This window comes from Ziziphus jujuba, chromosome 7, assembly GCF_031755915.1.
Source record: "Ziziphus jujuba cultivar Dongzao chromosome 7, ASM3175591v1".
Classification (NCBI taxonomy): Eukaryota; Viridiplantae; Streptophyta; class Magnoliopsida; order Rosales; family Rhamnaceae; genus Ziziphus; species Ziziphus jujuba.
This window is the reverse complement of record NC_083385.1, coordinates 12,988,051-13,244,636: the sequence shown is the minus strand read 5'-3', so window position 1 is coordinate 13,244,636 and position 256,586 is coordinate 12,988,051. Positions and strand designations below refer to the sequence as shown.

At 34.4% G+C, this 256,586-nt stretch overlaps 29 protein-coding genes, 5 long non-coding RNA genes and 3 pseudogenes across 47 annotated transcripts; 24 read left to right on the top strand and 13 right to left on the bottom strand.

The window, feature by feature from the left end:
• Positions 1 to 7,239: 7,239 nt before the first annotated feature.
• Positions 7,240 to 8,289, bottom strand: LOC112489736 (uncharacterized). Its single transcript, XR_007242658.2, has 3 exons — positions 8,142 to 8,289; positions 7,900 to 8,001; positions 7,240 to 7,517 (listed from the first exon to the last, which is right to left on the bottom strand). It is a non-coding gene; the product is annotated as an uncharacterized LOC112489736 (long non-coding RNA).
• A 15,694-nt stretch (positions 8,290 to 23,983) lies between these two features.
• Positions 23,984 to 26,366, top strand: LOC107424871 (cytochrome P450 81Q32-like; annotated as a pseudogene).
• Positions 26,367 to 26,816: 450 nt separating this feature from the next.
• LOC125423903 (uncharacterized) lies at positions 26,817 to 29,384 on the top strand. Its single transcript, XR_009639775.1, has 5 exons — positions 26,817 to 27,075; positions 27,319 to 27,386; positions 27,947 to 28,114; positions 28,212 to 28,352; positions 29,081 to 29,384. It is a non-coding gene; the product is annotated as an uncharacterized LOC125423903 (long non-coding RNA).
• Positions 29,385 to 30,807: 1,423 nt separating this feature from the next.
• Positions 30,808 to 31,804, top strand: LOC132804435 (uncharacterized). Its single transcript, XR_009639574.1, has 2 exons — positions 30,808 to 31,327; positions 31,498 to 31,804. It is a non-coding gene; the product is annotated as an uncharacterized LOC132804435 (long non-coding RNA).
• A 5,701-nt stretch (positions 31,805 to 37,505) lies between these two features.
• LOC107424878 (cytochrome P450 81Q32) lies at positions 37,506 to 42,909 on the top strand. Its single transcript, XM_016034765.4, has 2 exons — positions 37,506 to 38,463; positions 42,196 to 42,909. The coding sequence occupies exons 1-2, from the start codon at positions 37,573 to 37,575 to the stop codon at positions 42,823 to 42,825; spliced, it is 1,521 nt and encodes a 506-aa protein (XP_015890251.2). The 5' UTR covers positions 37,506 to 37,572; the 3' UTR covers positions 42,826 to 42,909.
• A 3,732-nt stretch (positions 42,910 to 46,641) lies between these two features.
• Positions 46,642 to 49,422, top strand: LOC107424882 (isoflavone 3'-hydroxylase). Its single transcript, XM_016034769.4, has 3 exons — positions 46,642 to 47,654; positions 47,842 to 48,420; positions 49,105 to 49,422. The coding sequence occupies exons 1-3, from the start codon at positions 46,758 to 46,760 to the stop codon at positions 49,156 to 49,158; spliced, it is 1,530 nt and encodes a 509-aa protein (XP_015890255.3). The 5' UTR covers positions 46,642 to 46,757; the 3' UTR covers positions 49,159 to 49,422.
• Positions 49,423 to 57,150: 7,728 nt separating this feature from the next.
• LOC125423741 (uncharacterized) lies at positions 57,151 to 57,681 on the top strand. Its single transcript, XM_048478878.1, has one exon. It carries the CDS (start codon positions 57,151 to 57,153, stop codon positions 57,679 to 57,681), a length of 531 nt encoding a protein of 176 aa, XP_048334835.1.
• A 9,801-nt stretch (positions 57,682 to 67,482) lies between these two features.
• Positions 67,483 to 69,562, top strand: LOC107424872 (cytochrome P450 81E8). The gene is made up of 2 exons (XM_016034757.3): positions 67,483 to 68,520; positions 68,843 to 69,562. The coding sequence occupies exons 1-2, from the start codon at positions 67,636 to 67,638 to the stop codon at positions 69,476 to 69,478; spliced, it is 1,521 nt and encodes a 506-aa protein (XP_015890243.2). The 5' UTR covers positions 67,483 to 67,635; the 3' UTR covers positions 69,479 to 69,562.
• Positions 69,563 to 70,114: 552 nt separating this feature from the next.
• Positions 70,115 to 72,145, bottom strand: LOC132804563 (uncharacterized). The gene is made up of 3 exons (XR_009639774.1): positions 71,819 to 72,145; positions 71,465 to 71,582; positions 70,115 to 70,759 (listed from the first exon to the last, which is right to left on the bottom strand). It is a non-coding gene; the product is annotated as an uncharacterized LOC132804563 (long non-coding RNA).
• Positions 72,146 to 76,594: 4,449 nt separating this feature from the next.
• On the bottom strand, positions 76,595 to 77,873 carry LOC107424881 (uncharacterized). The gene is made up of 4 exons (XM_016034768.4): positions 77,553 to 77,873; positions 77,363 to 77,464; positions 77,104 to 77,262; positions 76,595 to 76,970 (listed from the first exon to the last, which is right to left on the bottom strand). Exons 1-4 carry the CDS (start codon positions 77,787 to 77,789, stop codon positions 76,929 to 76,931), a joined length of 540 nt encoding a protein of 179 aa, XP_015890254.2. The 5' UTR covers positions 77,790 to 77,873; the 3' UTR covers positions 76,595 to 76,928.
• An 8,784-nt stretch (positions 77,874 to 86,657) lies between these two features.
• Positions 86,658 to 88,107, bottom strand: LOC112492613 (uncharacterized). Its single transcript, XM_060819180.1, has 2 exons — positions 87,447 to 88,107; positions 86,658 to 87,349 (listed from the first exon to the last, which is right to left on the bottom strand). The coding sequence occupies exons 1-2, from the start codon at positions 87,798 to 87,800 to the stop codon at positions 86,837 to 86,839; spliced, it is 867 nt and encodes a 288-aa protein (XP_060675163.1). The 5' UTR covers positions 87,801 to 88,107; the 3' UTR covers positions 86,658 to 86,836.
• A 9,859-nt stretch (positions 88,108 to 97,966) lies between these two features.
• Positions 97,967 to 99,388, top strand: LOC107424873 (probable receptor-like protein kinase At2g23200; annotated as a pseudogene).
• A 715-nt stretch (positions 99,389 to 100,103) lies between these two features.
• LOC125423853 (probable receptor-like protein kinase At2g23200) lies at positions 100,104 to 102,888 on the top strand. Its single transcript, XM_048479500.2, has one exon. It carries the CDS (start codon positions 100,228 to 100,230, stop codon positions 102,709 to 102,711), a length of 2,484 nt encoding a protein of 827 aa, XP_048335457.1. The 5' UTR covers positions 100,104 to 100,227; the 3' UTR covers positions 102,712 to 102,888.
• Positions 102,889 to 105,465: 2,577 nt separating this feature from the next.
• On the top strand, positions 105,466 to 106,706 carry LOC107424874 (probable receptor-like protein kinase At2g39360; annotated as a pseudogene).
• A 532-nt stretch (positions 106,707 to 107,238) lies between these two features.
• LOC107424889 (probable receptor-like protein kinase At2g23200) lies at positions 107,239 to 110,024 on the top strand. Its single transcript, XM_048479501.2, has one exon. It carries the CDS (start codon positions 107,368 to 107,370, stop codon positions 109,846 to 109,848), a length of 2,481 nt encoding a protein of 826 aa, XP_048335458.1. The 5' UTR covers positions 107,239 to 107,367; the 3' UTR covers positions 109,849 to 110,024.
• A 6,632-nt stretch (positions 110,025 to 116,656) lies between these two features.
• On the top strand, positions 116,657 to 120,517 carry LOC107424890 (receptor-like protein kinase THESEUS 1). The gene has a single exon (XM_048479502.2). The coding sequence runs from the start codon at positions 116,981 to 116,983 to the stop codon at positions 119,456 to 119,458; it is 2,478 nt and encodes an 825-aa protein (XP_048335459.1). The 5' UTR covers positions 116,657 to 116,980; the 3' UTR covers positions 119,459 to 120,517.
• A 4,375-nt stretch (positions 120,518 to 124,892) lies between these two features.
• Positions 124,893 to 126,329, bottom strand: LOC107424875 (UDP-glycosyltransferase 84B2). The gene has a single exon (XM_016034760.2). The coding sequence runs from the start codon at positions 126,327 to 126,329 to the stop codon at positions 124,893 to 124,895; it is 1,437 nt and encodes a 478-aa protein (XP_015890246.1).
• A 3,881-nt stretch (positions 126,330 to 130,210) lies between these two features.
• Positions 130,211 to 130,755, bottom strand: LOC132804466 (NAC domain-containing protein 67-like). The gene is made up of 2 exons (XM_060818869.1): positions 130,715 to 130,755; positions 130,211 to 130,514 (listed from the first exon to the last, which is right to left on the bottom strand). Exons 1-2 carry the CDS (start codon positions 130,753 to 130,755, stop codon positions 130,211 to 130,213), a joined length of 345 nt encoding a protein of 114 aa, XP_060674852.1.
• A 1,935-nt stretch (positions 130,756 to 132,690) lies between these two features.
• LOC107424885 (uncharacterized) lies at positions 132,691 to 136,114 on the top strand. Its single transcript, XM_016034773.4, has 2 exons — positions 132,691 to 133,220; positions 135,716 to 136,114. Exons 1-2 carry the CDS (start codon positions 132,831 to 132,833, stop codon positions 135,845 to 135,847), a joined length of 522 nt encoding a protein of 173 aa, XP_015890259.2. The 5' UTR covers positions 132,691 to 132,830; the 3' UTR covers positions 135,848 to 136,114.
• A 1,943-nt stretch (positions 136,115 to 138,057) lies between these two features.
• Positions 138,058 to 144,076, top strand: LOC107424877 (protein MRG1). Of its 4 annotated transcripts, XM_016034763.4 has the most exons (11): positions 138,060 to 138,370; positions 138,877 to 138,930; positions 139,159 to 139,172; positions 139,574 to 139,719; positions 140,322 to 140,357; positions 140,643 to 140,683; positions 141,125 to 141,226; positions 142,148 to 142,227; positions 142,514 to 142,683; positions 143,242 to 143,326; positions 143,643 to 144,076. In XM_016034763.4, exons 1-11 carry the CDS (start codon positions 138,233 to 138,235, stop codon positions 143,722 to 143,724), a joined length of 948 nt encoding a protein of 315 aa, XP_015890249.1. In that variant the 5' UTR covers positions 138,060 to 138,232; the 3' UTR covers positions 143,725 to 144,076. The 4 variants fall into 4 exon arrangements, with proteins under 4 accessions (XP_015890250.1, XP_015890249.1, XP_060675038.1 ...); XM_016034764.4 differs by lacking the exon at positions 140,322 to 140,357 and having other exon boundaries at positions 138,058 to 138,370; XM_060819055.1 differs by lacking the exon at positions 138,877 to 138,930.
• A 332-nt stretch (positions 144,077 to 144,408) lies between these two features.
• LOC107424883 (cinnamyl alcohol dehydrogenase 1-like) lies at positions 144,409 to 146,583 on the bottom strand. 2 transcript variants are annotated; one of them, XM_060819057.1, is made up of 6 exons: positions 146,384 to 146,583; positions 146,070 to 146,165; positions 145,865 to 145,978; positions 145,501 to 145,728; positions 144,988 to 145,427; positions 144,409 to 144,847 (listed from the first exon to the last, which is right to left on the bottom strand). In XM_060819057.1, exons 1-6 carry the CDS (start codon positions 146,575 to 146,577, stop codon positions 144,645 to 144,647), a joined length of 1,275 nt encoding a protein of 424 aa, XP_060675040.1. In that variant the 5' UTR covers positions 146,578 to 146,583; the 3' UTR covers positions 144,409 to 144,644. The 2 variants fall into 2 exon arrangements, with proteins under 2 accessions (XP_060675040.1, XP_060675041.1); XM_060819058.1 differs by lacking the exon at positions 146,384 to 146,583 and adding an exon at positions 146,342 to 146,360.
• Positions 146,584 to 148,788: 2,205 nt separating this feature from the next.
• LOC107424886 (probable cadmium/zinc-transporting ATPase HMA1, chloroplastic) lies at positions 148,789 to 157,236 on the top strand. Its single transcript, XM_016034774.4, has 13 exons — positions 148,789 to 149,528; positions 150,076 to 150,226; positions 150,314 to 150,498; positions 151,289 to 151,435; positions 151,840 to 152,035; positions 152,584 to 152,696; positions 153,293 to 153,534; positions 153,991 to 154,096; positions 154,817 to 154,978; positions 155,270 to 155,486; positions 156,287 to 156,474; positions 156,554 to 156,640; positions 156,938 to 157,236. The coding sequence occupies exons 1-13, from the start codon at positions 149,001 to 149,003 to the stop codon at positions 157,115 to 157,117; spliced, it is 2,502 nt and encodes an 833-aa protein (XP_015890260.3). The 5' UTR covers positions 148,789 to 149,000; the 3' UTR covers positions 157,118 to 157,236.
• Positions 157,237 to 158,465: 1,229 nt separating this feature from the next.
• On the bottom strand, positions 158,466 to 160,131 carry LOC107403527 (transcription factor MYB44). Its single transcript, XM_016010432.4, has one exon. The coding sequence runs from the start codon at positions 159,920 to 159,922 to the stop codon at positions 158,912 to 158,914; it is 1,011 nt and encodes a 336-aa protein (XP_015865918.3). The 5' UTR covers positions 159,923 to 160,131; the 3' UTR covers positions 158,466 to 158,911.
• A 16,932-nt stretch (positions 160,132 to 177,063) lies between these two features.
• Positions 177,064 to 178,770, top strand: LOC107403520 (putative oxidoreductase C1F5.03c). Its single transcript, XM_016010422.4, has 2 exons — positions 177,064 to 177,971; positions 178,259 to 178,770. The coding sequence occupies exons 1-2, from the start codon at positions 177,095 to 177,097 to the stop codon at positions 178,636 to 178,638; spliced, it is 1,257 nt and encodes a 418-aa protein (XP_015865908.1). The 5' UTR covers positions 177,064 to 177,094; the 3' UTR covers positions 178,639 to 178,770.
• A 4,756-nt stretch (positions 178,771 to 183,526) lies between these two features.
• On the top strand, positions 183,527 to 186,998 carry LOC107403530 (probable LRR receptor-like serine/threonine-protein kinase At4g37250). The gene is made up of 2 exons (XM_016010436.4): positions 183,527 to 185,682; positions 186,113 to 186,998. Exons 1-2 carry the CDS (start codon positions 184,032 to 184,034, stop codon positions 186,781 to 186,783), a joined length of 2,322 nt encoding a protein of 773 aa, XP_015865922.3. The 5' UTR covers positions 183,527 to 184,031; the 3' UTR covers positions 186,784 to 186,998.
• A 1,903-nt stretch (positions 186,999 to 188,901) lies between these two features.
• On the top strand, positions 188,902 to 191,158 carry LOC107403525 (microtubule-associated protein RP/EB family member 1C). Its single transcript, XM_016010430.4, has 6 exons — positions 188,902 to 189,152; positions 189,259 to 189,414; positions 189,603 to 189,709; positions 190,087 to 190,306; positions 190,383 to 190,496; positions 190,646 to 191,158. The coding sequence occupies exons 1-6, from the start codon at positions 189,045 to 189,047 to the stop codon at positions 190,922 to 190,924; spliced, it is 984 nt and encodes a 327-aa protein (XP_015865916.3). The 5' UTR covers positions 188,902 to 189,044; the 3' UTR covers positions 190,925 to 191,158.
• Positions 191,159 to 191,646: 488 nt separating this feature from the next.
• LOC112489554 (uncharacterized) lies at positions 191,647 to 192,284 on the top strand. 2 transcript variants are annotated; one of them, XM_025068268.3, is made up of 2 exons: positions 191,647 to 191,795; positions 191,883 to 192,284. In XM_025068268.3, the coding sequence occupies exons 1-2, from the start codon at positions 191,775 to 191,777 to the stop codon at positions 192,105 to 192,107; spliced, it is 246 nt and encodes an 81-aa protein (XP_024924036.1). In that variant the 5' UTR covers positions 191,647 to 191,774; the 3' UTR covers positions 192,108 to 192,284. The 2 variants fall into 2 exon arrangements, with proteins under 2 accessions (XP_024924036.1, XP_024924035.3); XM_025068267.3 differs by having other exon boundaries at positions 191,648 to 191,795; positions 191,871 to 192,284.
• Positions 192,285 to 192,743: 459 nt separating this feature from the next.
• On the top strand, positions 192,744 to 194,643 carry LOC107403523 (ADP-ribosylation factor 1). Its single transcript, XM_016010428.4, has 6 exons — positions 192,744 to 192,899; positions 193,037 to 193,201; positions 193,473 to 193,543; positions 193,850 to 193,969; positions 194,056 to 194,174; positions 194,337 to 194,643. Exons 2-6 carry the CDS (start codon positions 193,054 to 193,056, stop codon positions 194,422 to 194,424), a joined length of 546 nt encoding a protein of 181 aa, XP_015865914.1. The 5' UTR covers positions 192,744 to 192,899; positions 193,037 to 193,053; the 3' UTR covers positions 194,425 to 194,643.
• A 3,844-nt stretch (positions 194,644 to 198,487) lies between these two features.
• Positions 198,488 to 200,454, bottom strand: LOC107403522 (cyclin-D3-2). The gene is made up of 4 exons (XM_016010426.4): positions 199,645 to 200,454; positions 199,330 to 199,531; positions 199,056 to 199,186; positions 198,488 to 198,957 (listed from the first exon to the last, which is right to left on the bottom strand). The coding sequence occupies exons 1-4, from the start codon at positions 200,143 to 200,145 to the stop codon at positions 198,673 to 198,675; spliced, it is 1,119 nt and encodes a 372-aa protein (XP_015865912.1). The 5' UTR covers positions 200,146 to 200,454; the 3' UTR covers positions 198,488 to 198,672.
• A 21,581-nt stretch (positions 200,455 to 222,035) lies between these two features.
• LOC112489553 (uncharacterized) lies at positions 222,036 to 224,292 on the top strand. Of its 2 annotated transcripts, XR_007242625.2 has the most exons (4): positions 222,036 to 222,311; positions 222,398 to 222,907; positions 223,791 to 223,999; positions 224,087 to 224,292. It is a non-coding gene; the product is annotated as an uncharacterized LOC112489553 (long non-coding RNA). The 2 variants fall into 2 exon arrangements; XR_003053836.3 differs by having other exon boundaries at positions 222,036 to 222,907.
• A 6,317-nt stretch (positions 224,293 to 230,609) lies between these two features.
• Positions 230,610 to 232,814, top strand: LOC107424866 (F-box protein SKIP2). Its single transcript, XM_016034753.4, has one exon. The coding sequence runs from the start codon at positions 230,947 to 230,949 to the stop codon at positions 232,576 to 232,578; it is 1,632 nt and encodes a 543-aa protein (XP_015890239.1). The 5' UTR covers positions 230,610 to 230,946; the 3' UTR covers positions 232,579 to 232,814.
• A 1,547-nt stretch (positions 232,815 to 234,361) lies between these two features.
• On the top strand, positions 234,362 to 239,830 carry LOC107403521 (small RNA degrading nuclease 3). 6 transcript variants are annotated; one of them, XM_016010423.4, is made up of 12 exons: positions 234,364 to 234,543; positions 235,162 to 235,344; positions 235,470 to 235,559; positions 236,085 to 236,153; positions 236,775 to 236,915; positions 237,122 to 237,238; positions 237,318 to 237,387; positions 237,547 to 237,647; positions 238,076 to 238,207; positions 238,298 to 238,405; positions 238,641 to 238,748; positions 238,882 to 239,830. In XM_016010423.4, the coding sequence occupies exons 1-12, from the start codon at positions 234,511 to 234,513 to the stop codon at positions 239,281 to 239,283; spliced, it is 1,554 nt and encodes a 517-aa protein (XP_015865909.2). In that variant the 5' UTR covers positions 234,364 to 234,510; the 3' UTR covers positions 239,284 to 239,830. The 6 variants fall into 6 exon arrangements, with proteins under 6 accessions (XP_048335467.1, XP_048335466.1, XP_048335468.1 ...); XM_016010424.4 differs by having other exon boundaries at positions 234,366 to 234,543; positions 238,644 to 238,748; XM_048479510.2 differs by lacking the exon at positions 238,076 to 238,207 and having other exon boundaries at positions 234,362 to 234,543.
• A 1,002-nt stretch (positions 239,831 to 240,832) lies between these two features.
• Positions 240,833 to 246,254, bottom strand: LOC107424864 (phosphatidylinositol 3,4,5-trisphosphate 3-phosphatase and protein-tyrosine-phosphatase PTEN2A). 3 transcript variants are annotated; one of them, XM_025076832.3, is made up of 13 exons: positions 245,950 to 246,251; positions 244,916 to 245,559; positions 244,421 to 244,522; positions 244,286 to 244,342; positions 244,058 to 244,123; positions 243,498 to 243,674; positions 243,298 to 243,384; positions 243,142 to 243,206; positions 242,993 to 243,069; positions 242,496 to 242,542; positions 242,267 to 242,397; positions 241,904 to 241,973; positions 240,833 to 241,799 (listed from the first exon to the last, which is right to left on the bottom strand). In XM_025076832.3, exons 2-13 carry the CDS (start codon positions 245,498 to 245,500, stop codon positions 241,266 to 241,268), a joined length of 1,998 nt encoding a protein of 665 aa, XP_024932600.2. In that variant the 5' UTR covers positions 245,501 to 245,559; positions 245,950 to 246,251; the 3' UTR covers positions 240,833 to 241,265. The 3 variants fall into 3 exon arrangements, with proteins under 3 accessions (XP_024932600.2, XP_015890237.2, XP_024932602.2); XM_016034751.4 differs by having other exon boundaries at positions 244,916 to 245,549; XM_025076834.3 differs by having other exon boundaries at positions 241,352 to 241,729; positions 245,950 to 246,254.
• A 690-nt stretch (positions 246,255 to 246,944) lies between these two features.
• Positions 246,945 to 249,396, top strand: LOC107424862 (protein RER1A-like). Its single transcript, XM_016034746.3, has 3 exons — positions 246,945 to 247,442; positions 248,523 to 248,703; positions 248,857 to 249,396. Exons 1-3 carry the CDS (start codon positions 247,063 to 247,065, stop codon positions 248,908 to 248,910), a joined length of 615 nt encoding a protein of 204 aa, XP_015890232.1. The 5' UTR covers positions 246,945 to 247,062; the 3' UTR covers positions 248,911 to 249,396.
• A 313-nt stretch (positions 249,397 to 249,709) lies between these two features.
• LOC107424865 (putative UPF0481 protein At3g02645) lies at positions 249,710 to 251,634 on the bottom strand. The gene has a single exon (XM_016034752.4). It carries the CDS (start codon positions 251,378 to 251,380, stop codon positions 250,736 to 250,738), a length of 645 nt encoding a protein of 214 aa, XP_015890238.2. The 5' UTR covers positions 251,381 to 251,634; the 3' UTR covers positions 249,710 to 250,735.
• LOC125423740 (UPF0481 protein At3g47200) lies at positions 249,773 to 250,702 on the bottom strand. Its single transcript, XM_048478875.1, has one exon. It carries the CDS (start codon positions 250,700 to 250,702, stop codon positions 249,773 to 249,775), a length of 930 nt encoding a protein of 309 aa, XP_048334832.1.
• A 2,063-nt stretch (positions 251,635 to 253,697) lies between the features above and the next one.
• Positions 253,698 to 256,153, bottom strand: LOC107424861 (cysteine proteinase mucunain). Its single transcript, XM_016034745.4, has 4 exons — positions 255,574 to 256,153; positions 254,730 to 254,965; positions 254,475 to 254,615; positions 253,698 to 254,333 (listed from the first exon to the last, which is right to left on the bottom strand). The coding sequence occupies exons 1-4, from the start codon at positions 256,055 to 256,057 to the stop codon at positions 254,055 to 254,057; spliced, it is 1,140 nt and encodes a 379-aa protein (XP_015890231.1). The 5' UTR covers positions 256,058 to 256,153; the 3' UTR covers positions 253,698 to 254,054.
• Between the last annotated feature and the right edge of the window lie 433 nt (positions 256,154 to 256,586).

The window sequence follows — 256,586 nt, the reverse complement described above, 5'->3', positions numbered from 1 at the left end:
TGAATCAAAATAAATAAAATGATTAAATATTACTATATCTTCTAGAATATTATTTTATAAATAAATTTAATAAATATCCTAATATCTATAGCATTATTGAATTAAAAATTTAAAATTTAAATGTGCAATCCCATCAAAATATAGGATATTAAAATGCAATTAAAAAAAATTATTTATGATTATCATAAACAGATATGCATGCGGGGTCCAATTGGATGGCTGTTTCACCTTTTTTTTTTCTTTTTCTTTTTCTCGCAACAAAGGGTTGTGTCACATTGCAATCACCCATTCAGATTTTTTTTTTTTTTTTTCCTTCCAGCATACCTATCTCTCTCATAGTTGAAAATAGCCAAACCAGATTTTAAAAAACAGAATCAGAGTAACATTTTCGTAATCAATAATTTAGCATTATTATTATTATTATTATTATTATTATTATTATGCATAGAAAATCGTAATGCTATAATTGCTATAATTGAGTTCATTAATTTTTTTACATAAAAAGTGAATTTGGTTCTTTAAAATATCATATTTTATTTTTTTTAAATACTTCTTTTTTATATGCAATGAGGAAAAAAAAAAAAGGAAAGAAAGAAGAGAAAAGGTAAGTCATAATTATTTATGAAAAAATGCAAAATAAAAATTAATTACAAAAAAATGCCATTGGAATGTACTAAAAAAAATACAGTTTTTGTTTTTTAAATTCTTTAGTTATGCTCTTTACTTTTAAAATTATTATTTTTTTCAAAATGACAAGTACTATTGAAGATACTCCAAAGATTACTTGCTTCTTGGAAAGATTTTTAACTAACAAAAATATGACAACTAGGTCAAAATCAAAATCAACGACTTAATTTCAAAGTGAAAACTTACTAGATATTTAAACTTTGATAGATAATGATACTGGCTGGAATGGACACATCAACAGTAACATTGGAATGGGCAATGTCCAATCTGCTTAGACATCCCCATGTCTTAGAAAAGGCTAGAGTCGAATTGGATGCTCAGATTGGGCAACAAAAATTAATGGACGAATCAGATCTTTCGAAACTACCTTACCTCCAAAACATAATCTCCAAGACCCTTCAACTCTTCATTACTCATCCAAAAGACTGTACTGTTTGAGGATACCACATGCCACGTGACACTATTTTATTGGTTAATGCATAAGCCATACATAGAGATCCTGAGCTTTGGGATGGTACAAAAAGTTTCAAGCCCGAAAGGTTCGAAAAGGATGAGGTTGAGGTCTACAAGCTCATGCCATTTGGAATTGGAAGGAGCGCTTGTCAAAAACTCTTAAATCCTAATTAAGTTATTAATATCACAAAATTGAAAGATAATACTGCTTCTCATGATATGCAATCAAAGATCTTCTTATACATGGACTACTTTAGAGATATAAAATTTAGATGAATAAACGACAAGAACAAATTTAAAAATAGTGGTGGGTTCCCTCCTATAAATTCCAGTACGTGTTGCGCTAGCTTTATCAAGTAAAGGCCATGTAATTTCAAGTTTTGAGGCAACATCACTTTAAGTAATATAGTAGTGGCATGAGAATTTATAATGTATTAAAATAAAATAACATAATATTGAAATAAAGAACAAATTTAACTATTCAAATGTAAAGAGCCAAATTGAAAATCAATATAAAAAGTTATCTAAAATAATTTTTAAAAAGTTAACTTTAAAAAACAAAGCATGAGACAAATAGAAAGTTCTTACGGATACTTTTAGTTTGACAGAGCTTTTGAACAAATATATTTATGAGGTTTTATTTTTTAATGATTGTATATTTTTTGATATGATAAATAAATATTCACAATGAATAAACCCACTAAAAATGCTTTTATATCAATTGAGGGGGATCCAAATGCTTTTGATATTGCAAACAAATTTGAGAGTATGAAAATAACTTACTATGTGACTCATCATAGACTTTGCAATAATCCTTATGCACAAGAAATCAGGGCAATATTCTCATACTATTATATGGTATGAACTTTTTTTATTTTTTATTTGAGTCTAAATCGGATAATACTATCAATATGTAAAACGCAAATAACACTATCGTTCTCAAGCGCACTTTTGATAACTGAATAATTTTAACCACAACAATAAATTTTAATTAAAAAAAATTATTGTTGCTTAGAATGTAGCTAAAAGCTTTTAACTACAACATGCATATTATGGCTAAAAAAAAAAAAAAAAAAAAAAAAAAAAAAAAAAAAAAAAAGAAAGAAAGAAAGAAGAAGAAGAAGAAGAAATGAAGAAGAAGCACTTATTGATCAGAAACTAATTGTCTTTCTTGGCTAAAAATATGTAACCACTGAGTAAGAGAAAATGAGCAACGAGGAAGCTGCTCCGTTGGAGGACATGTGTAAAGCACGTCTTATCATGAGCAATGTTCTCTTCGGTGTTGCGATAAAATAAATGTTTGGCAAGCAGGCTCTTGATAATTCCACAAAAGTTATCAACATGTTTGTTTTCTTTTTTTTAGGACAACATGGATATTTTATTTTTTAATTATCAAAAAATTCGATATTTTATTATTATTTCTTTTTTTGGTAAACCAATTTCAAATACTTTTTCTTTTTTCTTCTAAGAAAAAACGACGATGGGAGAAAGATAAACAGTAAAAAGAATACTAGTACTAGTGGAAAATCAAGAGGCGTCACGGTCCTTTCCATTATTTGTGGTAAAAAAGTTGCTTTTTTGGATTCTCTTCCAATAATTTAATTTCGTACGCAACCCACATGTCAAGTAAAATAGAGAGATATAGCAATCACATCAAAGCGACAACATAAAGGGGTCCCAACAGAGGCCCCGTGGTAGCTCTGACGGTAAGAAGTAGTACCAATCCGTACCACCAATCCATGTGAGCTGGGTACCAACCATCAGCAACAACCCAAAAAAAAAAAAAAAAAAAAAATCCCAACAGTAAATTGTTTTTGGTTAAATGTCCAAGAGTACATGTGGTTGAGTCGTCAGCCAAACTTTCTTTATAAAAAGGATTTCAGAATAAAAGAATACAATAATCTCCTCAACCATTATTATTTTGTCCAATCCTAAATACTAATATTATCGACCTCTAAGCCATGAAAAATCACCACCGAAGTGGAAACCAACACAGTGTTTTGCCAATGTGGATCGTGAATTTCCACAGTGCGGGACAAGGGCCATTATTTATTCGTTAATTAGGAATGTTATCGATAGAGATTTGACTGGCCTACATTTTATCACCATCAACAACCATATTAACAAATCTGTTAATAAATTGAACTCACAAGGTGGTGTTGAATAAAGAATGCTTGGGAAGTACCATGATAAAATATGTAGATAAACAAAAAACAAGGAGGAAAAAAAAAACCCACAAGCCATGGAAGATGCTCTGTTCTACACATGTCTTTCCCTCATCACCTTTCTCATTGCTTTCAAGTTCTTCATCCTCCAATATCGATCACCTTACAAAAGCCTCCCACCTGGACCATTTTCTCTTCCGATTATTGGTCATCTCCATCTCTTAAAACCTCCAGTCCACCGAACTTTCCAGCGTCTCTCCCAAAACTACGGCCCAATTTTCACTCTCTGGTTCGGATCTCGCCGCGTCGTTGTCGTATCGTCTCCTTCAGCCGTCGAAGAATGCTTCACCAAAAACGACATCGTTCTCGCCAACCGACCTCGGTTGCTCATGGGAAAGCACGTGAACTACAACTACACAACTGTCGTAGTGTCTCCGTACGGTGATCACTGGCGCAACCTCCGCCGTATTGGTTCCTTGGAGATCTTCTCGTCGACCCGGCTCAACATGTTCTTGGGCATCCGAAAGGACGAGATCATGAGCTTGTTGCGCAAGCTTTCGCGTAATTCACTCGAAGATTTCGCCAAGGTGGAAATGAAATCTTTGCTAACAGAGCTGACCTTCAACATCATAATGAGAATGGTAGCAGGGAAGCGGTACTATGGGGACGATGTTACTGACAAAGAAGAAGCACAAAATTTCAGGGAGGTGATACAGGAGGTATTTGAGAGTTCTGGCGCAACAAATCCAGGAGATTTCTTACCTAGTTTGAAATGGATTGGCCATGAAAGGAGGATTGAAAAGCTTGCTAAAAAGTCGGATCATCTACTGCAAGATCTAATTGAGGAGCACCGGAGAAACGAAGGAAGTAGAAACACCATCATTGATCATCTGCTCTCTTTGCAACACTCACAACCTGAATACTACACCGACAAAATTATCAAAGGATTTGTACTGGTTAGTTCTATTATTTCCTTCTTTTAATTAGTTTTCTAATGTTTTTAAATTTCTTTTTATTTTGGGTTTGACATAGTCCTGATCTTGATCCCGATTTGTAACTAAGAAAGTTTTTTGGGGTCCAAAACTTAGAAAATTAGAATGTCAAAATAGAAATAATACTTGACCTTATTAAAAATGCCCAGAAAATATCTTATTCATATAGTATACTCCTGTTAGTATGGAGGACGTGTTAATTCAAATTGGAATTAATTGTCACGTCATAAACAATCAAGATCACATATATATCCCTAGTAAAGCAGTTAATTGTCTATTACTGGTATTGCTTGTTCAAAGTCAAATGGACGGCTCAATTCCAAATTGAAAACTTAACTGCATATTCAAACTTGACAGATAATGCTATTGGCTGGTACGGACACATCGGCAGTGACATTAGAATGGGCAATGTCCAATCTGCTTAACCATCCCCATATCTTAGAAAAGGCTAGAGCCGAATTGGATGCTCAAATTGGGCAACAGAAATTGGTGGACGAATCAGATCTTTCAAAACTACCTTATCTCCAAAACATTATCTCCGAGACTCTTCGATTGTATCCAGCAGCTCCATTGCTGTTGCCTCATTACTCATCCCAAGACTGTAAAATTGGGGGATATTGCATACCACGTGACACTATCATACTAGTTAATGCATGGGCCATACATAGAGATCCTGAGCTCTGGGATGATCCAGAAAGTTTCAAGCCCGAAAGATTCGAGAATGGTGAGGTTGAGGTCTACAAGCTCATGCCCTTCGGACTTGGAAGGAGGGCTTGTCCTGGAATCGGCCTAGCCCAACGTGTTGTGGGCTTGACTATGTCGTCGCTGATTCAGTGCTTTGAATGGGAAAGGGTCAGCGAGAAACACGTTGACATGACTGAAGGTAAGGGGCTCACCATGCCGAAAGCTTTGCCATTGGAGGCCATGTGTAAAGCACGTGAGATCATGGACAATATTCTCTCAGATTCAAGGTATGAAATGTTAAATATACGTTAAATGATTTGATGAGCTTAGCTAGAGCATGTATCAGATAGTTTATCTACAAATTTGTAATGTGTTTAAGCAACTTGTCTAGGTCAAGACCCTTTAATTTAACGTTGCAAACAAAACATGCGGTTGGAACAATATACAGTGACACAAAATTTTCCCTAATCACCGAACATGTTTACAAAATAAATATATTAAATTAAATAAAATGATCAGTTTTCATTAAAGAAATCTTATTCTTACAAATAAAAAAAAATTCATGATTTAATTACCTATGAACATATCAATTTTTTTTTTTTTTGTTTTTTGTGTAACCAAACACTCTGATATTTATTATAAAATATTATTTTTTGAAATGGTACTACAAATAAAAAGTATTGTAAAAAAAACTAGTAATACAAAAGTATTGCCAAACATATTGTAAGTTAAAAGGTGTCACTATTTAGTTATTATTATTTTTTTTTTAGGAACTATTTAATTATTTTAAAGGAAAATATGTGATTAAAATGAAACATGATTTTCTTATTGTGAGTAACCAAGCACTCTACTAGTTTTTCTTTTCTTTAACAATAATTTTCATATTTCATCTCAGTGTTTAAAATCATTTAATCATTTTATTACTTTTTATAAAGCATTTTTATTTTAAAAAAGGATTGCAAATAAAAAGCATTATGATAAACAACTAAGAATAAAAAAGTACTTTTAATTAAAGCATTAATTACTTAATTACTTTTAATTACTATTTAATTACTTTTTTTCTTTAGTAAACACTATTTAATTACTTAAAACAAAAAATATGTGACTAAAATGAAATATGAATTTTCTCTTTCAAAAAGGGGGAAAAAAAATGATAAAGCATTAATTAAGATGCTATAGCACGAAAAGAAACTAATGCCATCATTCATTAAAGAATGCGAAGCTTAGGCTTGAATGAGAGAAAACTATTGTGATACAAAGCGTCAAATTCAAAGCCATAATAATTTTTATATGTAACATCATTTTGTAAACAAAATTTGATAATAAAATATATATAGTTATCTCCAATAAAGGGATTTCTACCTAGGTGTGACTGAACCTAATATCAGGAAGTGCGTTATTAATAATTTTACTATAGGGGCCAAATCTTTAAATGCTAGATGGCAATTGTTAAAAACTTCTAAATCCTAATTAAGTTATTAAGAATCCAAAATCAAAAGATAGTAATGCTTTACACGATATGTAATCAACGGTCTTATTATAGGAGGATGGATTGCTTTGGAGATATTTGCGAGATTTGATTGAATAAACAACAAAAACAGGTTTAGGAATAGTGGCGGATTCCCTACCATATATTCCATTACACATTACGCAAGCTTTGTCAAGTAAAAGCACAAAATTTCAAGTTTGAGGCAACACCACATTTTGATTTGTTCAGATTATTGAGTCTTTTTTGGTAAGAACTCACGAGAGAGTTTAAAGATCTAATACGAGCCTAAAATTATTAGTTTTTGAAAATAGTACTATTATTAATTTCTGGTAGTTGAGAGCTGAGTATTGTTTTGATTTATAGAATCCTACTCCTACATGTGAGAGCAGTTTTTAAAGCTCCATCTGAAACCTTGAAAATGATTTAATAACTTTGCACATTTTTTATTTAGGATTCACCACATACTTATTCGAAGTAATCTTCTAAGGATAAAGAAGTAAATATATTGAAACGAGATATTAATTACTGGAGAAATATAACAACAATTAAAATGAGACGTGGGTAGTACTAGGGGTGGGCAAAAACCGACCTGACCCGACAAAACCGACCAAACCGAAGAATTTGGGTCGGTTTGGGTTGGTTTTTATTGTTTAGTCGGTTTGGGTCGGGTTATACATATTTAAATGTTAGATTTTCGGTTCGGGTTACGGGTTGGAAGGAATTTTAACCCACCCAACCCGAACCGAACCGTTTCATAACCAAAGAGCCATTTTGCAAAAATTATTTTCATTAAATTATTTCTATGAAATTTTGTAAGCCATTGATCTCTCACCATCTAATTACCACCGTTGGATTTCAAGATGAAAACACAATACACAACAGTGACAGCACTCAACAGAACACAATCTCAGATTCTCACAAAACGAAATTGAAGCCCTAGCATTCGCGTCGCCAATCGCCACTCGCAGGCAGCATCCTCCGGCCAGCCACCACCCGATTGAACTCCCAAGCAACGCCACCACTCGTCACCCTCCCAAGTCCCAAGCTCTGCAGGTAAAAATCATTATATTTCTTATTATTATTATAGTGATTATTGATTGATTGAAATTGAAAGGAAATCTTTCATAATTTTATTTTATTTCGAGTTAGCAACTTCTATTTTATTTTTTTTTCGTTCCTTTCTGCTTCCCTTCGGATTGGAAAATTAAATAGATCTTTGCATCTCACACAATTCAAATCTTGTAACACTCAACACTTTCACGAGGCTCACTCTACATCCTAATTACACAAACACTGAAACACCTATGCACAAATTAAACAATTTTCCGGGAAATTGCAATCATCCTTCACAACCCAATTAAGCTAAAAACCCAGAAATGAAAGCAATGAAACACAGAAAACAAAGAGACAAAGACAGAAAGAGACTGACTTAGCTGAAGCAGACAAACGGAGTCTGGGCTCCACGGGACTCGGAGAAGCTCCTCTCATCTCAATCGATACAGCAACAAGATGAGAATGGCACCATCTGATTCTGATTTAGAGAAAAAACAAACACAAGCAGAAAAACAGAAAAATAGTATTTTTATTACTTTCTGGAAACACCCAAAAAAAAAAAAAAACAGATTCAGAGAAAGCAAATACAGAGAACTGAAAATGAAAAGTAGAAAATACCCAGTTGCTGTGATCTATTTAAAAGAGTGAGTAGCGGAGCTTTTGCTGGCTTAAAAAGAGTTAAAGACTGCCATAGAAGGCAGTTAATTCATTACTTTTTCATGCTCTTGTCTAAAACCCGGTAATCCAATAAAATATTGAGTATTGACTCAGACTAGTCAAATTTCCTCTTAAAAGATAGTCAAATTTCACTTTTTTTCTTTTCGGTGATGTTTAAGTTTATTCTTTTCTTGTGTAATGGTGTAGGTGCAGAATGATTTGGTTGGGGATAAGTGATATAAAAAAGAACAATGATTAAGAAAACTAAGTGGAAACTTTTTGGGTTATATATAATTTCTTTATCAAATAATAGTAATTTTGAATCTAGAACTTTAAAAATATTTAAAAATTAATTTCTTTGTTGAACAATCTGTCATTGCCAATTTGATTCTTGCTCTTAATGGTTAAAAATGCATACTTGTACTCAATTATGTCATTTGCATGAATGATGGAAAATAAATATTATTTTTTTATTTCAATTCATTTATATTTATGCCCTAAAATCTTGTGCAAATCAGAGTGTTTATATTGTTGTTTGTTTGATTCAAATGGCTTATTTTGTTGAATGGTGGACTTGGCAGTATCTGTCCAATTATTATATAAATTCATCATAATAATGTTCATAATTATGTACAAGCTAAACTTAAAGTACAAGCTGCATATATATATATATATATTTTTTATTTATATATTTATATATAATTATATATGAGGTTCTTTTCCTCAAGTCACTCAAAATTATTTATGCATAACTAAAACTTTTTGTCTTGATAAATATGAATAAAAACCTTAACCTGCATTTTTTGTTCACAATCGCAGAATATATTGGAAGAAAGCTACTTCTTCAGTCACCTTCAAGGACCAAACAGCTTGCCTGAATCACCTGTTGGACAGGCTTCTCAAACTCTCAGCAGTCAGCACTAATTTGGGCAGTGAATCTAATTCCTCTCCAAATGGTAGAACAGATGTGGCAGGTTTGATAAGCTTCTAATTCTCTGGAATTTATTCTCTTTTAATTTCCTTTGGTGGTTGTTTCCCATTACTTAAAGAATCTATGCTATTTTAAATACATAAAATATTATACATGGAAACTATGGAATGCTGTTTTTTCTAATCAGTCTTAACACCAGGAGTTTGGATGGAAGAAGTGTATTTTTTTTCTGTTTTTTCTAATTAGTATTGCAATTTTATTTTTTTTATTTTGCTTTGTGGTCTAATATATTTTTTCCCCCTGTTTTGTAGATAAAATCAAACAGCCTATCGTGACTTGCATAAATCGAATAGCATTCCTTTTCTTTGTTTAATTCCAAGATCACAAACAATTGTGTGATTGTCTATTATTTGGAGGTAAGTTACTTAGCCTTTTTCTCGTTATTTTTGCATGTGGGAAGGTCAAAAATTGCTTTTGGAAAGTGTAGTGAAGCATAGGCTGTGAAATTGTTTGCTGTGAAGTTTGGAGATTGTGAAGTGATGTGTGACTTGATTGCTGTGAAGTTGTTAATATAACCTGGCCTGCTGATTTTGACAGCTATATGTATATATATTTGTATATATATATATATATACATATATGTATATGTTTATTTTGTTTTTAATAGGTTCTAGATGGATGAAGGCCACAATGATTTGTATGATACTAATGAATTGGAAGAGTATTTAAATGAATCAGATAAAGCTGAATCTCAACCTTCACAGTTGGATAAACCTTATAAAACGCAAAAGAGAAAACCTTCTAGGGCTCCATCTTGGGTTTGGGAACATTTTGAAAAAATTCCAGATTATGATCCAAATAATCCTAGGTGCAAATGTAAACATTGTGGGGTAGATTATGCATGTAATACCAAGAGATGTGGAACTAGTACATTGCGAAACCATTTGATGAACCAATGCAAAAAATACCCTAATAGGATGGAGGATAAAAAGCAACAAGTTCTTTCATTTGAAAGTGGTAGTAGCAATTTGGTCTCTATGAGTACAACATTTAGTAAAGAGGCATGTAGGCTTGCATGTGCAGAAATGATCATCATGGATGAGTTACCATTTAGCCACGTTGAAGGAGAAGGGTTTAGAAAGTTTTGTAATGCTTTGAACCCTAAGTTTGAACCGCCATCTCGTAGAACAATTTCTAGAGATGTGTTTCAGTTGTACTTAGATGAGAAAAAAATTTTGAAGAGTGTGTTTTCATTGAGGAAGCAAAGGGTTTGTCTTACGACGGACACATGGACTTCCATTCAAAATAACAATTACATGACTCTTACCGCTCATTTCATTGATGATGATTGGAAGTTGCATAAGAGAATTTTAAATTTTTGTATTGTGCAAAATCATAAGGGTGAGACAATTGGTAAGGTTATAGAAAATTGTTTGATTGAATGGGGTATTGAAAGGGTTTTCACAATAACGGTTGATAATGCTTCTTCAAATGATGTGGCTGTTAATTTTTTGAAAGAAAAATTAAATTATTGGAAAGGAAATGTTTTGGATGGTGAGTTTTTACATGTTCGTTGTGCTGCACATATTGTAAATTTAATTGTGACATTTGGATTAAAGGAAATCCATGATTGTATTGCTGGAATTCGTAATGCTATTAGATATGTTCGATCATCTCCTTCAAGGTTAAACAAATTTAAAGAATGTGTAGAGAATGAGAAAATTGAATATAAAGAAACCGTGGTTTTGGATGTGTCTACTAGGTGGAATTCCACCTATTTGATGTTGAACTCGGCTTTGAAGTATCAAAAAGGTTTTGATAGGATGATAGATGCTGATGGACATTATCTTAGATATTTTGAGGAAGATGAAGTAGGAAGGAAGAGAGCCGGACCACCTCTAATTAAAGATTGGGATAGTGCAAGGGTTTTTGTGAAATTTCTTGCTACTTTTTATGAAGTTACCTTAAAGTTTAGTGCCTCTTTGACTGTTACTTCTAATATATGTTTTCATGAATTGAGTTTGATGTATAATGCACTTGTTGAATGGAGTAATAGTCAAAATCATTTGATGGCCGATATGGCAAAGAAAATGTTGATAAAGTTTGACAAATATTGGGGTTCACTTGGAAATGTCAACAAGTTGTTGCTTATTGCCATTGTGCTTGATCCACGATATAAGCTGGAATATGTATCATATCTTTTTGAGGATGCTTATGAAAGTGGTATGGTTGAATCTTTGACTAGGGATGTAAAAGATACTTTAGTTAACCTTTACAACTTCTATAAGGAAATTGATTCTATGAATGGGAGTTCTAAAGTATCAAATTCAAATGATGGTCAATCAATGCAAGCACAACAAAGTGGGATGATGATGGATTCATTGGATGATGGAAGCATAGATGATCGTCGGCGTTTGAAAGAATCACAATTTAAAAAAAGAAAAATGGAAAAAAATGAATTGGAAATAAAGAATGAGGTTGATAAATTTTTGTTTGATCCATGTGAGGATGTGGAGAGTGAGAAATTTGATATTTTGGCTTGGTGGAAAAATAATTGGACAAAATATCGAATTTTATCTCAAATTGCAAGAGATGTATACGCCATTCCAGTTTCTACAGTAGCATCCGAATCTGCTTTTAGTACCGGAGGGCGTATTCTTGATGCATTCAGAAGTTCATTGGGTCCAAAAATGGTGGAGGCTTTGATTTGTTCTCAAAATTGGTTGCAATCAAAGCCTATGACGTATGATTATAGAGTTGAAATACCAATAGAAGATGTCGCATATTATGATTCTACTGAATCGGGTAAGAATTTTTTTTATTATTATTATTTGTAATTTTATTTTTATTATCTATTTTAGAGTTTTTAGAATTTTTTAGTAATATTTACAACTTCGTTTAGCTTACTAATTAATCTAGTATCATATTTTAATTTGTTTAGGAGCATCTTGGGTTACAAAACAAAGTTTACCTCCACCTAATTGATATATGATTACTTGGTAAGTTTGTTGTTAATTCCAAATCATCAATTATCTTTTACGTTAGATAATATTTTAGTAATACACTTAATGTTTATTGATTGCTAATTCTTTACATTTAATGCTTAATGTTTAATGTTTATTTATAATTTTAATGTTTGTTGAAGGATGAATGGAATTTGGTTTATTGAGGTAGTGAGCTTGTGGTTGCTGCTGGTGGCTTTTCATGCAATGGAGAATGTGGAAGAAAACAATATTTAAACTAATTTTTATTTTTATGGATTATTAGTTTATTTAATTATAAGTTTATTTTAAAATTTTAGATTTCAAATATGGGTTGTATTTTATTTTGTAGCTAATAATGGTTGTAGACTTGTTATATACTTTATTTGTTGATGTATGGTTTATAATTGGGTGGTGGTAGTAGTAGATTTGTATTATAGTTGTATGATTATGTGTTGTATTATTTAATATGTTTGATGCTTAATAATTAACTTATTTGGTATTTTTGTTTAGGTGGATGGATGTATGTTAAAATTATTTAATTTAAAAAATAATTTGAAAAGAATATCTAATTTAAAATATAGATTGATGATTAAAAAGGTCTAAAAATTTTTTTATACAATTTTGGTCCAAAAAATACCAAATTCGAAATATATATATATATATATATATACAATTTGGGCCGAGGCCCAACACGAAGCCCAGACCGGCCCAACCCGCAAACCCAACCCAAACCGATCAAGTATGGTCGGTTCGGTTCGGTTCGGTTTTTGTATTGGGTTCGGTTCGGTTCGGTTATGTAACCAACCCAAACCGAATTGGTCGGTTAGGTTTAAAAAAACTCCAAAAACCGAACCAATCCGCACCGAGCCCACCCCTAGTGGGTACCAAAAATAGGTTTGGTTTTGGAAAAAAATAAAAATAAAAATGACAAATACTAGCTTATATTAGGCAGCTTCAATCTAAGGCTCCTAAATATTTTAGATTTCCAACCAACACAATTAATGATATTGATCAATGTTTTTTGCACAATGTAAATCATGGTCTATTATTTTCTCAAAGTTTAAGCATTAAAAAGTTTTAGTTGCACTGTAAAAATAATTATATACAGTTCCATTAAATCATTTTACCAAAATATCCTTTTTCTTAATAAACTTTAATTTTTCAACCTTTGGTTAGTAATAAAAAGAAAAAATATACTGAGACACAAGGTTTGTCCTTGGCCTTATGCCCGTGCCTCTGTACGAAGAGAGCCTTGAGTGGGGTGGAGAAGGCTAAGGCTGAAAGCTGCGATCACATCTTTTTTATGTCTAGTGGCTAATTGTTCAACCACTTTATTAATTTTTTTCCTTTTAAAAAAAAAAAAAGAATTAAAAAAACAGAGGCACTTGCAGATCCGATGATTGATTGCTGATGACTCTTAATCATCGGTGGATGTGAAGGCGTAGAGAAATTAGAATAATAATAATAATAATATTAATAAAATGATAAAAGAAAATAAAAAATGAAGAAAAGGATCCCAATGTGAAGTAATGAATGAGAGGGTACTTTGTAAACATATTAATAAAGGAATTTACAAAATCCTTTTTATTAATAGTTGGAATTTACTAAAAAACCTCATTTTTTATTTATTAAAATCCTTAATGATTCGTCTTATTTTGAAAATTATGCTTTTAAAGTGAAAAGAACTATTGAAGATGATCTACAAATTGATTGCCTTCTTAAAAAAACTTTAACTACCAAAAATGAAACAACTAGATCAAAATCAAGAGTTTAATTCCAAAATGAAAACATATCAGATATTTAAACTTTGATAGATAATATTACTGGCTGATACGGATACATCAACAGTGACATTAGAATGGACAATGTACTATTAAAAATGCCCAAAAAATATCATATTAATAAAGCAGAAACATAAATGCATTCCTGTTAACATGGAATATATAAAAGATTAGTTGATTTAAATTATAATTAATTATCAAGTCACAAATTGTTTAGGATTACATATCTATTTAGTAAAAGCACCATTGAATGGTGCCCTTTATTTTAAAGAATATAATTATCAAAATAAAAATTATTTTTAAAAATTTTTAAAAATAAAAAATAAAATTGTGTATAGAAAATCATAAAACTATAAATCAATTTATTAGATTCATTGTTTGATTTTCTAGAATTGGAGAGTCAAACTTTATTTCTTATTTTAATTTTTTAATTTAAAAAGTCCATTTAAATGTGAAAATGAGATATGACTTTTTAAAATAGAAAAAATGAGATTTTTAAAAGCTTGATAAACTCTTTAAAAATCTTTTTATTATTATTTTGTTGTCTATTTTAAAGAACCATGTCTCCTTTTGGGCACTCCATTTTGCATTATAAATTGAGAAACAAAAACATAGAATTCGGCTTTTTAAAAGTAAAAAGTCATATTCACTTTTTATATGAAACTTTTAATAAACTTATTAAATGGTATACAATTTTCAATGCACAATTATAGTTAAAATATTATATTTTAATTTTTTAAAATACTATTTTTTATACATAATGAGGAAAATAAAAGAAGATAAAAGGTAATTCATAATTATTTATACGAAAATGCAAAATAAAATTAAAATATCTTTGGAATGTACTAAAAAACTTTACTTTTTTATTTACTAAAATCCTTAATGCTTTTTTTTATTTCGAAAATTATGCTTTTTAAAATAAAGATCCTTATTAAGCGCTCTATTATGTCTTATAAAGCATTTTTAAAAAATAAATATAATACTACAAATAAAATATATTGCAAAGAATAACTAGTAAAAAAAAGTACTATGAAACACATTTTAAATTAAAAAATGTTACTATCTAATTATTATTGTTATTATTAGAATGTCCTTTTGGATATGATCTAATCCTTATTTGATGATTAAAGCACGTTATTTAATTACTTAAAGGAAAAAAATGTGTGACTAAAATGAAATATGAATTTTTTTCCAAAAAAATAAAAAGATGAATATTTTTTATTATGTGTAATCAAGCACTCTACTACTTTTTATAAACCCTTTTTTTTTTTTTTTCCAAAAAAGTACTGCAACTAAGAAGTATTGAGAAAAACAACTAGTACTTCTTATAAAGCATTTTTTTTTTATAAAAAAAATACTACAAATAAAAGGTATTACGGAAAACAACTAATAAAAAAGTACTATTAAACATACTCAAAGTTAAAAGGTGTGACAATATTATTATTATTATTAGGATATCCTTTTGGATTTGATAATTAGAGAATTAATAGATATCTCCTATCACAATAAATGTTATTCCAACTTGAACCCTTAACTTTTGACCAAATAAAATCCCTAAGATTGTAATCTACTACCAACTCAACCAGCATCATATTGGTTACTCTTTCTTTTCTTTTATTGTTTATTTTTTTATAAACACTATTCAATTACTTAAAACCAAAAATACATGACTAAAATGAAATATGACTTTTTTTTTTCTTTCAAAAAAAAGAAAAGAAAAAAAGATGAAGCATTAATTAAGATGCTATAACACGAAAAGTAACTAACGCATCACTCATTAAAGAATGCCGAGGCTTAGGCTTGAATTAGAGAAAACTATTGATGTTCAATGCATTGAATTCAAAGCAATAATAATTTTTATATGTAACATCATTTTAAACAAAATTTGATTAAAGATATATATATATATATATACATAAATAAATATATTTCTCTCTAATAAATGGATTTCCATTGGACCTGACTGAATCCAAAACCAAAAAGTGCATTATTAATACTTTTACCACCGAGCTAAATCTATCAATACTAAATAGCAATTGTCAAAAACTTCTAAATCTTAATTAAATTATTAAGATCCCAAAATTGAAAAGTAATTCTATTTTCACAATATGCAATCAAAGATTTTATTATAGACAAACTGCTTTGGAGATATTTATGAAATTTGATTGAATAAACTACAAAAACACATTTAGAAATAGTGGTGAATTCCCTACTATAAATTCCAGTAAGCGTTACGTTAGCGTTGTCAAGATTATTCAGATTTTTTTTTTTTTTTTTTTTTGGTGTAATAAGTCGTGGCAGATTTTAAGGATCTATGCCTAATATTATTACTTTTTGAAAATATAACCATTAATAGTTTCTGGTAGTTGAGAGCTGAACATTGTTGTGATTTATAGATTCCTACTCCTACATGTGAGAGTGGCGTTTAAAGCTTGATCTGATCATTTGAAAATGATTAAATATCTTTGCATATTTTTTATTTATGATTCACCACACACTTATTTTAAGTAATATTCTATAAAGAAACTTAAGTGTTAATGCGCACACGTGCTTTATATTGAAACGAGATAATTACAAGAGCAATAAAACAACAATTAAAATAATATAATATGTGGGTGCCTCCCCTCCGTGCTGTAAAAATAAAAAAGAAAAAAGAAAACAAAAATGAAACGTGGGTCCCAGAAATTGGTTTGGTGTTGAAAAATGAAAACATAATAAATACTATCTATTATTTATCAACCCTGTGAATACGATAAGTCACAAAATTTGAAATTTCCAATCCCATGTATTGTATTCGGCAGCTTCAATCTTAGGTTCAGGCCCGTCTTTAGGATAAGGCGGTTATTATATAAGATATATTACAATACACATTTTTTAAGTTTTTTTTAATTATAACCAGATACATTCATGAAGCTATAAAAATATAAGTATAAAGGTATCCGATTGTAATAAAAAAAAATCTCGAAAGTGTGCAGTGTGATATTCCCTTATTACATATTTTAGATTTCCAACCAACAAAATTAATAATATTTATCAATATACATATTTTGCACAGTATAAATCTTGTTCCATGATTTTCTTTCATTTTTGAGTATTTTTAATGGCTATATGAATTGTTATATATGTGGCACAGATATTAAAGGAGTATTTTTTGTTTATTTGGCATGGATGTTTACTTGACATATATTCAATCTAAAAATTAATCTTTAATAATTCTGTCTAAATCGTCGTTATTTAATGTATTGCATCATAGTCTTTTTAATTTTTTCTTTCAACTTCTGAAATGGAATTATAATTTTATTTTATAATATATTTAGTGTATAACTGTTTTTTTTATTTATAAGTATTTTAGTGTTAAACACTAAAACAACATTGAGTATAAAAATAAACTATATATATATATATATAATAATTATAAAAAAAAAAAGAAAAAAAAAAGGAAGAAGCAAATTCCTATGAGGCTTTCTTCCTTTCTTGCCAAGGGCCCCATGTAAGCTTAATCCGACCCTGCTTAGGTTATTATATAAGATATATTACAATAAATGTCTTCAAAGTTTTTTTTAATTACAACCAGATACCTTTATGAAGTTATAAAAATATAAGTACAAAGGCATCCGATTGCAATAAAAAAAAAAAAAACTCAAAAGTGTACAGTATAATATTCCCTTACTACATATTTTAGATTTCCAACCAACAAAATTAATAATATTTATCAATATACATATTTTGCACAATGTAAATCTTGTTCCATGATTTTCTTTCATTTTTGAGTATTTTTAATGGCTATATGAATTGTTATATATGTGGCACAGATATTAAAGGAGTATTTTTTGTTTATTTGCCATGAATGTTTACTTGACATATATTGAATCTAAAAATTAATCTTTAATAATTCTGTCTAAATCGTCGTTATTTAATAATTTTTTTAATTATTTTCCTATTTAAAAATATATTTTTAAAGACTGTTTTTAATAAAAAAAATTTATTAATTAGTATGTTATTAAATATTCCCTCAATCTACACTCATTTTGTCAAATTCTATCTTTTTTTTGCCACATTATTTTCAAGGAACTCTTTAAAAGAAAGAATATATTTTTTTACAATTAAAAAAATATCTTTTTAAATAGAGAATAAAATTTTAAAAAGTCCTCCAACAAACTCTTTATTTATAATCTTTTTTAAGTAAACAACACAATAGTCGCATATTGTTATATCCTTTTTTTTTTTTTTTAAGTCCAAATAATTGCCGTTCTTGTGGTTAAAAATATATAACCACGAGTAAGAGAAATTGAGCGACGAGGAAGCTGCTCCGTTGGAGGTCATGTGTAAAGCACGTCATATTATGAGCAATGTTCTCTTGGGGTGTTGGGATAAAATAAATGTTTGGCAAGCAGGGTCTTAGTAATTCCACAAAAGAAACGTTATCGACATGTTTGTTTTTCTTTTGGGAAAACGTGCATATTTGATCTTTTTAATTATCTGAAAATTTGATATTTTATTATTATTTCTTTTTTTGGTAAACTAATTTCAAATACTTTTTCTTTTTTCTTCTAAGAAAAAACGACAATAGGAGAAAGATAGACAGTAGAAAGAATACTAGTACTAGTGGAAAATTGAGAGGCGTTACGGTCCTTATTTGCACCATATGTGATCAAAAAGTTGCTTTTATGGATTCTCTTCCTACAATTTAATTTCCTGCAACCCACATGTCAAGTAGAACAGAGAGATATTGCAATAACATTGAAACGACAATACTATGATATAACGGTCCCAACGGTAGATTTTTTTGGTTAAATGTCCAAGAGTACATGTGGTTGAGGAGTCACCCAACCTTTCATTATAAAAAGGATTCAAAAATAAAAGAATACAATAATCTCCATAAACACTATAACACTATATATCATTGTTTATTATTGTTATAATATTTTGTTACTTTTGTGCCCAATCCTAAAGACTAGCATTATCGATCTTTACGCCATGAAAAATCACTATCGAAGTTGAAAACGACACAGAGTGTTTTGTCAATGTGGATCGTGAATTTCCATAGTGCGGGACGAGGGCCATTATTTATTCTTTAATTAGGACAGTTATCAGTTGGAGATTTGACTGCCCTACGTTTTATCACCATCAACGACCATATTCAGAAATCTTTTAATAATTGAACTCACAAGGGGGTGTTGAATTAGGAATGCTTGGAAAGTACCAAGTTATAATTTACAGATAAACAAAAACAAGGGAAAAAAAAAAAAAACTGCGCCCCATGGAAGATGCTCTGTTCTACATGTCTTTCCCTTATCATCTTTCTCATTGCTTTCAAGTTCTTCATCCTGATATATAGATCACCTCACAAGAGCCTCCCACCTGGACCATTTTCTCTTCCCATTATTGGCCATCTCCATCTCTTAAAACTGTTGTGGTTCTCCGACCACTTTAGAGAAGAAATATGAGAAGAAAAATAAAAAGAATTCTATTACTCTCTTGGAAATAGAATACAAAAATAAAAACTTCTTTCGTGGAGATTCTCACGTGGAACCTCTTTCTACACTGTCAAATTCTCTCTGGAATTGCTCACTCTTCTCTCAAGCTCTCTCTGGAACTTAAACACTCTCTCTCTCAGAGTTTTCTCTCAATACTCCTCACTTGGGATGATATTGAGCTTGCTCTCTTGGCTTGGCTTGCATGCAACGGGATGGAGCCTATTTATAGGCTTACAAGGTCGGTTGCATGGCCACAATCTTCAACAGCTTCTGACAGTAGCCCACAATTGTTGAGCAAGTTGGAGTTCGGTGTTAAATGCAGCAACCATTGTCAAAGATGGTGGCTGTGCAATCTTCACACTGTCGGTGTAGTGGTGGTGCGGCTGGACTTCACAATTCTCCCCCTCCAGCCGCATTTAAACTGATGGTCATCTGCCATCCATTCCGGCTATGTCTCTGCATAACTTCAGCTTCTTTTGAGCAACAACTTTTGTTAGCATATCTGCTGGATTCTCTTTTGTGTGGATCTTCATCAGTTTCAGCAACTGTTGATCTATTACTTCGCGTATCCAATGATAGCGGATGTCAATGTGCTTTGTACGGGAATGATACATTGAGTTTTTGCTCAAATCCATGGCACTTTGGTTATCACAATGTATCTTGTAGTCTTCTTGCTTGATGCCCAATTCTGTGAGAAAACGCTTTAACCACAACACTTCCGCTGCGGCTATGTACTCTGCTTCAGTAGTGGATAAAGCAACACACTTCTGCAATCTTGACTGCTATGACACAGCTCCCCCCGCAAAAATGTAGAGATAACCTGATGTAGACTTTCTATTATCAGGGTCTCCGGCCATATCTACATCTGTATAGCCTTCTAAGATTGGATCACCTCCCCCGTAGCACAAGCACAGCTTCGATGTACCTTTAAGATACCTGAGAATCCATTTGACTGCTTTCCAGTGTTTCTTTCCAGGATTTGAAAGAAATCTGCTCACAACACCTACTGCGTGAGCAATGTCTGGTCTGGTACACACCATTGCATACATCAGACTTCCTACCGCTGAAGAATATGGTACTGAAGCCATCTCCTCTATCTCTTCTTTGGATGAGGGGCACAATCTCTTACTCAACTTGAAATGATTTGCAAGTGGAATGCTGATCGGTTTGGCTTTATCCATGTTGAATCTCTTTATCACCCGTTCAACATACTTCTCTTGAGATAGCCATAACCTTCTATTCTTCCTGTCTCGGATTATTTGCATTCCCAAAATTTGTTGAGCTGGTCCTAAGTCTTCATATCAAAGGACTTAGACAATTCTTTCTTCAGCTGACTAATCTTCATTGCATCTTGTCCAACGATCAACATGTCGTCCACATATAGCAAAAGTGCAATGAAGTTTCCACCTGAAAATTTTTGAATATAAACACACTGGTCCGCTGCAGTCCTTTTATAGCCTTGACTCACCATAAACAAGTCAAACTTCTTATACCATTGTCTTGGTGCTTGCTTGAGGCCATACAAGCTCTTCTTCAGCTTGCATACGAGGTTTTCTTTCCCTGAAACCTCAAATCCTTCTGGCTGCTCCATGTAAATTTCCTCATGTAAATCACCGTGAAGAAATGCTGTCTTCACATCCATCTGTTCAAGCTCTAGGTTTAGACTTGCTAGTAAACCAAAAATGACTCGAATTGAAGTCATTTTTACCACTGGTGAAAAAATCTCATCAAAGTCAATTCCTTTCTTCTGAAGAAATCCTTTGACCACCAATCGAGCTTTGTGTTTCACCACCCTTCTGCTACCATCTTTCTTGAGCTTGAATACCCATTTATTCTTTAGTGCCTTCTTTCCTGTTGGAAGCTTAACCAACTCATAATTATGATTTTTCTGCAAGGATTCCATCTCATCTTGCATTGCTTGCAGCCACTTTTCCTTCTCTTGATGAGAAATAGCTTCCTGGAAACTCTCTAGCTCCCCTTCTTCAGTAAGCAGAATATACTCAGATTCTGGAAATCTATTTGATGGAATTCGGCCTCGCTCAGATCTCCGAACTTGTAAACCACTGGTTTCAGGAGATGTACCATCATCTGACCGCTGTGATGGCCCTGCAGCTGCTTGAGAGGATTGAGTCTCCCCCTGCTTAATATCCCCTTCTTCCTCCTGGTCTGCTTCTGGTATATCTTCATGCACCTCATTATCCTTTGTGGCTATTTGTTCTGGTGCTGGATTAGGACAAAAATTCTCGGCACTAGAACTATAATTAGGAGATATTATGGGCTTTTCAATGTCTTCCATTGTCTGGTTTTCATGGAATACTACATCCCTGCTTCTAATAACCTTCTTTGTTTTTGGGTCCCATAACCTGTATCCGAATTCTTCATCTCCATATCCTATAAAGATGCATGGAGTAGATCTTGCATCGAGCTTCTGTCTGAGCTCCTTGGATACATGTACATAAGCTAAACAACCAAACACTCTTAAATGAGAGTAGGAGGGAATCTTACCCGACCACACTTTCTCCGGAATTTCAAAATTCAACGGTACTGACGGTGATCTGTTGATTAAATAGCAGGCGGCACGAACAGCTTCTCCCCAGAATGACTTTGGCAGCTTAGCCATACTGATCATACTTCTGACCTTTTCCATAATGGTTCGGTTCATTCTTTTGGCTATTCCATTATGTTGTGGGGTGCGAGGGACCGTCTTCTCATGTCGAATGCCGTGTCTTCTACAGTAGGCATCGAACTCCTTGGAAGTATACTCGCCTCCATTATCTGAGCGGAGACATTTCAGCTTCTTTCCTGTTTCACGCTCTACCATGGTATGAAACAGTTTGAAGTAATCCAATACCTGGTCCTTTGTCTTCAAGAAATATACCCACACCTTCCGAGAAGCATCATCAATGAAGGTCAGGAAATACTTGTTGCCACCTAATGATTCCACCTCCATGGGACCACAAACATCAGAGTGCACCAGACTAAGCAACTCTGATCTTCTCGATGAAGAGGAACTGAAGGAGACTCTATGTTGCTTACCAAACAGACAGTGATTACAAGGATCTAGCACAGCATCCTTGCAAACAGTGATAAGCTTCTTCCTTGCCAAAGTGGACAATCCTTTTTCACTCATGTGACCGAGTCTCTGGTGCCACAGATTTTGAGACGCCTCTCCTTCTGCAATATTGAGGCTATCTGCACATATCTTCACATAAGTTTTGTACAACGTTCCACAAATATGTCCTCGGGCGACAACTATGGCACCTTTCGTCATTTTCCATGTGCCTTTGCTGAAGTAGTTGTCATAGCCTTGCTTGTCTAAGGCTGTTCCCGAAAGTAGATTAAACTGAAGGTCTGGAACATGACGGACATCCTTCAAAGTGATTGTACAACCAACATTCGTTTTTACCTGAATATCACCAGTTCCCATAATCTTTGCGAAACTGGAATTTCCCATCTTTACCGTACCAAAGTCTCCTGCTTTGTACGTTTTGAAGAAATCTCTATGTGGAGTGACATGGTAGGATGCTGCAGTATCGACTACCCACTCAACATCTTGGGTTGATATATGAAGGCATGTTTCTTCTTCGGTGGAGCAGAGCGCCACTTCTCCTGTAACAGTGACTAGTGTCTCTCCATCCTTCTTCGGCTGATTACCTTGGAGTCTCTGCTCTCTCAACAACTTTCTGCAGTTCTTCTTCATGTGACCCTCCAGGCCATAATGATAGCACTTATATGATGATTTTCTGCCGTCTGTAGATCTGCCTCTGCTCTTGCTCTTGCCTCTCCCCCTATCTCGACCACCTCTTTGCTGTGACTGATCCATGCCAATGTCTTTTCTCCTGGCCTCTTCATTAAATAGGGCATCCTTAACCATAGACATAGTAAGTTTGCCATTCGGGGCCGAATTGCTGAGAGAGACTACCAATGTCTCCCAACTGTCTGGAAGAGAGCTTAGAAGTAGGAGGGCCTGATCCTCATCCCCTAGTTGATAATCCACAGCAGATAGTTGATTTACCAAGCTCTGGAACTCACTGGTATGCTCGGCTACAGAAGTTCCACTCTGTAATTTTAAATTTACCAATCGCTTAAGCAACAGGGCTTTGTTCCGAGCAATCTTGGCCTGGTACATGTCCTCCAATTTTGTCCAGAGGGCATATGCATCCGTTTCCTTCGCATCCGTTTTCTTGTTTAATTTCTTCCATTCTGCTTCTTTGTTGGGATCGGGGTTTTCTCCTTTAGCTTCTATAGGATCAAACAGATCTTTACAATTGAGGAGATCTTCCATCCGAGGTCTCCAAAGTGTATAATTTGTGGCAGTGAGCTTAACCATAGCTCCCGAAAATGATTCTTCCATTGACATTATGGCTTGACCAAAAATGGAGCCGAATTTGGCAAAACGGAGTTAACCGTTGCATTCGGAACGGCCGAAAATGGTGGACTTGACTCTTCCGGGGTCAAAATATAATTACCAGAAATTTTGGGGCAAAAATATAATTTCATAAAACTTCTGGGTCAACCTGTAAATACAGAAACTACAGGGGTCAATATGTAATTTCCAACAATTCAGGGGCTGTTCTGTAATTTTAGAAAAATTTTGATGACGTGGCAGATTATGTTGACGTGTCAACACATGGCAGATGATGTGTCGGCTGGAGTGGCTGACGATGTGTCGGCTGGCGTGGCAGATGACGTGGCTTGGTGCGCTGACGTGTTGGCTGACGTGGTCGTCTTCAACCTGCAGACGGCGCGTGAGGCGCGTGAACTGCTGCAAAAAATTTCAGACGGCGCGTGCGAGCGCGTGAGCCTCTGCGTTTCTCTCCGGCGAACTTCGTTGTTCTCGTCTCGTACGGTACTGTCACCTGGTATTGTCAAAGTAATTATTTGAGCAACTTTTTGAAACACCAACTTGAAGAACAGAGGCTCTGTTTCTTCAAATTTTGAACCCAAGCTCTCGACCTGGAGCTCTGATACCACATGTTGTGGTTCTCCGACCACTTTAGAGAAGAAATATGAGAAGAAAAATAAAAAGAATTCTATTATACTCTTGGAAATAGAATACAAAAATAAAAACTTCTCTCGTGGAGATTCTCACGTGGAACCTCTCTCTACACTGTCAAATTCTCTCTGGAATTGCTTACTCTTCTCTCAAGCTTTCTCTGGAACTTAAACACTCTCTCTCTCGGAGTTTTCTCTCAATACTCCTCACTTGGGATGATATTGATTGCTCTCTTGGCTTGGCTTGCATGCAACGGGATGGAGCCTATTTATAGGCTTACAAGGTCGGTTGCATGGCCACAATCTTCAACAACTTCTGACAGTAGCCCACAATTGTTGAGCAAGTTGGAGTTCGGTGTTAAATGCAACAACCATTGTCAAAGATGGTGGCTGTGCAGTTTTCACACTGTCGGTGCAGTGGTGGTGCGGCTGGACTTCACAAAAACCTCCCGTCCATCGAACTTTGCACCGTCTCTCTAAAAAATACGGCCCCATTTTCTCTCTGAGGTTCGACTCTCGCCGCGTCGTTATAGTATCGTCTTCCTCCGCTGTCGTAGAGTGCTTCACCGACAACGACATCGTTCTCGCCAACCACCCTCTGTTGGTGACTGGAAAACACCTGGGCTACAACTACACTGCTGTTGCAGTGTCCCCATACGGTGATCATTGGCGCAACCTCCGCCGCATCGGTTCCACAAATATCTTCTAGTCGAACCGCCTCAACATGTTCTCAAGCTTCGAAAGGACGAGATCGTTAGATTGTTGCGCAAGCTTTCTAGTGATTCACTCCAAGATTTCACGAAGGTGGAAATGAAATCGTCGCTAACGGAGCTGATCTTTAACGTCATAATGAGAATGGTGTTGGGAAAGCGGTACTACGGTGACGACGTCAAAGAAGAAGCGCATGATTTCACAGAGGTTATAGAGGAGGTATTTATGTGTGGTGGGGCAACAAATCCAGGAGATTTCTTGCCTATTTTAAAATGGATTGGAATTGATGGTTTTGAAAGGACGATACAAAAGCTTTTTAATAGAGCGGATTCATTGTTGCAAGGTCTGATCGATGAGCATCTCAGGAACAAAGGGAGTACTAGAAACACCATGATTGATCATTTACTCTCTTTGCATGAATCACAGCCTGAATACTACACCGACCAAATCATTAAAGGATTTATACTGGTTAATTAATTACTTACGACAATATTCTTTTATGTAAAAATTATATTTTAATTATTATGCCCATTTTATTAACTTGGTTCTTAATCTTCAATTAATTGACTATCTCCTTTAATCAACTAATGCTTTTGGGCGGAACAGACACAGCGGCTGTGACACTGGAATGGCAATGTTCAATTTGCTTAACCATCCCCATATCCTAAAAAAACCTAGACTTGAACTTGATCAACATGTCGGGCTGCAACGATTGGTGGATGAGTCGGACCTTTCAAAACTACGTTACCTGCAAAACATAGGCTCCGAGACCCTTCGACTATACCCCGCGGCACCATTGCTCATGCCTCATTGCTCGTCCGAATACTGTACGATTGGGGGATAAGACATGCCACGTGACACTATCTTACTGGTTAATGCATGGGCCATACATAGAGACCCTAAACTCTGGGATGATCCAGAAAGTTTCATGCCTGAAAGGTTCGAAAAGGATGATGTTGAGGTCCAGACCAAGCTCATACCCCTGGGAATGGGTAGAAGGGCTTGTCCTAGAATCGGCCTAGCCCAACATGTAGTGGGCTTCACTTTGGGATCGTTGATTCAGTGCTTTGAATGGGTAAGGGTTAGTGAGAAACTAGTTGACATGACTGAAGGTGAGGGGCTCACCATGCCGAAAGCTTTGCCATTGGAGGCCATGTGTAAAGCACGTGCGATCATGAAAAGTATTCTATCGGTGGATGAAATTTGAAGTACGTGTAAAATGATTGGGTTAGCTACGATATATAATAGTAATAATCAATATCTATTTGTAATAATGCATTCACCAAAAAATATATATTTTTAATGTAGACTATGACGGATATCTACACAAAGTTTAAGCTCATATAAAATAGTTTAGTATTGATCAGTATTAATATTCCTTTTTGTCAAGCTAATAAATTATATTGGCCTGATTAAAGCAAATTTTAAGAGCAAGACCCTTTTAATTTAATGTCCTAAAAATAAAAATACCATTTTACTAGATTTTCCTTTAATTAAAAAGGGAGGCAATCGAGGTGGAATATGTTTATTATGTTACCACACCCATGTGGGTGGCCCAGTATACACTCTTAACAAGGGGAATTTGGCCCTATACCCTTTTTTAAAGGGCTATAACGATATTTGCCCTTCTCATCTCAAATATTTTTGTTTTACCCTTTAATTTTTCAATATTTCTAGATTACCCTTTTCAAATATAAAAGAAAAGGAAAAAAAACTAATGAGACGTATTCCATTTTTTTCTCTAACTTGGACGGAGCACGAAGAAAAGAGGAAGAGAAAGTGAGAGAGAATCAGGTTGTTGCTAGCAATCGGAGGCAGAGAGAGATTAGCACCATTTGAATCGAAGATGGAGAGAAGCCACCTTAAGTCGCCGATTGAGGATTCGAGAAGGTTTGCGCTTTTTGGAAATCGGCAGTGGCTGTGTGGCGAAAACCTGATGGAGAACACCGTTGTGCTTTCGCTTACGGACCAAAGTGAGGGCACGATCGAAACTCCAACACAAAAGAAGCATTTTGGGTGAGTTTTCATTTCATAAGAAAAAAAAAAACACACATTATAACTTTTTGTTTCCCTCCCCATTTTTTGTCTTTCCTATTCTTCTTTTCTCTTTTGTTTCTGACATTTTGTCTGAACCATGGCAATTTCAAGCTACATTGTCCCCGGGTATCTCCTATGATTTCTCATCAATTTCTCACTTGAATCGGGTATTGCTTCAAAAAATTTTCAAAACCCATGCAATTTTTTTTTTTTTTTTGTTAGGGCATGGAAATAGAAGAAACTGTGATTTGAAGCTCAGTCCAATGGGGTTCCTTATAAAAGGAGGTTTGGTGAGCCTTCAAACGCTAACCTATAGTTCTGCTTCAAACAAATTTCATACTAGGAGCACTTTGGCTAGTTTTATATAAATCATTTGTATTTAAAAGCTAGACACAATGTGGTATGCATATTTCATCTTAAACGTAAATGCATATATCGCACTCAAGCATTACTATACATAGTTTGAAAAGGAAAATTGATGACATTATTATGGTATGTGCTGCAGTGACAATAAAAAGGATAGCTTTATAAATTTTGGAGAGAGAAATAGGAGTTATTGTGAGAGAAAAGGAAGTTCATGCTTATTTTTATGATATTAAGACCAGTAATTATTTTCACATAAAGATGACTACCTCAGCCAAAATAGTGTAGAATATATAGCTGGCAATAGCTGAATTTAGGGTAATCCTCTGTAGAAAGTAGCCCTGTAAGTACTAGATTGTGAGGGAGGAAAGGAGGAAGAACAAATGGTACCTAGGTTTAATCTATCTTGTATACTTCCTTTAACAGACTCTGGACATTCAAAACCTTGTGCATACATACTGAATATTCTTCATCTTTTTGGTGTCAGGTCAGTCATCATCGATTAATTGTTGCTTGCCACTGTGAGGGTAAACGATGGAAATTTTGGCGTGATAGCAATTTGAAGAGTAAATTTTAGGGTCACTCAATTCAGCTTGATCATGTTGTTCTTTTAATGGTGGAATTTGAAGACAGAGAAATTTTTCAATGGAGTAAGGTAATGACTAATGATTCGACTAATATTCCCTTAACCAAAAAGAAATATTTTTTATATTATTTATTCTTTGTTGTGTTTATGTTCTTTTTTCTGCCAGGTTACAACATCAATTAACAATCTTATATTGGAAAAGCTCTATTGTGACCACTGTGGTACAATGCGTATACAGGGGAATCATAACTATTCTTGCAAGCTGAAATTCAAGGAGCAATCTATCATTGACCAAAATCCTCACCAGGTATTCTTTCTTTATCTTTTAATTTTCAAATGCTTTACTTGCATATAGTTTTATATGGATATTTGGAGGTCTTCTTGGATGACTAAAAAAAAGCATGGCAATTTTTTTTCTCTAGGAACGTAATTTGGCATAACTTCTTCAATTGTTTGGTTTGTTTCTTTGTGGAATGAGATATAATTATGTTGTTTAATAAATTTAATTTAATTTGACTAAAATTATACTAGGCGGAGGCTATCAAATTATTGAAATCTCTCTCCATATTTGTTGACAAAGGATTTATTTTATTTTATTTTATTTTATTTTTTTGAAAGCCTAATATATAATAAAGTCTGGACAACCTATAATCCCATTATATTGGATATATAATTCCTTTAGTTTCTGAATATGATGATACCAACTTCGAATCCTCCAAAGGGGTTGGAGTTGACAGCAACAAAAATTTTTATTAGTTAATCCTTTATGGGAGTTGAAGTTGTCTGCAAGAACAATATGTATGGATTATGAGAGGCAGAGCATGAATCATTTTCTTACCCCTTTGGTTTTATTTTGCTTCTAGAAGAAAGCCCCTTTTTTAATTTTTTAAAATAAATACATCAAACCAAAGGATTCTATTTTTGGGTGAACAGAATGGATTGAGGGTATAGATTCTGTTAATAAGTACTATGCTATTGTTAACAAGCTTAATGATTGTTCTTTTAAAATTATTGCTGTTTTCTTTTTCGGTCAAGTACATGGTTTAGTTCAAGATAGAAATGGAAAAACAATAGCAATACTATTTGGAAAATGGGATGAGAGCATCCATTATGTGGATGGAAATTGTTCTGGGAAGGGAAAAGGATTGGAGTCTTGACCTGATGCCCAGTTGCATTGGAAACGGAGCAAGCCACCCCAGTTTCCTACAAGATATAACTTGCCACGCTTTGCCATCACCATGAATGAACTCACCCTTGGATTAAAGGTAGTGTCGATGACTTCATTACTATTACTTAATGCCCTGGTTTGAAACACTGCACCGGAACATTTTTTCTTTCTTTTTTTCTTTTTCCCAATTGCATTTTTAGCATGGACATGAATTGATGACAAGAGATTTTAGAACATGCAAACAAAATAAAATCATTCAAGTGCTTTTAATTTTACTATTGTGTGAGTGGAGGAGGACTTCTTAATCTTGATTTTAGTTGCAGGAAAAGTTGTCCCCTATAGATTTAAGGCTCAAGCCTGATCAAAGGTATCTAGACATTGATTGCTACAACTTTTTATCCCTTGCCACAGGTAACATACATTTAAGTAACCGTTGTTGTTAAATTATTCATTTAAGTTATAATTTCCTGAAGCTTGTATCCCGAGGTACATAACAACATGTTGATTATTATGTTTTCTTTGCAGCTTGAGAGTTAGTTGGCTTCTAGGAAACCAAAAATACTACTTTGGTTGGGGAAACTAAAAAAGCATATATGGATGCAAAGAGGCTGGGGACTTTCTAGAAAGAGTTCTTATGGAGAAATACTACTTCGGCTGACATATAAAGCATATGTTGAGGATGAAGAGGATGACAAAGTTGAGGCAGAATCCACCAACATTGATGCTTTAGATTGTGAAAGAAGAAACAAAGTATTCTAAAGAAGCAGATAAAGAGTCATTCATGGATGTCTTAGCTACTTTAATTGTGAGTGAAGAATTTCAAGGAATAGTAGCGTCAGAAACTGGAACTACCAAAATATTGAATAATGCTTCAAAGGTAGAATCAAGAATATCAAGATCGCTTGGTCTTAATCATGAATCCGCACCCCAAGATTCAAACAATAGTTCAGAACGTCCCAAGGTAATTCTCTGACATTACTTTTAGTTTAATGCTGGTTTGTAAGTTCATTTTTTGTTTTTTGTTTTTTTATTTTTTTAGGTTGTTATGCAACATCTAACATTTGATTGAAATACTAGTTGTATTGTGGTCTAAATATTGTTTGAAAGAGGAATGTAAAAGGACATAAACCGTATCAGACAACTTGTCAGTACACAGCTTGTGTATGTTTCTATGTGTCTGCATGCAATGCTCTACTTGTGTAGTTTCAATACACACTAATCAAACAATGATGCAATGATTGTAGGCACTTAAATTGACAGAGGTAACTGCAAGCGATAAGCTGGAGAGTTTTCGTGCAGTAAAAAAGGTACTGTGAACTTCAAATGAAAATTCTATATTATAATAAGTGGTAATGGTTGAAAATTCTATATGATATCTGTGAACTTCAAAAGAGGTATCTCTGGCATTGTCATTTATGCACATGAGTGGTAATAGTTCTTAAGTTGTATTGCATGGGCACAACCTGATTCTGAAGCAAGCATAGCAAATTTCACCATATAAAGATAAATAAAGTGTTTTCCAATTTCAAATGAATTTTGACATGGATATGCTAATTCCTAGTTTATCAACCACTTTCAAAAGCTAGCATGACATTCTATGCATAACAAATTCCAATATATCAAGAGAAATAAAGGGTTTTCCACTTTTAAAATGAACTTTGACATGGATATGTTAATTCCTACTTTATCAACTACTTTCAAATGTTCTTGTTAAAAAGTGATATAGTTGAAAACGCTATACTGCAGTAAGTGCTAATCTATTTTATTTTTCCTTTTTATTATCATTATTATTATTATATTTTTTCAAGTCTTGCAAAGTAATTTTGTTTGCTTCATTTTGCAGGTCCTCAATGGTTATATTGCACTTGGGAATGCTCAATTTCCTAATGGAACCAATGGTATTTTATTTTATTTTTTAAATTATGTATTTCATTTTAAGTGAAATGTATTGACTATATTCTTGTAAGATTGTGTGATAGGAAGGTACATGTTCATTTTCCTACAGGTAATGCCCTAGACATTCTTGCTTGAGTTCCACTATAGAAAAATGGTCTTGATTATCGGCACGGTACAGGCCACGGAATTGGGTCTTACCTTAATGTTCATGAAAGCAAGTATGTTTTACTACTTTTCTCTATTATTACTGGGTATGAGCTATTGCCTCAATTGTTGATTTGAACCTTTATACTTCTTTATGGATACTTTAGGTATTTAATTATTTTCTTTGAAACTTGTATGCTAAATATTGTAACTAACCGCAGATATTTCGTTTGATTTCATCCAGGTATCAAATTGGTCTCCGTTATAGTGGAGGTGCCCCGTATGCTTTTAATGCTGTCACTAAAGTTTGGCATTATACCAATTGTGGTGCCAGTTGGTGTTCGAGATTTTGACATTGATGGGGAACTTTGGGTCAAATTAGGATTGATACCAACAGAGCCTTTTGTAGGAGTTGTAATATTCTCTAGATTTTATTCATAAAACACTTGTACATTTTTCTCTTGCTAATTCAGGTTTAGTTTTTAGTTTTTCTACATGATTCTTATGTCAAGATGAAGTGTAAGGACCCAATTTCATTATTAAATTCTCCATATTGTTTGAGATGTGGAAAAGCAAGAAATAAAAAGGATGAGAATTTAAATAGATGGTAATTGAGTTCTCAAATATTGGCTCTCTAGTTTGGGACCATTTGAACTTGCTTGAATGGTATCCATTGAAATTTAGTTAGTTTTAAATTGGACTTTCCTAGCTTGAAAGCTTCTTCCAATCTCTTTTAAAATGCGGCTTCATGGTAGTATGTCCAAAAGAGAGTAGTCAGGAGCGAATTAATTGTGCAATTGTGGAAAATATTTAAATAAATGGATATGAAAGTGTCAAATAAATGGAATCATCTTCCATTTCTCATATACTCTCATTTTTCATTAACTGTCGAATAAAGTGGAAAATATTTTGTATATTGTTGCATTTAATACACATTAGGGGACTTATGGGAGGCCAAACAATTGGTAAAATATGATAACCATAGGGGTTTCGATAATTACAGATGAAATCTACAGTAATTTTTTCCAGTAACTACAAATTGATTACCATAGGTTTCTTTGGTAATTTTAGAATCCATATTCTGCATGTTTTTGCATTCAACACACATTATGGCACTTGTGGGGCCCAAAAAATTGGTAAAATGTGATTGCCATAGGGGTCTCGGTAATTACCGACGAAACCGTTGGTAATTTTTCCAGAGGGTATTGTTGGTTACCGACGTTTTCATCGGGAATTACCTAAGGTCTACAATTATCGTATTTTTTTTGGAAAATTTGACAAATTTTCAAGCAATTTTGGGATTTTTTCTCCTTAGGATAATTTTAGAATCTATATTTTGCATGTTTTTGCATTCAACACACATTATGGGACTTGTGGGGCCCAAAAATTTTGTAAAATGTGATTGCCATAGGGGTCTCAATAATTACCGATGAAACCTTCGGTAATTTTTCCAGAGGGTATATGTTGGTTACCGACGGTTTCATCGGGAATTACTGAAGGTATACAGTCATCGTATTTTTTTGGCCAATTTGAGAAATTTTTAAGCAATTTTGGGATTTTCTCTCCTTAGGATAATTTTAGAATCCATATTCTGTATGTTTTTGCATGCAACACACATTATGGGGTTTGTGGGCCTAAACAATTGGTAAAATGTGATTGCCATAGGGGTCTCGGTAATTACCGACGAAACCTTCGGTAATTTTTCCAGAGGGTATATGTTGGTTACCGACGGTTTCATCGGGAATTACCGAAGGTCTACAGTCATCGTATTTTTTTGGAAAATTTGAGAAATTTTTAAGCAATTTTGGGATTTTCTCTCCTTAGAATAATTTTAGAATCCATATTCTGCATATTTTTGCATTTAACACACATTATGGGACTTGTGGGGCCCAAAAAATTGGTAAAATGTGATTGCCATAGGGGTCTCGATAATTACCGATGAAACCTTTGGTAATTTTTCCGGAGGGTATGTGTTGGTTACTGACGGTTTCATCGGGAATTACCGAAGGTCTACAATCATCGTATTTTTTTGGAAAATTTGAGAAATTTTTAAACAAGTTTGGGATTTTCTCTCCTTAGGATAATTTTAGAATCCATATTCTACATGTTTTTGCATTTAACACACATTATGGGACTTGTGGGGCCCAAAAAATTGGTAAAATATGATTACCATAGGGGTCTCAGTAATTACCGATGAAAACGTCGGTAATTTTTCCAGAGGGTATATGTTGGTTACCGAAGTTTTCATCAGGAATTACCGAAGGTCTACAGTCATCGTATGTTTTTGGAAAATTTGACAAATTTTTAAGCAATTTTGGAATTTTCTTTCCTTAGGATAATTTTAGAATCCATATTTTGCATGTTTTTGCATTCAACACACATAGAATAATTTTAGAATCCATATTTTGCATGTTTTTGCATTCAACATACATTATGGGACTTATGAGGCCCAAAAAATTGGTAAAATGTGATTGCCATAGGGGTCTCGGTAATTACCGACGAAACCTTCGGTAATTTTTCCAGAGGGTATATGTTGGTTACCGACAATTTCATTGGGAATTACCGAAGGTCTACAATCATCGTATTTTTTGGGCCAATTTGAGAAATTTTTAGGCAATTTTGGGATTTTCTCTCCTTAAGATCATTTTATAATCCATATGTTGCATGTTTTTTCATTTAACACAGGTAAGGGGACTTGTGGGGCCCAAAAAATTGGTAAAATGTGATTGCCATAGGGGTTTCGGTAATTACCGACGAAACCTTCGGTAATTTTTCTAGAGGGTATATGTTGGTTACCGAGGGTTTCATCGGGAATTACCAAAGGTCTACAGTCATTGTATTTTTTTCAGTTTAAGCAGCCAAGGCAGTCAAGTTATTGATAACGGATCATTCATTGGTGCAGGTGACCTTTTAGACTTTTAACCTTCTAAGACCTGGGCATAAAAGATTTCTTTTCTGGTTTTCTATGAAGTTGAACTAGGTTTGTGTATGTTTTTATGCGATTGTGCAGGAGTCTTTTTGGCATTGTTTTCTAGGTCTATGCAGAGGGTGAAGAAACTTGATAAATTTGAGAAGATGATATGATCTTCCAATATTCAAGTGTATAAAAAAAAATTATTTTTATTCCATTTCAAAAATGTAATTTTATCCAACAATATAGTATAATATTTTACTTATAAATCCATTGTAGATATACCCATAATCTTTTATCCAACAAATATAATGTTTTACTTATAGATCCATAGTAGATATACCCATAATCTCTTATCCAACAAATAAATGATTGAATTGAGAATGGCTTCATAACCATTTTTTTTTTCTGGGAAAATAAATGATTTGAGTTGAGAATGGCTTCATAACCAATTTTTTAGTGGGAAATTGCTTTTCAGTGCAAGAGAAGGAAGATGGCATTTTCACATCACTATGTATATTGACCCACATCGACAATACAAACCATCCACTTATTTGACTTGTTCTTATTTTTTCTCTCTCCTTTTTCGTCAGTTCCTTTCTCTTTTTTCTTTAACAAATTGATAATAGAAATTGCTCGTTAGACATAAAGACCTAGTTCTAGATGTATTACCAGTAAACGCTGAAGAATCAAATTGAAATTTAAGCAATAATTCAAGAGTAATCGAGTACGTACAATGACTAGAGAAAGGATACAGAGCATGCAAGGCTTATGGTTTTTGATATAAAATGGCAGAATAAACGAATTAAATACAAACTACATCTATATATTACTTTGCTTTGGGGCCTTCGCCACTTGGGTGCTTTGCCTCTATTTTCATTTTTGAATTAGAAAGAACGGGGCCTTACTTATTCTGTTCAGGGGGGATGAAAGACAAAGGAAGGGATCAGGGGGCTTTATGATCGCAGAAAGAGTCCAATCATTCCAATTTTGGAAGGAAAGTTTTTGCATGGCCACGGGACGTTCCACCACGCTTCCACACCAATCAAGGATCAACTCTTCATTCTTCATCGCCCATCCTTGTACCAAACACACAGAAAATGTGCCTTGAAATAGATGGAAGTTGGAGGGGTGAAAGGGTTACCAACAATTGCCAATATGCAATTTGAGGCATATGATTATCTGACAGTTACCCTCACAAAGCTTGCGACTGCATTCAGCTCTAACATGCTCAAACAAATTTTTGTTTTGTTTAAAATATAACAGGATATGTAAGTAATTTTTTTTTTTGTTTTAAGGTTAAAATAGATATTGAGGGGTAGAAAAAAAAAAGATATCAAATGAGGGGGCAAAAATCGTTAACCTCCTCCTTACAAGGGTATTGGGCCAAATTCTCCTCTTAACAAAGCATTTTTAAATGATGTTGCACATCATTGGAGGAATTTATTTATTTATTTTTTTATCTTTTATGGTGATTATTACCAAAAAAAAGGAAAATAGGTTAATTACATCTTTAAGTTTAATATATTTAATATTAAGCCTTCAATTTAAAATTTATTTTACATTAACCTAATTTTAAATTGATTAATATAAAGTTTAAAAATTATGAAAATTAACTATTTTTTTCAATTTGTAAACAAAATAGAAAATTAATTAATTAATTAATTAATGAGATAGTTAATCAATTTTATAATTTTGTGAACTTTTTGTTAGGTAATTTAAAAATTAGATTAATAAAAAATAAATTGTAAATGAAAATATAATGTTACAGATATCAAAATACTTATTAAATTTATTTATTATATAATATGTGTTAAAATATTATTAATTAATATATTTATTAAACTGTAACATATAAAAGTCAATATGAATAAGTGAATTAAAAAAAAAAATAATCTAACATTACCATATCATTTAAAATATTATTTTATAAATAAATTTAATATTTTTAGCATTATTGAATTTTAAAAAATCAAAGTTTTAAACTCAAAAATTAAAAGTGCAATTCCATTAAAATAAAAAAAATTAGAATGTAATGAAAAAAATTTCGTTTATGATTAGCATAAGCAGATATGATTGCAGTGCGGTCCAAATAGAGGGCTGTTTCACGTTCGTTCTTTTTCTCGCAACAAAGGGTTGTGTCACGTTGCAATCACCCATTCAAATTTCTTTTTTATTTTTTAGCATACCTATCTCTCTCATAGTTGGAAATAGCCAAACCTGAAGATTTAAAAAATCAGAAATAGCGTAACATTTTCAAAAACAATAATTTAGCATGCTTTTTATTATTATTATTATTATTACTCTTTTTAACAATAAATAAACCTAAAAATGTCCTCAGTTGCCTAAAAATTCAAATAATTAAATTAGAAATCATGCCAGCAGCAGCGATTCCCATTGGTTATTTACCTTTCTAACCGAATAATCATTGTGGGTTGGTCTATTTTGTCAAATTTTCCTATTTATAATATCCCAAACCCACAGAGCAGCAGCTCCCATCGGACTATTTTCCTTTCAAACCCTCTCTATGTTGGGTTTCGGGGTGTTGGTTTGAAACTTTTGGATTTTTTTTTTTTTTTTTTTCACAGAATCCATCATTTACAAAATTGCTTCAAAATCATGATCTCCACATCCTTTCACTTTCTTCAACTCTTTCCTTCATAACTTTTGGCTCGCTATATTCTTTTACCTTCATAAATAAATAAATAAATAAATAAAATTAATATCAGTTATGGGTTTAGGGAACGGATGAATTGTGGCATCTACTAAATACATTGGAAAGAAAAAAAAAAAAAAGATTGTATTTTATTTTAAAACTATTCTGTAGTATATATGACTTCCAATTTCCGAAAATGACATATAAACATGTATGATCATTTAATCAATTTCATAACTTTTGGCTCGCTATATTCTTTTACCTTCATAAAAAAATAAAAAAATAAAAAAAATTAATATCAGTTATGGGTTTAGGGAACGGATGAATTGTGGCATCTACTAAATACATTGGAAAGAAAAAAAAAAAGAAAAAAAGATTGTATTTTATTTTAAAACTATTCTGTAGTATATATGACTTCCAATTTCCGAAAATGACATATGAACATGTATGATCATTTAATCAATTTTATTATGTTCAAGATTATTTTAAACGTTTTTCATGAGGTTAAGTATAAAAGAAAAGATGTATATGACAAGGCATCGACGCTGACAATTTTGGATTCATCATTGTCATTGGCATGTTGATTTAAATCTAACGGGCCCATATTTATGCCTAACTGCTAAAAGAAAGTGAAAAAGAAAGATGAAAAAAACAAATGGATAAATGGACTCGTATTGAACAAATTGTTCACACTTCGGCCTTATATTAAAATCCCTATCCTTTCCAAACATAACCAAAGACACACACACGCCATGGAAGACTTCATGCTCTACGCATTCCTTTCCCTTATCATCTTCTTCCTTGCATTAAAGCTCCTCTCAACAGCACAACCTCACCAGAAAAACCTACCACCAAGCCCTCCTAATTCTCTCCCAATTATTGGTCATCTTCATCTCCTTAAATCCCCTGTTCATCGAACCTTACACCGTCTCTCTCAAAAATACGGCCCAGTAATCACTCTCTGGTTCGGCTCTCGCCGCGTCGTTGTAGTATCTTCGCCTAAGGCCGTCGAAGAATGTTTTACAAAAAACGACATCGTTCTTGCCAATCGGCCCTCGCTCCTTATGGGAAAGCATGTTGGCTATAACAACACCAATCTCGTATCATCCCCGTACGGCGATCACTGGCGCAACCTCCGCCGCATTGGCTCGGCCGAAATCTTCTCGTCGAGCCGGCTCAACATGTTTTCCGACACTCGTAAGGACGAAATTATGTGCTTATTGCGAAAGCTTTCGCGTAATTCGGTCGAAGATTTTGCGAAAGTGGAGCTGAAATCGATGCTTTTGGAGCTGACAATAAACAACATAATGAGAATGGTTGCAGGGAAGAGGTACTTTGGGGAAGAGGTCTCGGAAAAAGATGAGGAAGCACGGCATTTCAGAGAGATCATAGAAGAGGTTTTAGCTTATGCAGGGGTGTCTCATGCTGGGGATTTCGTGCCCATTTTGAATTGGTTTGGTAATGGTTATGAAAAGGGTGTACAAAGGCTTGCAAAGTCCACTGATTCTTTGCTGCAAAGTCTGATTGATGAGCATCGAAGAATGACTTCAGGGAGTAGAAAGACTATGATCGATCATTTGCTTTCTTTACAAAAATCTGAGTCCCAATATTACACAGACCAAATGATCAAAGGATTTATACTGGTAAGTTGGAATTAATAATCTTTCATAAGTTCTTTTCCAACGTGTTCGAATTTCAATGATTTTTTTTTTTCTTTTTTTTGGTTTCTCATAAACTGAAGATGGTTTTGCTATGCAACGATTGTTATACATTTAATTTGCCCTCTTTATATGTATAAAAAAAGCAACGCATGCATGATTAAAGTCAAATTATCCCATTTTTCTACCTTTACACGTTCCTTTTTTTATCAATAAACTTTTATTAATTTATTATTATTATTATTATTTTTAACCTTCCCCCTACCTTTACTACGAAAAATAAACATGCTATATTGGCAAAACTTCATATTCTAAGGGCGGCTCTGACCACAGTCGGCGTAGTGTCACGGACTTGTTTGTTTACCCTTCAAGCCGTGCGGCCTTAGTTGCTATTCCGACCCTTTGTTGCAACTAAGTAAGCCTTTTGCCCACTAAAAGAGAAAGCTAAGCAAAGAAAGCTAGAGCACAAAGAGAGAATGAAAGTATATTACTTGAAAGAGAGCTTTACAAGTATAGATGAGATTTCTTGGATGGTTTGGCCAAATGAGGCCTCCACCTATTTATAGGCATACAAAGCTTAATCCTACGGCTATAATTGCTTTAATCCTACGGTGGAGAATGGTTCCCACCTACTTTCCCACCTACTTTACATAAAATATCTAAAGAAGCATCTAGAATGGATATGTACATGGCTTGACCTAGGTGCTTGGCCCATTGTAAGGCCCAAAATAGGCCCAAAGTGGATTATAAGGCCCAAAATGGATTGCAAGGCCCAAAATGGAGAGAATGCTCACCAAGTGTTTGATGAAATGCTTCAACCGTGACATTCTCCCCCACCTATGCCGTCGACGTCCTCGTCGAGCTTGCTTCATGGAACCTCTTGATATGATCTTCAAATTGCCAAAGCGCGATAGCAGGTTCCCAACTTGCTTCGCTATCGGGAAGTCCTTTTTCACGGGACGTGACACTCTCCCCCACCTAAACTCGCGACGCCCTCGTCGCGCCTTCTTCCTTGCCCGCCGAATGTGATCTTTGAGTTGCCGTTGTGTATCTTCGTGCTCCCTACTTACTTCACCATCCGGCAGGTCCTTCCCCTTCACCAAGTATTTGGTGTAGTTGGGTATGCCTTTATGTTGGCCGACTCGACCCGCAGGTGTGGCTTCAACACTCTTGGCGGGTGAAGTCACTATCGTCGAGGGTGCCCCTTTTGACTTACCTTTCGCTAGGGCCTCCATGCCCCCTTTCCTTACAATGGGATGTGACTCTTCATAGCGTCGTGCCTTCCCGTCATGTACCTCGTTTTGTTGAGGTGATGGTTTGGCTAAGTTCCCTTCCTTAGCCTCTTCGTGCTTTCTCTTGTCGTCTCCATGACTTGAAGTCAATGCACGCAAGCTCCCTTGGTGCAACTCCTTTGGCACATGTTGTACCTTAGGAGATGTCTTTGCATGGTTTGAGGCATCCTCACTAGGCTTTTGGGCAGCAGCCAAGTTGATTTGCTCCTCCCTCTCAACTTGCAATGCTGACAAAACCTTGGCCTCCCGCTTGCTAGCTTGTTCCGTAGGCACCATGCACGTCGTTCCCCCATCCATGATGCATAACTTGCTTGCAAATGAGAGTGGGAAAGCCTTTACTTGGTTGAAGAAGTCCATACCAAGGACAACCTTGTAGTCATCCATGGACACAACCGTTAGATTCAATTGGCCCTCCCAATCGTCGATGGTGGTTTTCACACCTCGAGCAACTCCTTGGAGTGGCTTCGCATCGGAATTTACCGTCTTTACGGAGCCCCTTTCTTCGGTTGCCTCGATCCCAAGCCTTTGTGCCTCCTCCACCGATAGGAAATTATGTGAGGCACCCGTGTCCACCAACGCCTTGGTGGGCACTCCATTGAGTTTTGCCTCCACGAACATTAGGCCACTCTTCTTTGTCTCCTTAGGAGCAGCCTTGATAGCATTCAACAGCTGTAAGGAACCTATTTGTGTTTGCTCTTTAGTTTCCCTCTCTTCGAGCATGGCATTTAATGACTTCCTCTTTGGACAATCTCTTGCCCAATGGGGACCGTCACATAGGAAGCAATTTCTCTTTGGCTTTAGTTCGGGCTTGGCTCCTTTCTCCCAATCTTTGCTAGGTAATGGTGGCCTTCTTTGATGTTCCTTGCTTTGGGGAGTTTTACAGAACTTGTCTCCCCCACCTTTAGTATAATTATTCTCATCTAATTGAGCTTGCATAAGGGACAAGGTTTCAATTACCTTTGTTTGGAAAGCTTGGCTTTCATGACGCCATGCCTCGGTGTTGGCCTCGTTGGTGCTTTGCATGGTACCTCTAAGCTCCCCCACTTGGCCTTCCACTCGGCCATCGAGCTCCTCCATGCCTTGCTCCACACAATCAAGCCGCTCCAACATGTCGGCAACGGCCAACTCCATCTTGACCTCCTTGGTCTCCATGGCGGTGAGAACGTCCTTCGACTTTGAACGCCCACGTCCCTTCCTTGCAGCTTCGGGGATGACCTCCCTTCCCCTTGCTTCTTCAATCACAACCTCTGAGGAAGACATGTTGCTCTAGATGCTAGCTTTAACCTTGGCTCTGATACCACTTGTCACGGACTTGTTTGTTTACCCTTCAAGCCGTGCGGCCTTAGTTGCTATTCCGACCCTTTGTTGCAACTAAGTAAGCCTTTTGCCCACTAAAAGAGAAAGCTAAGCAAAGAAAGCTAGAGCACAAAGAGAGAATGAAAGTATATTACTTGAAAGAGAGCTTTACAAGTATAGATGAGATTTCTTGGATGGTTTGGCCAAATGAGGCCTCCACCTATTTATAGGCATACAAAGCTTAATCCTACGGCTATAATTGCTTTAATCCTACGGTGGAGAATGGTTCCCACCTACTTTCCCACCTACTTTACATAAAATATCTAAAGAAGCATCTAGAATGGATATGTACATGGCTTGACCTAGGTGCTTGGCCCATTGTAAGGCCCAAAATAGGCCCAAAGTGGATTATAAGGCCCAAAATGGAGAGAATGCTCACCAAGTGTTTGATGAAATGCTTCAACCGTGACATTCTCCCCCACCTATGCCGTCGACGTCCTCGTCGAGCTTGCTTCATGGAACCTCTTGATATGATCTTCAAATTGCCAAAGCGCGATAGCAGGTTCCCAACTTGCTTCGCTATCGGGAAGTCCTTTTTCACGGGACGTGACAGTAGGCAGGCACCGAAGGCTTTACTTATCCAAAATATAATTTATACATATTAGTTGTTGATTCTCTTCTCTTTGGTGTTCGTGTACATATAGAACTAAAAATTCAAAAAAGTTGAGTCCCACTTGGATTTTTTTAAAACATGTTGACTATGAAGATTTTTTTTTTTTTTTTTAGTGATTATTTTTAATCTTTTGCTATTCCTAGAATGGGTAATTAATTACATTTTTTAGATTATTATTTTTATTATTGTAGTAACGTTAATGCAATTTTTTTCTTAAGTATTTATATAGCGATAATACTAGAGACTTTTCCCAAAAAAAAAAAAAATTAATAATAATAATAATAATAACACTAGGGCGCTCCCTGAATTCTATAGTCTAAATGCTCGTAGGAAATGATTTTTTTTAAGTGTCAGTACTCAGTTCTAAATTACCTCTATGCTTATGTCCTATCTCTTGCTAATTTGGTTTTTTATTAATTTTAGATGAACTGATAAGAGGCTGTTTAATTAAATCAGGTAATGATAATGGCTGGAACAGAGACATCTGCAGTGACAGTAGAATGGGCAATGTCCAATCTGCTTAACCATCCACATATCTTACAAAAGGCTAAAGCCGAACTAGATGCTCAAGTTGGACAACATCAATTGGTGGACGAATCAGATCTTTCAAAACTACCTTATCTCCAAAACATTATCTCCGAGACTCTTCGGCTACACCCAGCAGTGCCATTGTTGCTTCCCCATTTATCGTCCGATGACTGTACTATAGGCAAATACGACATTCCACGTGACACTATGCTATTGGTTAATGTCTGGGCCATACACAAAGATCCTAAACTTTGGGAAGACTCGGAAAGTTTTAAGCCCGAGAGATTTGAGAAGGGTGAGACTGAGGCATACAAGTTCATTCCTTTCGGATTTGGAAGGAGGTCTTGTCCAGGAATGAGTCTGGCCCAACGTGTTGTGGGCTTGACCTTAGCTTCGATGATTCAGTGTTTTGATTGGAAAAAAGTTGGCGACAGGGAAGTTGACATGATTGAAAGTGATGGGCTAACCATGCCCAAAGCTGTGCCATTAGTGGCCATGTGTAAATCACGTGCCATTATTAAAAATATCATTCCTTTAGAATCTACTGGGGAAAGTTAAATTATGTATTACCAATTTAATTGCAGGGCATGTATTTGTAATAAATAATGATAATAATAAAGAATTTATTGTAATTAGTATGGATATGTAAAATGTTACAATTTAATTATCACAGCTAGGAATCCACATTTCAAAATAGATTCTTAAAAGTAAATTTATATAAAAATAATTAATTAACAATGATTATCACGAGTGATGACAAATATCAACTCCCTAAAATTAATTTTTTATTAATTATTTATTTATCTGAATTTTTTTATTAATATTTTAAACTAAAATGTGGAATAGAAATATTATCATTGGATTTTTTTTTTTCCGGGCAATTTTGTCCTTGCAGTTTATGAAAACTTTTATGAAACCAGACCACCTTCGTCGCCTCAACTTACAACATATATTTATCCAATATATATATATATATATATATATAAACAGCATACATTATGCGTTCTGCTATGAAGAATATCTGGGGTGAGAAAAAGCAGAATCGGTTAAAAAAAAAAATAAATAAATAAAACTTTGAATCCTCCCCGTAATGACTTACTCGGTGGTACGAAGTAGAGGGTGTTTAATAATGTCTGTTGGAGGTCGCTATTTAATGTCTCACACGGGCCAAAGAAGAGTGCTCGGTGACCAAAGGGCAAAAGATATGAATGCAATTAATAATTTGGATCAATTAAGGGCATAAATATAGATTTTTTTTTTTCTTTTTTTGTTTTTTTTTTAAAGTGGTAGAAAGAGGCTTGCATTCATATTCTTCTACCTCGTGAATCATATATGGTGGTTATTCTTTCCAAATTACTCTAAGCAAACAAACATAAAAATAATAATAATAAAAAAGAAGTCCTTCCATGTAAGGAAATAGACACTAATTTGGACTTTCAGATGACATCGATTTTCAGATAATATTGACTTACTTGGTAAACTTTATAACTGAGATTATGGAATCAAATACTTGATCAATTATTGTGAATGTTAAAATAAAATAAAATAAAAAACATTTATGATCTGGACCAATCAAGGGCACAAATATAGCCTTTTCGGACAAGGCACCCTGTATATTTCAGCCAAAAAAAAAAAAAAAAAAAAAGAAGGTACCTTATTATAGCCTCATGAATCATGAATTATGGTAATTCTTTCAAAAATACGCCAGCAATAAAAACATAAAAATAATAACAATAAAAAAAAAAAGTCCTTCCATGTAACTGGTAACTAATTGTACTTTTGATATTGTGGAGATTTTAGTTAACTAGATATGATTTTCTTTTTTACTTAAATAAAAAAAAACAACATAAAATTAATAAAAAGAAATTAGGTTACATATCATTAATGGGTGCTTTTGGATTTCAATACTAGATATTTCTAAAAATAATAAAAAGTGATGATGAGAACAAAAAAAATTAAGCCATAATCCAACTTCAATATTGATTACAGAACAATCAGTTTGCTCCTGCATATGATATTATTCTTCATCCCCGACAGTTTACTTGTTTAAATTGAGATTTCTTAATAAAACTAATTTTTACATACTGTCAAAACAATTATTTTACAAAAGATAAATTATATATAGGAAATTTTGCTCCTAAACAGTTTAAAAGAGAACACAAAAGTCTAAAGAAAGAGGGGGAAAAAAAAAAAAGGTCTTAGGGCACTAATAAGTCATTTATGATGAGCAAGAAAATATTAAAAGAAATTCATAATTGATGACCACGCAAACAAATATCCGTAGTCTTTTATTCACCTGGAAATATATATATATATATTATCTGTAGTCCTTTTTTTTTTCAATATCTATACAGTAATCTAGATCTGAAAACGAATTCATATTGAATTATACCTGAGTTGTATAATGTCGTAAATTTAATCAATTAATTTGTTAAATTTTCAAATAAAAATAGAAAAATCTCAAACCTCACTAAATGGTCATCTAGCCTGCCACCTAACCGATGAAGAAAATGTTGCCGACTTCAGCAAAATGTCGGCAACATTATGGGATTTCAACATTGCTCGACACCGATAGGGGCCTAACTCATGACCTGGCTAATATCATACAAATCAAGTCCTTCGTGTTTGAAGACTATAATTGACAGTTCAAGTGTTTGAATTAAGGCCCAATACCCCTGTTGGAAGACCACTAACGAGATCTACCCGTGCTTTTTTTATCTGTTTTATTTTATCCTTCTATTTTTTAATATTCCTAAATTACCCTTTTTAAGAAAAATTAAGATGAAAATCCTTGAACGGAGCATGAATAAACGAGAAGAAAGATAGAGAAAAGAGAGAGAGAGAGAGAGAGGGGAGGATTGGGTTTGAGGGTGTAGCAGTTGTTGTAAGACTAATAAAATTCCTTTTCCCCAGCAAAATTTTGATTCACCCGATTAACTTTCATATTATTTTGTTTCTATTTTCTGTTTTTTGGTCGATGCCGAAACCGAGAAAACGTCAACCAGCCAGATTTTTGCATTTCCAAATTTTTGCACCATATCCTCTGTGTTTCTGAGTTTGATCCTCTTTATGCCAATACCCAAAAAAAAAAATTAAAAAAAAATAAAATTAACGGATATAAAATCTACAACCAGCAAGGAGCAAGAGGATGTTAAAGGAACTTTTAGAATAAGATTAGTTAGTATAAAAAGAGGCAAAGGGAAAAATAAATAAATTAATAAAGAGGGACAAATTCACAAACACAGACTGCCTTAAGTCTCAATATCGATTCTCTCTTTGTATATCTAATAATAATGCCGGCAACGAGAAATTGAATAACTTTCTCAATCACCGAAGCGCCTTCAAAGCTCTTCATCTTCTTCTTCTCCTTTATCCATCCTCTTCGCTTTTCATTCTTGTTCTTCTTCGGCTTGGAATTTTGATGCCTGCCAAACAGACCGATAACTTTCTACTTCTTCATCCCTCCTATTTTGGATCTTTTGGGCCTCTATAATTGGTTTCCTGTTCATTTTCTTTTTCTCTGGGTTCGAAGCAGGGGGAAAAAAGGAAACGCAAGAGGTGCAGGAATTGAAAAGTAATTTTTTAGTTTTGCTGAGGGTAAAATAGGAAGTAAGGGGTACATAAAAAAAAGGGAAGAAGCAAAGGGTAAATATCCTTGATCTCTTATTTTGATGGGTATTTGGTCAAATTCCCCTTGAATTAATTTGCCTGCTTGCCCATCAATCGTGTGAATGCTCATAGAAATGGCATGGCCCAATGTAGAATTTCTAAAAGAGCCCAAATTCAATTTTGGATTTTCAATCTGTGGTATCCAAAGATTTAAATGAAGCCCAATTTCTCCTACCGTAAGACCAGGACCACATAATTCAATCAAGAAGGAATAATGGAAACATCATCGTTAACCCAATTCCTTCTATGTCATCATTAATTGTTACTGAAATGGAGCGATAGTCTTTATTTTGTCAAAAACGCAAGAAACCAAATGCAGGCCGTCTCTCAGACGGGACCCAGATGAAAGAAACCCTTCTAGTGATATAGACTTCAAATTTATATTTGACACATAAATCTTATCGTTTATTTTCGTTACATTATGCATTTCTAATATGAGTTTTCTTTTTTTTTTTTTGAACAAATGATTTAATTTATAACCTATCTAAAATCTTGTGATTTGAACTCGTATTCTTATGGCTGAAATTATCCACTTTGTATTTTGTTTTTGATAAATTAGGTATAATAATTTTAACATAAGGTCTAATTAAATCCCGGTTATGTAGTTATTACATCGAATTTTTTACGCAAGCTTTAATCAGCAAATTATATGTATAAAAAATACGTAGGGAGGGATGCATATAAAATTCGCCAATACATGTGTGAAATTTATTTAGTAGCCAATATTTACGACAATTGCTAAAGGATGACTAAACAAAAAGCGAACCACAGAGCGGCCTCTGATTAAATCCCAAACCTTATCCAACATAACCAAAACACATATGTATGCCATGGAAGACGCTTTCCTCTACACATGCATTTCTCTTGCCATCTTCCTTTTTGCATTCAAACTCATTCTCTCATCAACAAAAAGCTACAAGAACCTGCCACCAAGCCCACCTTCTCTTCCAATTATTGGTCATCTTCATCTTTTAAAATCCCCTCCTCATCGAACTTTACACCGTCTCTCACAAAAATACGGCCCCGTAATCACTCTCTGGTTCGGGTCACGCCGCGTGGTTATAGTATCGTCACCATCAGCCGTCGAAGAATGTTTCACGAAGAACGACATCGTTCTTGCCGACCGTCCTCTGCTACTTGTGGGGAAGTATGTCGGCTATAACTTCACCAATCTCATATCAACCTCGTACGGTGACCACTGGCGAAACCTCCGCCGCATGGGTTCGACCGAGATATTCTCTTCGAGCCGGCTCAATATGTTCTCTGGAATCCGTAAGGACGAAACAATTCGTTTGTTGCATAAGCTTTTGCGTAAGAGTTCAGAAGGAGATTTTGCAAAGGTGGAGCTGAAATCAATGCTTACGGAGCTGACACTGAATATCATAATGAGAATGGTGGCAGGGAAGCCGTACTCAGGAGACGAAGTCATAAACAAAGATGAAGAGCAACGGTTCAAAGAGATTGTATGGGAGGTTTCCGCTTACGCTGGGGCTTCACATGCAGAGGATTTCTTGCCCATCTTGAGTTGGATTACTGGTTACGAAAAGAGGTTGCAGAGGCTTGGAGAGCGTACGGATTCGTACCTCCAAAATCTGATCGAAGAGCATCGAATGAAGATAGAAAAAACTAGTAGAAACTCCATTATCGATCATTTACTTTCTTTGCAAGAATTACAGCCAGAATATTATACCGACCAAATTATCAAAGGATTTATATTGGTAAGTATTCAAAGTATCTAATTTTCTCTCTCATTTTTACTTTTATTTATTACTTTTTATACCTTGTCTATGTTTTTTCTCAGTCCAATTAAAACTATGCAATTCTATATGTTTATGACAAGTAATTTGAAACTAAAATTATCTCCATGTTTTAATTAATTAATAAAGAGGTTTTTGAATATTACAGGTAATGCTACTAGCGGGAACAGATACATCTGCGGTGACAGTAGAATGGGCAATGTCCAATTTGCTTAACCATCCCCATATCTTAGAAAAGTCTAGAGCCGAATTAGATGTTCAAATTGGGCAAAAGAAATTGGTGGACGAATCGGACCTTTCAAAACTACCTTACCTCCAAAACATAATCTCCGAGACCCTTCGACTATACCCAGCAGCACCATTGCTCGTCCCTCATTACTCGTCCGAAGACTGTACTATTGGCGGATACGACATGCCACGTGACACTATCTTGTTGGTTAATGCATGGGCCATACATAGAGACCCAAAATTTTGGGATGATCCAGAAAGTTTTAAGCCAGAGAGATTTGAAAAAGCCGATGATGGCGTGGTACAGAAATTCATTCCTTTTGGATTGGGAAGGAGGGCTTGTCCCGGAATGGGTTTGGCTCATCGTGTAGTGGGCTTGACCTTGGGTTCGTTGATTCAGTGCTTTGAATGGGAAAGGGATGGTGGAAAAGAAATTGACATGGCTGAATGTCAAGGCCTAACCATGCCAAAAGCAGTGCCATTGGAGGCCATGTGTAAAGTAAATGCCACCATGAAAAATGTTCTCTTAGAATCAATTGGCAAAATTTAAATTTTATATTACCATCTTAATGACCTGCAGGGTGCAACATATATTATGGAGCAAAGTAGTGTGAACATACAATAGTAGAACATGTATGTAGCAATAAATAAATAAAAAAAAATAAAAATTTAAGTATCGTTAATCTGACATGTTTTGGTAGTAGATTACTGTAGATGATGTTTAATAATGTCCGTGGAGGTGACTGTTCCATGTCACACGTAAGCCAAAGGAAAGCGCTTAATGAGTGATGTTACCAAATGACGTATTGATGCAATATTAATCTAGACCAAATAAGGTTATATTAGCTTTTCACTAGGGAATGGAGAAGATTCAAACCTTAGTTTGGTGCCCGAGTCTATACCGTTAACCAATATTCTCATCATAATCCTTTACTTGACTGCAACACATTGTTCCATGTCAAATTAAAATAATGTGGGGAGATATTTTAATTATATACGATTTTCTTTAGTACTTAACTAAGAAAGCGATAGACATATAATTAATTCAAAGTAATTATGTTACATATAACTCTGCCTGCTTGTAAGCTACTTCTAAAACTAATATGCCAATTGTATAATTAATCAAATTCAAAATTAATTATATTTCCCCGTTATTAAAACCAATTTTGTAATGCAAAACTAGGTGTGGTGGGCCAAAAAAGAAAGGCAAGGAGTGTTAAGTTCAGGCCAGTACTAAATGTCTAAAGTTGGGCCAGAGGAAATACAAAGGCCATCCGATTTTGATTCCATGCCTGAGAATGATGGTTGTTTGCCTTACAAGATTATGGCCCAGCAAAAGCAAGTCCTGAATGACCCAATGGTGGTAAATGTTTCACAACGCAATCTAGGCCAAGAGACTATCCATTGTGATTCTACTACCATGTCCGAGTTGTACGATGATGTTGAGACCAAAAGGACTTCCTTCCCTATCGATCCAATAGACCCAATGGTTATTACTTCTTCGAGTTCATCATCCTCCTCGAGAGTTAGACTGAAGGAGCTGTGAAGTCCAGCCGCACCAACCAACCTCACCAACCACAGCCGCACCAACCACAGCCACCATTGTTGACAGCCACCATTGTTGATCAACAATTGTGGGCTAAGATGTTGAAAATTGTGGCCTTGTAAGCCTATAAATAGGCTCCTTACCGTTCCATGAAAATCAAGCCAAGAGAGCAATCTCAATCCTCCCAAGTGAGGAGAATTGAGAGAAAACTCCAAGAGAGAGAGTTGTTTAAGTTCCAGAGAGAACTTGAGAGAAGAGTGAGCAATTCCAGAGAGAATTGGAGAGTGCAGAGAGAGGTTCCACGAGAGAATCCTCCATGAGAGAAGTTTTTATTTTTGTATTCTATTTTTAAGAGATTAATAGAATTCTTTTATTTTCTTCTCATATTTCTTCTCTAAAGTGGTCAGAGAACCACAACAAGTGGTATCAGAGCTCCAGGTTGAGAGCTTGGGTCCAAAATTTGAAGAAACAAAGCTACTGTTCTTCAAGTTGGTGTTTCGGAAAGTTGCTCAAATAATTAATTTGACAATCCCAGGTGAAAGTACCCGACGAGAGGAGAACAACGAAGTTCGCCGGAGAGAAAACGGACGTCCCACGCGCCCGCACGCGCCGACTGAAATTTTTCTGCAACTGTTCACGCGCCCACGCGCCGCACGCGCCGTCTGGAGGTTGAAGACGACCACGTCAGCAGCCACGTCAGCAGCCACGTCAGCACACCTGCCACGTCATCTGCCACGCCAGCCGACACGTCATCTGCCACGTGTCGCCACGTCATCTGACACGTCATCTGCCACGTGGTGCCACGTCAGCACCATCTGCCACGTCAGCAATATTTTCTGAAATTACGGAACAGCCCCTGAAGTTTCGGAAATTACGGAACAGCCCCTGAAGTATTGGAAATTACAGAGTGACCCCTGTAGTTTTCTGAAATTACGGTGCAGCCCCTGAACTATTGGAAATGACAGATTGACCCCTGTAGTTTCTGTATTTGCAGGTTGACCCATAAATTTTGTGAAATTACATTTTTGCCCCAAAATTTCTGGTAATTATATTTTGACCCCGGAAGAGTCAAGTCCACCATTTTCGGCCGTTCCGGACGCAACGGTTAACTCCGTTTTGCCAAATTCAGCTCCATTTTTGGTCAAGCCATAATGTCAATGGAAGAATCATCTTCGGGAGCTATGGTTAAGCTCACTGCTACAAATTATACACTTTGGAGACCTCGGATGGAAGATCTCCTCAATTGTAAGGATCTGTTTGATCCTATAGAAGCTAAAGGCGAAAACCCCGATCCCAGCAAAGTAGCAGAATGGAAGAAATTAAACAAGAAAACGATCGGTTAGATCAGGCAATGGATCGACCACAGTGTCTTCCATCATGTAGCAAAGGAAACGGATGCATATGCCCTCTGGACAAAATTGGAGGACATGTACCAGGCCAAGACTGCTCGGAACAAAGCCCTGTTGCTTAAGCGATTGGTACATCTCACATTACAGAGTGGAACTTCTGTAGCCGAGCATACCAGTGAGTTCCAGAGCTTGGTAAATCAACTATCTGCTGTGGATTACCAACTAGGGGATGAGGATCAGGCCCTTCTACTTCTAAGCTCTCTTCCAGACAGTTGGGAGACATTGGTAGTCTCTCTCAGCAATTCGGCCCCGAATGGCAAACTTACTATGGCTATGGTTAAGGATGCCCTATTTAATGAAGAGGCCAGGAGAAAGGACATTGGCATGGATCAGTCACATGCCCTCGTCACAGAGAGAGGAAGACAGCAAAGAGGTGGTCGAGATAGGGGGAGAGGCAGGAGCAAGAGCAGAGGCAGATCTACAGACGGCAGAAAATCATCGTATAAGTGCTATCATTGTGGCCTGGAGGGTCACATGAAGAAGAACTGCAGAAAGTTGTTGAGAGAGCAGAGACTCCAAGGTAATCAGCCGAAGAAGGATGGAGAGACACTAGTCACTTGTACAGGAGAAGTGGCGCTCTGCTCCACCGAAGAAGAGACATGCCTTCATATATCAACCCAAGATGTTGAGTGGGTAGTCGATACTGCAGCATCCTACCATGTCACTCCACACAGAGATTTCTTTAAAACGTACAAAGCAGGAGACTTTGGTACGGTAAAGATGGGAAATTCCAGTTTCGCAAAGATTATGGGAACTGGTGATATTCAGATAAAAACGAATGTTGGTTGTACAATCACTTTGAAGGATGTCCGTCATGTTCCAGATCTTCGGCTTAATCTACTTTCGGGAGCAGCCTTAGACAAGCAAGGCTATGACAACTACTTCAGCAAAGGCACATGGAAAATGACGAAAGGTGCCATAGTTGTCGCCCGAGGACATATTTGTGGAACGTTGTACAAGACTCATGTGAAGATATGTGCAGACAGCCTCAATATTGCAGAAGGAGAGGCGTCTCAAAATCTGTGGCACCAAAGACTCGGTCACATGAGTGAAAAAGGATTGTCCACTTTGGCAAGAAAGAAGCTTATCACTGTTTGCAAGGATGCTGTGCTAGATCCTTGTAATCACTGCTTGTTTGGTAAGCAACATAGAGTCTCCTTCAGTTCCTCTGCATTGAGAAGATCAGAGTTGCTTAGTCTGGTGCACTCTGATGTTTGTGGTCCCATGGAGGTGGAATCATTAGGTGGCAACAAGTATTACCTGACCTTCATTGATGATGCTTCTCGGAAGGTGTGGGTATATTTCTTGAAGACAAAGGACCAGGTCTTGGATTACTTCAAACTGTTTCATACCATGGTAGAGCGTGAAACAGGAAAGAAGCTGAAAAGCCTCCGCTCAAATAATGGAGGCGAGTATACTTCCAAGGAGTTCGATGCCTACTGCAGAAGACACGGCATTCGACATGAGAAGACGGTCCCTCGCACCCCACAACATAATGGAATAGCCGAAAGAATGAACCGAACCATTATGGAAAAGGTCAGAAGTATACTCAGTATGGCTAAGCTGCCAAAGCCATTCTGGGGAGAAGCTGTTCGTGCCGCCCGCTATTTAATCAACAGATCACCGTCAGTACCGTTGAATTTTGAAATTCCGGAGAAAGTGTGGTCGGGTAAGATTCCCTCCTACTCTCATTTAAGAGTGTTTGGTTGTATAGCTTATGTACATGTATCCAAGGAGCTCAGACAGAAGCTCGATGCAAGATCTACTCCATGCATCTTTATAGGATATGGAGACGAAGAATTCGGATACAGGTTTTGGGACCCGAAAACCAAGAAGGTTATTAGAAGCAGGGATGTAGTATTCCATGAAAACCAGAAAATGGAAGACATTGCAAAGCCCAGAATGTCTCCTAATTGTAGTTCTAGTGCCGAGAATTTTTGTCATAATCCAGCACCAGCACAAATAGCCACAGAGGATAATGAGGTGCATGAAGATATACCAGAAGCAGACCAGGAGGAAGAAGGGGATAATGAGCAGGGGGAGACTCAATCCTCTCAAGCAGCTGCAGGGCCATCACAGCGGTCAGATGATGGTATACCTCCTGAAACCAGTGGTTTACAAGTTCGGAGATCTGAGCGAGGCCGAATTCCATCAAAGAGATTTCCAGAATCTGAGTATATTCTGCTTACTGAAGAAGGGGAGCCAGAGAGTTTCCAGGAAGCTGTTTCTCATCAAGAGAAGGAAAAGTGGCTGCAAGCAATGCAAGATGAGATGGAATCCTTGCAGAAAAATCATACTTATGAGTTGGTTAAGCTTCCAACAAGAAAGAAGGCACTAAAGAATAAATGGGTGTTCAAGCTCAAGAAAGATGGCAGCGGAAAGGTGGTGAAACACAAAGCCCGAATGGTGGTCAAAGGATTTCTTCAGAAGAAAGGAATTGACTTTGATGAGATTTTTTCACCAGTGGTAAAAATGACTTCAATTCGAGTCATTTTTGGTTTAGTAGCAAGTCTAAACCTAGAGCTTGAGCAGATGGATGTGAAGACAGCATTTCTTCACGGTGATTTACATGAAGAAATCTACATGGAGCAGCCAGAAGGATTTGAGGTTTCAGGGAAAGAAAACCTCGTATGCAAGCTAAAGAAGAGCTTGTATGGCCTCAAGCAAGCACCAAGACAATGGTATAAGAAGTTTGACTCGTTTATGGTGAGTCAAGGCTATAAAAGGACTGCAGCAGACCAGTGTGTTTATATTAAAAAAATTTCAGGTGGAAACTTCATTGCACTTTTGCTATATGTGGACGACATGTTGATCGTTGGACAAGATGCAATGAAGATTAGTAAGCTGAAGAAAGAATTGTCTAAGTCTTTTGATATGAAAGACTTAGGACCAGCTCAACAAATTTTGGGAATGCAAATAATCCGAGACAGGAAGAATAGATGGTTATGGCTATCTCAAGAGAAGTATGTTGAACGGGTGATAAAGAGATTCAACATGGATAAAGCCAAACCGGTCAGCATTCCACTTGCAAATCATTTCAAGTTGAGTAAGAGAATGTGCCCCTCATCCAAAGAAGAGATAGAGGAGATGGCTTCAGTACCATATTCTTCAGTGGTAGGAAGTCTGATGTATGCAATGGTGTGTACCAGACCAGACATTGCTCACGCAGTAGGTGTTGTGAGCAGATTTCTTTCAAATCCTGGAAAGAAACACTGGGAAGCAGTCAAATGGATTCTCAGGTATCTTAAAGGTACACCGAAGCTGTGCTTGTGCTACGGGGGAGGTGACCCAATCTTAGAAGGCTATACAGATGCAGATATGGCCGGAGACCCTGATAATAGAAAGTCTACATCAGGTTATCTCTACACTTTTGCAGGGGGAGCTGTGTCATGGCAGTCAAGATTGCAGAAGTGTGTTGCTTTATCCACTACTGAAGCAGAGTACATTGCCGCAGCGGAAGCGGGTAAGGAAATGTTGTGGTTAAAGCGTTTTCTCACAGAATTGGGCATCAAGCAAGAAGACTACAAGATACATTGTGATAACCAAAGTGCCATGGATTTGAGCAAAAACTCAATGTATCATTCCCGTACAAAGCACATTGACATCCGCTATCATTGGATACGCGAAGTAATAGATCAACAGTTACTGAAACTGATGAAGATCCACACAAAAGAGAATCCAGCAGATATGCTAACAAAAGTTGTTGCTCAAGAGAAGCTGAAGCTATGCAGAGACATAGCTGGAATAGATGGCAGATGACCATCAGTTTTAAATGCGGCTGGAGGGGGAGAATTGTGAAGTCCAGCCGCACCAACCAACCTCACCAACCACAGCCACCATTGTTGACAGCCACCATTGTTGATCAACAATTGTGGGCTAAGATGTTGAAAATTGTGGCCTTGTAAGCCTATAAATAGGCTCCTTACCGTTCCATGAAAATCAAGCCAAGAGAGCAATCTCAATCCTCCCAAGTGAGGAGAATTGAGAGAAAACTCCAAGAGAGAGAGTTGTTTAAGTTCCAGAGAGAACTTGAGAGAAGAGTGAGCAATTCCAGAGAGAATTGGAGAGTGCAGAGAGAGGTTCCACGAGAGAATCCTCCATGAGAGAAGTTTTTATTTTTGTATTCTATTTTTAAGAGATTAATAGAATTCTTTTATTTTCTTCTCATATTTCTTCTCTAAAGTGGTCAGAGAACCACAACAGGAGCGGGCATGTCGTTTAAGCACGAGTTGAAGCTTTGAGAGTCATAGCACTAATGACTTATCCACAAGAGAACTCTCAGATCAAACTCTAGCCGAGGAGGTGGGCCTTATCATGCCCTCACCTCGCCAATGAATCTAGTCGCGTGGAACTGTCGACATCGGGGAAGACATTTGATAGTTCGAGACCTTACAAGTCTTGTAAGGAAATTCTTCCCAACAGAGATTTTCCTCTGTGAAACCAAATCTCTCAAAGACCGAATGGAAGTTATCAAAAGAAATATCCCCTTTGATAATCTTTTTGTGGTTAAGGCAGAGAATCATAAAGGTGGTTTGGCCTTGGTTTGGGCCAACCAGTTGAACTGGACAATTATTTCTGCCTCAACATGGATAATTGGTATTCTAGTGAGTTTTGACCCAAGAGGTCATTGGATGCTGTGGTGTTGTTACTATCCCATAAAGAGAACAATAAGGAAGGATTTCTGGAAGGAACTCAAAATTAAAGTGAGTGCTGCTTGAGTTCTTAGGTCTGTATCGGAGACTTTAATGACCTGATTAACCAAGATGAGAAATTAGGTGGTCATCGAGTGTCCGAGAAATCAAATCATTTTCTCAGAAACTTTATGACCGAAATGAGAGCTTTGGATATTGGTTACATTGGCAATATTTACACGTGGTGCAATTGTCAGGGAGGGAGAACAAAAATACGAGAACGCTTGGACAGAGTCTTAACAAGCCCATATTGGAGGACTTCCTTTAAGCAGGCTGGAGTAATTCATTTTTTGCACAGGAATTCAAATCATATTCCAATCCAACTCAATATGACATTGGATCATCTAGCCAAACCAAGACTCTTCGAATTTCAAGAAATATGGACAAGGAACCCTAGATGCAAAGTAGTGGGGGAGGCTTGGAAAAAAGTTAACAGAGGGAACCTTATAGCCCCTATATGTTATAAAACTCTACATACTACTATAGCTCTGAGGAAATGGAACAAGAATTTTTTTGGAGTCTGCCAAGCTAGGGTGAAGAAGTTAGAAGATCATATCCAACGTCTTTAAGGTTTAGCTCCTTCAATGGAAATTATGGAAGTCAAGAAAAGCCATTGCGAGCTTGACGAATGGAGGAAGAGACAAGAAATTCTATGGAGACAGAAGTCAAGAGAACTATTACTCACTCCTGGAGATAGAAACACGAAATTCTTCCATGCAGCAACAATTGCCAACCGAAGGAGGCTTTACATTCCTGCTTTAAAAGATGAGCAAGGAACATGGCAGACGTCCCAAGTGAATATAGGAAAGGTGCTTATAGATGAATTCACAAAGTTTTTCTTGGTGGAGGATTTAAGAAGGAGCGAGAGATTAGGAGATTTTTTCCAAGAATGCATATCCAAGGAGGAGAACTCAACCTTAGAAGCTATCCTTACCAAAGCCGAAATCTAGCAGGTGGTGAGGAGCATGCATCCAACAAAGGCTCTGAGCTCAGATGGAATGCCTGTGATATTTTTTCAGAAATATTGGACAATCATCAGTGGTGATGTTATTAATATGACTCAAAATGTCTTCCGTTTTGGTTTCCTACTAAGAGACATTAACCGATCCTATGTTGTGTTGATTCCCAAAGTGCAAAGAGTTTCAAAATTCAAGCATCTGAGACCAATCAGCTTGTGCAATACGGTCTACAAAATCATATCCAAAATTCTGGCAGATAGACTCAAGCCGTTGCTAAAGAAGATTATTTTGCCTAATCAATCGGCCTTTGTGCCCGGTGGGTAGATTGGAGAAAATGTTATTTTAGCCAATAAAATTTTACATTCCATGAAAATCAAAAAAGGTTTAAGAGGTATAGTTGGAATCAAAGTTGATATGCATAAGGCCTATGATAGAGTGGATTTGGTGGTAATTTCTAGGATCTTAACCCTGCTTGGTTTCTCGGAGAAATTTGTGAAACTTGTTATAAATTTTATTTCTTTGGTCTTTATGGAATTGTTACTAAATGGGAGTGTTTTTTATACAATTCTAATGGAGAGAGGATTGAGACAAGGAGAACCCATATCCTCTTTCCTCTTCATGTTAATGGCGGAGTTGCTGTGTAGGATGCTCCATAAGTGGGAATCTGATAATAAATTCCATGGCGTGAAGTTTGGTCGGTTTTCACCTCCGATTAGCCACTTAATGTTCGCCGATGACTTTATACTTTTTTTCCTAGCCAACTCAGAAGAAGTTAAAAATGTGCAACATTGTCTCCAATTATACGGCAAATGGACCGGCCAGGCTTTTAATATGGACAAATATGGAGTTCTTTTCTCTCATAATGTCACAGGGAGTACAAAATCAAATATCAAGAGCTACTTGGGAACGAAAGAACTCAATAAGAAGACAAAACATTTAGGTTTACCGCTATTCATCGAGAAGAACAAGAATACTTCACTTGAGGAGCTTCGGAAACAAATAAAGTTTCCATTCCAGGGTTGGAAAGCAAAGATACTATCCAAAACAGGTTGTGCTACCCTTATCAAGCATGTGATTACGTCAATCTCAGTTTACGCCATGTCGTCATTCTTTCTTCAAGAAGGTTGGTGTGAAAATTTGGAGAAAATGGCTTGAGCTTTTTTATGGAGAAATGACAAGAAAGAGTCAAGAGGCTACTGTCCTGTTGCATAGAAAACCGTATGTCAACTCAAGAGCTAAGGAGGGTTAGGAATCAAAAACCTCTGGCATTTTAACAAGGCCTTAGTAAGCAAGATTGGCTGGAATTTAACCACTGAGGAAGATAAATTATGGGTGAGAGCTTTAAAGGCAAAGTATTTTCCACACACATCCTTTCTGTGGAGCAAAAAGAAGAGGAACTGCTCGTGGCTTTGGAAGGGTGTTTTCCAAATTAAACCACTACTTCATGATGGTCTTTGTTTCCGAGTAGGCAAAGATGATTCTGTGAATTACTGGGAAGACCCATGGATTTCCAACACCCTACTTATAAACCTAAGCTAAGGAATCCGGATATCCTTCCTTGTGTTATGGTGAACTCACTAAAATTGAATAATGAATTATGGGATGAGAATCATTTAGAAAAACTCTTTGATCCTACTTCTGTCCAATGTATTAAGCATATGTTCTGGGCCTCATCTGTTCACCTAGATAAAATCATATGAACAAGTACAAGATCAGGTATGTTTTCCATCAAATATGCTTATAGGATGGTAGAGAAGTTGGAGGACAGGGACAACTTTTGGTGGAACACTTTATAGAGGAGAAGTATGCATGCACATATAAATTTTTTTATGTGGAAGATGGTGAATGCTGGCCTTCCCCTGAAATCCAACCTTGCTGCCAGAAATTTGCGTTTAAAAAGTGTCGAGTGTGTGCATGGATGCCAAAGTGTAGAAGATGAGCTTCATATTTTCTTCCAATGTGAGGTTGCTAAGCGTTTATGGTTTGCGAGCCCCTGGAGAATTAGGTGAAGGAAGCCATACAGCGTGATGGAGCAGTTGAAACTCAAAATAGAACCACCAGAGAATTTAACAATCCAGAATGGAGAAATCCTTCAAGAGGTATGGTGAAAATAAATTCTGAAGCAGCTATGCGAAAGAATGGCTGTCACCTTGCAGTGATCGCAAGGGACGATCATGGTTGGATCCTTCATATCCAAACCTTCAAAACCACTACGAACATTTTTGAAATGGTTGAATTGGAAGTCATCCTGAAGGCCATGCAAATAGCTACATTTTTTGCCTAGCCCAAAGTTATTCTGGAATCAGATGCATTACTAGTTATCCAAGCTTTGAAACAAAATGACACCCAATCCCTTCATTGGGCTTCAGAACCCATCTTCAAAGATATTACTGTACTTGTTCCTAATTTCACTAATTGTTATTTTTGTAGGGCCTCTAGAAAAACCAATGTGTTAGCCCACTCTGTTTGTCAATGGGCGGCGAGCCAAGAGGTTTACAGGCCTATAGATCCGAATCGGCTCCCTCCTTTGTTTTTTGATTTTTATAGGACCCGGGAGAGTGTACTTAAGGAAACCTCCCAGATCTAGGCTTTTTGTTGTACAAGCCATCTTTTTGGTTTCAATGAAACACCCTTATTAGCAAAAAACTAGGATGATCATTAAACTAGGTCATTTTAAAATAGTCTAGTTTCTGTTTCAAGTCAATCGTTGTTCTGCACTAGACCCTTTCATTTTTATCTTCATTAGACTTAAATCCATGCACTCCTCTAATTTTGTATATCTATCAAAACAAATATATTATCATTTTTTATGAGTTAATTTTAACAATTAAAAATTAAAAATTAATATTTTATGATTGAATAATATTGTAAAATTACAATTCTAACTTTTAATTATTAAGTTAACAAATAAATATTGAAAAATGGAAAGTTAATGATAATTGATGAAAATGTAAATAGGACAAAATTATTGGCGGGGTAAATAAAATTTTCCTATTAAACAAATAGCCCAAAATGCTAGCTTTCTCTCATTGAGTGAAGGGTAGGAATGTTTTTACCCAAAAATGAAAAGAGTGAAGGTAGGATAGTCTTCCTAGGAGCCAAATATATGACATGCCCTTTTAGTATGATCTAATAGTAAAACCATGTTTTCTACATAATGGTCTCAAATTTGAATTTTTCTGCCATAACATATACATACATATATATATATATATATATATATATATGTGTGTGGAAAATAAAATATGATCCCATATACACAACATTTCGTCAAATGGTACTGCCAAATTGCCAATTAATTATTTTCTGAATTTGGAACAATTATTGCCTCTTGTGATTATTGCGTTCATTTTTTTTTCCTCAGAAAAGAAAAAGTAAAATAACCCTACAACCTATTTTGAATTAAACATTAATTGATTCAACTGCACAATTTATGAATTTGGCATTAGCTCTTCTTACTTTCTATCACCGTATTTGCTTTTATTTCCACTTAATTCTTTTTTATTTATCAAAGCATATATATAATTAAGCTCGATTTTCCTTTTGCACTATTGCTTTTGTAATTTTTTTCTCACAATTTTATTTTGTTAAGAAAATGAAATTTCTTCAGCGTTTGTGACACTAGAGAATTAATTTTTGGACTTAAACAGATCAACATCATATTTGTTATTTCATCCGTATAATACTATAAGGACTTCAAATTGTATTTTACACATAAATCTTACTTTAAAGAGATATGTACCATACATTACCAACATATAAAGATGTCACACCTAGTGGATCCAATTATTGTTAACAAACAATATCCTAACTGGCTAGTAACTAGGAATATAAAAATTGATAGTCTAATAATTATTATATCTTGTATGTGTGAATGAGAGTGTACTGACTAGTTCTCTTTATATTGATAAATAACATTTCATGAATTTGATCGGTTGAGACGTCATGATTAATGAATGAGCATGTTATGTTGCTCTACCCAATCTATACTTAAATTTATAGCAAAGATAAGGCTTTAGCTAGCTAGCCTGAAAAATATAGCCCCGAATCTTGTCATATCCAAAGCCAACTATGTATGGTATTATATGTTGGAAAAATATGATATTTTATTGCCATATTAATCAACCTAACGAAATTTGTAACAGTTTTTGGTTTCTATAAGATCAGATAAATTGAATTAATAGCATATTAATTTGAATGCTATGAATTAATAACAGATTAATTTAATTGTTATAGGAAATTAATTGAGTAATATTTTTTAATTTAATTGAACATTATTAAATTAATTGGAGCTTTTTCAAAATTAAATGGAACGCTATATAATTTAATTGACCTTTATGCAAATTAAATTAGAAAGACAGTTTTGAATTTATTAACTACAATCATTATGGTTTTTGTAACCCCTTACATGAATGATTATATATTGACATCAATTTCTCAATTTTCAAGTGAACTTTTGAATAGCTCTAGAGCTTTATACTCCTTGTCTGTCTAAAATACTTTTGGCAAGCTGTAAGTTCCAGTGTAACAGAGGAAAGACAATTTTAAATTTGCTAGGTGCAAGATTTTGAAGTTTCTATTGTTTGTTATATCCTAAGAGACAGATGCATCTGGATTCACTATCATTCGTAAGGGATGAATTTGTCTTAAGGATACTGTGTGAAACACATGTCTTAGACACAAAGTTCAAACAAATCCTTGGATGATTATATGTTGACATCCATTCCTCATATTTCAAGCGAACTTTTGAAGAGCTCTTGATCTTTACACTCCTTGTTTGTGTAGAATACTTTTAGCAAACTATAAGTATCCAATGTGATAGAGGGGAGACAACATAAAGTTCGCTAGATGTAAGATTTTAAAACTTCTGTAGTTCATTATGTTTTGGAAAATAAACTATTTAAATTCATTCGTATCGGGGAGGGACGAATCTATTTTAAAAACATTGTATAGAACACATGTCTCAAACCCAAAGTTCAAATCCTTGATTCAAATTTCATTTTACCATGTGTTTTATATTAATAATTTTTATTAATATTTATTTCACTATTTTAAATTGTCCAGATTATTATTATTTTTGTTTGTAAAAAATTTTAGGTTTCTATATATTTATTTATTATTTGTAAGTTCCTTATGTACCTGCTATCTTATTATTATATTATATATTATTATGATATTTTGCTTACATTATCTGTAGTACAAATACACATATGAAAATAAACTTTTAATGCTTGGTCACTATTAGGTATATATCTCAACCGACAAAATAATTGATTGGTTTTAATTGAGCAACAAAAACAATTTAATGGGACGGATCGAGCCCTGTCAATATATTAATCAATGGGTCCCATTTACACCAGCAATAGTTGTGAACTCATCAATATTTATTAGAGTATCAAAGACTCTTTAAAATAAAAAAGCATAATTCAATTATAAAGAGTATTTTTTAAATAAATAGTAAAACTTAAAAGTGACCTCCAACAATCTTTATTCATGTTCTTTATTCTTATATATTTTGTGACTTGTATTTTTAGCCAAAGAAGAATGAAATGACTTAATTATATTAATCCAAAAAAATGATTTAATTACAAGCTAAGGTATTTATCAATGGGTTCTTTGACCCAAATCCGTTTCAAAATTCTGACACATGCTACAAACAGATAGAAAAAAATAGCGGATAAAACAAAGACTAGAGCATACAAATCAAATATTAAATCGAGGTACCCATTCTATGACAATTCTTAACACCTTACCCTCTATTTTTGTGCCTTTAGTGGGCTTAGTTTTTAGACCGTGGTATTTGATTCGCCAAATACATCATTATTGTATACTCTTTCATATGTATGGCGCAACCCGCTCTTTGTTTTTCAAAGTTTCTAATCTCTTCTAGCGCATACAGACTTAAAAAGAACCGATTCAATGAAAATATATACTTTCTATCCTCAGAAATAGCATCTATAATTTGAACTCTGTTTTTTTCTTTTTTAAATTAAAAAAATAATATAAAAAATTGCTTTCAGACGTATATAAACTAATACGTAACAGTTGCAAAAATTAAAGCCAATGTAAAGTTTCTATCCGCAGTGAAGTTTTTTTTGTTCTTTTTCTTTTTGATGGATATCCGCAGCTAAGTTAGTTCTGTTGTCATTTAAAAGTTCAACATATAGGTGTATATATATATAACTCTAACAATCCATGTGGGCCGTTGGAAGAATTGATTGAAGTGTTTGAAAATTATATACAAAAAATACCCCACTATTAATTATGAAACAAGACATGCATTTGAAAAAGCTATCATTCATGATATACTATTTTTTTAAAAAAATTTTATATTGTACAATTTTATAAAAATATTACGACCTATCCACATACTGTTATGTAGTAACTTTTTTTTACATAGTTTATGTTGTCACCTAATATATCTAGGTCGCCATTTTTCTAAAATTCAAAAAAAAATTAAAAAATAAAAAAGCTTTCATCTTGTGAGAAAACAGGGTATGGAAAAAGTAAAAGGATCTTATTAAGCTACTAATTGAAAACACATATAAATACAAGAGAAAGGGTTGTTCTAGAACCTTCCATGTATAAAATACATGAAACCCTTATCTAGTTGGGGTAGACTTTCACCCAGGTTTGGTCTTATCAAAGAACATGTCAGCAGGAGTAGTTTGTACTCTATCACCCCCTCACAAGCTAAATGTAGGTGGAACAACATTGAGCTTGGTCTGAAGATGACAAAAACGAATAGTTGGTAAGGGCTTGGTTAAGATATCAGCAACTTCGTCAGTGGTAGGAACATAGCAGATGTCCAAATTATGTTGAACGACTTTGTCACGAACGAAGTGAACGTCAACTTCAATATACTTGGTTCGCTGATGGAAGACAGGATTAGCAGCAAGAGACCAGCGCTCATACTGTCGCACCAAAGAATCGGGACAGAGGGAGATGAAACCTTGGATTCAAGTAAGAACTGCTGTAGCCAGCTGATTTCGGTAATGCCGTGTGCAAGTGCATGATATTCAGACTCGATGCTAGAGCGGGCAACAATATTTTATTTTTTTGAAGACCAAGAAACCAGAGAGTTACCAAGATATATGCAATAACCCCCGATTGATTTTTGATCATCAATGATAGATGCCTAGTCTGGATCTGTAAAGCCAATGATGCAAAGATGCACAGATAGATGAAGAAGAAGACCAAAAATTTTGGAGCCTTTTAGATAGCGAAGAATGTGTTTACATATGGGCTAGTGAGCATTGGTGGGGTTGTGCATAAACTAACTTAACTTATTTACAACGAAGGAAATTTCATGTAACTGCCCAGTTCACCCGCATGAGATATTGTCCGTTTTGGGCCCAGCCTGCACGATTTTGACAAAACGCGTCTCAAGGGAAAGGTATCCACACCCTCTTATAAGGCATGCTTTGTTCCCCTTTTCAACTGATGTGGGACTTCACAATCTACCCCACTTGGGGCCCAACGTCCTCGCTGGCACACCGATCTGGATACTGACTCTGATCCCAACTATAACAGTTCAGTCCACCCGCATGAGATATTGTCCGCTTTGGGTCCAACCCGCACGGTTTTGTCAAAACAGGTCTCAAGGGAAAGGTATCCACACCCTCGTATAAGGCATGCTTCGTTCCCCTTTCCAACTGATGTTCCCCTTCACATTTCAGGCCTTGTAATAGTCGAGTATTGCAGCATACCGATGGTGCTTCAATATAAAAACACATTTTTAAAGGGATTCCCGATAGCTGCTCCAAGCTGAACGGAAGAGTTGGCAGGAGAAGAGCTAGGTTTGCAGTCAACCATACTAGTGCGGCATAATGAGTCATCAACGTATGTTGGTTGAGACAGACGCACTCCCACATTTGTATGATGAACTTCAATGCTCAAGAAATAGTTTAGAGAACCCAAGTCATTGAGAGAAATGTTGTATTCAATTTAGCAACAAACTGATCAAGAAATTTTGAATTGTCTTTTGTGATGATTATATCATCCACATACACTAAAATCCAAATAACACCAAGAGAACAGTGAAGGACAAATAAAAAAGAATCCATTTTAGAATTGCAGAAACCTTAGTTGGCCAATATATGGCGTAATTGATCATACCAAGCTCGTGGTGCATGACGAAGACTATATAGTGAACGATGCAATTTGCACATGGACGTAGGGTTAGCGGGATCAACAAATCCCTCGGGTTGCTTCATATAAACATTTTCATGGAGGATACCATTAAGAAAGGCATTATTGACATCAATTTGATGAATGTCTCAGTGGCGAGAGATAGCAATGGAGAGCACAACCCGAACGGTTGAAGGCTTGACAACCGGTATAAATGTCTTTTTGAAATCCAAGCCAAGTTGTTGATGAAAACCCTTGGCTACAAGCCGGGCTTTGTGGTGTGAGATGGTTCCATTTGGATTTCGTTTCAACTTGAAAAGCCACTTGTTACCAACTAATCTTTGAAAAGGATGAGAGGGTACAAGAGTCCATATATTATTGGTCATCAACACATCAAATCCAGTCATCATAGCTCGTTTCCATTGAGGACAAAGCAACATCGAAGAGATAGAGGATGGCTCGCTGGTAGGAGAAGCAGGTTCGACCGTCACCAAGAAAGTTTTTCGTTTGAAGATCCCAGCTTTAGCCCGAGTGATCATGGGATGTGACGGTAGCAATGAATGAGATGGTGGTGGAGAAAGAGAACCTGCAGGTCTGTTTGTGGAGCCAACATCATGTTGAACCGAAAAGGTGGACTGCTCAAACACAGGAGAAGGAGAGGGCTGAACTGATGTATTTCGAAGAACACGCAGGATCAGTTGGATAGAGTTTGTTGGGCTAGGCAGTCTGAAGTCACATTGGTTTTTAGATGCAAGAATTGATTTTGACCGTGGAGTAGAGGGAAGTGTGTCAAATGGTGTCAGTAGTGGAGATGGAGTGTTGGAATAGGATGTTGTAATCAGAATGTAAGTCTCCAGACAAAGGTGAAGAGTTTTTTCCCAAAGACATTAAAGAGGACTCTACAGTTGCTGACACTTCATGAGGCCTGTTTTGCAAAAAAAAGTATGAAAGAGGGATAGAAATAGATTGGGCCGAATTAGTCTTAGTAATATGTGGGCCGGCCTTTTTAGAAAATGGGTAACAATGATCGTTAAAGATGACATTGTAAGAGACATATAATTTACCAGTTAACAAACTTAGACATTTATAACCTTCATGGAAGGAGTTGTAACCAATAAATACACACCTCTCAGAATTAAAGCTAAATTTACCCAAACGATATGGACGAAGAAAAGGAAAGCACTCACACCCAAAACATTTTAAAAAAGAATAATCAAAATTTTGATTAAATAATTTTTGTAGAGGGGATTGAAAATTAAAAACTTTGGAAGGAAGTCTGTTAATTAAAAAAGTAGCGGTAGATCATGCATTCGACCAGTGGCGAAAAGGCATGGAGCTTTGAGCAAGGAGAGAGAGATGTTTCAGTTATATGACAATGTTTATGCTCTACTCGTCCATTTAGATTGTGAATATGAGGACATTGATGTTGAAAAATAATACCCAATTGTTGTAAAATTTGTTTGAGTGGATGAAATTCACCCCCCCAATCGAACTGAAATTTTTTTATTTTTTTATTAAGTAAATTTTCAACCTTTTTTTTAAGGATAAAAAAAATAGGAACTTCATATTTTAACTTCATTGGAAAAATCCAAGAGAATCGAGGAAAATTATCAACAAAAAGTAAGTAATATTTGTAACCTTTGGGTAATTCAACAAGAGCAGGTCCTCACATATCAGAAAAAATTAATTCCAAAGGTTCTTTTCTACTAGTTAATGATGGTGATGCATACAACCTCTTATTTTTTCCTAATTGACATGATCAGAAAAAAAAGTCACAAAAATTTTTAACAAAAACAGAGTTGTTGCATTTAAAGGCAACTTTATTCATAATAAAGGAATTACGATGGCCTAAGCGATAATGCCATAGTTTATGTAAAAAATGTTGAGAACAGAAACATTTTAAAGGTCTGGAAATATTATTGAACTGAGAAATAAAAATCTTAGAATGATCATTCAATTTTTTTGGCTACAGAACTTGATAGAAATTGTCTTTAAGTAAGCCTTTAAGAAGAATCTTCTTTGTGTTCTTGTCCTTCACAAAAACAAACTGGTCATTAAATTCTACTATAACATTGTTATCACTGGTTAAACTAGATATGCTTAACAAATTTTTTGTGATCTTTGGAACATAAAGCATATTTTTTAATTTAATTTTTCCAGCACTGGTATTAATAAAAGAGCAACCAGTAAGAGGGATCGGCAAACCATGTCCATTACCAATTGTAAGCTTGTCATTGCTGAAATAGTCATTTCTTTTTATTATGTTGGATGGATCGGTGGTGATGTGATTGGTAGTACCACTGTCAAGTAACCAATTAGGATTAGAGGTGACATCAGGAGATGCATAGAAGGCGTTTGCACTACTTGGGCTTGTGTAGGTATCATCGAATCTATGCCAACACCGATCTGCTGTATGACCAGCAACCTTGCATATTTGATAAAATATACGTGCACCAAAATTACTAGATTTGGTTACTTGATAGGCTCTGATACCATGTGAGAAAACAGAGTATGGAAAAAGTAAAAGGATCTTATTAAGCTATGTATTGAAAACACGTATAAATACAAGAGAAAGGGTTGTTCTAGAACCCCTACATCCAAAAATAGAGTAGTTATCACCTACTGTGATAAAGCTTTGTCAATACTAGAGAGATACAATACATGAAACCCTACTAGATAAGGGTAGACTTTCACCCAGGTTTGGTCTTATTAAAGAACACGTCAGCATGAGTAGTTTGTACTAATGGGTGATCGCTATATTTTTGTGGCATATATATAATAGATACATATCATATAATTTTCATATAGAAATAACAATCTCTTATATATTTGCCTCGTATAGGATTTGAACAAGCAACATTTAGCTCCTTCTTTTTTCACCATTTAAATAAAAAACATTTAGCTCTCTTTGCTATAAATACCAATAGTTTGTCACAAACTCTTATCACAAAACGAAACACCCCCCAAATTGAAAGCCATATGGAGCATATCTTCTTCCCCACGTTGCTTTTCATTATTTTCCTTCTATGTACTTTCAAATTCTTCTTCTCAAGCACAAGAAAATACAAAAACCTCCCACCAAGCCCTCCTTCACTTCCAATTATCGGTCACCTCCATCTCTTAAAACCACCGGTTCATCGAGCCTTCCACCTTCTCTCTCAAAAACACGGTCCCATTTTCACACTTTGGTTCGGATACCGCCGTGTGGTTATAGTATCATCCTCCTCGGCGGTCGAAGAATGCTTCACCAAGAACGACATCGTTCTGGCCAACCGCCCTCGGCTACTCTTGGGCAAGCACCTAGGCTACAACTACAGTACCTTGGCGAGTTCCCCTTATGGCGATCATTGGCGAAACCTCCGACGAATCAGCGCCATCGAAATCTTCTCGACGAGCCGGCTCAACTTGTTCTTGAGCATCCGGAGGGACGAAATCAGACGGACATTGTGCAAACTTTCTCGAAACTCCATCGAACAGTTTGTGAAGGTGGAGCTGCAACCGATATTTACGGAGCTGACTTTTAACATTATAATGAGAATGGTCGCAGGGAAGCGGTACTACGGGGACGAGTTGACGGATAAGGAAGAAGCTAAGCAGTTCAGAGAGATTATAGAGGAGGCGTTTGTGTATGGTGGAGCAGCAAATCCTGGAGATTTCTTGCCTGTTTTGAATTGGATTAGCAGGGACGGATTTGAAAAGAAGATCAAGAGGCTTGCTAAGAGGGCAGATGCTTTCTTGCAAAGTCTTATTGATGAGAATCGGGACAGAAAAGAGAGTAAAAATACCATGATTGATCATCTACTTTCCCTGCAAGAGTCACAGCCTGATTACTACACTGACCAAATTATCAAAGGACTTATAATGGTTAGTATGATTTTGTTTCAGTTTCATCATTCTCCCCTATCTAAAATTTTTTATTTATTTATTTTTTTTACAAAAGAATTTATATAGATGAGGAAACATTCTTTTTTTTTTTTTTAGATAGTTTTTGAAAATGTAAATTACAAGTAATTAATTTTTATTATTTATTTTTTTTTTATTGGCTTTGAGAATAAAATATATATATATATATATATATATATATGTAATATTTTAATTTTCCCATCATCATTTAGATTTTAGATCTATATATATATATATATATATTTCCATAAGCTGTTAATCTATGCATGTATTTTGCATGCAGAATATTTTATTGGCTGGGACTGACACGTCTGCAGTGACATTGGAGTGGGCAATGTCCAATCTCCTTAACCATCCCCATATCCTGGAAAAGGCTAAAGCCGAATTGGATCGTCAAATCGGTCAACAAAACTTAATGGACGAACCAGATCTTTCAAAACTACCTTACCTCCAAAACATCATCTCCGAGACCCTCCGTCTCTACCCACCAGCCCCATTGCTTGTTCCACATCTATCCTCCGATGACTGCACCATTGGTGGTTACAACGTGCCACGTGACACCATCTTATTGGTTAATTCATGGGCCATACAGAGAGACCCTAAGCTGTGGAACGATGCAGAGAGTTTTAAGCCCGAAAGGTTTGAAACAAAGGAGGTTGATACGACGTCGTCATACAAATTAATGCCGTTTGGAGTGGGAAGGAGGGCTTGTCCTGGTGCTGGACTGGCACAACGTGTCGTTGGATTGAGCTTAGGGTCGTTCATTCAATGCTTTGACTGGAAAAGGATTAGCGACAAAGAAATTGATATGAGTGAAGGTAAAGGGCTTAGCATGCCCAAAGTTGTGCCGCTGGAAGCTATGTGTAAAGCACGTCCGATCATGAACAATGTTCTCTCTGAAACTGTAGATGATAATTAAAATATTTACATTATTATAGTATCTCTCTCTCTTTATTAGTCTTGCTAAAAACATATATAAAAATAATTAAAGTTTTATTTTGTATTTTTTATAATCATTAATATGCTAGTTAAATATAAAGCCATATAAAAAGGAATATGGACATTATCATATATGAAGGAGTATGCATATTGCCACTAAATAATTAAAAACACAATCTAGTGAACTATATATATATTTATTATCTGCTGCTCTATATTTTGTTTTTCATCATCTTTGGTCTATTAGCTTTTATTATAGTTATTATGACTATGTATATATATATATATATATATATTTTTTTTTTTTTTGTGGTGTATGTAACTTTCACGTTAAGTTGGCAATAAACTTGTAGCTGACTAGCGGTTACAAATGACTATAGATACCAAAAAGGAGGCCGTTAGTATTAATTTGATTGAGACAAAATATCTACTCAATCCCTTGTAACAACTGGATATTCTTGCAAATCTTTAATATGATTAATTGTAATTTTGAGTTTGCATAAATTCAAATGAGAACGCAAGGATCGAGCAGGGGGTAGTTGGGATTGATCGACAATCTATTAAATATGTGCAATAATGTGAGCACTCCATTGCAGACAAGAAGAGAAAATTGGTAAATGAAAATAGAAGGCTTTATATATATAATTTAACAAAGACGTGGATTATGCATTTACTATATGTTAGGTCATTCTACATTCATCCCTCAATCTCATACAGCAAATAACGGTTACGTTTTTGAACTTGAGTCATAGCTTTGAGATCTCCAAAACTAGCAGGTATATTTCCATGGAACTGATTTCCTGCCAAGTCCAGGACTTGAATTGAACTTGAATTTGACAGCACCGATAGAAGTTCTCCGGAAAATGCATTCGACCTCAATCTAAGAACACTTAGCTTTTCAAAACATTCTCCAATCCATGGTGAAATTGTACCCATTAATTTGTTGTTTCCAAGATCCTGTGTCTCCAAATTCAATAAGTTTTGGCAATACAATGGAAGCTCTATTGAGAATTTGTTGTCACTATGGTGCAATGTTTGAAGAATTCTGAACTGACACAACGAACCAGGAATATTGCCAAACAAATTGTTCATTCTGAGGTCTAATACCTCTAGCATAGAACAATTCCCAATGCTTGATGCTTTGGAGATGATGGCACAGATATATGTAACAATCTGGACACCCCTACTGCTGGCACTGCGAACAAGTGACTTAAGGCTCTCCAGATCAACATATGAAACTTCAGAAAAGATGCATCCAAACCTAAAAAAAAAAAATTATTCCATTGCTTCAGCTATTATTGTTAACTATAAAGCATATGAATGTATGAAACTGTTGCTTAGCCAATTCATTAAAATTAAAGCATAACAACCTTATAAATTAGTCGTTGTTAAGTAAAAAACTTTTTTGAGGACCAAAGATATGTTTAAAGGGTTTTTTTTTTTTTTTTTTTTTTTTCCAAACGAAGTATACTTCCACAAATTAATAACAACCTACACCCCTTTCAGACATTAAAACTATTGAGTCTATCAGTGTAAATAAAGTACGATTACCAGTAGCCCTACACACTTCTTATTTCCACGAACTCTTCCGAAATCAGATATCAGATAGGTAGCATCAAATTAGACAAATTACACTGTCATAGAGATTCTAATTGATCATTCTGCCAATGTTCTACAGAATATCTTGGTCAGGACAATAGTTGAATGAAGTATGACTTACCACTACCTATAGAATATACAATATTATCTTCTGAAAACATAAATTCTTGTTTGTAACCAGTTCATGGTATCTTACAATTCTTGCTTTTTCAGTAATTTTAACCCCATGGTAACTTGAAATACAGTGTTATAAGAGTAAAAGGTCATGAGCAATGATAATCGAAGCACTAAATTTACAACCAAGAAAAGTGCTTAAACACAGGTTCGACACTTAGAAGAATACTAGAACCATTAACAGATAACGTACCCCAGTTGTTACTGTAATACAACTTCAATTGCATGCAGCTTCCCTTTCATGCCATACACTATAATTTTTAGGAAGGATTCCAGAAGGAGCTGTCAAACCCATATGGAGCAACAACCAACTACTCGTCGCCGCAAGCATATGTAAAAGAGAGTGAAAATGCATTCAGTACTCATATTTTTAAAAGCCCATGGCATTGACATCATTGAGACAAAAGAGAAAACTACTGTAATATTCAATTTGTTATTGACATATTTCTGCTTAGTTCATCTTGCATTAAGGAAAGAGAACTGATAGATACAAAATTTATTAAAGATTTTGCAAAAGTTTTCAGGATTGGGATTAAATGATACTTACTTAGGTAGGTCCTAACCCATGATTTGGACTATGAATGACCCTGCTTTTTAAAGGATAGGAAAGGAACGTGTTATAACTTGAATGAATGGATGACAAAATTATAACTTTATTGGAGTAAACAACTCCACCCCGAAAATTTATAGAAACCGAAAAAACTCACAAGATGCTGGACAGCCAAAGGAAGGTAGGAATTTAAAAAATAAGAGAGTTTTGCAGGGTTAGATAAAACTTTACATACTAAAAGAACACGGCAAGGAAAAATTGGGACTTAGTTGGAATGCTTTTTTTCATTTTTTTATTTTTATTTGAAAGGTGTGTCGGCTAACCTTTCAGGGGAAAATGAAAAGATGAGGTTACGAAATGAAAACAACTGTTGATTGAGTTGTGTACATATATATATATATATATATATATATTATGATTTTAGAAACTAAAATGTGCATATATCATGGGTCAGTTCCATGTGGCTCTGTCTTCATACCAATTATATGAAATGATTTCTATCCTTGTTATCAATATATAACACTAGTAAATAGTTACGAACCCCTTAGATTTTGGCTTTCCAAAATTTGGAGCACCATTTTGTCATCCAAATTTAGTAAATAAATTATTCATATGTTGATATCTTCAACAAAAAAGAATGTTAATTTTATAAGCTATAAGAAATTAGTCTGCTAGATACAAAGAAAATCACTATGGTTAGAGTTGCAGTTTCATAATTATCTCTAAGAACATGCTTTTAAGCCAAATCTGTGAAATTCAGGGTTGGATTGGCACCATAAACACACTGCCATATGGCAGGGTGCGGGTTCCACAGTGCCACATGGCAGTGCTTGTATACAGCAATGTTCTTATCTTTAACTCCAAATGTGACAAAAAAATCAAACTTAATAGATCAAAGTCCATGGTTTCCTCGACATGTAACAAAGATGAACATATAAATGACAAATCCTAATAATCGACTCAAAATGGAAATTTTCATAAATTTTAGCTAAATAAGGTATATCGACTTATTAGAAAAGCACGAAGGCAAGATAAAGAGAGAGAGAGAGAGAGAGAGAGAGAAGGTGCACCTTCAAAATGTTGAATAGTGTTATCTTGTAAACGATCAGGATGGTCAAGTCTAGCAGGATGAAGGTCTCATAATGATAGTTTATCTGGTTGCTCGAGCTACTAAATTATTAAAAAGCATGTAAAGTAATGTCAAGCTCAAATGGACCTTTAAGAATATGTGAAGTCAAAAAGGAATATGTGCAGCTACTTGCCTGATTGAAATAATGACATGCCAAGAGTATTGTTGTACCACCAAGTCCCTAAGTACAAGCTCAACCAATTAGATTATGCAAATGAGTCCCATACAAATTTTTCCCTCCAGAGAAAAGAAGGTTTTCCTCTATGATAGGAAGTGTAGTAGAGAATTTAGATGAAATATATGTCGCATAAAAGGTCAGGTTGCAATGATACAAGTTAGTTGTAGGTACAAGCTTAAGAAAAGAGAAAGGCTACTGTTTACGAGTTTGACCAACAATTGTCGAAAGAGAATTTTTTTAGACCAATAGTTTGGTTGTTCCACCTTCAATATTAAGCAAAAAAGTTTAGTTGTTCGAATTTTAGTTATTCAACAAGTTGAAGGAAAATTAAGGACAAGCTTAATATAACATCATTTTTATATGCCAATTCAAAGTATTCGATACTATTAGTTTTACATAGTTTAGAAAAAAATATCCCAGAAAAGTGGCCAAACTACAGCAGTTTCCCAATTATGAATGTGCAGTACATCAGGCTTCTCCCCAGCTTTTACAATGTAGTCCAATGATGCATGAGAGAAGTAGGTAAGCCTGAAAGCATTAGACACGTAACTTTTCATAAAAACAGAGGTAGGAACTATACATAACAATTAAAGGCCCTCAAATTTGAAGTTCGTTATCTTAAAATTTAAAAACAACGGAATCATATAATAGATTGTTCAAAAAATGTGATATAAATAATATTACTTACCGTTCAAAGTCATCCGAGTAACCATAAGTATAGCATTGGGAATTGTTCTATGCTAGAGGTATTAGACCTCAGAATGAACAACTAACCATGCTTCAAACGTTGCACCTTAGTGACAACGAATTCTCAGGAGAGCTTCCATCGTCTTTCCAAAACTTGTTGAATTTCGAGACATTGGATCTCAAAGCTAAAAGACTCCCAAGGAATGGCAATAGGGTCGGGTCAGGTCGGGGGTTCGGAATCTCCAACCCATCTAAATTGGTTTTTAATTTTAAGCCCGTTTTGTGTTGATAATGGAGATTTGGCGTGACATACTATACAAAGCCACACAGCAGGACATAAGAGGGCATCAGGAGAAGATAAGAGTGTTTTTGTCTTTCTTCAATTCGAAAAGTAAATCAGTGATAAAAGGCAACAAATTGAGGAAAGAAAACGTATATACTTTTTATCTTCTCTGGTGGTGCCCTTTAGTTCTCTGCTATATTTTTCGAGATTTTAACTACAAATATAGTATTATTTCTAACACATGGTGGCAGGGACGCCTAGCAACTGTTGTCAATGGCGAGAACAGTACTGAAGTTGCTATTGCAGTAGATCTCCATAATCCACATCCAAATAATTATATGATGAATCTCTCGTTAGGTATGGATTCTGGAACCTTAATGGGGAAATTAGACCTTCGTTGACCAAAACTCAAGTCCTTGAGGCATTTGGACTTTTTTTTTCAGCTTAAAGATTCATTTGGACTCGAGTTTCAACGCACTCAAACGATATATATCAAAATTCCTTTATTTTTTTGGATGGTTAAAATACTTGCAATATCTAAGCCTCTTTCCAACATGCTAGGTTTAGTGGTTCAATTCTTCCATATTTCGGGAGCCTCTCCATCTTGTTGATAATCTTGAATGGGTAACAGGTCTTGTATGAATTTATCTTGTCGATAATTTTGTTTTATATTGTTAATTATTTGGTCTATCTAATTTTTTATTTATTGCTATTATTACTATTTTTATGGTGAATGTAGACATAAAGTTAAGTTGGCTATAAATTTGCGGCTATTACAAATGACTATATAGACCAAAAAAGAAGACGTTAGTATTAATTATATTATATATTCATGCAATATGCAGTGTCCTAATGTAGAATCTAATTGGGTCGAGACCAAAATCACCAAAATCTCTGCTCAATTCCATGTAACAAATGGATATATAGAAAAGTACATCCTGGAGATAGGGATATTCTAGCAAATCTTTAATATGAATGCGCTTTTGAGTTTGCATAAAAAGTAAAAACGTAAAGATGAAAGCCGTGTGGTAGCCTGTGGTAAAAGGTACCAACAACCCCGTCTACGAGCTGGATTCGAGTCTCCCCAGCGCCCCCCAAAAAAAAAAAAAAAAAAAAAAAAAAAGGAAGAAGAAAAAAAACGTAAAGATGGAGCAGGGGTTGTTGGGATTCATTTATTAGCTCTTACCGAAATTGTTATATTATTATTATAGGCATGAAAAATTCATTGAGTGGATTTGGGAATGGGGCCGGAAAAGAAAGCTAGGGGCCATTTGAAGACCATAGTTGACCCAAGACCACCTAGTGGGCTGGGCGGTATGTTGAGCCCATCATTTCCAATGTTCTCTTTCACTTCAAATGATATGTTGAGCCACGTGGTAGAATCCTAAAGGACACGATGGTTAATGAATAAGTATGCATTAAATTTAGGAGTGCCTCTAGCTTGTACTGCCAACAAATCAGTTCCCCTTAATTATTCAAGAATGAATATGCCTGGTGGATTCATTTATTTGTTTCAGCACGACGTCAAAATTTATGTAATTTTTTTTCCAATGTTATTATTATTATTATTATAATTATTTGTTTCCAATGTTTGGCAGTTCTTTAGAGTGTTTTTATTAGCATAAGGGGTGAGAGATATAAAAAAGAGAAACGTATATTCGAAGACATGTTTTCATTATTGATTATCCCTATCCGCTTAATCATATTAGAAATTTAGAGAAATCATATACGATTTCCAAATAATAACATATAATAAATGATATTTAGCAATAAAAGAATTTCATTAAAAAAAAATTGAAAATATTTCCTCTCATCTTCTAATCAAACTATGGACCATCCATCTTTCTATTTTTTTTCACCCTAAAATACTATTTATTTCTATCTCTATTCATTTTCCTATTCTTTATGGTCGTTGCACTTTAATACTTACTTATATGGAAAGATTTTACTTTTGAGTTTTAAATATAAAACATTCTAATTTACACTTTCAAATTTTCATTTATTACATTTTGATGTAATTGGATTTTTAACAAATTGTGGATAATGGTTTAAAATATTAAAATGCAAATTTATTTATTTATTTATATTTTAAATACAAAGCCTAACTTGTAACAAATACTATTTTAATATTGGTTATATTGGTTATATGTAATTATTAGCGTGACAAGAGAGACAGAGAAATTTTCCATTAAACTCCATCAATATCACATAAGTAAACTACCAGAGGCAATCGAGAGAAAAATGTTTGGTAGTTGATTAGTGCCACAGTGTCCCTGGTTCCCATTTGCCACCGTGTGAACCATTTACTGTGAGAATGCAGTTCTTCAATTAGAGCCATGGCCAGTTGGCCGCTACACATGCATAAACCACATCCATCTAGCATATAATTTTATATCTATCACCCAAACTTTAATTAATTTATTTATTTATTTTTGTCCTTTTCTGCAATTATACTATGTTAATGTGGATTAGCAATCCCAAATACTCCAAACAATGTATCAGTAATTGCAGATCGGCTTAGCATATAAGGTGTCATGACAAACAGGTTGACACAACATCCATTTAAAATATTGGCGTTAACAGTGTGAATGGATAAGAACGACATAAAAAAAAAAGGTGCTTGAAGTTTCCATTACACAATTTTTTATATGTTATTCTAAATATAATTTTCAAAGCTTTCCACCAAATCCCAATCCTTATCTCATTTTCTTTTATCCAACGACGACAACACCAACAACAAAGACGTTGTATAACATAATTTAAGGAAGAGTTGGTAAAACCACAAGGCCTATCTCTTTCATTTCCAATCACTAATCTCTCTGCAGATCTACTAAGAGCTTTCGCTCCGATTTGGTTTTGAGGATATGAAAATCTGAAAAATAAAATAAAATAAAAATAAAAATAAAACAGAGAACAAACATATACTATGCAATTAATTTTAATGGACAAAACAATTCCACCAAACTGGTTCTTATTAATAATTTCCTTTCATTCTAAACCCAAACCTGATCGTCATCGGTGCTAGGAACCCAGTCATTCGTTGCTGGGTTGCTTCTGAAACACCCAACAGCTCGAGCTTCACCATTACTATGAACTTGTGGTAACTGAATTCCATAGCCATCTTCATTGCCTTCTTTTCCAATCTTTATAAAACCACTTCCTGTCTGTTCCAGACAAAAAATTTCAATTAAAATGTAGTAATTAATTAAATAACCAACAAAATCAGAAAAAAATATATATCTACGGATTTTGACATGATCATACCGTGTGGTGCTCTTTCTCAATGGAATCCAATTCCCTATAGTACTGGGTCTCCACAAATTCATTATCTGGAACCGTTGAAACTCCTTCTGTTGAAAAAATAACCTGCGAGAAATAAGAAGTGTAATAATCAGCGATTGAAAAAATAAATATATAAATTCGAAAATTCGAAAATAGTAATAATGTTACCGACATGGGATTGAGATTGAAGAGAACGAAACTTGCGAAGCTCAGGAATGGTATGGTTTTGGATGGTCTGATCAGGGGTTGGTGTTGATGAATCGGGTTCGCTTCTGTTGGGTTTGAGTGGTCGTTTTGGGGTAATAGAGTCAAACTGAGCTCTGATCTGCTCGGCGAGTTTGAGCTGTTGATCTGCATCAACCACTTCGTCGCTCCTGCTCGGTTTATTCACCGTCCATTGACCCACCATGGTTTTTTTTTTTTTTTTTTTTTTAAATAATTTTTTTTTTATGATGATTTACTTTGATTCTGATGCTGCTCTCTGTTTCCCTTTCTGATGGGACGCTCTTATTATATATAGTGGAGAGAGACGTTAGGCTGGAAAGAATCAAAACAATGGGCCAAGTAAAAAACCACTTTTCCCCTTGGACTTACAATTCTTTTCCTATGGGCTTCCAGCTTAGGCTTGTTACTTTTTTTTTTTTCTTTTTTTTTTTCCCCCGAAAAAAGCCTTTTATTCATTTTTGATAGATTACAATCATGGCGTAGCGAACACCTAGTAGTGTAAATATGCAGTTCATTGATAATTCAAACAGTGAAAATGTTGAAGTATCTAACTTTTTTTCCGAGTAGCATGATAAATGCTATAGTTTACCACTTCATCCTCTAAAATGTTTAATTTTTAACCATGTATTTTGTATTTATGTGTAGCTCAAATTAGAAAGGCCTAAAGGTTAGTCTTTTGTCCAAACAATTTGTCCTATAAAGAAATGATTACTCAAAACAGAAAATGGTCCTAATAATTTTCCAATTTCGTATGCTATGAAATATTTTATTTATTTATTTATTTGCAAATAATTTTGATTACTGTCTTTCTTTTTCCATTCTGTTATGTTTTACTTGCCTCAGCAGATTATGAAATCCACATATGGGAAATTTGTTGCTATCAAATTATTAATGAAGAAGAGAACTCCAGGAAATTTACTTGCTTTTGAGCAAATGCAATGGTGACTAGCTAGCTAACGTCTAAGTCAGTCAGGCAACGATGGAACTTTTTTCTTCTTTCTTGTAAAATTCACGTTCCAAAATGAATCCCTGTAGCGCAAGCTAATACTTTAGACATATATGATGACGCTATAATTCATGGTTTTTCAATATCATTTCTTCATTCCTATCATTGTACTTTCTTTTGCTTCAAAGATGCTGTAGTGTTCACGAATCACGACCAACCAACAATAAAAAAACAAAAACAAAAACAAAAACAAACAAACAAAATTCAAATATCCAATTCAATCCAAAATTGTTCATACTTGCATTTTTCCAATTACATATCTTTCAAGTCTCTCAATAGAGCATTGTCGTCGTCCAAAGTCAGTAATGTTTAGAAAATATTGCTTTTCAATCTCCCACCAATTTGTAAACTCAATATTAGAAATCTTCTCCAAATTTCCCATGGAGAAGATTCATTTCCAATTCCAAATCATTCTCATTTCTCTCTTTCTTTCCCATTTCGTTTCTCTTTTACTTGCTTCAACATATAATAAAGCTTCTGTCAAGTACTTCCTCAACTGTGGGGTCGAAATCCATTGTGATTGACAATAAAAGGAATTTCATAGGCGATAAGGATCACAATTCCAACTTCTCACTCGGACTGTCAATCCATTGGTAAGCTTGATTACCAATCATATTGTTAAGCTTACCAACGAATTGTCAATCCGTTGTGATTGTAATCAATGTGAAGTCCAGCCGCACCACACTGCACCGACAGTGTGAAACCAGTAGCTCACCATTTTTGACAATGGCCATTGCTGCATTTAACACCGAACTCCAACTTGCTTAATAATTGTGGGCAATGTCAAAAGGCCGGTGCTGAACGTTAGAAGAGGTTGAAAATGGAGGACATGCATCGAATTTGTGAGCCTGTAAATAGGCTCCATCCCGTTGCATACAAGCTAAGCCAAGCGGTGCAACCTTAATATCACCCAAGTGAGGAGTGTTGAGAGTAGTGTTTAAGTTCCAGAGAGAGCTTGAGAGAAGAGTGACCAATTCCAGAGAGAATTTGACAGTATAGAGAGAGGTTGCACGTAAGAATCCTCCACAAGAGAAGTTTTTATTTTTATAATCTATTACCAAGTGAGTGATAGAACTAATTTTTATTTTTCTTCTCACATTTCTCCTCTAAAGTGGTCAGAGAACCACAACAAGTGGTATCAGAGCTCCAGCTTAAGAGCTTGGGTTCCAAATTTGAAGAAACAGACCCTCTGTTCTTCAAATTGGTGTTTCGAAAATTTGCTCAAATCAAATGTTTGAGGATACCAGGTGAAATTAATCGATGAGAAGAGAACAATCAAGTTCTCCGGAGAGCAACGACACGCTTCAAGCGCTACCACACGCCGCCTGAAATTTTCTACAGCAGATCACGCGCCTCACGTGCCCCACGTACCATCTGGATGTTGAAGACGACCACGTCAATGAGAAGTCATCTGACACGTCACCACATGTCAGCCACGTCATCAGCCATGCGATCCAACACATCATCAGCCACGCAAGCGCTACGTCATCTACCACGTGTTGACACATCATCACAATCTGCCACATCAATAACAGTTTCTAAAATTACAAAACAGCCCCTGTATTTGCAGATATTACAGACTGACCCTTGTAGTTTCTGTATTTACAGTTTGACCCCAGAATTTTGGGAAATTATTTTTTTTACCTTAAAATTTCTGGTAATTATATTTTGATCCCGGAAAAGTCAAGTCCACCATTTTTGACCGTTCCAGATGCAGCGGTTAACTCCATTTTGCCAAATTCAGCTCCGTTGTGATCAAGCCATTATGTAAATGGAAGAATCATATTCGAGAGCTATGATTAAGCTCATTGCCACAAATTATACACTTTAGAGACCTCGGATGGAAGATCTCCTTAAATAGTGCAGTACTGTGTTTGGTATAGTTCTGGACTGAATGTTGGACTAGTTGTCCCATGTTTGGTGCAGGATGGGACTGGATTGGATTATTTTATAATTATAGTATTTATTTTGTTATATATGAAAAGATTTAAAATTATATTTATATTTACAAAAAATTAAATATTATATTTAATTAAAGTTTTATTATTACTTATATTTAATATGTTTTGTATAGATATTTATGTAACACCCCGTCCCGAATCGCACCGGAATCCGTGCACGTTGACCGAGGTTGACCGTTGACCGTTGACCGAAGGGGTCAAAAGTTGACTTTTTGACTCGGTGGGAATTTCGAGTTGACCAGGGTACCGTGGCGAAGTGCACAATGCCACGAGTTCGTAGACTGGTAGCACGTCGAAAACGGAGCTACGGTTTGAAAGTTATGGATGAAACAAGTTGCGGTCCAAACTGTCCAAGGGGTGCCGGAGTTGACTTTTTGTTTATGGGGAATTGAGCTTTGACTCATGCATGGTTGTGAAGTGCTCGTCGATACGAGTTCACAGACTAGCGGCACGCTCAAAACGGACATCCGGTTAAAAAGTTATGAACGTTTGAAGTTTATCGGATACTGTATTATTTTAATGTTTTTGGGTCGTGAACAGTGAAATGCCACGTGTCAGCTTCTGAGTGGTCCACGTGGCATGAACAGTGTCACACAGGGTTTTAATTTTGAAAAACTCTCGGGGAAGAGAGAGAAAGAGAAAGAAGAGAGAGAAAGAGAGAGAGGAGAGAGAAAGAGAGAGAGAGAGAGCCACCGCCGGCCACCGGATTTTGCCACTGTTCCGGCCGAGTTACTGTACACGCGCCGGACAGAAAGCTTGCCCACCTCATTTCCGGCAAAACCTCCAAATTTCACGGCGAACGGCCGCCGGACGCGCCCGGATCGGACGTCCGAAGTTTGGCGGCGATTTTTCCCCTCCACCGCCGGCCACCGCGAATCGGCACTATTCCGGCCGATATACAGTACACGCGCCATACACCCAGCATCCTCTCCTCAAGTCCGGCCTACCCACCAAAAATCACGGCCATCGGACCACCGACGCGCCGGGATCGGAGCGTTTTCCGGCGAGGGGTCGAAAATCTTCAAACGGTGATTTCTCCGCCGTCCGACCTCCGTTTTGCTCACCGTCGGTCCCGTTGGATTGCTCTCCTCACGATCTACAAATCTGCAAAATTTCACAGCAAACGGCCACCGTCGGAAATTACTGTTCCGGCGACGTTGCCGGTGACGTGGCGGCCCGCCGGAAATTACTGTTCCGGCGAGTACCCGAAAATTCCGGCCAGCTCCAGTCCGCAGTGTTCGACCTCCTGAACCCAAATCCGACTTCCATTTCCACCAATTCGCGACGGTTTGGGAGAATTGCAGAGCCGAAACCCGAAAAGCTTCCCGATAAAATTCCGACCCCGTCGGGTACGATCATCGGAAATTAAGACCGGATCTGTGATTAGCACCACTCGAGCTTCGATTCGGTATATCATTCGTAAATTTTAGTTATCGTTTGGTGTTCGCTCCTCGGGTACCCATTTGGGGATTACCCGAATAAAATATTAATATTTGTGGTTTTGGTACTGTGGATGTTTTAGGTGAGGTTCATAGACGGATTGAAAGAGAGCATCAGCTACACCCTTTCTGGATCAGTACATCCCACCTATCAGTCCGCCAGGGATGCAGCGCTTGAGCTAGAGAGACAGGAGGAGATACACAGACCCGCGAGGCGCAGATCATTCGAAGGTTCGTATAGCGGAGTACCTCGACAGGGGGCAGCTAAGAAGAGCCATAGCTCAGGCTCAGACAGTGATGGGTTAAGCCCACGAGGCAGATTCCAGAGGAGAGATAGTTATCGCATGCCCCAGCCAGCTCGCCATTCGATCAGTGTGGATGCAAGCTCGTATCAGCAGTCACGCATTGGTTCTCCGCGGATTTGTCCACTTTGTAGGGGGAATCATTCTGGGCAGTGTCAGATGGATGGTTTATGCTTTCGGTGTGGGCAGCCAGGCCACATAAGGAGGGATTGCCCTTATGGTAGCAGCAGTGTGCTAGAAGCAGGTCGACGGACACAGCATACGGGGATATTTCCAGGACAGAGTTCCCAGGGGAGTTAGCCAGTAGGAGTTTCTTCGGGATCAGTCCAGCCGTCTGCAGGATCGAGTCGAGGTAGAGGAAGGAGACCCCGCAGACAAGTCAAGGCCGGGTGTTTGCTATGACGCAGCAGGGAGCCAGGACTACGCCCGACGATTTCACAGATCAAGTGATGGAAGCAGACCTGATCCTGTTGGATCTATCCGGACTTGAAGTAGTGTTGGGCATGGATTGGTTGGCAAGGAACTACTTAGTCGAGGAAGCGACATGGGAGCCCGAAGCGCAGGTGCGTGATCAGAACCCTTGTTTGTTCCAGTGACGTGCGGAAATTTCGAGGACGAAATTTTTGTAAGGGGGGAAGGCTGTAACACCCCGTCCCGAATCGCACCGGAATCCGTGCACGTTGACCGAGGTTGACCGTTGACCGTTGACCGAAGGGGTCAAAAGTTGACTTTTTGACTCGGTGGGAATTTCGAGTTGACCAGGGTACCGTGGCGAAGTGCACAATGCCACGAGTTCGTAGACTGGTAGCACGTCGAAAACGGAGCTACGGTTTGAAAGTTATGGATGAAACAAGTTGCGGTCCAAACTGTCCAAGGGGTGCCGGAGTTGACTTTTTGTTTATGGGGAATTGAGCTTTGACTCATGCATGGTTGTGAAGTGCTCGTCGATACGAGTTCACAGACTAGCGGCACGCTCAAAACGGACATCCGGTTAAAAAGTTATGAACGTTTGAAGTTTATCGGATACTGTATTATTTTAATGTTTTTGGGTCGTGAACAGTGAAATGCCACGTGTCAGCTTCTGAGTGGTCCACGTGGCATGAACAGTGTCACACAGGGTTTTAATTTTGAAAAACTCTCGGGGAAGAGAGAGAAAGAGAAAGAAGAGAGAGAAAGAGAGAGAGGAGAGAGAAAGAGAGAGAGAGAGAGCCACCGCCGGCCACCGGATTTTGCCACTGTTCCGGCCGAGTTACTGTACACGCGCCGGACAGAAAGCTTGCCCACCTCATTTCCGGCAAAACCTCCAAATTTCACGGCGAACGGCCGCCGGACGCGCCCGGATCGGACGTCCGAAGTTTGGCGGCGATTTTTCCCCTCCACCGCCGGCCACCGCGAATCGGCACTATTCCGGCCGATATACAGTACACGCGCCATACACCCAGCATCCTCTCCTCAAGTCCGGCCTACCCACCAAAAATCACGGCCATCGGACCACCGACGCGCCGGGATCGGAGCGTTTTCCGGCGAGGGGTCGAAAATCTTCAAACGGTGATTTCTCCGCCGTCCGACCTCCGTTTTGCTCACCGTCGGTCCCGTTGGATTGCTCTCCTCACGATCTACAAATCTGCAAAATTTCACAGCAAACGGCCACCGTCGGAAATTACTGTTCCGGCGACGTTGCCGGTGACGTGGCGGCCCGCCGGAAATTACTGTTCCGGCGAGTACCCGAAAATTCCGGCCAGCTCCAGTCCGCAGTGTTCGACCTTCTGAACCCAAATCCGACTTCCATTTCCACCAATTCGCGACGGTTTGGGAGAATTGCAGAGCCGAAACCCGAAAAGCTTCCCGATAAAATTCCGACCCCGTCGGGTACGATCATCGGAAATTAAGACCGGATCTGTGATTAGCACCACTCGAGCTTCGATTCGGTATATCATTCGTAAATTTTAGTTATCGTTTGGTGTTCGCTCCTCGGGTACCCATTTGGGGATTACCCGAATAAAATATTAATATTTGTGGTTTTGGTACTGTGGATGTTTTAGGTGCACGTGCAAGTAGCGGAGTCGATCCTGCGGAGGATCTTGATTGAGATACGTGCACAAGGTGAGTGACCCACCTTCAAATTACTTTTGGGGAATTTAATTGATGAATATATTATGTGTGAATTAAATATTTGGAATTTAATTTCTATGTGCCAAATATTTATTGGATTTATTGTAGAATTATTTATGAATTTATTGGATTTAAGAAAATGCGAATTCTACAAATTTATGCCGTGTGGAATTATTTTATGGTTTTGAGGATTTTGAAATTGGTGTGGTTTTAATGGTAAATTGGGCACGATTTGATTTTCAAATATTTTAAGGAAAATATTTGGTTATGTTGGTGATTTCAATTTTTATGAAATATGCCCATAAAATATTATGGGATTTGATTATGATATTTCGAGAAATTATTTATGCTTGGAAAAAATGTGGATATTTGAATTGATGGATTTGGGAGTTGGTGGATTTGAAAATCATGGAATTTATGGTATGGATTATAAGGAAATTGTGGAGAATTTCCCGGTTCAAGCGGATGGATTATGCCCGCTATGTTTATGAAAAATGTGAAATTTGTTTTATACTTTAAATTGTGAATTTTATGATTTTTAGATGCACCGTGCACGTACTGGTGTTCTGATTATGTGATATGGTATATGTGATATGGATATTGTGCACACGGATATGATTAGCGCGCAGGTGGGTGTGAGTAGCGCGCAGGTGATATTATGAGGGTGTCCTGTGGATGCCATCGGAGAGGGTGGCCACCCCCCATGGCCGGGACACCAGGTTAGCAGCGGCGCAGTGGGACGCCACGCGACCGTATGCCGGTTTCTTTCTATAACCTCCTGTCTGGCGGTACCTTGGGACGTTGGGTACTGTTGGCGCCACTGGTATATAGTGGGTGCATCAAATGATTTTCAGAACTGTGTTTTAAAAATAAAATGTTTGGAAACTGAATTGGAATTAAAAATATAATTGTTACCGCTTCTGGTATTTAATTGATGTCTTGGTTTTCGGGGAATATGGATAAAGGGTTTTGTGAAATTGTTTTAAAAGGGGAACCTTTCCAACTGAGAGAATTGTAAGGGTTTTGAGAGAAAATATTATTTCCAAATAATTATTATTTATACTTATTACTGTGATAATATATGGTATAGTAGTAGGGTCGCTCACTGAGATGATTAGCATCTCACACTCTTAAATTCCGTTCCTCTAGGTACCAGGTTGTCGGTGTTCACTCGGAGCGGACTTGATCTTCCTCGCTGTTTTAGTTCGGCAGTACCCTGTTATTCTTTTATTGCAGTTGTAATATTTCTTTCACTCTTGTTGTATTTATTTTGCACTGGATTACTGTATTTATTTTTTTTAAGTGCTGCAATTTGTGGAATCGATTTGTAGTACTGTGGGAGGAATAAGGGGATAATTTTAGAAGTGTGTTTTCAGTGCAGGTAAATTGTGGTAAGTAAATCCCTTAGGGGAGGCTCTGTCGGATTTTCCGTTGGAGGGTTCGGTAGGGTTTCCCTGGGATCAGGGCTGTCTAGGGTTCCGGGGAAGGAATTCTGGACGGGTCCTGACATTTATATGTTCAATTAATTAATAATAAAAATAATTTAATGATATGTATAATACATTTGTAATTTTTTTTTAACACCCATAAACTACTTAAAATATTGTTTTCAAAACCAATTAAAATAAAATTACTAATCATGAATAACAACTAAATACAAATAAAAAAAATTGACATAATATTTAATTAAGAACTTGTTAATAGCATAAAAATATCCATCTTCAATTCATATATATAGATATATAGATATATAAATAAATGTCACATGTAGTTGCACTTTTAACAAGTATAACATCCGTATATATATATATATTGGATTTTACAAGGATAATCTAATTATATAAGAAATAAGTAAATAAACCCATTGATAGTAAGCCAAATAAACAACCTAATACAAAACCATTACCCCACTCGTTGTGAAATTGAGCACGTGTATGTACGGTGGTGGCATTTTGTATTGGATTTGCTTCATTACGATTCCTCATTGTTTGTTCTACAAACTTTACATATGCAATTTCAGCTTCTTCAATTGTATTATAAGCTTGATATAAATTATTTGTAAATCCGTGCACTTGTTGATGACATTCAGACCAAGAATTATATATCTCTGGTTGTCTACCTTTAAACACAACATAAACCCTTCTCTTTGCCATTCAATATTCCTGCATATAATAATAAATGACAATATAATATAGTAATATTATTAAACAAAATAACAACTAACCAAATCAATAAAGTGCATGTTAATATTCTAAAACATAACACATAATAATAAAATTATCCGTACATGCATAATTAGAAACCAACATTCAATACGTTACAATATATGTCCATAAGTTTCAATTCCAAATGTTCATAGTTGTCATCCTCTCATACATATCCATAAATATATAATCCACAACAATACTAATTTAGTTATCCAAAAATCCACGAGCAAATTCAATCTTCTGCGCATCGGTTTTAATAATCTTGAAAACCTCAACGTTCGATGGATCCGATCTCATTGCCTTAGAGATTTTGAGATTGTCAGTAATAGGGAATCCTAACCTGTCAAGCTCCATAGCTAAGTATTGTGAATAGTTGATATCAGACTTCTCCAACTTGTCTAACTGTGTAGCTAATTTATCAATAAACTTATCTGCTACATTGTTTAACCCGCTAACGATGTCAACATCCTTCGATTGAGCTTTCCTCTTACCTCTTAATTGGGATTGTGTGGGCAGTTGACTATGTGTTTGATTCATAGACATTGGAGAACCCACATCATCAAATTGGTCATTGTCAGGCTCCATATTTATATCATTAACTAAATTAATTGGAGTTTGTGCTCCATGTCCTGTTGCCCGATCCTTCCCAAAAATATTAGCAAGCCTCTCATATATCGGAAAAGGTTTATCTCTCCAACTTTTTGCACTTGGATTACTCTAAAATAAAAAAAGCCATCATTTAGTAAAAACATTATATATTTAAGATAATAAACACAAAATTCAATAAAGGCATTTTTCCTAACAAAGTCAAAACCTGCACATATGCTTTCCAAGCATTGTCACTGTCAATCTCCACACATTTAAGAGTGTCATTCCATCCAAATCCACTTTTGTTCAGCATGTCGTATATGATGCCATATTGCTTCTTCCACTTTTTTAGCTTCGATTCAATATGTGGAGTTGCTCGCAATCCCGAGTTAGGACACATTTCAGCCAGTTTCCGCTCAATCATATTAAGTGTACCAGGTTTAAATGCTCCCGTGTCACAACATTGCCCACTAGCTACAGCTTCATCTAAAAGAACCAGCAAAGCTTCTTCCTCACCTCTACTCCATGTACGCCTAGATTCACCCCACCTATTATCGTTACTGCTACCTCCAGCTTCCATTGCTATTCAAGTAAACATTTCATGATTCCAACATTATCAAAACAAGATGCAAACAAAATAACAATAAATCTCAAATGTTGCACTTAATATAATATAAGTTTGCCTTCATACATATTATCCAAAAGATTTAACAAACAATATTAAATAAGCAGTTAGAGCATAATTTTTTACATAACCATCAACTAGTAATCATGATGACCTCTCCACTCACCAAACATTTGCTTAGCTAACTCATCTCTCCAATTCGTCCATCGATCTGAGGAAGCAATTGATCCTATAATGTCCTCCTCTTCATTAATGTCCACATTTTCCATCCTATCATATTCGACTTCTTCAGGAACGAGTGTCATTTCTCTTCTAATCAGATTATGTATCAGACAACATGCAGTAATGGTTTTGATTTGTGTTGCAATTGGGTAGAAAGATGGACTTCTTAAAATTGCCCACCGCATTTTAAGAACCCCAAAGCATCTTTCTATGATATTCCTAGCTGATGCATGCTTGATGTTGAAATACTCTTGATGATTTATGGGTGTACAACCATCTCTCCATTCGGAAAGGTGATATCTTGTTCTCCTATATGGTGCAAGAAATCCTTCACCATTTGTGTAACCAGCATCCACTAAGCAATAATAACCTAACACAGAAAAATATCTCCTATTAGTTTATGCAATGTTAATCCACTCGATGAAATATTTAAGGATTGGTCTTACTGGTTGGTACTTTTAGTCCATTTGGCCTACTTATTGCATCTCGAAGTACTCTAGAATCTGAAGCGGAGCCTTCCTAACCCGGTAATACAAATATAAATTCCATATTCGGGTTACATACACCTAAGACATTTATTGCGATCTCACCCTTTCTTGTTCGATATCTTGGCTTATCGATTTTAGGTACTTTCACCTTAATATAAGTTCCATCTAATGCTCCCAAACAATTCTACGACACAAACAATTTTACTAACGTCAGATAATGCTACAAGTCATCTAACTATAAAATTAATAACCAAACTAGTCCACATACGTACCTTAAACATTTTCCATCTATCATCCGAGCAATTATCCGACACAGGTTCAAGATGCCTAAACAAAATGTAATGTAACCGCAACACCCCATTCAATACTGAATTGAAATATCTACTAATTGTCTCCCCTGATCTATAGAATCGACTGATAATTATACGGTTTTTTGTATGATGAGCAATTATGTGCAAAAATATGCACACTTGCTCTTCCAATGTAATAGTACCATCTCTTTTCACATATCCATCCTGGCGTAATAACCGACATAAAATAACAAATGTTCTCCTATCCATCTTCAATTGACTAATACAAGTGATATCATTGTCCAACAAACTATCTATAAAAGATGTACACAATTCGGTATTCCTAGTTATTCTATTCCTAACACCTCTTTCATTTCTCCTTTGCCACGCTACATACATGTACATAAAAAAGATAAACATAAAGCCCAACAAAAAGATTGAATCACAACTAATTTTCTTCCATCCATCTCTACAAAAAAGGAAAAAAAACAACAAATAAAAAAAAATTATAAGAAATACAATAAATTGAGCTGCTATTGCCAATACAATTGAATAAATACAGAAAACAAAAATCTTCCATAAATAATATATTTATATATTAGCATTCACAATAAACATTATATATATTTGGAAGGTCAAAATAAAAGGTGGATTTAAGTTTTTGTAAACTCTTCAAACTCAATATATATATATATATATATATCATCAATTTTTTATTATTATTATTAATGATGGAGCCAATGAAATAGTTTTCAAACAACATTGGTAAATTACAAAAATAAAAAATAAAAAATAATAAAAATTATAATTATTGCAAAAACTAAATACAACTTTTTGAGCTTTTATAATTTGGATAATCATTGTGTTGCAACCCAAACTTATGGTGAAGTATGAGTTAGATGGAGAAAAATATATGTTGTATATAATTAAAGACAAAAAATGAATTATATAAAGAAGTTATTTGAAATAGATTTAATTAATAAATATGCTTAAAAATAACTTTAAATGGGAATAAAAATATAAATTTAGAATAAAACTTTATATAGTTTGTTTTGATAGTGTACTTCTTAATATCATATTTTGGTTAGGATAAAAAACAAATTAAGTATTGAAGACCAAAAATGGTGTTTGCAAATATTCAACCAATTAATGCATTATGCATTTTTATGTTGACCGACTTTTGTGATGAGGAACACCTATTATTTTATTATTACTTTATAAACGAGGAACACATATTCTTTTATGTACATTTGGAATTATTATACCATTCCACTTTATTCTTATTTATTTCCTTGCTTGGTAAGAATTTTAAAAACATATATACATTTGCGTGGAATCCAAGAGTGGCATTAAAAAAATATATATATATATATATATATTTATATTAGCACAGCTCGACCACAGCACTTTATCACTTCAAAGTCTCAGAATTTGTACTAAAAAAATTCATTGATCCTTTAAAATGTGTTACATGTAATCACTGGTCAGTACCACTAGTGAATGAGAGTTGATATTCAAGCTGTGAGCCTATGACAGACAATAAAAAAGCCAAACACGTATCAGGAACTGAGTCAAATCAATACCAAAGCAAACAATCAACATAGAATAATTGTATGTTTCTTGCAGTCCAAACACCCCCCGTGTAGAATAATTTCATTTAGTACACACAAACTAACCATACTCATATATATAATATCGATACTCTTTTAGTACATGGCGATATTTGGTTGTAGAAAACAAGAAATTGGAAAAGTACTGGTACGTTTTCACAAGCTAGGTCTATTGAATTTGATATAAATTAAAAGAATTGTAAATCACTCTCAGTCCCAGAAGCAGAGGAACAACAAGTGGTCCAATTCTAACACAGTTGTGGTATACATACATCCTTTCTCTTTTGTCCGCCATAAAAACAGGCAGTAGATTTAGCTATAGAATTGCCACTAAATCCATAGCTAAGAACACAGCTTACAGAACCAGTAGCTGGCAAAACGTCTTATATGAGAAGCAAAAGCCCCGTTGAGTTATTGAGTCATTATTGTATAAGATAAAGGAGGTAGAAACCTAGCTACCTATAGTCTGAATGCTTAGGATGTTATTTTTACCATAAACAGCCTTGGCAAAGCAAGTTTGGTGAAGGTAAGTCTTTGTCCCCCTTAACTCAACTGCCATAGCTGAATTCCCTATGTACGAATATGGTTGGTCTTGCCCCCATGATCTGTATAATGTGTTCATTCAGTATACTTCATTTTGTATCTATCTGCTTGTATCTATCTATCAATCTATCTATCTATCTACTTGGCGTAATGTTAAGAGATATTCTTTATCCGTGCATAGAACCTCGTCATCCCAATGGAGTAATTGATTTTATTCTTCATACTGGCATCAAAACATTTCAACTCTAAGATTCTAACTGATGATGTCTGTTATATAAGTCTGTCCAATAAGTGAGAAACATAGGCCTTAGACTCAAAGATTAATAAACTACCAAAACAGAAAAGGTATTACTAAGATCAGAACATAAGACTAGATGGACAAATAGACTTTGATTCTACTTCTAGGTTATCATTAACCTCAAAAGATTAAGTTATCAAAAACTGGGTCTAACCATTTATATCAAGCAACAGAAGCTCACCATAAAATTATGTATTTACTTCTTTAAATTACATATTTTGTAATAAAGAACATGGAATTAGTTTCATAAGACACAGAATTGCAGAATTGCAGAATTGCAGAATTGGAGAGAATTGCAGAAAATTGCAGAAAATTTATATAACAAAAACAAATACTCTTCTTGCGTTTATATACACCAAGCCAAGGTCATGTCCCCTGTTTAGGGACATGTAAGCAACAGGAAAATCTAGATGAATGGTTATGAGTCCTAGAAATGTTTATATTTCAGGATTAGTGTTGTGCAGCCAAGTAAATTGAAGAAAAAAAAAATTGCAGGAGACTTAAGCAGTGTGTGTGTAACACACCCAATTATTACAAACCAACAACCTCAAACCGATTCAAAACAACCAACAATGACAATCCAAAACAAAAACCAATTACACAAACCAGATCTTATGCAACCACGTTAAACAACTAAGGACACTAAACAACAAAAAAGAGCATCACTAGGGTCTCGGAAACATCGAAATCCAAATACAGACAGGAAGTGGAATCAAAGGAAAAAAGAAACAAAAGGCCTAGATCAGAGAGTTAGTTACATGTCCGTTTGGTCAACAAGAAACAAGCAAAAGAGAGAGAGAGTATTGGGAATGAAGAATTACCTGTTAGATACGGTCACTGGCCTTGGGGATCAGCAAGGTGGAAGAGTGGGCAATGAGGGATTGGGGAAAGGCAAGGGAAAAAGAAATGAAATGCTGGAATTTCGGAGTTGGGAGAGAAGGCCGGTTGCTGAAATGCTGAAATACGCAAAGATATACGATTACAAATTTAATAATTCAAAAATAAATAAAAAAATAAACCACAAATTAAGCAAATTTGGATTCGACCACTCACAGTGACAAAAAAAAATCCAGTTTTGGATTTTACTCTGGTCGACGTTTGGGTTGAGATTCGAGCTCTTGAGGAGTCTTGGTGACGATAGAAAGGGCGTGGAGTCCAGATTGGAGCTCGTCGGCCAAGGCGTCGTAGACCAAACAATGCCGTTTCATGAGGTTCAGGCCTTCGAATTTCGGGGAGACAATCTTGAGGTTGAAATGGGTTTCGCCGGCGGCAGAGTTAGGGTTAGCTTTTACAGCTGCGTGGCTGGCGTGCTGGTAGGAAACGTCTTCGAGGTCAAGAATTGTGGCTTCAAACTGAAAAGAAGTGGCGAACGGTCCTGCAGAAGCAATTTTGTGTGAGAGGCTGAGAGGTTGAAAGCATCAAAAGAGGGCAGGACAAAAGTGACCTAGGTGTTTTGGTGGGTCAGCTTTGTCCCCTTCGTTTCGGATAATTTGATTAACGGGATAAGTGTGTCCCGTCCTCCATTTTCCTTCCCAAACACCAGATTGGGACTATATCCCATCCGGTCCTTGCCAGTCCCACGTAACAAACACCCCCTAAAGGAGTAAACCCCGATTCTAGCAAAGAAGCAAAATGGAAGAAATTAAACAATAAAACGATCGATCAGATCAGACAATAGATCGACCACAATGTCTTCCATCATGTAGCTAAGGAAATGGATGCATATACCCTCTGGACAAAATTGGAGGACATGTACCAGGCCAAGACTGCTCGGAACAAAGCCTTGTTGCTTAAGCAATTGGTAAATCTAAAATTACATAGTGGAACTTATGTAGCCGAGCAGACCAGTGAGTTTCAGAGCTTGGTGAATCAACTATCTGCTGTGGATTACCAATTAGGGGATAAGGATCAGGCCCTCCTACTTCTAAGCTCTCTTCCAGATAGTTAGAAGACATTGGTAGTCTCTTTCAGCAATTCAGTCCCGAATGGCAAACTTACTATGTCTATGGTTAAGGATGCGCTATTTAATGAAGAGGCCAAACGAAAGGACATTGGCATGGATCAGTCACATGCCCTCGTCATAGAGGGAGGAAGACAGCAAAGAGGCGGTCGAGATAGGGGGAGAGGCAGGAGCAAGAGCAGAGGCAGATTTACAGACGGCAGAAAATCATCATATAAGTACTATCATTGTGACCTGGAGGGTCACATAAAGAAGAACTGCATAAAGTTGTTGAGAGAGCAGAGACTCCAAGGTAATCAGCCGAAGAAGGATGGAGAGACATGCCTTCATATATCAACCCAAGATGTTGAGTGGGTAGTCGATATTGCAGCATCCTACCATGTCACTCCACACAGAGATTTCTTCAAAAAGTACAAAGCAGGAGACTTTGGTACGATAAAGATGAAAAATTTCAGTTTCGCAAAGATTATGGGAACTGGTGATATTCAGGTAAAAACGAATGTTGGTTGTACAATCACTTTGAAGGATGTCTGTCATGTTCCAAATCTTTGGCTTAATCTACTTTTAGGAGCAGCTTTAGACAAGTAAGGCTATGACAACTACTTCAACAAAGCACATGGAAAATGACAAAAGGTGCCATAGTTGTCACCCGATGACATATTTGTGGAATGGTGTATAGGACTCATGTGAAGATATATGCAGATAGCCTTAATATTGTAGAAGGAGAGGCGTCTCAAAATCTGTGGCACCAGAGACTCGGTCACATGAGTGAAAAAAGATTGTCCACTTTGGTAAGGAAGAAGCTTATCACTGTTTGCAAGGACGGTGCGCTAGATCCTTGTAGTCACTGCTTGTTCGGTAAGCAACATAGAGTCTCCTTCAGTTCCTCTGCATCAAGAAGATCAGAGTTGCTTAGTTTGGTGCACTCTAATGTTTGTGGTCCCATGGAGGTGGAATCATTAGGTGGCAACAGGTATTTTCTGACCTTCATTAATGATGCTTCTAGGAAGGTGTGGGTATATTTCTTAAAAACAAAGGACCAGGTATTAGATTGCTTTAAACTGTTTCATACCATGGTAGAGCGTGAAACAAGAAAGAAGCTGAAATGTCTCCGCTCCGACAATGGAGGGGAGTATGCTACCAATGAGCTCGATGCCTACTGCAGAAGACAAGGTATTCGATATGAGAAGACGGTCCCTCGCATCCCACAACATAACGGAGTAGCCGAGCGGATGAACCGGACAATTATGGAAAAGGTCAGAAGCATGATCAGTATGGCTAAGCTGCTAAAGCCATTCTGGGAAAAAGTTGTTCGTGCTGCCTGCTATTTAATCAATAGATCACCATCAGTACCGTTGAATTTGAAAATTCTAAAGAAAGTGTGGTCAGGTAAGATTCCCTACTACTCTCACTTAAGAGTGTTTAGTTGTTTAGCTTATGCACATGTATCAAAAGAGCTAAGACAGAAGCTCGATGCAAGATTTACTCCATGCATCTTTATAGAATATGGAGACGAAGAATTCGGATATAGATTATGAGACCTGAAAACAAAGAAGGTTATTAGAAGCAGTGACATAGTATTCCATGAAAACCAGATAATGGAAGACATCGCAAAGCCTAGAATGTCTCCTAATCATAGTTCTAGTGCCGAGAATTTTATTCCTAATCTAACACCTGCACAGATAGCCACAGAAGATAACGAGGTGCATGAAGATATGCCAGAAGCAGACCAGGAGGAAGAAGGGGAAATTGAGCAGGGGGAGACTCAATCCTCTCAAGAAGTTGCATTGCCATCACAGTGGTCAGATGATGGTACACCTCCTGAAACCAATGGTTTACAAGTTCGGAGATCTGAGCGAGGCCGAATTCCATCAAAAAGATTTCTAGAATCTGAGTATATTCTGCTTACTGAAGATGGAGAGCCAGAGAGTTTCTAGGAAGTTATTTCTTATCAAGACAAGGAAAGATGACTGCAAGCAATGCAAGATGAGATGGAATCTTTGCAGAAAAATCATACTTATAAGTTGGTTAAACTTCCAACAGGAAAGAAGGCACTAAAGAATAAATGGGTGTTCAAGCTCAAGAAAGATGGCAGCAGAAGGGTGGTGAAACACAAAGCTCAATTGGTGGTCAAAAGATTTCTTCAGAAGAAAGGAATCGATTTTGACGAGATTTTTTCACTAGTGGTAAAAATGACTTCAATTCGGGTCATTTTTGGTTTAGTAGCAAGTCTAAACCTGGAGTTTGAATATATGAATGTGAAGATAGCATTTCTTCACGGTGATTTACATGAGAAAATTTACATGAAGCAGCCAGAAGGATTTCAGGTTTCAGGGAAAGAAAACCTCGTATGCAAGCTGAAGAAGAGTTTATATGGCCTCAAGCAAATACCAAGACAATGGTACAAGAAGTTTGACTCATTTATGGTGAGTCAAGGCTATAAAAGGACTGCAGTAGACCAGTGTGTTTATATTCAAAAGTTTCCAGGTGGAAACTTCATTGCACTTTTGCTATATATGGACGACATGTTGATCGTTGGACAAAATGCAATGAAGATTAGTCAGCTGAAGAAAGAATTGTCTAAGTCCTTTAATATGAAAGACTTAGGACCAGCTCAACAAATTTTGGGAATGCAAATAATCCGAGACAGGAAGAATAGAAGGTTATGGCTATCTCAAGAGAAGTATGTTGAACGGGTGATAAAGATATTCAACATGGATAAAGCCAAACCGGTCAACATTCCACTTGCAAATCATTTCAAGTTGAGCAAGAAATCGTGTCCCTCATCCAAAGAAGAGATAGAGGAGATGGCTTTAGTACCATATTCTTCAGCGGTAGGAAGTCTGATGTATCCTATGGTATGCACCAGACCAGACATTGCTCATGCAATAGGCGTCGTGAGCAGATTTCTTTCAAATCCTAGAAAAAAACACTGGAAAGCAGTCAAATGGATTCTCAAGTATCTTAAAGGTACATCAAAGCTATGTTTATGCTATAGGGGAGGTGATCCAGTCTTAGAAGGCTATACAGATGCAGATATGGCCGAAGATCCTGATAATAAAAAGTCTTCATTAGGTTATCTCTACACTTTTGTAGGGGGAGCTGTGTCATGGCAGTCAAGATTGTAGAAATGTGTTACTTTATCCACTATAGAAGTAAAGTACATTGCCGCAGCGGAAGCGGGTAAGAAAATGTTGTGGTTAAACCGTTTTCTCATAGAACTGAGCATCAAGCAAAAAGACTACAAGATACATTATGATAACCAAAGTGCCATGGATTTGAGCAAAAACTCAATATATCATTCCCGTACAAAGCACATTGACATCCGCTTTCATTGGATACGCGAAGTAATAAATCAACAGTTCTTGAAACTGATGAAGATCCACACAAAGGAGAATCCAGCAGACATGTTAACAAAAGTTGTTGCTCAAAAGAAGCTGAAGCTGTGCATAGACATAGCTGGAATGGATGGCAGATGACCATCAGTTTAAATGCGGTTGGAGGGGGAGAATTGTGAAGTCTAGCCACACCACACTGCACCTACAGTGTGAAACCAGCAGCTCACCATTTTTGACAATGGCCATTGCTGCATTTAACACCGAACTCCAACTTGCTCAACAATTGTGGGCAATATCAGAAGGCCGGTGTTGAACATTAGAAGAGGTTGAAAATGGAGGGCATGCACCAAATTTGTGAGCCTATAAATAGGCTCCATCCCATTGCATGCAAGCCAAGCCAAGCGGTGCAGCCTCAATATCACCCAAGTGAGGACCGTTGAGAGTAGTGTTTAAGTTCCAGAGAGAGCTTGAGAGAAGAGTGAGTAATTCCAAAGAGAATTTGACAGTGTAGAGAGAGGTTCCATGTGAGAATTCTCCACGAGAGAAGTTTTTATTTTTATAATCTATTTCCAAGTGAGTAATAGAATTAATTTTTATTTTTCTTCTCACATTTCTTCTCTAAAGTGGTCAGAGAACCACAACAATCAAGCTTGATTACCAAAGTAGGGCACATATTTTGTACGCCTGCACTTTTTCGCATTCAATTCTGAGAAAAATAATCTGACAGATGCTCTGTTCAATGTTTCGATTTCAAAAATTTGGCTGTTGTCAAATTTTTGCAATCCAAAACACTAGCAATTCTGCTGTCGTGAAGGAATTTCTACTCAGCATTAATGCAAGCAAATTCAGCATCTACTTCATACATCATGGACCATCTTTTGCTTTTATCAACGCCAGCTACACTTACACTTCCTTTTACTCCAACGTGTAACTACGCTACTCATCCTGGTTTTCTATTCGATGCTTTGAATATAGTTCACAGGATCAATGTTGGAGGTCAAACGGCCAATGACTCGCACTGGAGGAATTGGATATCCGATAATGATTATCTTCATCAGAAAGGTTTAGCCAAATTATGTTCCACTTTCATTGGTAAGCTTTATTACAATCTTATCAAAAAAGATGTATATGCCTCTGGCATTGTCTACATGACTTGCAAAATAGTGGATACTAAGGATGCCAAGAGACTTAGTTTTGCTAATACGACTTGGCGTTTTAATATAAGAATGCTATATATCTTGTTAGAGCATATATTTGTGAGATTGTTGGAACATCAAAGAATATTACGCAGTTCAAATTATTTATCCGTAGCAAGTTTAACTGTGCTATCAATCCTTTTGACAACTCAGAAGCTCTGTTTTCCTTTAATTTCATGATTGATTCTGATGGCCTTGGAGTTTTGGAAATCAGTATACACCCTTTAGAGGAACCTTCATCTCCGGATGGAAAAGGTTTTCTGAATGTGTGGAGATTATGGAGTTTGTGAGGGAAACATATTATAATCCTCCCCCGGATAAGCATAAAGTTCACCAACATATTATAGTTGGTTTAGTTGGTGCCTTGGCTTTTGTTGTACTCTTGGTAGGTGTGGTATTTTTGGGCCTTAAGTACAAGAAACAAAAGCAAGTTGGAACTGGTCCTGTGGTTTGTTATGGACAATGGATTGTTTTACAGTGGAAAAAATAGAAAGAAAATACCAGTATTTCCTCTCTTCCCAATTGCAACCTAAAATTGAGGATGCCTTTTGCTGATATACTGAATGCAACTCCCAATTTTGATCCTAAATTGTTAATTGGTGAGGGTGGATTTGGAAAGGTCTATAAAGGTACACTTAGAAGTGGCATGAAAGTGGCAGTGAAACGAAGTCATCCCAAACATGGACAATGTTTTTTGGAATTCCAAATAGAGGTTATGATCTTATCTAAAATTCGCCATGGCCATCTTGTTTCGTTAATTGGGTACTATCAAGAAGAATATGAGATGATACTTGTTTATGCATTCATGGAAATGGGACTTTGAGAGATCATCTGTACAATTCAGAAAACCATGAAAGTTCATCAACAGCTGCAGAATCCAAATTATCTTGGAAGCAAAGGCTAGAAATCTGCATTGGTTCAACAAAGGGTGTTCATCACCTTCACACAGGTTCAAATGGAGGAATAATCCAGTGATGTTAAATGCCATCTTGCTCGATTGAGCATTACTTGGCCAAAGTTGTTGATTTTGGTCTCTCAAGGTCAGGTCCTCTTGACCCTGATCATTACAGCATAGGCATCAAAGGAAGCTTTGGTTATCTTGATCCTGAATATCTAACATGCCTACAGTTTACAGAGAAATCTGATGTATACTTTTTTGGTGTGATGCTTCTCGAAGTTCTTTGTGCTAGACCTGCCATTATGAACTCCACGTGAATGGAGGAGGTGAACCTAGTCGATTGGGCAATGTATTGGCTCAAAAAAGACCAAATTGAAACAATTATTGATCCTTTTCTTGTAGGCCAAGTTAATGCTAATTCTTTAAGAAAATTTGTGGAAATAGCAGAGAAGTGTTTGCAGAGAAATGGAGAAAAGAGGCCTACTATTATGGTGTTTTGTGGTATTAGGACTATGCTTTGCAGCTTCAAAAAGCATGAAGTTCCTGGAGAACCAAATCGGGACACTACTACAGATATCTTTTTTGGATTCTACTGCCGTTCGTCGATTCTCTTCTTTTAGCATCAACAGATTATGAAGATGATGATCATGTGCTAGTAAGAGAGACTGATAGTTCTAACTACCGGTCTTGATTCTTACTTAGAGGAAATAAATGTTTCTAAAAGAAAATAGATCATAGAGTAATTATTTTCTATTTATATACCTGTTTAATTCAGAACATTTTTCTAAATCCTGAATGCCCCACCCCACTGTATTTTTTTTTTTTTTTTGGGTCAAATGTCGTTTTTCTTTTAGTCTTCGGTACAATAAAAAAATACCTAATCATTTTAAAAAGATTCCCCAAAAAAAATATATATAAATAAAAAAGTGGCAATCCTTTGAATTATCATCTGGATCCTTAATCATTTGGGTTTTCATACAAAAATATTACGATGATAAACAATGATTGTTTGAGCCATCAAGGCAGCTTCCAAGTAGTTTAAAGTTTTGCTTAAGAAAACTGAATACAAGTTTCAAACTCTCATGCTCTTGCGGGCCTACTCGATGGACTTCTCCCTTTCCTTTTTTTTCACCTTTTATTTTTTTTATTTTTTTTATTTATTGTGCGTGCAAAGACTCTGTCCTTTTCATCTTTATTGCAACCAATTGGAGCCAAACATGACCCACCAAGTAGCCCACTCAACTCAACTTTTTAAATTACACGCTGCTATACAGTGACATACAGTACAAAAATCCCTGTCGTGGGACCCGTATGAAAGATATTTATATTTGTACTGTAAATTACAAAGGGTATTATAGTCAATCAACTATCGCCATTGTTTTTTTCCTTTGACTTCTCTTATTTGCAAATTTGCATGGTTGTTGATAAAATCAACTTGAAAGTTGACCTGTAGAGAGTTAGGACAGACTCCTTCAAACCTGAGTCCACCATTTTCAGATGGGTGAAAATTAGCATTAATCACGAAGCTGAATAATTGTCATGGAAAACCTTCAGAGCCACGGAATCCATATCCCTCTGTTTCCTATTTTTCTCTGTCTCCTTCAGTTTTCTTCATTTCAGTTTATCTCCTTGGCTGACGATCTGCCAGAGAAGTATTTCATCAATTGCGGTTCAAACGCAAATGTAAACTACACTAGACGGACTTTCACCGGCGACACGAACACCGGTTACGTCACTAAAGGAGACCATGGTAGTGCTGCCACAGATAGAAACCAGTCGGTGGATGGGTCTTCTCTCTACAAAACAGCAAGAATTTTCAAGCAACAATCTTGGTATGAATTTGAAATCGATACTTCTGGTCCTCAACTGGTACGCCTTCATTTTTTAGCTTTTACCTCTACTACTACAGATGATCTATCAACAGCTATTTTCGATGTTTCGGCTTCTGAGTTCTTGCTGTTGCATAATTTCACTGCCAAAAACAATAAAAGCTCTCCTCTTATAAAGGAATTTTTTCTTAGCATCAATTTCCCCAAACTCCGGATTCATTTCACACCTCAAGGCTCATCTTTTGCATTTATAAATGCCATAGAAGTCTTCCTTTCCCCTACAAGTTTCTACAATAATGGCACTACGAATAGTCTATCCTATCCATTTTTACAGACAATATACAGGGTTAATGTTGGGGGTCAAGCAATCAAACCAGATGAGGACACTGTATGGAGAAACTGGGACCAAGATGATATTTATCTCTCTAATCCAAGCAATGCAAAGAATAGCCTATTCTACTCTGCTAAGCCTAATTATGTAGGAAATATGAGTGATTTTATAGCCCCAGATTTGGTCTACCAGACTGCCAAGGTAATAGATAACAACAATAGCAGTGAATCCAACAACTCTAACGCAACCTGGTCTTTCAATGTGAATAAGACTGCTTCGCATGTCGTCCGGGTCCATTTCTGCGACACTGTTAGCAAATCCCTCGACACTGTGTGCTTTACTCTGTATATAAATGATAATGCGAGCCTGATAGTCAATTCTATTGATTTTGTCGACCAGTTGGCTGCTCCTTTTTTTGTTGATTTTTCGGTTGAGCCTGATGGTTCAGGAATCCTGAACGTCAGTATAGGAACTTTGAGTAACTCTACAGACAAAAGGGCATACCTAAATGGGCTGGAAATATTGCAAGTAAAAGAGGGATTTGCTTCGGTTCCTGTAGAGAACAATTCCAAGAAGATAAATGTTGCTGTTATTATTGGTTCGGTTGCTGGAGGTCTCGCTGTTATCAGCATTTTGGTAATCGGGTTCTTGTTTGTTTTGAAACGCCGGAAGTCGAAGCCTGTGGAGACTTATGACGGGTCACCAGTTCCTGTATTTGGAGCAGGTAGTTCACACAGCAGACTTACAGAGTCAACCATCCATGGCTCCCCTGTACCTGATCTACATCTTGGTTTGAAGATTTCTTTCCCTGAAATTCAGTTTGCAACAAACAACTTTGATCCAAGGCTGCTGATTGGAAAGGGTGGTTTTGGCAGTGTCTATAGAGGAACTCTTCCAAATGGTAAACAAGTAGCTGTCAAACGAGGTGCACGAGAGTCAGGCCAAGGCCTTCCAGAATTTCAGACAGAGATCATGGTTCTGTCTAAAATCCGACATCGTCATCTTGTGTCCTTGATTGGGTATTGTGATGAAAGATTTGAGATGATATTGGTTTATGAATACATGGAAAAGGGGACTTTGAGGGATCATCTATATAATTCAAACCTTCCTCGCTTGTCATGGAAGCAAAGACTCGAAATTTGTATCGGCGCAGCGAATGGTCTTACCTACCTCCACAGAGGTGCAGCAGGAGGAATCATCCATCGTGATGTCAAGTCTACCAACATCTTGCTTGATCAAAACCTTGTAGCAAAAGTTGCTGATTTTGGCCTTTCCAAATCGGGTCCTCAAGACGAAACCCATGTTAGCACAAGTGTAAAAGGCACTTTGGGTTATCTTGATCCTGAGTATTTTAGGTGCCAACAGTTGACAGAAAAATCCGATGTTTACTCATTTGGTGTAGTTCTTCTTGAGGTTCTGTGTGCAAGACTCCCTATTGATAACTCGCTTCCAAGGGAGCAAATGAATTTGGTTGAATGGGGATTGTATTGCAAGAAAAAAGGGGTGCTAGAAGAGATTATTGATCCCTCGCTGAGGGGTCAAATTGATTCAAATTCACTAAGAAAATTCAGTGACATAGCAGAGAAATGTTTGCAAGAAGATGGTGCTGATAGGCCTACAATGAGTGATGTGATATGGGACTTGGAGTATGCATTACAGCTTCAGCAAACCGCAACTCGTAGAGAACCTCACGAGGACACAACTACTGGTTCATCAGCACTCATATTGCCTGATGTACAGCGTTTTCCCTCACTTAGCACCACCACAATTGACAGGGACGATATCCTTATGTTCACCAACGATTTCTCAAGCACTACAGGAGACGAAATTTTCTCCCAACTGAGAGTTAATGACGCCAGATAAATACCATCTTGTGAGGTATAAGTATTTTTCTTGTCTTTATCATTTCTTAGCCGTGTTGTAAGTGCTTTTCTATTTCTAATCTTTAAATTTGGTTAAAACAGTCCAATTGTACTATAATAATATGTAAAAACTTTTTAGTTCAATAAAATAAAATGTAAAAAGTTTAAACTTTTTCTACTAATGAATAATTTTTTTTTTTTTTTCCAAAAGACACACGCCCAGTTACCTTTTTTTTTTTTTTTTTTAAAATATAATTTTAATAACAGTTTGAAGACATGCCTCCAATATAGATTGAACCCAACAAGGAACACACCCTGTATTGGACAAATAAAGTAAAAAGAGAATAAATTTTCTAACAACAGCAAATGTGACACACCTCTAATTTACTAAGCACATAATACATTTAGGTTTAGTAATATCTGCAATTGGAAATATTCACTTAAACGGTTGGAAAGAAAGTGATGCCTCTGCTAAAACCTCAATGGCGTAATAAAGTAACTATCTTGTGGTCCAATGTTGCCGGTATTGATCTCCATTCCTCATGGCCGCTCCTAAAACGTCTGCTCCCGGGAACAGGGCTATAGTCGGCGGCCGCAATTGCGACGCAAGGGGTATTCGGTGGGGAAGGTGTTGGGCCAAGTAGGAATTTGATTACCTATTATTGGGTTTCAAGTCCGATTGGAATTTTTCTTGATCCAAACTTTTAGATTCTTAAGAAAGCCCAGTTAATATCAACCGGAAGGAAATGACAGGTTTTTTAAAAAATTAATTAAATAATACACCTTGCTTTAGCAGTGGAAAAAACCGGGTAACTTTTCCATTTTAAATTCTATCAGTGAGAGGTTTCGGTAGCAGTTTGATTGAAATGACTAGAAAACTTAATTAACTGATACATATTTGTTATTATATCTTTCAAATTATAAGCATTTGAAACTTCATTTTGTTTGTCAAATTAAATGTACCAAAACCGAAATTTTGATACTGAAATTTTCAGAAACAATTTTTTTTAAAAGATAAATTTAAATATATTTTATATATCAATAGGCTTGGAATATTTCATAAGACCACAAATTTTCACCATATTTTACTAATTTCAGTTGACATTATTAAGATTCATATTAATAAAATTTATAAATTAATGGATTTTAATTGTTGAAACACAATAATACACTATTGATCTATTAAACCAATTAAAAACGGACTTTTAATAATTATTGAAGTGTTATAATTTTAAAAATAATTAGTTTATTTTTTAACATTCGATTGATTTTTTTTCTAATTTAATTTCGTAAAAATATAAAACAAAAAAAAAATCTGTTTACAAAATTTATATATATCTATACAAAAAATTAACAGATTATGTTTAGATGATCTAAATTTTATATAAACATAATACTTATACAATTTAGTATGCATTATAAAATCTCAAATACATCATATTGTCAAATTAGATAAAACTTCATTCTAATGCTAGTTTGGTAAAATAAATGAAAAAAAAAAGAATATTATTAATTCTTTATTTATGTTTTTACGATTTTTATATTTAAACCAGTATAAAAATTAGGGTAAAAAAAATAGGGTACCCCTTAGAAGTTTTTCAATGGGAGGGATGTAAAGTATAGGTGTATTGCTAAAAGTTTTTTCAGTTCTATTTTAACAACATTATTTTGCACTCCCCCAATCCCCAAACCCTGTTCACTCTGTGTTAGCATCCCAAAATTCCCCAATTTCTATTGATGAACTTCTTGCCAGTTGGCAAGTTTCAGTCTAAAAGAGTCTGCATGCACCTTGTCCTTGTTCATGGTGTTTAGACCAAGTTACTTTCAATTTATATTTACTATCTTTGAAGATTTCACAATGATAGGAATAGAATAAATGGGTTTTTCTTGTTTTTGGAAGTTCTTATTTTTATTTGAGTTTCTTTGATGATATTTATGTGTAGACTTCTTTGATGATTCACGCACATTTAATTTTTCTATTCATTTTATATTTCACACAGAATATCATTGATTATTTATAATTTATTAAACTAGTCTCTTCTTGAAATTTACTTTGACAGTTTCATTTTTGAAATTTGCTTTGTCATTTATACTTTATTTTATCCTTTACCGCTTCTCTTTTCCTCGTTTTCCTATTTATACTTCCTATCTTCTATTGGGCGCTTTTCCTCCGATGGTATGTGTCATGCCAATGGCTCTTAACAGCTCCTTCTGTTGTTTAGGTGAAAGTGTCTTCTTGTTGTATGAAGTAGAGCAGAGGCTGCTTGGGTCCAAGAGATGTTGCCAGCACAGCTTAGTTCTAGAAGATATAAGCCACCATGCTCATGTTGTTATTTGCCTATATGGCCATTTTAATTTATACACGTGGCAGCTAATGGTTTGTGGGTTATTATGGATGCTAACACTACTTCTCCACTGATTGGAGCTCCTCTAATCATGGTGTCAAACTCCTTTTTGCATTTCTAGTTTGGAAAATTTGGTTCACAAGAGTCAACAACTAGTCATTAATGGGTTCTATATTTAAGTCCACCGAAGAGGATTTTACGTAGGTATTCTCTGGAAGTCCTAATTATTTCAACACAAAAAATAAAAAAATACCTCATATTGCAGTAGCCATTGACCACTTGTCTGGTAGGTTCCCCAAAAATTTCCAATTGCATCTTTGTATTCCTCTCAGTGCTGGTAAACTCACTTTGATTTCTGGCTGTGAGAAATTTGAATAACAAGCCTTTCTCCCTACACAATAATACACGATATGATACAATTAATCTATTAGATCCATTAAATAAGATATTTGAATAGTTATGTATATGTTATAATTTTAAAAATATTTAATTTATTATTGAAGCACTATATTGATTTTGCTTTTCTAATTTAGTTTATTTAAGGTACACTTGGAAGTGGCATGAAAGTGGCAGTGAAACGAAGTAATCCCAAACATGGACAGGGTTTTCTGGAATTCCAAACTGAGGTTATGATCTTATCCAAAATTCGCCATCGCCATCTTTTTTCGTTAATTGGGAACTGTCAAGAAGAATCTGAGATGATACTTTTTTATGTGTTCATGGAAATGGGAACTTTGAGAGATCATCTCTACAATTCAGGAAACCATGAAAGTTCATCAACAGCTGCAGAATCCAAATTGTCTTGGAAGCAAAGGCTAGAAATCTGCATTGGTTCAGCAAAGGGTGTTCATTACCTTCACACAGGTTCAGATGGAGGAATAATCCACAGTGATGTTAAATGCCATCTTGCTCGATTGAGCATTACTTGGCCAAAGTTGCTGATTTTGGTCTCTCAAGGTCGGGTCCTCTTGACCCTGATCATTACAGCATAGGCATCAAAGGAAGCTTTGGTTATCTTGATCCTGAATATCTAACATGCCTACAGTTCGCAGAGAAATCTGATGTATACTCTTTTGGTGTGATGCTGCTGGAAGTTCTCTGTACTAGACCTGCCATTATGAACTCCACGCGAATGGAGGAGGTGAACTTAGTCGATTGGGCAATGTATTGGCTCAAGAAAGACCAAATTGAAACAGTTATTGATCCTTTTCTTGTAGGCCAAGTTAATGCTAATTCTTTAAGAAAATTTGTGGAAATGGCAGAGAAGTGTTTGTAGAGAAATGGAGAAAAGAGGCCTACTATTATGGTGTTTTGTGGTATTAGGACTATGCTTTACAGCTTCAAAAAGCATGAAGTTCCTAGAGAACCAAATCGGGACACTACTACAGATATCTTTTTTGGATTCTACTGCCGTTCGTCGATTCCCTTCTTTTAGCATCAACAGATTATGAAGATGATGATCAGGTGCTAGTAGGAGAGACTGATAGCTCTAACTACCTGTCTTGATTCTTACTTAGAGGAAATAAATGTTTCTGAAAGAAAATAGATCATAGAGTAAATATTTTCTATTTATATTTTTGTTGGATTCAGAACATTTTTCTAAATCCTGAATGCCCCACCCCACTGTATTTTTTTTTTTTTTTGGGGTCAAATGTCGTTTTCCTTTTAGTCTTCGACACAATAAAAAAATACCTAATCATTTTAAAAAGATCCCCCAAAAAAAAATAATAATAAATAAAAAAAGGGCAATCCTTTGAATTATCATCCGGATCCTTAATCATTTGGGTTTTCATACAAAAATATTACGATGATAAACAATGATTGTTTGAGCCATCAAGGCAGCTTCCAAGTAGTTTAAAGTTTTGCTTAAGAAAACTGAATACAAGTTCTAAACTCTCATGCTCTACGGTGCTGCTCGATGGACTTCTTCCTTTCCTTTTTTACTTTTTTTATTTTTTCATTTTTTTATTTATTGTGTGCGCAAAGACTCTTTAACATGACCCACCAAGTTGCCCCCTCAACTCAACTCCTTCAATTACACGTCGCCATACAGTGCAAAAATCCCTTTCGTGGGACCCGTATGAAAGATATTTACATTTGTACTGTAAATTTCAAGGGGTATTAAAGTCAAGCAACTATCTTCATTTATTTTATTTTTTTCTTTGACTTTTCTTATTTGCAAATTTACACGGTTGTTGATAAATCAACTTGTTGGTTGACGTATAGAGAGTTAAGACAGACTCCTTCAAACCTGAGTCCACCATTTTCAGATGGGTAAAAGTTAGCATTAATCAAGAAGCTGAATAATTGTCATGGAAAACCTTCAGAGCCACGGAATCCATATCCCTCTGTTTCCTATTTTTCTCTGTCTCCTTCAGTTTTCTTCATTTCGGCTTATCTCCTTGGCTTACGATCTGCCAGAGAAGTATTTCATCAATTGCGGTTCAAACGCAAATGTAAACTACACTAGCCGGACTTTCACCGGCGACACGAACACCGGTTACGTCACTAAAGGAGACCATGGTAGTGCTGCCACAGATAGAAACCAGTCGGTGGATGGGTCTTCTCTCTACAAAACAGCAAGAATTTTCAAGCAACAATCTTGGTATGAATTTGAAATCGATACTTCTGGTCCTCAACTGGTACGCCTTCATTTTTTAGCTTTTACCTCTACTACTACCGATGATCTATCAACAGCTATTTTCGATGTTTCGGCTTCTGAGTTCTTGCTGTTGCATAATTTCACTGCCAGAAACAATAAAAGCTCTCCTCTGATAAAGGAATTTTTTCTTAGCATCAATTCCCCCCAACTCCGGATTTATTTCACACCTCAAGGCTCATCTTTTGCATTTATAAATGCCATAGAAGTCTTCCTTTCCCCTACAAGTTTCTACAATAATGGCACTACGAATAGTCTATCCTATCCATTTTTACAGACACTATACAGGGTTAATGTTGGGGGTCAAGCAATCAAACCAGATAGCGACACTGTATGGAGAAACTGGGACCAAGATGATATTTATCTCTCTAATCCAAGCAATGCAAAGAATAGCCTATTCTACTCTGCTAAGCCTAATTATGTAGGAAATATGAGTGATTTTATAGCCCCAGATTTGGTCTACCAGACTGCCAAGGTAATAGATAACAACAATAGCAGTGAATCCAACAACTCTAACGCAACCTGGTCTTTCAATGTGAATAAGACTGCTTCGCATGTCGGCCGGGTCCATTTCTGCGACACTGTTAGCAAATCCCTCAACACTGTGAGCTTTACTCTGTATATAAATGATAATGCGAGCCTGATAGTCAATTCTATTGATTTTGTCGACCAGTTGGCTGCTCCTTTTTTTGTTGATTTTTCGGTTGAGCCTGATGGTTCAGGAATCCTGAACGTCAGTATAGGAACTTTGAGTAACTCTACAGACAAAAAGGCATACCTAAATGGGCTGGAAATATTGCAAGTAAAAGAGGGATTTGCTTCGGTTCCTGTAGAGAACAATTCCAAGAAGATAAATGTTGCTGTTATAATTGGTTCGGTTGCTGGAGGTCTCGCTGTTATCAGCATTTTGGTAATCGGGTTCTTGTTTGTTTTGAAACGCAGGAAGTCAAGGCCTGTGGAGACTTATGACTGGTCACCAGTGCCTGTATTTGGAGCAGGTAGTTCACACAGCAGACTTACAGAGTCAACCATCCATGGCTCCCCTGCACCTGATCTACATCTTGGTTTGAAGATTTCTTTCCCTGAAATTCAGTTTGCAACAAACAACTTTGATCCAAGGCTGCTGATTGGAAAGGGTGGTTTTGGCAGTGTCTATAGAGGAACTCTTCCAAACGGTAAACAAGTAGCTGTCAAACGAGGTGCACGAGAGTCAGGCCAAGGCCTTCCAGAATTTCAGACAGAGATCATGGTTCTGTCTAAAATCCGACATCGTCATCTTGTGTCCTTGATTGGGTATTGTGATGAAAGATTTGAGATGATATTGGTTTATGAATACATGGAAAAGGGGACTTTGAGGGATCATCTATATAATTCAAACCTTCCTCGCTTGTCATGGAAGCAAAGACTCGAAATTTGTATCGGCGCAGCAAATGGTCTTACCTACCTCCACAGAGGTGCAGCAGGAGGAATCATCCATCGTGATGTCAAGTCTACCAACATCTTGCTTGATCAAAACCATGTAGCAAAAGTTGCTGATTTTGGCCTTTCCAAATCGGGTCCTCAAGACGAAACCCATGTTAGCACAAGTGTAAAAGGCACTTTGGGTTATCTGGATCCTGAGTATTTTAGGTGCCAACAGTTGACAGAAAAATCTGATGTTTTCTCATTTGGGGTAGTTCTTCTTGAGGTTCTGTGTGCAAGACTCCCTATTGATAACTCGCTTCCAAGGGAGCAAATGAATTTGGTTGAATGGGGATTGTATTGCAAGAAAAAAGGAGTGCTCGAAGAGATTATTGATCCCTCACTGAGGGGTCAAATTGATCCAAATTCACTAAGAAAATTCAGTGACGTAGCAGAGAAATGTTTGCAAGAAGATGGTGCTGATAGGCCTACAATGAGTGATGTGATATGGGACTTGGAGTATGCATTACAGCTTCAGCAAACCGCAACTCGCAGGGAACCTCACGATGACACAACTACTGGTTCATCCGCACTCATATTGCCTGATGTACAGCGTTTTCCCTCACTTAGCACCACAATTGACAGGGACGATATCCCTATATTCACCAACGATTTCTCAAGCACTACAGGAGACGAAATTTTCTCCCAACTGAGAGTTAATGACGCCAGATAAATACCATCTTGTGAGGTATAAGTATTTTTCTTGTCTTTATCATTTCTTAGCTGTGTTGTAAGTGCTTTTCTATTTCTAATCTTTAAATTTGGTCAAAACAGTCCAATTGTACTATAATAATATGTAAAAACTTTTGGGTTCAATAAAATAAAATGTAAAAAGGTTTAGACTCTTTCCACCTTGAATGATATTTCCTTCCCCCCCCCTTCCAAACGAAACACGTCGAGTTAGTTTTCTTTTTATAACAGTTTGAAGACATGCCTCCAATGTAGATTGAACCCAACAAGGAACACACCCTGTGTTGGAAAAATACAGTAAAAAGAGAATAAATTTTCTAACAACAGCAAATGGGACACACCTCTAATTTACTAAGCACGTAATACATTTAGGTTTAGTAACATCTGCAATTGGAAATATTCACTTAAACGGTTGGAAAGAAAGTGATACCTCTGCGAAAACCTCAATGGCATAATAAAGTAACTATCTTGTGGTCCAATGTTGCCGGTATTGGTCTCCATTCCTCATGGCCGCTCCTAAAACGTCTGCTCCCGGGAACAGCGTTCTGATAGGCGGCCGCAATTGCGACGCAAGGGGTCTTCGGTAAGGAAGGTGTTGGGCCAAGTAGGAATTTGATTACCTATTATTGGGCTTCAAGTCCGATTAGAATTTTATCTTGATCCAAACTTGGAGATTCTTAAGAAAGCCCAGTTAGTATCAACGGGAAGGAAATAATAGGTTTTATTAAAAATTAATTAATTAAATAAATAACACACCCAATCAATTAAAAACGGAGTTTTAATAATAATGGGAGTGTTATAATTTTAAAAATAATTACTTAATTCCTTTAACATTGTATTGATTTTTTTTTTCGTATTTAATTTCTTAAAAATACAAAACAAAAAAAAAAAATCAGTTTACAAGATTTTTTTAATTATTTTTCAAGTAAAATGAAATTTAAATTTTTAAATATCGAATATCGAATTATATAATAATTTAATAACTGAGTTGAATTTACCTATCTCTATACAAAAATTTAATAGATCATATTCAAATAACTTAAATCTTATATAAATATAATATTTATACAGCTTAGCATGGCACATTATAAAATCTCATATACAACAGCCGTCTGTCAAATGAAACAAAACTTAATGCAAGACACTTTATATTTATATCTAATGCTAGTTTGGTAAAGCAAATGAAAACAACAAATGTTATTAATTCTTTATTTAAGTTTTTATAATTTTATATTTAGACCAGTATTTAGGAGAAAAAAATGGGATACCCCTTTTAAGATTTTTCAATGGGAGGGATGGAAAGTTATAGGTGTACTGCGAAAAGTTTTTCTATTGCTGGTACTAACGTTAGAGTCTTGTCTCTCTCAGTATATATACAGTTCAATTTCAACAACATTATGCACTCCCCCAGTCCCCAAACCCTGTTCACTCTGTGTTAGCATCCCAAAATTCCTCAATTTCCATTGATGAATTTCTTGCCAATTAGCAAGTTTCAGTCTCAAAGAGTCTGCATGCACCTTGTCATTGTTCATGGTGCTTAGACCAAGTTACTTTCAATTTATATTTACTATCTATGAAGATTTGACAATGATAGGATTAGAATAAATGGGTTTTACTTGTTCTTGAAAGTTCTTATTTTTATTAGAATTCCGTTGATGATACTTGTGTGTAGACTTCTTTGATGATCCACGCACATTTATATTTTCTACTCATTTTACATTTCATACGGAATATCATTGATTATTTATAATTATTTAAACTAGTTTCTTCTTGAAATTTACTTTGACAGTTTCGTTTTTGAAATTTGCTTTGTCATTTATGCTTTATTTTGTCCTTTACTGTAACACCCCGTCCCGAACTATGTCGGAATTTTTACACGTTGACCGAGGTTGACCGTTGATCGTTGACCGAAAGGGTCAAAAGTTGACTTTTTGACCCGATTGGAATTCTAGGTTGACTGAGGTACCGTTATGGAGTACACGTTGGCACGAGTTCTTAGACTGGTAGCACGTTGAAAACGGAGCTACGGTTTGAAAGTTATGAGCAAAACAAGTTGAGGTCCAAATTGTCCAAGGGGTGCCGGAGTTGACTTTTTATTCATGCAAGGTTGAGCTTTGACTCATGCATGGTTGTGAAGTGCTCGTCGATACGAGTTCATAGACTGCCGACACGTCCGATTCGGACATGTTTGAAAGTTATGGACCTGTAGAGTTTTTTTTAAATACCGTATTATTTTAATATTATTTTTAAACGTGTAACGATGTGCCACGTGTGACTTAATGAAGGTGACCATGTGTCACCATGTTGAGAAGCCACATGTCAACCATGTGTAAAATCAAATTATTTTATTATTATTTTAAATAATAATATTATTATTAATATTATTTAATTAATTTGAATTTATTTCTTTTTATTTTCCTTTTTCTTTTCTTTTTCTTTTTCTTTTTCTTTTCTTTTTTCCCCACGTGGGAAAACACCAGCTTCTCTTCCTTTTCCTTTCCTTCCATTCTTCTTCCCCGAGCCATCAAAAACATGCAGACTTTTTCTCTCCCTCTGACCGTCCCTCTCTCTCACCGTGTTTTCTTTTTCCGGCCACCAGAACCACTCACGCGCCTGCCACCGTCCAAGCCCACACGCCGGCAAGTTCACTAGCCAAATTTGGCTGCCGGCCGACCGGCGACGCGCCCAGATCAGGCCGGTGAAGTCGCGGCGGCCGGTTAACTTTTTCCGGCGATTTCGCCGTATTCCGGCCAGCCCATCCTAATTAAACCTCCTTTCCCCCTATTTTGGATCCTCTGAGTCCAAAGATGGCCTCCAATCTCAAAAATTCGAAGCGGTTTACGAGATACGAGGAATTGAAAACCGGCCAAAGCTTTCCGGCCAAATTCCGGCCACCTCCGGCGGAATTGGGGTCGATGGAGACCGGTAATGCGCTCCTCGTTCCACGAGCTTCGATTTGGTATATTATTCGACCATTTTGGTTAAAGTTTGTGTTTGACCCCCGGGTACCGGGTATTATTTACCCGAATAAAATATTAATTTATTTGACTGTCTGTGAATTTTGTTCTAGGAGCACCGGTGAGTCGTGAAATTGATCCCATGGTGGATCATGGTTTAATTGCGTGCTCCAGGTGAGTGACCCACCTTCAAAAATTATTTTGGGCAATTAATTATGTTTAATTGGTATTTAAATTGATATTTAAATTATGCTCGTGTGCTGTGATTTAATTATGGTTTTATTGTGGTTTAATTTATTTATTATGCATGAGCAAAGTATGTTTCGGTATTAATTGTACATGGTTTTAAGTAATATTTTTCGGCATAATCGGGTTAAATATTTTACGAAAATATTAGTTTAAATTTTATAAATTATGCCCGCGGTATTTTTATGGTTGCATCTCGTACTTCGAAAAAATTGTGGTTTGTTGGTTATCAATGTTTCGTACCGGTTTATTAAATAAAAATATGTGGAATGGTAAGTGTGAGAATTTAATGTATTTCCCACGGTAATTTTGGAAAACGGTACGGTTGGTTAATAATGTTATTTTTTAGACGCACTCATACAGTATTGGTGTTCTGGTGTATGGACATGTGGTAGCGCGCAGGTATTATGTGGTTTAGCGCGTGGTTATTATTTCTCCCGTTGTTGCCATTGGACCGTGGGTAGGCAAGTTTGTTATTGGCCACAGCCGCCCCTCTCCTTGGCCGGGAGATGGTTTCAGCAGCGGTACTGTCGGGACGCCGAAGTGCCGTTTGCAGGTTTCTCTCTTTAACCCCCCCGCCAGTCGGTGCTCGGGACGCTGGGTATCGGAGGGCATCACCGGTATATGGTGTGGTGCGTCAGGTGTAAATTGCAAATAATGTTTTAAACCCCAAAGGTGTTCAAAAATTATTTACTATAATTTATTATATTTTAATTATATATTGGGGTATGTATTTATTTATTTACTGTTTATCAAATGGTTTAATCCCTTGGTTTTCGAGAGGTATGTACATCGGGTTTTGTGAAATTGTTTTAAAAAGGGAACATTTCAAACGGAGCGATTGGTGAGAATTTTGAGGGAAATTATTATTTCCAACAGTTGTCATTATTTATTTATTAATTGTTGGTATTTATTCAATTCCCTTAATTATTATTATTATTATTTTATTATCATTAAAAGTGTTCAGTAGTTAGGGTCACTCACTAAGATGATTAGCATCTCACACTCTTAAATTCCGTTCCCCTAGGTTCAGGTTGGAGACGTTGATTGTCTGGGGCGAGCCCAACGTCTCAGTTCGTTGCCGAAGGTTCAAGAAGTATTTCTTCCCTTTTTCCTCTCCATCCTGTATTATTTCTTATATGTCATTGTATAAATTTCACATTTATCTGTATAATGCTCTGTATACTGTATTGGACGTGTAGTTGTTATTTATGCATTGGGTTGCTGCTATTTTTGTTGTGAAGTGCTGTAATTTGTGGAACCATTTGTAGTATTGTGGGAGGAATAAGGGGATGAGTATAAAAGTGTGTTTTCAGTGCAGGTAATTTGTGGTAAGTCCTACCCTTATGGGAGGTGCTGCCGGATTTTCCGTTGGAAGGTTCGGTGGTATTTCCCTGGGATCAGGGCTTGTCTAGGTTCCGGAGAAGGAATTCTGAACGGGTCCTAACATTTACCACTTCTCTTTTACTCCTTTTCCTCTTCATACTTCCTATCTTCCATGGGGCACTTCTCCTTCCATGGTATGCGCCATGCCATGGTTCTTAACGGCTCCTTCTGTTTCTTCTTGTTGAATAAAGTAGGGGAGAGGTTGCTTGGGTTCAAGAGATGTTGCCAGCATAGCTTAGCCCTAGAAGAGATTAGCCACCATGCTCATGTTGTTATTTCCCTATATTGCCTTTTTAATTTATACACGTGGCAGCTAATGGTTTGTGGGTTATTTTGGATGCTAACACTACTTCCCCACTGATTGGAGCTCCTCTAATCGTGGTGCCAAAATCCTTTTTGCATTTGTAGTTTGGAAAACTTGGTTCACAAGAGTCACCGGATGGTTACCTTTTTTCGTTAACAACTAGTCGTTAATGGATTCCATATTTAAGTCCACCGAAGAGGATTTTATGTAGGTAGTCTCTGGAAGTCCTAATTATTTCAACACAAAAAAAAAAAGAAAAAAAAAAACTCATATTGGAGAAGCCATTGACCACTTGTCTGGTAGATTCTAGAAAAAGTTCAAATTGCGGCTTTGTATGCCTCCCGGTGCGAAATTTGAATAACATGCCTTTCTCTCTACACAATAATACACTATATAATACAATTAATCTATTACATCCATTTAAAAAAGGTATTTTAATAGTTATATATATGTTATAATTTTAAAAATATTTAGTTTATTATTTAAGCATTATATTGATTTTATTTTTCTAATTTAATATTTTGAAACCTAAACGAAATTTGAATATTAAAAAAGTTAACGGATCATATAACAAATTATATAAAATTTAACAAATAAAAGTTCGAATTTATTTATTTTCTATGTTAAAATTTAATAGGATGTATTTAAATGATCTAAATTTTATACAAATACAATATTATACATCATAAACACAATTCAACATAATAAATTACAAAACCTAGGATGCAGCAGCATGCCAAATTAAATTATACTTAATGCAATCACTTAGTGCTGGTTTGTAAAGTTTATTATTTTGGTTTTTGATTTTCAATTTTTTTAAATGTTTTATTTTTATTGTGTATAATTTATTTGTGCTTTAAATGATAGCTTGACTTTTTAGCTAATTATAAACTTAAAAAAATAAGCTTGAATTTAGTTAGTTTCTTGATATGATAAACCATTCAAGGTGATGAGTTCTCCTCTCCTCTTTATATTATAAATTATTGTAATATGATATGAAATAATTAGCTAGAAAATTGAGACAAAAGTAAACACGAATTGGAAAACTATTTGAGATTGTTTATAAAATGAATATTACATTGATAAATGTTTTTCTTTTAGTCATTATAGACTACCATCATATATGTATGCTAGCTTGATCTATCAAACATAATAAAAGAAAAACAAAAAACAAAAAACATAAATATTACAAAATGAGGAAATGAGAAACTAAAGTGTTATGAATTTATTTATTATAGATAGTATAGCTGGTTATTTGAATTTATTTATTATAGATTGTATAGCTGGTTACTGAAGCTTAGTACCCGATATAAGCTAACTACAATGATTAATAATTTGGGATAATATTTAAATTAATATGGTCAATTTAATTGAAAATCCAATACAATCATTTATAATAAAGTATTTATTAAAACAAATAATCAAAGTATCCGGTCCCTTAATTTGTATAAAAATCAATATTGAAGACCCTAAAAAATAAAAATAAAAAAGTATAAGTGGTGTTCAGCTGTTATAAAAGTTAGGGAAAAAGATGTTTAAAGTATTGCCACCATAGTTGAAAAAGAATAAATAAGTTTTTGACTCCAGATAGCGAGGGAACCATTCAAATCACAACCAACCTCTAGCTTTGCTGATTTATCAATTAGCATAAAAGCCATAGAAAAGTTCCTGCAACTTTGGTACTTAGAGTTTGCTGTCTAAATGTTCACAACCAACGTGTCATATTTAGTTCAATTAACTTCGATGATTCTTTTTGAAGCGAAAATAAAAAATTACAAAATATTAAAATATATATATATATATAGATAAACTCGATGGTTCTTTTCTAATAATAGTTTCAAATTATTATTATTATTATTCTTGTTCATGTTTATGCATAAAACTTGCAGAATTGATAATATCATCTACAATATGTCGAAGAAGAATATAACCATTCTATAAATCAGAAACTCTACAAATTCTTTACAATGGATTAATCACCATGATTCAATAGAGGAAACCACCTCACATGTACTCAGGTAAATTTGATTTTGCTGTACTCAGGTAAATTTGATTTTGCTCTGACTTTTCTTATTTGAAAAGTAGTGTGGTTGATGTAAGTAGACTTCCAAGTTGACTTAAAAGTGCTCAGACAGAATAATCATTTAACCCGAGTCCGCCATTTTCACTTGGGGTTTGTTCCACCTGAAAGTTAGCTTTAATCAAGTAGCTCAAGAATTCTCATGGAAAAGCTTCAGAGCCATAGAATCCATATCCCTCTGTTTCCTATTTTTCTTAGTCTCCTTCAGTTTTCTTCTCTTCAGTTTATCTCCTTGGCTTACAAACTTCCGGATAAGTACTCCATAAATTGCGGGTCTAATGCCGATCTAAACGACACTGGCCGGACTTTCACCGGCGACATGAACTCCGGTTACATCACTATAGGAAAGCATGGTAGCGCTACCACAGATAGAAACCAGTCGGTGGATGCATCTTCTCTCTACAAAACAGCAAGAATTTTCAAGCAACAATCTTGGTATGAATTTGAAATCGATACTTCTGGTCCTCAACTGGTACGCCTTCATTTTTTAGCTTTTACCTCTACTACTACAGATGATCTATCAACAGCTATTTTTGATGTTTCGGCTTCTGAGTTCTTGCTGTTGCATAATTTCACTGCCAAAAACAATAAAAGCTCTCCTCTGATAAAGGAATTTTTTCTTAGCATCAAAACCACCAAATTCCGGATATATTTCACACCTCAAAGCTCATCTTTTGCGTTTATAAATGCCATTGAAGTCTTCCTTTCCCCTACAAGTTTCTGCAATAATGGTACTACGAATAGTCCATCCTATCCACTTTTACAGACAATATACAGGGTTAATGTTGGGGATCGGGCAATTAAACCAGATAGTGTGTGGAGAAACTGGGACGAAGATGGTAGGTATCTCTCTAATTCGAGCAAAGCAACGAGCGAATACGTGCCTGCCAAGCTTAATTATGAGGGAGATATTAGTGCCTTTACAGCCCCAGATTTGGTCTACCAGACCGCCAAGGTAGTGGATAACAGAAATAGCACCAGTGAATCCAACAACTCTAACGCAACGTGGTTTTTTGGTGTGGATAAGACTGCTTCATATGTTGTCCGGGTCCATTTCTGCGACTTTGTTAGCGGCTCCCCCAATACTGTGGATTTTCTTCTGTACATAAATGATATTGTGAGAGAAACGGTCAATTCTATTGATGCTTCCATCAAGTTGAGTACTCCTTTTGTCTATGATTTGGCGGTTAACTCTGATGATTCGGATTCAGGAGTCCTGAGCATCAGTATAGGCACTTTGATTCGCTCTCCAGTCCAAAAGGCGTACCTAAATGGGCTGGAAATATTGGAGATAATGGATGGAATTGCTTCAGTTCCTGTAGAGGACAATTCCAAGAAAATAAATGTTGCTACTTTAATTGGTTCAGTTGCTGGAGCTCTTGCTGTTGTCTGCATTTGGGTAATGGGGTTCTTCTTGTTTGTTTTGAAACGCGGGAAGTCAAAGCTTGTGGGGACTTTGGATTGGTCACCACTGCGTGCATTTGGCCTCGGTAGTTCTCATAGCGGAGTCACTGAGCTAACCATCAAAGGCTCCACCATCCCTGATGTGCTTGGATTGAAGATTACCTTTTCTAAAATTCAGTTTGCAACCAACAACTTTGATCCAAGACTGGTGATTGGTAAGGGTGGTTTTGGCAATGTCTACAGAGGAACACTTTCAAATGGTCAAAAAGTGGCTGTGAAACGAAGTGCACCAGGGTCAGGCCAAGGCCTCCCAGAATTCCAAACAGAAATCATGGTTCTGTCTAAAATCCGACATCGTCATCTTGTGTCCCTAATTGGGTATTGTGATGAAAGATCTGAGATGATATTGGTTTATGAATATATGGGAAAGGGAAGTTTGAGGGATCATCTATTTGATTCAGACTTTCCACGCTTGTCGTGGAAGCGAAGACTTGAAATTTGCATTGGTGCAGCAAATGGCCTACACTACCTCCACAAAGGTGCAGCAGGAGGAATCATTCATCGTGATGTCAAGTCCACCAACATCTTGCTTGATGAAAACCTTGTAGCAAAGGTTGGTGATTTTGGCCTTTCGAAATCCGGTCCTCTCAACGAAACCCATGTTAGCACAGCTGTCAAAGGCACTTTTGGTTATCTGGATCCTGAGTATTTTAGGTCCCAACAGTTGACAGAAAAATCTGATGTTTACTCATTTGGGGTAGTTCTTCTGGAGGTTCTATGTGCAAGACTACCTATCAATAACTCACTTCCAAGGGAGCAAATAAATTTGGCTGAGTGGGGATTGCAATGCAAGAAGAAAGGGTTGCTGGAAGAAATCATTGATCCTTCACTCAAAGGTCAAATTGATCCAAACTCACTAAGAAAATTCAGTGACATTGCAGAGAAATGTTTGCAAGATGATGGTGCTGATAGGCCTACAATGGAAAATGTGATCTGGGACTTAGAGTATGCATTACAGCTTCAGCAAACAGAAACTCGTGGAGAACCTAATGAGGACACAACTACTGGTTCGTCAGCATTCATATTGCCTGATCTCCAGCGTTTTCCCTCACTGAGCACCACAACTGACAAAGACGATATTCCAATATTGACCAATGATTTCTCAGACACAACAGCAGACGAAATTTTCTCCCAGCTGAGAGTTGATGCCAAATGAGGTAAAGTATTTTTCTAGCTTTTACAGTGTTTTTACAGTCTTTAAATTCTGTCAAACAGTCCAAATTGTACTATGTATATATATATATATATAGATAGAGAGAGAGAGAGAGAGAGAGAGAGAGAGAGAGAGAGAGAGAGAGAGAGTTTTAAATTTCTCAAGTTTGATTATTCCTTCCCCCCCGCCCCAAAACGACTCGCATTCAGTAAGAATCGAATCTAGACCTACCTAGTTTTTATAAAACATTTTGAAAGGCATATCTCCTAGTAAAACCCTGAACTGGAGAAAAAAGAACAGTAAAGAGAATAATTTTCCAATAAAAGCAAATGGGACACACCTGTAATTTACTAAGCACAGAAGATTCTAGATTTAGTTATATTATCTGCAATAAGTAGAAATGTTCACTTTAAGATTGGAAAGGAAGTGATACCTCTGCTAAAATCTCACATAGCATAGAGTAATAACATCTGTGGTTCAATTTTGTTGGTATTGGTCTGCATTCGTGATTGGCCTCAAAGGGTTTGTTACCAAAAACCGAGTTGAGAAAATAAGGCAGAGTTTGCTACTTCTTCCTTTTTCCCCATCAGTTCGATTCTTTCCTGCTATAGCATATTACAAAGAAAACCATTCTGGTTGTTTATGTTGAAAGAATTTTGGGCAAAAACCCAAGAGTTGGGATGGTGATAACAAAGTTGATCACTTTTATTAGCTGCTAGAGAAGTTTCTTCGATTCTGGAGCAAACTTTAGGCACACAATGGGAAGCAGGGCAATGAGGAGCGGAGGAATTTACTTCTCCGGTGAATTTTGGTGTTTCGGGTAGTCGAGTTTTGGGCCCAAGATGAATTTCATCTATTGGGCTTAAAGTACGATTGGAAACTTTCCTGGATCCAATTTGCTAAGCAAACCCATCTAGCGTAGAATGAATCTTGATTCAATTTGCTTCAGTAACAAAACTTTGTAAAAACATGGTAATTCGTCCTTTTAATTCGATCATTGAGTTGTTGATTGAATTGATTAAGAACGATTTAATCGGTGTAAATTGTTTGATTGGGTAACCATTCAGGTACTTCTCTAAATTAGTAGGTTTTTTAATTTTAAAAATTAAAAATCACTAAATGCAATCAATTAATATTTACTAAATCAATATGGATCCCATCCATCATAATCACCATGAATAACAAAACTTATTTATTTTTCATTTTATCCAATGAAATTTATAAAAACTGATATTTTAAAAAAATAATTTTTTTTTTTGGGTTCAGATTTTAGACCAAAACTTGAATATACAATACATTTTTTTATGCCAAATGATATAGCAGCGAGTAAAAATAAATAAGACTTCATGCAAGCTACTTTTTAAATACAATATTGATATCTAAAAGTTCTGTAACTTTATTTACCATGGGTAGAATAATTGGTTATTATTCTATTTTATTTTTTGGACATTAGTATAATTGGTTAATGGTTATCGAAACTACCTGAGATTCAAATTAACTCCAGTGATTAATGATTTGGACAATTCGGTTTGACACGTATAATCGAATTAATATACTAAGATTTTTATAAATAAATAAAAAAGAAAAGAAAAAATCCAACAAAAATATTATTTTGAGTTAAAGTATTGATGCAAAAAAATAATCAAAGTAATCCAATCCAATGTCCACCACCCTTAATTTGCATGAAAATCACCATTCAAGTAATCGGCCTTTAGAAAAGTTTGTGGAAAAAAAAAATTGATAAAAGGTATTGCGGCAGTGGACCCTATGGTTGAAAAAGAATATATAAGTTTGACTCCAACTTGCAGGGGGAACCATTCAAAACCAGGAACTACCTCTAGTTTTGTTGATTTATCAATTGGCATAAAGCCATTAAAAAGTTCCCGCAACTCTTGTACTTAGAAATTGCTGTCAAAATATTCATAACCAACGTGTCACATTTAGTTCAATTAGCTTCATTGATTCTTTTCGCATAACAGTTTCAATTATTATTATTATTATTATTATTATTATTATTATTATTATTACATATATATATATTTTTTTTTTTTTTTTTTTTTGGCCCTTTTCATGTTCATGCACAAAACTTGCAAAACTGATAAAAACCCATCAACAATATGGAAGAATATAAACAATATAGACATTCTATATATAAGAAACTCTACAAATTTCTTTACAATTGGCTAAGCGCCATGATTCAATATAGAAACTAAACTAGACCACATGTACTTGGCTAAAATTGATGATCAATACCCAAATAGAATTGAAAATACAGAAAGCAAGTGATTCATCAACCAAAAAAAAAAAAAAAAAGAGAGAGAAAGTGTTTCGAAGGGAGTTAAAATTTCAAAGTGAGTGAGATGACGAATCAATGACCAGAGCCTTTCCTACTAGGACCAGACGACATCGTATAAACTTGATCACTCTGTTGAACCCCACTGTTGGTGTCCTCTGTTTTGATGAACCTCTTAACACCTACAGCTTCAGCATCATTAGAGAACTTGCTCTCGACCTTCAAACGCAGCGTTCTAGACTCCACTAGATCGAACTCCCAAAAAACCAGCATCATCAACAACACCATTAGAACTATACATGATTTGTGTCTCATTTTCTTTGTGGTGTTTTTGGGACTTTGGGAGAGAGAGCTTTTGCTTTCCTTTGAAGCCCTTCTTTGATTCCTTCTTCTCAATTATATTATTCTCTAGTAACCAAAAAGAATGGAGCAGCAAAAGAGATTGGGTTTTAAGCTTCTATATTTAATAAGCTATTGGCCTTTATATATAAGAGGGTTTTTTCGGTTTGGGTGGCAAAGGACGGTGAAGGTCTTTTTCAAGTGGGTCATAAAAATGGTTTTTGTATTTGACCATGACTTTTTCCTGTTGTCGATCTATGATCAGGAACTGAAGTTTGGAAAGCCATAGTTTCAATTTCACATTTGGGATCTGTCCAAAATTTGACTTTAAAGAAAATTGGTTGTAACCAGTAAATTTGTGTCAAAGGACGGTAGCTTTGGTGTATAACTATGTTTGTAAAGTAGGTACAAGATGCCGCCCAAAAGGGTGGATTTGCTTAGCTGCTAAAAAGCTTGTTTGCTATTGAAGCCTGATTTTACAGAGGATATATGGAACTTTATACTCCAAAAGGATTGGACTCAATGTGAAAACTGTTTCTTTGCTTTTCAACCAAACATTGTGTTCAGGTGTGTACGAGTTACATGGAAGTAAAATTTTATATTATATTTATTCTATAGGTTCTTTTTTTGTTTTGGGGGAGAGGGGGGGTCCTTTTTATAAGAAAAGGAAAATTAATTTCCTTCGTTAATTATAAACTATCGATGCAAGAGAGCCACCAAACCAGATCCACATATGTCAATTTCAAGGGAATCTAAAAATTGATGGATCTGATTTTAAGTTCTGAGGTAAAAGAACCAATGTTGTATCGGAAGCGAATTCTTTTATTAAGGAAAAAGAACTTAATAAAGAATTAGCTCCTCCCTCTTGGGTTGGACGTAGGAAGGGAAAGAAAAGGAGTTTCTTTCTGTTGGTGGGTCGACCGTAGACTTGCAAAAAGAACAAATATTTTTATAGTATAGAATGCCGTGTAGGTTAATTAAAAATTAAAAAAATCAAAAAACCAATAGAAGAGAATAAGAATACAATAAAGATTCATAAGAATAAGTAAAATCCAATAAGAGAAATCAATTATATATTGACCACTAGAATGAATGGAGTCATTGGTGCACCAAACGCAAAGACTTTCCACTTGTCCTTTGGTGCTAAAACATTTAAAAAAGGGCAAAAAAAAAGGGTCAAAAATGAAACCGAAAACATAACGTAGTAATGGGAAAATCATGGTGAAAAGGATACTATTTAAGGGCCTTCACATCGAAAAAGGTTTGGCCAAATTCAAAATACAGAATTCATGTTGAAATAGTAACCTCTCTAAACGGCCGAATGGGGTACAAGAATTTTTTGAAATGTAAGTAAAGAAAATGACAGAGATTATACAAGGAGAAAGAAGAATTTAAGAATTAGGTAAAATTATGATGTAAGGTAGAGTAGTGTAGCACATTGAAGAAAGATGTATGGTAGAGAGGCTATAAGGTATCCAGCTGCTGAGCACTAGTTGTATGTAAGTCACCTACTCTGTCTTTGTCTCGGATGAGCACAGGTGAAGGGAGGACGGAGAGAGGGATATGGGAGAGCATATTTTGCGCGTGACGAGTGGGGATTAATTTTTAGGCGGTACCAGTAGTGCATGGTGTATTATTGTGCATGGGCGGGAAGTGTTTTTCCACTCGTGGTAGCCCACTTCCAACGCTAATTTCAAAGCTACCTCTCTACCTGCTCGTTTTTAGTGTCAGGTCAACGCATTCTCTGCCGCAATCACCAAAATTACTATTATTATTATTATTATTATTATTGTTATTATTTTTTGCTTATACAAAATTATACTTCCTATTTACGTTAGAAAAACAGATTAAAAAAATTACTAAAAAAAAAAAAAAAAGTTGTTGAATGAAGAATACGTATAGTACTGCTATCTATTTACTTTCTTTTTTCTTTTCTTAAGGATACTACTGACGATTTAAAATCAATAATTCTAGTCTTGTCGAATCCCAATATAGACTAGTAAATAATAATAATAATAGTTATTAAAATATGAATAAATATCACTTCTTGGCATCGATGGTATGCGGAAAACTAGAATTTTACTATAGTAAACCGTGCCAGGGCATTGCCTGATTATCATTCATAGCTACATAATGGGCCTTTTTTCCCTTTTTTTTTTTTTTTTTTTTTTGTTTTTATTCCCTGTCTTGCATAGATTTGGGCCTCTATGAAAAATATACCCTAACTGGACTGCCATTATGGTCCATGTCTGATTACATTTATAAATCTTATTGGCTCCTATTTGAACGACGCTTAATATCGCCTAGCAAAAATAGGTAGCAAAAAAATAATAATAATTATAAACAAATAAATAAAATTGAGACGATTTGGTTTTATTTTAGAAATTTCTCAAAATGAAAATGGAGTTTCAAGAAGCTCAAGCAGCGTGCGATTAATTTAAATCAGCTCGATTTTAGCTGATTTATTTTGCTTCCAACCAAACATGGATCATAAAAATTTGTTTAATGACTTAACGTTTTGTTTAGGGGAAACAAAACCTAGAAAAGAAAATGCCATTTATTTTGCTTCCAACCAAACATAGATCATACACGCCATGTTCATTATTATGGTCCTTCATTTGATTATTATTTACAACAATTTTGTTCGCAGTTTTTCCTCATTCCAACAAATAGAAATTAAAAATATTTAAAAAATTTATTGAAATCTGGTTTAAAAGAAGCCTACCACACGGTTTTACTAATCCTTCATCATTTCAACCATAAAAGGGCTCTTTGAAAATACCATGACCAGGTCTATTGAAATAATTAAACTCGTTTGGCACTAATTTCTCTGATAAACTGATCGATATTCTTATCAGAAGAACCACCATTTTGCACAGCTTTCTTGGCAGCCTCTTTCAACTCCAAGGCTCTCTTCTTTATCTCCTCTGCTTTCGGCCCTTCTATTACCTCCATAATACATTTCTCAACCTCTTCTCCACTAGCAACTCCATCCTCTCCTTGTCTGACCGACACTCCAACCTTAAAAACATCCTCGATTAGTCTCGCATTGGTGGGTTGGTCGGTCCACTGTGGATAAGCAACGACGGGGACACCGCAAACCACAGTCTCGAGGGTCGAGTTCCATCCGACGTGGGTCATGAAGCAAGCCAAAGACTTGTGCATGAGCACTTTCTCCTGAGCACACCACTCCACCACCACACCTTTCTCTTTGGTCTCGTCCACAAACCCATATGGCAATTCGCCTATTTTGGATTTCGAGCCTTTTTCTGGTGGTTTCATGACCCAAAGAAATGGTCTATTAATGTTCTTTAACGCATTGGCTATGTTGTCTATGTGATCCTGTGTTAGAACTATTAGGCTTCCAAATGCAATGTAAATGACTGAGGATGGTTGCTGTTTGTCTAGCCAATCAATGCATGAATCTTCCACTTTGAACAAATCAATTTTGAGTGAATCAGCTGTTTCTTCTTCTTCTTTCCCTAATAAAAACGGTGAGACTAAGGGACCAATAGGATGAATTGGAAATAGGGTAGACATTGAGTCGACAATTTCCTCTTCGAGCTCGTAAAATGAAGTTCCTAAAACCCAATTTACCTTATTCATATTTTGATAAAATTGGAAGAGTTGGGATTTAATAGGTGCGGGACATGAAGGGAGCATTAAGGTTGGAAGATCTTTTACCTCTAATATTGGTAATCCAGGCAATTCTATAACCTGACCGGTTGGATTTTCCAAGTTACCAAACAGGGTTGGATTATCGAAATAGCGATAGTAAATGGAGTAGCTAGCTGAAGCTTGGATCCAAAGCGCCGCGCAAGGGATGCCATGATCGGCTGCAACGTCAGCCATCCATGGCATGAAGGGATTGAAAACCAAGCAAGAAATTTTTCGATCTTTGTTGATGGAGTCAATGAGATTCGACAAGTTTTCATAGCCTGTGGTGTGGAGGGAATCGACGAAGGCACCTACATTACCGTTACGGTCAAATTCAAGGCTGAGGCCATCGGAGTAGAACTCGAGCTGGATTTTAGTGTTTCCAGAGGCGGCGACTATGCCGGAGTTGTTTTGTTTAAGAAGGCGGTGCCGAGCCACGTCGGTGGTTGCAACGGTGACATGAACACCCTTTGAGGCAAGGAATTTGGCAAGCTTGAGCACTGGGTTCATATGGCCTTGCATTGCCACTGTACCAAGTAAAACATGTACACCTTCTACATGATTATAATTAATGTCAGTTGGCATGGTTTTTTTTCTCTATGTAAGAAATAGCGAATGGATATATTGTAGAGAGGAGCTTATTGAGAGGAATATGCAGTGAGGGATACTTCTTTTGAGAACATTGTTCACCTGCACTTATATATAGCCTCTTTAATTTAATTACCCCATTTTTAATTTGCTAAGTTAGAAACAGAACATATAGGCAACATTCAAGAAATTAACAACAATTATCTGGCATGCTCTGGATTTTATAAATATGTTTATATTATATGAGGATTTTTTTATAACTTGCCAATATACAGCTTCATTTTCTTAATTACTTTGCAAATGAATATGATTTTCTTCCATATATATTAATTTAAAGCTCTGATGAGGAAACCCACTATGAAATAATACATGACTGGTTAATTAGCTTATTTGGCGAGGTACTGAGATGGATTGGATAGCCATAAAGGCACGCATAGGCATAGACTTGTTATTGGATATATTGAAAGCATATTTTCTTGGCATATATCGGTCCATTAATTAATGGTCTACTTGTTTGATAAAGAAATTACACTCTTGCAGATGTATGTCAATAAATAGGGAGGTACCAAAACTAAGAAAGCCAACTTCACAGATACCTACTCTTTATTTTTATTATTATTATTGTTCACATTGCATAAATTATCTAACTTTTAGTATATATAGTATAGGAAAGAAAAATATTATTTGTTATCACCGATGATTATCATTAATAAGATTTATATATTATTTGGTAATTTAAATTACTTATAAAAATATTTATTTTCTTAAATTAAAATTTTAAAATGAAAAATCAAAACATAATCACATAAAACGAATTAGCAATTAACATGTTCCCCTAATGTTCATCAGTGAAAATAACAAAGCTTTATATCAATGTATGTATAGGGTGGGGGTTTGATATGGTAAAAACTTTGAATATGTGTCAATCCACATTACACATTATTTTAATTTTTTTTTAAAATAAACCTAAGTGGAATAAGAGCAACTTCTAATAAATATATATATGGGGTAAACATCAGTAATTATTATTGGTGGTTAATTTTAACTTCTTGTTTTATTTTTTTATTTTTTTTTTAAGTTATTAGAGAAAGTTTTCCTTTATGGATGCTAAAATGATATACCTTTTAAGTCGTTATTATATAAAAAATTTACATATATATATATATATAGTTTTTATAAATTTCTTTTAGGGGGATGTATTCAATTTAGAATTTGAAAAATTTTAAAAATCTTTTAAAATTTTGAGGTATTCGATTTAGATTTTAAAGGAGTCCATACAAATTTAATGATATTCAATTCAGATTTTGATGGATTTTATAAAAGTACATTAAAATCTAGATGTATTCAATTAGGATTTTATAGAATTCTTTTAAAATCTGATGGTATTCAAAAAGTCATTGATTTTAAAAGATTTTAGAGGGATGCATTCAATTTAGAGTTTGATGGATTTAAAATGAATTATAGACTTTAAAGGATTTGATGGATTGTTATGGAATTCTACAGACTCCATAAAAATTTTGTAAGAATCCAATGAAATCTTTGTATTTAAAGGTGGATTTCATATTGACAATTTTCTTCATAATTTCCCTGTTAAAATCCTTTCAAATCCATTAAAATCCATCATTTTTTAAAATCTTTTAAAATCAATGACTTTTTGAATACCACCAGATTTTAAAAGAATTCTATAAAGTCCTAATTGAATACATCTAGATTTTAATGAACTTTTATAAAATCCATCAAAATCTGAATTGAATATCATTAGATTTGTATGGATTCCTTTAAAATCTAAATCAAATACCTCAAAACTTTAAAAGACTTTTAAAATCCTTCAAATTCTAAATTGAATACATCCCCCTTAAAAAAATGATGGATTTTAATGAATTTAAAAGGATTTTAACAGGAAAATTGTGAAGAAAATTGTCAATATGAAATCCACCTTTAAATCCAAAGATTTCATTGGATTCTTACAAAATCTTTATGGAGTCTGTAGAATTCCATAACAATCCATCAAATCCTTTAAAGTCTATAATTCATTTTAAATCCATCAAACTCTAAATTGAATACATCCCTCTTAGTATTTAGATCATCTTCAATGATTCTATTTATTACTATTTTTTATTTTTTTTTGCCACATCAAAAAAATAGACAACTATTCAAAAATAAACTTCTACAATGAGTTTGTCTAAACATTTTATAAAGCTGATAGAACAAGAAAAATAAATAAATATTGTAAAGGTGACCCTTTATTTTGAGAAACTCCATGAAACATTGTGAAATTTTCTTAAAAGCAAGATTTTCATTAGAAAGTCAATGTTTCCAAGAAAAAGAAAAAAAAGTTAATAAAACATATATAAATAAGTAATAGCCGCAAATGGTCTTCTACACATTATTAATATATTATTATAGAATAATTTTAAAATTTATTATACATTTATGCCATCTAGATTTAAATGATCTCAAAATTCTATGTTATATAAATAACAATCCACATTTGCAATTGGAAAATGCTCATAAAACATCTTCAATGGAGATGTAAATTGTAAAAATAAACATGTCTTATAAGCAATATAAACAATATTTTAAAAAATTATTCTCCAATAGCAATATATAGAATGAATATCAAGCTAATATGACTTTATAATGTTTAACAATGCCTCCAAAAGTAGAGATCACCTTAACAGTGTGTATTTTTTTTATTGTCACATTAACTTGACAAAATGTTTAAATAAACTAATTGAAGAGATTTTTTTAATAACTATTTATTTTTTTATGTAACAAAAAAATTATAGCAATAAAAAAAAATTGCATATGCTTTTGAAATCGCTTCAAGGGTTAGAATTTAAAAAATCAATTAATTATCTAATATGAATTTAATCACATAGTGAAATTTTATTTGGAAATAATGAATCTTGTAAGAACTTAATTTTGTTTTTAAGATGATCTAATAGCTAACAAAAAAATTAATAATAATAATAATAATAATATATACGATCAAATCTAAATTAGGTTTTTAATATTATGGTTAATATCAAAACTTTCTTTTTCACCTCTTTAATCACATTAACGGCTTAAATTTAAAATTCATTTATTAATCACTAAATCCAATATAATTCATTTTCTCTAAATATAACTTTAGTATGTTATTAAAATATATATTTGATCGCTTTTTAAATTTTAAATCGTAACTAATAATGTAATCTAAAAGTTAATAAATATATATATAATATTAAAATCATTAGATCATTTTGATGTAAATCTAACTTAGAAATGGCAATTTGCCCCACATGATTCAAAATCCGCAATGCACGACCCCTAACGGGACGGTTTTTTCCAGAAAATCAAGATTGCAGGACGGGCAAACTCGGATCGGGATCAAACCGGATCCGGAGAATAAAAACCCCAACCCGGTATATATATATATATATATATATATATATATATTTTATATATAATTTAATTTATGTAAAATGATGTAAACCCTAAAAAAAACAAACTCTCATTTTCTTCTTGCCATCATCTGTCATCACCTTCACCTCCACCTCGCAAAGAGCTGCTACCGCACCATTCACCAAGCTACCGCTGCCGCCACCAACTTGCCGACTATCACCAACCTTCACTTGCTTCACAGAAATCACAGCCCCAACCACGACACCTAAGTAGGATCTTGTGTCTCTTTCCTTCTTCTTTTTTTTTTTTTTCCTTTTTTTTTTTTTCTTGTTTCAATTTTTATTTATTTATTTTCTTCCTTCAAATTTTCTGTATTCGGTTTTTGGGGTTTGTGGGGGCTTTGTTTATGAAACAGGGGTCAGTTACTTCATCTCATCTAGTCCACGGGCTCATTTTGGGAAAGTGTGTTTTGTGATTTTATTTTGTTTTTCTTATTCTGTTGTGTTTCTATGCATGGGGGAAGAGGCTTTTTTCTTGGGAGGTTGGTTCAATCTATATTCATGCATGATCCAGTCAGTTTTAACACCATCTGGAGGTTTGCCTTGGTGGAACACCAATGACTTTTTGAATCCAATTTTAAATCCATTATACACCACTGGTTTGTCGACTCCTGTAGCTTTCCAATAACCATCTCCAGCAGCTCTGTTGAGACGCTTCCCATTTGAGTATTTGCGATCTCTTGGCGTGAATAAGTACAACTCATTTTCTCCGTGTGCTTCATAGTTTATTAGTATGCTGTGTTTCAATAAAAATTATTCATTCATGAGATTAACCATACAACTGAAAGTCTAAAACCAAATAATCATTAGACCATGATGTATTTTATTGTATTTTTATTTTAAATTTTGATATATTTTAATTATTTTATTTATATAAAAAATTTTATATAAATTTGTAAAAAAATATATATCAACTATAAAAAAAAAAAAAATTACCTCATTCCATCCCCGATTGGCGAATTTACATCCTTTCGCATTTAAAGAAATAGAAAAAACTGCACTGATAAAATAAAAAATAAATAGAAACAAGGATGGAATTTTAAAAATCCACCATGTGCCATATACATTCCTAATCTGACTCCATATATATATTAAAATTTTTGAACATCATCAGTGTGCCCCCACAGTTAATTAATGCCATTTGACCATAAAGCAAAGATGACGAGGTCCAAGTTTTAAATTAATATGTTTATATATATAAATTATTTGTAAAACAAACAATGTAACTTTAATTGACTTTGGCTATCATCCAAGCCTAACACACACACACACACACCCCAAAAAAAAAAAAAAGAAAAAAAAAAAGGCTTTAAATTAGATTGCGTAGAGTGTGCGCACAAAGATTCCATAGAACAGGGTTAATAGGCAAGGCGACAACTCGGGCCACTCCACACTACATGTAAGAGGCCTAACTTCAAAAATGAGTGATTGATTGGTTTTAATTGCATTAGGTAATTATCTTTATACACACCCTTATATTGTCAAAAGGTGGTGAGGAAAAAAAAAAAAAAGGTGATTTAATATTATAATTTTTTTTAATTTATATTTAAAGTGTCTCAAACAAAAAATTAAGTTTTTTAGTTTTATGTCTTTTTCTCCACCATGAACCACCATTAGAAAAAAAAAAAAAAAATCCCACCATCATGCCAACAAACTTAAGTATTGTTAAATTTAAATGTACACACAAAAAGGACAAAGTATTCTAAACTAACATAAATCTCCGAAGTAATTATAATCTAATTATAAACAAAAATTAAAAAATATATATATAATCTAACTTTTCAACAATCTTTTATTCATAGAAAACCTGATAATGGAGAGGTTTAGGTTTTTTATAAATATAAAATTTCCTATGCAAGTTATGAGAAATATAATCTATAAAAAATATTGAATTTTTTCCTTAAATTCAGAAATAATAATTTATTCATAAAATAAAATTAACAACATTACATGAAATTTTGTTACCAGTAATTAATAAACAATAGCGCCGTGTACATTAATCGATATTTTTATACAACAAAGTGGGTCTTCAAAAATAAATAATATATTCTATCTAATCCAATTGACAATTGATTGAAAAAACTTTTTAAGAAATATTCAAATGACCCACACCCAACGGTTGCTAGTTTGATAAATCAATATTTTTAGTATACTTAGTTTTAATTAATTAAAAAATAAAACTGTAAAACTGTACAGTTTTAAATTAACAATAGCGCCATGTATCAAATTAACAAATGCTGTCTTTATCGCTAAATTAAGTCATATAGATAAGATTAAAAATTTCCCATCCAACTCCTAGCAACTGTTAAGTTGTTTGTTCGTCAAATGTCTACGTAGCCAGCCACGTAATCCAAGTGGAGCAATTTATTCTGCGATGTGTCACAAATCCTGGGTTTTGACTGGTCCTTAACCCCAAACAAATCAAGTCACACTTGGCTGTGAGCCACCCCTTGGAATTCAAACTTTTATTTTATATGTATATATATATATATATATATATATTATATTGCCCTTTTCTCTGATCCCCGTCCCCAAGCTAGGCAGAATAGAGAACATTCTTCTTCTATGATTCCCAGCAGCCATCCAAAGACTGAGATTTTCGAATTTTTCAATACTTCTACTGTTCGAATCCAATGTTTACTTTTCTACATCCGCCTTCTAACTTTGGACTCAAATCATACCAACTTCTTTTTCTATTTCCTGAAGCAACCTCGTTGTTTCCTTTACTTGAACATACTTGTAGTAGTCTCACTTAAATTTTGAAAAAAAAAACAAGAGGCTTTTGGAAATTTGTCACGTTTGTTTGAAAATCAAAATTTCTTGCATCCCAAAAAATAATAATAATATTTAGTCAAATAAATCTTACGTCACCCATTTCTTTTGCCGATAGTATAAATAGAATGCATACACCCTTTTGCACATTCATTCCCAGTAACGAGATTAACAGACTTAGCTCTCAATATCCATATACATCTCCTTAAATTAACTTCTCTGTTTTCTCTCTGTTCTGTTTTTTTTTTTTTTTTTTTTCCTCTCTCTTTTTGTGAAAACCATGTCGAAAAGCTTGAGTTTCTTTTTGTTGTTTCTTTTGGTGAATTCCACATTGGTTGCCATAGAAGGCCGACCTTTGAATATCATAAAATGGGGAAGCCATGGTGGTAAAGGAGTCGTGGGTGGTTTCTTTGATGGGTTAACTCTCGGATCCATTAAAGAATCGGGTCCGAGCCCGGGTCAAGGAAATAAATATACAGATGCTCACACCCTTGGAGGAAGAAAAAAATCTGGTCAGAGCCCAGGCGAGGGACACAAATACACAAACTCTCACACGCTTGGTGGAATAAAGGCGGGTCCGAGCCCTGGTCAGGGTCACAAATTTACAAACGCTCAGACACTTGGAGGAATCAAGGAGTCTGGTCCAAGCCCTGGTGAAGGCCACAGCTCTGTTACCGGCACTCATCACTGAGACTTTGACCACAAAACATAGATTTATTATTATTTTTTTCAAAAAAAAAATTATTATTATTAGTTTGATAGTTTTGTACTGTTTAGTTTCTTACTATTCTTTAGTTATTCATACCTTCATTGCTCCAATTTACATTTCATATAAACTTTTATAGTGTAATTTAGTTAAGACTCTCAAACTAAAATATGTATCTTTTGAATTCATGAATAGATGTTTATTTTTATTCTTTATTTTTATTTTTTTACTTTTGCTTCTCAAGTGTGTAAATTACTTGTTAAAACAGAGAATGACCAAAGGGATATTACCAATAATATTTGTTAAAAAAAATTATTACACGTCATAAAATGAATATATATATATATATATATATATATATATATATATTTAAGAGTCTAGTGGAAGTGAAAGTAAACGATTATGATAAGATTGAGATAGGATCCTAATTTCTCTATTACATATGTGACACATTCCAATATTCCATGCATGCAGGCATGCGTGTTTATTTTGAATCATTTAGAGAGAAAAGCATTTTGATTTTGTTGAGTTCTATGTCGTTGGCTGCAAGGGGTTGGAGAATAACTCATAAGCGTCAAACATTGGACTTTTGGAAACGATTTTGCTTTCCTATCAATTTCAGTATACTCATTTCCCTGTGCAGTGAAAATGATTTCCACAAAATTTAGTTCCATTAATAGCTAGCAGTCAGCAGGGTTTACCTTAAAAAAAGAAAAAGAAAAATAAAGGAGGAGGAAAAAAAAAATTTGGACAAACTCAAGCATTGACATTCCTTAGAGGACATTTCATAACTTCATACAGCTAGGAACTATCATCTTATTCTAAGAACATACTTATCATATATGAACTGCGTATAGTCAATATACAAATAAATAAATCTAGTCGTATTATATAATTTGTAAAATTGTTATTATTATTTGATTGATAACTTGCTTAACGTATAAAAATTGTCCAACAAAATAAATTACATATATTCATCTTTGTAAAGTACACTAGTAAATATTAGATTATCTTACTCCAAGTATATTATGTTTTTGTTGTTGACTTTAATAAATGGACAAAATATAATTGAAATTTTTATATGGACTATATATCAAAAAAAAAATGTTGCTTGTATATATATATATATATATAGATACTAATTTAAAGCTTACAGAAATGGTATATTATGGTACAGTAAAAACAAACACAAACAAATACCCAAAAAAAAAAAAATATATCAAATAAAGGTATTCATTTTTTTTTTTCCTTTAGGATTACAAATTACAATTACAATTCTAATCTAAAAAAGATGAAGGGTATAAGTACTACTGGTCCAACCTCATTTGTCAAAGAATAAAACAGAACAAAGGTTTTCAATAGCAAAAAAAAAAACAAAATAAAGGTATTATCCATAAGTTTCACATCTCCCCTTGAAAGACTGCTTAACCAAGCTGTTTAATTAACTTTGAAACGTGTTCTTACCCATAAGTGAAATGGCACATGCTTTGTTGGTCAAACAATTTTCTTCTAATATGATCAAACAGCCAGTCAATTACAAATTATCTCATAGACCAAAGCCATGGAATTCACAAGCCGCATTATTCGGAAACACTAGAAATTTAAACGTGTTCTCACCGTGGAATTCATTAAATTCCCTCAAAGTCTACCATAGAATAAGATTTATTTAGTTTACCCAAAAAAATAAATAAAAACTCAAGAGAATAAAATGTTGACCGAAATACAGCATTTTCCTTCTTTGTTCTTTTCCACGAACTCAACGTGCACATGTCGCTTGGAAAAATGCTGGCACTAGCTAGTTTTGAAACGTTTTGTTTTAATTCTAACTTCAATTCTCACCCATTTATGAATATCCTCATAAGTACTTCTTTTGTCAAACATCTTCGCTTTTCATGATCGAAAGCCCACATACACCATGACCATGGTCCATGGAAATTAATTTGGGTATGAAAGTTACGCCCCAAGAATTAGAAATTGAGATTGTTTAGTCAGGATTTGCTAAGACCAAAGTAAGTAGAAATTCCACCGCCCAAAATCTTCTGAAAAAACAGAGAAAGGAAAAGAAAAGAAACCTAACCCATGAATCTTCCTTGCTCTTTCCTTTTCACATGATTCATAGCGTGCAATGTGTTTGAACGTTGAAATTTGGATAATGAAATTAAATCCCGTAATCTAATAGGCCACCTTTCACTATATATATGACACACAAATGGTGCATAATTGCATATACCCAATTCCTACTCCAGCAAGTTCAGAGCAATTATATTCAATAAAAGTCTCAGAAAAACAAGTGTTTTAGAGCTACCTTTTGTTGCAAAAAAATGGTTAGGGGGTTCATATCTTTGTTCAGCTTCTTCTTCCTTATCCTTTTGACGATTGTCTTGGTTGGTTCCATGACAGAAGCTCGACCATTCAATATTCTAAAAGCAGATCGTGCCTGCTTTGTTGGGAACAAGGAGGTGTTTGGTGTGTGGTCTCTTGGTTCCATCAAACAATCGGGTCCAAGTCCGGGTCAGGGAAACAAGTTCACAGACTCCCGAACACTAGGAGATAATAAGGCAGGACCTAGTCCTGGTGGTAAGGGACACTAGAGCTAGCTAGCCACCAATATTTTTAGTTTATAAAAATGTGTTTTTGGCAAATTATAACCTTTGTTCTGCTGATTATATTAGTCAATAAAGTGTAAAATATTGGTCCCTTACAATAGCCCAATTGACGATGATGGTGATAATCTTCAAGATCCGGGTTCAATACAATTCTGGAATAAAATTTATTGGTATCATATCTCTTTCTAATTTATTGTTTTTGTGATGAAAAACATTGTTTAATATATCATGTTTATCAAGTTTATTAAGCAATGATGTGATTGTGTCATATATACATTCTCCTACAATATATCACTTGTTTAATTATTGTACCAAATTTAAAATTATTTCATTTAGCACTATGAGCTCTGAAATATATAAGAAGCAATATATATATAAAGGACCGGTGACGATGATGAGTTATTACCAGATGAGTCATTGTGATTATACAATTATTAAAGATTAATAACTTGAATATAAATTATTTTCTTATCTTGCATTACTAATATATTGATTTTAATATCGAGAATTAATTTTATTTGAAAATGAATTTCATCTATTTAAATTTCGTATAACTCATACAGCATATTATTTAATCATATTCAATTCCTAATCATCTAATACTTCAAGTATTACGTTCTTCATTTGTTTAAATGCGAATATAGATTAAAAAAAAAAATTGTTGACATCCTTTTATAAAAAGAATGATTATAATCCCACATTCATGTGAAAAATGTATAACAGCAACAAGGAACTTTTTTTTTTTTTTTTTTTTGGCGTGTGAATAAAGCAACCAAGGAACTTTTTCAAGCCACAAATATACATTGCATCCACGAAATAAAGCACAAAGAAAAAGAAAGTCACTTTCACCTATTAAAAAAAAAAAAAAAAAACAAACAAACAAAACAAAACAAAATTTACCAAAATAGAACAAAACAAGCAAATAACTATATTGTAAGCATATATTAATCAATATTATTTATATAAAAACACTATCAATCTTTCTTTTTCTTAATATCATTATAACAATTTGTATTTTTAGAAAAAAAATTCATGCTATCCATGAACAATGATTTAAGTTTGAATCTCCTATTATCAAAAAATATAGAGGAAAAAATTGATATATTTGTAAAAGACATATCAACTCAATTAATCTTACTTAGTTCATAATAACTTTTTTTTTGTTCTCATCTACAGCTAGGGATGTTTATCGATTTGAACACGACCTAATATATAATTACTAATTTAATCCAATTAACAATTTTTTGGTTTTTTTTTTTTAATTTAAATCGAACCGATATTCGATCCAAACTAATTTAATTAATATTTTGTTTGAATTAGTTTGGATAATTGATTCTGAGCTTGAGTTTTTTTTTTTTTTTAACTTTTTCAAATATTTTCTGAGTTTTTGAATTTTAAATTATGGACAGCAACTTTTAGCTTTTCAATTTTTCATTATATAAAATATTTATTTTTTTAAAATGCATAAATTCTCAAAAAGAAAAAAAAATTAATACATAATTATTAAAACAAAAAGAATAATAAGTTAATGATTAATGATAAGTTACAACTTCAGATATCACAATGTAATCATACAACTGATCAATAAAATGATAAATAATAATATAAAATTTAAATATATATAATTTTATTATTTATATTATTAATTATTTTGATTCGAATAGGTTTTATTGGATTTTCATGTTAAAAATTGAATCAAACCAAACTAATAGTCAATTTTTAATTTTCAAAACCAATTTAATCTAATTACAATAAAAAATATTTCAAATAAATTAAATTGAATTAGATCGGTCGGTTTAATTGATCAATTGATTTTTTTCACACCCTTATCTACAGCTACAAAATAATTTTATTTATTAGTTTATTTATTTTAATGAATGGCTTGCAAATTTAAAATTGCGACAGCAACTATTTCTCGTAGTATTTGCACACGTGTAAAAAAATCTACAATAAGCCAGGTGTCGGTATTCCACAACTCACGCTAAAAGTGGCCCATGTGAGATGGGAAGAGCCGAGGAGCATTGAAAATTTCCTCGCATACGTGGGGCCATGGCAGGGGATCAAAATTCAACGCCTGGTCGTGGTTGCAATCTAATTTACAATTATGACCCTAAATCGTGGGCCTCAAGTACAATATCTAATCCAAGGCCCAAAAAGTACGAAAAGGGATTATTGATTACAAATCTACCACAAATCTGATCGAGTTCGATTTCCCCAGTTTTAGCTTCGAACTGTGTGGGCTGTGGGGCCCCAAACGTTAAAAAAGCAGCCGAAAAAGGAAAAAAAAACCCATTCAGTCCGCAAAAGTGACTGTTCTCCGTTCTCCGAACGAAGAGAAGCTGAGGGGGTTTTGGCTTTCGGTATCGGAAAATGGGAAACTCTTCGAAGGACGACTCGACCACCGACGGCGACACCTCCAGCGGCGACACTCCGCCTTCCAATCCCAACCTTTATGCCGAGGGCGAGAAGGTCCTCGCTTACCATGGCCCTCGCATCTACGAAGCCAAGGCAAATTTACTTCTTCCAGTTCCTCATCTTTTTGTTCTTTTCCTCCTTTTCCTCTTCTGTTTGTAATTTTCATTTTTCCTTTTTTTTTTTTTTTGGTTTCTTTTTAGTTGTTATCGGGTTTTTGTGCATTTTAGGTTGTATTTTCGGTAGAGCAGTTGTTGCTCGGGAAAAGAATGAGAGATGCAAGCTTGTTAGGGACACTTGGCCAAGTGTTTTGTGCTTTTTGCATTAGGTTTTGTTCACAGAGTTCTTGAACTTGAATTTTCAGATTTTCTCTGTTTGGTTTCCAAGAAAGGTGACGAAGGAGACAAGTACAAACATTGAATTTAACTTGATGTTGTACAATAGGAGCGAAAGAAAAAAAAAATTAGGGTTTATGGAGTTTATATAATTCCAAATGATAAAGCTAGGGATCATCAGCCATTTTATTTTCGAAAGTTTGGTTTCAGTGTTCTTGGTTCTTGTAATCTCAAAAACACTTGAAAGTTTTCACTCCCTTGATATAGGTTCAAAAGGCTGAGCAAGGGAAAAAAGACTGGAGATACTTTGTTCACTACCTTGTAAGTTCCATAACTTATATAATTGCACACATATTAAAACATTTTTTTACATATTGAAACGTTTTTTTTTTTTTCAAGTACTGCATGTTACCCTTATAGCATACTTTCTATTGCTTTTACCGGAGTAAAATATTGACCTGAATGTTCATGAATTGTTTTGTGCGATTTAGCCTTACCAAGAACTTCCTCACCATGATATTAAATGACGTACCATTTGTTGTTTTGCAGGGATGGAATAAAAAGTGAGTATGTTATGTATTCATCAACTTTTATTTTACTTTTTCCAGTTCAATTTTCAAAGTTCATGAGGTACAGAGGTACAGAAAACGTAATTTAAGTGTCTGCGCTCTTACCGCTACAGTCAGATATTGCTACTGTTGGTTGTGAGGATTGAGGGATAGGAACAAACAAATGGGTATTATAATTGACTGGAACTGTTATGACTGAATCTCCATATATAAGAGGACCATAATTCTTTCATCATTGAGTTGACAAATTCTTAAAATGATCCATCTTGTGCTATCTGAAAAAGAGTACCTAGGGTTGTATAATTTTCAGCGGAAGTGTGCTTTCATTTAGTAATTATGCCTTCTTAAAAGGGGATACAGAAATCATTACTGTGGCTTGGACATCTTTCCAACAGTTGGGATGAATGGGTAGGCTCAGAGCGTCTGATGAAACATACCGAAGAGAATGTGTTAAAGCAGCAGGCTCTTGACAAAAAACAGGGCGTAGACAAGAACCCAAAGTCTGGACGTTCAGCCCAAACAAAACCTAAAAGCTCTGCTGGTTAGCTTTGCTCTTTTTACATTGATATTGATGTCAGAAAGTTTGATATAGTTTTTTTTTACTGATTTTGTTCATTTTGGCTTGTTTGTTTTCTGTATTCTACAGTGTCCCTGAAGTTGGTGTTTACTTAATTAATGTGATAACATTTTCTTTATTATTGATTTATGGTCGTTTTGAAAGAAGGAACTAGCTTTTGGATTTAAATTTCAGAATGTTGTTGTTTGGAGATAAGTGGTGTATGATTAAAAATTGGGTATCAGGAGATAATTAGGTATCATGATCTCCTGTATGATTATCATGCAATTTTAACTTTAAAGCAACCATGAGCATGTGATTGAAAATTTGGTGCCATTTTGCTATGAATAAGAATTTTAAATTGAGAAAGTTGAATGTCTTTTTTCTTTTTTGTCCAATTGTTGTGTCCCTCAGAAGTTGCATGAAAGAAACGTATAGGTTGCTTCTGTTTATGTGGATCACAAAATTTGTTCTGTTTGAGTATTTGCTTACATTTTGTGGAAGTTCTTGGAGTTTGCAACTATATTATTTCTATCTTTTCTTATTTTATTCCTATTCCAATACTAGTTATTATGTCCATTTTCTAGATGCAAAAGTGGAGAAAGAGGACCTCAAGACCAATGGTATCCGTTATATTCAAAATTTCTTACCCTCTTATATTTTAGTTATGTTTAAGTTAAGTTTTTTTTTTTATTTTTTTTAATATTTAATTTTAATCAAGTAAATTTGGTTTCATGAATATCAGATTATTTCTTTAATTTATTCTTGGTTTGATTATATGCATCATCCTCATTTTAACTGCACAAGTAAAATGATATAATCATATATTTCAAATAACTTTTTTGGAAGAATATGGTTGCAATAAGAAAGGTCTATATTCCTATTTACATTTACCATTTTTATTGCAGTGCCAAAAGGGAAGAAGCGGAAGAATGACTCAGGGGCTGAGGTTTGTTTCTTTTCACATCTAATTTGAGAATATATATATATATAAATTTTTTTTTTTTTCTCTTTCTTCTCATGTATAATGAGTAGGCGCAAACCTGCAATGTCTATATTGCCCTGTATAATTATTTTTCTAATCTTATAGGTGTGTTCTCATGCTGTATTTTTCTAATTATGCTTCCTGAGTTGTCCAAGAGAATAGAAAAAATGATAGAAAACAGACAAATGCAATTTTCCATGCTGCAGATTGAATTCCCTCTCCCCCCACTCCCCTTCCTGCTTTTGTGGATTCTATCTGTATTCTTATTCATAATTTGAGCTTCAATGCAGACAACTTAGCATATGATTCATTTATGAACTATTAAGTATTCTTCTTGGTTCTTGTTTATGTTGACCAAATAATCTCTTAATAAAAATAGGCTGACTGTGGTTTAATGATTCTTAGAAAGACACTCTATCCTTTGAAAAGCTTGTGAAAATTCAAATTCCATCAACACTGAAGAAGCAACTTGTTGATGATTGGGAATATGTTACACAGCAGGATAAGGTATGTATCAATTATTAGAGTCACATTTCACTGTTTGATATGTCATTGATAGTTGAAGATACCTATGTATCAATTATTGCCAACTTCTTCAGATTTTGCTGCAAGCGTACAATATCATTTACCAGTCTGGTTCTAGTCTGGCTGTTGTCTTGTGAATAATTTTGAAATCCATGTCTGCTCACAAACCTGTCACGTAATATTCCCTGGTTATTGCTTTTCCATTGCCCTTGCAAGTATTTCCATGTTACACTATCACTTCATTGTGTATGCACATAGATTCATTTTTTTATTTTCAAAGGATGTGATTCAGCAACTATGTGGGCTCCTCATAAAACCCCAGTTTGATTTATAGCAATTCAAGTTCAAATCTCAACTTTCCATCAGAGAGCTTTGTTTGTGTTTTTTTCCTATGTTTTTTCAGTCAATGGGGTTAGCATAATTCAACGGCCACTATTCTTTTACTTTCCATTTATTTGTTAACTAGGATTTGTTTGTCAAAACATTTTGCATACGTAGACTGAAAGGCACAAACATATATCTTTTGTTTATGTTTGGTAGTGTTTTGATAGACCTATTAACAAAATGCAACTGTATCTCCAGATCCTGTAATTCATTATTTGGTGCCTAACTCGTGGCTTAAGCATATAACATAATTATGCCCTAAACTCATACTGTAATTATGATATAAATTTATCTCTTCCAGTTTTCGTTGGAGGTTGTGTTTAGCAGATAGCATTTTTTACAATAATTCGATATTCTGATGTTCGAGAGGTAATATATATGTATCTACAATATAATTTGTTTTGTTGTCTGACTTGCATTCATGGATTCCTATTTCATTTGACCTTTTAAAAACAATTTAATTCTTCTAATAATTTATTGATTTGTTGACTTTTTTTCTCTTTTTTCTTTTTCCTCTAGCTTGTTAAGCTTCCTCGATCGCCAAACATTGATGATATTTTGAGAAAGTTCCTTGAATACAGATTAAAGAAGGAAGGAACGTAAGTATACCCTTTGTCCTGTTATAATTGCTTGATGTGAATTTTAATATATTCAAGATGACAGGACCCTCTTGTATTATGAATACTTACCATGACCAACTAATGCTTGAATGCTTCTCTTTTTAAGAGAAGGACAAGTTAGATATATTTTTGTTATGCACCATCATGTTAAAGGATGCATCCATCTGTATCTGCAACATACTATGATGCTTAAAGCAGCTATAGTTTGGAGTATGTTGAGAGTTATACCGCTTAAGACTGATCACTTTGTTTTGCTTGGATACAGGATCCCTGATCCAGTTGTAGAAGTTTTGAAAGGAATACGCTGTTACTTCGATAAGGCACTGCCAGTGATGCTTTTGTATAAAAAAGAACGCAAACAGTATCAAGAAGCAGTTAAAGATGATATCTCTCCATCATTCGTATACGGTGGTGAACATTTACTACGGCTATTTGGTATGCTTGACCCTAAGCGTTGATGGAATCAATTATCGTTGATCTTTTTGCTTATTATATCACCATGTCATAAAAATGACTTTGTCACCCTGCATTGGACAAAAAGTAGTGTTCCTCAATCCTCATTATAGTTGTGAGGTTTTAGACATCTCTTTTATTAGATACTTGTGGCATGCTCCAGTGGTATGCATAACTAACCTTATAGGTATAGCATGTTATTCAAAGCTTTTTCTGGTTTCTTTGAAATCCATCTAAATCAAAAGCAATAATTTTATTTTGGTATCCCTTGGGTGCTGCTTTAACTATAAACTTTTTCAGGCTCTTTCTTAGATATGTTATTCTTCTGCCTTAAGGCGGTTTTTTACCAGATTAAACTAAAGATTAACTTTATTAGTAGGTTGCGGATCCACAGCTTGGACTCTGTCATTTATTGATCATCACATATATAAGTAGTCTATTTTTGGATGTCATGATAGGTTTCATGGTCAGTTAATTTTTTAATGTGCAATTTTTAGATTTTAGAACTTGTGCGATGTGAAATGTTTCTGGTATTTGCAGTTAAGCTGCCAGAGTTATTGGCATTTGTGAACATTGAAGAGGAAACACTTACCTGCTTACAACAGCAATTCATTGATCTTCTCAAGTATGTACTCTTTGGAGCTGTATACATGTTTAGAAAAATAAATGCATGCAGCATATTACCCCATCGGTGTAATATTTAGCCATGTTTTCAACTTTGTTTTTGAATTATAAAAGGTGAATCGGACATGGTATTACTTGTCCTTTTGAGGGTGGATTTTGGGGGTGTTTTCCTTGCCAAGTGGTGAGAATCAAATGAGTTTTCCATGAACAGACTACTTGTTTGTGTTAAAAGTTGTGATCCAAGCTAGCTGACAATATATATTATGAGGATATATACTTCGTCAGAGCATGAAATTTGTATTTAATTGTTGATGTAGGTTTATGCAGAAAAATCAGAGTACATTCTTCCTCTCTGCATATGATGGCAGCAAAGGTGTTGAAGGAAAAGGCAAAGACTGAGCATTTACTAGGAGCGCTTCAAGGTTGCCATTTATGAGAGTGAGTGCAGTGGTGCAGAGTATTCATGACCACCTTGGTATGGCTGTCTTCCAACTTAAAACAAATTGAGGAAGATGAATGCCATTGTTGTTGTTGTAACAGTAGCATTTAGTTCATTCTTTGATTTCAACCCAGATTCATTCGGGACAGTGTTGTACAATGATGAGAACAACTCCATACTTGACTAGCACATTGGTGAATGTTTTGTTATTATGCTAATGATGTTCATCTGTAAGAAATGAAATGTAAACTCTGGTTGAACTCGGCAGTTGGCATTGACTGGATGATAATGCGACAGAATTAGTGGTAGACCTTTCTGTGCTTCACGACCCAAAAAAATTCTCATATTAGAATGTAATACATTTTGCATATATTATTTTGTAAAAATGTTTTATTATGTAAAATGTATTTTTAATTTTTTTAACTAGGAATATATATTTTAAGTAGTTATATAAACCTACTTTTTTACCACTGAAATCGCTATCATTAACTTTATTGGTTTTTCAAACCTGCTTTTAGTATTCACCTTAAAAAAACCAGCTTTTATTGGATGTCGACTTATGTTACATTTTTTAGTACTTATTATTTAATTATGGGAGAGTGGAATTTCTTGTTAAGTATAAAAAGGAAGAAGGAAAGAAAACGTTTCATGACAATAAAACCAGCTGAGGCGTGTAGATCTCATAAATTTTTGGACTACAGCTTCTAAAGCAATCGCAATCTCTTCAACAAAGTGATGCATTTAAATGCTTATTTTTTTGTCAATCTGAGAAAACAAAAGTGATCTCACTCTTTTAACTTATTCTACGCAACAAAATAAAACAGAGAAATTTAATAATTCTAACAGCATATTTGTCAACTTGAACAGGGAAATGAGCTTTTTAGGATTCTAGGACGCTTCCAGCCACATCCAACACGAACCTATACCTCACATCATTTCTTTCCATCCTCTCAAAAGCCTCGTTCACATAATCCATCTTTACAATCTCTATCATTGTTGTCAAACCCTTCTCTGCCCAGAACTCTAATATTTCCTGTGTTTCTTCCATACTCCCAATGAAACTTCCACTTATGCTCTTCTTCCCTGCATAGATCACAGAAATCCTCATTTTCTTAACGCACAAATAACTAAGTAGAGAACCAAACCAATTACCCAATAAATCCATCTCAATTTTAATCTTTCAAATATTTGACATGAGTTTATGACTAGGAACTTTAATTTACCTAGAATTAAATCAACAGCATCAACTTGCAATGGCTGAGGGACAGCCCCAACTATTATGAGCCTTCCATCAGGCTTTAGAAGTGAAAGATAAGGTCCCAAAGGATGATAGGCTGGTACTGTGTCAAGAATATAGTCAAGGGTATTCGCAGCTTCCGCCATTTCTGCTGTATTTGAGCTCACCAGAAAAGCATCTGCTCCCAAATGCTTTAAAGCCTCTTCTCTTTTCTTATCAGAAGAGCTTATCACAGTCACATTGTGTCCCATTGCCTTTGCTATTTTGGCACCCATATGACCAACACCTCCTAAACCCAATATTCCTGCGCTTATAACCTTATCAGACCTATTAAATTGTTTCAAAGGACTGTAAGCTGTCACCCCTCCGCACAATAGTGGAGCTGCCTGTTCTGGTGCTAGTTTTTCTGGTATGCGTACCACAAACCTGTATCGTTCTATTTTAATCAGAGAATTCAAAATAAAGGAAGGTTTAGGAATTGTTTTTTTTCCTTGCTTACTTTTGATGAACAACCATGGCAGAGGAAAAGCCTCCACGAGTTGGACTACCATCTATGTCTGTATCATTGATAGTCAAGATTTTTTTGTGGCAGTATTGTTCCATGTTGGATTTGCAAAATGAGCATTCTCCACAAGAGCCAATTATGCATCCTACTCCTACTTTATCCCCAACTTTGAATTTCTTTGCCTCTGAACCCAACTCCAAAACTTCCCCTACTATTTCATGCCTTCATTTCAAACATACCCATAAGATATAAAGTTTTAGAGAGCCGATAAGGAAAAAGGACGATCAAAACATTTTTTTTTTTTTTTTTTTTTTTTTTTTGCTCTAATGATTGAATTAATGAATAAAAAGGTACTTACCCTGGGACCAAAGGGTAGTTAGTATTGTGAATCTCATTCCTCATCTGATGAAGATCAGTATGGTCAGCGCCACAGTATAAAACTTTTAGCACAACATCTTCTGGACCTGTTTTCCTGTTATGGTAAGAGAAAATTTAGCATTCGTCAACAGGGGTTTCTTAATTTAGTAAGAGGGTGACAGACACAGAGACCGAAAGTGGTAGACCTGAGATTATATGAATATGGAGAAAGAACTCCAGATTTGTCTCTTGCTGCCAAACCCACTACCCTTCTTCCCTCCATTTTTAATATACTCGAACTCCTAAAACACAGAAGTAGATCATGTGTAAACTGGAAACAGAGAAAGATAATGATGAAGAGGACGTACTGATCTTTGGGTTTTAATACCCATAACCAGATTCATGGAACATTGACTTAATTAATTGTTTATTCTATTCAAAGACAATAATTCATTAAAGAAGGTTCAAAGCATTTAACCAAGAAAAGCCAAATCAAAGCATTTAACCCAGAAAAGCCAACTTTAAATATATATAATGCTTTAATCCAACACTGCGTTGTGGCTGCTGATGGACGGACACAATTAACTGCTCCTCTGTACATATTACCAGAAAAAACAAAGTTTGCTTTGTAATCAAGATTTGGAAGATTTCCAACACAAAAATCTGATTGGCTGAGAGAGCGTAGTTCTGTGATCTAGAATACATTATTAACATTGACTTCCTTATAATATTTTTGGGTGTAATTCCTTTAGTGGATCGCCCACTACTTTGTAATACTATTTGGGTGTAATTTCTTTAGTGGATCGCCCACCTCATTACACACGTCATGGCTTTAGAACTTGCAAAACAAGTAAATTGGTGCTCCTGTCGTGGACCTGGAGTGCTGGCAGAGAAGACCATAGTGAACAAAAACGGTGACGTTTTCCTGTAAATATTGCTTCCTAATTGCCAATTTGTCATTATCCTCTCCCATAATATACATTATTACCATGGGAAATATTAGCTCATGCATAAACTGCTTCCACAATGAAAACCAACCCCTGACCTTTTTGGGAGCCAGACAGCCTTGTTTGACATGTAGATACTAGTTTGAAATTTGAATTCATTTAAGAAAAAGCATTTTATGTCGACGGTATATATGCTAAGTTGGTGTTGCTTTCAATTATTATTATAAGACAAATCAGTTTTAAAGTCCTCCTGATTAAGGCCAATAATACATGATCATACAGTTTTTATATGGTGTTTGTCCGCCTAAATTAAGCTTGGAAATGTGTATGAGCTCAGATTTGTTTTTCCTTCTTCATCCAAAGATGGGAGTTTCTTTTGCATAAATGTCCAAAGATGGGAGTTTCTTTTCCATCTTCATCCAAAGATGGGAATTTTTTTCAGATATTGATCGATGAAACAGAAAGATTATATATATTGAAGTAACAATCAATTAAAATGCAAATTAAGCTTACTGGTTTTAGTAGCCATTGATTTATGTGCTGACAATTTCAATCTTTCATATTTGAAGAAATAATAAGCAGCAAGAAAAAAAGACGAGACCAACAAAGAGAAAAATGTTTGGCTTTGAGTATGTCATACTTTACTTTATTGTACAAAAAATAACTACGTTATAAGTAGTTATGTATCTCTCTTTATAATCATATACATCATCTTGCACACTCATTAAAAAAAGAAAGGAAAAAAAAAAAAAAAATCTTACAGAGAGAGTTCCACATAAGTTCAATTACATTATTTCATGATTGAACCGCAAACCAAGCATGAACTATATACGTGCTTAAGAGTCGAGGGTCCAAACATTTGTCATCGATTAATTGCTTTCATGAATTAATAGTATAGATTTTAGGTAAACCCTTCTCTGGACTAGTGTTAAAACGATCACTTATAAAATTGCATTCATTTGTAAAGAAATATAACTATTAACTTAGACCAATAGTACCAGTATAAAGAAGGGCTGAACCACAATCTATATTTATATATATTTGAGTGTCCCCTTGTTAAATTCCAAGGCTACTTCAATCCCACTAATCCTTTTCTCTATGCCAAGAGGTAATACCTCTCGATTCCCTTTTTTTTATGGACAACTATATTTTTTCAAGCAAAAAAGATGTAATATTGATTGGTCTAGACAATTTTAACTATGCCTATTTGTTGACACAAACTAATTAGTTAATTCATTAATTAATATGAGAAACTATATATTTTTTTTTTTTGTACCTACTCAATTTTTTAAAAAAAAATTAAAATGACTAAACTATATATCCCCTAAGTACGTAAATAATAGTTGTAATTCCTTTCAGAAAGCACATATTTAATTATATATATGTCAATGTTCATGGCCACAGAGGTAATTGTAATCCTGAATATAATAACCTAAACAAAAAGAAAAGAAAGACATGAAAATGCTCAGATCATTTTTTTTTTTTTTCTTTGCTGGAAGAAAATGCGCTGAACTTATAAAATATACAACACGGAAAAAATATAACACCGAAAAGCGATTTTGTTTTCTTCTATATTTTTACATGGAGTGTCAGGAGTGAAAGCGGAGCTCTGCATGTCAATCCTATAGTCTATATAAAGTTTCTGGATATTGTCATAGCTCATATTATAAGATTTTCAAAAAAAAAAAAATTACACATAATGATTAATATGATGTGATAAAAAATTAATGATTAAAAAAAAAAAGAAGAAGATATTTTCCCCATTTATCTGTACATAGAGACACGTTGAAAAAATATAATTACAGTTATAGAATGCCCTTTTATTTAAAATTAATGCAGCTAAACAATATATCAATTTTTATTTTTTTTTAAGCAAGGAAAATAAAATAAAATAAGTTACTGGACGGAGGCGCTCCCAATTTATAGAAGGGCCAATAAAATTCCAATTTTAGCCCCAGAAATGAGGACATGGTGTGGATGTCATGTCACCACTCCGGGATGTGGCTCCGATCAGCCACTTCTAAAAAACCGAAAAAACCCAACCGCAAAGCCAAACCCACCACCACTTTCCACTTTCCGCATCACCTTCCAGTTAACTCTCTCTCCGCTGCTTCCCATCAAAGCCGCCAAAACCATGGCCTGAAATTCCCTATCTAACCCCCCCCCCCCCCCTCAAAAAAAAAAAAAACCATGGAAACTCTCCCTTACCCACTCTCCCTTTCCAAGTACAGTTCTCTCCTGCCGAGTCGCTCAGCTACCTGCCGAGTCAACTCGCCCAGGCCTTTTACCCTTTTTTACAATCAAGCCCTCCGTTCTTCCTCAATTTTCTTCCCAACGTTTCCTTCTCGCCCTCGCAATTTCCTCCATCTCCGTTGTGCTGCTCACGCTGCCGATCATCATCATCATCATCATCATGACAATACTCATCACCATGATCACCACGACGGCGATCATAACCACCGTGACAACCACCACCACCACCACCACCACCGTTGCGGTGACTGTGCCGAGCTGACCGGACCTCAGCAAGCACTTCTCAAATTCGCCACGGCCGTCAAATGGACCGACTTGGCCGATTTTCTGAGAGAGAACTTGCATTTTTGTTGCTTTTCCACCTCTCTGTTTCTCGCCGCTGCTGCTTGCCCTTACTTGCTGCCCAGGCCCACCGTCAAGCCTCTACAAAACGCTTTCATTTCCATCGCTTTTCCTCTTGTTGGGGTAAACTTCACTCTTTTAACAACTTTTTGGCAGTTGAACTTATAGTTTGTTTGGATCGGTGTTGCTTTGTGTGAATTAACGTCTTCAATTAATGTACACTAACCCGTAACTTTAAGATCATAGTGTGTAAATTATAATTATAAAGCTTTTGTTAACCAATGCCTTATCTATAAAGATGAAGATGAATGTAATTAATTGTCTCCGAAACCTAATTCCAACAAAATTTTGATTCTGGAATTTGTTGGATTTCATAGCTGCTCCATCTAGATGTAGAACTTGGATGATTGCGATTCGAACTACGCAAACTTGTGGTTTACCACCAATCTGTAGTTTTATTCTTAGCCCTGCTTTTTCATCTTGTATATAATTTATCCTTTTAAAAAATATTGATATGTTCAAGCAACCAACATCTTCGGCGGCTGATTATTTAAAATTGAACTAAAGTACAGGTTGAATGTTTACGCCATCTCTAAAGATTTTCTTGATATGTAGAAATTAATTGCAATCATATCCCCCACACCTTTTTTTTTTTTTTTTTTTTTATCAGGTCTCTGCATCACTTGATGCTCTTATTGATATTAGTGGTGGAAAAGTAAACATCCATGTATTAATGGCACTAGCGGCCTTTGCATCAGTTGTTATGGGGAACGGCTTGGAAGGAGGGTTGCTGCTTGCCATGTTTAATCTGGCTCACATTGGTAAAGCCTTTTCTTAAGCATGTTGTGAAGCATATTCTTTTGGAGGCAAGGCAAATTAAAAATGTGTAATATGTGTGGTGACTGCAGCTGAAGAGTATTTTACCAGTCGCTCTATGATTGATGTTAAAGAGTTGAAGGAAAATTATCCTGATTTTGCCCTTGTGCTGGATATAAATGAAGATGAACTTCCTAATACCTTTGATTTGGCATACAAAAGGGTTCCTGTGCATGATGTCGAAGTGGGTTCTTATATCTTGGTTGGAGCTGGTGAGGTATGTGGTAGTAAATTCATTTTTCTTGCTTTTCTTTGTTTAATGGAATAAGTTTCCAGGATCATTAGAAATTCTGAGGAAGAAGTAGTGCATATAATGTCTTCTATTGCTTCTCTGGTCTCTAATTCATATCTAGTTGTCATTTTTTATGATATCCAGCCTCGATGACCCCAAAGACATGTTGATCCTGGATTTATTAGACTTTGGCAAATGGATTCTATGTTTTGAAACTCTTTGGTTTTGCAATGTGTCCAAGTTAGGATGTGGTACGTTATGTCTAACAAGATAATAAAATATATTATTCTAAATACTTCACCTTATCATACATCAGTGCCTCAATTATTTTTGTCACTGAGTTATTACTTGTTGTAGAAAGGCTTTTTATGCCTTGAAATGCGAGTGTAATGATAATATCATCTGGCAACATAGGTGTCAGTGTCAGACAGTTTCTTATGAATGCCTTTTTGGCTGGTTTATTTGAAGTTCTACAATATTATAACTTGATTGCTTCATGGAACCATATTCGCTAAGGGTCTAACAATGCAAAATGTCTTATGTCTTGTTCTTGTACTTTAATAGTCTTATTCAGTTTCTCATTTGAAGTTATAAGATAGGCCTTATCCAAAGTTGCTCTTTAACATCATGTCTTGTGTATTCATTAAGTTGTAGTAATCTTATATTGTTATGTTGTCCAAAGAAAAAAGTCTTATACTCTTATTAAGTTTCTGATCTATTTAAATGATATATTAGAATATGGAAGCTTCATAATGGGGACTGGTATTGTGATTAGTCTGTGCCTGTAGATTGTGAAGTATTCCAAGGCAGTGCAACCATTACTATTGAGCACTTAACAGGAGAAGTCAAACCATTGGAGATAAAAGTCGGGGACAGGATTCCTGGTGGTGCAAGGAATTTAGACGGTAGGATGATTGTGAAGGTACGTCTAAAATGCTTGGATAGCAAAGACATCAGAATTTACAATTTTCTATGCTTCTTATTTCTAAGGTTATTTTTCTTAAACAAATCTCCAAATTTTTAGTTGTACATTATGGCCAATTCACTAAATTTCCAGTGCATAATGAAATTCATGGGATGCTTGCATTATCATTAATGTCTCTAGGAATGATCTTGCCAATTCACTAAATTTCCAGTGCGTAATGAGATTCATGAGATGCATGCATTATCATTAATGTCTCTAGGAATGATCTTGGCTATTCTACGATTAATGTGGCACTAGTAGCAGTTTTTCGTTGGTTTGGACAAATTTGCACTTAAGCTGGTGCCATTTCTGTAAATTTTTGTCACTGTTCCTTACCCTGTTACGTTCAATTTCTGCTACAGGCAACAAAGACATGGAAAGAGTCTACACTTAGTAGGATAGTGCAATTGACTGAAGAAGCACATTTGAATAAACCAAAACTTCAAAGATGGCTTGATCAATTTGGTGAGCGTTATAGCAAGGTGGTTGTAGTTCTGTCTCTTGCAGTTGCTCTGATTGGTCCATTTCTGTTCAAGTGGCCATTCGTTGGTACAGCAGGTAATGTTTAGTTAGTTTCCTCTACCTCAATAGCCATTATTACTCTTTATGTGTTGAGCGACCTAATTCTTGTTATTTTGTTATGAACTTTATCAGACGTCTATTTATATGCCTAATTTGTTTCTATCATAAACAAATTCCAAAAAAAACACTTGAAAGGTCCGAATCAAGTGTGCTTCCAAGAGGAGATCTGCAAAGTAGGTTAAGGGTGCTAGTTGCTTTTTGTAAATTTTACCTGGAACATGGGCGACTGTCTAAAACAGTGGTGAAATTTTCTATTGTTTGGCAAAGTTGTTTGTTTCAGTTTTTATTCTACCTGTCATAGTTATCCATATTATTTCTGAGTATGTTTTCTCACGATCAAGTAGCAGTTAACTAGATCAAAGATATAAGCAGCTGAGCTATACTTGTTACGTCATTCTTTCTTATATTCAGTTCTCTTTCATTTACTCTTTCATTTATTATTGATGTAATACATCATGTTTCTGAATTTCATTTTCACAGACATGGCCATATTCAAGTTTAATGATATGTGCTTAATCTTGTAGCTTGTAGGGGATCAGTTTATAGAGCATTGGGTCTCATGGTGGCAGCATCACCATGTGCTTTGGCTGTAGCTCCATTGGCTTATGCTACTGCAATTAGTTCCTGTGCAAGGAAGGTATGACTGTAGGCTATAAGAAAGAACTCATGTTTCTGTTTTTATTTTTATAAGATTATGGAGTGTTTATGTTATTTACTTTTCATTTTATTGTAAATAATTATTAGCATCTTGTTATAGCCCTTAAAAATATGTGCCCTATTTTAAATTATCTCTTATTAGTTCTTTGTTTTTGATTCTACATATGTTATGCTTTTAAAAACTTTGTTGCTAAGGCCATTGAGATGGATAGAAATTTTTTCGGTGTACTTATTGTCATAGTACATGTGATAAAATTTGTTATTGCATATTTTCAATGCCTGTAACTGTAAATCTTGTCCTTGTAGATATGGAATGCATTGTTGAAAAAGTTCACCATATGTGAATAATCTGATCTTAGTGAAACTAGAGCATTACTATGAATAATATGTTAACTGAAGGGCAACCACCTTTTAATTGATAATATCTGAAAAAGTATGATGATGAAGTTTCCAAAAAATTCCTTATTGGAGTTGAATTGGAACTCAGTTTACCCATAATTTGCATGTGTATTTGTAAAATATACCTCTTATAATAGTCACTCTTCACACCAATTTTTTTTTCCCCCCATGTTACAGGGAATATTGCTGAAAGGTGGGCATGTGCTAGATGCTCTTGCTTCTTGCCGCACTATAGCATTTGACAAAACTGGGACATTAACAACAGGGGGGCTAATGTTCAAAGCAATTGAACCAATTTATGGACATCATGTCAGAAATAATAGCACAGGACTTTCTTCCTGCTGTGTACCCAGCTGTGAGAAAGAAGCTCTTGCTGTTGCAGCTGCTATGGAAAAGGGTACCACTCATCCTATTGGAAGGTAATATTGAGCAGAAATATGTTTTGGTTTTTCGTGACATGGTTAGATGTTAAAGTAACTCTTCTTGTTTAGACTAAAAGAAGCTCAATTGCTCAGCGGAAATATTTTAATTTATAATGCAACTGCATGCAAGTGTCCCTACTTTGTGCTTTTTCCATTTGTAAGACCATTAATGGTGAAGCCAAAGAGACAAGTGTTCTATTACACAGCGTCTAAACTCTAATGGTACCACTAAAGGCACAATTAAGTTTACAAAGAACAGACAGTATTTCCTTATGTGTTCTATGTGCACAAGAAAATGTTGCCAATGCTGGCTGGTAGAAAATCGCCATCATGGTGAGATAAAATTACATGGGAAGATTGGGGATAGGTTAATAAATGTCTCAAAAGTATTGAAAATGGTTACCAGTATCGTTATTCATGAAGATTTTACCTGTTGTTTCCTTTTTGTTTCAGAGCTGTGGTAGACCATAGTGTTGGGAAAGACCTTCCTTCTGTTTCTGTTGAGAGTTTTGAGTATTTTCCAGGAAGAGGACTTGTTGCTACTCTCAATAGCTTTGAGGTAATACATTCTGTATTAATGTATAGCATAATCTCATTTTTACAAAATCCATCTTTCTTCTCTTTATACTTATGAGCTTATAAGGCTGTATATTTAGCGTAGCTGTCTAGATCTACCTCCTCTTTGGGGAGGTTTTGTCTAACATTCAACCATAGCTTGGTAACTTAGTTTTCTTTTTTAAAACATAGACATTTTCCTTGGGTGACTTAGTTTTCTTTTTTAAAACATAGACATTTTCATTGGGTAACTTAGTTTTCTCTTTTAAAACATGGACATTTTCATTGTCTTATTTGAAACTATTTTTTATATTTGGTCTAATTAAAGTAGTAAGTGGTTGCTTAAGATGACTTGTATTATGATGGTACCTTGATTTCTTTTTTTCTTTTTCTTTTTTTTTCTTTTTTTCTTTTTTTTTTTGGGGGGGGGAACTTTCTTCTCTGTCAAGCACTGCTATTTTAGCAATGCGTTCCCTGCATTTTCTTGTCAGATTTTTAATGACCACATTCTCCGTTTTAATTATTTTCTGTTAACATATGCCATGATATATATGTTGATTTTTTTTCCCAAGTACTTGTGAATAATCAGCCATATTATTTTTGAAGTGCTTGTAGTGGATGCATGTCCAAAGCATTGTTGTGTTTCATCCCATGTTCTTGGAAGTGGTTTTTGACCACTAACAAACAAACAAAGTGATTTACTTTCACTTCTATATTGTTATAGTCAGAAACTGGAGGAAGTAAACTGTTCAAGGCTTCACTAGGCTCTGTAGATTTCATCACTTCACTTTGTAAATCTGAAGAATCAGAAAAGATAAAGGAAGCTGTGAATGCATCTTCATATGGAGGTGAATTTGTTCGTGCTGCCCTTTCAGTCAATAAAAAGGTAAGGGCCCAATTATAATGCTACTGTGGTTTTATTAAATGTCAGATCCCCAATCCGTAGTGCATTTTGTCTGCTTATTAGATGTACAAAATATTGAACAATCACCAAAGAGATATGCATATATAAATGCATTAGAAAAGGTTTCTTTTTTCTTTCTTCTTTTTTCCATGGGTTGGATGGGACGAGGTGATAGAGCCATTGGATCACCATTGTATCTGTATTGTATTTATTCTTTTCTTAGTAATTCAAATTTTCTGTCTACCAAATTTAGTTCCCCATGACTTTGTTTAGGTAACACTTATTCACCTTGAGGATAGGCCTCGACCTGGGGTTTTGGATGTCATAGCAGAATTACAACATCATGGAAAGCTCCGAATAATGATGTTAACTGGTGACCACAAGTCAAGTGCATATAGAGTTGCAAATGCTGTGGGAATTAATGAAGTTTACTGCAGCCTGAAGCCTGAGGATAAACTCAGTCATGTGAAGGATATCTCAAGGGATATGGGTGAGTTATCTGATCTTATTCCACATATTGTTTTTATATCATATTTAGCTTTGATGTACGTAATGCATATATTTTTTAATGCGGTTGCTTAGTGAAATCCTGTCTCCATGATGTAATTCTTTTTTGTTTTTTTTTTCTTTTTTTTTCATTCTCTGGTCTGGACTGTTGTCCTCCAATTTGAGTTTTTTACTGGTGTAGGAAAGATTGTAGCTTCTGATCTTAGAATTGGAAGCTTAATTAATTAGTACTTAAAGAAAAAAGGTAGACTTCCTCTTGATTTTCATCTTCAATTATGTTGTATTGGCAGAAAAGCATTTATTATTTAAATTTTTGCTCGCCAGACTTTCAAACTAAATGCTCATTACGTATATCTAAGATTTTGATAATTACATACGTGCACTAGGAATTGTCTGTGAATGCTAAATAAATATAATATTGTATTCTTTTTTGCACAAAGTATATTCATGCAAGCTTTCGACCGTTGTTGCTCTGAAAATGGAGAAGTACCTGAAAGATGTAGTGTGATGTATTATGTTAAATGTCTTCTGGGAGAGTTATCTTGTTTTCCAAAGTATATTAATGTTCTTTTGCATATTATTCTTAGTGAATGCTCTGTATTTACCCAATTCTTAGAGTTAACATGTGTATGCTATATTGCTATCTGCAATATCTTTGGCATGATTTGAAGTTTGGAAGTATTTTATCGTCATTAATTTGTTCTTTCCATTTTTTTTTCCCTATTAAAGCTAGCCTGTTGTCTTCATGTTTTTGTGCTCAGCGGATTTTGGTATTTGTTACAGGGGGTGGACTTATTATGGTTGGTGAAGGCATAAATGATGCCCCAGCGCTTGCTGCAGCCACTGTAGGAATTGTGCTTGCCCAACGTGCTAGCGCAACTGCCATAGCTGTAGCAGATGTATTGTTATTGCGGAACAATATATCCGGTGTACCATTCTGTGTCGCTAAGTCTCGCCAAACAACATCATTGGTACTTTCTAGTATCCATTGCATCATTACCTTTGTTATTCTATTATTATAATGTTACTGGATTTTACATGTACATGCAGGTGAAGCAAAATGTAGCCCTTGCTTTAACTTGTATAGTTTTGGCCTCTCTTCCATCTGTTATGGGTTTTCTGCCCCTATGGTTGACGGTATGTGTTGTCCATGACTGGATTCCATTATTTTGTTATCAGCTTGCAGGTACCACTGATCAAATATTAGCAATCATTGTACACATTTAGAAGTTCTTAGAAAAAAAGACCACGTGAACTTTAGGATGCATTTTCATATGCAAACAAGACTCTCATGTATAATATGTACACCTAGACCATTGCAGAATCAAAAAGTTATACCATAGCATGCTGCCCTTCACCTGTTTTTCCTGTTTTAGATTCTTGATTGTTATTAACATCTAGTTTCATGGTTGCTCTTCTTTGATTAACATGCAGGTTCTTTTACATGAAGGTGGTACTCTTCTAGTTTGCCTCAACTCCATACGTGCTCTAAATGACCCCACATGGTCCTGGAGCCAGGATCTGCTGCATTTGCTGCAGAAACTAAAATCTAGGCTCATATTATCCAGTAAACATAAGGCCGCCTCAAGCTCAGTTCAACCTGCACCTCTGTGATGCGCACTTGGGTTTTTTCTCCTTCCCTGTTTATAATTCTTTTTGTCATGTTGTTTTACAGAAATTAGCATATTTCATTCTCAAATTAAAAAAATAAAAAATAGCTTATTTCACGTTGATTCAAATAGTGTAACGGTAGAAAGAAGGATCAAAATCCACCCGGTACATAATTTTCCCCTCTTTTTTTTTTTTTTCTTTTTTTTCATTTTTTTGAAGAATCAAATTCCTAACTGTAAAGGCTTTTGGCTTCCATGAAATTAGGTATAATTCTTGTTGATCATTAGGGCATCTTCTATGGAAATACCAGTCGACACAAAAAAGTAAGATTACCATTCATTGCATCAAGGTCTTTGAAAATGGAAAATAAATAAATAAATAAGAAAAAGGTGAGGATGAGGTAAGAAGTTGAAACAAAAAAATGACCATAGGATGTGCGGATTTAGATTTTTAAATATTTGTAACTTCTAGGTCAAGCCGACATTTTCTTTATTTTTTATTATTTCCAAGTAGTACTTTGCTTTCAAGTTTGTCGTCTGGTTAAAAGGAGGATTAATAACTAATGAGATCCGGCAACAAACCTTAACGAATGCTCAAAAATGGTTGAACAAGAAAACAGTAACGAAGCTTACATGTTATTTACCTCCAAGTGCATTTTGCGCTTCCTTACCTTCGACCCAACCGTTTTTATGTTATCTCTTGCAACTTTCTAACGAACCTTCACGTTTAAATACACATCCTGTTAGTTACAAGACATACCTTTACTCTTCTATCGTCTCCACAACATTTTCCTCAAATTTTTTTTTTTTTTTTTTAAAAATAGAAATTTTATAATGAGCTGGAATCTGTATATGATATTCTTTTTTCCTATTCTTATATCAAAGTACCAGCCGTAGTACCTATAAACGTGAAAAGATAAAAAACCAGTTTTTCCTATTTTAGGATATTTAACATATTTCATAGAACTTTATTTGGACGGTCCAATTTATTATTTACGCACGAAATCATAGGTATCAGAAAACAGAAAAATTCCCGCACTGGAAAACTCTTTTCCATTGTGAATGTCCGTAAACAGTGATACATCGAAAAAATATTTTTTATGGATGTTAAAATATCTGAAAAAGAACACCAAATAGTGTGTAGTCTGTATCGCTTTAATTTAGGTCTTTTTCCAGATTTCCATAACACAATCGGAATTTAACAAATTTTATTTTTTGACTATGTGCCATTCCTTTTATATAATTTTTTAAATATTAGAATCCAGACAACGAGTAAGATGTTTTATTCCCAGCAAATTCAAAAAATGAGAAAAATAAAATAAAAATAAAAAGAACAAAACAAAAATAAAATATGTTAAAATTAAGATAAGAGATAATTTAGATTGAAAATTCGCGGTTTTTTTTCTTTAACTTCGATTTTTTTTTTCTTTTTCCGGTTCTCAAAACAAGGCAATGGAAAGACAAAAGTCCAGTTTTTCCACTCTACTGCTCCTAAAAAAGTTACTCCTTTTGTTCATAGCTTTCCTCTTTCTTTCACTCCACACCGATTCTATTCCAATCGGGATTTTCCATTTGCTCTCTTAGCCATTTTTTTCTCTCTCAATTTTGCCTCCACTGTACATTGACCAAAATTATTTCCTAATATTACCAGAGAAAAAAAAAAAACGAAGGCCCAGTTTTTCCCTCTTTCCCGACAAGGTACTAGTTTTACACTAAAACTAACTCTGTTCAAAGCCCCAAATTCTGTTCGAGTTGGAGTCAATTCCATACTTTTTTTATTTTTTCCATTGGAACCCCCTTACTCGATCTTGCTAATCCCAATCCTTTTCACCGCAACATTCCTAAACGCATCAGCAACGGCCTGTTGCGGCAAACAAACCCCAGTCTGTTCCAGCCCAGCCATATAATTCCTCACTTCCTTCTTTATCATCTCCTGCATCACCGCCAATAGCTCTGCGCTAAACGGCACGAAAACCCCATTCTCAGACTCGCTTCCCCTGCTTGTCGGAACCTTTTGCACTGGAACCGCCATCGGTACCACAGCCGGCGCCGAGGTTGGCGTGGTCGCCGTCGCCGTTGCTGTTGCCGGCGCAGGCAACAAAGTCATCGTATTCGAAGCGTTTTGAGTGGACTCCACGACTCTATTTGAGACCTCGCAGGAATCCACACCAGGCAGAGACAGAGATAACGAAGTCGGCGGATCGTTAGAAGACGACGTCGTTTCTACAAGAGGTAGAACGCCGCCAGTTCTCGCCACGGGACGGAAAACCTGAGACGAAGACACAACAGGGACGCTCGACTCGCTCATATCGGATCCGGAAGGACTACTCGGGCTCATGTAAAGACCGGTTGAAACTGGCAAAGCCGAGCCAGCACTCACAGACCTCTTTAAACGCTGGTTGGGAGAATTACCATCGTATCCTCCACCCGGAACGACGCCGTGAAGGTTACAGTCGTCGATTATAGCCGAGCACTTCCTCTTGAGCGTCGAGTTCCAGTGGTTCTTAATGGCGTTGTCGGTGCGACCGTTAAGGAGGCGAGCGATTGTCGCCCACTTGTTGCCGAAACGGGCGTGAGCTCTGATTATGGTCTCGTCCTCCTCAGGAGTGAAGGCTCGGTGCTCAACTTGCGGCGAGAGCTGATTACACCATCGTAGCCGGCAAGACTTGCCGGAGCGACCAGGAATCGATTTGCTTATCAAGGACCAATTCCTTGGTCCGTGTTTCTGAACCAGCTTCTGCAGAGAATCGTCCTCCTCGGGGCTCCATGGACCTTTGATCCGATCCATTTCTCTTCTGGTAACGGCCATGAAAATGAAGGTAGATATAAAACCAAAAATAAACAGAAAACTAATAAAAGATCATACAAATAAAATAAACCCGAAGCTCAAAATTCAAAATTTTAATTCCGAATTTTCCAGACACAGAGAGTCTCTTTTTTTCTTTTTTTTTTTCTGAGGATTTTTGGTCGTGAAAGGACTCTCTTTGTAGCTTGGCAGGGGAAGGTCTTTATTTATATATATATATGAGATAGAAAAAACAAAGTGATAAGAAGAAGAGAAGGATGATATATAAGGGATAGAGGAAAGGTAACCGGTAGAGCAGGTTGAGGATTGTTGGGATATGGGAAGGGCCTTGTAGGGATTGGGCACCGCCTCTCCAGGGTAAGCGGTTGGAGGGGTTTCGGGGTTTGCGATACAGCTGGCAAACGAACACGCGTCACATCCGAACTGCACTGATTTACACAAGTCACTCTCTCTTAAATCTTTCCCTCTTCCACTTTTCTTTTTTTTCTTTTTTCCTCTTTTATCAAAAAAAAAAAAACAACGCTCCTTCAATTGAGTGTTTCTTACTCTCTCTCTCTCTCTCTTCGTTCTCTCTCTCTCTCTCTCTTCTTTTTATTCTCGCTTGTAGAGCAATATTTTGAATTTTTCAAAACAATAAATAAAATCTTAAAAAATTTCTAATTATAAATATTAAAGAAATATCTTCATCTCATAATTAATGTTTTCCTAACTATAAGTGATTGAATTTGGCAAACTTCAAGTTACCGATAAAGAAATTAACTGAAATTTTCTTAAACCAAAAACAAAGATTGAACTTCGGGTTGATGATTTTCTGTTTTATTCTAAAAAATGATTTCTTTTATTTATAAATTGTTTAATAGAAAAAATATTATTGATTATGAGAAAATATGATGTGTGGTTAACAAGTGGCTGGTGTGAAGAGCGTGACGGGGGTAAATTTTCGTGCAAGAACAAGAAAACTTGAATATTTTGCTCTTGCACTATTCTGGAAGTTATTGACACAGACAGAAGGCAGAGAAACCACAATTATCAACTTCAATTTTTAAATTTTTTTTTAAATTAAAAAAAATGAAAAAACAATCGAGATAACGATGATAACGGTTGGGTAAAGTTGTTTTATTTATTTATTTTTCTTTCATAGTCTGAGTTTGACTGAGGAAGCCAGGCTGTATAGCATTTTCGTATTAGATTTTTCCCCTTTTTTTTAAATTATATACTTTCATTTTTTAAAAAAAATATATATAATAATTCCTAAACAACGGCCACACGGCAATGCTGAGCTGGCACAAAACGACAAGAGCGGTCGCCGAATCGGAGAGCGAATCATTACTGCATTCCTGTCAGACCAGCCTGTAAACCTCCCACCATCACCACACCTCCTTCTTAACGGCCTTCACACAAAATATCCACCGACACTTGCCGGTCACATCCATTAGGCTTTTGTTTTCTTTTTTCTTTTAAGCTCTGTTTTTCAAACACCTACAACCGCCTCTCCTTTCTTTTAACCTGTACGGAACCTGCTGTGCACGCCCTCCCATAACCATGGGACTTTCCTCCCCAGCTTCCTCCATAATTTTTGTATTAAATCAATTTGATTAACTAAATCTAAAATTTTCCACTTAATTAATTTCTTTTTTTTTCTTTTTTTTTTGTGGTTAAATTCAAGAATAAAACGGAGGTGCTGGGGTGGGTGGGATGATATGGCAATAAATGAACAAGATATGATAGACAGATCCGTATCCGTTTCTGTTACTCGTACGTCGTACCTAATACCTAATACTCTGTTTGTTTTGTATGCATGTGGATGAGGCTCTTCATTTTATTTTTTTATTTCTTTAATCTTTTTTCAGACAGAGAATTTTATTTTTCTACTAAATCTTTGATTTTTCTCGTAAATATTTATTTATTAAATCTTTGACTGACCTTACAGTTGGTAGAAAAATCGTACAGCTTTGATTTTCCTGCGTTTATTTCGATTCCAGCTTAACTTCCTCTTCCTTTTTCTTTCTAAAATTTCTCATTCCGTTACTTTTCATCTCAAATTTAAGACATACTTACTGTTCGCTTCTAACCAAACGAACAAAAAATAAATAAATAAAATATATATACATTCAATTGCAAACCTTACAGAAGTTAATAGTAATGATTCACAAAATGTAACAAGGACTATTACTTAATTCACCGCAATTAATTACAGAGAAATTAACTGTTGGGAAGTATTAATTCGCCGCAATTAATTACAGAGAAAATAACTGTTGGGAAGTAATTGAGGCATTTTGAATTGCAATTCCTTTTCTTTTCTTTTTTTTTCTTTTTTTCTGTCGCGTAGACCGAGTAGACTTTGACTTAAAGTAATGTGATGGGAAGGGAAGAATTTTAAGTTACAAGCTCAGCAAGCAAATAAGAGAAACAAATGTGTCCCAATGTCAAATTGTTTCTGGTCCTTGTTCTTGCCAAAAACATGGAAATTTATAGTCTACTTGTTTTGAGTAGAAGATTTACTATGCCATTGTTAAAAGTCCAATGCACTCTTTATGTAAATTACTTAACCATTACACCCAACTAGTTTTTTACGGGAGATGAAAAAATAATAATAATAATAATTACACCCAACTGTTTAGATTTTATTGTTACAAAAAGAAACGTTAATTCATCAAAAACATTTATCAAATAACATCATTAATATATTCTCAGTGGACATATTAATATAATTTAAATACAACATAAATAATTTTTTAAATATATAAATGAATTAAAAAATATTATTTAAATATTATCACGATATTCAAAGCATCTTAAATGGATAAGGATCTATAGATTATTATCTATATGATATATAAGTTAAAAGGGTTCATAGCCTATGTGGTATAAATATCTATTTGGTTGGTAGACATTCAATTCACAACTCATTCTTCAATAGTTTTGTTTAAATCTCAATTAATTAATTATGTATATATATATTAATTAAAAATAATAATAGTTTCTTTATCTATTTTCTCCTTTTCAAAATTTATTGATAAAGAATATTTTTATAAGTCACACTGTTTAATAAGCAGTCTAAAATAAACCATCCAATAAACTATCTCTTTAAATTATTTTTAACCACATCATTTTAACAAAATATACAGGTAGACTCATTTGGGAAGCTTTTTTAATTCTTGTTTACATTTATGATATGGCAAAAAGAAAAAATAATAATAATAATTCACAAAGCCATTGGAGATACTCTCGCAACATAATCTAGGAGTAAATTTTATAAATATTTTAACAACTCTAACATGATTGATTAATTATTAGGAAAAAATAATAATTTGTCAAAGATAAATGATCATTGTTTAATAATGTGACGGTGGCTGTTTTTCTATTATTGGATTTAGAAATATGTATTTTTCGGTATATAAGTTGTGATTTGTTAATAAGGTTCAAAATTTCGATATTCATAAAAACATTCAGAATTTAAAATATGAAAATATTCACATAAATACCAATAAAAATGATATAAATAAATAAAAATTATTTTAAAAAATAAAAAAAAATGAAAACTTCAAAACTAGTTTCTTTATCAAATTGAATATAAAAATTACTAAATTATTGAATGGATATTATATTTATCTCAATCAATGGATTTATAATAAGCGTTAATAATTATAAATATACTATTATTAATAAAAAAATACAAAAAATACATAATTAATAAAATTATGCCTTAATTAATATGTATATATATAACAATTACTACAATTACATTATATTTCATAAATATTATTTCAATATTATAAAGAATTCTTTGATGGTTAAAAATTATTGATCTCTTCTTCAGTTTCATTTTAATATGTGAAATATAAGAAATAATTATTAAAAGGTATATCATTTTAATAAATTTGTATATAATTGTTAATATATTATTGATATAAATATATAATAGTTGAGTTTATAGAGAATATATTCCATATATATTTTTTAATTTTTGTGTATATTCTAATTTTTTTTTTCTATTTTATAATATTTATACAAATATTAAGTTTATTGTTGTAAAAAAATAATAATGGGTATATAAATTTATAACATGTGACACTAGATTTTTTTATTTTTATTTTTAAAAATGATAAATAAACTTGTCTTGTATAATTTTAGACATTATTTGGTAAAATAAATTTTTTTTTTTTGGGTTGCTTAATTATTGGAAGGAATTAAAAGGTTAGAAAAACCATTAATAATGTTAATTTAGAAAAAAACTTTTACTAAGTACTAAAAATATTTGTAAAAATTTTTTAAAAAAATTATTAATATTTTTAAATTTTCTATCGAAATTTTATACTAAATTACGAGGGATTTGAGAACAAAAAATTTCAAAAAAATTTATGGAAAAATATCAAAAAATTTTAGTCAATATTATAAAAATTATATTCATTTTTATTTAAAAGTTAAATTTTTTTTCAGTATATAAAAAAAAAAAAATCTAAAAAATTTAACCAAAAGTTTCAATTTTTAAACCTATGATTGTTGCCTTCGTCTTGACATATTTCTATTGCACGGAAGTTTTAGTCTTTTTAGAGACTGAGGCTTCACTATTTATGGAGATGAATGATTCTCATATATCTACCATATAAATTACCAAAAAGAATTTAAAAAAAAAAAAAAAAAGGTAGCTACCGACTAACGTATAGATCTTCCAAAATGCTATTGGTGCGGTGGCTTTCTTTCTTTCTTTCTTTCTTTTAAAAAAAAAAAAAGGGAAGTCATGTTCTATTCGCTATTGGAAAAATTCACATCAACGTCATACACCCTAATTTGACTACTTTGTTTAAAAATCCACGTTATTTTTCTAGTTAGCTAGGTTGCGGTTGTTTTGTAAAATATTATTGCTTCCCAAAATACACTTGAAACTTTCACCTTCAATATCAAAAAATAAATAAATAAAATAATCATCTGATACAATTTCTTTTTTTTTATAAATTCATTTGACACAAAATTGTCGAAGAAAAATACAAAACAATACCAATCAACTAGGTTTTTGCAGGAGGTGTCTAATTTTAGTTCACTTTTTTTTTTTTTTTTTTGGGTAAATGTCTAATTTTAGTTCACTTGAAAATTGATAGATGGGACGGTTGAATGTTGGCTTTTTCTAAAATTTAAAAAGCATCTCTAAGCAATAATATTATTATTTAAAAACGAAAATTTCTATGATTTGTACCGTAACTTATCTTAACAATATTTATTAAAGTTTGTATTGGAAGTTTATACAATTTGACATGCCTATGTAAATTAATACTTTTATCATTTATATTTCTTCAAAATTGTTATAAAATAAAGTTTATAATTTCATAAGTATGAATGAATTTTTAACCCAAATAAAGTTGATCACAATTCAAATTCTTTATCAATCCATTCATCAACATCTACTTATTTAAAATGCATCATTGCTAACTTTATCATGAAAATATCAACATGATACAATAGCATATGGGGTAAGAGAAAATTTATGCATTATTGGTAAAAATTAGTTTTAATTGGTAAAGATACACTCTCATTAGTCAATTTGGGTGGGTTTGAAGCTGAAGACAAGCATCAAAAGCATATCACAATAGATTTTACAAAGAAACTGTGGAAAGTTGATAGATAAAAAAAAAAAGAAAGAAAAGAAAAAAGAATTACAGCTATACATCAGAAAGTAAGATAAAGTTATTAAAAGAAAAGAGCAGTATGGAGAGAATATTGTACGTACATCTTCATAACCGTTACGTGGGGACAGCTGGAAGCATAACCAACCAGCTTCTTTTTTTTTAATTATTTTTAAAAATTTTCTTAGCGTTAGATTTTTTAAGTCTGTTCTTATCTACAAGCTCCAGAAAAAATAAAAAAAAAATAAAATAAAAAATTGCTTTTTATTCTTCAACCGTCCCCGCATGTGCAAAGCATACTTATATCACGTGTTGAGCCTTGTGCATAGGGAACACACGTGCGGTTTGCGTCCTCTGAAGCGGCAGCACAATCGCAGAGAGACTGAATTGACGAAAATAGCCCCGTATAGATAGACATTTGCATTTGGGTACGGATGTACGTTGTGGTCATTTTGGAAAATGCGAAACATTCAGATCTGCTTAAGATGGTACGGTTGGTGAACAAATCGGAGCTCACGTGATTGGAACAGTCGTGGTGGTTTCCTCACGCTTCCCGATATGAGTTTTTGATAGATTATTTTAAAAAAGTATTTCGTTCGCATATGATGAATTTTATTTAAAAAAAAAAAAAAAAAAACGACTTTAAGATTGTAATATTTTTATCCCGCAAAAGGAAAACTTGTAATCTTTTATTAATTCGTAAAATATTAACTTTATATATCTGCTTAAAGTTTGTGGCATCTTTCAACACACAGAATTAGTTATTATTTTTATTTACTTTATTTCCCGTTTTCTTCCGAAAATAGAATATTAAAAAAAAACACAATTATAAAACCCTAATAATTTATTTTCTCACTGAATGTATTACATCTTGAAGGCGTGAATGTAATGTTTTTGAACTGGACTTGTGTAAATTTAATTTTTGATCAAAATCAATTTTATTAAATGTTACTTTCTTTTATAATGATGTATATTTTTCCATACAATTTCATATAGATAATTCACTTATTCATGCTTGTAAAAAGAAATAAAAAATTACACAATATAAGATCGAATTAATTCATAAAAGCATATCCAATATCTTTGTACATTGATTTTTTCATTTAAAAATTCTTTATTACATTAGATAAATAAATAAATTTAAAAAAATATATTTTTAAATAGTTCTATGCATTAATTGACAAAAAAAAAATTATGATGAATACTATTTATTTATAGAAGTTCTGTTAAACAAATTGAATCGATATTTTATTTATTTTTATTAAAAAAAATAATTCCTACATAAATTATTAATTTTATTTAATTAGATATAATTTTAAAATAAAAAAATTATATATTAATATTTTAAAATATTATAAATAAAATATATTATAAAAAAATAAAAATATTATTTATTAAATAAAAAATTACTATATAAATATAATTATTTTTTAAAATTAATGCCATATAAATTCCAAAATCCTCTAACAAATTTCAAGATCTTAAGCAAGCCTTTTCTAGAATTTTGTGTACATTACGCTTCCTTGCCAGTTATGTATCTGATAGCCAATACACGTATAACATATGTTTTGAATTATCTCTTTTCACTATTTTTGAGGTTTCATTACGGTATCAAGTACCCTTTGCTTTCAGATATATATCTTCCATGACTATTACCAAAGAAAAAAAAAAGAAAAAAAAAATCTATGAATCCTCTATGATGTGTATTTACTTATATTTAATAAAAGTATAAATTTCACGTGAACTGATGATTATTATTTTAACTGTTTTCTAGAAGTGAGTTTATAATTTGTGATGTCTCATTTTTTCTTAATTTTCAGACCGATCCTTTGAATTTTCTAATTTATAGTTAACCTTACTGGGAATGAAAAGGCTTTTTTTTTTTTTTAATATGTAAAACTTTACATAATTATTATTAGAATATTAATTTTTTTGGTAACTTATTAGAATGTTAATTAGTACAATTTGACATTTTTTTTTTATATTAAACATTTGATATCAAACTTTACATAATTTATAGTTAACCTTACTGGGAATGAAAAGGCATTTTTTTTTTTTAATATGTAAAAACTTTGCATAATTTTTATTAGAATATTAATTTTTTGGGTAACTTATTAGAATATTAATTAGTACAATTTGACTCTTTCTTTTGATATTAAATATTTTATAAATAGATAGGATAGCCCTAGGAAAAATACCGACTTTAGGATATCTAGATAACATAAATATTTTTTTTATTACAAAAAGATGAATCATTGAGACTAGACATATAGCTAACAATAATTGTTCCATTTTTATATTATGTTCATGAACTTTTTATATTTCCCTTACTTTGAAATGAAACCAAACGTATCCCATGGGAAATATAATGGAAGACACTCGTACTCTAAGAAAGTGACACAATCTTTTTAGATATCGCTTCAATCATGGTGGTCACATTAACATTGCAAACTAAACTTCTATTTCTCCATTATTCATTTTCCTCCCCTTTATTAGTTAGAATTTAATATAGGTATTTACTTATGGATTTCATTTAAATTGATTCCAACTCTGTGACTTAAAAATGTTAAATTAACCAGAGTAAAAAATAAAAAAATTACTGGCATTATATGAATATGGAATAATTCAGTTTTTAAAATAAAAATCCACACGTATGATTATTGGGCTTGTTAACTAGTCTTCTTTCCAATACCAAAAGAAGAAGAAGTCTTCTCAACCATATTATACTAGCTTTTCATAGAAATGTTCTAACTAATTAACTTCCACCAGAATGCAATGAATATGGACGTTCCTAATTATTTAATTCGTGCTTCTGTATACTTAATTGTTTTAAGTTTATCAGTCGTTTTTTACTTTTCGCATTTACTGTTGTGAAAGGATTAAGGAGCAAAATATTTTATTTCATATTTATTCAGAAAAAAAAAGTTGTGTATTTATTATCAAAGGAATAAAGGGAAAAAAACTAGTCCCTAACAATAATATTCTTTTTTTATTATTTATAATTACTAACAATAATTATTGCATGATACTTTCCTGGCTTATAATGATTATGTCATATTGAATTACATTCGATTATAGTCCTGTATCAATTTATTTTTTTCTTTTATCGAAGAAATTTATTCCAACCATGTTTTTATTTTTATTTTATTGATCAAATATTCAATTAAAACTTTAGAGTTTTTGACAAATAAAAAATAAATATGAAAAACAAAATAAATGTAAATAATATATAGTGGTTGGCTAAAAAACACGTGAGGCCCATACACTGACCGTCCAAATTCTACGAAGCACAAGGGTGCTGGAGAATGGGGATGATCTAATCCTCTTTTCTCTTTCATGAATTATTATCATATTTTGTGGCACGTGGAAAACGAGGAAGTACTAGGCACCGTGGTTTAGATACAGGAGAAAAAGACAAAAATGACAGTTGTTAAGACAACATAGAAGCACCACATGGTGGATTCTAAGAGGCTCCACGTAGGTACCGGAATTGATAGTTCAACCTCAGACACAAAGCCGGAACCTCCCCATCTAGCTGCCATGTCCGATTCCTCTCGTTTCGGCCACATCATCAGGTTTGTTGAACTGGACCCCACCACTGTCTTGTTCTTTTCCCCACCACCTGGCAATCAAACGTCACAGCTCATAACCCCAAAAAAAAAAAATATATTATTAACATAATTATCTCTTTTTTGTTGTCAATTTAATAATTTACTCAAATCCGATTTGCAATATAAAAATTGAATTGTTTACCACTTACGGTTTATTCTTGTTAAAAAAATAAAAAATTGCTTTCCCATCCATGATTAAGAAATTATTAATTATATAAATATATTATTTTAAAACGGCATTTTGAAAGATCCTCTTAACTAATTTTTTTGAAAAACAATGGTTAGATAGGAGATTGATAATATTAAAATATGTTGCTGTCCCCTTTTGAACCGTCAATGAGATAAGCCAGGGAATGCCACGTCAGGAGGCTTGCCAGCTATAACGCATTTGCTTTAGAAGTTTTTATTTGCTTTTGTTTTGTTTTTTTAAATCTGTTTTCTTTATGAGAATTTGTTTGTTTTTTTGGGTTTGAGTTTTACGAAAAAGACAGCATCTCTTTTGTTTTTTGTTTTGCTTTGTTTGGGGATTCGTCAAGTGGATGAGACCCCTTCATATCCCATGATTCGCGCTATCGTAAGCCGTATACGTCCATGTCTCCCCCTGATCCACCGTCTCTCTCAACCGGTGAACAAACTTTTTGTTAATTTGGCTTTATGCGTCGTCGTTTTACATGCCCAAAAAGCTTCTCAATCTTACTAGCTAGAAGTTATTACTAAAAAAATAAAAAAATCTTACTAGCTAGAAGAAGTGCAACAATTTAATAATTTGAAGGTTAAATTGTTAACAAATTGTTTACCATTTTTTATATTATAATTAATACATCATTTACCATATCAATTGGCTAATATTTTTGTGATTTTAGTATTATTATAATAAATATTTGGATTATGAGGAAAGTCCCAAATTTTTAAGAAATAGAAGCAATTACATGGGATTGGCACAGAGAGAGAGAGAGAGAGAGAGAGAGAGAGAGAGAGAAATAAATAAGGAGTTACTATACAAAAATGATAAAATGGAATAATGGTCCACTATTAACAGGGGATTTATTGACTTGATTTATGTGAATAAATAATTGTTAAAAATAAAAGATTTGAACTACGGTTGGTGAGATGTGACCCAATATTAAGGCTGCAATACTTTATTTATATATTAATTAATTAATATTATGCATATAGAACTGCATAACTGTATAAACTAAAAAGCTGTATGGTTATTTTTAATAAAAGGTGGTGGTGGGAATTTAAAAGCCGTGTTTAAATTTGAAACTGCCTTTTTTTCCAAACCAAGAAAAAAAAAAAAAAACTGCCTGCCATCGTCCAACTGAGCAGCACTAGAAAAAAGGACATCTGAGTCCCGTGAGGAAGAGCAGAGATACAAGGGACGTGATATTGCCTACCCAACCACTACTTTCTCTATCTTTATTCCTTTTTTGTGCCTTGTTTCATACTAACACAGACTCCTATATATATAGTTTTTTAATATCTACATAATATTGATATTGCTGGGTTTCTGTCGGTGCAAATTTATTTTTCTTCATCTTCCCAACTATCCCTTATGATAATACAATACAACAAAATTTCCATGTTTGGCAGTTGAAAATTTGCTACTTAGGGAGAAGATGAAGACAAATTCAAATGCACATTTTTATATTAATTAATCAATCTTTATGTAGTTTTTAATTTTTTTGAAAACAAGATGTTGAAGTCCTATGTTGACATTCAACTTTGGCCATTCATTAATTGAGGCATACACAACAGCACTAGCAAAATCATCTTGTTTACCAAAATTAAATTAACATATGGAGAATGTGAGGAAATTTCAAATGCAGGTTTTTATTAATTATTAATATTTTAGAAAATAATATGTTGAAGTCCTATGATAACATTGAACTTTCGCCATTCATTAATTAGGCATACACAATAGCACTAGAAAACAACTAAATCATCCTGTTAACCAAAACTCAATGTACATATAATATATATATATATATATATATATGATAGTCTATTCGAAATTCCATTTGTTAAGACAAACGATACAACTTCATATATAAATGCAGGTTGCAGTTTATTTCAAAGACGTGCATGCTTATTGACGTTTCACCTATATGTGGAGATTAATTTTGAGCCTATGGTCTTTAATATCCATCTCTGACCAACAACGACGACAGAAAAGAAAAATATGTAACAATGCATGGAGCAGCATGATTTTGATTGATTGCGATTGGAGGAGTCAATTCGATCTCCATCCAACAGGTGTAATCCAATATTATGACCAACTATTAAATCTCATTTTTATATATTATAATTTTTTTAAGAAAATTTAATATGATCAGTTTAAAAAAAAAATTAAACTATATTCAGTTAACAAGGACATGTGGTCAAAAGCATTCGAGTGTAAAATAAAAATATTTCATAACACCGTGCATGAATTAAAATGGTTCATTATTGATTGGACATATTCCAGTTGTTAATCACCCTCCACTTAGCATTCACAAACTCCAAACCAAATTAATTTTTGACCCGTAATATTCCATACAAAAAAATATATTGGCATAAACAAGCATTACTGTGTTAGCATTGTTGTTTTGTTCTTTAAGGTTTGATTTCTGAAAAATAATATAGAAAATTACACAGGCTGACAAAAAAAAAAACTCATTTTCTTTCAATTTTATTAGGCTCGGTCTATATATCATGAACTGCCAATGTAAGTTAAATTTTTAAAATTATAAAATTTTAATTAGAAAAACCTACATTCAAAAAGTTTTTGTCTAAAAAGTTAAGGTATACTAAAGGAAATTGAACACCAAAACAAATCATGGAAAATAATTAATTTCCACAGCAAAGAAACTTTTCCGAGAAAAAGCATGCTAATGATGGGAAAATTAGCTAGTACTGGGAGTTTGGTGCCTACTTGTACCAACAGAAATAGAATTTAGCAGAGAGAGAGAGAGAGAGAGAGAGAGAGAGTTGATAAACATGAATAATGTTCGTAGTTGTATAGCATTATATAAGTCATTATGCATATGCATCTCTCTTTTCCTTTCTAAAGGAGTTTGAAGGTGGGGCATAAAGTAAGTGTTTTGTGCTTTCTTTAAGTAAATTACTAATTTCAGCATATCAATATAATTATATTAAATGATTACTGTAATACACAATTTGCAATGCAAGTGCATCTAAGCTTTGCACTTCATTAATATATGTGGATTGCTTTTACTAAAACCATCATGATCACCATCATCTTTAATTTCCTCTTTTATTTTTTTTTTTACCAAACAAATACACGGTACCCATTAATCTTCTTCTTTACTACTACTGAGAAAGACATTGATGGAATCTAAGCGACATTGCTTCCAAACTTTCACATTAAGTTTATCCTATAATGTCTTATAGCAATTATATGCCATTAGTTTCAAAGTGAGGCTTATTACATTTATTGGGTTTATATATTATGTATGTCGTGAGAATTTATAATTATCAAAACTATCTCTCGCCTAATTTTATTGGAAAATATGCAAATGTGGTTACATATTTAAAACTACAAGCCCAATTGAACACTTATAGATCACCGTATCTTTCAATATAAATGGAGAGACAATTCTCAAAATATCAAATCCTTTTATTTATTTATTTTTTTTGGGACAATAGTCAAAATGTCAAATCCCTGCATATCTATATATACATGTTTTGAATAGGTCTAAAGGATATTTTAGTACCAAAATACTTGGAAGTATGAATAGAAATAAAAGGAAAGGGCATTTCAGAAATTAAGGAAGAAAGGGAGGGGGAAAAAAAAAAACAAAGAAGGTTACAATGAAATTAATATCTCTTCGAAACCTATATGGCATAGCTAGAAATATTTGTCAAAGGAGGTGGAGCCCTGTGAGTGTTTCTCTTTCCTGGGGCCAGTGGTTAGGTCAGGGGTCACTGAATTTAGATTCTGAGAGCTCATGCGTTATCCAGACTTTTAGTTGAGGAGCTAAAGATAATCCAAAAAGATTTAAACATGAAAATTAATTTAATAATTATGAGGTTAGAGAAGGTATTATGATTGATAATCTGGTGTTTATTTTGCAAACAGATCCTATCCAAAACTTCGATCATTTATGACTGATTTACTGGGCAAAATACAGTTGGGCCCGCCTTCCATTGAATCTTGCTCAAATTTGAGTTTATTTTTGGACCACTAATGCTATTCAGATATATAATCATTTGGTCCAATATAAATTGTCCGTATATGAATAATTGTCCTGTGCTGTAAAAATGGCCCAAAAATCTTGTTTCTTCGGTATGTTTTTAATTTCTATTTTTCAGATTTTTATTCTTTTTTCTAAGCCAGGAAGCCTCTTTTTTTTTTTTTTAATCATTATTTACGATTTACTTCTGTATTGCCTCTTTTTTTTAAAAAAAAAAAAAAAAAAATCTTGGGAAACAAACAGTGTGAAAGAATATGAACAAGTCAAGAAAACCGCCTAACAGGACCAAACTTAGTAAATGCTTTCAAAGTTTAGCAATTGGACGGTAGGTTTGGTCTTGTGGGTCGGAGTTGAAAGTATTTCATTAATTTTTCTCATCATTTCTTGTATCTTTTGGTACGTAGGGTCTATCAGTTAGGGTGGTTCTTTCTTGTTTTTTTGTGGTCGCCGGGGCTTTGATAATAATTAGTTTCTTTTTTATATATATGCTTTTCTATTGTTTTCTGGAAAAAGACCAATAACTGTTCAAAAGCTATTCTTTCTGATACAATAAATAAATTGGTCATATTTTCTTCTTTCTTCCTGTTTAAGTTATAAATGATGCAGCTAAACCCCTGCTTGACTTTGTCTAACATGGTAGAGACTAGGAATATTGATGTAAACAGCCCAATTGAATCCCAATACTGTCAGTTTTTAGGGAGTTTCCAAGAAAAACAATGGGCATCACAGGAGAAATACAATTTGAAGTCCTTTTACTTTTTGTTTTGCTCAACTCTTACCGGTAATTGAACAAATCTTTGATTAGTTTACAAGAAAATCCAATAAACCAAAACTAAATGGTCTTTCTTTTATTATTATTTTTTGATAAATTGAGAAAGGGATTTTAGCACCAGGATTGGTCGAACTCATGAGAGTTATATGTAAATCTAATTGTGATATCCAACTTGGACTTTTTCCTCCCCCACCCCTTCCTTTTTCTTTGATATGGAAGTTGGGAGATTTGAACCATGGACTTTTGCCAAAGTAATATTTCTTATAAAGACATCATGACTCAAATTGGATACTATTTTCTTTTTAAAATATGCTTTCTAAATTGATCTATATGATTGAGATATTGTTACAGGCTTTAGGCTGACAGTTTTCCGAGTGGGAAAATATTGTAGTGTATGCTCCACTGAATACAATTAGATCTTATCTGTAAGGAGAAATATGTGAACGAAAACTTGGAACTGTTGCCTCAAGCAGATTTGCTGGACTGAAAAGTCTAGGCAACTCAAATATCCCAATGTCTTACCGCTAAGCTGTCATGGATGATTATCCCAATAACAGATAAATTTGTTTGGCTTCGTGGAAAATGGGCATCCCACAGACTTAGAGAAAAAAATGAAAAAAAGGTGGAAAACTGTTTGAGCATTAATTAGTTTGGGGTGGAGATGGTGGGGGGTCAAAATCTTGACAATCATTGAAAGGAAACTACAAACTTGATTGAAAATAGAAGAAGGGATAAATTTTACTATTTCAAAGTACTAAAAGCTAGCTTCCAAGCCTCTCAACATCATCAGCTGACTAAAGAAAGAGACTTGAACACTCATTACATTCAGAGAAGGCTTATCGTTTTAAAAATCCCCCAATAATCTTAATTTTTATAAATTTAAAAAAAAAAAAAGACACGCAAAGCAAAAATTAAGGTTAGCCTAAAACCCACCCATTAAAATAATAATAACAATAATAACTGGTTAGCACTTGAAAAAAATAGTTTCATTTATATTGTTTTTTGGCCCACTTTTTTTTAGCAGTTAGTGACAAAAGAAATAATTCACCTAACATATTGATGGAGGGACTAATTTGGCTTGGCAATTCTTGTCGCCTTAGTGCGGGTCTTAAGCTCTTCAGGTCCTTACACATAACGACAATATTTATTGATGAATCCTTTGCCACTATTATTACAAACACAAAAAAACGTTTTGGCTATTTGGTTTTGTACCAATTCCATATTTAAATTGTCTCACAAAATATATATTTAAAAAAAATGCAGATTAATTGACGATGTGCTTCACTAACTCTCTCTCCCATTTCCATGGAACCTTATAGGCTTGACAAAAAATGATAAAATAAATAAATGGGTTCTTTTAAAATAATATTTTCTCTACATGCAAATTGTACAATTATTAATTCTATGTTATTTTCATCATTTTTTTTTTTTTGCTTTAAATGTTATTTTCATAATTTTTCCTTATTTCTCAGCCCCACTTGTTTATTTTCAAAAGTACTAACCAACCCCAACTGTTATTTGAGCCTTAAAAAACAACCAACCCAACCGTCCAAATGTCGCTCACGGCTTTTCATTATTAGAGAGATGACTGTTAATTGGAACTGGTGGGAAACTAGTGGCTGATGATGGTGGACTGGAGATAAATAGGATAAGATGGAATTTGTATTTCTTGATTGATTGTTGTATCGAGATATATTTTCTTTTAACTAAAATTGACTAATTCAATTTTTTTTTTTATTATTTTTTTCAGTCAAAGACTAATTCAATTTGCTTAACCGGATATCGTGTTTGATATGCTTCCGTTACAATTAAGTATACGCAAACAAATTTAATCGAATTTACTTGACAAACTAAATGATAAAGGTGTTCCTATAAAAAATAAAAATAAAAATTCCTTTTTTTTAATACATTTTTTTACACGTAATAAAAAAATTGATTAATATAATTTTAAAATAATATATGTGATTTAATATTTTAATTTTTTTATTATAATTTTTACTATGTATCAATAAAATTTGTGAAAGAATTATATAAAAATAAATCATTCAGAGACCATTTAATTTTATTTTCAAATATATAGCTATGTGATATTCTTTTTCTATTTAGTTATTGATATGTACGGTAGTATTAAATCAACTAACTGGGATATACTATTTCAAAATTTTTTATTTTTTTTGGGAAAAATATTTCAATTTACTTTGGGTGATAAATTATCTCATATGCAAACTGAACCATTTTAATGATATATATTGCAATGCCCACGCCGCCCCCCGTCTCCCAATATATATATATATATATATATATACACACACACACACACACATAAACATAAATAAATAAATTACAACACAATTTGTGCTTTTGGAACAGTACACATAGAGATGACCATTCTTGGCTTGGTGCTAAAATTTCCTTCTACATTTATCACAAAAGAGGAATAAGAAGACAATTTCTCTTCTAAAGCTATCACAAAAGATGAGAAAGAACCTAATAAATTTATCACCCAAAAAAAAAAAAAAAAAAAAGAGAAGAAGAAGGAGCAAGCCTACAACCATCCACTTCATGTGGTCAAGTGGGTGAGTTATGACCACCTCTCACAGCTCGAAAAACAAACAAGCAACAAATAACCAGAGCCTTCAGAAGCCCATAATCTTGCTACAACCATCTAGCTCATGTTGTCAAGTGCGTGTGTGATGACCACCTTTCTCTCACAGGTTCAAGATAGGAGGTGGGCAAAAGCAAAAAACACCGAACACAAGCGACAACTAACTAGAGCCCCTAATAATAAGCTTAAGAAGCTCAAATTGGCTATTTAGCCCAAACTTAATGACAAATCTAACAAGTTGCAAAAATGTCTCCCATTGGGCCTCACATCTTCAAAGACGCAATAAAATTTTGGGCCCAAATTTCTGATATCATCTTTAAAAAAAAAAAAAAAAAAAAGAAAGAGTCTAAAGCTGACACGTAGATTGATAATGGCAGTGACATCACCGTCCAGACTGCCTCCATTCCCGCAGCCACTTCGAACCCCAAACCGTCGAATCTCCAGAGTCACATTGATCCGATCAACCTCATCGCCCATGAACCGCAACAGCCATTCCAAACGAGTTGTCGTCTGCGGCGGCGGAGTCATCGGCGTCTGCACGGCTTACTTCCTGGCCAAGAGCGGCGCCGCCGTCACCCTCGTCGAGAAATCATCCGTGGCTTGCGCCGCCTCCGGCAAAGCCGGCGGCTTCCTTGCCCTCGATTGGTGCGATGGTGGGGCCCTCTCCTCCCTCGCGCGCGCCAGCTTCAATCTCCACCGTTCACTCTCGGAGGAGCTCGATGGCGCTCGATCATATGGTTATAGACCCCTTACCACTCTCAGTCTCACCGTGACCGAATCTCATAGCGCTTCGTCCGGTTCAAAATCCCCCGGTAGTTCCATTTTGCCGTCTTGGGTGGACGGATCAGCTCGGACGCCTAGGACCATTGGGACAGCCGAAACTACTGCTCAGGTTCATCCCCAGCTCTTCACTCGGACATTGATTTCCAAAGCGGTTGAGAAATACGGCGTCGAGGTGGTAATCGGGAAATTGGAGAGTGTGGAGGTCGATGGAGATCGAGTTAACTCGGTGGTGCTAGAAGGGGGACGAGTCATTGAGTCGGACGCGGTGGTTTTGGCATTGGGACCATGGTCCGGGAAGTTTGAGCTATTGTCGTCGTTGTTTAGAGTTTACGGTCTTAAGGCTCACAGCATCGTATTAGAGCCTAAAGAATCCGATGCTATAACCCCTCATGCGCTTTTCCTCAGTTACTATCATTCTCAAGGAGGAAAACCCATGGACCCAGAGGTTTACCCTCGTCCCAATGGTATTTTTCCCACCAAATTCTCAAATTCGTTCAATTTTCTTATCTGTTTTTCTAAGACTTCGAATTCATTTTATTCGCATTTTTTTATTTATTTTTCGTCTCCCGAGTATCATGCTAACGGCTGAAAACATGGAAAAGATTATGTACTCTGGTGGAAGTACAACAACTGTTCGAGAAAATGCCAAGAAAACAATGCCAACAATTTAATATGTGCATGTAACTTTATTCTCTATTTCTAGTTTATGCCTTCAGTTTGGTTACTATAAATTGATTGATTGGATTTTCAGGTGAGGTGTACGTGTGTGGAATGTCAGCGGAGGCAGAGGTGCCGGATGATCCAGAGCAGATCGTGGGCGACCCGGAATCAATACGGGTACTGAAGAGTGTGGCAAGCAGTGTTTCTAGCCATTTGAGGGAAGGAGAGGCACAAGTGAGAGCAGAGCAAGCTTGCTTCCTTCCATGTACAGATGATAGTGTGCCTATAATTGGGGAGGTGCCTGGTGTAAGGGGGTGTTATGTAGCAACTGGTCATAGTTGTTGGGGCATTCTTAATGGTCCGGCCACTGGGGCTGCCATGGCTGAGCTTGTCTTGGATGGCTATGCTAGCATTGTGGATCTCGCGGAGTTTAGCCCAGCCAGATTTGTTGGGCGTCGTAGGAAGTTTTAAGACATTGTTTGTATAGAATTATCAACCATATTATTTAATCCTGCTGTGTGTTTGTTGCAAAATAAAAGATTCATTAGCTGCAAGTGCTTGCTTCACTTTTGTTAATAAATGTGGAATTTAACGATTCAGTTAGATAGGGAAAATTCATAATTTCAACATAGTTTTTAGCAGAGGTACAGGTCATTTTATTATTGCCCACTTGCAAAGTTGGGTCGTAATTCATCGAGTATTTTTTAGTACTTCCAGTCCCTTCGCACGCACTGATTTTGTATCTTCGTTGCACAAAAATAGTTGGTTCCCACTTCTTTGTTCTCGGCACATCAAAAACGTTTCAGCGCTCTATTGGACCTAAATCAGGCCTGGTCCGTATGCCCAAGTAAATTCATGGATCGTGTACAATGATAGATTTCTCTAAATCTCTAGACACTGGAATATTCATGAATCCTATTACTGTAGTGTTTAAATCAGTGAAAAAAATATTGTTATGTGTCCCTAAAAAAAAAAAAAGCAAAGCAAGAGATTATGGTTGAAGTACAATTCTATGCCTGGCACTTACACTGCCTAATCATGAGATGTAAGTGGTCCGGATTGCCGTATTACAAAGTTGTCATTGTAGTTAATAGTAAACAGATCCCCCATTAAACAAACAAACAAACAAACCAAAAAAAGAAGAAAGTTGGTTTAAGAGGAAAAAGAAATAAAGGCAAAAAAGAAAAAAAATGATAGAAAGACAAAAACGAAAAGGAACAAATTTTATTTTTATTTTTGGGTCTACTTTGTGTTTAGTGAGTGGTGTAATGTCATTAGGTCTTTAATCAGAAAGAAAAGAGACTAGCAAAAGAAAAAGAAGAAAAAAAAAAAAAAGGTGGTGCACTAAGCCACAGAGTTTATGGTATTATATGCAAGGTTTATTTGGTTGGATATGATTGTGGCAGTGTATACCATGTGGTGGCTCGCAAAAGATCTTGATCTTCTTTATAAACAAATGGGGAATTTACATCAGGGCGTTACAGGATCATACTTATATATTCCCTTTAGAATTTTTTTGTAATAAATCTAAACCGATCCCCAATTAGTAGACAGAGCTTAAGACAAATGCCAGATTAAAAACAATCAGGGTGTTTGACAAACTGCCCCAGTAAAGGAATGCTGAGACCCTGACCAATTCCTGGCTTCCAATTCACGGGCCGACTACGTTTATCGAAGCTAAAACCCACTTTCATTTCCTCATTTCAATGTCCATTTTTTTTTTCTCTTAACTTTTTCAAAGACGTAATTAGCAAGTGACAAGCATGTGCTTTTACAGCTGAGATTAAGATTATTATCTTCTTAATAAGGATATTCACATCCAATTGGTTTTTATTTATTTTTCTTATATATATATAATATTTTTTAAAGTGTACGGTAGTGTAGGGTCAAAGTTCATTTAAGTAATGAGTAAGGGATGGCTCCGAGTAAGCAGTAAAGTAAAATCCACTTTCTATCAAAAAAATATAAATAAAATAAAAATAAAAAAGGTAAAGTAAAATCCACTGCCCACCAACGTGTACCATGTACCACGTACCACGTACCATTTGTAGTTAGGATGGCACTGCCTTATTTTAAGGCCTAGAATTCAATGCAAGACTCTTTGTGATGTAGCATCTATCGTTTTCATTTGTTTTAGTTTTTGTTTTTTCATCAGTTATTTGACATTTGGCTGACATTTTGACCTGAGGAGTTGGTAAATCTCTTTTCATTATTATTATTATTATTTATTTATTTTGGGTTGGGGGTGTTGAGTAGGGAAGGGTGTTTGTTATAAATAGCATTAAAGTTTTAAATATTTTAATAATTTTTAATATCCGCTGAAAATTTAGAAATTTGGTTATTAGGTACATTATTTTTTAATTTTTTGTTGATTACATTAGTACATTACATTTAAAATTGAAAATTTTAGCAAATGAAAGGAGTACAAAAATATTAGGTTTGTTCTATTAAAATTAACTTGCATCTCCAGTACTAGATGTAAGTGTAATTGTTCTAATGGACTTTATTCTTATATGATATACATAACATTTTTTTGAGGTTGTTATATACATGATAATATTGGAACACATGTGTAAATAAATCATAGATTGAAATTTGATTAGTTGGTAAAAACTTTGAATTGATAACAGTCATATACAGTTCAACCTAATGTGGGGTGTGCAACAATATTAAATCGATTTGTGAAAAGGATGGGAAAAAGCAAAAACAAGAAGAAAAAGCATACGGAAGAAATGAATGACTTTATTTAATAGGATGTAGACGCCTACCAAAAATTAATTGTACCCACTATAACATAATTGTACATACATATATATATATATATATATATATATATATATATATATAATTTGCATATATAATACATATGTATACACTTTGCATTCAACTGACAGATAAGACTTATTATTTAATAAGTATGGTAAGACTTGTGAGAAAATGGAATATATAAGAGTCTAATCCTAAAAATCATTATTCACCTTCCCATTCACGTCGAGTTGTTGTAGTTTGACCATGAAGCTAAAGCTATGAATCAAACACCTTTAACGTATATGTGTCATCTTCTAGCAGTTAAAAATACTGGTGTGAAGTAACCGATGACTGCTACCAAAAGAAAGAAATAATTAATAATGGATAAAACGGTTGCGTGCCCATTAAGAGAGGGTGAAAGTTGAAACACGATCCGTTCATTGGGGCAATAAAAGTAGATATATATAGAGCCCATATGGCTATATATAAGTCCAGTCTTCAAGCTCTCTTTAGCTAGCTATTACCTAGTATAATCTTTTTGCCGCCATGTATGCATATAGGAGTCCATATATATATATTTTATTGGTAAAGTGCTCAGGTGTTTAATAATATACAAAATTCTCAAAACCTCTAAATTAAAATTTAACCGCAAAAGTTAAAAGCCGTAGGTTTTACTGTGTACTGACTTACATATACCATTCTGTGAGTGGGGGGATGAACTTTCAAAAAGTGCATGGCCCAACTTTCACCTTCAACACTAGTTCCATACCCCCCTACCTTTCTTTCTCATGTAGATTTCACCTACTTTTTGCATACAGGAAAAATAAAAAGAAGATAAATATTGCTTTAGAATATGGAGAAAGATCAACGGATGGATCTTGAAAACCCAATGTCAAAAAGGGTTTATTTATTTATTTATAAATGTATTTATATTTAGATTAGATGGAAAAGTTAAGACTTTCCTAGTTTTGCTTATGCATGCAAAGCGAATGGTGTACCAAACAAAGTAAGGCGCAATTGGTCTTCAAGTCTTGGATGGATATCTTCCTTTAACATCTATCAAATGGGGTTCACCTACTTTTTTGTTTTTAATCAATTGTTTTTGCAGTAAGTTTAGTAAAGCTGAAAATAAAATAATTTTAAAACATGGGAAAATAAAGTAGAGAAAAAAGGAATAGGATGATGATGATGATGATGGATGAGATAATGCAGTCCCATGTGTAGATTAGCTCTTGGGGTCTGGAATCTTACCAGCTCTGTATATGTGCAGTGGAGGACCAATTGTCCATAAATTCTATGAAAATAATATTGCCTTTGAGTAAATATATAGAACATTAATAATATCCAACTTTTTTTTTTTTTAATAAAAATAATTTCCAACTTATGCAAAGTATAAATAAAAAAATGCTAGTATAAATAATAGATGTCCATACTATAATTAACAGTGAATAATAAAAGCTGTTGTATTTTTCACACCACCGTACAATGTGGATCCCTATATATATACATGTATGTATGTATAAAGAAACAAAAAAAACAAAAAAAAAAAGAAAAAGAAAAACAAAACATTATAAGTGATGAGTTTGTACTTTGTACAAGATACATATCGTCCAATATTCATCACATACCTGATCATATGATCAATATCTATCATCGATAAATAATAATTGATGCAATTTGTACTATTGGTATTTCACAAAACATTTATAAAATTATTATTAACTTGTGTAATATATATATATATATATATATGGAATATTAATACCATGCCAATATTCATCAAATAGTTTGTCGTGACTCGTGTGGTCTATCAAAGATTAACAGGTACGATTTGCAACACTGATATTTCACATAACTTTTATGGTGGTCCTATTCTCCTTACCATGTTACCTATCGTCAAAGCTTGGGACAGCTTGCATAGAGCAGAAATCACAGCCAAATATTAACGCATTGATTATGCTTATTACGAAATTTGTGTCCTTTCACAGAGGAATTTTATCGATAAAAGAAAAAGAATGAAGGACCAAGATAAACAGTAAACTAAGTTATTTACGGTACCATGATCTGGAAAAATAACCTAAAGATGTACTTGGTAACTATAAGTTTCAGAGGTATGATTTGTCTTTAACATCTGCCAGTCAAAAAAAATCGAAAAGGTGGAGCCCTAAATGAAGACTGAAATTTTTTTTCACAAACCCAATAATGCTGAAGTGATGAGAACACTGTTTCTATTTTGGACCCTCTTGGGGACCCCCTGCAATAATTCTGCCAAACACACATTAATGTTTCTCCATGTTACTAAATTTTATTAGGGTTGCCTTGCTTACCTTTTTCTCTCTGTATTGTATATAGTATATATATCCAGTGATACTCCACTGATTTTCGTTTTTTTTTTTTTTTATATCTTTAATATGACATATTATCAATCAGACTGATGAAATTGTTCATATTTTAATACAAAAAAATAACCCCCCTGCTAGAGCAATGACAAATAGAAAAAGTAAACCCATCTTTGACATATAGCTGCAGGAAAATTATATGCCACTAATCTATTTTACCGTACCCAAACCTTATTTTATAATAGCATAATACAGAGGGAGAGAATAAATAAAACAAAGGAGGGTTTGTGAAGTCAATCTAAGAAAGAGAGTTCCTGTAACATGTAACTTCACCTGGATGTCGTATTGTAAAGATGCTATTCGAGTCACATTTGTTGTCTCTAAAATGTAAGCAAGCAAGCACGAGGGAAAAGAAAGAGAAAAGGGTTACCTACATAAATAAGAAAATAAAAAAAAACATCGGTGATAGAATTTAATCATTTTCTAGGCATCCCATATGTATATTTATTTATTTTTTTATAGATGCAAAGCTGATCACAGAGCATTTTGGTAAGAAGCGCGGTTGGGTGAGCTGTGTATCCCGCCACCTTTCTCTTTTTCTCTATCTTTAATTTTCTTTCTCATTTAATTTTTCTCAAACAATGTTCCACCACCTTATGCGCTTTTGAGTCATCATAAATCTCACTTGCTCCTCTCTCTCTCTCTCTCTCTCTCTCTCTGTTTTTCTCTCTCTACATTCTCAATAGGGAGAGAAATGTGGGTTCACTGTGCGGAATCATGAGCTCCCGAAGTTCTACTCTCCATTTATGGTGGAGAATTCTTGCGCTTCTTGCTTTTCTTGGAGTCCAGTCTTTTGGGTTGAACATAGACGGGGTTTTGCTGCTTACTTTCAAATACTCTGTTCTGAAAGACCCTCTTTGCGTGCTTGAGAGCTGGAATTTCAACAACGAAACGCCATGTTCGTGGAAAGGAGTTACTTGTTCACCCCCAGGAGTCGGCGATGCCTATCCGCGAGTAATCGGCTTGGTTCTTCCCAACGCTCAGCTTCTGGGTTCGATTCCAGCCGATCTGGGCTTGATCGAACACCTTCAAAAACTCGACCTCTCTCACAATTCCCTCAACGGGTCTCTACCTCAGTCGCTCTTCAACGCCTCCCAGCTTCAGTTCCTTGATTTGTCCAACAATTGGATCTCCGGCGAGATGCCTGAGGACGTAACAAAGCTTTCGAACCTTCAATCTCTCAACCTCTCCGACAACGCCTTGGCGGGAAATATTCCGGCCAATCTCGCTTCTCTGCAAAATCTAACAGTCGTTTCTTTAAAGAACAATTACTTGTCGGGTGGTCTTCCTGGTAGATTCGAAGCGGTTCGAGATTTGGATGTGTCTTCGAATCTGATTAATGGGTCTCTGCCTCCCGATTTCGGAGGCAACAACCTGCGTTACTTCAACATCTCATACAACAGAGTCTCCGGTAGAATCCCGCCGGAATACGCCGGGAAAATCCCAGGCATTGCTACGATTGACCTCTCGTTCAACAATCTCAGCGGACAAATCCCGGATTCTGAACTTTTCTTGAACCAAGAATCCAGTTGTTTTGCCGGGAATTCTGATCTGTGCGGCGAACCAAGCAAGATTCCATGTCCAATTCCTTCCTCCCCTTCGTCTCAGCCGAATGTCACCTCCCCAACCTCTCCACCAGCAATCGCTGCAATTCCCAGGACAATAAACTCCATCCCATCACCCGCGTCACCAGGATCGCCAACCGGGTCTCAAGAAGGAAAACAAGACGGGCTTAGAATAGCGACGATCGTGGGAATCGTAGCTGGGGATATTGCTGGGATTGGAATCTTGGCTATGATTTTCTTGTATATATACCGATTGAAAAAAAAGAAGAAGAAGAAGAACGAGGAGAGCAGAATGAAGAGAGAAGCTAACGCAGCAAAAGAAGAATGGTCGTCGTCTTCATCGGAATCAAAAGGTTTCACAAGGTGGTCGTGTTTGAGAAAGAAAGCAGAAGACGAAGAGAATTCGGACACCGATAGCTCCGATAGCGAGGAAATTCAGAATGGTCAAGAGAATCAACGGCATCAAGACTACGATCAGAGCAAAAGAGGAACACTGGTGACCGTTGATGGTGAAAAGGAGTTGGAGCTCGAAACGCTGCTTAAAGCTTCGGCTTACATTTTGGGTGCCACTGGCTCGAGTATCATGTACAAGGCGGTGCTTGAAGACGGAACGACACTGGCGGTTCGGAGGATCGGCGAAAGCGGTTTGGACCGGTTCAAGGACTTCGAGAACCAGGTCCGGGTCGTGGCCAAATTGGTCCACGTGAATTTGGTTCGCATTCGTGGGTTCTATTGGGGGGTCGATGAAAAGCTTATCATCTATGATTTCGTTCCCAATGGCAGCCTCGCCAATGCTCGTTACAGTAAGTTTTTTTTTTTTTTTTTTTTTTCCTCTCCGCATGTGTTGTGCGCACGTTAGCATGATAATATGGTATTTGCTAACGTGAGCGGGTGGGACTTTCTTTATAGACGGTGGAGTAGGTGTAACTGAAACGTTGTATTCAATGCATGGTAAGTCAACCGTGCTTTGGATTGGAAGTTCTTATTTATTTTTGCAAAAGCTCAGCGAGTCTGACAGCGAGATCCGTAACCATTAATTTGGATTTTTGGAGGAAAAAAACTTAATAATAGACCAATGTTTTTTTTAGCTTAATAGACCAATGTTTTTTTGGACTTCGGTGGTGGGGTCACTTTCCCACGTCCAATCACCACCGTCGATCTCTATCATCGTCAGCTTCGTTCTATTCTGATAATAAAGATGTGTGTTTAATCTGTGTCTTTGATCATTTTCAGGGAAACCGGGCTCTTCACCTTGTCATCTTCCATGGGAGGCGCGGCTCAGGATAGCAAGAGGAGTAGCCCGTGGGCTGTCCTACCTCCACGAGAAAAAGCATGTCCATGGAAATTTGAAGCCCAGTAATATTCTCTTGGGCGATGATATGGAACCCAAAATCGGAGATTTTGGACTGGAGAAGATCGTCACCGGCGACACCAGCTATAAAGGAAGCTCGGCTAGAAATTTCGGGAGCAAGAGATCTACGGCTTCCAGGGATGGCTTCCCAGACATTGCTACTGGGCCTAGCCCAAGTCCAAGCCCAAGTTCTCTCGGTGTGTCGCCGTATCTTGCCCCTGAGTCACTCAGGAGTTTGAAACCCAACCCAAAGTGGGATGTGTATTCATTTGGAGTAATATTGCTAGAGTTACTAACTGGCAAGGTTGTAATTTTGGATGAATCGGGCCACGTTCCTGGGCTTGATGATAAGAATCGGGCTTTTCGGATGGCTGATGTGGCAATCCGAGCTGATGTGGAGGGAAAGGAGGATGCCCTGTTGGCATGCTTCAAGTTGGGGTACGGTTGTGTATCACCGACACCGCAAAAAAGGCCATCCATGAAAGAAGCATTACAAGTTCTTGAAAAATTCCCTTCTTCAACACCTTCATCATACTATTATGGCCACCAATGATATATAATTTCCGAACCTTTTGTAGAGAGATGTATGTATGATTAACTTATAGGTTGTTATTTTTCCAATGTGTTTTTTTCCCCACCTTGTTTTTAATTGTGCGAGATCATTGAGTTAGAATGTTGTGTTTGTGACACTAATTTGTATTGCTAACACTTTTGGACTCGGTCCCTGCTCCTTTTTTTAGTAACATGGGATTTTCATTATTTTCCTTCTATGGAATTTAGTGGATCTATTTTTGGTTGGTCAATTATTGTATTATCTATGCCAAAATAAAAAATAAAAAAGGAAAAAAGCATAATAATTGGACTGTTAGTTGTAGTATGATTATTATGCAAAGTCAACTGAAATTCCAAAATAATTAGTCATACATACTATAGAATTTATTGATAGAGAAAAGAAGCAGGCGTGGAATATATCATGGGATAGTCAGAGAAAAATGAAAATTTTAATTGGTATTTCATACCAAAAAAAGGAAGTGCATTTTATTATTTTTTTTATTATTATTTTTTTGTGTATGAGAGTGCGTAGAATATGCATGTGCTTTTGCAAAACGACAAACTAATTTATTTGCCAAATTATTTTTAAAAAGTTGACAATAGAAAACAAGTTGCAAAAGCACCTTCATGCATGCACCGCTCATATCAATAATTAATGTACTAGAACAATAATGACCTTTTTTTTTTTTTTTTTTTTTTTTTTTTGGGTAATGGGAGAACAATGACTTCGTATTTAGTAATATTTAAGAAAATATTAAATACTAACTTATTTAAATACAGGGTAGATATGTAATGTAAGACTAGAATATTCTGTATTTTAATGATACTGAATTAAATGTAAATAATTGTGTTAGGACGACAAATATAGATAGTTGTGAATGTCTATTTCAAAATTAAATATTTGGACGATATATTTATTAAAATATCAGATGAGAAACAAAGGAATACTAAAAAAGTTTAAAAAAAAAAAAAAACCGTACAATTTTGAAATTTAATGTAAAGTAAGAATGCGACGGGGCAGGTAAGGGTTGTGGTCGTTGCACATGAATTTTGTCAAACTTTGCTGCCCCATTATTAGGGCTTGCGTGAGAAAATGTTGTATGACCTGTGTTACCATCTCCATTCAAATGGTTAAATGCCATGTGTTTAAAAATGTGCCATGTTATGGGAAAAAACCAGCTCATAGTTTTTTTCGTTTTTTGTTAAGATAAATATTTGCACCATCGTTTTCTTCTCCTTTTCTTCTTTCATTCATTGTGGCTGGCTTCACCATAACAAGAGCTTCATCCATTTCAGCTGTTGCATAGAGAGGTACTTAGAAGTGGCTCAAAATTGTTTGATTTGATGAAAGACAAAGAGAAATACATCTTAAACTCTTTTTAATTGTTGCTATGATTCGAAGATTTTCTGGATTGGAATTAGCAAAATCTTGTTTGTTTGTTGATGGAAGTGGCCCAAGATTTTCTTATTGATGGAAGACATTCTTGGTTGCAGATAGCTATAATGAAGTGGGTTTGAAACTTCTCATTGATGGCTTTACTTATGAGAGATCTTGTATTTAGATGCTCTGAATTTCTAGGAATAATGGAGAATAAAGATCGGTTTCCAAATTCATCCTTGGATGGACTCAATTTTATTTTAATCCGTCTCAAAATGTTACATATTTTTATCTTTTAAATGAAAAATAATAATTAAATTAAAAAAAAATCAATGTTTTATCTTTTAAAAAGAATCTATAAAAAAAAATAAAATTCAAATATTCATAGGGTACAACACTGTAAATGTTTATTTTTATCCACAATGGAGATGGAGAAAGCGGGCCACAACCAAAGTATGAAGAAGAAACGGCGCTCCAAAAGGGCAAATAAAACGAGGCTGCAAGTTTTATATTAAAAATAAAAAAATGGTGGTCAGCTGGTTTCTTTTATATGACATGGCGTTCAATAAATTAAAGTGGTACCAGCTGAGTTGGCAACATCGCCTCATACAAGATTTTCTTGTTATTAGGGGTCCTCGCGAGGTTTGTTGTTGGGCCTTCTGGTACCGATTGTTGGGCTTTTCATATTGTGGTTACACCCAATTTAATCCCACGCCCTTTTTAAATTGGTAAAATCCCGCTCCTCCAGCATTTCAAATTCCCACCTTTCTCTCTCTACGCCAAATAGCCGTTTGAACTCCGAAGCGTTTCTCTCTATTTCTCTCTCTAGAACACTTAGCAATCTTTGAGAAATCTCAGACAGAGAAAAGATCAAGAATTCAGAAATGGCGACGAACATTGGTATGATGGATTCCGCTTACTTCGTTGGAAGATCTGAGATCTTGGCCTGGATCAATTCTACTCTCCATCTCAACCTCTCCAAAGTCGAAGAGGTTTTTCGCTTCAAAACCCAACCCTAAATCAGTGTTTTCCATTGATGATTTTTTATTTATTTATTTGATTACATATCTTGATCTTACTGTTGGATCTTTGTGGCAGGCGTGTTCTGGAGCCGTTCAGTGCCAGTTGATGGACGCGGCGCATCCAGGAATAGTGCCGATGCACAAGGTCAACTTCGATGCCAAGAGCGAGTACGAGATGATCCAGAATTACAAGGTTCTTCAGGATGTTTTCAACAAATTAAAAATCACCAGGGTTTATTTCTAACTTTCTATCTCTTTCTCTTTTAGATCTTTGTTTCGTTCTTTTAGATTCAAATTAATGTTTTCCTTTCGTTTTACTACAGAGTTTGATCGGTTTCTTTAATTCTTTTTTATCCTTCAAAATTTTAATTTCTATAATCATTGATTTGTTTTTTTTTTTTTTTTCCTTTTCGATTATAGCACATTGAGGTGAGCAAGCTCGTGAAAGGTAGGCCTCTTGACAATTTGGAGTTCATGCAATGGATGAAGCGATACTGCGATTCTGTAAATGGAGGCGTTCTGTACAGGTAGCTTCTTGACAAAAATTCTCTCTTATTATGCTTTAATCTACATTTTCATATATCGTCTAGAAGTTTAAGTGAAGTTTATCGGAATTCACTTTGCTCATATGTTTGCTTTAATTGTGATCCTTATGCTTTGTTTGATCAAGTGGCTCTTGGAATTCTGGATGATTAGGTTTGATGCTGATGATTATTGGAATTTATTGTTGTATCATTGCCAAAGATAAATTTTAATGAGATCTGTGCAAGCAGTTTTGTACATATGATGTAGTTGGATAAAATTTTCTTAAGCTTTTCGATGCCTAGAGTAATTTTGAGCTGTTGGGATAAGAAAATTGAGGAAAAGTCAAGATGGTGATTTGATTTTTTACTGTCACTATCAGTTACAATCCACTGGAAAGGAGAGAGGCTTGCAAGGGAGGAAAAGAAGCAAGCAAGAAAGGTGCACAGTCGCAATCATCGTCGAAGGGCACAACAGCTGCACCAAAAACCCAGTCCTCCCACAATGCTCGAAGAAATGATGCATCTTCTGTTAACACTGCAAATCAACAAGTCAAGGCCTCAAAACCTCCTCCTAGTGTAGGTCCTGCATATGATGAACAGGTACACTTTTAATCGGTTCAGGAACGACAATTTTATAGCTTGGTTTTTACAAGTTCTAATACTAATGTTGATGCAGATCACTGAGTTGAAGCTGTCAGTGGATAGCCTTGAGAAGGAAAGGGATTTCTACTTTGCTAAGTTGAGGGATATTGAGATACTATGTCAGAGTCCTGAAATAGAACACCTTCCGGTACTGTATTTTGGGTCCCTCCTTTTGTATACATTTACATTTACACATACACACACATATACATATATGATAAAATGTTAAAATAAGAAGTTATGTTTTAAAAGACTATTGCATGGAGGTGATATTATATGATTTCTGTTTAATTACAGGTTGTTGAAGCTATAAAGAAGATTCTGTATGCTACAGATGATGATGCAACAGTTGTAGCTGAAGCTCAAGCCATGGTGTCCCACCACCTAAAGGAAGCTGAGCCCTTGAGTCCCATCGCTGAGGTTTCAGAGGAAAAAACGAGTTCAGAAGCTCAGAAGAGGAAAGTTATCGTTAATGTTGATTTTGATGCAGCTGGAATCACAACATTGTCTCCAAGGCAAAGAATTTCTGATACTTCTGATGTTCACTGCAGTGGATCAGCTCTTATGACCTACTAGATTGTTTTTCTATGTCATATGTTCAAAAAGCCCAGTACAGTGTTGTAGTAAAACAATGTTAATGGACCTGGGATTTTATATACTTGGTTGTATGAGAGCAGCTTCTGCTTTTGTACGTTTGTCTTGTCTGCTTATGATATGTTGTAAGAAATTAATTCTTTATCTCATTTTTGGCTCATGAGATAAACTTATGGTTTTATATACCAAAGTGATGGCTGCGGCTTTTATATTTCACTGCTAATTAAAAATAAACCTAGTGTTTCTAATAAAAAACAATAAATAAAACAGATTCTTCTGAGGAATTTTTTTTTTTTTTTGGGGGGTAAATTTAGTGGAAATTTGTTTCTTCAATTAAATTGCTTGGTTTTTCTATGTTGGAATAACATTGATAGTTTGTATGAATCTACCTGATTGGAAAAGAAGTTTGCACTTGGGCTGCTGTGAAAAGAAAATGCTACATTATTCCCTATCAAGGGAAAAAAATATGTTGCTCTGTTTCCGTCTTTCATGGAAAATAGTTTGTGCTTCCAGTTTCTGAGACAGAAATGATCTATTTTATTTAATTTTATTTTTGTTAAACGAACTGTTTAGTTAGATTGTGAGACATTATGAATAATGTCTATGATATAGGTACACATAACACATCTAAGATCTGTTATAGCGTTGTAGATGTTTTTTCATTGGTGAGGATTTGACTATGATGCCAAACTTCCTGCTCATCCGGCTAAATACTAGTCCTTTGAAAATACTAACTCAAACAACCAACTACACCAGAGCCAGATAATATAAATCCTTCACTGAAAAAAAAAAGAAAAAAACTCATTTTCAGTTAATTACCCCAACCTTCAACATGAATGCAAAGGCCAACAAGGTAAAAAAATTAGTCTCCTTCTTTCGTTGTTGTTGCTTTACATTATCTATCTTTCATGATCAAATTATAAATCAGGGTTATGGACAGGAAAATCCGACTGGGAATGCACAAGGTGCAATGGAAACAAGGGTGGCCCAAACAGTAGATCATCGGTCATCGGCAGGGCAAGGGCAAGAAGTCAGGGATGTGAAAGTGATTCACCAGCTCCATCCCTCTGAGAAATCAACCACCAGTGGAGGCGTGCTGGCCGGTGCAGCTGCGGCTGTGTCATCTACACTTGAGTCCGCAAGAGATGCCATCTCTCACAAATAACACCGCAGTGTCTCCTCACAACTTATGATCAGACTCGTAAACTTTGTGACTTCCCTTTATGACAATGTTTAATAAAGTTGACAACTCTTCTCCTACGTCTTGGTATTGTTGGAAGCAAATATATATGGCGATTAGACAATATGTTGCAAATTATAATGTAGTTTTATCCTTTCAACTTGTTTAATTTTATGCTTTTCGACAACCCTTTGGATGCATAGAAATCAGCAAAATTCGGGATTTGGATTTCGGAGTGAACGAATAAGGCATTGTGAAGACAGTGTAATAGTAGTACCTTGATTTGGCTTCTTTCGGTATCCAAGATGCCAAATGGATCTCAATTTGAAAAAAAGAAATCAAAATCTTTGGCTGTGAACAAGCCTAAACCTGTCAAATATGGTAAAATTCTCTAAAAGCCTAGTGGGATGATGCATGGCGGCCTAGAAGGTTAGAAATTCTTTCAGGGTAGGTCACATTTGCATTATTCCTCCTTTTTTCCAGCCCAACTTGCAAAATTGAATCGCATAGATTGAAACAGCAATAGCTTCAAAATTCTCGAGCAAAACAATTGGCCACCACCCAAAAAAAGAAAAAAAGGTAGCTCCCTTATTCTTCTCTAATCGTCATCCGAATCTTATTCTCATGTCCCTTCACGACTAAGCCACATCTTAGTTATAATTCATTACATAATATACAAGCAATATATATAATAATAGATACATGTACACATATCCTTTTCTCTCTGCCCGCTGAAGGTACCGCTTGTTTCTTCTCCATCCAATATTCTTTGCCAGGGTAATGAATATCAACTCTTCTCGAGCTTTTTCTTCATGTGATGAACTATTGTTTTTTTTTTTTTTGGGGTTTTTTTCCCTTTTTTTTATTATTATTTTATCTTTCCAATTTGGTTTTACAATACACCATGCCCTCAGTTGAACCAGTTGCAAATATGGGCTCGGCGATATCCCGGATGGTGAAAATGCTGTTTGCCAAGAAAGAAATGAGGATTCTGATGGTGGGTCTCGATGCTGCTGGAAAAACAACTATTCTATACAAGCTTAAACTTGGAGAGGTTGTTACTACTATACCCACCATAGGTAAACTAGCTTCTACTCAAAAGCCAATTAGGTTGGAAAGGATTAGCTGTGTGAAATCCAAGGGATGCCAATATTGTCCATGATTTTTTTTTTTTCTTTTCTAGCTACTAGTCTTTGTTCCAACATGGAAAAGTTATTCCTAATAGAATGTTAATTTCTAATGGATCGCAAACTGCACATAGCTACTGCAATGGTGCTTTCAATCTCATTAGAAAAGGAAAAGGCTATGAATTGTGTTGTGCACTTAAAGCTAGCTATTTTGATGGACCAGGTTTCAATGTGGAAACTGTAGAATACAAAAACGTGAGCTTCACTGTTTGGGACGTAGGAGGACAGGACAAGGTAAAACAAAAAAAAAAAAAAAAAAAAACTCCCAACTAAATCTATTATAGCCTTTTTCTTTTAAAACCTAATAATTAAGAAGATTATGCATAACAGAGTGTGTTTTTTTTAATTCTCTGTTAATATTTTTAAATAAGGTAACATCATATTAATGTTCGATATCAATTAATATAAAAAAAAAAAAAAGAAAAAAAAAAAAAAGAAACAGAAGATTCTAATCTAACAGAGTAGTCACTTGTTAAAAGAAAAAAAAAAGGGATTATTTATCTACTTTAACACTGTCACTAATTATTTTGCTCTCTGCAGATTCGACCGCTATGGAGACACTACTTTCAGAATACACAGGGTCTAATCTTTGTGGTGGATAGCAATGACAAAGAAAGAATTTCGGAAGCCAGAGATGAGCTCCATAGAATGCTCGGTGAGGTCAGTCATTAATTTCTTTATACGAACTTCAGCATTTTGGCACTTATAAAGCTAAAGATACGCATTTACAACTTTATTATTTGCAGGATGAATTACGTGATGCAACATTGCTTGTATTTGCCAATAAGCAAGACCTTCCAAATGCCATGACTGTTTCTGAAATTACAGATAAACTGGGCCTACACTCCCTCCGTCAACGCCGCTGGTAAAATTAAACATATGACGCATTCAACAAATCCATATTTATCAGCCAGTTTTATGTACTAAAACTATATTTCATTAAGCACAACCCTGATTGTTCGTCTCAATTCCTAAAGTTATGCATAAAATTAGTAACCTTTTTCCAATCTTAAACTTGTACATGCAGGTACATTCAAGCGGCTTGTGCCCCTTCTTGCCAAGGACTCTATGAAGGTCTGGATTGGCTATCCAGCAACATATCTACCAAGGCATGATGAGCCGGCGGTCCTTCAACTTTATACCTTCTAATCTTAGTAAATCTCTGATAATCTTTTACTAGAATAAACAGTCTGTTTTTTAATACAGGCATAAGCAATCGGCAAACCTTTACAGCTCTGGGTTATCACATCAATCCCAGAGACAAATATAAACTACCAACAGGATACATATTATGAATGTGACAAAGATTAATGTACTTGTGTGAGAATTTTTTATGACTATTTGTTAGAGATTTTATGTGTGTTGGCAGTAAAGCATATATTTGTGTGCCTCTCTTAAAATTGGTGTTGTAGCTAGTTAGAATGGATGTTTGTCTTTGTCATATTTGTGTAGCAGTTCCACAAGAAACTGTGACACCAAATCTAATGCCCTGCTAACTTTTCTTCTGCACATTAAGGTTTTGTTGTATTGGTAGTCGGTTGTCAGGCAGCTTCATTTCAAATGTTGGCAATTTGGGTGGGAGGCTGACAGGTTAAAGTCCCAAAAGTCCATATGGTCCCTTTTTTATTTTTTTTTCTTTGTTTAATTTCAACTTGCTGGTAAGGTCATAACTGATCTGTTGAAGACTTGGTGTCCTTGCGAATTGAGGACACATGAGTATTTCGTGTCCTTAAAAATTTTATATGGCCTTTACCTTACATATTGGAGCTTTAGTTTTTAGTTTTTTTTTTTTTTTTTTTTTAAGAGAAACAATACCAGCCTTATTTTTAAGGTTTTTTTTTTTCCCCACTTATTCATGTAAAATAGAATACTAAGTATAGTTTAGTTTTTTTTTTTTTTTTTTAATTTTTTTTTTTTTTACTTTGTAGTTTTCAAGTAGTAATGGCTTTTACTCTTGCTATTATTTTGCTAAAAACTAATTGCTTAAACTGTACCTTATATGAAATATGACAACCTTTTAACATTTATGTAAAAATTTCAAATTTTATAAAATCAGGGATTTTCTTATTAGAGAATTCTTATATATGATTATATGTATGTTTTTGGTTATATATGTGTTTCAAGCATATAGATATAGTTTTTGTCTCTTTTCTTTCCATAAAATTATTTGGATTAGCCCATTTATTTGACATGAGCTTCTTCTGTCTAGGGCAAATAAAATATTTGGATCATCTCTCATATATTAATTCCTTCCTCTTGTTAAATCATTCCTCAAAAAGCAAAAAAGCATCAACATGGTAAATGAGGCAAATGAAAACATAAATCTGGGTAGGCAGTATCAATAGGCAGTCATATAACAAGTTTCTGTATTTTCTTTAGACTATACAGATTGGTAATGACTCCATTCAGTTCATGGAAATTTCCTACAGCTCTACTTTACGGGTTTTCCTTATCTAACTCCGGTAAGAAAACAAGACGTACAAAGACATTTTAGAATTTCTCTCAGAAAAGATATGGAAAAACAAGCTCTATAGCTGTTCTCAACTACTCCTCCCTTCTGTTATATCACATGTTGTACTGTTTGCTATACATCATCATCTTCATCTTCCTGTTTGTACATTCTGTTTTCTACTTTCCCTTTCTTCGGGAATATCACCAATAAAGAAAGAAGAAAAAGAAAAAGGGAAAAAAATTAAATAGCAGAGACAGATTGTTCTTATTAATTGTCATCTATAGCTTTAGTTTTCATATTACTGGTTTACTCTCTCATTTTAGCATTTGCTAATCAATTTATGCATTTCTAAGTTAAGTCCTAATCAATAGACTCTTTTTGTTTGGAAAACTTTATTCGGATTCAAATGGGGTCACTCAGTCCCTTCTGAACAAGAAAGTTTGGATTTTCCCTCTTACAACTTTCTTATGCCTGCATAATCCCAAAATCGATAATGGATTTTGCCATAACATGCAAAGATACTGTCCGGGCCAAACAAAACATTTAAATCTGCTAGTCCTATATGGGGAAAAAAAACTGGGTCATTTATGCTTATGAGGTCTGGTTTTAATGAAATTTTTTGTTTTTACAGACTACATATTTACTATGACACTGTAAATCATTTAAGAAAAGCTGGAAAGTACATTGCATCGCTAGGATTGTAGCCGTTATTCTATTCTGGTGTTTGCCATAGCTTTAGCTTGAGCTTCCTTAGCCACAATGCATAATTAATACAGATGAAAACCACAAGAGCAAGAATATATAAGAAAAACAACAAAATATCCTCGGTCCCTGATTTCTTTTCGCTCTATATTTTTAGGAATTTTAATTTCATGAAATAGCCACAGAAAGTTGACAAGCGTTTTCCATGGCTTCTTTTCTTTTATGCGCCAAATATATAGTTCGTCTAAACAAGAGAGTTTGTACATCCACAATTTTGAATAGGGTACAGATCATCACACAAGGTAAACCCCGGAGAAAACCCCTTCAATTATGAGACTCTAATTCGGGTAGTCATCAAATGACTCTGGAATTGTAGTTGGGTAGGACAAGACTAGGATGTTTTATTTTGAAAATCTCTCTCTCTCTCTCTCTCTCTCTCTCTCTCTCTCTCATACACATGCAAACATGATGGAAGCAAATCCTGATAAGAGAGATCATGCCAAACTATATAACAAACTTAAAAGTTGAAAAAATGGGACCACCAAGGACCTCGAAAATCAAAAGGTTGGTCATCTATTCAAATCCATTTTCAAGACTGCCACTATTTACTACCCTGCTAATCTTCACTGATTTCAGAATGGTTCAAACTATCAAAGAAACCTAGAAAACCTACTTCCTTCTGTCTCATTTCAGATCACTCTCTTGTACATATAATCCATGCTTAGACATGCCACCAAACTCAGTCCACCTTTAACCTCACTTGTTTCTGTAAGGTTGAATTAAAAAAATGCAATCAGTTACTAATTTCTTTGCTGGCCCAATTTATTTGATTTAGACTACTTGTAGTGTTTCACTTTATAATTAACTATGCCCATCATTCAACTCAACTATTGGAAAGTATGAAGAACGCAAACGACATTGACAGGAATGAGCTACCAGAGAAATTCTCCTACTGAACATGAGATCTATAGATAAAAATGCAGGAGCATTTTACAGGGCGAACACATGATGGACATGAATACCAACTATTCAAAAGCTGTACTTTTAAGTACGGTAAAATATCACATTGTTCAGCAACGACAAAATAAATGTCCCATTACTACGAAATACAGCTCAATTTCTTTATGTGACTACATACCTAGACATAACAGAATCATACTTCCGTAGGATTCTAGAGATTAAATTGGCTCGTTCTCTTGAAAATTAGACACCTATGTAATATGATTTTTACCACCACACATGACTAATCGGCAAATTGAAAATAACATTTCAATTTGAGTACTCCCAAACCCCAAGAGACCAATATTTTAAACAAATCAAGGTGACTATATGCACAACAGAACATATATGTATTAAATTGTTCATTCACACAATTGTTAAGCACATGTACCAGGATTTCATGAGTGAACGTTAGTCTATTTATTTCAGGAACAAAACAACTCCTGTAAGCACAGTCAACAAATACATTACCGTTGCATTTTCACTCAAGTCAATATATCATAGTTTGCAGGTGGCAAAATTTATGCAGATTACTACGAAAAGGAGATGTCATGAACAGATTCGATTGTCAGCAGCTATAGAGTCTGACCTTGTTGAATGAGCTCGAGTCCTTTTATATAATGTTTACACTATATGCTATGTTTGGAACTTAGAATTGAATTAAACAAAATACACAAAAACGATTTTAGTTTCCATGATTCATTATTACCTAATGGAGTCCAAACTACCAACATATCATTAATAATTCCCTCATTCTATCCCCCCAATTCAGTTTTAATGGAAACAATCATGTTAAACACATCATTTTTCCATCAAAAAGAAATTTGTTCAATCACAGACACTAAAATGAGATCGGTAGATACTTAATAAAAATGATGTCTTAAAGAAACAGGTTGTTATGGAATTATGCTTGACCATAGGCCTAAAACATAATCATTTCACAAACAGTTAAAGGACCCCAGATCCCATCCATTTATTAGTAAATCCCATCCTTATCTCCCCAACTTGAATGCTGAATAATAAAATAGAAGGTGAATGTCGATAGTTTTCTGATTCATTTTCATGATTTTAAACACAAATGTAATAATACTCATGGAACAGAATAATTGCATGTTAAGAACAGATACTGCAAAAAAGAAAAAAAAAAAAGAAAAAGGGGGGGATTGTATATAATACCATATTTGAAAGTAGAAAATATGACAAGAAAAGATTAACGAGGGCTGCTAAGCACATCCAAAGAAACACGATTTATTGATGGCAATCGCATCTGCTGATCTTGTGCTCTGCTCCTCTTAAATCGAGCTTCTGGTGAAGATGAGACTGATGATGCCACAGCCCATGAATCATTAGAGGTATCAGAGCTGAAAGACACATCCATAACTCCATTAGGACTCCCGGGTATAATTATATGCTTGCGTTTGTGACTTTGCTTTTGGATGTAGTCATGGCTGCCAGATGTTTCCAGCATGAGCTTATAGCACTCATTCACTGTGTCCTGTTGCATCACAAAGCCATCAATTTAAGACTAGCATTACACAATCATTTATGATAAACTACATAAAAACAGAGAATGAAATGGAATTAGCTATCAACCTCATTGATTTTAAGTACACACAAGAGCTGGTTCTGGTATTCCAACGGATTAAATGGTTCAATCTCATTAATAACATGCAACATTGTTGCCGTAGCTAGTACGGAAGGGAGATAGCTTACAAATCTTGAATCTGGAATCAAAATCCAATATCAAAGATAAGATTAGAAAACCAAATTAGGATTTTTTTTTTTTCAATATATGCTTTACATATAACTTTTTGATATGGACAAATCTTTTACTAGTAATCAAATAATTAAGCCTCTAATCTCTTACCCGGAATGATAGAGAGGAGGAGGCGCTCACACCTACACAAAAACTCCCAGTGCAAATGGGTCTTCAAACCAAGCCTCCTGATGATGTGATTAAAGAATGAAATTGGAGTTACCGGATGCATCCTCCACTTTAGAGTTGATAGCACTAGGAGCTCCATTCTCTGGATAGTCTTCGCTTCAAATATAAATCTTGATTCCTCCACCTAATACTCAAAACAACAAGACTCCACATTGATTACAAAGGCAACCAAAGAAACACAAATATAGTATGGCGTTTCAACAAACACCCGGATTGCATAAAGGGCATTGCACTTACTTGCAGGTACAAAAGAAGGGGCACATCGGTCTCCTCCACTTTGGCAGCTAGAGATAGACAAGTTACGGCAGCGAGTTGACTCATCCATGGTTTATCCCTCTGAAATTGCACTTTTGAAACAAATCTATCAAAGTAGTTCACGGCAAGAACAGCGGTCAAGGCAGAGAACCCATAGTGCGCCTTAACAGTCAAAATCCAGTCCACAGATTCTTTCCGAGCCTTGAATAAAGCACCATCCGAGCTCAAATCGTTGAAACAGACACGGGTCTGTTCCTCTTTAGCGATTAGAGAGGCAAGCTCATGATCTTCCCAGAATAAGTCATTTTCTAGCAAAGCAAAAGGGCAAAATGACTGCTTCTCAACAATCTCATAGCAGTTGTCACTCTCATCCTCAATACCATTCCCTCCCAAGTCCTCTCCAAAACCTTCTTCTTCACAGAAGAGAGCGTCGAGGACCATTGAAGGGTTTTGAAGTTCTTGAGCCTCTTCTTTCAGAGCCATTCTCTTCTGAGAAGAAGGCGTTAATACCTTTGTTCATTACACCATTACAATATCAAAGTAGCTTAAGACCAGACCTAGACCCATATCTATCTCTGCATCTGTTTTCTCTCTCTAGACTCTGGAGACACAGAGAGAGAGAGAGAGAGAGAAATGGCCAAATGCAGCAAGCATACGAAGGGTTTTATCTGAGAAGCTTTTCACGCCTGTCCTTTTTTTCCTGGTTTTTGTTTTGTTTTTTCTTTTTCTTTCTTTTTTTTAATTTTTTTTTCATTTTTCATTTTCCCTCTCTTTCCAATTTTTATAATATTTTCCCACTTCTTGCTTTCGAGGGTGTTTGGCGCGCAGGAAAGTAGTAGTAGAACGTAACGGCACACTGACTGACTGACCGGGTTTCGCAAAAACAAAAAATTTTAACGCTCAAAACGTGTCGTTTCGTTACGTATCGGTACGTATCGGGATCTATACAACGCGCCCCCCACCTAGACTTCCACACAAAGCTACGAAAGCGTATCATACTTCTGAATAATGAATAATTACTAAGCACCGCCTCCCTCCAGTGGCGCGTGTTCAACACTAGCAGAACTAGTTTACTGATAAAACTCACTGACATTGATCGCACGCGCTTAGAGATAGGTGGTAGGGGGGTTTTTGGGTTTTCATTGTGAGGGCAAAAGCGTTGACCGAGTAGAACGGGGATTGTCCAACGTTTGGGATGGAAATACGTGCGACGCGCGACATGAGGATGTTTTTACTTTATTGGTGAAAATTTTTTGTATCTGAAAATTTTGATAAGATTACTCGCGGTATTATACGTTTAGCTCTGCCATGTTGACACGTGTACCAATAGGAGGTAACAAGACCAAAAAGTAGTCAACCGAGTGACATAGACTCTTTGAAATAGTGGCAGTCGTTTAATGGATTTTTACAGAGATTCTCTAACGCTCTCTCATTCCTTTCTTGCTTTTGATTCAAACTCCAAATTTGAAGTGAAAGTGTAATATTTTGATAGGGTTATTAATTTGAAATATAATTTTCTATTTAATTATAGGAGGTTTTGGAGAAAGCGTACAATTATTTTATTCTGTTTTGTTTATTTGGTCCCGGAATTTTGGTGTGATTTCTTGATTTGAAAAGCAAATCCATGGGCGTGATGGACATGACCCTGGAAAATCAGAGTGAAATTTCCAGTACTTCTCGATTACTTGAAACTTAAACAAAAACTTTCAAGCTAGAAAAGTGTCTTGCTTTTGATCAACTAAAACAACTGGTTCACGGATTTGATTAACTATAACAATTGTAAACTTGTCTTCAATTGAATTTTTTTTTTTTTTTCCTTTCATTCAATTGAAGTTTTTTTAACTCTTAGATTTCAACCGTTTCACAATAAGAATGAGTTTTTTTCAATATATAATTTTTATTGATTTTGAAAATGTAAAATGAAGTACGAGAGTCATATTAAAAATATATATTTTCCGTCTATTTAGAGTAAAGGGTAAGCCATATGTAGTAGTCAGTTTTCTAATAGAATGATATAATATCACTAGTAAATTTAGAGACATTTTTAAATAGAATATGAAATTTTCAATTATACATCTTACGAAATTTGACATTTTTCTTTTTGATTTTTTTTTTCCCAAAAGAATTTCAAATTTATAACTAAAATAAAATCATGAACCAGACAGGCCTCGATTCAAACCATTCGCAACATGGACTGTCCTATCCGTTGCATCTCTCTCGTTTCTTTAGTTAATAAAATATTTTAACAGATATTCAATCTTAATGATTTAGAATTAAAAGTTTCACTACATTAATACATATACCAAACGATTATAATATCATTGACCAAGGTTGTCATCAAATGCGTGTCATTGACTGTGAGAATAATTTTGTTTGTGCTTATATGAAAACAGAAAAATAATAATAATAATAAAATAACAGTGTTATGTGTACAGATATATATTCTTAAATTATCGGTGTGTGATAATGCAAAATGAATACATCTACCTATTTCAAATATTAACTGTACTTCACTATGACTGAAGTTATAAATAGACAATAAAAAAAAGCGCTGGGAATTAAACAGAGTATCATAACTGAGATAATTATGCCATGCCACATTAATTTCAAATGGGAAACCAATTTATTTTTCGTTGGAAGAAAGGGAGAATTCATTAATGAATAATAATGATACTATTTTTATCAAAGTGTATAGAATTGATACACCTGTTACATATTTATTGTTAACTTACCATCTGACTAAAATCCTGCGGTTTAGAATCACTGCATTGATTCAAGAAAGCTAAAAGAAAATTAATATGAAGAAATATGTCCATTTGATCCGTCTGGCTGGAAAATATATTGGTGTGAATACAGAACATTAATAAATACTCCAACAGATCTTAGAAAATAACCCTTCCGTAGATCAAAAATACTGTTCACGTACTGTTACTGATTTATGAAACGTTGATCTTTTTCTTTCATTCATTTTCAATATTAAATAAATTATATATCATGTTTCACTAAGTGACAATATACTTGCCACATCTAAAATCACAAATTGAGAAATTCTAAGCACAAAAAATTAGTTTCAATTATACATCACAGCTTTTAAAAAGCAAATTAAAATTTGCATATATATACACATATACATACAAATAATATTGCACTAAAACAATGCAAAAAGAGTGCACGAGATTCAAACTCTCTGGTCATGACGAAACGAACCCAAAAGAAGCACAAAAGAGGGTTTGTTATTCATCAAAACAAAAAAGTGGGCTGTTAATCAGTAAAAATAAAAATCGTTAAAAAAAAAAAAAAGAGTGAAAATAAGAAGAAATAAAGTCGTATGGGTAATAAATGATGGAAGATTGGAACTAGCTAGTAAAATAGGAAAAGGACAACTAATAAGAGATAAAGAAAGGAAGTGATATTGGAGAGAGAGAGAGAGAGACAGAGAGAGAGGGAGAGAGAGGAGGTTTGTTTGGGTTAGAGCAATGTGTATATTTTCTTTTGTTTTTTTTGTTTTCCAATAGCTTTCATAAATGTTGGCGTCTTGTCTGCCTGAAACATACGCCGTACGCCTCCTTTGATGTCTCCCCATTACTCTGCCCAAACCCCCATTACTTTCTTTCTTATAAATATTTCACTGTTTTTATTAAACATTTTCACTGTTTTCATTAAACTACCCCACTAATTAATATCACCACCTGCTGGCTGCTTCTCTACATTACTTCATATCGTATTCCCATCTTTTGTTTTTTTAATGAAATTATCGTATTCCTATCTTACACATTGTTTTTCAGATAATCTGTATTATCTATGTTTATTATTTTACAAATATAAGAAAGCTTCCGACCTGAACATGGTTATACTCGAACTTTTTTTTTATATTTATTTTTTGATTGTAGTTCAAATCCCTGAACTTGTATGTACAATACTCAGTACCATTTGTACAATTTTTTTATTTTTTTGTCACTTTTATGGGTTAAAAGCTTTTTGAGTTTTGGTTCATTTTGACTGCAAGCCAGTCTTTTATATGGGGGAATATGTATAGTCTTCAGCCATAACAAATTTTGTATGGCTTGGCCAAAAAAACAAAATGCATGAAATGGTTGGGAATTTTCCAGGTTGTGTTGAGTTCTACTCTGACTATAACATTATCCACTTTGCTCAATAATTGGTCTTTTGATTTTGGTTGAGAATTGAGAGATTCTCACCATATCTTAATAATCATACAATTCAATTTCATTGTGTTCAAAGGGAGTTTTGTTTGACTGTTGCTTTTTAGAATCACCTTTAAAAAATCTTGTATATATATATACATATGTAGTAGTGAATACCTTTTTTTTTTTTCTTTCTTTTTTTATTTTTTTTTTACCACGATTCGATTTTTATGTTTTCCGGGATTAAAATATTATTCTCAATTAATGATAACCAAACATTTCCCTCAATTCCTCTATAACATATATATATATAAAGTGTGTCAAAATAGAAATTTCATGGACATTGCTAGCTGTTTGCTGCAATGTTATTAATGATTAATGTATTATTTGCTACTTTGCTTGATTAATGAATGCCATTCTTAGGTACAATTGAAGCATCTTGTAAACATTATAGGAGTCCAAGTATCCAAATGCAGATGATTGCTGCAACCATCCACCGCTAGTCCTTCTATTTTTCATAATTAGGCAAAGTTGATTGCTGTCTCCCTTATTTGGTGCCCAAACGCATCGTTACCTTTTAGAAGGAGTACAAAACTTTAATTCTTCGAGTTCCAAAAAAGTTAAGCACATAATATTCCCCCCCAAAAAAAAAAAGTTATGTATAGTGGTAATTGTATGTAAACTGAGGGTTTAAAAAAAATAGTTACAGAGTTAATCATATTTCTCTGATTAAGAGGGAAATTTGCTCATAACAAGATATCAATACATTTTTGTCATAGCAAAAGCAATGTAAATTAATAGAGCAAAAGTACAAGCTAACTAACCATGAAGAAAGCAAGCAAGCAAGCAAGCAGGCACTAACCATTAATTTGAAAAAAACATCAAATTGCATATTGGCTTCAGGCAAAACTCAGTTTTTATTTTTATTTTATTTTTTAAAAGTACTATTTATCATTATTGATTATCATTATTATTATTATTCATAATAATATATAACTATTTAATTACATGTCTATCTAAAAATGTTTATTTTTTCATGTTAGTTTTTTCAATTTAAATAGTCAAAATGTAATTGAATATTACTATTAATAATTGTTATATCAACAATAAATATCAATGGTGATCATCAATATGGATCACAAATAACAAAACTTTAAAAAAGTAAAGATGATATATTTTCAGTAAAAACATAAGAAATTAAAGAGTACAAAGTGAATTATCCTTAGAAAAATGAACCAGCAGAAAAGACCACAAAACTAATTAACCGTGTAGCCAAGGATTAACCAGCCGACAGTCCATTATGACCAATCAGATCAGCATCATCTTCATCATTGTCCTTGGTTCTACGTTCTTACTGGCTGTCATGATTGTCATCATCGTCAGCCTTTGATCTTAACTAATTTTTTCATTAATCTAGTAATTAAGGCCATCCATGTTACCTGGTCCATGCTTGGGGGTGACACCCTGTAAAAAGCTTTCAGTTCCTCTTTTATATTTCTTATATTTTTTGTTTCTATAGACATGGCCATCTTGCCAATCTCTCGTGCTTTGGAAGATCCATGTAAAAAACCTCTCTGATTAACATCATCTACATATATCAGGAAAAAACACTCAAAAAGAGCAAATTATATATAAAATAATCTTTGCTAAATTTCTCATCTACAAGATAAAAGTATTAGTTCCTTTATTGGTTGGAGTAGTTGGTGGAGAATTATGGAAATGTATTAAATGCATTCCTCTATATGTTTCTATGTAGCAGAACACTAAGTATGAAGAAATTACCAAAAAAAAGTATGAAGAAACTATTAAGAACATTAAAACTTCCCCCCTTTTTTTTTTTGGGCTTTTTTGCTGATTGTTAAAGGGATTATTATAGACTTGGTTTAAAGTTAATAGAAATTTTAACAAACTTCATTAAGGTTTAAAGTTTATAGAAAATTAAATAAATTTCATTACTCAAACATTCAACAATTATTTTATAGCTTTATTTAGGTAATGATTACATGATTTTATTATTATTATTATTATTATGTTGATAATAGATTACACGGAATACCTTATTTCAACAGGAGAAGCATGCATAATAATTCTTTAATTTAAGAAATTTTCATCTGGGTTTTCTAACACAGTGTGGAGTCCATAGGTACGGTATAAAAAGCAGAAGATGATCAGAGGCATATATACTTTTTACTCCCTTCGTTAATTCGATTCTTTCTTTTTTGTTTTTTCAGGGGTTAAAGGCTTATAAAGACACAGTGATACACTTTCCGTCGTTTCCAATGCCCTTTATATGCATGCAATTCAGATTTGAAAGAATCTCTATCATTTACTTTCTCTCTCAGTTCCTCTCTGCTTTGATATTTCCTTGGTTGCTCAGGCCATAAAAGGCTCTGTTTCTGAAATTTTCAACTTGTTATTTGTTAAAATGTTTGGCCAAGAGAAAGAGGGAATACAAATTCTTCAATGTTGCTAATATATTTCACTGTCTCTACCTTTGTGTTGCACGATAAAGGGGTTCTGAATTTGCCAGGGACTAAAGAGATAAAAAACTTGTATTTTCTTTCTTTGTCTCTAAAGAGATTCATGTTTTTATTTTTATTTTATTTTTTCCTAGTTTCTCTCTGTAAGAACTTTTTATTAATAATGTTTCAGCAGCTATACTTCCTTTTCTCTTCTTTTTTTATCTTCTCTCTCTTTCATGGCTCGAGCTGCGAGGCACATTACAAACAGAAAAAAACACATATGAATATTTATTTATATTGGGATTTGATGGATGGGCAAAGAGCAGTGTTTTCCAGCAAAACCCAACTTTGATATTAACTGAAAATAACAGAGGAAAAAAGTTTATTAGTGTACTCTTATAGTGCTACTGTTTTTTAGCCTTCTTTTTCACCCTTTTACTTTTGAGAAGAATAATTAAGTGCCTTTAATTAATTAATTATTTATTTAATTTTCTTTCTCTGTTTCTTTATTTGCTTTCGTTAATATTCTTGAGTTCCTAGCCACACAAAAGAGAAATACCAGCCAAAAAGAAAAAAAAGAAAAAAGAGAAATACCAGCCAAAACAATTTACAATTGCTGTTGCATCATTCTAGTTGAAAAGTCAATTAATTTCCCTCTAAAGAGACACAGCAATTGTTGCACCACCTTTATACATTCAAGGTCAATTTAATCTTTACAAATCTAACTCCAATCCAATTGTAAATATTGTATAGCACTAGAGCAGTGCATTCTCTATATATTCTACTTTATTTTTTATTCAATATGTAGCATACAAGTAGTTTCTCACTTTCTTTTGCTTTTTCTTTTTCCTTTCTCTTTTTTCCTTGGAGGTTTGGGGCTTTGCAGCGTGAAAAGGAGGAGCAAATATTTGGTCTATCATGTTGTCCTCTAGTACATACATACAAAATCTTTCTTGCATTTACTTTTTTTCTCTTTGTAATTGGGTGCGTTGTTATAATATATATGAAAATGTGAGGACGTTTTAATAATATTGTTACTAGTTTATATTACTTATTACTATTGTAATTGAATAACGATACTAATGGAAATACACTAATTACTTTTCTAATTACTTGGAAAAGCATAGGTAAAAACTTTTCATTAGTAAGATTGAAAAGAACTTCCTTGAGCTTTAAGTGGTTTTAAATATATATTATAAGCAAAGGGTGTCCTTGTGGGGTTATAGAATCTCAGCATATGATATAAAATATTCTCAAAGTTTTGGAATCTAATTAACAGATTCATTTCTTTTGCACAAATAGTAATTAATATGAAATTTATACCAAACCGCATCTCTCACTCTTTAACTCATATTGAAATCTGATCTCTCTTGTAGTCGGTCTTATTATCCCATCTCTAATACCAATATATAAATATATATAATCGGCTGATAAACACTTGAATAAAAAACTAGCTAACCTGCCATTTCATAACATAACCACATTACCCATTTTATATGACTAATAATTTTGTTCCAATAAATCATGGATCGTTGTTTGACCTGAATCATTTACTACTCATCTCATAAAAAAGCCCCATTCTTTTATCATACACCAATATCCCAAAAAATAAATAAATAAAAAAAAAAAAAATATATATATATATATATTAATATATTCACACCCCTATAAATTGAGATTTTTTTTTTTTTGTTTTTTTAATGTACTATGGGAGATGTATGAAAAATTAAAACAATCGAGTTAAAGTTTACACGCAATGCTCTTTTTTATTTTTATTATTGTTTTATTATTATTATTATTATTTTTTTTTTTTTTACTTTTTTGCTTGGATTCATGCAATGCGTCATAATTATAAGTACATAGAGATTTGTCATTGTATAAAAAGTCACATTATAATTGTCACAAACTATTTTTGAAAGGAAAACTCTAATTAGCAAAAACAACTCTTTTTCAACTACATGTGCCTGCTTAAACATCTTGATTCGTTACATCCAGGAGGTCCCACTTAACACCCCCTCAATGGGCTGGTTCCAACCCATAATTATATATGATCAAACTTCTAGCTCTTGGGCTGAAGGATTTGTGATCATAACTAACTCAATATTGTCAACCCCAATGGTTTTCTAGCTTCAGATCACACCTACCAAACAAGGTTGATGAGAAATTATTTTCCTTCACAAGCCAAACAAATACTCAAACACCAAACACCAAATATATTTGTAATAATTCGAAAAGGAATATTAAGATAGCCATTATTTTGTTTCCACATTGATATTCTAAATCTAGTGATCTTTAATCTGCTATGATAGGCGAACATTATCCATATGCAGTAGATGTATAGATATCCAATTATATATATATATATATAATTTATGGAATACATTATTCCGTATCATTATGTGATGTTGCGTTTGTAAGACGGGCAACTTGCTCATCAATAATCATAGCAAAAATTATTTTTATGTGTGTAACTATGTTTAGGTGGCTTCTAGAATTAAATGCACTTTGCAAATCGACCCGCGTTGAGAAAATCAAAGAGAGAAGCGCATGAACACTAAATGGAACACCACGAAAACTTTTGCCATCCACTTCAGCAGCAACATTGAGTTTACTCATTAAAACACCACGCCAATCATCACACCCATCCCTTTCCTCTTTGACTCCCAGTTTTTGACTAATAATCCAACACCATCACCATGCATGTTTCTTTTTTGAGGCTTTTATAGTTGCATGTGGGACACCATTAAAATTTCTCTTCAATTTTCAGCTAATTTATATATGAAGCTGTCCAATATATATAATACATTTTTCTAATTATATTATATATGCTTATATGAGGAATGTTTTCCTATTTTTTATTTGGAAGACCATATAAACGGTGTAAGGGATGCGAGTGTATGATTAATTTTTATCTTAATTAAATTAATCTTCCATTACAATTCGAATCTATGAATACTTAATGGATATAGTTTCATTATTAGTAAATTTGACTTAAAAATTTACATATGTAGGTAGAATATGCTCAAGTAAATATAAACTTGAGATAAATTTACGTTAACAACAGCTTTTATTTAGCACTCATTACAAGTAGTAATAGTAAGTTAACATGTAATAATTCAAGTATAAGAGATGTAATTGAAAAATATTTGAAATACAATATATTATTAATTATCATAATTTATGAATATCATCTAGAAAAATTGCCACGCTCAAGTGGTATTTTAATTTACTTTAAAAAAAAAGTTGGTATTTTAATTGTTCAACTTATTGTTGACGTATAACAATATTTATTATATACTTTAGGAGAAAATGTGGTGATCATTATGATTTAATTAAAAAAAAAAAGAAAGAAAGAAAGAAAAAATAAATTATGAAAGCGGATTGTAGTTATGTTATTACTTTTTTTAAAAAATAACGATGATACGATAGATTCATTACTTCATGTTTATGCTTAGGAAGCTTTTTTAACACAAAATGAGAATTGACAAGTTTGAATAACAAAGAAAAAAGAACAGCAGATAAAAAAATCAAAGAAAATGATCCTTCCGTATTAAGCTTTTTTTCACTTCCATTCCCTTTGTAGAGGTTGTTCTTGGAGTTTCAAATGCGATTTTTCGATCTTCTGATTGGCTAATTAAAGCATGGAGTAAGACTGAAAGTTAGACTGTAATTTTTAATTTCAATTGGTTTGCCCATAGATAGAGGGTGGATATGGCAGTTCTATAAAAGCTGCCCAAACAAAATCAAATCATTTTGTCTTTGAAAAATCATGTATAAAAAAAAAATATTTTCTCTAGTTCTTACTTGTTATGTAAATCGATAAAAGCGCTGTCTTTCTTTCCAAATGCATAATTTGTCCATCTTCATACATTTACTTCATAAACAAAAATTATTTTTCCAAAACCATTTTCCCAATATCTCTGATAGTGTTATTGTTATCAAGCGTTTTTCATACATTTGCATGACGACACCATATGATTATTAATTAATCATGACCTAAAAATTATGCTTTGCTTCTCAAAATATACCGGATCATTCTTAAACTTTTATAAGCCAAATTCAAACAAATTAAGCAATTTTCCAATCAGACTTAGAAGCACAACTTCGCACAAAACCCAACAATGAAAAAAAAAAAAAGTTTATATAAAAACTATTATTTTTGGAATTTGATATTGAGCGAGGATTGAAAAATAAGATACGTAATAAGATATTCTAACTATTTGCCTTGGAATTATCATATTTCTGTCCGGTATTTCTCTTATTTCTGTGTTTCTGTACCATACTTCTGTATTTACCATATTTAAGCAGGGGGTTGTCATGGGTTAATCACCGCTTTCCGCTTTATATATCTGTGGCTGCCAGCCTTCTATAAAGTACGACACGTCGACCCAAGCCATACTTAAATCTCTTCTTTAGATTTTTTTGATAATTTTTTTTTTGTTTTTTAGATTTGATTAATACTTTGCATAGCCTGTGCTCCACTTATGCTCCCTTAGCCATGCTTTACTTTTTCACCCCTGGTTTATAGTTAATTGATTAGGTTTTTATTTTTATTTTTATTTTTTACTAATTTAGTTTAGGTGGTATTGAATTATTATCATGCGTTCACGGGTCTGGTTAGCGAGAACATGGTTGCCATTTTCCGATGTAGGAAGAGCCAAGTCTTGGCAGGCAGGCTTCTTAACATGCTTGTTTGGTTGACGAGTTACTATCAAACACACCTTAATTGTTCCCCTAGTAATTATCTATGGTCTTGAATTTTAGGCCTTAATTTTTAGTATTTCTTGAGGTTAACTACTTGAGGTTAGATTAACTACGCTTTCATTAAATGTTTATACCGCTGGATGCCATTAGGACAGTCTTACGCCATTTCATCCTCTAAAGATTTAGGGTTCAAATCCTGCAAAGTTTTACCATTGGCATTTTAGTTTTAGGCCACATATGTCGAGCCTAACATGAAGGTTAGTTTGCACCAGCCATGGTAAAAGACCTCCTATATTGCTCATCTGTTCTCTCCCTAGAAGCCACAATAAATTCCTTTATCTGCAGCCTTTTGTAAAATCAATCATAAATGGGAAGAGAGCCAGATATGTTCAGACATCGGCATTGAGAAAAAAAGATCAAAGAGCCAGAAACAAATTTTTTGTTTCCCCTTAAATCTTTAAAGATTTCTTAGATCTAAATAGGTCTTAATGATTATTTTATGTCTTAATTGTTTTTTTAATTTTAATTTTTTTTAAGAGAGTCATATTAATAAAATTTTATGAAAGAGGTATAATTACTTTTAATTAATAAACATTTTAATATTTACAAATAAGGCCAGCATTTAGGCTTGCCTGAACGGGTTTGGAATCCAAAACCGTTTGAACAAGTCTGGCACTCGAGGCCACCCGAATGTGCTCAGCTCCCAAATCACATTTAGACAGTCCCGGATCTTGAAGCTGTTCAAGAGGTCCCAAGTCCCAAATTTGTTCGGGTGGTCCCGGGTCTTAATCCTAGATATTGAGAAGATTGAGGACAAATTTAAAATATATTGATATCGATATCTTAAATTAAGTATTAAAGGACAATTAAAAAAAAAAAAAAAAAGTGTTAAAGGGCACATTTGGTACCGTGTACGGTGTACTAAAACACTTTTTTGTGTTTGGTTCAATTGTTGCAGAGATCCCGGACCCACCAATAATGCATGTTTTGGGGTATATTATAAGCTCAAAGGAGGGGTTGACTATTTGAAACTTTTTTATTTTTTATTTTTTCATTTAATAATGAAATGTATATATATATATATATATATATATATATTTTTTGCCATATATTAAGAATGCCTTAAAAAAATCATTCGAATATTATTAATTTTTCAATTTTTCAATTTTGTATTAATTCTATTAATTATATGCAATCATTTATTTATTTAGGCTTTATAATAAATTTATTAAATAACTGTCAACAAGTTTTAAATATTATAATTTTTTTATTTTTTAATGTTAAACTTCTTCTTAGTTATCTTAATATCATATAACTTATAGATATTATTATTATTATTATTATTATGAATAATAATCAAAATTCAATTTAATATATTATGAATAGTGTAATTACTTTTATAAAATTACACAAATTATATTAAAAATCAATTTTATCTATTTTGAGCACTATAATTATTCAAGAAAATTTTATGTATAATAGTAATTTTTTTTTGGTTAAAATTAACTTTCTTATATATTAATAATATTAGTACATTCATGCACCAAATGCCACCAAACATTGTATAATAGTAATAGTATACAGTACAATCTAGTATTAGCAAAACTATCGGTGTACCAAACTTATTTTATGATATATTTGGGTAATGGTAAAGTTAGTGAGAATTTAATTCCTTTAAGAACGTAATAATTTTTTTTTATTTGGATATTTATTATGAGGTAAAAAAATGTGGATCCAAAGAATTAGATTTCCACCAATATAGGAAAATATGTGGAAAGTTGTTCTCATCTATAAATGTGTCATTTTGAGAATTCAAAATAAAACAGTTTAAATTTTTTTTAAAAATACATATTTATCCTTAGTTTATTATATAATATCAAATTTAATTACTTACAAATTTAAACTTTCCTATTACTCAACAAACATACTAATTAATTCTTAGAAAATTAAATTTTAGGAATTAATTTTCTTTTCAACTTTGACACTTCTCAAACGAACTCTTAAATGATAAAATATCCTAATAAGTTAAGATAAATTGGTTTTAAGACATAACTGCTAAAAACAAATACAGACTAAGACTAAAATATCTTTATGATAAAACAACCAGTTGAAAAGAAAAACTAATAAAATTAATAAGGAAAATGTCCCAATAAGTTAAGATAAAGACATAACTGCTAAAAACAAACACAAGCTAGGACTAAAATGTCTCTAGGATAAAACAACCAATTGAAAAGAGAAACTAATAAAACTAAAAAGGATGAAAATTCTTGTAAAAACAATTAACTAAACTGTTTGTCCCTCGCTGCTGCTCGATCTGGATCTGCATAAGAAAATTATTGAGGATTTTTTTCCAATCAAAGTTGTAATGAATTTTGTTTGATTAATTAACTAAACGAACTTATGATGAGAGTAACAGAGAATGCTGATAAAAGCAAACAAATATTTCGATATGCATACGTTTTGTTTGATTAAAAGAAGGTATATAAGATGAGTCATTTTACTAGCATCATATCTGTCCTTCAAGAAAGACACGCAGGCCTCGATCTTTTCCTCCAATTCTTCCACATCAAATGTCTCATATTCGGGTTCAGAAAGATGTTCTGGTGTTATTTTCTTATTTTTAAAAGATGCTGCAGTTTTGGAACCATCAGTTTCAGAAACAGTAAGGAAAGGAATTTAGAAAGACAAACACATGTGCACTCACTCAAAGTTTTCTGGGATATAAGAAAATCCTGAAAGAACTTCTTTCCAAACAGTTCATCTTGTGTCAAAGCAAGAATCAAATATTTAATCTCAACATCTGCGTCACCATTCTCATTCTTATATTGAATAGCTCGTTGAATTAGACATTCCAAATAAGGTCCTTGCATCATATCATAAAGGACAACCTAAAAGAATATTATGCAAACCAAAATAATAAAGAATTGCTAACGTTGATCCATCAACTACTTGGATTAACAAAAGCAAAATTAAAATTGAAGACAGACCAGACCTTACCTTGTTGGTGTCTAACTGGTCGTGTGTGGTTGTGGGTCGTGGGTAACACTGAATGAATTTATCGATGGCCTCTTGCATAGGGATAAAGGCGTGGACACCAACCTTAGCCTTGGAAAATACAAAATGATCAGCAAAACTACCAAAACTATCCAAGACAAGTTTTTCCGCCTGATCCAAGCTCTGTTCCCCTTTTGCTTTTGCAGCTTCAATCGAAGCAACAGCACTGATACATTGGATCAATATAGCCTTCATCAGATGCTCCGTCTCTACTATCTGAATCTGATTCTCATTCACATGCTGCTTCTTTTTTGCCACTCAAACACCATTAGCAATTACTTTCCAAGCTGCCAGACTGAATTCGCTATAACTAATCTACACACCCATTACATTGAATTACATAATGACGCAAAAACAATCACAACAACTCAAAATACACAAAACAATAAGTAAGGGAATATATATTTGCCTTCATTAGATACTCTATGTCCTCTATCTCATCCCACTTCTTCACAGAAGACATAGCCTTTGCTTGCCTTAAAAGCCCCGCAAGTTCGCCATTGCTAACCTTAAACTGATTAATGGAAAATAATAAAATAATAATGTCAATTACAATAATAAATAAGATGATTTTGCTTTTCATCGACAAATGGAAATGTATTAAAAAAAAACACACACACACACACACAAAAAAATTTTAAAAAAAAAAAAAAACGAAAAATCAAAACAAAATTAAACTTAACTTTTATTCTTCGTCGGATACTTCCGCTGGCTGCAGCGAGGAATCCAATAGACTAAAACCTAGAAAGAAAAATCATAATAAAGGCTAAGCAAATATAGAGATATATATACCTTTCGAGATGGAGTTACAGGCGAACTAGACTTGCAACAGATTACAAGCCGCCGAAATCTCGGGAACCCATTGGCGAATTCATCTTTTGGCTTCAACCTTAACGACTTTGCCATCGATGAATTGGAATTGGGTTTCGAACCAATTCTGAGACAGATATGCGGCAACCACTTGTACTGCACCGATCGTAGGAAACGGGCTGCACAAGATAAAGACTTCTCCCAGCTGATGCAAACGACGTCGCCGAGGCCATTCTTGCCGGATTCCACAAGCTGTTTGTTTGGATCGGAGAGCAGAAGACGCTCCTACTTAGCTTTATGTACAAGAAATACAACTAGAAGGCGCCTTCAATGTAAAACTATAACATTTTTTTTTTTTTTTTTTTTGCTTCAATGTAAACCTATAACATATGTATATATATTATAAATATCCTTAAATACTCAAAAGTTTTTAATAGTACCATCCATTCTCTGTAGAGCAGTTTATAGTACCTTTATATCTCTACCTGTGATTTTCAAAATAATTCTTTTTTTTTTTCAATAATTAATTTAAAGATTTTAATTTTTTATTTACTTTTTATTTATATGATAAATTTTTTTAAAAAAATTATACGATAATTTTAATTGCATAAGATTATCTAGATAAGTTATATATTTGATAAATATTTGAAAATTTATCACATATTTAATTGAATATATTTGATAAATTATAACACATTCCAATACGTTTATTAACATATATTTAATAAATTATCAATTGGTTAAAAAATTTATCGTATTAAAATCACCATACAGTTTTTGTTTCAAACTAAAAAATTATCATTTAATTTAAATATTATTAACTAAAATATAGATTAACAAAATTTTAAAAATTTTAAAATTAATTATTCTAAAAATGGGGTTTTAGTACATCAATGTCCTTAATATAACGATTAACATGAAGTTTTCTTTTTCAACCATTAATGGATTGCATCAAAAAATAATATTGTAAATTATATTTATTAATTATAGAATCTCGATAAAGTTTATTTTTTTTTAAATAGAGTTTTAGTATATTAGTAAATTTATATTTGATAATTTTTGGAATTTAAATTCTAGTATTGATGTGATCAAGAGCTAATAAAAAAATGTTTAATGTTAAAACTATCAGATTATCCTGATGTGAGCTTAAAATTCTCTCTCTGTCTCTCCCTATATATATATATATATGTACATATAATTAGGCTTAAATCAAATATTTAATACCACAACCAATGTTATAATTATCATTTTTAATTTTTGTTGAGATTTAAAATTATATTTAGTAATTACCGATTTTCACGAGTTTATTTTTTCTAAATAAAATTTTAGTATATCACTAAATTTATATTTTAAAATTTATTGAATTTTAAATTCTAACTTTTGATATCGTTCAAGAGTTAACAAATGACGACTTTATGTTAAAACTTTCTTTCTACACATAGATGAATTTTACATTTTTACATCTAGGATTTACATATGCAACATATATTACACTCAATAGTGAATTTCTTCAATATTTTGATTAAAAAAAAAATGTAAGAGATTAGAAACTTGAAAAACAAAGAGTGAGTTTGCACCATATATAAGAAAGAGTATACAATAATGATGTATTTGATGAATCAAATACCATAGTCTAATAAATCTTCTTAATATGAATCTGACTCATACATTATACATAATATATATATATATATAACATCCCACTCTCCTTATATACAATTATGTTATAATGGACGTCTATAAAAAATACTTTCTCATCTCATGACAGACAGACTAGAATGCTTCCAGCTATGGAAGTTTAAGGACTAGTCAAGCCCAAAATGTTGAATAATCAAGGATCATAGTGCATGGCTCCTTCGGACAAGTATGACAAGGAGTCTCACAAATGGCTACTTGGGGTAGATTCCCATTGGAGGGAAGGTTTAGAATCCGCAATAGCCAAAAAACTAGTGCTGGAAAACATTGAACAATCTTCATATCTTGCAACATGTTGTACAATATTGGGCTTAGGGAATGTGTTGCTGATGTTTGAATCTCTTATCAAAATGTACTGATGATTTGTTAGCCTATGAGATCCCACATCAGTTTGAAAGGGGAACGAAGCATGCCATAGAAGTGGGTGTTGATACCTTTCCCTTGAGAGGCCTTTTAAAACCATACGGGCTGGGTCCAAAGCGGACAATATCTCATGCGAGTGGTTTGGGCCGTTACATAGCCTTTGGATTTTTTAAGGACTAGGATATATTTTGATGGACTATATAAGTTTGGTGGCGTAATAAATCCTAAAAGAGCCAAAAAAAAAAAAAAAACCTTATTGTAGTATAATTTAAATCCCAATTATATTTTAAAATTTCAAAACAATTTAAAAACTGATGTATGAAGTTCTAATAGAAAATAATCTTAAGAGAATTCCATTGCATTTTTTTCTTTGATTTTTTTTTTTTGACTTTTGTTGCAACCAAATACCCAATTATATATATATATATATATATATAAATGGTTTAGTTGCATGTTAATAAATCGATTACAAAAGGTATTATTTTGAAACCTGAAGTTTTAGCAATGTACGAATCGAACACTGAAACTTTTAATTCCGTAAAATAAACCTTTGAAGTTTTAAAATTATATAAATTAGTCCAATTTAGCAATTGGTTAACAGTGCTGTTAAAGTGGCTATATACATACTGGTCACTTGACTCATTTGGTGGATTTAATTAGAAAAATGACATCGTCGTTTAACACCACCTACATCTTAGATGTAATTTAAATCATTTGAATTGATTTAAATTAGGTTTATTTTTATTATGTTTAAATAGAAAAATAACATTTCAACAACAAAAATCTACCATTAATTCTAAATTACATATAGCTTACAAACCATGCTACCTGGATTTTTAATTATCTTGATACTTCAACTTCCCACTTGACATGGTTTTGCATCCATTTTTGTATAAAAACCTATAAATAAATAAAAAAACATTTCCAAGATACAAATAATATTATCCATAACTTATTAACCATGCTTGCATTTTTCTTACACATATCATCAAGTTTTACATATTTGTTCTCTAATTTTCTAGTACGGCTAATCCATTTTTGCTAATCTTCTAAATGCTTTACTTCTCTTATCTTTTGTTCTTCAATCATATTTTCTAAATTCCTAATTTCAGCTTTCAATTTTTTAACGTTTCCTTTTAATCTGTTTACAACATCTCTGTCACAATCATCGATACTTTTATATGCTCATTAAAAAGTAGCAATCTCCTAAATCTGCAAAATACATGACAACAAGACATAAATCACATAAACCATAAACCCCTACCTTGTAAACATATCAAATACGAAGTATACTACTATATTTTTTGTTCAAAGCGTAATTTATCCATCCACCCCCAAGATTATTAATAATAGTCATAATAATGATAAATTAATTACATTAATTCATTATGAAGATGATAAACTAAAAAAATACTTCGATTGTATTCTTATGCAGATCCAGCAGCAGGAGGGTGAACCATCCTAATATGGAAGTTGAAGATAATAGGGACAAGCAGTATGAGAATTGTTTGGCTATTAGTTTCCTTCCTTTTTATCTTTAGGTGTACTCATAAAAAAAGAAAAAAAAAAAAAAAAAAAACAAAGAAAAAAAGAAAAAAAGAAAAAAGAAAAAAGAAAATGTGTAGTGAATGAGGATTCCATTCCTGGTTTGATTCCACCAAAACAGTGAATGTGATTCCTCCCAGATGGAAGGAAGTCACAATTCGATTTTCTTATATCATTTAAAAATATATAATTTATATAATTATGTCAAACTCTTTTTCTCTACATTTTTTCACTGCATTTTCTCTCTACAACTTCTCCTTCCACTTTCTTTAGCCTCCGTTTGGTCTAGCAAACAAGCATATCAAAATATGATCAACTGATAACTAATATTCTGCTGCATCAGAGACAGAAGCACCATCGTATGTATGCAGAGAGCTTTGAGTAGGGATGTGGCGCACAGCTCAGCTAAATCTCCACTTCAAATAACAAAGTACATTAGTTCTTCAATCAACTGCCAAGAGTTAGGGTCTTAAAGGAGGCACAGACCACTAGCAACCTACAACATTTATTAAAGCGTTTCTGCATCCATCACATCCTTAGGTGATTGATATAAAGCCGCACTCATATATCAAAAATGGAAGTTTTCACATAAGAAAGAAAAGACTTGTTATACAAGTGAGATAAATGCTTTGACACTGGCAAACACAACCTACTCATATCCATGTCCATCCTCCAAGGACGTTAGTTTACCAAACCCATCTTTACAAACTATGGCACCAGAAACAACCACATTGCTACAAGTAAAATAAACGTAATCGTATCTTAAACACAACCATACGTTATACCCTTCCAGAAACTCATAGAGTGTCGTGCGAAATGTACCTCTCGAGGTTTTGAGAACATGGGCATTCAAAAGTCATAAAAGAACCAATTAAACAACCCTTTTAGAGTTATTAAGAACGCAAGTTAAACATGGCGTTAGTTAAAGCCCACATAAAATTTAGCTCGATGTCCTCTAAATAGCTCTTAATTCTATATCATCATCAAATATGGTTCTAAAGTCTAAACAACTATTGAGCCCAGACCATATAACCAACAATTTATGAATCGAAATATTGAATACCCACAAATAATAAGGTCAAAATAGATGGATTGGCGACGAGCAACAAGAATTTCAATTCAGATGGCAAAAGAAAATGAGAGTGAGAAACAAAAACCTCTCAGAAGCCACACTTCTCGAAGTACTGCTTTTGGACGGCGGAGCTAACGTAAAAGAGTGACGCTACATATGAGATAGGAGGATTACTTGGTCAAATTCAGCGCCCCGGTACCCCCGCAACACTACGCGCCCAATCACAACACCCAAAAATAAATAAATAAACCAAGCAACAAAAAGCGATCATCCAACCCAGAGCTTGGTTTGCGTTTTAATTTCTTACACATATCATAAAGTTTTACATATTTGTTCTCTAATTTTCAAGTACGGCTAATCCATTTTTGCTAATCTTCCAAATGCCTTACTTCTCTTATATTTTGTTCTTCAATCACATTTTCTAAATTCCCAATTTCAGCTTTCAATTTTTTAACTTTTCATTTTAATATGTTTACAACATTTCTATCACAATCATCAGTACTTGTATATGCCCATTTGAAAAAGTTGCAATCTCCTAAATCTGCAAAATACATAAAAACAAGACATAAATCACATAAACCATAAATCATTGCCTTGTAAACATATCAAATACGAGGTATACTACTATATTATTTGTTAATAGCATAATTTAACCTTCCACCCCCAAGATTATTAATAATAGTCATAATAATGATAAATTAATTAAATTAATTCATTATGAAGATGAACAGATTCAAAACTAAATCAATCACATAAACCATAAATATTTTACAATTTAGCGATGACCATCAATTTTCCCTTGCTTTAACTTTTTTTTTTTTTTAACTCTATATATATATATATATATATATTAATTATGTAGATCAAATTCAAGCTCTAAACTAAGCATATGAGAATGAAATTTCATTATTCTAGCAAAAACAAATAAATAAATAAATAAAATAAAGAATCTCATTCTAGGGTTTCATTTACTATCCATTTTGATGTAAAAGAAAAAAATCAAGCAGAATGGAGCAGACATTGATAATTATAGCAGTGATCCCAAACCATATCGGATAACAATCAGATCAGAAAACATGAATCAAAACTCATAAATAGAAACAACAGTAAAATTTCTTCCAGGATTTACACTTCCCCAAAATGTACTTATTATAACTTTTTTTTCACCAGGGCATCGACATCTCACACCACTTTTGCTGCTGGTGGATTCGGAAGTTATTGCTGTAGTTGTTCATATATCTTTCAATTATGTTTACTTCCACTACAATTTATTATTCCTCTCTTCGACTATGAGCGATCTCATTTAAATGCAATGTTCTTTACTTTCTTCTTCTCTAATCCTCTTCTTCTTCTTCTCCTATTTCTTCTACTTCGTTCATCCTTTAATTTGAGAAGCCCTTTTCCTTTGAAAATACAACGTCGTTTAATGATGGTAAAACCCAGGTCTTCGGCACGTGAATATCACGTGGGATGACTTGTAATGAGTCACGGAAGCAACATGTGCACGGCCATTTTTATAGCATTGTTAAATTAAATCAATTTATATTAATTTTAAAACTTAAAAATTTATTTTACATAATTCGTAAGTTCAAAGATCGATTTGTATATTGCTGAAATTTCATAGAATTAATGTGTAATTAACCCATCTTTTTTCCTAAAAAATTTGGATGTGTTCATGAAGAATGATATTTCATGCTTTACTCTTTTACATTTGGGGTAGGTGCGTTTTATCGTAGGGATAGATGATATTTATTATGGAGTTTCTATATGAAATTCATGGTGAGATAGTGATTATAGGATAAGAGAGAAGCGGCCGAGGTCGCAGCCGAGCAGGCCAAGCCATGCTTGGAGAGAAGGGCGCTTAAATTTTTTTTTTTTTGTTTTTTTTTGTTTTCGAGTTCTTCCATGCAATGTCTTTTTTTCTTTTTCCTTCTTTTTTTTTTTTTTGGGGTACTACGCGACGTCCTTCTTGAAGAAAGAGAAAGGCGCATAAATTTTTCTTTTTGAGTTTTTCCAAGGCAATTTTTCTTTTTTCTTTTTTTTATTTCTTTGGTAATAAGCAACGTCCTTTCAAAGAAGAAAGGAGTAATCGACAATGACGTAAAGCATGAAAAAAATAAAATGTCACGTGAGATAGTAGTAGACAAAACTTAATATTAGACTGTAGGTGATATCTAATGGTCATTAATTGAGATCCTCTAAAATTCAGAATTGCTGAATATATATATATATATATATAGTAATTCTATTATCAGAATTATTCGGATAAAAACATACGGATTAAAAATAAAATCAATGCAAAATTTATATTTTTTGGAAAAATTGATTTTTTATTTTTGTATAGCATTTGTTTTTATCGTGATAGAAAAATTTTCGTTTTTTTCTTATGTAGTATTTATTTTTTTTGGATCCGTATGCAAATTTATTCATACGGTCTTAATTCACAATTACGTGTTAAGTAATTGGCATAAGTAACTACCACGAGACATCTTTTTTTTATTTTATTAAAACCTAAGTAGTAGAGTCTTATGCTCTCTGAACCAAAAAAGCAGGTTGCGGAATCCGGCGAGAATGGCCTCAGCGACATCGTTTGCATCAGGTGGGGGAAGTCTTCGTTTTGTGCAGCCCGTTTCCTACGATCGGTCCAATGGAAGGCAGCAGATCTGTCTCAGAATTGGTTCGCAACCCAATTCCAATTCCTTGCTGGCGAAGTCCTTAAGATTGGAACCAAAAGATGAATTCGCCAATGGGTTCCCGAGATTTGGACGGCTTGTTGTCTGTTGTAAATCTAGTTCGCCTGTAACTCCATCTCGAAATGTTCTTCCTTTTTCTTTCTAGTTTTTACAGCCAGCGGAAGAGTTTGATTTTGTCGTTTAACTTAATAGGCTTGAGAGGCAAGCAAAGGCCATGTCCTCCGAGGGGAGATGGGAAAAGATAGTGGAGATAGAGCATCTGATGAAGGCATATATCCTTATCGTTGTGTAATTTTAATTGTTGTGATTGTTTTTGAGTCACGTTTATGAATGCATTATGTAATTTAATGTAATGGCTGCAGATTAATAACGGGGAATTCAGTGAGTCACTTGGCAAGCAATTGCATACAGTGTAAAAGTGGCAAAAAAGAAGCAGCATGGGAGTCGGATTCAGATTGTGGAGACAGAGCATCTCATGAACGGTATATTGACTGAGCAGAAGCAAATTTGCGTCTTGGTAAAGCTCCAGAACTAGAAGAGTTACTGGAAGGATAGTTGAAGCGTGACTTGGATATGAGTTTTGGTGATTTTGCTGCTCCAGTTGTATTTTCCAAGGCTGAGGTTGGGATCAAGGCCTTCAGGCCTATGCTAGAGGCCATCTATAAATTCATCCAATGCCACCCACCACCCACACCCCACAAGGTAAGGTCTGGTCTGTCTAACATTCTGTGTTTAATTTTTAAATTTTTTTTTTCTATCTACCAGAACAACTAATGAGGATAAACTAGTAGTCTAGAGGGTGGCTGTATGTGGATGGGTCTTCATTGTTGGTGAAGCTCATATAGGTGAGGAACTTCCACGCATGATTGTTGTGCTTCCGTTGTGGGACTAGTGCCTATTCCAATTTTCAACACACCATGTTTACATGTGAAAATTCTAGCTCTTTCCAAAGAGATTAGAACATGGAAAACCTTTCTTTATAAACTAATTTCAAAAATTTCTCGAGTAAAAACTGTTGGATTATCACTTATTCAATGAATGACTAGAATAAAAATCCAATAACTGGAATGAATAAAAATCCAACGACACCCTGTCTTTTCCTTTGATCAAAATAAGCGGAAATAGGAGTTTGAAAAAATAAAAATATTTCAATTTATAACTGCTAAATCTAACTCTTTAAAAAAAAAAAAAAATGAAACCTGACTACTAAAAGAAAAAAGGGTATGATTAAATTAGATGTCTAACACCAAAAAAAAAAAAAAAGAAAAAAAAAAACGTTACGACATCTGTGTTCTTTTAATACCAGATTATGGTGAGTATATGATCAAATATCAATATGATGGTTTATATTCTTTAATATTTTGAATAATATTCTTCCATATTATTAGAAGCATATGCTCAATATCAATATTGGTTTTGGTGGTTTAAATTCTTTATTATTTTGCCTAATTAAATATCAAAATGGTGATCTAAATTCTTTAATATTTTGTGTAATATTCTTCCATATTATTGGAAGCATATGCTCAATATCAATATTGGTTTTGGTTGTTTAAATTCTTTATCATTTTGCATAATTTTCTTCTAGGTTGTTGTTGGTGAATCATCAGAACCAGATCTTGTTTTGATGCAAGGACCTTATTTGGAAAGTCGAATTGAACGAGCTATTCAATATAAGAATGAGAATGGTGAAGCATATGTCCAGATTAATTAAATATTTGATTCTTGCTTTCACACAAGATGAACGGTTTGGAAAGAAGTTCATTAAGGATTTTCAAACACCCCATCAAACTTTGAGTGAGTGCACATGTCTTGGTTTTCCTAAATTTCTTTCCTTGTTTCCTGTATCTGAAACTGAAACTGAAAGATGGTCCTAAACTGCAGCATCTTTAAAAACTAAGATTGTCCTCCCCGAAGAGCTTCAACGTTTTTCAGAGGAATCCGAATATGAGACAAATATGGAAGAGATAGACGAAGAGATCGAGGACTGCTTGTCTTCCTTCAAGAACGAATATAATACTGTTATATTTACTCGTATCATATACCTTCACTTAATCAAACAAAAGTTATGCATACCAAAATGTTTGTTTGCTTTTGGTTGGTGGAATCAAAGGAGTATAAACGCTTTTGGTTGGTGGAATCAATGCAGAAATGTAATGACCGTTCCATTTGGTTGAACCAAATGTGTTATGAATGAGGATTCCATTCCTAGTTTGGTTCCACCAAAACAGTTAATGTGATTCCTTCCAGATGGTAGGAATTCACAATTCCATTTCTTATATTATTTAAAAATACATACTTTCTTTAGCCTCCCTTTGGTCCATCAACACAAGCACATTAAAATATGATCAACTGATAACTAATATACTGTTGCATCAGAGAGCTTCGAACAGGGTTTGTGGCACAGATCAGCTAAATCTCCACTTCAAATAACAATGTACATTAGTTCTTCAATCAACAGCCAAGAGTTACAGAAATATGAGGGTCTTAAAGGAGCCATAGGCCACTAGCAACCTACAACATTTATTAAAGCATTTCTGCATCCATCACATCTCTTAGCTGATTGATATGAAGCCGCATTCATATATCAAAAGTGCAAGTTTTCACATAAGAAATAAAGAAATAAAGAACTTGTTATTCAAGTACGATAAATGCCTTAACACTGGCAAACACAACCTACTCATATCCCATGTGCGTCCTCCAAGAAATTGGTGCGTCCTCCAAGAAATTGGTTTACCAAACCCATCTTTACAAACTATGGCACCAGAAGCAACCACATTGCTACGGGTAAATAAACTTAACCGTATCTCAAACACGACCGTACGTTATACCCTTCCAGAAGAAACTCATGAGTGTTGTGCGAAATGTACCTCGCGAGGTTTTGAGAACAAAGGCATTCAAAACGCATAAAAGAACTAATTAAACTACCCTTCTATGGTTATGCAGAACAAGAGAAGGCAAGTTAAACATGGCATTAGTTAAAGCCCACATTAAATTTAGGTCGATGTCCTCTAAATAGCTCTCAATTCTATATCATCATCGAATATGGTTCTAAAGTCTAAACAACTATTGAGCCCAGACCATATAACCAACAATTTATAAACCCAAATATTGAATACCCACAAACAGTAAGATTAAAATAGATGTACTTGAGAGGAGCAACGAGAATTTCAATTCAGATGGCAAAAGAAGATGAAAGCGAGAAACAAAATCTCGAAGTACTGCTTTTGGACGGCGGAGCTAAAGTAAGAGAGTGGCGTTATATATAAGATAGGAAGAGCATCAAATTCAGCATTGCGAAAATAATAATAATAAAAAATAAATAAATGAGATATTGCCAGCATTGGTTCCTTAGTTATGCTATGTTTAACACTTTAGTCCCTCAATCTTTTTTTGTGACAAATTAATCCCCTAACTGTTGATTGTGTGCGCTGTTCATCCTTGCCGTTTAATTCCATCAATTTTGCACCATGATATTCATGTGTAAATCAGATGAGCCAATAAAAGATTGGAATTTTTATTGTCTTCCAGCAATTATTGGAAATCCAAATATATATATATATATATATGTATATTTTTTTTTTCCTTTTGAAGAGACAAACTCAGTCATAATTATTAAAAGAGTAATAATTCTTTTTTAATAACAAATTTCATTAAATTTTTTATTTAAAAATTTTGCACTTTGCACTCTCAGTTACACATAATTATATTTTGCACCCTCATTTTTAGTTTGATATGCCAAATCATGCGAATATTCTGTAACAAAGTTAACTGAAAAAAATGAAGAGTGCAATGTGAAAAAAAAAAAAAAAAAATTGAAGTTCAGGATGTATAATATCAAGAAAAAAAAAAAGGATGTATAGTGCCGAAACATAATAGTTTACAATATATTCATGCTAGTATTCCAAAATATTATTAGTTCACAATCTTACTATATATTTGATAAGCTATTAAAAATTTCTTATAGTGATAATTATAGATTTTTAAAAAATAGTGAGATATATCATCTTGTTGATTCTGACAAAAGTCAAAGTTGTGATCCAAAAAGGAGGTATATGTACATTTTTCTCAAAGGCATTCATGAGCATGACCGATTTAAGAAGTAAACAATTTTTTTACTTAAATTAACATCGGTTTTGCTAAGAATTATTATTATCAAAAAATTATTAATATTCCCAGTTTGCCCTTAATTATTAGTACAGAGATCACGAACAGAACCTTACATTAATTTTTATAGTCATTTAGTCATGAATATATAATTAGTTGAAGGACTTAATTAAAAATTTAAAATGTGACGGTTTCTTTAGTTTAAATGGCAAAGATACAGAATGAGAAGTTTATAAGCGGTTTCTTAATGCGGTTGGTTGTAAGTTTTTGTTTTTTAATTTTTTCTATCTAATAAATACAAATTATATATAATTATATAATAAATCTAAGAACCAACAACATAACCAAATTACACCTAAAATGCTACTTTCCTCTTTCCAATTGAAATATAACTTTCATTGTTGCAACTATAAATTATCACGTTTAAGTATATACGGTGATTAATTGAACTTCCGTTGTCTTACTTTCCTACCCATGGCAGTAAAAGGAAAAAAACAATTATTTGTTACCGATCATTTTTATTTGTAATAAATCTTCCCACGATTTGGCATATACAATTATTTGTTTGATGCCGCCAGAGGATATCTATGGTTGTAATTGTTTTAGCATGAACTAAAGTCTTTTGTTAATTGTCACTACATATGAAGGCTTTGAAGTTTAATTATAATTGTTGTATAAAATAGTCATTTTCAAATTTATTCAGGAAATATCGAGGAAAAAAATTAAAGTTGTTTCACAGTTTCACTCCCACCTTAATTAATTACGGCACACAGGATATGGCAAATATATATATATATATATACACATGTTGGTGAGGCTTCTGTCAAATGTACTTATTTCATTGCCTGACTTTGAAAGCTGTAAAAACTAAATTAAAATAGAAAAACAAAATAAGTACATACAAATGGCAAATGGTTAAAAAAATAATAGTTGGAAATCTTGAATTAATTTTATATATATATATATATATATATGAAACATGAATTGTTGACTTGACTTGAAGAGGCATTGTTATTGCCGTACATCCACTGGGGCTCAATCACAAGTTAATTAGGTGTTGCCCAGCTCAGATCCAGCGTACCCCACGACAAGCCCAATCCGTCTTAAATTGGGTTGTAGGTAAAGCCCCGTTTGCTTTCATTTTCGTTTTCATAATTTATTGGGACTCCAATCAGTCTTCTTAACTCTTCAAAGTCAATGGTATAATTAATTTTTCCCTTTGTTGTACGAAGTTTGTCATGAAACAGGTCATAGAAAACTGTAGAGAAAACTACCAAATTTTCAATATCAAACAAATTGTTGGACAATAAATGTATTATTATTTTGAAAAGACAATTTGGTGCATAAACAGGACAACAAAAACAACAACGATGATAATAACAATAATAATATCAAAGTCTATTATTTTCGTAAATGAGTTAACCTGTCATACACTTTCTAGTTTCTATTATAATAGTTTAATGAGATTGTATTAAATACCAATCACACACAATTTTGTTGACCCAAATAAAATAAATAAATAAATAAAAAGATACAATTAATTAGAAATTGACATATATTTTTACTGTACGTTATAAGATAAAAGGATATTATAGATATCAAAATTTTTATCAAATTTTAGACACCAATATTAATTTATGCAATTCACTTTTCCAAATCTTAGGTGTTATAATATGTATATATTTCATTATTTTGCGTCCAAAATTTAATAAATAAATTTAGTAGCCATGACATTACTCAAAATGATATATCTATCAAAAACCAGCAAGTTAGTCATTCTACATAAGATTTTACTGTCATACTGCAATCAATATTAGATGTTAATTTTTAAATTCTTATAGAGGTGCTAAATAAATTTTAGATTTAATTATATTGTAGTACGCTGTAGTTTAGCTAGATTGCATATTACATCTTTAAATTTAGAATGTTTTATATTAGATTTTTAATTTATGAGTTGTTTCACGTTAGTTTAATTTTCAAATTAACTAACAAAACATTTAAAAATTTTAAAAATATAAATGAAAAAATAATTAATTTTCTTAATTTTTAAACTTTTTGTAATTCAATTTAAGAATTAATTCAAATTTAGATTACTATGAAATAAGTTGTAAAATGAAAGCTTAATATGGAACATTTTAAACCTAAATGCTTAATGTATAATCCAACCAAACTACAGGATATTAAAATTTAACTAATTTTAATACTTGTAAGAAAATATGGAGTAGTTCATGTGGGAATAGTTGTAGAAAGCTATTATTTTTAGGACAATTATATGAGTTTTGAAAAAAAATGTTATGTAATAAATAACATAATTAAATAACGAGGGGAGAAGGGATTAAGAAGAAAATAGCAATAGCGCCCTCCTTATTGATTTTTCTTTTCTTTTGGTTGAAACTGAATGCAGATGGGAATGGTATCTTGTCCGACTGTGTATATATGTTGACGTTTCGAAAGGGTTGAAACTTCCAAATGCAATTTTCAGCCTAATTTCTTCTAATTCAATCATATGCTCCTTATAACGTATTTGACAAATGTTTCAAAAAGTTGACGATAATTATTTATTATTATGATCTTTTTTATGTATTTCTTCTACGAGTCACGCCTTGTATGGGTAATGTTCAAACCGCGCTGACTCGTAGGCATAGCTAATTGAGAAAATTATTATTATTATTATTATGGTTGTTGTTTATTTTTTATTTAGTTTATCAATTAATTATTTGGACTTTTCATAATTTGGAAAATTGAAATTTTAAATTGGCATGCATTTATACTTTTCAGCATAACTTTGCCAATGTGAATGTAAGCATCGTTTAGTGGATAAATGAAATTAACCAATACCGAAACAATAAGAAAAAAATTCAATAAGAAGTAATTTACATTCCTTTCATAATTTTATACTTTTCAGCATGGCTTTGCAAATGTAAATTTAAGCATGCTTTTAATGGATAACTGAAATTGTCCAATGCCAAAACAATAAGAAGAGAATGTTATTAGAAGTAATTTATATGTCTTTTAGTCATAATTTTTGGTTTATGTTTTGTTTTTTGGTTTATTTATTTATTTATTTTTAGTTGGAAGAGAATGTGATTAATTTTTATCTTTCAAATAAATAATAAAAAACAAATAAGCATTCCAACAGCAGTTTTTGACTTTTAGGTAAAGAGACATATGAAACACATAAAGATAATATATATTAAGAGAAAACAAATCTAAAATTAGGATGGTGAAAACAGAGGTGAGGGAAGGAGCAAGAATAATTGTTAAAATTTTCAAAACAAATAAAATAAATGCTAATCAAATGCATAATTGTTCCATTTTAAAAGTAAAAGAAAAAATTTAAAATTTAAAATAAACCAGACTTTAGCTGCGTGGAAAAGTCAGCAAATAGTTTTTAAGACCAAGATTATCCTAAAAGCAAATAGTAATACACAAAACGGTGACCAAAAATGTTTAATTCAAGAATAATGATATCCAGAAACTAATGCCATTAATATTTTATGAAGGTACTAACATTGGACAAGAAGTCATTTTATATATATATTAAAAAAAAAAAAAGGGACCAAGAAGAATTGTACAAAATACCTCACAGAAATTATTATTTTTAAAAATCAATATTTTCATGTCTTGTGATTGGAATTCTATAATTCATTGAAGAAAAGATATTATACGAAAATTTTACATACCAAGTAGAATCAATGCTCCATATTATTATCATTCAGAGATACCTAATATATTATGTTATTATGAGTGTTATATATAATAAGCTATCAAACCGTAAAAAAGTGGCAGGTACATGTATACAACAACATATGCACTGCATTTACCAAAAAAGGAAAAAAACAGTACATGCACAGCAATTTGACACCACAATCAGGCATGAATTCCATGCACAACATTCAGCGTGAAATTTCCTTTCTCAATAGGTTCCCTTTTTATTTTTATTTTTTATTCCTTATCGAAAAGAAAAAAAGTTCCATCTTTTTTTTTTTTTTTTAAATTAAAATCACAGAAGAAAAAGTATAAATAACAAAAAGGAAAAGTATTTTAATAATAATATAATTTTGGTCCAACTTCTAGCGAATATCAAAGTGATCGAATTTTTTCCCATCAAAAAAGCATGGGTCGAGACACGGGACCAAGTCATAGTCAAAAGCAATTTATTTATTTATTTTTTTCTCTATCAGGTTCTTTCCAGGCAAAGCACCCAAAAATAAATAAATAAAAGTCTTAAAATCGAACGGCTCTGATAAAAGTAAATCACGAGCATGACAGTCGCACGCAAAACCATGATCCGAGAGAAATAAAGAAATAAAGAGGGGAAAAAAAGAAAGAAAAGAAAAATAAGAAGCGCGTGCCTGACGGCAATGCATGATGGGTAATCGGCTATGGCGATTGCGACGATGACACGCACCCCCATTTGACGGGGCAAAAGCCTAATTCATGAACCCAACAAGTCCAAATACCCCCACACGCCCCCTCTTGTAATTATAGTCTCCCAAACTCGCCATGCCTTGCACTTACAAGCCCTAATTCCTAGCCCACCAAAATCCCAAAACCAAATATTTTTTCTTCGTTTTCTTCGTCACTCTCTCCCGACGGCACCTGACAATCACTTTCCGGCGTTCACCAATTCCCTGATGGGTCAGTCCCCTTCTACCTTTGGGTCATCTTCTTCTTCGCCCGACCCGAATCCTCGTCGAGACGTCTCTTTAAGCCGGCGATTTAGCTTCCGATCTTCGTCGGTGATTTCTTCCGTCGTCGAACGGCGTGAAGATGTCGAGGTTTTGGAAGATTTCTCCGACGGCCGTGATTACACCGCTGATATTCCCGATGAGTGTTTGGCCAGCATTTTTTATTTCCTCAGCTCCGGCGACCGGAAAAGGTGCTCGCTTGTTTGCCGTAGATGGCTTCGAGTCGATGGACAAAACCGGTTTCGGCTTGTTCTGAATGCTAAGTCTGAAATAATTAATTCCCTTCCTTCTTTGTTTTCCCGATTTGATTCCGTGACTAAACTCGTTCTTCGATGTGAGCGCAAATTGACCAGTGTCGACGATGATACGTTTGTTTTGATCTCGATTCGTTGCCCAAACCTCAGTCGGCTTAAGCTCCGTGGTTGCAGAGATATCACCGATGACGGAATGGAAATCTTTGCTCGGAACTGTAAGGGTTTGAAGAAGCTCTCCTGTGGGTCTTGCGTGTTCGGTGCTAAAGGAATGAACGCAGTGCTAGAACACTGCACGGCTCTTGAGGAGCTCTCGGTGAAGCGGCTCCGAGGTATCCATGACAGCTTCGAGCCGATTGTCCCTGGCTCGGCGGGTTCGGCTTTGAAATCTGTCTGTTTGAAGGAGCTGATGAACGGTCAGTGCTTTGGACCGATTTTGGTCGGTTCGGGAAAGCTTAAAACTCTGAAGCTGATTCGTTGCTTAGGAGATTGGGATAAAGTGCTGGAAAACGTTGGAGATAAAAACTCAGGTTTGACTGAGATCCACCTGGAGAGGCTACAGATTAGCGATTTGGGACTTTCGGCGATTTCGAAATGTTATGGTCTGGAGGTATTACGCATTGTCAAGAATCCAGATTGTTCGAATTCTGGGCTGCTAAGTGTTGCCGAACGCTGCAAGCTGCTGAGGAAGCTTCACATCGATGGATGGAGGACTAATAGAATTGGTGATGAGGGTCTGATTGCTGTAGCAAAACAATGTTTGAATCTACAAGAGCTTGTTCTGATTGGTGTCAATCCCACCTCATTGAGTTTGGCGGCGATCGCTTCCAATTGCCAAACATTGGAAAGGTTGGCGATCTGCGGCAGTGGGTCTGTTGGCGATGCAGAAATTGCCTGCATTGCTGCGAAATGCGTGGCTTTGAAAAAGCTGTGCATCAAGGGATGCCCTATTTCCGATGTTGGCATCGAAACGCTTGCTTTGGGTTGCCCCAATTTGGCTAAGATCAAGGTGAAGAAGTGCAGGGGAGTGAGTGGTGGGATTGCAGAATGGTTGCGAGAACGAAGAGGGTCGTTGTCTGTCCACTGGGATGACGGTGATATTGAAGCATTGGATGCAAGCAGTAGTGATATTCGAGGAGTTCAAGGAAGTGGTACGGAGTTTCACCCCATTGTTAGCCAAGCAACTGGTGCTGATGTTCCATCAGGTAGTAATGGTCCAATGACGTTGTTTAGGACAAAGTTTGGTTTTTTTGCATGTAGGAAGTTAGTTCCGTGCACCTTTAGGAGGTGGCCAAACAGTGAGGATAGTTTCAATGGCAACCAATGAACGTCTGTGTGAGAGCAGGAGTACAAAAAGCTATGTTGCTCTTACAATTAAGTTGTTTCTAGATTAAGTTGAATTCTTTTGTGTATTATTGCCTTTTACTGGCTTCTTTAATATATGATTATGCCATGGATTTTTATCTGCAAATTGCAATTGAATGGCTGAGGAATTCTGGCCTACAAAGAAATTTTTTGTTGTTGCTAAATTACATCTAATAAATATATCAACTTTTGCACTTTTGTTTCGCTTGCTATCCATTGTGGGGGTACTTTTGTTTCTTTCAGCCAGATCGGTTTCTGGTTTCTAGATGTTTTTTAAAGTTCTGTGCCTTTCCTATGCTTGGAGCCTTGTGGTAGAAGGAGACTAGACGTGCTTGATGGATCTGACTACCAATGCAACGCCTTCGTAGGGGATTTGCGTCTTTTGTTTAAAACACTCCATTGGAGGCTGTAGTGCATAAATATTATGCTATTGTAAATGATGTAAGATGAATTTGGAATCAGGGAACTTCATGAAACTGCATCTTAAACTATGCACAGAGGAAACATTGGCTTTATAATCAATTTTAATTACTTGGATAGGTTTCCAACCGTATGATTTTCTTTAAGCGTGTTCCCAAGCTGTTTGCCATGTTGCTGATATGTTGAAGGGCTTTGAAAGTTTGATCAATTTCTATGTGGACGAGGATTGGTGAGAAAGCAAGTTGGAATGGAAATTAGAGATATAAATGGTGTCAACATTGGAATGTTTATCAACTTTTGTGATTCCTCTAAAAGTTTGATGGTTCTCATGATGCTGAAGTTGGTGCAAAATGTTTTGGTTTTTATAATTTGTTTTTTTGTCTTTTGGAATCTGTGTTGAATCTGAATTGCAGTCTTGCTTACTGAGTTCAGATTTGATAGGGATGATAGTAAGTTATGCCGGTCGTCTGCTGTCTGCTTCAATATTTTTGAAGGAGGAAAGAGATGGAAAAAGAAATATCAATATTGCTTAATTTCTAGCATACTTTTCAGTTTGACAAGTATTCACAATGTTGCTGCCGCTTGGTGGTGACCCCAACCACCTGTTTTTTTTTCCAAGCTTAAAAATCTTCTATTTCTCTTTTCCCCGAGTCAGTTGACCATAAGCAATGAACTCTTTGGTCTTTTTATTTTTTATTTTTTATTTACTTTTTTCGCTTGGTAAACTACAACAAGATTCTTTTAGATCCTTCCATCCTCATTTGACAACATTTTTTGGCAGAATCTTTGGATCGTTTCCTTGTTGACATTTCACTAAGCAATTATTTTAACTGAGTTTGGGGAGCATATTTTGAACAGTAGGCACCAATTTTATTATAAGAACCATAAGTAATTAAGCAATTTAAAATGGCTAATTTAATTTCACAAGTTAAAATGAAAATAATTTCAAGTTTTTAAAATAGAAATATAGTTGTTAGTTTTAATCAATTCAGTCAAATAAGAAATATTTTATGTATTTTGAAAACTATAAGATTACTTAATTATGTATTTTGAAAACAAAGATTACTTAATATATATATATATATATATATTAAATTACCATTCATCAAGATTAACGAAAGTGAAATAAATATTAAAATAAATTTTCAAAAAATTTTCTTATAATTTTATTCGATAAGTGAGACTCGTAGATATATATATATATATATATATATAGATAGATATATGTAAAATTGTAAATTAAGGTTTATAATATTTTAAATAATTGAGGTATAGAAAAAGCACAATCTTTTAAGGGCTTTCTTTTGAACTAACTCGAAACGCCGAAACGTTTCTATAGTTTGTTTTTTTTGCCCGTTAACTTACTCTAAAACCCTAATTAATTCCTCGTTTCTTCATCGGCCGCTACTGGCGCTGCGCGCGCACACTTTTTTGCTCTCTTCCTTTGGTTTTTGGTCCTCACCCGACAATCCCAATGGACGAACTAATCGACACTGCTGAGAAAAAGGTTAGACCTTTACTCTATACGCGTAGCTAAGCTTCTTCTTCTTCTTCTTCTTCTTTTTTTTTTTTTTTCCATAAATAAATTTCTATTCCCCATTTGGTTTTGGCCTATATTGCGTAATCTAGAGGAAAAGTGAAATAAAAACTCACAGATTATGAACTTCGGTTTGACCAAATATCGAAAATAACAAAGAAAAGAAGAAGAAAAACCGTGGCTTTATTGTGCGGTTTCGCATATATTTTCCATTAATTCTTCAGTAGGAAAGACACTTTCTTTATTACTAATTTCAACTCTTATTATCTTGTTAGTTATCTTTTTATTGGTTTTGATTATGAGCCACGAAGAGTAACGAATTGCAAAGAAAAAAAAATTGGAGAATCGAATTTACAAGCATTGGGAATTTGTAACTTTTGCTAATTTCAGCATTTGGTTTGCAGTAGCTTAAGTGTAAATCGGTTAACTTTGTTTATAGGCCTCCATGCAACAAAATAATGGTGCTTTATTCAGAAAGCTTAACCATTGTGGACGAGCTCTAACAGACATAATAGAAAGATTTGTATTTATACATGTGATTTTACTATGTGACGGTGTAAATGTAGTTAATGTTCGAAATGTTGGTAGGTCCTTGTTGACATTGTGAAGATGGTTCAAAAAAGAGGCATGAAGGGTACTAAAGGAGACTGGAAGGAGTTTTTAAATAGTTACGATAAAAAGTTTGGATCTAGCTTAAGCGATCCTGCAAGGAGATCCAATGATGTTTTGGCTTCTTTCTTGAAGACATTTGATAAAGAGAATGATTTGAAGGTAATGAAGTCTGTTCGATTCTGTTTCATGTGGAATTTAAATTTTATTTGCTGCCATATCATTGTCACTTGCATCACTTGCTGTTTGCTGCTACTTTTATTTATTTATTTATTTTCTTGCTGCAGTTTTTGGCTAATGTAATGCAATGCTGTTCAAATCGCAAATTAGTTGATGAATTAGCAAAAAGAAATCCAGATAAAGAAACCCCTGTGCAGGTTAGTTTATTTTGGTTTTAAACACATGAAACTGTATATAATTATGTTTTATTTTGTCTATCCCAAAAGCTCTCATTTTTAATGTACAACTTTGGTTTCAAAAAAATATTTTGTGTTGTTTTTGTATACATACATGCTTGGTCTCTTCTTGTTTTCTTGTGTATCCTTTTCCTGAATTTTCCAACTCAGGATGATCTTGGAATGCAATACTTTAAACAGTTTGAACCTATGAACCCTCCTAACCATGTCCTAAATGTTACTAGTTCATGAACTATGAAACCTTTGTCTTCTACAGTTGCTATAAGATTAGTTTATGAACTGAATTTTGTTGGTATTACTTTTTGGTTTTTTTATTGACCTTACAGTTAAAAGTTGCAGATATGTACACTTCCTTTTAAAGAAGTTCTCTCGCTACATATTTAACTATCTATTTTTTCTTCCATAGTAGAAAGTTTGCATGTGATTAAACTCCATTTTCTTTTATTCTATTGTAATTCTTCTTAACCTGTGAATGTGGTAGTACAGAGATTGGTTTGTTTAACTCTTCAACACCCACAATATGCGTTAGAGTATGCATTCCCTTCATATGAGGAGGTAAGCTGTTAAGTTCCATGGTCTGCCCTCGTTTCCAAGTTAAATTCGTCTTTATGAGTGCTCTCACTTTGTTTTAATTCTATCACTATACTTTGGATGGGACAATTGTGTAAATACATTTTATGTTCTTTCCTAGGTCAATAATATAATGCAACCTAGATGAAGGCACTATTGTGATCTAGCCTTTTAAAGAGCCATATAATCTTTTAAACTTTTCTATTATCATGCCTTGTTCTGAGAGTCTCAACAAACGTATAATACTATGCTACCTAGGTGAAGACATTATCATGGTCTAGCCTTTTACGTAGCCATATAATATTTTAAATTATTGTATTATCATGCCTTATTTTGAGAGTCTCAACATGTGTAGTCACAATTTTTTGACCTTCCTCTTGTACATGTTGCAATGTTTACTTGAACTAAATCACCCTAACCAAAGAACTATTTATCATCTTTGTTGAACATAATTGAACAATCTTAGTTGTTATCCCTCATCCTGTTATTAATCATTGACACCTCTAGTTTTTAATATGTTTTCTGATTGTCTTGTGATGTAAAGAATGGTTGCTTCTCGTGTCATAAATTTTACTGACTGATTTAATGTGTGGAAATGTTCATCAGGGTTGGGTAGTTACAAAGCTCTGCAAGAAGTCCAAGGTGAGGAGGTCAGATGATATGGTTGCCATTGACTGTGAGATGGTTGAATGTGTTGATGGAACTGAAGCTTTAGTGAAAATATGTGTTGTGGACCGAAACTTAGAGGTAAATCATTATCTGTCTTTGTAGCCTTCCATGCAAGATAAAAAACTTAAATTCTCTGGGCCTTTATTGTCTTCTTCTTTTAGTTCTGTCCAAAAATATATTAAAAGAAAAACTGATAATAGCCCCTTTATAAAGGGAGTTTCCTGGTCTTGTCAGAGGTCCTTTTTTTATTTTTGGAAATTTTACTTTGGGGTTTGATTTTACAGGTCAAATTGGATAAACTTGTGAAACCTAATAAAGGAGTAGCAAATTACAGAACTGAGATTACAGGCATTACTGATGCAGATTTGGATGGAGTTACATGTTCATTGGCAGACATACAGGTCTTGTGTGTTTGTTTTTCATGTTTCAAGGAATTTTTTATCTTAACATTCATCTGAATTTTTCTGGTGCATGTTGCAGAAATCCATGAAGAAGTTATTGTCAAATGGAACTATTTTGGTGGGCCACAGTGTAAATAATGACCTAAAAGGTTAGCAACATTTATTCCTATAAGTTAGAATTTCAGTTTGTTTTAGTATTGCCATCACATGTTAGAGATTTCAGTTATAGACAATACTGCTACTTTTTTGCAGTTTTTTTATTTCTACCTTTTTGTTCATTTACTCATGAATCTGCTGTTGGGTTACAGTGTTAAAGGTAGATCATGCATGGGTGATTGATACCTCATTAATCTTCAAATATTCAGATGGACCTACTTTTAGAAGACCTTCTTTAAATAATTTGTGCAAGGCAAGTTTAAACATTCTGTTTACTATTTTTTGTAGTTTTCATATGATTTCTTTTTATCTAATTTAGTAACCACTGCAAGGCCTAAGTTAGAAGTTAATTCTCTATTTATCTCAGTGGGTGCCATTTGAATTTATTACATCTTGACATCCATAATGATCTTACCACTGAAAAGCTATTTCCATTTTAGGTTTATGATTTCATTTTCTGTAAGTTGCTAAGAATCTGATTTATTTATTTTTCTTCGTATTCTGGTTTGGTGCTTGTTAAAACCTTGCGTCGTAGTACCATGTAATTGCAAGGCAAGCAATAATGTGTAATTTTGAATGCAAGGTCAAGAATATAACTTCTTTATTCCATAAAACAGCTTATCCGTTTATGACCTTCTTGCTTATTTCTCTGTGATTGTTCTGTATATCTTCTTTTGACAGTCTGTGTTGGGGTATGAAGTTAGGCAGAAGGGTGCTCCACACAACTGTCTAGACGATGCATGTGCTGCAATGAAACTTGTCCTTGCCAAGATAGATTTGCAAGTTGCTAATATATCCATAATTGACGAGGATGTGAGTTTCACATTTAATTTATGTAATCTCTCAAGTGATCTAGACCTAGCTAAAACATCTTTCTTTTCATTTTAATTCTCTCAACCATAGGTACCTGAAACAAACATGGCAAAGCTACTTCTTCATAGGATACCAGTACATATGCCTAGTGAAGAACTACATAAAATCATGCCTGGCAACTTTACAATTGAAGTCAAGGTTGAGTATATTCGTTTTTGCTTCATAAGTTTTCTATCAAAAACTCTGATTCTGTATGTGTTCATCCGTACATAATTTCATGGGAAAAACCTTAGATCCATATGATGGATAGTAGAACAAATCTTCTGGGAAAAGATATTGATCCCTCCAGATAATTATCCTATTGATTGATATCATAAGTTTATGGAATTCTCATTTTATTTTGGAAATTTTCAATGTAATGAATGATTTCCAGCAGCCATCTAAGAAGCCGCAAGGAGATAAATATTCTGTGTATGTCGTCTATAAGAATTCACAAGAAGCGCAGCAAGCATATGAAGATGTTAAAGGCAATCAAGAAAAGGTGCATATTATATGTAGATTTAGATCCCTGCTATAGTAACATCATTGCCATAAGCATTATGCCAGGTACAAATCTTATTTTTGGATAGTAATTTGGTAATTTAAATAAAAATATTCCTTGTTCTATATACCAGGACTCGTATGGACGACCACAAAAACTTGTCACATTTCAGCTCAGCACAGGCATAGTTGGTAATTTATATGTCCGTAAGATGGCCCATGATGACTCCGTTCAGCAAGTTTCATCTAAGAAGAGAGCTTTGCAAGTTGAAGAGAATTCAGTTATGTCAAAGAAACTGATAACAGAACGGACAATTTTAAAGGAGAATTTGGCAGATTCAAAGCAGCTTTGTGATCACCTTAAAGAAATTGAAAGTTTGAAGGAACAACTGAAGCAGACTTCTGATCAGTGTTCTGATCACTTGGAAGAGATTGAAAGACTGAAGCAAGAGCTGGGGAACAGGGATTTTGAAATCTCTGTGCTAAATAAGATGGTATCGAAGTTGCAAAAGGACAAGAAATTAAAAAAGAAATAGAAATTAGATGTAACATGAACTAAAAAAAATATATATGGCCTATAGGCTGTACACATTCGATCACCGGTCTGCTACTTTAGAAGGACACAGCTTTTGAAAAATGTTGTGGAGCAACCAGTGAATCTCAGTGGGCTTGGGTGGAATACCATAAAGGTGCAGAAGAAGGGATTGAAGGTTTTTCATTTTTGGCTTCGTTCCTTATGGTTGTCCAGTTCGATTACTCAAGTAAAGGTCAATTTTTCTTGTAATATGTTTAATATATGACCACAAGACCAGCCTCATCTAGCAGTAAAATATTTCAAGTAATGGGGCCTTTTGTTTGAAATCTTCATATCAAGGAACAAGCAAGCGGAGATCAAGGGAAGAACCACTTGTTGTTCAGGTTGGATGTTCCCAAAAAAAAATTGGGTTGAATGATTTAATGTAGCAGTAATGTGGCCTTTATTTATGCACCATTGTTTTGTTTTGTTTTATTTTGTTTTTTGCTTTCTTCTTGAAAAGCCCTATTTGTTATACAATAAATTTATACAATATTATTTTTGTCATTCATAGCGATGTTCGTTTCATCTTACAGCCTCAATTTAAAACTACCACGCTTGGTGATATGGATTAGCTAATTCTCTAAGTAATTTTTGCTCAATGATAATTGAAAAATGATAACTCTTAGAAGCGACATGAAAGGGGGAGCTATACATTACAGCCTATACTTTGCGGAAATTTATAGATATGCCAGACAGGAAAATCATCTTTTGTAATCTCACGGGTCTTGGACACCAAAATAAATAAATAAAATAAAGTACAATTTTCTTTTTAACATGGCACTATACTTCATTAGGTGACACGGGTATACTTCATACTTGCAACTCTGTTTTCCCATTTCACTTCCCTATTTTTCACTTTTTTGTTTTCTCGTGAATTTTTGTTGCTCCATTTAGTCAGTAATTTCATGCGATGCTCTATCATATCAAAATTATAATTTTTAATATTACAATAATATTAAAATTATTAAAATATTTATTAAATAATATAATAATATTTAATTAATTTATTTTTAAAATGTATTAATTTATTTAAAAATTTATTTTTTTTATATTTAAATTATATGTACATGCCCTATATAAATGGAGGGGTAGACACATTCATGAAAAGCAAGAAGCCGTGCCGCTGGGACTGGCCAACCATGAATAGATCTTACTTTCGGGTATTAGTCCATATCATGGGTCTGCTTGTTACAAAAGGTCAACATCCCCATTCCAAAACATTCACGACTTCAGGTCCTCAAGCAGACAAAGCGACGAAAATACTTTATTTACCTTTACAATATTTCACTAATATTTTATCACTTATTATTTGATAAATAAATTTAATTAAAATTTTAATATAATAAATTTAATTAATATTTTAATATCTGTAACACTATTGTTAGTATTCTAATAAAACTTTTAGAGTTATTTTGACCAGACAGAACCTCAAAATTCCTAACTTTTTAGTCATTAAATGAAGAAACGCTGGGAATGGAAGAGGAAAGACTCTTCTTTCCAGTATGATATTTAACAAAGTGAGAAGATTCTTCTTTCCAGTATAATATTTAATAAACTGAACTTCTAACATTAAAAAGGTACTTTATCTACCAAAAATTCCCCATCCACAGAGGAAAAAATATCTCCAAATTTCATTGCCATTTAATATATATATATATATATATGTATATATATATATATATATCAAATATATATATATATATATAAAATATCACCTAGTTTTCAATTTTAAGTAGTCATGCCTTCAAGTGGTTTCAGCTTATGTTCAACCTGCCTCCACTCCCTGTTCCAGGTGATGATCACACCAATCCCTATTCTGGACTGGTGACAAGCAATGGTACTGAATCAAACAATGAAATGTCACAATCTTATCATTTTTCTATGAAGTTTCGTGTACTAGCGCTCGTAATCCAATTTTGACCAAACGAAATCAACATTGCCTTATTCACTATCGAAATCTTCTTCATCCCCAAAAGTGAATACGGAAGCATCTGCAGCTATGGCCTTAATATCGTTCACCCCTCCAGAGTCCAGGTTAGGTTTTTCATGGCCTAGCCCAGGTGCTTTAGCCCCATCAACATTTGGTTGTTGTAGAGCATTATTCTGCAGGTTTTTCTTACTGCTGATTGTCAATTGATCAGTTCCATGGGCTAAGTTTCCAATTTCTTCTGCTATGGTGTTAGATGCATGTTCAAGTCCAGCAGGTTCAGCTCCAGAGGAAACTCTAGTTGGTTGTTTCTTGCTAGCTTCAGTTTGCTCTCCCTCACTATCTGAAAATACATCATCATTGTCTTCACTATGTGGGGCTTTACCCTTGCTGGGATTAGCTTTAATCCCATCACTGGAGTCAGGAACATTACTAGAGCTGCCATCAGATTTCTTCTTGGAAGAATCAGATTTGGACCCTGTGGGTAAAGTACCATTATAATCTATCATCACAATTTCGAGCTTAAATCCTGGAGAAGGGAATTTTCTCTGTCAATCACAATCAATGGCTTTTTCAGAACAAGCATTTTCAATAAAGCAAAAGCAAGGAAATGATATCTAGCACAGATAAAGTTTAGTTAAAAATCATTTACCTTCTCAAAACCGTCAAGTTCAGAGGCGTCTAAAATTTTTCTATTTTCTGTCATTGTTGTATTTAACCAACTGAGAAAGAAGATAAGAAAAAAAAAATTTGAAAAAGGAACATTTCATCAGTGTATTCTACTTCTATATTTATATGCCATACCACATTTTATCAGAAAAGAAATTCCTATGGAGAAGCAACAGCTTTTGAGTATGAAAGCTAATGGATAAGAAAATGCAGGGTGGTCACAACAAAAGATGAAACAAAAAATGAGATACAGATGGGCAACATTATTCAGAAAATTGTGATAGGAATTATTTGGTCCTATACAAGTAAGAGAAATGATATAAGGGGAAAGTGGTAGTCTAGAAACCAGTAAAAATCTCCTTGGCTCTCCTGAAAATGAATTTTGAAGTCCCCTGCCAACTCTGTCAGACCAGGTTCCCCAGGTAGAGCAAAAACTACAATCCCTTTCTTTGGTGCTTTGATCCAAAAATCTTGTGGCTGCAAAATCAAATTGGTGAGATGAAAGAAGTAGTCAAACATTATTTTCATAGGAAAACCAACTATAATCCAACTATGTAAATTCAAGACATGTTTACCATTAGATCCTTTGTTTTGGGATGTTTTTTCGTTGAGAATAGAATTCCTGTGAATTAGGAAAAGCATCTTTTTTTATGCTTTCAACAACACATATATAAAGTACTGAGACTAAACATGGAGAAATGAAGAGCATTCAATGGATGAATGTTAAATTTGTGCCTTTTGCATAGCTTTTGATGGATAATAATCTAGAAAACTTCACTGGAATCAATCATTTAAATCTGAACAAGCTTGTGATGAGCTATGTAGTTTTACTCCATGATCAAGCTTTAAGGCATAATCTAGCCATGTCGACAGGAATCATACGAAGGCCCTTTACTTCAAACGAACTCTAGATCCAAATGTGCATAAGGCGTCTCTTGGGTAACACGACTCTTAAAAAGATTTATGGATATATATACATAACATGTGAAATTCAACTAAACAGGAAAAGCAAAAAAAAGGTATTTTTGATAGCTGAAACTATCAAAAACACCATAAGTATCATAGTATATACCATTATGATCAGAGATAGTAATAGAGGGCCTCATCCAGTAAGGGCACCTGTGAAGCCGAAATCCCCTAAGCATGCATCTGCATGATTACAACTTCAGTACCTTGTTGACGATAAAGTGACACATTCAGGAAAAGATATCACAAGTGTACCTACGACAAGGCTGAGTTTCTCCATTAAAGTATGTTAAGGTACGCTCGAAGTACTTGACATACCTCTAGGGACAAAGAAACAATCACTGATCAGAATGATGTACAGAAGATAAAGTTTTAAAATATTAAAGCATCCCATATTCATAATTAACTGACAATCTGACTTGGAAGAACCAGAGCCTTCCCATCTACACATCTTTTCTGGTTATAGTACTCCATAGCCTCCTCCGCTGTTGGGAAGAGCTGCAGAGAGAAAACAACCACAGTCACAAAGCAAAGGCATATTTGACCAATACAAGCGACAAAACCCACCATAAGATTCTCAAATTTTGATAGGGCTGACTATCAACTCTCACCTTAAGGAATAAAAGAAGGCTACAAATCATTAATCCTGTCCTTGCCATACCAGCTTTACAATGAACAACCACAACATTTTGAATGTCCTCCTTTAACCATGAATATGAACTTTGGCAGAAAGACCTTATGAGATCAATTGGGGGGCAGTTATGATCTTCAAATGGGAAACTTGCAACCTAAAAACGTTTAGACAAGTCAAACATACATGATGTTATATTCAACAATAATTTGGAAAACAACACTGAATCCTTGAAAACTTAAATCAATTATTCTCTTTCACATTCTTAATGGTTATTCAAATTCTAACAGCAATGCAAGATCAACAAAACTTACATATAAACACATTAGTATTCTGCAATATTTTTAACTTTTTAAATAGATGCAACATGAGAAACCAGATAGAAAAAAGGAGCAGTTAAAGGTCTGCTACTTGCTAATAGTCTTCACAGAGCAAATCTTAAATCTTATACCTCACCATAAAACAATTACACGTGATCTCAAACTTACCATATAGACATTGGATCCAACAATAACACAGGAATAGTAAAGAAAACCACACCTTTCCCTGAAATAGTGACGCATCATATAATCTCTCTGAACAAAGATTGTAGACTTTGTATTTTCCCTGCCAATAAACGTCAATTTTAGATACTGGATTGTTAAACCTGATTCCAATACTTCCTTTTGTAGGAAGTGGTGGAAGGCAGTATTTTTGTTAGAATCATAAACAGATTACTTGATGTATCAGAGGGTCACAACTTCAGTCAGTAACAAAAAACTATGGTACCTTGTGATGAGTTTCGAAAAATTTGATCACTTCTTCCATATGATTTCGATAGAAACCCTGCATTACATTGTTTTATTTACTAGTTTCTCTACATGGTTAAGCCATAAAACAAAACACACATTATATCATTCTTACCTCAAGATATCCAAAAATCCCAGATGTTATACTACCAGCTGGGAAACCCATAGCAATTATGTTCTCAGTAATATAAGTCATATCCAAATCAAAACCTCCCTCCTGTAAAATAGGAGCCACATATTTTTGTGAGATGCAATAACTATCTTTCTCAGTGAAAACTTAGATTTACTACTGCAACAAAGAAAGGCAATTATAAAGCAACCGACCAAGAGTTACAGTTAACAATACAGTTTGAGAGCAAAGGAGTGACTATGAGCTGGTCATTTATAGAACGAATGCTTCAGCATTCATATAGGCACCCAGCTATAATGACATACAAAGGCCGATAGACAAAACAACTTATCCTAATAGAACGTTGTTCTTTATTCAATTTCCGTGTGCTAGCATATTTTGATTTATTCTTATGTGAAAATATGCATATTGGTAACTTTAATTGGGGGAATCAAACAAACACGGAGTACATCCTTTACTCAAGAAGGAAGTCCCCTGTACCTGGTATCTTCGTTTGTTTTGAGAGACCATATGACGTGCCTTGACCTGCATAGCCTTCACAACACTCTGAGATGTGTCAACTAACCCTTTTGTGAGTGATTCAAGAACACCAGATTGAGATTCTGTTTTGGCGTCTTTAACACCCTCATCCGGAGAATGACCTGATGAATAAGGCGTTTGTGAGCCGAATCTACTAGTAAAACGTGCAAAGGCTGATACACCAGCATTTCCAGTCTGTGAGCTCTCTTGTCCTGCTCCTAAGGACTGGGAGAATTTCATGGCCCAAGTTGATATGCCAGAAGCAGACAGCATAGATGAAGCATTATTTGCATTATTACTATCTTTCCCAGGGACAGCAGAATCAGAATGTTGAACATCAACAGCTTTAGCAGGATTTTGAGATGACTTATTAGTAGATTCAGCTATTGCAGCATCTTGAGATGACTTATTAGGAGATTCAGCTATTGCAGCATCTTGAGATGACTTATTAGTAGATTCAGCTATTGCAGCATCTTGAGATGACTTATAAGTAGATTCAGCTATTGCAGCATCTTGAGATGACTTATTAGTAGATTCAACATCCATTATGCAAATCCAACACAGACCTCAGTACCAGTTCTTGTAGATGGCCAAACTGCAGAGCACTATATATCAAAACAAATAAATCGGAAGTAAATTACAACTAAAGGTTTTAAAACTTATGGGTATAAGGAAAATAAAGAAAATATGTAAAAATCTCCAAGCTTTTGACATAGAAACTCAATTATGGATCCTCATCTAAACTCAAATCCATGACAATCATATTAAAAAAGGCAATAGATATTGTCGTTGGCAAAAACCATTCTCATTTTTAGACTGGAAAAACAGGTTCGTACTTTCTACAACATATTTTTGTGTGAAAGAGATCTGGATAGACAATGCAAAAACTACCATATTTACCCAAGAATTGCATAATGAAGCTGATTGAAAACTTTCTACAAATAAAACATACAAAACCAGATGATTATATTAACGAGGAAAAAGAGACTACTTACCCAATTCCGAGTCTCAATTTTTTTGAGCAGCGAATTCAAAACCGGTGGCAATATATACATATATATATATAACTAGTTGAGTGTCAGAGAGCCTTCTTAGGTGACATGGAAATGAATGAATGCAGGAAAAAATACAAAAATAAAAAAACGAGAAGGGTCCGATCTGAATTAGCCGGAAAGCGGAAGAAGAAGGCGTTTAATCTATGATTATGACATTTGGATCTCTTGCCAGTCATGCTCAGATTTGCTAAAAAGTTATCTTGTCTCAGTTTCCCATAAAGTAATACTGTTGTACGTTAAATCAATTTATCAAATTTTTAAATGTCATATAATAAGAATATATAAACATTTATATGAAATGGACAAAGATTAATACGAATAAATAAAATAGTGGCATGTATTTAGTAAAAAAATAAAATAAAATATGGCATATGGTCTTAAAAATTTTATAAACAAATTTAAATGACTTAAACAAAATATAAAATTGAAAGGTGATGTTTAATGTTTAGTTTCTATATATTTCATCGGGGTTTTCACACACACTTATAAAAATGTTCAAACTATTAAAACTTAACCATTAAAATTATTGGCTTCCTTCATGAATTTTTATTAAAAAATATCAAAATAAACTTATTTTTAACATTTGAAAATATAGTATACTAATATATATATATATATAGATATTTTTTTAAATGTTAAATAGTTGAAATAATTTTTAAAAAAATCAAACATCTTTAAAAAAAGAAAATGTATTATATTATGCCAAGTACATAATAATAATAATTTGATAAATATAAATTCAACCATAAATCAGTAATTAAATAGCCGAGTTTTCTTTAAAACGCAAATAACATAAAAGAAAAATTATAAAACCGGCAAAAAAGGATCCGGATAAGCTGAACCGGCCCAAAGACGTTGACGGGACAAGAAGCAACAAACAGTTCGGAGCACGACCCGAAATCTGAGGTAATTTCATACAATACAATTTAGTCCTTCACGCATCTGCACCTCAGCCTCTTTAACCCCAACCAATAGAGAGAGAGAGAGAGAACGCTAACGAAGACACACTCATCGGAAAAAGGTCAAACTAGTGGTGGGTCCCGATTTCCACAAATGGACAACGGAGCGGCGGGCGTGGGTCTCGCCGCCGAGGAGCTCTCGTCGTCGTCCCCGATGGCGGCGTTAACGGGGTGGACCTACGGCGTTTCCAGGCGGTACCAGCACTTGCTCGACAAGTCGACGCCGCACATGCTCCGCCGCTGGATCGCGACCCTGGTCGTGGCCTTCATCTACGTGGTCCGCGTGTATTTCGTCCAAGGGTTCTACATCGTCTCCTATGGCCTCGGGATCTACATCCTCAACCTCCTCATCGGCTTTCTCTCTCCTCAGGTGGACCCCGACATCCATGAACTCTCCGATGGGCCTTCGCTCCCTACCAGAGGATCCGATGAGTTTCGACCCTTCGTCCGTCGTCTTCCTGAATTCAAGTTCTGGTACGTCGTCGTTTTAGCTTTTCATTCTGTTTTTTTTTTTTTTTTTTTTTTTTTTTTTTTTTTGGGATGGTTCATTCTGTTTTTCTTATTCCTGTGAAAATTAGGTTATTTTTCCTCTTGATTTGTGCTTTGCAATTGTCGGTTTCCTGGGTTTTGATACGGATTTGGTGATTCCCCCCCTCCTCTCCGTAAATTTATGAATTCCATGGAAGATCTCCCTATGTGGAGGTGTATACGATTCTAGTTGAATTGAAATTTGATGAAGATGCATCAGACGCGAAGCATCAAACAAATGTCAAAGTTTGCTTTGAACATATTTTCATACTGTATTTGACAAATGCGTAAATCAGTATAACTAGGCTAGGCTTAGGTGTATTGACGAAACACGGACATGGTATTACTATTCTGTATAACTCTGAATGGTAGCCTCTTTTGTAAAAGAAAAAAGAAAGAAAGAAAGAGCATAATAAAATCTCTCTCATATAAAACTCTATGATTCTAGCACTATGGCTTGGACATAATCTGAATGTTTTGGCGTAGAAGTTTAGAAATTTAAGAGTTAAAAAGGTTGAAATGCCATAATGCATTACTCTCGTGTATCCTTTCCTTCATTATGTTTTGCATTATTTTGTTCTGTTGAATTTGTAGATAAATGGCTAATGTTCCTGCCACAATCGTGCGTAGACCGGAGTTGGGATCATTTGTGTGTTACCTCATATTGGGTTTAAGTTTGGACAGTTTTATCATTTCTAAGCCAAAAGATCTTATCGCAACTAATATATTGTTTGGTGTTGGAATTGGCATCATATATATTTGGGAACTTCTGATTTTCATTGGTTTCTTGTATGTTGTTCTTTCTACTACTTCCACACCACCACCACACCCCACCCCCCCCCCCCCCCCCCCCCACCCCACCCCCGCGGGGGCGATATTTTTCTATTCTACTAATATTTTTAGTAGGTTAAGTATTTCTTTGATGCGACCAATTTAATTTTGTATTTTGGAATTTTGATGCCTTTTAAATTGTACATCTTCTGGTTATTGTATATATTGATGTTCCTTGGCTTTCCTCTCTTGAAGGTACTCTATAACGAAGGCCTTTTGCATTGCTTTCGTGATGACGTTCTTCAGTGCATTTGATGTACCTGTATTCTGGCCCATACTTCTTTTCTACTGGGTGGTATTGTTTGTGATGACTATGAGGAGACAAATATCACACATGATTAAGTACAAATACGTACCATTCTCCTTTGGGAAACAGGTATGATTAAGTACAAATTGAGCATTTGCATTTGCTTGTTGCTGTGAGAGTTTTGTCAGCTTGGTCAGCATAGTTATGTTCTTTCTTTGGTGGATAATATCTGTTTCATCCATCGTTTGGTGATTGGTTTTTTTGTTCCTCTCAATTTTATAGCGATACGATGGAAAGCGATCATCTTCGACTGACAGCACAAGCCTACCTTCATAAGGATTTGAGCTCATCAAGTAGTTTGCATATGTCCTCCTTTAAGTCCCGATCCTGGGTGACAAATAATTTTGCAATGTTATGTTAGACACTAAACTTTAAGAAGATTGGTGGTAGAGAAAGCCGTCTTGAGGGATACTTTGGGCACCTTGGTAATTGTCAATTTCCCTGGAATTCGTATGATCAAGCATTTGAAGATCAAGTGGTTGCTGACGCCCTCTTCTTTTTGCTTATTAGTTTAGTTTGGGAAATCCATTTGTATAGAACAGACCTGCCTTTTTTAGGCTGAATAATTTATCCAGTGACATGTACTTTTCAAACTTGTAGTGGGTAATGTCCACTATACTGTGCAACTGGCTTTACCTCAGGTTTAGTTTTCAGTTGTATTTTTCTTTTTGCTGTTTACCTGAAATTGGGCTCAGTGCAGCTTTTATGGAATTGATTCGGAAGTCATTTATATGGATTATTCATCTCTTATTTCCTGCTTTACATGTTTGTTATTTTCTAAATGGAGAATTTCGGTTTAAGCATCTAATGCCTCATTACATCAAATTCTTAGAATCAAGTGAAATCATTTTATTTAAAAGAGAACTCTTATGAATTTTAAAAATATTCAAACTTATTAATAGTGGTTATATCTTATTTTAAACAATAAAGTTGAGATTCTTCTGGTCAAGTATAATTGCAAAGTCCTTGAACAGGTCACACGCAAAACCAGGCAATCAACAAACTTAGGTGTTTGATGGGGCTTTTGCCAAAACAAATGGTCAGAATTGGAGTATGGTAGGGAAGTCATTCAACATCATCCAAGTATTTCTCTATAACTCAAAACTCACAATGGAGGGGGTCCAAAGTTCTTACTTGGTCAATGTGGCTTGTAATAACCATAAACACCATAGAAAGTCTGTGCAAAAGTGAGCAATAACAGCACGATAGCAGCAACTAAAGAGATGATTGCCCAGGGATTCCCGAAATAGTTATGTTTTAAGCTAGCCCGCCAAGTATTCCACCGGTAGTTGTAGTACCGGTTTACCTTCTCCGACAACGGCGAAAGATAGCTGTCGTTGATATCGAAAACCACCTCTTGACAAAGGCGATTGAAGAGGTCAGCAACCTCATCATCACTTCCAAGCCAGTGCTCAATTATACCACAATAATGGAGGTACCCAACATCCTCAGGAGAGTTGATCAAGTTGTCCATGAATATAACATACGAAGTAATATCATTGCTACAGTCAAGATGGCATTGCTCAAACGCAATGAGATTGAGAAACAAAGACTTTGTCCCATCATGGATCAAAAGCCTGGGAATTCTCAATATCCCATTCTTGAATTTGATATCCCAGAACCTATCAGTCTTCCTCTTCTTGAATTTGATCCCGGCCTCTCTGAGCTCGGTGACACAATGTATCAACTGCTGCCTCCTCTTATCCGCAACCCGATTGGCATTCGACCACCGCTTCATCCAAGCTCTTGGAATTGGTTTGGGCTGAAGTTCAGACCTCAACAAACTTCTTCTGAAACAATCGAGGCAATGAAGACAACCTTGATCCCACAACGGATCGAAAGTGGTCGCGTATCCAAGGGACGATTCCAACTTGTTCCTGTCACTTTTCGTCAATGGCTCATCGGTTGGCATTAATGGATCGAAGAATTGGAGTGTCAATTTGGCCACAAGTCCCTTCTGGTCTGGATCTCCAATCTGAAGACCCAGTAGCCGATCAAGTATGAAGAGAGGAACCTGATTCTCAAGCATTATCATATCTCTCTGAATCGAATGCATAGACCCACGCATTGCGAAAATTGGGTCGTTTCTTGGATAACCCAGTCACTTGAATCCCTCACAAGCACCACGAAAAAGCTCCAATACAAAACAACCATCAAGAACCATCATTTCCACGAACTCATTGCTGCTAAGAGGGATTGGTCCTTCATAGCAAGCTCTAGCTTTTTCTTCAAGCTCTTTTACAGATTCGAGGTAGAGTTCGATATCTGTGTTAGTTCGTTTAAGGATACGATGAAGGGAACGCCATTTGTGGCGGTCCATTTGTCTGAGTCGTCGCTTGCCATGGTGGTACGGACCCAGAGAGACAATCTGGGGGACATAGGCTTTGTCATCTCCTTCACGAAGGTAATGAGGGATTCTGTAAATGGAGAGCTTGGCCCATGATCTCGCAGCGTCGTCTTGAGAAGCTTGGTCGAGTTTTTCTTTGATGGAGATCACCCAATCGGACTCCGGCGACTTGGATTGCTCCTCTTCGAAATTCTCATTGTTTTTTATGACGATTTGAAGGGATTCGGATTGTTGTTGCTGTTGTTTCTGGAGATGGTTTTGAGGCGGTTGATCATCTGGGAATTCAATAGATTTTGCCGTAGAAGCTGGTGTTGTTGCGATTCCTGATTCTACTGTTTCTCTGAGTTTGAGAGTAATGAGGTACCAGCTCAAGAGCTCTTTGTTGAAAACAGCAACCATTTTTGTTTTCGGAATGCAAATCCTGGTATTGGGTTGTTTTTGCTTTTAAAAAATGCTTTCTTTCTTTCCAAAGCAACCCAAAAACACTAGCACGACTGAGAAATTTGTTTTAGTGTATTCCCATAAAAAAGGCCAACTCGATACTATTATAGAGAAGCATTTTTTGCCCCCACATGATGCTATTAATTGGGTTAAAACTTCATAATTAACCTTAATGTGAATCATGCCAACCATATGGACCCCTTTTTTTGCTTTGTTGGTTTATGGGATTTCAATTTCCAGTGTAACTTTCTGGTATAACGTAATATTCTTCTTACGCTTTAAAGTTTATTCCTAATACGCTCCATATGTTCATAAAGAAAAAAGAAAAAGTGAGTATCGAAGGTTGAAGAAGTTGGACGAGTTTCAAAATTTTGAAAATGGACGGATAACAAACGCACATTTTATTTTATGTATATGCTTTTATGCAGTTTACAGATTAAAATTTTAAAACCTCAAAAAAAAAAAAAACTTTTGAAAAGGTCTTTTTTTATTATTATTACTCTTTTTTTTTTTTTTGGTGAATACCGACAAGGTCCATATTCAACTTTCATTCTTTAAGAATAAAAAGAGTTAAAATAAAATAAAATAAAATAAAGAAATTGGTTTCCTCAAGTATATCTTTATGATTTCCTCCCCCCCCCCCCCCCCCCCTCTTCTTGGATCAATATCTTGATGAAATCTTAGGTGAGCAAAATTGAATGAATGACTTTTATCAAAAAAATAAAAAATAAAAATTGATAAATGACTTAATGAATCACGTTTTTCATATTATAATGAGTGATGTTCCATATCATATTATACAATCACTATGACATGTACAATTAAAGAAATTTGGTTAACCTCATGTAATATTTGATACAATCATAGAAAGTGATCATTAATTTAAATCCATCAGTTTTTGCTTCTTCTTTTTTTAATCATTAACATAAATAGTCATCCATCAAAATTAATTGTGGGATGACCGATTATAGGAATTACTTAGCCTACCAAAAACTTGTTGGAAGTTCTACACAGGAAAATTGGAAAATTTGGCAGGCAAGGTGCATTAATTCATTTATGCATATATGCTACAAAAGCATTCAAATGCAACCGCAACATTGGTTACATAGCACCTGGATTGTTAATGGTTACATATATAATATGATATAACGGCTCATGGTGTAATTCAATTTCCAGAAACAGAAGAAAATAAAAATATACCACACCATCTTCATCTTCTTCCTTTCTACAATTTCCAGAAAAAGAAGAAAATAAAAAGACCAAAAAAGAACTATGAAAAGAGGCCAAAGGGTTGAATTTAAGAGGGCATTTGTGGCCATATTCAGTCACGCTGAACAGCTAATCTAATTAATTAAAGATTCAGGCAACGAATGGCCCACTATTAGAAAAAGGAAGAAAAAGTAAGAAACATGCTACCTTATTATTAAATCATCTCTGATTGTGAAATGACAATTTCTTTGAGCTTTATAACTTTAATTTTCTCGTTTTCTTCTCTCTCTCTCTCTCTCTCTCTCTCTCTCTCTCTCTTATGCTTTATGTTTATTTACATATATATATATGTGTGTGTGTGTGTGTGTACCTAAAATCTAAGCAGCTACGTATTATTTGCTTTTGCAGCCTTGATTTCACACTATCCCTCAACATGTTAAAAATGATAGAAGAGAAATTTCCTCTTCTGACAACTGCTTCCTACTGGCGTTTTTTGTGTAGCTTGGGGACCAAGAAAAAGGTGATGAAAGCAGTTTTGCACATTAGCAACCAGATAAGCATTTAAGTAGTAGGCCAAATTCAAAGTGTTTTATTTATTTATTCATTTATTTTATTTATTATCAATATGAAGCATACCAGGGTCCATTACAGATAACAGAATTACAGAACTAGCAATTAGATATTCGGAGAAACCGAAAAGCCACATGACTTTTCTGGCACTCGTGTTGGGAAGGTGGGGAAAAGAAACTTAAAAGAGGCCAGAAATTTCCTTTTCAATTGGATGAGAATGCACTGCCTCGAACACGAAAAGTTGCTCCACATCGATGAACCAGCTAGACCATGTTAATTTCTTCTGTCTATAGATGAAAACAATATTTACTATATTTTTTGGAACTTGGAATCCACACACATTGCACCAAAAACTACACCATAGATGGTCTATCTGCCGCTTAAAGTGTGGCTAAAAGAAAAAAATTATGAACAATTAGATTCTGAGTATGTTGACCGTGTGCAAATACATCATCCAACATCTTATTTATATATTGCCTGTTAGAGACGATTAGGATTAAGATTTTATCAAACATCTTATTTATATTCATATAAATGCATGGTAAATTACAACGGAAATTCTGACCTCTAAAAAGGATGAAACACAAGGAGATAAACTAAAGCAAAGCGCTTATAAATACCTGGTGAATTCAGGCTAACTTCCAATAGAGATTACATTGATTTGCAACAATATATCATATTATTTGTCGCCATTCTAAATAATTAAAGCTATTTACAACAATAATCATCCAAACAAGGGACAGCCTTCCTTTGCTAAAAGTTTAGACCCAACAAGCTGACGAAAAACAGAAGCACCATTTTTCTTCTGCATTTTTTTCCACTTCCCTGGCTGAGAAGAGCCTCAAAGAAAATTTCAAGCAACGCTTATCATCTCGCTAGCAATCTCATAAGCCCAGTAAGGTTTAATGGAGTTTTGGGTATTTTTCACAGGGTAAGAGGCTTCCATTGCAATGCCACATTTGCCAGTGTAGGAGTTAACCACATTCCTCTGTATTTTGATATACCCATCTTCTCCCCAGCTATTGCCCCATGAGTTCCTCACAAGCCAGTAATCTATACCATTCTCTTTCCCATATCCAACAACAACAACACCATGATCTAGTGCTGTCCCACATTCACCAGTGAAAACGCCCTGACAACATTTAAAAGTGAAGAAATAAGTAAAATTTATATGAATCAGCTATTCTTCTTCTTCATCATCATTTTTTTTTTCTTTTTTTGTTCCTTTTCAAAGAAGAACAAAGAAAATCGAGAGAGTTTTTTAAGTACTCACAGACTCATAGAGCTGCAGAGCAGGGCCACCAGCTTCAATAGCTACACTGACAGGCTGATGAGCCACAGCCTTTCTCAATGCATTCTCATCATAAGCAGGAACATCCTCGTACCCGTCAATAGTGACAACCTTCTTATTCTCCTGCAGTAGTCCCAAAAAAAAAAAAATTTTTTAAAAATTTCTTTTTTTAGTAGGAAAATTATTGAAAAATGAACACAATTGGCAGGTGAAATATATTCAGGAATGAGAACTGACCTTAGCGAGGTCACATTTTCCATCGAATCCTGCATAAGGGTAATCATCTTCGGTGTCCATGCCACCATTTTGAATGATGAATTCAAAAGCATAGTCCATTAGACCTCCATTGCAGCCCTCGTTGTATGATCTGTCACAGTCCACCAGCTCTTGCTCTGATAGAGAGATCAGTTTTCCAGTTGTTATTTGGTTTATTCCTTCTACTGCGGCTATTGTTGAGAAAGCCCAGCAACTTCCTGTTCACCATAGGAGGAACAAAGAAGACTCAATAAACAGAGCCTATTGAATTTGGGCCAAAGAGCCCAAATAAATTTTAGGTCAGATTTTGATTTGGGTCCTAGGCCCAAATCAAAGTATACTTCTTATTTCTTCTTTTGGCCCAAATCAAAGTATAGCTTTTTATTTCTTCTTAATTGGAAAAGTAGATAGGTTTTGGACTTTTTGCCCAGTGCCAAGTCACTTTTATTGTGTAATTTCCATTTTCCAATGGTCCACAAACTTTAAAGATTCCAATTTTCTAGAAGAAGAAAAAAGAAACAATATTTTCTTCGTTCTCACGTAAGCTTTTTTTGTTGAGACAAACCAACCGCACGTCCAAACTAACAGTCTAAACTACTAGTCTATTTTAACACTTTTGACTCAAAACCCTCGTCCTTACTTCAATAACACATAGTTTTTGTTTTCTTCTTTGTGCAAAAAATAATTAAATAAATAAAAATTGTAAAAAACTTTTGTCTAATTGACAATAAAGCCACCAAAATTAATCAAAACAAAATTTTTTTTAACATATGGTAAGGATAGTTTAGTCCAAGAAAAAAAATACTAAAAAAAAAATAAAACTCACCGCAACTTCCTTGATCTTTGACGGGATTAACAGCACCCTGTCGTCTCCAATCCACAGATTCCGGCAACTTCTCGCCGGAATGGGCATACCTCCGACTAGCGTTCCTGGACTTCATGACCCTTCGTTTGGCGTCCGTTCTGGTTCCCAAAAACTTGGCACGGTATTCCTCATTGGTAAGGTCAGCGAACCTGTTCAAGCCCAGTTTGTAGGTCCGGTTTAGAGCATTATGCTCATCGATGAACCTTAGATTTTCCTTAAAGATCTCAAACCTCCTGTCTTGCTCTCCGAGACCGTTATAAGCTTTGTTGTGCTTTGCCAACCATTGCTCATAGATGTCCTTCACCTGGTCATCAGTTCGCCAACTCGATTGGGAATCATGGTTTTGGTTGTAGGAGATTATGGACATGTCAGAGGCAGATGATGAAGATGATGAGAGAGACAAGGAGAGGAAGAGAAGGAGGGTTGAGAAGGTTAGGAGGGCCATTGTTGGAGAAGAAGAAGAATGTATTGTTTGTTTTGTGGAGGATATTTGGTGAAGAAGAATAAGAGGAGGTGAGGTTTATAAAGGCAGCGGAGGTGGATTAAATATTTGAAAAAAGGATTCATGTATTTGAATAAATATATAAAACAATAAACAAGTGGTATAGTAGATTTTTATTTTATTTTATTTCATTTATTTATTCATTTATTGGCTATAAGTGGAATAGTAGAATTATTATGGGACTGCTGATAGACTTGGTTCCAACTTCTTGTTTAGGATTGAGATAGGGAAGCGAGCAGAAAAATGCTGCCACACCACGTGGCCTCGTGGGTGGTGGTTTTTTTTTCTCGTCACTAGAATTATTAAAGCCAGTTCCGAGTCCTTGGGCAGCAGGTAACCGCCATAGGATGAAATAAACTAACTTTTTTCTTTTTTTTTTCTTTTTTGAATAGATGAAATAAAACTAATGATGGTTATTATTTTATTGATAGATAAATATATATATATATATATATATAGATACATATAATTT

What these genes read in the sequence shown, in the direction of transcription:
- LOC125423741 (XM_048478878.1), top strand. Translation starts at nt 57,151, where the DNA reads ATGGCGGAGTTGCTGTGTAGGATGCTCCATAAGTGGGAATCTGATAAT.
- LOC107424889 (XM_048479501.2), top strand. Translation starts at nt 107,368, where the DNA reads ATGGAAAACCTTCAGAGCCACGGAATCCATATCCCTCTGTTTCCTATT.
- LOC107424883 (XM_060819057.1), bottom strand. Translation starts at nt 146,577, where the DNA reads ATGTTAATAATGTATTCTAGATCACAGAACTACGCTCTCTCAGCCAAT. An exon ending in AACTACCCTTTGGTCCCAGG is followed by an intron (nt 145,729 to 145,864) that starts GTAAGTACCTTT and finishes TTTGAAATGAAG; the next exon opens with GCATGAAATAGTAGGGGAAG. An exon ending in TGCTGTTGATTTAATTCTAG is followed by an intron (nt 144,848 to 144,987) that starts GTAAATTAAAGT and finishes TGATCTATGCAG; the next exon opens with GGAAGAAGAGCATAAGTGGA.
- LOC107424864 (XM_025076832.3), bottom strand. Translation starts at nt 245,500, where the DNA reads ATGGATGTTGAATCTACTAATAAGTCATCTCAAGATGCTGCAATAGCT. An exon ending in AAAACAAACGAAGATACCAG is followed by an intron (nt 244,523 to 244,915) that starts GTACAGGGGACT and finishes CCTATTTTACAG; the next exon opens with GAGGGAGGTTTTGATTTGGA. An exon ending in GGATTTTTGGATATCTTGAG is followed by an intron (nt 244,343 to 244,420) that starts GTAAGAATGATA and finishes AATGTAATGCAG; the next exon opens with GGTTTCTATCGAAATCATAT.
- LOC107424866 (XM_016034753.4), top strand. Translation starts at nt 230,947, where the DNA reads ATGGGTCAGTCCCCTTCTACCTTTGGGTCATCTTCTTCTTCGCCCGAC.
- LOC107424875 (XM_016034760.2), bottom strand. Translation starts at nt 126,329, where the DNA reads ATGCCAACTGACATTAATTATAATCATGTAGAAGGTGTACATGTTTTA.
- LOC132804466 (XM_060818869.1), bottom strand. Translation starts at nt 130,755, where the DNA reads ATGCGAAAGGATGTAAATTCGCCAATCGGGGATGGAATGAG. An exon ending in CCAATCGGGGATGGAATGAG is followed by an intron (nt 130,515 to 130,714) that starts GTAATTTTTTTT and finishes ATTGAAACACAG; the next exon opens with CATACTAATAAACTATGAAG.
- LOC107424877 (XM_016034763.4), top strand. Translation starts at nt 138,233, where the DNA reads ATGGGAAACTCTTCGAAGGACGACTCGACCACCGACGGCGACACCTCC. An exon ending in CTCGCATCTACGAAGCCAAG is followed by an intron (nt 138,371 to 138,876) that starts GCAAATTTACTT and finishes CCCTTGATATAG; the next exon opens with GTTCAAAAGGCTGAGCAAGG. An exon ending in AGAATGACTCAGGGGCTGAG is followed by an intron (nt 140,684 to 141,124) that starts GTTTGTTTCTTT and finishes AATGATTCTTAG; the next exon opens with AAAGACACTCTATCCTTTGA.
- LOC107403521 (XM_016010423.4), top strand. Translation starts at nt 234,511, where the DNA reads ATGGACGAACTAATCGACACTGCTGAGAAAAAG. An exon ending in ATAAAGAAACCCCTGTGCAG is followed by an intron (nt 235,560 to 236,084) that starts GTTAGTTTATTT and finishes GTGGTAGTACAG; the next exon opens with AGATTGGTTTGTTTAACTCT. An exon ending in GTTCATTGGCAGACATACAG is followed by an intron (nt 237,239 to 237,317) that starts GTCTTGTGTGTT and finishes TGCATGTTGCAG; the next exon opens with AAATCCATGAAGAAGTTATT.
- LOC107403523 (XM_016010428.4), top strand. Translation starts at nt 193,054, where the DNA reads ATGGGCTCGGCGATATCCCGGATGGTGAAAATGCTGTTTGCCAAGAAA. An exon ending in TACTACTATACCCACCATAG is followed by an intron (nt 193,202 to 193,472) that starts GTAAACTAGCTT and finishes TTGATGGACCAG; the next exon opens with GTTTCAATGTGGAAACTGTA. An exon ending in ACGTAGGAGGACAGGACAAG is followed by an intron (nt 193,544 to 193,849) that starts GTAAAACAAAAA and finishes TGCTCTCTGCAG; the next exon opens with ATTCGACCGCTATGGAGACA.
- LOC107424882 (XM_016034769.4), top strand. Translation starts at nt 46,758, where the DNA reads ATGTATGCCATGGAAGACGCTTTCCTCTACACATGCATTTCTCTTGCC. An exon ending in TTATCAAAGGATTTATATTG is followed by an intron (nt 47,655 to 47,841) that starts GTAAGTATTCAA and finishes TGAATATTACAG; the next exon opens with GTAATGCTACTAGCGGGAAC. An exon ending in CATTGGAGGCCATGTGTAAA is followed by an intron (nt 48,421 to 49,104) that starts GTAAATGCCACC and finishes ATGCAAAACTAG; the next exon opens with GTGTGGTGGGCCAAAAAAGA.
- LOC125423853 (XM_048479500.2), top strand. Translation starts at nt 100,228, where the DNA reads ATGGAAAACCTTCAGAGCCACGGAATCCATATCCCTCTGTTTCCTATT.
- LOC107424861 (XM_016034745.4), bottom strand. Translation starts at nt 256,057, where the DNA reads ATGGCCCTCCTAACCTTCTCAACCCTCCTTCTCTTCCTCTCCTTGTCT. An exon ending in CAAAGATCAAGGAAGTTGCG is followed by an intron (nt 254,966 to 255,573) that starts GTGAGTTTTATT and finishes TATGGTGAACAG; the next exon opens with GAAGTTGCTGGGCTTTCTCA. An exon ending in CTCTGCAGCTCTATGAGTCT is followed by an intron (nt 254,334 to 254,474) that starts GTGAGTACTTAA and finishes AAATGTTGTCAG; the next exon opens with GGCGTTTTCACTGGTGAATG.
- LOC107403525 (XM_016010430.4), top strand. Translation starts at nt 189,045, where the DNA reads ATGGCGACGAACATTGGTATGATGGATTCCGCTTACTTCGTTGGAAGA. An exon ending in AATGGAGGCGTTCTGTACAG is followed by an intron (nt 189,710 to 190,086) that starts GTAGCTTCTTGA and finishes TGTCACTATCAG; the next exon opens with TTACAATCCACTGGAAAGGA. An exon ending in GTCCTGCATATGATGAACAG is followed by an intron (nt 190,307 to 190,382) that starts GTACACTTTTAA and finishes ATGTTGATGCAG; the next exon opens with ATCACTGAGTTGAAGCTGTC.
- LOC107424881 (XM_016034768.4), bottom strand. Translation starts at nt 77,789, where the DNA reads ATGGTGGGTCAATGGACGGTGAATAAACCGAGCAGGAGCGACGAAGTG. An exon ending in CTCTTCAATCTCAATCCCAT is followed by an intron (nt 77,465 to 77,552) that starts GTCGGTAACATT and finishes TATTTCTCGCAG; the next exon opens with GTTATTTTTTCAACAGAAGG. An exon ending in TTGAGAAAGAGCACCACACG is followed by an intron (nt 77,263 to 77,362) that starts GTATGATCATGT and finishes TGTCTGGAACAG; the next exon opens with ACAGGAAGTGGTTTTATAAA.
- LOC107403520 (XM_016010422.4), top strand. Translation starts at nt 177,095, where the DNA reads ATGGCAGTGACATCACCGTCCAGACTGCCTCCATTCCCGCAGCCACTT. An exon ending in GGTTTACCCTCGTCCCAATG is followed by an intron (nt 177,972 to 178,258) that starts GTATTTTTCCCA and finishes TTGGATTTTCAG; the next exon opens with GTGAGGTGTACGTGTGTGGA.
- LOC107424865 (XM_016034752.4), bottom strand. Translation starts at nt 251,380, where the DNA reads ATGGTTGCTGTTTTCAACAAAGAGCTCTTGAGCTGGTACCTCATTACT.
- LOC107424885 (XM_016034773.4), top strand. Translation starts at nt 132,831, where the DNA reads ATGTCGAAAAGCTTGAGTTTCTTTTTGTTGTTTCTTTTGGTGAATTCC. An exon ending in CTGGTGAAGGCCACAGCTCT is followed by an intron (nt 133,221 to 135,715) that starts GTTACCGGCACT and finishes GGGAACAAGGAG; the next exon opens with GTGTTTGGTGTGTGGTCTCT.
- LOC112489554 (XM_025068267.3), top strand. Translation starts at nt 191,775, where the DNA reads ATGAATGCAAAGGCCAACAAG. An exon ending in TGAATGCAAAGGCCAACAAG is followed by an intron (nt 191,796 to 191,870) that starts GTAAAAAAATTA and finishes ATTATAAATCAG; the next exon opens with GGTTATGGACAGGAAAATCC.
- LOC107403522 (XM_016010426.4), bottom strand. Translation starts at nt 200,145, where the DNA reads ATGGCTCTGAAAGAAGAGGCTCAAGAACTTCAAAACCCTTCAATGGTC. An exon ending in CCTCCTCTCTATCATTCCGG is followed by an intron (nt 199,187 to 199,329) that starts GTAAGAGATTAG and finishes TTTTGATTCCAG; the next exon opens with ATTCAAGATTTGTAAGCTAT. An exon ending in GTGTACTTAAAATCAATGAG is followed by an intron (nt 198,958 to 199,055) that starts GTTGATAGCTAA and finishes GTGATGCAACAG; the next exon opens with GACACAGTGAATGAGTGCTA.
- LOC107403527 (XM_016010432.4), bottom strand. Translation starts at nt 159,922, where the DNA reads ATGGCCGTTACCAGAAGAGAAATGGATCGGATCAAAGGTCCATGGAGC.
- LOC112492613 (XM_060819180.1), bottom strand. Translation starts at nt 87,800, where the DNA reads ATGGAAGCTGGAGGTAGCAGTAACGATAATAGGTGGGGTGAATCTAGG. An exon ending in CTTGGAAAGCATATGTGCAG is followed by an intron (nt 87,350 to 87,446) that starts GTTTTGACTTTG and finishes TTTTTATTTTAG; the next exon opens with AGTAATCCAAGTGCAAAAAG.
- LOC125423740 (XM_048478875.1), bottom strand. Translation starts at nt 250,702, where the DNA reads ATGCGTGGGTCTATGCATTCGATTCAGAGAGATATGATAATGCTTGAG.
- LOC107424878 (XM_016034765.4), top strand. Translation starts at nt 37,573, where the DNA reads ATGGAAGACTTCATGCTCTACGCATTCCTTTCCCTTATCATCTTCTTC. An exon ending in TGATCAAAGGATTTATACTG is followed by an intron (nt 38,464 to 42,195) that starts GTAAGTTGGAAT and finishes TAATTAAATCAG; the next exon opens with GTAATGATAATGGCTGGAAC.
- LOC107424872 (XM_016034757.3), top strand. Translation starts at nt 67,636, where the DNA reads ATGGAGCATATCTTCTTCCCCACGTTGCTTTTCATTATTTTCCTTCTA. An exon ending in TTATCAAAGGACTTATAATG is followed by an intron (nt 68,521 to 68,842) that starts GTTAGTATGATT and finishes TTTTGCATGCAG; the next exon opens with AATATTTTATTGGCTGGGAC.
- LOC107403530 (XM_016010436.4), top strand. Translation starts at nt 184,032, where the DNA reads ATGAGCTCCCGAAGTTCTACTCTCCATTTATGGTGGAGAATTCTTGCG. An exon ending in CCTCGCCAATGCTCGTTACA is followed by an intron (nt 185,683 to 186,112) that starts GTAAGTTTTTTT and finishes GATCATTTTCAG; the next exon opens with GGAAACCGGGCTCTTCACCT.
- LOC107424886 (XM_016034774.4), top strand. Translation starts at nt 149,001, where the DNA reads ATGGAAACTCTCCCTTACCCACTCTCCCTTTCCAAGTACAGTTCTCTC. An exon ending in ACCACTCATCCTATTGGAAG is followed by an intron (nt 153,535 to 153,990) that starts GTAATATTGAGC and finishes TTTTTGTTTCAG; the next exon opens with AGCTGTGGTAGACCATAGTG. An exon ending in GGATATCTCAAGGGATATGG is followed by an intron (nt 155,487 to 156,286) that starts GTGAGTTATCTG and finishes TATTTGTTACAG; the next exon opens with GGGGTGGACTTATTATGGTT.
- LOC107424890 (XM_048479502.2), top strand. Translation starts at nt 116,981, where the DNA reads ATGGAAAAGCTTCAGAGCCATAGAATCCATATCCCTCTGTTTCCTATT.
- LOC107424862 (XM_016034746.3), top strand. Translation starts at nt 247,063, where the DNA reads ATGGACAACGGAGCGGCGGGCGTGGGTCTCGCCGCCGAGGAGCTCTCG. An exon ending in CTTCCTGAATTCAAGTTCTG is followed by an intron (nt 247,443 to 248,522) that starts GTACGTCGTCGT and finishes CCTCTCTTGAAG; the next exon opens with GTACTCTATAACGAAGGCCT. An exon ending in CATTCTCCTTTGGGAAACAG is followed by an intron (nt 248,704 to 248,856) that starts GTATGATTAAGT and finishes TCAATTTTATAG; the next exon opens with CGATACGATGGAAAGCGATC.